Below are 246,674 nucleotides of genomic sequence, written 5' to 3'. Positions count from 1 at the left end.
TTTCAAGACCACTATTTAGTAGAATTTTATGGCCGGTCCGAGATCTGGCTTCTGGGTGTGGATTGTGTGGATGGTGACGTCACGTCGGCCATCTTGGATTGTGGCATCACGGCAGACATATAGAATGGTCGTGACCTTGACCTTTGACCTTGACCCCAGCGGCCATTTTGGATCCGCCATCTTGCATCCACCATTTTGGATGACGTCATTTTGTTTTCGCGAACATTCCGGCATTTTGTTTTCCGCCATTTTGAATTATGACGTCGCCGTTGCAATTTCCGTTACGGTCGCAATTTTTAAAATCGTTATATATTATCCGATTTTAATAAAAAAAAATTAAAATTTAGAACAAAAATTTAATTAATAAAATATTAATAAAAATATTTAAAAAAACATACATTTACGACATGGAGCCCGGAGTCCTCGGTTCGAACCCGACGAGTGCAAAAAAATAAAAATGGCGACCGAACCTTCCCCCGTGGTGGGTACTGGCAGACTGACCCCCCACCACTTTTACCATGCAGATGTAGGAACTTACAAAGCACCCCCCCCCCCTCACCCTTTCTCCAAAAAAAAAAATATTATTTCTCGAACATGACGATCCACCCCTCCCCTTACCCTCCTTTTTTAATTTATCAATTTTTTTTATTTTTCATCGTAATAACCACCCTCCACTACTACTCTAGTTTTTTCCCCTCCCTTCTTCACTCTCTCTTTACCCTCATTCCCACCCCTACTCCCTTCACCAATAATTAGTTTTAGGGTATAAATACCGGCTGCCGGACCCGGGTAGCATTCAGTTTTGCAGTAGCTCCCAGCCTGAAGGAAAGACGATGTTACCGTGTTGCGCGAGCGGAACAAAGATCTTGTCGGCCATATTAGCATATGGTAAAGTGCGCACGCTTGCGGCACTGGATAAGGAGACGGAGTTAGCTTATCTACCAAAGGAGTTTCTCCTGGTCTACGCTCCTCACGAGATAAGATACGTGTACAAGTCCCTACCGGTGTACCTGCAGCTAGATGAAGACATCCAAGATTGTTTGCCGTGCACCGAGTGCGACAGAGGAAGCCCCAGCGTCCCCGACACACCGCACACGAAGTCATGGTGCAAGAAGCAGCGAGATACGTGCAGGCAGCAGCAGCCTAGATCCTGAGCGCCGTGCCGCTGTCACCATCTAGGTGCCACTCCAGCCTCGTCGTACGTTTATCTGTGAGTAATGACAATATGACACTCTTTCTTGTCAACGTCCAGTGTCTTACATCCCAAAAGGGGCCCGTAGTGAAGCAACTGTCCGTGACGTCCGTCATCGGAGGGGAAGAAGTCAAGACTAGCGAATACATTTTTAAACCGCCGTGTGACTGGACTAAGCTAGACAGAAAGTCACAAAGCGAGAATCGTAAACTGACCTATGAAGTGAACGGACTCTAGTGGAATCAGGGTGATTTAGACTATGACCAAGTGAACTATGTACTGTGTGATCTCGTCGAGCCTGAAGACGACGTTGTTTACGTGCTTGGTAATGAACAGAAACATATTGTGACCGAACTGTGCAGCGCCAAAGTCATTGATTTACGTAAAAAAGGCAAATGTCCTTCTTTCAACACACTGTTAAATATGTACGGAAACCAAATTGAAAAGTGTGATAAATTCTATAATGGTTTCCACTGTGCACATTGTAATAGTCAGTTACTGAAACTGTGGCTCTATGAACATCCTTATTACTACAGTGAAGATTAATTAGATTTCTTATAATTGTAAATATTGACACCTCTGTAAATGTTTGACGTGTGTAGACTGATGAATTTCATTTGTAAATAAAAAAAAGATATAAACCAATGTATTTGTTTGTTATTTTCTACCTTAATTCAATTGTATTTTTTTGTGTGATGTAAAGTCTAATAATTATACTATTTCGAAAAAAAATTAAAATATTTTAATGTTAAATAATAATTTTTACTGTTTTCAGCAATTTAATTCCAAGCATACATTATAAAAATAATATTTTTTTCTCATCAAGAAAAATAATAAAGCAAATAAAAAAACAAGGGTATTAGTACTATAGAAATAAAACTAAAAAGTTCAAAAATTTTACAGATATATATATATATATTCGTTAATATATACATTTCAATATATATATATTTATATTTCATGTCTGAGAATGTATATTCGCAGGTCTCTCTCTCTCTCTCCCTCTCCCTCTCTCTCTCTCTCCCAGCAGGTCATGCTCGCTCCGCCGTCTCTCTCCATCTCACCGGCTCTCAGCCTCACACCGAATCTCTCTCTCCATCCCAGCAACCGCTCACCTGCTAAATACTTAAACAGAATATCAGTCATTTAAACAAAAAGCTTGCAATGCAGCTCTCTGCGGTTGGAACGGGCTGGAGACCGACACCGCTAAACAGACAAGTCACGCACATGCCCCTTTCCTTCATATGCAGTATACTCCACATATGTAGACAAAGAACTTATGAACAACGCCTTTTATTTAGCAGTGGCCCATTACAACGATGCAAGCTCACCAGAAAGAACTACCTTAGGATACATTGACACAAAATGTGCTTAAACTAACATAAGTCACATACCAACGCTGAAATTGTCCAGTAACAACGATGTATCAACGCAGAAATCTTGCATGCCAACGACTGAGATCCCCAGCGGCGTAACAGTCCAGCGTTGACACCATCGACATGACACCATCGATGTAAGGAGCCCAACGTCATGACTGCATCGATGATAGGAGCCCATCGTAGTGACCCCATCATCATGACACCATCGATGTTAGGTGCCCATCGACATAACTCCAAGATGGAAGAAGCCCAACGACGCATAAAAAACGCAACAAAAACGCATAAAATCGCATATAAACGCATAAATCGCATAAAACGCTTAAAATCGCATATAAACGCATAAAACGCAAAAAAAACGCATCAGTGTTAAACGCATGAGTGTAAAAAATATATATTGCGCAAAAAACTATGTAGGTGCATAAAACCACCACTTCCATCCCAACCAACCAACCAAAAAAGGTAGCATCGCAAACAACGAGGATGCAAAACACCACCACTTCCATCCCAGCCAACCAACCAAAAAAACGCAGCATCGCAAACAACGAGGATGCAAAACACCACCACTTCCATCCCAACCAACCAACCAAAAAACGTAGCATCGTAAACAACGAGGATGCAAACACGACCACTTCCATCCCAACCAACCAAAAAAACGCAGCATCGCAAACAACGTGGATGCAAAACACCACCACTTCCATCCCATGCAACCAACCAAAAAAACGCAGCATCGCAAACAACGAGGATGTAAAACACCACCACTTCCATCCCAACCAACCAACCAACCAACCAAAAAAACGCAGCATCGCAAACAACGAGGATGCAAAACACCACCACTTCCATCCCAGCCAACCAACCAAAAAAACGCAGCATCGCAATCAACGAGGATGCAAAACACCACCACTTCCATCCCAACCAACCAAAAAACGTAGCATCGTAAACAACGAGGATGCAAACACGACCACTTCCATCCCAACCAACCAAAAAAACGCAGCATCGCAAACAACGTGGATGCAAAACACCACCACTTCCATCCCATCCAACCAACCAAAAAAACGCAGCATCGCAAACAACGAGGATGCAAAACACCACCACTTCCATCCCAACCAACCAACCAAAAAACGTAGCATCGCAAACAACGAGGATGCAAAACACAACCACTTCCATCCCACCTACCAACAAAAAAACGTAGCATCGCTAACAACGATGATGCAAAACACCACCACTTTCATCGCAACCAAACAACAAAAAAACGTAAAATCGCAAACAACGAGGATGCATAAAACCACCACTTCCATTTCAACTAACCAACCAAGAAAGCGCAGCACCACATAACAACGTAGGTGCATAAAACCACCACCTACATCCCATCCAACCAACCAAAAAATCTAATCGTCGTCGCCGACCACAAATGCTATATCGCAGCGAAGCGGACACATTCTAATGGCGTCAGTCGCCTATGAGCAGACGAGGATGCAATAAGCCACCACTTCCATCCCAACCATCCAACCATATAAGCACCCCAAATAGTGTGGGTGCATGAACAAAACTAATCGCACCACGAAACAGTGTGTGGTTGCATGAACAAAACAAATCGCACCATGAAACAGCGAGTGTGGGTGCATGAACAAAACAAACCGCACCACGAAACAGTGTGGGTGCAAAAAATCAAGGAAAAATAGCACCAGAAAACCACAAATGTAGGTGCAAAAAAATAAACAAAAAAAAGAGCATCACGAAGCAGTGTGGGTGCAACAAAATTACAACGAGCGGACTCAGGAAACCAACGATGAAAAATCCAACGGTGAAGACTATGTACAACATCATCAACAGGGACATGAGTGGCTAGCAAGTGGCAAACACCGGCTCTGTGCTCGCACATTCCGGTTCAGATTCCCGTCAAGGTCTTTTTCTCGGCTACCACAGCAGCCTGGGACCCCGACAGAGAATCCTCCGCGAAACATACGAGCACAGACACAAGTTTCAACATTTCATGTTATAAGGTTTTTTTGTGAAAAAAATTCATTAAAAACCATTCAGTCTTTATAGCAATCTCTTTCTTTCACGTATGTATATATATTTTATTCATTCCATATATCCGTACGGTAATGTATGAATTCCATCTTCGCAAATAATTCTTTTGTCATCGCGCCATGATAGTGCTAATTTATTAATACATTCTGTATATAATGTCATGTTATTTGAACGTATGGACCGGACATTTGCACGCTTCTCCGTGTGCTGCTCCAGGACCTCAAGAAAATCTTCAAATGTTATTTTACTCTTCACCACGCACTTCTGTATTCCTTTAGCTTTTTTAATTATATTTTTATTGTATTTGTAGGTGTACAGCTTTGCCCTTAGGCCGACGAACTCCTCCATTGCCACTCCACTGCACTCGTCTTTGAACTTGCCTACTACCTTCTTATTCGTAGGGGAGTAGCAGGGGTGGTCAATGGGATAGCTGCTGGTGTCAAACTCGTCCAGGAGCGCAGCGTCGTCGGCCAGGTCCTGGTAGAAGTCACGCGTCTTGATCTCGTATATGAAGCTGCCGTGTCCATGTACGCCAGCGTGATGTCATCCTTATATTTTTCTTTAATTATGTCATAATGGAACCCATACATTAACGTCTTGGCTAGGTCCAGGACCGCGAACCCCGCATATATTGGATGGTCAAGAAAGATGGTTTCTTGCTGTAGCCTCACCAGCGTCAGAGACTCATTAAGGATGGTTCTGTCCTGGAACGCCGGCTTTGCCACAACTTTACGTAGCCTGCCTTAACTACAGACAAGTTCCATACGCTGCCGACGAAATTTGTTCTCACAGAGTTTTCCAAACGAAGAGTTGTTGGCAAGCTTAAATAACTCCTTTTCAAAATCATTGGTAGCTGCCTGTCGTTTCAATGTATTTTTCGTAATAAATGGCTCCATCCAGCACGGACTGAGAATCAAGAAAATTCATAGAGTCCTGGAATTCGAGCAGCGTGTGTTTTTTGTCATTTGTGTTTTTTTGTAGTTTTCTTCTACAGACATACATGTGCTAAGCAATGGCGTATGTCCAAAAGTCTACATCAAGTCATGCACTCCCATTGCACAAATCTTTCAAAGATAATAATAAAAATATAATTTAAAAATCTAAAGGAATAAATAAGTGCGTGGTGAAGCGTAAAATAACATTTGAAGATTTTCTTGAGGTCCTGGAGCAGCACACGGAGAAGAGAGCAAATGTCCGGTCCATACGTTCACATAACATGACATTATATACAGAATGTATTAATAAATTAGCACTATCATGGCGCGATGACAAAAGAATTATTTGCGAAGATGGAATTCATACATTACCGTACGGATATATGGAATGAATAAAATATATATATACATACGTGAAAGAAAGAGAATGCTATAAAGACTGAATGGTTTTCTATGAATTTTTTTTTCACAAAAAAAAAACCTTATAACATGAAATGTTGAAACTTGCGTCTGTGCTCGTACGTTTCGCGGAGGATTCTCTGTCGGGGTCCCAGGCTGCTGTGGTAGCCGAGAAAAAGACCTTGACGGGAATCTGAACCAGAATGTGCGAGCACAGAGCCGGTGTTTGCCACTAGCTAGCCACTCATGTCCCTGTTGATGTTGTACATAGTCTTCACCGTTGGATTTTTCATCGTTGGTTTCCTGAGTCCGCTCGTTGTAATTTTGTTGCACACACACTGTTCGTGGTGCTCTTTTTTTTGTTTATTTTTTTGCACCTACATTTGTGGTTTTCTGGTGTTATTTTTCCTTGATTTTTTGCACCCACACTGTTTCGTGGTGCGGTTTGTCTTGTTCATGCACCCACACACGCTGTTTCGTAGTGCTATTTGTTTTGTTCATGCACCCACACTATTTATGGTGCTTATTTGGTTGGATGGTTGGGATGGAAGTGGTGGCTTATTGCTTCCTCGTCTGCTCACTAGGCGACTGACGCCACTAGAATGTGTCAGCTTCGCTGCGATATAACATTTGGGGTCGGTGACGACGATTGCATTTTTTTGTTGGTTGGATGTTTTAAAACACCTACGTTGTTTTGTGGTGCTGCGCTTTCTTGGTTGGTTGGTTGGGATGGAAGTGGTGGTTTTATGCATCCTCTTTGTTTGCGATGCTACGTTTTTTTTTTTTTTTTTTGTTGGTTGGTTGGGATGGAAGTGGTGGTGTTTTGCATCCTCGTTGTTTGCGATACTACGTTTTTTGGTTGGTTGGGATGGAAGTGGATGTGTTTTGCATCCTCGCTGTTTGCGATGCTACGTTTTTTTGGTTGGTTGGGATGAAAGTGGTGGTGTTTTGCATCCTCGTTGTTTGCGATGCTACATTTTTTTGGTTGGTTGGTTGGTTGGGATGGAAGTGGTGGTGTTTTGCATCCTCGTTGTTTGCGGTGCTGCGTTTTTTTGGTTGGTTGGGATGGAATTGGTGCTGTTTTGCATCCTCGTTGTTTGTGATGCTACGTTATTTGGTTGGTTGGTTGGTTGGGATGGAAGTGGTGGTGTTTTGCATCCTCGTTGTTTGCGATGCTGCGTTTTTTTTGGTTGGTTGGGATGGAATTGGCGGTGTTATGCATCCTCGTTGTTTGTGATGCTACGTTTTTTGGTTGGTTGGTTGGGATGGAAGTGGTGGTGTTTTGCATCCTCGTTGTTTGTGATGATACGTTTTTTTTTTGTTTTTTGGTTGGTTGGGATGGAATTGGTGGTGTTTTGCATCCTCGTTGTTTGCGATGCTGCGTTTTTTAGGTTTGTTGGTTGGGATGGAAGTGGTGGTGTTTTGCATCCTCGTTGTTTGCGATGCTACGTGTTTTGATTGGTTGGTTGGGATGGAAGTAGTGGTTTTATGCACCTACGTAGTTTTTGGTGCAATACATATATTTTTTTACACCAATGCTTTTTACACTGATGTGTTTTTATTTTTGCTTTTATGCGTTTATATGCGTTTTTATGCGTTTTTGTTGCGTTTTTTATGCGTCGTTGGGCTTCTTCCATCGATGGAGTCATGTCGATGGGCTCCTAACATCGATGGTGTCATGATGATGGGGTCACTACGATGGGCTCCTATCATCGATGGAGTCATGACGTTTGGCGCCTTACATCGATGGTGTCATGTCGATGGTGTCATGTCGATGGTGTCAACGCTGGACTGTTACGCCGCTGGGCACCTCAGTCGTTGGCATGCAAGATTTCTGCGTTGATACATCGTTGTTACTGGACAATTTCAGCATTGGTATGTGACTTATGTTAGTTTAAGCACGTGCTTTGTGTCAATGTATCCTAAGGTAGTTCTTTCTGGTGAGCTTGCATCGTTGTAATGGGCCACTGCTAAATAAAAGGCGTTGTTCATAAGTTCTTTGTCTACATATGTGGAGTATACTGCATATGAAGGAAAGGGGCATGTGCGTGACTTGTCTGTTTAGCGGTGTCGGTCTCCAGCCCGTTCCAACCGCAGAGAGCTGCATTGCAAGCTTTTTGTTTAAATGACTGATATTCTGTTTAAGTATTTAGCAGGTGAGCGGTTGCTGGGATGGAGAGAGAGATTCGGTGTGAGGCTGAGAGCCGGTGAGATGGAGAGAGACGGCGGAGCGAGCATGACCTTCTGGGAGAGAGAGAGAGAGAGAAAGAGAGAGAGAGAGAGAGGAAGAGAGAGACCTGCGAATATACACTCTCAGACATGAAATATAAATATATATATATTGAAATGTATATATTAGCGAAAAAATATATATATCTGTAAAATTTTTGAACTTTGAGTTTTATTTCTATAGTACTAATACCCTTGTTTTTTTATTTGCTTATTTATTTTTCTTTATGAGAAAAAAAATATTATTTTTAAAATGTATGCTTGGAATTAAATTGCTGAAAACAGTAAAAATTATTATATAACATTATTATATTTTAATTTTTTTTCGGAAATAGTATAAATATTAGACTTTACATCACACAAAAAAAAAATACAATGAAATTAAGGTAGAAAATAACAAACAAATACATTGGTTTATATCTTTTTTTTATTTACAAATGAAATTCATCAGTCTACACACGTCGAACATTTACAGAGGAGTCAATATTTATAATTATAAGAAATCTAATTAATCTTCACTGTAGTTATAAGGATGTTCATAGAGCCACAGTTTCAGTAACTGACTATTACAATGTGCACAGTGGAAACCATTATAAAATTTATCACACTTTTCAATTTGGTTTCCGTACATATTAAACAGTGTGTTGAAAGAAGGACAGTTGCCTTGTTTACGTAAATCAATGACTTTGGCGCTGCACAGTTCGGTCACAATATGTTTCTGTTCATTACCAAGCACGTAAACAACGTCGTCTTCAGGCTCGATTATATCACACAGCACAGAGTTCGCTTGGTCATAGTCTAAATCACCCTGATTCCACTAGAGTCCGTTCACTTCATATGTCAGTTTACGATTCTCGCTTTGTGACTTTCTGTCTAGCTTAGTCCAGTCACACGGCGGTTTAAAAATGTATTCGCTAGTCTTTACTTCTTCCCCTCCGATGACGGACGTCACGGACAGTTGCTTCACTACGGGCCCCTTTTGGGATGTAAGACACTGGACGTTGACAAGAAAGAGTGTCATATTGTCATTACTCACAGATAAACGTACGACGAGGCTGGAGTGGCACCTAGATGGTGACAGCGGCACGGCGCTCAGGATCTAGGCTGCTGCTGCCTGCACGCATCTCGCTGCTTCTTGCACCATGACTTCGTGTGCGGTGTGTCGGGGACGCTGGGGCTTCCTCTGTCGCACTCGGTGCACGGCAAACAATCTTGGATGTCTTCATCTAGCTGCAGGTACACCGGTAGGGACTTGTACACGTATCTTATCTCGTGAGGGGCGTAGACCAGGAGAAACTCCTTTGGTAGATAAGCTAACTCCGTCTCCTTATCCAGTGCCGCAAGCGTGCGCACTTTACCATATGCTAATATGGCCGACAAGATCTTTGTTCCGCTCGCGCAACACGGTAACATCGTCTTTCCTTCAGGCTGGGAGCTACTGCAAAACTGAATGCTACCCGGGTCAGGCAGCTGGTATTTATACCCTAAAACTAATTATTGGTGAAGGGGGCAGGGGTGGGAATGAGGGTAAAGAGAGAGCGAAGGAGGGGGGGGGAAAAACTAGAGTAGTAGTGGAGGGTGTTTATTACGATGAAAAATAAAAAAAATGATAAATTAAAAAAGGAGGGTAAGGGGAGGGGTGGATCGTCATGTTCGAGAAATAATATTTTTTTTGGAGAAAGGGTGAGGGGGTTTGTAAGTTCCTATATCTGCATGGTAAAAGTGGTGGGGGGTCATTCTGTCAGTACCCACTACGGGGGAAGGTTCGGTCGCCATTTTTATTTTTTTGCACTCGTCGGGTTCGAACCGAGGATTCCGGGCTCCATGTCGTAAATGTATGTTTTTTTAAATATTTTTATTAATATTTTATTAATTAAATTTTTGTTCTAAATTTTAATTTTTTTTATTAAAATCGGATAATATATAACGATTTTAAAAATTGCGACCGTAACGGAAATTGCAACGGCGACATCATAATTCAAAATGGCGGAAAACAAAATGCCGGAATGTTCGCGAAAACAAAATGACGTCATCCAAAATGGTGGATCCAAGATGGCGGATCCAAATGGCCGCCGGGGTCAAGGTCAAAGGTCAAGGTCAGGACCATCCTATATGTCTGCCGTGATGCCACAATCCAAGATGGCCGACGTGACGTCACCATCCACACCCAGAAGCCAGATCTCGGACCGGCCAAAACATTCTACTCTATTTAATTTTTGAATCATAAATACAATGTAGTTTTTGTTAGCGTCAATGAGCCATTGAAGTTCATCTGCATAAAGGTGGTATTTTATGTAGGTTATTTGACTTGCTATGTCGTTGATAAACATGAAAAAGAAAACAAAGAACTAGTATGGACTCTTGAGAAACACCCACTTAAATAGCTTTCCACAATGCTAACGCACACAAGAGTAGTATGTTTAGGTTCCTTCTGCGCCAGGCGCCAGGCGCTGGTGCCGGTGCCGTGGAGCCGGCCGATTGCTATGACGTCACGGCGGCCATCTTGGACTCATAAAGTTCTCAAAATTCCACAAAAATGACTCAAAATGACTCACAAATTCCCGTTTTGAGGAAAAATTTCCCGTTTTAGAAATGTCCATATTGAGGCTTAAGCATCCATGTCTACAGCCTCCGATAAGCCTCTGATGTCATCTAGGATTATGACGTCACCGTTGCAATTTCCGTTACGCCCGCCATTTTGAAAATCTTTACTTATTATTCTATTTTAATGAAAAAAAGTTAACTTTTAAAAAAATTATAAAAAATTAATAAAAATATTTAAAAAACATATATTTACGACATGAAGCTCGGAGTCCTCGGTTCGAACCCAACGAGGACAAAATAAAAATGGCGACCGATCCTTCCCTCATGGTGGCTGCTGGCAGACTGACCTCCCAACAGTTATATCAAGGTATATATCGTTATCTAATATGACGCCATGTCCGCGATCTTGAAAATCTGTAATTTGAATGTTAGAAAATCGGGGAAAATTTTAAAAATCATTAAAAAAATTAATTAATCGAATTTAATAATAAAAAAGTAATAAAATATTACTTAAAAACCACTGTTGCATAATTCGTTACGGTCACCAACTTGAATTATATAAATTTTGCATGTTTCGTTACGCCCGTCATCTTGGTCGAGTACGATGTCATCGTTACACTTTTCGTTACGACTACCATATTGGATTCTATTAATGTTGCATGTTTCGTTACGACAGCCATCTTGAAAATCCGTAATTTCAATGCTAGAAATTCCGAAAAAATTCCAAAAAATATTTTAAAAAATGTTTACTTCAAATGTTTAGTTATTTAAACGATTTTGGTCCTCGGTTAAATTTCCGACGAGAGTAAAGCCTGTATTTTATTAATATATTAAAAAAATTCTCAATAAAAAGTAATAAGTCTTACACCACGCCCGACATTTTGAATTGTCACCAGTGTATCAATTATCGTTACGGACGCCATATTGAAAACCTTTATTTATTATCCGATTTTAATGAAAAAAAAGTTAAAAATTCATCAAAAAATTGGTTGTCTGTAAAGTTGGTTTACGGACGATAGTTTAATGTGACGTCATAACAAAACATTGATGGAATGATTGCATACCTTTATGAATAAAATTGAATCATTTTAATTTAAATAATTAAAGAATAAATACTTGAAATTATACTAGTAATCAGATTTTTAAAATGCAAGAATAATTATCCTTTATTGCCGAAATTATTGTTGTAATAAGCAATGAAAACCACATTACCTTTTAACTTCACTTTATAAACAGTCGACGAAACAATTCACGTGTAGATGTAAGTTGTGTGCTGCCGCTGTCTTTCTTCTCCTCGGACGCATAGGCCAATCGAGTGGAAGAGAGATAGATGCGGCGCAAGCGTACAATGAGCGTAATGGGACACAGCGTAACGGAACAATGTGGGTAACGGGACACTTTTCGTGCGTGCAGCCGGCGTTCATCGATTTATTAGACGTTGTCACGTCAAAATAACTTAATAGAATACTGATCGATTATATCGATACCCGTCCTTGGTTCGAAACCGGTAAGAGCAAAAAATAAAAATCATCAGATCCTTCCTCCACAGAAACCACCTACAGACCGACCTTCCTCCACCAGTACCAAGGTATATATCGTCAGCTGGTATAACATTATGTCCGCCCTCTTGAAAATCCGTACTTTTAATGCTAGAGATTCGGGAAAAATTCCAAAATTCATTAAATAAATTTGTAATCAATATACTGATTGATTTGATCGATTACTGTCCTTGGTTCGATCCCTGTATGATGCAAAAATAATAATTTTATGTAAAAATAATAATTTCAATAAATAATTATCGAAGTCCTCAAATAAACATAGTTTACAAATCAACCAGCCTCCAGAAAGCCATCATCTTGGAAATTTGTATTTATTGACCCATAAATTTATAAAAAAATATTAAATTAATAAAAAAATCACTCATTAATCTACCTATACAATCGATACTTGGTTCGATCTATGGACGAAGCTTAAACTAAATTTAATTTAAATACCATGGCATTTCCTATAAAGGACCAAGAGGCTACTACTATTTCCAGAGTTTTGACAGAAAGAAGTATTTCCTTTCTTTGGGTCACCAGCCTTTTTTATAATTGACAATGCTAAAAAAATTGTTTCTGAAAACATAAAGAATCTTGCTTTCATTTGAGTAATCCGTCTGATGCATCCCAGTCCGTACAGGATCGCCAGTAACATGGTCGAAAGATACAATCGTACAACAAAAACAGTGTTGATAGCTTTTCATTATGACTGCCGTGGCAACCTGGACAGAAGTCTGCATTTTATTATATTAGAGATAAATAATAGCATAAGTGCAGTCACACAGAATACCATAGCTCAGTGTTTTTTTGGACGTAAGCTACACCATCCTCTAGCCAACCAATGGGACATGGGTATAAGCAGTAACGAGGAGAAAGAGTTGCTTTAAGTCTGCAAATTTTGGCTTGAAACTAGTGAGCATTTAAAAATGCACTACTGTAAATTGAAAGAGATATATTATATGAGACGTAAGCCTGTACCCTTCAATCTGAAGCTCTGGGACTAATGGTAAAGACGTGTTATAATAAATTATCGTGGCCACTCTAATGATAATGATCACTGGGATTATGATGATTTTAATGTTCACGAGGCTGGCGTTAAAACAGAAGGCTATCGAGGATTTCAGAAAATTGACAGTAAAGAAGTAAAGAAGTAAATAAGATGGAGATATCAGAAGAAATTGATTACATCTCGTGGAAAGATCCAAACATATTGGTGGATAGTTCGAGACTTTTTCTTGCTTCGCCAGATGACGAAAATGTATCTGTTATCAAAGAAACATAGACGTTACTTCGTGAACTTAGAGATGTTGGCTACATACAACAATGTCTTGTATAATCTACAAGTGTCTGTTAAAAACCAGTCATTTGGTACAGTGTGGCTTGGCTACAATTGTAGGCGGTTGGAACAACAATGGAATATGGTTTATGAATATTCTTTACATAACACTATCTCCTGACAGTTACTCAACAGTGAAAGCTGTAATGACCAAGACGCCTGAACCATCAGCAGTCAGATGTTCCTCGGCCTAGTCTGACTGCAGCAGCGACGACAGCGACGCCAACAGCTGCAGAGATCCCTGTGGCAACGTCGCTGACAACTCCGGAGATCCCAGTTGCAGGCGTACCACCGTCACTGGCAGCTCTGCAGTGTCTTCAGTCTTCAGCAGCAGTGAGATCGATATTCAAGGAAGCAACAACAGCTGGTGTTCCACCGTCCAACTGTACCAGCCGTGACAGCATCAAAGGCTTGGAAATCTGTGAGTACGTAATACATTATTGTAACAATAACTCTGAACGCAGTAGATATCAGTGCAGCAGGTGTTGTAGCCAGTTTATAAGCTACGGAAGATTAAAAAAGGCACATCAGGAATTGTGGCCGACAGGTTGCGCTTCGTCAGGAACAAAACGTCTCTTCTGTGGCAAGACTTGTGTGCAGTGCGAGGCATTAGGAAATATATCATTTTCCTTTCAACGAAACTGAGAACTCTCAGTTGTGTGCTGTAAGTGGTGGCGACTGTCACGTGGAGATGCCCTGAAAACACATTCCATGCATGCAGAGGACTCGCTTCGCAGTCCACAAAAGACTGAAATAATTGTGAAACGCTATTAATTTGCTTGTTTGTACTTGTATATTTTATGCAATAAATATTTTATTTGTAATTTTTTTTCCTCGAACCTGTCACTTTTATGGTAAATTGGTGTGATATTTAACTAATTATTTTTTTGCATTAATCAAGGATCGAACCAAGAACAGGAATTGATCAAAGCAGTCACTAAATTAAAAGGCGATTTTGTGATAATTTTTGAATTTTTTCCGAATTCCTAACTTAATAATTACATATTTTCTAGATAACGGCCAAGATGACCGACTATGTACCAAATTCCATGGCAATAAATAGTTACTACTACGTGGAGGAAGGCGCCATCGCCATTTTTTTTCACCCACTGGGGTCGCACCCAGGACTCCATGATGTGTTTTATTAAAAAAAATTATAATTAAATATTTTTATGACTTCTAAATTTTGTCCAGATTTTTGACGTTAATAATAGCGGATTTTCAAGATGGCGGATGTGATGTCATAATTAAAATGGCGGCCAATACATTATCCTAATGGTCTTGGTATTGACCTCAGTGGCTTAGGGCGGCTTTTGTTTTAGGAGCCTTAAACCGCTTCTAGGAATTTTGAAGTCATTTGCATTTTTGAGGACTAAAATGGGAAAATTTCCCTCAAATAGGAAAATATTTCCTCGAAAAGAGAATTTTTTAATCTTCAGATTTTTTTAGATTTTTTGGCGGAATGTTTTTCCTAAAATCTGGAATTTTTTAGTCATTCTAGCGAATTTTCGCCAAATTGTAGCAAATATTGAAGGTCAAGTTAATAAGTCAAAGTCAAGGTCATCCAACATGGCCGCCGAGACGTCACAATATCCCAGATGGAGCACCGACAATCAAATCCTCACTCCTACTCCTGGCCTCGGAGGATCACTTATATACTACTAACATGGCGTGTAATCCCAAGCGATTAAAGCCCTTTGATGTGTTTAAATGTCACTATGAATCTTGTAAATTTTTTAAAACATGTTTTTTTAATCGCACAAAAACTAGCGCTCTGTGGGATCTCGAAATTCAGGAAATATTTCTGGATATTCAGTTTTTCTCAAAGGGGGGTAGAGATTTCTCAAATGTTTCGAGATTTTTAAGATTCTTATTTTGATTGTTTTTTATTTAAACACCACATCTGGCGACATTAACTAAGACATGAAATGTTAGGAATCATAATTAACAACTGTTTTATCGGTCAAAACGTTAAAAAATACTCAGTATTTCTAAATGATCACCTAATTTTCACAAGGCTATAAATATATGAAAATGTAATACTGCGGTAAAAAGGAAACTATGCATCGTAACATGACGTTTTCCGTGGTGCATCTTGTACGTCGCTGGTGCACTAGCCTGCTGCATTTGTCTGGAACACTGGTCTGGTGCACTGAAATGATAAACTTCCCTGGTGCACTGTACTAGCCGCACTGCCCTAGGTGCACTGCTCTGGTGCACTGGCTTGTATCACAGGCCTGGTGCACTATCCTAGTTCGCTGGCCTGGTTCACTAGCCTGGTGAATTGGTCTGGTGCACTGGCCTAGTGCACTGGGGTGGCATACTGGCTGGAGCACTGCCCTGATGAACTGGCCTGGTGCACAAACCTTTGTGAGATGATTCATCCCCCACCCAAAAATAAAAGAACCAAGAGAGATAGATGAACGAAAGAAGACAGAGAGTGTGCGCGTGCGCCTGTTTCAGAAAATAGATATGGGTATCCTATATAGTCAGCTGTGAATACCTTGTATTTTATATTTGCTACCAGCGCGCTCGCGTTCCTCCTTGTTCAACCAGCAGCGTAGAGAGCGCTGTTCAGGCAGTCCCTGCATTTCCCGCATAGATACCGCTACCTGTTACGAATTTCATATTTCGTTCAGAGATTTGGTGTGTTCCAAACGGCAGAATTGTTTGAAGAAACAGTAAAACGCATTGTTTTCTTTATGGTGTATTTCAAAACTGAATAATATTTATTGTTAGTTAATCATTATTGATGAGTAGTTATTTTGAAGTAATATATTTTTTTTATTCATGTTTATTAATTTATTTACATAGTTGTCTTATTTCTCTCTGCCATTTTATCCCTTGCGGTATACTTAAGAGCAGGGCCGGTGCAAGGTAAATTGGCGCCCTAGGCGAAAAACCTTAATTCCCCCCCCCCCCCAGCTGGACACCCCAAAAAAAATTGACCTTGCCCCAAAATACATCACGTAAGCCTAATATTTTGTCAACAATCAAATGTAAGCAGGCTTGTGTGTTTTTTAATACTTTTTTTACTTATTACAAATCATAAACAGGTCACCGTGGACTTTAAATAATTACTTATATCAATATAAACATTCAAAACTGTTACAAAAATCCATTTTCATATAGTATCAATGATCGTTAAACATATGATATGAGCTGTTGTGTGTAGTGCTGCGCCGCCCCCAGCTACTTGGCGCCCTAGGCGGTTGCCTAGTTCGCCTGTGTGGACGCGCCGGCCCTGCTTAAGAGTAGAGGTTTGAATTGCCAAAGAGGTTTCACTTCTATGACGTTGTTACGTGCGGGCCCGCCTCGTTGCAACAGCGGAGTCAGCGCTCCGGAGCGGGGCTGGCCACCGGGGCGACAGGGGGTAGGAGCGATGCCGCGGACCCAGTGGCGTAGCCAGGATCTGTGTATGGGGGGTGTTAAGAAGCATGCCCCCCCCCCCCCCGTATTATAGCGGGGGGTCCTAGGGTCCTCCCCCGGGAAAATTTGGATTTTAAGGTGTAAAATAGTGCTATTTTAGCAGATTTCGGTACTTAAATTTAAATATTTTAATGGTAAAAATTGTATTAATTTTAATATGAAATTTTTTGAGTGATGAATAAGAAATTAATTAAAGATTTGGTGCTAAGGGGAGGGGGGGTTGAACCCCTAAACCCCCCCCCCCCCCTGGCTGCGCCCCTGCGCGGACCCAAGGTCTCAAACACAGCAGCCACGCCCGGTGGGGGTGGGGGTGGCTAGACGGAGCCACGTGACTCGTCGCCGCTTCCCGCCTCGCCGCGAGGTGTGATGGCGAGCCACGTAGATTCACTCGAGTATATTTCATAGATTTAACTCGACGGGTGACGGCGTTGGCAATTGTGATAGTTAGTAGTACATTGAAGTGGAACTGAAGTTAATGTCGAGACCTTATTTTATAACCCCTTATTCCCTTCAAGCCCCATCTAAGAGAGAAGGTGATAAGGCTTTCCTTAGGAGAGAACTCGACACAACAACGTGTACTGTTACGTGTGAAATTTTTTTTTAAATCCTTTTAAAATTCTGTTGCATGGTGCGCGCGCGTCGTAAAAATGTACTCTCATAATTGTTTTATAACGTGCATAAAGAAGTATAATTTAAAAATCATACAAATATATTTTAAATAAAAATATAACTTCGCTATTAAGTTCTGAGTCCCCAGTTCAAACCCATGGAGGCCACTGTAATGACAGTAACAAAAAATATGTAAAAACTTACCTATAAAATAATTTAAATAATAAAAAATATATGCATGGACTTTTGGAGTCTTCAGTTAGATTCCCGGTGTATGCGAATTGAAAAAGCATCCTATCCTTTCTCCGTCGTGACTTCCAGCAGACAGACCCCAAATACTTATACCAATGCACACATTACTCCTGCCATTGTGATGTCACGAAAGCTATACTGGCTGACTTCCTATTTTTTTTTCTTTCGTCTAACAATGTGCTATTGCGGTGATCGTTCGTGGGTACTAAATGTATGTGATACGTGCAAGAATTCTAAACGCTGTCAGTATGTGGTAGTGGCAGAGTCAGTATCAGTAGCAGCAGGGGCGCAACAACTAAATTTCCAAAAGGGGGGGGGGGGGGCAATATACCTTTTTATAAAGAATCATCGATCCCCCCTATTGAAGTGGGGGGCCCGGGGGTCCTCCCCCGGGAAAAGTTGTATTTCAAGGTGGAAAATGGTGCTTTTTAAGCAGTTTTATTATCTAAAATTAATTACACAGCACTTTCTTTGCCCCCACTTCAAGGTTTCAGGGGGGGGGGGGGGGGTAAAATACCCTTGCCCCCCCCCCCCTCCTGTTGTTGCGCCCCTGAGTAGCAGGCAGACCTGGTGTATGTGCGATGGCCGGGGGAAATGCGCAGTGGAAGACGTGCGGCCCGGGAGACAGTGCTCAGGTTGGTTCACGACCACGATGTGGCCGGCCATCCCGGCACGGACCAAACTGTGTGTCGTCTGTCAGAACTGTCATCGGCCCGGCACCGCTCGTGCGCGAGTGTGACACATGACAATCACGATGAGCTCTGAGACAGGATGGGGAAGCATAACAAGTCCCGCGGCTCTTCAAACAACAGCTGCAGACGTCATGAGACACTCCAAGCAGTCACGGACCTGTTCACGAGGTGGACAGAGGTCGAACAATGCGGGCAGTTCCTGGGAAGGCAATAGCCAATAAACTGGCCACCGTGCGATGCTCTGTTATCATCCAGGGGCGACAACCAGGCCCTGAAGGTGCAACTGTGGACAGGGGCGCAACAACAGGGGGGGGGGGGGCAAGGGTATTTTGCCCCCCCCCCCCCCCCGAAACCTTGAAGTGGGGGCAAACGGGGGCAAAGAAAGTGCTGTGTAATCAATTTTTTGATAATAAAACTGCTTAAATAGCACCACTTCCCACCTTGAAATACAAATTTTCCCGGGGGAGGACCCCCGGACCACCCGCTTCAATAGGGGGGATCGATGATTCTTTATAAAAAGGTATATTGCCCCCTTCCCCCCCCATTTGGAAATTTAGTTGTTGCGCCCCTGACTGTGGATACACCTCAGAATGGACTGCCGCCGGGTGAACGCAGGGCATCAGACCGCCATGGCCCGGCGGGAGAGCCGGAGGACCACAAACAGGGTTTCACTGGTGGCATACAAGTTAGAGGGAAAATACTTATACTAATGGTTAAAATTAGTTTCAGAAAAATAAAATATCACGCCTAAAGATGATAAACAGAACGCCATACTTAAATTAGAACAAAATACCTGGATTAAGGGTTTGGCAGTGCTGGGTGACATTGCAAACATATTAATAATCAAATAATTTTAAAAAAAATAATAATAATTCCAATGATAAAATGAATAACAATAATACAATAAATATAACAATAACTGGGAGAATGTCCAATACTCGCAATAGTTTTAAAAATTCAGAAGAGAACATACAAATATTGAAGTGAAACACTTGGAGTAGGCCTCGAAAAAATAAGAGGTAAAAAAATATTAAGTGAACAGCAGATGTTACTTGATCAGTTCAGCAAAAGGTGAAGACCTTGAGGTGCATTGATGAATGCACCCTAATCCTGATGATCTAGCAACACTGGAGCATGGTCATGGTGTCATGGCCGCATGGGAAGTGTCCCACTATGTACCATTAGGCAGTTGCCAAAACCAACATAAAACCTTCAATACTCAACAGGACGTACCATGTTTTATCGCATAATCGTCACAAATTTTATACTAAAATCAAGTTTGAAAAGTAGAGTAGCAATTTTTACACGAGAAAAGCATTTTTGTTGATTTATAAAGTTATTCGAAAAAACAAAATCTATTCATGGAAAGTACGTTTCTTTGAAAAGTAGCGATTACAAAAGGACGCGAAACAATTTAAATTAATAACTCGTGCAACAACATTTTCATTCACCTTTAAATAAAAAAAACTAAACCCGTATTGAACGTGAGCCAGAACGCACAACTATCATTGCAGTACACACTAACCGCAAGTGTGTGTGTGTGCTATCAAATGTAGTTTGCTCGGCGCTCTGTCCTTAAAACTACCTGAAATTTATAATCACTTGGGCGCATGAAATGAACAGTAATTTTAACAATTGTAAATTTAAATATTACTGCATGCACACACTGCATGGAAGTCCCTCGACTCCACACTGGATGCAGCAAGAGCAATGGCGCCCGGGAAGCCAGACTCCTAGGGGAGGGGCGGAGGGAGGGAGGTGTGGGGATCAGAGGAGGAGGAAGGGGGCAGGGGTTTGCCCAGGCATCCACCAGGACAGCTCGCTGCTGGTCAGCCCTCATCCTCAGTATTTCAGTTCAACAACATTACCAACACACTGAAAATTTTCTCTACAATCTGAAATCTTTATTTACATTTGCTTATTTTTTTATTTTTATTTTTTGTCATAGAAAAAGTAGCAAGTTGTTGTTAATGTATCGCATGTGGTAAATCGATCATGACTATCAATTTATGCAACTCTGCAACTGTCACACTTCTTCTAATATCCATTTCGAAAGATTGCAGAGTTTTCTGATGTAGTAGTCCATGGTTGCATTTTTTTTCTGCACACTTAACTGGTACATGTTGTGTGTTTGATATGCAGAGTAAGTTAGTGATTTTGATAGTGCTTATCTGTTCTGTTGAAACAATTTTCTGAGTATTTATTTCACAAAAGTAACTAAACCTCAAGTCAATCTTAATTCACAACAAACTCATTAGGTACAATTCATGTATTGTCACTTCACTACTTCTTTTTAAAGAACCCACTATTCAATATTACCAAAAGTAAGCATTGAAAATTGAATCCAACATAAATGATAAAACTATTCATTTAATTTGAAATTCAAATTTTCTCACAGGTCTACTTATGTATTTGGTTACTTTATATTTTTTTTCCTATTAAATATGTTTAAAATTTTTTGATTATAAATAATTTAAATTTTGTGAAAATATGTGATTTAACACACTACAAAAACAAATGACTATGACTATGTTCACTAAAATTCTTACTCTGTATGTATCAAAAACTAGGAGAGGCAAAACTAGTTTCATAACTATGCAACTGTAACACCAGTATCATTCAGTCAATTTTATTACATCTGATTCTTTTTTAATTACCTAGTTATACAAAAACTAAAAATAACAGATGTTGCCAGCAGGCAATTTAATTTGTAGGTACTTACATAAATAACACTGCAGTCTCAAAACATTTTAAATGAGAAATATGTAAAACTAAGCAATAACGTTTGCAAGTGCTAACTCTAACAGAAATGATGACTGCTTGCACGAAGCCCTTCCCGAAGATTCGGGCACATCTCACGCAGCCTGAAGCACCACAAGTTTGCAAAATGGAATAAACAAGTCTGGTATTCAGCAAGGAAAAACTACCATGAATAACACAACAATTTCCAATATATACACACCCTTTCACAGAACTTTAAAAATTTGAATAATGAAACCAATAAGGGAACTGTTTCACCAGAAATGCTGAGAAAACAATACCAGTGGCTGGAAACTGCATGGACTCGACAAATAAATACTAGTCATGCAACACAAAAGACAAATACATTGATTATTACAACATATCTTTCTTTAATGGCCCATTTTATAATTATATATGCAGTCTGTTGTAGCGTGCATCTACAATTTAGACACTTACTTAAACATGTACATAAATAATGGTAGGTTTTCATGCATTTACTTTACAGCCAAGTGTCACTAATGAATATCAAAGAATCATCAATAGGTAGAGGCAAGATTATATGGTGAATAGCGAAACAACCAAAATAACTGAACTCGATACACCCCGAAACACTGTAACGGAAGTCAATACACTGCGTAACACCGAAATGCAGCGAAAGTACCTCAATTGCCTCATTTTATTTATTAAAATATAGAATTAATAGAAGAAATATTTAGTTTATGCCTTATATGAAAACCTTAAATATTATCCAATAAGTAACAAAAAATTATTTACTCTCTATGTATAGTTTTTACAAAGTAAAGCATAGCAGTCTATAGTTACATAAATGGCTAAAGTCACACAGAAATGTATGAGCATAATGATTTTGGATTTTTAACATTCCATATAGTTTTTATATGTATATATTAATTGTAAACTACACAATTACAAAAGAATATTGAATGTTATAGTTACAATTTTTGATTAACTTACTCTTACCAATATATGTATTGTTTTATGTACACATTTTAAGTGTATTACCACGGACTGTTAAAGCAGTTGATGAAAGTTATTGTGCTTGATATGTACTTATTGCATGTGTTGTTTTAATTTTTAATGATGATAAAGACAAAATCCTCAATGGCGAAACTTGCTTTTTTATAACACCATAAAATCTTGGCTCAAGCAATAGGTATAAAAAAAGGCTTCATAGTTTAGATGCAAAATTGTCGCTGCACCAAAAGCCTTACAAAACAAGGCAGTGATACCAACTACGCAGTCAGACCAGTGACAATCTCTCGCCACCCAAGGGACATACTTGGAACTCTCCGAGTTATGTCATGTGACACAAAGTTTTGACCAATCAGTGGGTGTGGATTTAATTGAATTGTTAGATATGAAGCTGTGACAACAGCAAGGCCTGACGTGGCAGTTAATCTTCGATCTGTGTGCATTTGCATGCCGTATTAATGCACTCACGCTGCAAAGAAAATGCATTTCTATGAATTTGGGCTCACATGTTTATAACTATTTTTTGACTTGAAAAGGTTTTATTTTAGCAGATGCTGAGTATTTTATCATCAAAATATTCTGAAGAAAAAAGCAGTAACACTAATTCTCTAAAACAGGTATCCATGGATACCGCACTTACTGAGAGTAGGAAATGAACACACTTTCTTTACATCAATTTCAGAATTTCTTGAGCTTCTACTTTAACACATTGTCTGAAGAGATAAAATTTAGTAAACTTATCTTGGCAAAATAAGTCATTTGAAAATATTTTTTTTTTATGAAATTGCAAATAATAGCTACAATAATTATAAATTTTATACAAATCAACAATATCAACTACTCACTGTAATGCAACTAGAACCTACTTATTCAATGTTTATAACAGTTTTAATTTTAGTTCCGTTACTGCAATCAAGAGCAATAAGATGACTAACTGCATCATACCAGAGTTAAAAACACTACACGACACAAAAACGTGGTAACAATAATCCAGTTCATCATTCGCAGCTGCAGATAGCACCCTATCTGCTCGCTTGTTTCTGAAAGTGCAGTACAAACACTAGCATCCACTTCAGAGAGCATTACAGTTCATTAACTTCAAACTGACTCGGCTAGTATTGAAATTAACCTGCTTTTAAGAGGATGTGAGTATCTTAATATAAACATTTCCAGTGTATAATTTAAAAATATATATACTTTAGGAGGCATACAAAATAAATTGGTGCATAGTCATGTTTTAAAGCCATCAGAAATGTTATAAGGAACTTAATGAAAAATAAGAAACAAATAAAAAACTACACTTTTTGAGATTCAGCATAACAGAACACACTCAGATTTTTTTAATCAAAAGCTATATATTTTTTTATGCTAATAGAGTTTTCATTTACTTAACATTAATCCAGATACAGAACAAAAAAATTTGCTTGTCAATAAGTTTCACGAACTTAAGGTTCGGCAATATTCTGTCTAAATTTCAAGCATTCTTACTTGCTCCACATAAAATTACTCAATGTTTGTCTTAAATTAAGAACCAAACAGTTTATAAAAAAAATTGTATTGTCACCAGAATGCATAGCATGGAATGATTTTTAAATTCAAGTCATTGAATTTTACTGCATTGAAAGCTTGAAAGTCACAAACACACAAGGAAAAATACCAAAGACTTAGGTGCTTCTAACAATGACTAAACGACAAATGTAATGCTTTATGTATTTGTTTATATCACACTGCATGCTAATATTACTAATTTATTATAAATGACTGTAAAGTTCAATAAATATTATAGCCACTGAGTTAGTACTTCAGCAAAATCAACTTATAAATTATGTACAAACATTCAGTTCACAGCTATGTTTACTGTAAAATAATAAATAACAAACAACACGTGGTACGAAAACCAATACGAAACCACCTCCACAGGTGATCTGATACACGGTTAAGGCATTTCAGAAATGTGCGAAATAAAATCCAAACTAAACTAAAGAAAAGGTTTTTGAAAAAAATAAAAACTCTTTCCAGTCAGCGAAAACTGTGATTGCTTGTGAAGAACACACATTCTCGAAATGTTTTCGATTCACACCTGCGCACGTTCCTCGCGATCAGTCCCAGCTCTTGTCGCTCTCGTAGTTCTCCTCCTCCGACGTTTCAGCGAGTTCCTCCACACAGTCCTCCGCGTCTTCCACTTCAATGTGAGAAAACCGACACTTGCGCTTCGAGCCCTGTTTTTTGAGTTGCAACGCAAGCAAGTCCTCTTTCGTGCGCTCCTTCCGAAACTCGTAGACTAGAGGGAAGATGTGTTCTATGGCGGCCTGCACCGCCGCCACGCTGGGCGCTGCAACACAGCACACGAGGATCAAGTAGCACGGCTCCTCGCACAGTAGCACCGAGAGCTCCCGCATCTAGCAGTGTCTGGCTCACGACATTCCCGACCCTCGCCGAAAACAGAACAGTTACAGCAATTTCTTTCAATTATAGAGAGACTTTTTGGCAGTAACTGTATTGATAGTTCTACAGAAGGAAAATAAATAGCTATGTTTGTCCTATCTATTTCATTAATCAATAACAGAAGTTTTTGACGTAAAATGCCAAACTTTCACGGGTGTCAAAACAAAACGGCTGAAGCAATGTTCCAATTTAAATTTTAAATTGAATTATTTTTATTTATTAGATATTATGTGATTTTGAATTTACAGTAATACTTAAATCTTTCAAACATAAAAATTAATGTACACAATAATAATAGTTAAAAATAGTGCTGTAACAATTAAAGTTTGATTGTTTCATAAATTTTCCTTCATGATAATTATCACAAAAACATTGGAAACAAATATGTTTTTGACATCTTGCAAAATTAATGAAAAATGATATTGGGAACCAAACTTCAATAACATTCAAAAATATATCTCTATCATCTGAAAGTTTAGAAGCGTACCAAGCACATCTTATTTTATTAAAAATTAGCAATGACAATTGATGAAGAACTATTGATTGTATTTTGATAGTCTTCACTGGTATTTATTTCTCAATTTTGTTCGATTAATTGAACAGAATTCTTTTAACGCTTCATAAGGTCTTTTTCCTGTCTATAAAAGTATACGTTGCAAGGTTGTACAAGAGTACATTTTGGAGGAATAACTTTAATTGTACAAGTAGACACTGTATCGTCATCCTCATACATATCAAGTAATATCTAATAAATAAAAACAATTTAATAATTTAAAAAACTTATTTAGAGAATATTTGTAAACAATCAATCTATTTAAAAAAAAAATCATTAAATCATTGAGAATAGAAACGTGAGCGTCTGGGCGGCAGCACGTACATTACCACCAGCCGCTGCGTCGTTGGCAACAGTGACTGGCAAGTGAGCTCTGTTACTGTAAGGGGTGTACTACTAATACACAGTCTCGTCCCTCGTGAGCCGTGCTTCTGGCTTGCTGCATCGTGTTCACGCACAATTAGGGTTCAAGAAAAACTTGCACCCGGTTATTTTTTATTCGTACAAGCAATGCCGTATTTGATATTACCTAGGGAAAATGTTAAGATTAAATAATGAAGCTTTAATTTTAAAAGCAGACTGAAATTGTTAAAATCTAATAATAGTATTTAAGAAACAAAGTGGTTGTTTTAAAAAATTAATTTTTTTTTTGGATGTAACATGAAATAAATTTAAAATTCTCACATAATTTATTGTAAAATATACACAACTTTCAGTTTTAGAGCCCATCTAGTTGGTCACGTAATCTACACTTTCACAAGATTTTCTGCAATCGAAATTTCTAAACAATACTACTGGTTTTATTTTTACTTTTTCACAAAAAAAAATTTGGATGCAGAACCGAAATAACTTGGATAGAATGCAGCATTCCTCAACTAGCTAAAAATTCTGCAGAAACCAACGATTTTACTAACCTGTTACTGTGATACTACCAGTCGAAAATATTTTCAATGTTGCTTTGGGTTGTTCGATCTTATACGTGACTCCGGGGTGAAGTTCTGGTTCATAGCTAAAATGAGAAAAAAAACCTCACTTAACATTCACATTAAGACAAATCAATCCCAACATGAGTGTTTATCAATTGTTGTGCTTACAGGGTTCTGCAGCTGGTTAGAGCTAGCTAACAAGTTACCACTTGGAACAGCCAGAGAAAATAATTGATTATTTCTCACAGGCAAGTACAACTGCCCGTTCTGCGCATGTTTACTTCACGAGTAAAGTTAGTACCTATGCCATGTCCCGTTGTACAGCAAGATGCAGATTAATGTTTACAAATAATTTTTTAAATAATTTATGGATACCAATCAAACATTTTTTTCTTCCTCACATGAACAAAGAAACAGATTAAAAAGCTAGAGGACAACTTCACCAACAGTTATAATATCATAAGTTCATTTTCTTACATGGATCATTGAAAAGATTATGCTTTGTATCTTAGTACAGTAGACTCCCGATTATCCGGGGTAATGACTGGCAAGGGGCCCACGGATAATCAAAAAACACGGTTAAAGCGATGACGGGGGAAAAAATGATTTAATTAAATTTTCTTTATCCCGAGTGTCGATACAAACACTTTAACACCCGCCCCTCATAGCAACGTCCAAATTCGTTTCAGTAAAACATTGCACTAATAATAAAACAGCGATTAAACAATGTATATTTAAATTACAAAAAAATATTGAACAGTCTAAATTTAAAATTTAAAAAATCATGAAACGGTTTGTTTACATAATATGGCTAGGCATTCCTAAGTAGGCGCTAAAAACATTTCAGTTACAAAATAATAATGATTTTAATATACAAGATATATTTGATTTCTAATAGGATTTCAAAATAACATAAAAACTTGAGTGTGTTGTATTATAACAAAAAAATTATTTAATCTGTTAATGTAATTCCCGACTCTGTTTACAAAGTGCGTTACTGCCTTGATAAGCCACTAGCGCAGTACCACTCGTTTGCGTTTATTAGACATTACTGTCAAAATATTCCTACAGAAAACAATACCACACAAAGCAACTGCGCGAGCCAGTATCAGTCGCGTGAGTCACGCAGCAGCGGCGCCGCGCCGGCGCTAACCTGAGCCCGGTTCACAAGGTCGCGTGGAACACAAGCGCGCACGGTTAACAGGGGTGAGTTTATGATTGCTCCTGCTGTTTTGAAGTTCATGACGCATATTAATACTTACCAACCATGCATGTACTGTGTTTGGCAGCATTATTCGTCGTGAATCACAGCATAAAATGCTCAGTCACATCAATAGATAACAAATATAAAAAAAAAAGTCAAAAAGTTATTTTCGTTTTTATGGTTTATGGAAGTGAAATATGGCACGGTTAATCCGCAAACCGGATAATCCGCACCTGGATAATCTGGAGTCTACTGTATTTCCTTATTTAAATATAACCTAGAATTTTTTTTTCAAAAAATAATATTAATATTTGTTAAAATTATTATGCACATGAATTTCAGTATTTTGTAAACCACATCAATAAAGTTATTAAATTATAAAAAGGATTTCTACCAGCCCATTCATAATAAAATTTATATAAGTATTGTATCAAAATATTTATTTAACAAAATGTAATATTGGAAAAAATATATATAAATTCTTTAACTAAGCAAAATAAAACCTGCAGAATATTAAAAAAATTCAAGAGAGATGGCAACAATAAAAGTAGGTAGACTTCAAGAGAGGAATGCAGTGACGAGACACCCACACCCTGGGGAGACAATACAGTCACTTACCTGGAACATTTTTTTTCCTTTTTCCGCTGTAGAAAGCCAATTACTCGAAAGAAAAGCTTAAATGGCCAAATGTTTGTAGAGATTTCCAACTATTATAAGTTATATATATGAATCTGTTAAGTATCAGCAATTTTTTTTTAAAATAAAGTAGTATACATTTGTGTGTGTTTATACATACAGGCAAAAAAACTTGTTAGTTATGAGGTAAAACATGTCACCAAAACACGAAAAGAAAAAATTATATATATGTATATATAATCTGCAGAAAAAAAGGACAGAATTTTGCCATAAGTATATGACGAGACCACCACTACTATGAGAGTTGACTACGAGAGAAAAGATGTTCTCGTAAGCACCACTTGCAATAGTTAAAAAATAATTTTTTTAAAGTTAAAAGGTTATAAATCCTAGATATCCCAAATATTTTTCAATTTCCAGCCATATCTCTAAAATTACATATCATAAAGATAAAGTTCATAAGATAAAAGCTTTTGCAAAATTTCACCATGAACCAAAAAAAAGTGGTATTTAATTAATTAGTGATCCCTAAACACATAAATTTTAAGGCAAATCTCACCACCTGTAGCCATGCCACTCTCGTCTCTGAGTGCACTCGACGCGTGATCATATTTGGATGGAGATTACATGCTCCGTAGTACCTGCTGCTAGTACCTTGGCACGGGACGCGACAGATGAGAACAGCTGACATACTTCACTTCCATGCCTCAGCTGGAAAACTTCTAGCAGTTCCCTCGTTAAAAACCAGGATGATATTTCAGAGCGCAAGGCCAAACATCGCAGTTTTGATAGTTGTCTAACCAATGGCATACGAGCTTGCTACACGGGACGCACATCTGTACTAAACAGACACACTTGCTACCAGCTTTTCGAGCCCGTGAGAGTGAGGCGAGATAGCACGATAATTTAGTGTCCAATATTCATCTCAAACTGCTGTCTGTGTCAGTTTCCTAGAATGTCTGTTACTGGGAAGACTTTTTCAACTGCATCAATGTTATTGTACCAGTTAATTACAAAGTGTCAAATATTCAGAAGTGAACGCAACTCACAATTGGAGCGCCCACAAATACATTAACATTGCTCACATGGAGGTCGCAACAAGAGCGAGATGCAGACACTTGGGTGTTTCCATCCGCAAGAGTCAAGACTTTTTAGTTTCAAAATATGGAAATCATGACATAACTATTTTCACTGACAACTAATTATGTAATGTGGTCAGAGACTCAAAATTAGAATTTTTTTTTCATTTATTTAAAATTAAAAATCTTTATTTTAATGTTCAAAATATAACACAAACATATAAAATAAAAACTTATTTTCAAAAAAATGCAAAGTAAAATTCAGGATGAAAATGTTGGGTCAACCATAGATGAGATGCAACAACCCAAAACAGACAAACTAACAACAATATATAAAGTTAGGTTATTAACATTTATCCGAAAAGAAAAGAAGGAATTTTTATAGAAAAAGTTACTTAAACTTACACTTCGCAAAAAATAACAGTATGCAAAAATATTCGGTTTGGTTTTACTATAAATTTCGAAGGAAAATTGTGGTAGGGCCAAACAAAACATGTTAAAAAAAAGTGCTCATGCAAAACAAAGGTGAAACATATTCAGTCAAATGACAGATGGGGCAAAAGAGGATAATAAAGCCAAGTTGACGGCGGACTCACACTGCGATGGGCCTGTGCCGCGACGAGAACGCGGTGATCCTGATGGCGAAGGGCATCGAGCACGTCCCCAGCACGTTCACCACCCGGAAGTTGTTGAACCTGACTTTGAAGCCCAGCTTCTGCAGGCACCTGGCGAAGCGCCGGGCCGCCACCTTGGCGTGGTCCTCGCTGGTGGCCCCGGTGCAGGTCACCTTGCCCGACGACCAGATGGAGGCAGTGGTGTAGGGCTTGCGCAGCTTCATGGTGATCATCTGTGGGCAGAGCACATCGCTGCCCTCGCCTCGTGCCACTACACACTCACTACACGCTCCACTGCAACAGTGTTCCTTAGTAACCCTGGCAGTAATAAACTACACACTCACTACACGCTCCACTGCAACAGTGTTCCTTAGTAACCCTGGCAGTAATAAACTACACACTCACTACACGCTCCACTGCAACTGTGTTCCTTAGTAACCCTGGCAGTAATAAACTACACACTCACTACACGCTCCACTGCAACAGTGTTCCTTAGTAACCCTGGCAGTAATAAACTACACACTCACTACACGCTCCACTGCAACTGTGTTCCTTAGTAACCCTGGCAGTAATAAACTACACACTCACTACACGCTCCACTGCAACTGTGTTCCTTAGTAACCCTGGCAGTAATAAACTACACACTCACTACACGCTCCACTGCAACTGTGTTCCTTAGTAACCCTGGCAGTAATAAACTACACACTCACTACACGCTCCACTGCAACTGTGTTCCTTAGTAACCCTGGCAGTAATAAATTACACACTCACTACACGCTCCACTGCAACTGTGTTCCTTAGTAACCCTGGCAGTAATAAACTACACACTCACTACACGCTCCACTGCAACAGTGTTCCTTAGTAACCCTGGCAGTAATAAACTACACACTCACTACACGCTCCACTGCAACTGTGTTCCTTAGTAACCCTGGCAGTAATAAACTACACACTCACTACACGCTCCACTGCAACAGTGTTCCTTAGTAACCCTGGCAGTAATAAACTACACACTCACTACACGCTCCACTGCAACTGTGTTCCTTAGTAACCCTGGCAGTAATAAACTACACACTCACTACACGCTCCACTGCAACAGTGTTCCTTAGTAACCCTGGCAGTAATAAACTACACACTCACTACACGCTCCACTGCAACAGTGTTCCTTAGTAACCCTGGCAGTAATAAACTACACACTCACTACACGCTCCACTGCAACTGTGTTCCTTAGTAACCCTGGCAGTAATAAACTACACACTCACTACACGCTCCACTGCAACTGTGTTCCTTAGTAACCCTGGCAGTAATAAACTACACACTCACTACACGCTCCACTGCAACTGTGTTCCTTAGTAACCCTGGCAGTAATAAACTACACACTCACTACACGCTCCACTGCAACTGTGTTCCTTAGTAACCCTGGCAGTAATAAACTACACACTCACTACACGCTCCACTGCAACTGTGTTCCTTAGTAACCCTGGCAGTAATAAACTACACACTCACTACACGCTCCACTGCAACTGTGTTCCTTAGTAACCCTGGCAGTAATAAACTACACACTCACTACACGCTCCACTGCAACTGTGTTCCTTAGTAACCCTGGCAGTAATAAACTACACACTCACTACACGCTCCACTGCAACAGTGTTCCTTAGTAACCCTGGCAGTAATAAACTACACACTCACTACACGCTCCACTGCAACAGTGTTCCTTAGTAACCCTGGCAGTAATAAACTACACACTCACTACACGCTCCACTGCAACTGTGTTCCTTAGTAACCCTGGCAGTAATAAACTACACACTCACTACACGCTCCACTGCAACAGTGTTCCTTAGTAACCCTGGCAGTAATAAACTACACACTCACTACACGCTCAACTGCAACAGTGTTCCTTAGTAACCCTGGCAGTAATAAACTACACACTCACTACACGCTCAACTGCAACTGTGTTCCTTAGTAACCCTGGCAGTAATAAACTACACACTCACTACACGCTCCACTGCAACAGTGTTCCTTAGTAACCCTGGCAGTAATAAACTACACACTCACTACACGCTCAACTGCAACAGTGTTCCTTAGTAACCCTGGCAGTAATAAACTACACACTCACTACACGCTCAACTGCAACTGTGTTCCTTAGTAACCCTGGCAGTAATAAACTACACACTCACTACACGCTCCATTGCAACAGTGTTCCTTAGAAACCCTGGCAGTAATAAACTACACACTCACTACACGCTCCATTGCAACAGTGTTCCTTAGAAACCCTGGCAGTAATAAACTACACACTCACTACACGCTCAACTGCAACAGTGTTCCTTAGTAACCCTGGCAGTAATAAACTACACACTCACTACACGCTCAACCGCAACAGTGTTCCTTAAGGGCCGTCTACAATAGCAATGTCCTAAACTGTGTCCGAAGGACGCTCGTCGCTGATTGATCCACGTGACCCTCTGACGTCATGCGTCAAGTGGGCGAAGGTCCGAACCTACCTGGTCCGAAGACATTCGTCAATTTGAACTTTCTGTCCCAACCTGTGTAGGTACTTCGGACACAGAAAAAGAACAGAACACTCACGATATTTGAATTTCCGGTTCCCGTTTGAAAACGTGGGGTTTGTTTTTGTTATTGAAGGAAATGGAAGGTGTTGTAAGTCACTTATAACTTACATAACTTTCAAAAGTTCAATCTCAAACTACAAAGCATCAAAACAATAAACAAAAATTTGGTTTGGCACATTTACTGCGCTCTGGTGACATCTTTAGAAATCAATACATTCGGACATCGGACATCGTAAATTGTGGACAGGGCAGTTTTCGGTGAGACAATGGGACGTCACTCACATTCGGATAAGGACACAGACCACGCACAGGTTCGGACTATTGTAGACGGGCTCTTAGTAACCCTGGCAGTAATACTTGATGACATTCAAAATAAGATTATTTTCTTTAATAAGATTATATCTTTAAAAAAATTTTCTACTCCTTCATTAAATTCTCTCTCTAAATTAAAGTGTATTTACAATTGTTATAATAATAAAATCAAGTGTACTTATATTTCAGAAAATACAAACCTTAGACTGCTCCCATTCAACAGCCACTTGCTATCAACCTTGCGTACAGTCCAAAAAAAAAATAACTACTTACTCTTCAGATTAATTTCAAACTCAAACAAATTTGATTTTAAATATTCTAGTAAGTTATGAATTCTGTAACCTTCTATTTAGCATTAAAAATCATCATCATATTTTTAGTCATCCATAATTCGTTGTTGAGTGCATCATCATTTCATTGTTTTTTATTGCTTATTAATTGTAATTACTAGAATTTATGCATTTTTTTCAGTATTGTGTTCAAACATCTTTATTGACGTCCCAATGTTAAAACTATTTTATATATTATGTATATTATTTTATATCTACTTGTACTACTTGTCTTTTTTTGTCAGTCTTTCTACCTGTTTGTATTGGTTTTTGTTATTGTTGTGTCTGTCTTTTTGCACTTGCCCTACTTAATTACATCACCTTTCATGCTACCAACAATGATTCCATCCTTTCCCTCTTGTCCATTCGCACTGTTATTTAAATAACAGTTGCCAGCAACTGCAGGAATTTAATATCTGTATCAGAAATAACACTAGACATTAGACTTTCTGTAAATAAGGTTTCAGAGCTATGACCTAGTTTGTTTTAGCCAGTGATGAAGTTAGTTCTAGTTTTGTTCCATCATATAACCTGCAGTGGACACGCACCCTCCCCCCTCACTCCTGCCCCTGCCCCTTGCTGACTGATGGCACACCCTTTATTCCCTTCCCCTCCCCCCGTGTCTGATGGCATCACACGCTCTCTCGTACCTTCTCATCTGCCACTCATTACATTATATGGTTTTATTTTTAGTCCAATTTTATTTTTAAGAGAACATTTCTGTGTTATTGTTTTTCATATAAAAGCTGTTTTGTGATAGCTGCTCTACTAAAATGGTGGCAAAAATTATATCCTGCATTTGGTTGCATGTGTAATCGGTGCACAGATTTCACTTCAATCATTTGTCACATTGGGTTTTTTAGTCCGGTAACAGTAATGTATCTCGAAAAAGCAACCACTTTCTAACGAAATAATGGAACTGTTATGTATGAAGTCACAAATACATTTTCGTATTAAGTATCGGTTCTCAAGTCACTTGTAGGTATGTTCACTTAAATTGACTGTATTCAAGTTTCTAGGTCACTCAACACTCAATCAGCAGTATATTAAGATTTTACAACTAAAATAAACAAGCCTAAAATAAAATGGAATTGCAAACACAGCTGAGAGTACCATTTGCCAGAGTCTCAAATAAAACGCTAGTACAAAACAACACGAGTCCTCAAGACTAGTTCAACTGCTGAAAACTACAACCAACACATGAAACAGCCTATCACCGAGGAGACGGCTACGTACCCCGTTCTCCCGCCTGTACTCCACGTTCGCACCGTTGAGTGCGATCTGGCGGAGGTTCAGGTGGCAGCGCACACTGAAGCTGCACACCACGTTGTTTATCACAATGTCTATCTCGGGTGCCTCGCTGGCCACCTCCGGGAGCATGCCCTCCCTCACGTCCTGCTTGGGGTCGTCCTGGCGGGGCGGCTCCCTGGCCTCCAGGTGGCCCAGGCTGCCGTTGGTCAGCGCCTTGATGCCGTTCTTCTGGACCGCAGAGGCCATGGCCGGCCGGCCGCCCAACCTGCCCGCACGCCGCTCGCTTCAACTGGTTCTTACGAGATAACATTTTTTATCTATCTTTAAATAATGTATCTTAATAAAAGGTCTAATTCCACTCTAATAATCAACAGTTTGCTCATTGATGTTTCTTGTGATTTTTAATCAAGGAGTTAACATTTAAATTATCTGCATAAGTTGTAAATTATATCCAGTTAAATACTACTCTAAAATTAAATTTATTAGTAAATTGTAAGTCAAAAGTGTTAAAAAAATATTCCTATTTTGTGAGAAATCCCTGACTGCACTGTAAATCCCTATTCTGTGGGAAACACTCATTTTATGGAGAATCCTCCTCCCGTGGGGAAAAACCCTTTCTGTGGTTACGTTCCAGTCAGATGTGCAGATGTGCTGGACTTCAGTTCTAAGATGTTATCACTTTTCTGGTTAACATGTGTGGCAGAAAGCGGGATATGTATGAACATGCTGAGAACCAAAATAAATATCAGGAAATTACTTCTATAAAACGCCGTTTACAGAGAGCTAATATGTTAACCCATAAAAAAACTTCTTGCTTATCAGGACTAGATAGACACAAATTATTTACATCTTCAATCACACTTTTCACATTAAATGAATGATACTTATAAAGTTAATTGCGAAAAATCAATAACACTTTTCCACACGAATAAATAAACTGTAGATACTTTAAATTAAATTAAAGAAATATGGTAGCATCAACCATTAGCAGTTATGAAAACTGAGGAGTAGACAAACACAAGCAGCATCGCTGCTGCGTCACTTCTACCTCTCGCCTGCCGGCCGTTACAGCCAACACAGCATGCTACGCTACCCCTTCCATTCCCGTCTTCCCATTCGACCGCTCGTGCATGTGTGGAGTGGTGTCTCCTCCTCTGCTGGTTCTCCCACCACGCACCCGACTATCCCCCTCATGCCATCAACATTTTCTTAACACTCAAAAATTGTAGCCCCATAAGCAAAGAAGTTTCACTTCAATAGCTGGTTTGAACAAAAAAAATACCTTCTTTATACAAAAAAAAACAGGTTATTTGGTTTTTTTTTTTCCCAACCCTGACTCATAACACTATGAAAAGTATATCTGTGGTTATACGAGTCACTCCCTCTAGAAAGCCCCCACACATGTATGTCTTTACCTCCGCTAAAATTCTGAATTTGGATTAGTCTGCTGCTAGTATTTGTCCGAAGGGAAAATCAAACCCCTGAGTTTTGTTGTGATTACTGACTGTCTAATACATAGCACAGTTGCTGTCTACCTGTTTTAGAAGAAACTTTTAAACTTTTTGAAGCAGAGATTAAAGAGAACTCCCACAAAGATGGGTCTAGTGCACAATATCGACACAAGAAGAACTTTATGAACTTGTGCCACCACAAGAAAGACTTGGTTATTGATGCAGTATGGCATTATTCAGCAACAGCACATGGGAAAAGGCCATGTGATGGTATTGCAGGCACCGTGAAGAGACTGGCAGCACGTGCAAGTCTTCAAATGCCACATAAAGACCTAAGAAGACCTCATGATTGGGCAAAAGAAAACATTTTGGGTATTAACTCTACTCTTGCTACACTGCAACATAAGACTTCAGCTCCCTGGCACCAGGAAACTACATGCTTTCATGCCAGCAGAGGGTACAACAAAAGTTTTAGCACACCTGGGTTGAGTTTTCTGTGGCATCTTAGGACATACTGGTTCGAAGTTGAGATATATGGTTACGTCGCAGCAGTTTACAGATTGTGGCTGGCTTGTGTTTTGGCAGAAGACAAAAAGGCAGATGAAGTCAAACTGACATTTATACACCCTGCACGACCATCTCCATCTATCTTCCTCTTATCCCACAGCACATGATGCTCTCTGCATCCCGTGCAAAGTTCACCCAGTCACTCCAACAGGCCGAACATACAATCTTTCTGACAATGAAGCACAGAAAGCCACTCAAATCTTTCATCAATTCAAAGAGAAATAAAGGCATATCAATACAGAATCCCAGGTCAGCCTACTTGCATCATTTATGTAAGTGATACATCTACCTGTTAGAATTGGTTAGCAGACTAATAAAGAGTATAAATTAAAATTCTTACAAATATATTTGCATGCGAGTACTTAAAACTTCAATATATACAAGAAATGAACAAAAATTGGTACTATTAAATACTTGATCTTAACATATACCTACCACATATTTGTACCTCACATCACATGAGCCCATAATGATTCCAAAATTATTCTTAATACGTAAAGAATAGTACAAACAATTTTTGAGGATATTTTAAATTTTTTTTAAATTGTCACTTTTTGAGAAAGCCAAATTTGTAATTTTCCATCATACTTTTTGGTATTTTTTAACATCAGCTGTTTCTGAATTTCAAATATTTTTCTAGATCAGAAACATGCACAATTTGGGTTATTTTGTAAATTAAATATATTTAAAAAAAATAAACCTCACTTTTAAAAAAAATCTTTAATTACTTCATGCAGGTAAACTATAATCTAAGACAGTCAGGTAGAATGTGTGTGCTGACTTGTCAAGCGCACTGCGCACCGCGGCACTGAGCGGCCCAGTGCCATCAACAAGGCAAGCGAGATAAGTCATGGATGGTTTCAAAGCATGTATGACTAACCACAGAACCATGTGGCTTCATTACAACTCATGCACGCTCAACAGAAGAAAGTTGCGCCAAAACAGAAATTCGGAAGGACTGTGCCAAACTGTAATTCAGAAAAGATGGCTAGTTAAATGTACGTTTAACGTATGTAAGCTGCCCTCGTACTCACCGCAACTCACAGAAGCAAAGTCTAGGAAGCCGAGCCTACAAGTCAGTATGTGCAACACGACCAGAGCAAGTAAAAGAGAGTCTACCAACATCATAATGAAAATCAGTACACACGCTTGAATACGCATAAGCCTGGATCTTGAGGTGCTGTACTGAGGTTGGATTGGCTTCAATTTCTTGTAAGCAATCAATTTGTATTTGTTGCCAATAATGATTGTTATATCTTTGTAGTACCTGATCTCTTAATACCAAAATTCTATTTTGAACAGTTAACGTGGTGCATGTGCTGTGTCATATTGCAGCACTTATACCATATACACCCTTTCAAAGAGTTATAGAAATTGCTTAATTTGAATGGATTGTCAAGAGATCTAGAATGAAATCTTTACCTTGATTTAATAATTGTCCATACATTGTGTTCCATGCTTTGTCACGCACACTCTAATCACTTCTCTGTCCATACCAGAATGGAACTCCTACTGTTTGACTCCACTGCAGGTCGTGTGCTACGCGAGTCATTTCAACAAATGTTTATTTCATGTGGTTTAGCGGCAGTTAGTGTGTTTTCTGTGTATGAGTGCACATGCATGACAGAATTGAATTGAATTAAAAAGTGATATAGAGATATAAAGACAGTGAAATAGCAAAAGATAGACACAGAGGGAGATAGGGGAACACAGAATGAATTGCAGAGATAAAGAGGTATCTAGATACATATAGAGCAAAATAGTGGGATATATATTAAAGAGATAGAGATAAAGAGAAGTATAGATATAGATGTATAAAGATATTGAGAGATATATTTATACAGGGAGTTAGATAGAAAATTAAAAATAGAGAGGGATAGAGAGATGCTTTGCATGTGTGTACCTACTTCAAACAAATTACACAAAAACTGAATGAGGCATTGCAATGCATGCAGGGCATTAGTTCTTAATATTCTTTTAATTATTTTTTTAATTTAAATATTTTACTTACAGAATCCATTTAACCAATTTTTATCTGGTTTTCACATGGTGTAAGTTATTTTTTGTGCAATCATAAGTTTTAATATTTTATCTTGCTTGAATGTTATTTTAATAACTGTATTTCCACATGTGCATTCATTTTCTAGTTTTACTTATGTTTTTAGAACATTTGGTGTTGTTTTAGTGAAAGACAGGACAGACAGGTGTGCAAATCAACAGCACCAATTTTTAAATGTGCCATCTTTTGAAGGTTTTTTTTATTTCTTTCTAATAATTATTGATCAAGTAGTTGTCAGTTTAGCTACTTATTTTTGTACTGTGTATAATCAGTCAGACCACTGAGCTATCCAGGTATGGAATGTTATAGTGTACGTGATTACAACTATAAATTAATGGTTGTATTAGGTTACTTGCACCTTTTAGTTAATTTAAAACTGTAAAATGTTTTGAATTATGGCAGTTTTGAGATAATTGTATTTAAAGAAACCTTTTCACTTTTGTAGTGGGATGGAAGCATATATCATTCGTGAGTTTGGTACTGTGATACTCCGATCCTGCGCATCTGGTCCTGAAAGCCTAATCCCGTATACACTGATTCTGTTGAAAATTATGCCTGCTGTTTTAAATTAGTAGGTACACCCAAAATATTGTACATGTGATCCTGGTGGCATGATACTGTATGAAACTGAGAAGTGGGAAATGGCTTTGAAGTCAGCAAAAATGGTGTTTTAGTCAGCTGAAAAGGAGTAAATTTTGATACAAATTATTACATTTGCTGTAGCAAATTTCTAATCCACATTTATCTCTCTTAAAGGCATTAACACCATAATTTTCCTAGACTTCATTGCCCTGCTTACTTGCAAGTTTTTTCAGAATAAAGTAGGAATTTAAAAATGCTGTTTTCGGTATGAATAGAGGAACTTTTTTGGTACTAAAAAAAAATTTCCAGACCTTTTTAAATATAAAATCTGCCAATCTAGGAAATTACCCATAGCCCTAACCACTACCAAGTTTCTTCTAATCTAGTGTGAATTTATTAACACCCTTTTCAGGGTGAACTAAATAAAATCTATTGCACTCACAAAAATTTTCGAATTTTATTTTAAAGCTGCATTTTGTATTTGGTTACAAACTTCAAAACCAATTAAATATTTCAAAAGCAAAGACATTTGGGTGTTATAACTCCATCTGTCCATCCATTAAAAGTATGAACCTGCCACGCTTTCGAGAGGTGGATAGATGGACTTTTTCGGGCCATCTAATTGGCTGCAGCTCCCATGACTGGCAATTGGGTGACTGAAAAATAGATGACAGGCAGAAGTAGACGACGGATGTTTACTTATATTCCACTACGACTGAATTATCACACATCCGTCTGTCCATCAATCCTGAACAGCTAGACAAGTGATGTACGCAATTATAGTGGTCTGTCCAAATATTTTCCCAAGTGCTTCTCAAAATACATGTCAAGGCTCTCAGAGATTAGAATTATCGAAATGTTGTATATAATTTAAGTTGTGGCCCTGTATGTACTGTTTTAGCAAATGCTCACAAAAATTTCGTCATGATTGAATCGTTACGAAGTAAGTTTTACAACGGTCATGTCATTATACAAAACATATTCTGAAGACAGCTGACTAGCGCAACAAATCCTAAGATAGAATCCGTCCGTCAGTCAAAAGTTTGAGTTTGCCAAACTGTTGGCTGGCGGGCGGACGGGCTCACGGACGAAATTTTTGGGCCGCTCTGATTGGCTCCAGGTCACCTGATTGGTGGAATGAGATGAGCCATTGTAATTCCGAATTAATATGCCAAACGATACCTCAAAATATCTACACATTCGTAAATGTATCAAAATAGCAAACCACCAAAAAAATATGGAAAGAAAACACTTACTTATAAGTAACAAGAAGTATAAATAAATCTGAAAAGCTCTCCAATTATTTTTTTTCTGTAATTAGGAACACTCCTAAAATAATAATGATATACGACAAAAGAAATTTTACTTACGGATATATCCTCCCTAAGATCTCGAAATATCCAGCAGCGAACCACAAATTATACACAAAATCATTACTAATAACAGAAAAAACACAGTTACCAAACTACACAATTATCAGCCATATTGATCACAGAATATAAAAGGTATCGGGGGTGGACACTATATAGCTTCGAGCATATATATCATAGAGAGCTTACAATCTTTTGTTTAAAAACCAAAGTCTTGAACAGCTGATCTAATTGCCATTTTCACCACACTATTTTTCAGTTTTAACTGAAGTAAATTTTAGTGAAACCTCTACTTCTACTTCGTAAACAATGATTAAGTTTTTTCACTTCATCGGGCATTAAGGCAATTCACTAACCTATAGCAGATACACATGAGAAACCATATTAAAATTCGTTTGAAACTTCCTAACTCCATGTTAAAGGCATAATTACAAGTCAGTGCAATTATTTTTTTTTTGTTATTTTCGGGATCATATTATGTTAAAATATTGAACAATTTAATTCAGAAGAAAAAAATTATTTCGTAATAATTCAATATATAATTTATGGAATTATTTATGTTCATAGAATCTTAAGTTACACATATGTTCTTTTTTTACAAAAATTAAAATACGGAACATAAGCAAATACATTTGTGTATTATTTAAAGTATGATCGTAATCAGAGACCTTCGGGTAAGATAACGAATAAAAACTGACTGATTTTGATTCAAACGTAACCTGACTTAAATGACGTATTCCAGAAAAAGCACAAACCGAATCCTACGATGGTTACAGCAATGTAATTGTTTTAATAACAAGGTGCCCTGCGCAGAATTATAACATATAGTTAAAACGCATTCTAGCAAACGTTCTGAAACCATCGATTTAATTGTTACGACATAATTCCTAGAGAAAGCAGCAGAATCGAACGAATTAGATGGTTTAATATTTACTAATTTCCACAAGTACCGGTACCTACGTTTTAAGTTTCGATTATTTCTTGTTATGACAAATAAAGTCTAAAAAATTGATTCTGGGTCTAGGTTCGATACCATTTCATTTAGCACACCGATATATTTGATATGTCCCCCGATATTCATGAAATTGAATATACCTATGAGAGTTAAGGCTAAGATCCTGATTTTCTGCCGAGGACGAAAGGAAAGAACAGAAAACACATAGTTCTCTACGATCTCAATAGATAGTACTAGCTGTATGGTTGATTGCTGTGGAGGTTCGGATTTTAAAAACAAGGTTTGAGTGGGAGGGGGGGGGGTGGTTCCTAGAATATTTTGTCACCTAGCAGGGTGTAATGTTTACGATGGGGGAGGGGTGTAGATTTTAGACCTCGGAGAGCTGTTAGCTTTCCGCTCGCCCTTTTTCAGTCTCTTCTCCCTTCTTCAAAAACACCCAGACTAGACACTCTACTTCTAAATTCGTAAGGTAACTGATTGCAAATCACCAGCATTATAATAAATACCTATTATATTTTTGATTATATATGCACATACAAACAAATGTAAATAACACTAGACCTATATGATATTACATATTGTATGTCTTACCACGGTGGGTTGGTGACAAAAAAACTCTCAGCTTTTGCTTCTTTTGGAAGTTATGGCAAGATAGGTACAGTTTTAAGTTTTTTATTATAACCTATTCAATTAGTAGTGCTTGTGTAAAATACCAATTATTGAAACACTGAACTGTGATTGTGGATAGTAATTCTGTGGTCTAATATATCTACTTTTTTTTCCACGTACCATTTTTTTTTAAATTTGGTTCATTTAATCATTCACCTAGCAGAGATTATTTTTTTTTGTAACCATGCCACTTAAAAAAGCCACTTAAAAAAGCCACTTAAAAAAGCCACTTAAAAAAAAGCAACGACTGTCCTATTATTTTGTGTTGTACTTTTCGTAGTTTTTTACCTCTCAAATAAGCTCAGGATCTTAATTTTATAATCTGAGAAAAATTTAGTATTAATATTATTTATGTTTCTGACATTCCTTTAAATTACTACAACTTTCAAATTACACAACTTTCCTAATAGTGTGAACACCACCAAAATACCACGAACAGATTAAACATTCAGTTTTTTCTAAATAATATTTTAATGGCTTGTATATATTTAATGATATCTAAAATTAGGTAACACTTGCGAATAATCCTTATAATTATAATTATAATCTGTACGAAGCGATACTCTATGTTGATGTTCCCTATCAAACCATGATTTTGATGATAATCAATTTTTTTGAGGGTGACAGGTTTTTTTAGTCCTTTCTGTTGGCAAAACTGGAAATGTTACGGTTTGGCGTCTGTAAATTGTTTAGGTTTGTGTGTATTGAAATAAAAAGAAGAGTGTACTTTCAAATACTTCTCAAGTTATTTTGTAAAAGTGGACCATGTTAATAAAAGTAAAGGTGAATAATGTCGTATTATATCATACAGTCTGGCTTCTGAGATAACAAACACAGACCCTAAAAATATATATATATTTCGTTTTAATTACTTTCGTGGTGTTATTTTGAGGCACGAGACCAAGTTTATTACTATACAGTTATGTGCATGACGCTTATATGAAGAGGAGTATTAACGCCAGTACCTGCGTAATTACTGCCATGTAATATGCATGTGTATCTGTTTCGGTACTACTAGTGTCAAGTGTGGTAATTTATTAATAATAAAAACGTAATTGGTTAGTGTAAGGGGCGTCATTGTAACATGAGGTTTTTTTTTTGGGGGGGTGGGGAGGAGAAAAATGAAAATTGTTTATTCCATTCCTTGCTTTATTTCTAATGTTTGTGTCGAGGCACATTTAGATATTTTCTAGAACTTCATATGTTAGCCTGTTTTGTAACACGGCCGCCGGCACGCTCAAGTCCAAGGAAATGTTCAATGTATTTTAGGATTAAAGGCTGGTGTAAATAATTTATATAGTTTAAATATTACGTGAAATGTAAATATAGTGAAATAAATTTGTTTTGTGTTTTAATAGCATTGCCGAGACTGTTTTCACCTTAGAGATTGCCCATGGCAATGGTTTACGCCACCCTACTGTTTACATGATACTACTGCTGTTGTGCTCCACAGATCCTTAGCAATACAGTGTACCCGAGGCACAACGGGAAGTGGCTAGATGGGCAATGGGTATGTGGAGGAGGTAAGGGGCAAAAGGTGAGACGGGGAGGGAGTGGAATGGGATTGAGGGAAAGATACTGGATGTGAGAAGAGGAAAAGACTTGAGAAAGACACTTCAGAAATTGGGCGAGTAGGAGGGGAGACCGTGCCACTGGGCGGAAGCCATCGCAAGTGAATCGATCAGTCAAAAAGACAGGGATATTTAATGTCAGTACGTTATAGCTGGGGCCAAGAATAGTTTTCCATTCTAATTGTTATTTCATTTCAAGCTAATATTCTTGTTCTATATTCACTTGTAATGGAAAACTAACTAGGGTGGAAAACAGTCTTGGCTCAGGCTGTAATAAATAAGATTAAATAATTTCTGTCTTTGAAGACAGTCTAGTCGGACAATATAGGAAACAGCCCTTCTAACGTGGTGAGCGATGGAGACACCCGACTGCAGTGATTCTAGTGACCCAGGAAATAAATCTAACATTCTATTACAATTGGGGATCTTCACTGTTGAGTAGTTATCAAATAGAAGAGAGAAACGCATACCATTTTAAGAATTTTAATTTTTTTTACAAGCATACCTACTCTAGAAAATTACCATAAAACAATAAAACAAAGTATTTTACAAAAAAAAAAATTAAAGCTTTGAAGAGAAGCAGGGCAGACTCTTGTGGACAACAGTCATGGCCATGATGTTAAAACACAGCATAAATTTACATTACTGTATTAATTATTAATATTACTTGATCCCTATTGAGACTATTTTCATTACTAATAAAATACCACACTTGGCACGAGTAATACCAAAACAGATAACACTCACCTAGTTAACATGGCAGGAATAATAAAGTGACAAATAAACACCAATCGATTTATAAAGTTTTACAAATAATTTAAATATAACAAACTTTGTCTCATGTCTCAAAATAAACACCACAAAAGTAGAACTAAAAAAAATAAAAAAATGTAAATCCTAAACAGATTACACACAAATTTCAAACATTGTTGTAATAGTATACTGATGTGAAAACATCACTTCATCTATGAACATTTTTTTTTAGAATGCCTTAAAAATTTTCAAACATTATTTTCAGGGTAAATAGGGAAATATTTGTTGTGTTGAAATACCCCATTTTTGGAATTTTAATAAAAAAAAATTTGCTGAAAATTTTCTACTTTAGAAATTCATCAAATGCAGTTATATTTGTAGATATTTTGATTGGTTGCACATTTGCCCTTCTAATAACATTGTTTGTTTTGTTTTCATGTCCCGCAGACGTTGACCGGCAAAGAGGTAACTACTGCTTCTCATACTTTCTCTAAGTAGACACGTCCCAGGTAACTGAGTCGGGCGCCGCACTGTGTAGTGATGGCTGGGCGATGTAACGAGATGAAGTCCATCCAACTTCTCTCTCGTGGCTTTACGTCACGGGGCCCGCGTGTCAGTGAGGCTGACTGATGAGTGCGACGCTTGCTGGTGTTTCTAGCACAGTATCGCCTCTTGAGCACTGTGGACTGACACAGTCTTTACGTTGTGAACAGAACTTACATGATAAGGCGATGGATTCCAATTACCATTTCTCAACATTGTACCCATAAGTTTCTTAAATTATCATTGATGTGATTATATTAAATGAAAAACATAAACCAGCATGTGGTTTTCACCGTTGTCCCTTACCTTTACTTCGCTCTTCTATTCCTTTTATCTTTCTCCACCTCTCCTCCAGTACTTTCCCCTCACGCCCGTTCCACTTGCGTCCTGTCCTCACCAGAGTGAGTGCTTCTCTCTCTCTGTTTGTCTCCACTCGTCTCGCCTTGCCCTGTCCTACTCTGTGTGGTGTGTCTCGCTGCCTCTACTGCAGTGTCGTCAGTCGTAACACCGTTTCAACTGACGTGGTCATATTTTAAAAAGGTTCCCGTGTTTTTTGTTGCTATTGTGCAAGGTATTAGACTATTTTGTTTATTCATTTCTTCCAGTACAAAACTAAGTTGCGGCCGTGTGTCAGTTGCGGCCGTGTGTTCAGTTGCGGCCGTGTGTTCACGCAGACCGGTCGTGTTTGTGCGCGCGCTCCGTGTTTATGCTCGTAATAATCATTCTATAGTTGTGTATGTAAATGTGTTATCAATATTGAGTCGTCTTTCCTAGATCAACCCGAATTCCCGGGGTTTGGATTATCTTTCAGTGATGCTTCAGCTACCGATTTAATTCCTGCTGACCACATGAACATGATAAGATCTCCGACCAAAAATCGGCCTTCGTTTACTTCTGGATGTCTGGATCAGCATCCACCGTCAGCAGTCCTGAAGCCAGATAATACAAAGCTTGAAGTTATGAACATGGAAGAACTATTCAAATTGATAAAGTCCGTTTGTGTTAAAGTAGATGAGCTGAGTAGTGAAAATCAAGTGATAAAAACACTTCTTCTTGACGCACGGAATGAAACCCATGAAATTAAGCAAGAACTGATTCATCTTCGGCAAAGTCTAAACGTAAAAAATAATCAGGGTATTTCATACAATCAGGTACTATCGAATCCTGCTAGTAACAAGGCTACCGATGCGTTCGTGTCCATTGCTGGTTCCAGTGACATCACACCTGCAGATGACCTACTTTCTACTCAGCGTTACTCGCGCGCTGTCAAGAGCTCAGTCCGCATGACGCAGCATGCTGACAATGACAACTTTACACTGGTGCAACGTGCACCCAGTAAAAGAATTACTGCAACCAACGAATTGAAACGTGAACCTGAAAAGAAAAAATCTCAAATGAAAGTGGGCATCAGGAACACAACATCTTTGAAAACTATTTCAAAACCACCTTACTTAAAAACAAAGGCTCTTTTTGTTACCAGGTTTGATCCTCAAGTACAGGAAAAAGAAATCATTGACTATATCTCAAATGAATTAAATTTATCGCAAATCAAGGTGACGAAACTGAGAACCAAATATAATTCTTATGCATCATTCCATGTTTCAGTACTTGAAAATGATTTCAACAGGATAAACAACATTGTTTTTTGGCCTAGTGGCTGTATGATAAGCCCCTTTTACGGCAAACTACACCAGGAACAGATTCTAAATAACGATACAATTAACGATGACCCGAACGTTCAGCCACGGCCCACTCCTAGCCGTGCATCAACCAATGCATGTGCGTCAGCATCCTTGGTGTCCGGAGGAGCACTTTAATCTCACGTCCTAACGTCAAACATTAAGGAGTTTGATATCTACTATCAGAATGTCAGAAGATTAAGGACTAAGTCTGTTGAGTTCTATGATAATATTGTTAGCTCACATTTCGATGTTATTTAACTTGATGTAAGTTTTTGGACATACGCCATTGCTAAGAACTTTTTCTGTTGAAGAAAAACTAATAAATAAAATAAATAAATAGAAATAAAAATACTCAAAAAAAGATACAAAAAACACACAAAATTAAGCAAACAATTGCTGTTGTCAACAAGGATATGAACACCACAAAATATTCCGAAACAGGAATATGGTCAGCAAACAAAGAAAAAACAAAGAAAAATGTACTAAGAGTACGAAAAAATCCCCACAAATGATGACAACACAAAAATATTGAAACCCAAAATAATTCAGCACAACAGTTGAAGCGAGACAAAAAACATGACAAAACGAAAAAACAAACAAATACAATAGTTTTACCTAAACAGAAACAAGCGACGTTTCGGGAACTGCTATCTGCTCCCGTCCTCAGGCAGAGACGCACATGGTACGGAAACACAGGTGCGACGATGTTATTTGCCTAACTGAGACTTGGCTTAATGCAAATAGCATTACGTCACACTATTTCACAGACCAATACCATGTCTTTAGAAATGACAGAAATGCTGAACAAACCAATAAATCAAGAGGCGGTGGTGTTTTATCTGCTGTTAAGAAGTCGAAATTTATTTCTGTTCAACTGTACGTTGTTTTTGACTTTCCTGGTGTTGAAGCAGTTTGGTTTAAAATAAAATCATCTTCTAGCAAATCTTTAATTATTGGAAATATCTATTTACCTCCAGATTTAACGGCAGAGTTTGTCCGCATATATTTTGAATTTTTAGAAGATAAACTCTCCTCATTTCAAGATGACATTTTGATACTCGGTGATTTCAATGTACCGGGTATAGATTGGAATAATCTTAATCTTAACCCTTTCCATCAGGCGACTATGAACATTAACACTAAGGTGCGCCATTTACTTAACTTTATATCTGTACATAGTCTAAAACAGTGCAACAATATTCAAACTCATATAAATCTTTTAGACTTGTGTTTAACCAATCTACAGCTGTGTTCAGTGACAAAGGCTTATGATGTTCTTATCAAAGAAGATATTTATCATCCTGCATTAAACATCAACATCAAGATTGAGTCCTTCAAAAACAGTTCCAACATTACATCAACGTTTAGAAACTATAAAAAAGGTGATTTTCTCGGTCTTTTCAATTCCATCAAAAATCATGACTGGTCAGATTTTTATAATTCTATGGATGTAAATGAACTTGTTGACCAACTAACCAATTGCGTAGTTGAAAATATGAATATCTTTATTCCAATGACAAACAAAAAATCATCTAAATTTCCAATTTGGTTTACCAGTGAGTTAATTCAAGCATTAAAGTCAAAGAAGCATTTCCATAAGCTTTATAAAAGAAACAACAACACGTATTACTATTCACTTTTCTCTTATTATCGTAAATTAGTGAAATATTTAATAAAAAGAGACAAAATTCAATGGACTCGAAATACCAATAATTATATTAAAACTAACCCTAAAAAATTTTGGCGATATGTCAAACTAATGAAAGATGGTTTTTATGAACAGCATTCTCTAAAAATTAATGGAACTATCACGAATGATCCCGCTGAACTAGCCAATGGATACGCTAAATATTTTTCCAGTGTCTACGAACCTTCTACATGTATCCAACAACCTGTGACAAACAATATACATTTAGTATCTATTCCTGTGCCCACAATCTCAGAATGTTTAGTATTATGGGGCATAAAATCGTTGAAATCATCCAAATCTACTGGTCCTGATGGCATACCTAATTTCATTATAAAAGGCTGTTCTGAATTATTAGTCCCTCTTTTGCTGCATATTTTTAATTTTAGTTTACAATCCTCTGTTTTCCCGGAGAAATGGAAAACTGCTAAGGTGATACCTATCCACAAAAAAGGCTCTAAACAGAATGTTAACAATTATAGGCCTATTTCTCTACTCAATGGTTTTTCTAAAATATTTGAAAAAATAATTTTTAGATTTTTAAATTTCCAGCTTAAGAACAGTTTATCGAACAGTCAGCATGGTTTTAGGAAAGGTTTATCGACTACCACTAACTTGCTTACTTTTTTAAATCCTATACACAGAGAGGTTACCAACAGAGGGCAAGTGGATGCCTGTTATTTTGATTTAGCCAAGGCCTTTGACACTGTGAACCATTCTATACTTCTTAAAAAATTATTTAACTTTGGTTTAACTCAAAATTTTACAAACTGGTTTTCTAATGACTTAACTAATAGAAGTTTTTATGTTACAATTAATAACCACAATTTTTCCCTGTTTAGTATCTCTTCTGGTGTCCCTCAAGGAGGCACATTATCGCCTCTTCTTTTTAATTTATATATAAACGACCTACCTCAAATTCTCAACCATTCTACAGGAGTACTTTTTGCCGATGATCTAAAAATATTTAGGAATATAATAACACAGAATGACTGTATTTTATTACAAAATGACATTTCCCAAGTAAACAATTGGTGTAAATTTAATCTGGTTACACTAAATAAACACAAAACATTTGTTATATCCTTTACAAGGAAATATCAACCACTTAATTTTGATTATATTTTAGAAAACTCTGTAATCACGAAATGTTCAACAATTAAGGATCTTGGTGTTATTTTAGATTCTAAATTATTTTTCCATAATCATGTAAACTATTTATGCATGTCTTCCCGCAAAACCCTTGCTATGATCAAATTTATTACTTTTTATGCTACCAATTCGGACTCAATTCTCTCCCTGTATTTTGCCTTAATAAGGTCCAAATTAGAATATTGTTCAGTAATCTGGAATGACATAAAGTCGGCCGATGCAAATAAACTAGAAAGTATACAAACAAAATTAATTAATTTAATAAACTTAAAAAACCTTCCTTCACCTACTTTAACTCCTCTTGGTGCACGTAGAGTATATTTAGATTCTCTGTTTGTTGAAAATTGTTTTAACGCTAAAATTAACTGTACTTATCTCCTGGAAACCTGTTCTTTATTTCAACGAATTTCTTCCGGAGGACCATAAATATATTAAAAGTCTGATTTAGTGAATACAAATATGACAACGAAACGATAGCCAAATACAAAACAAACGACACGACTGTATGCGGCCCGCCATCTTGCCGAACTGTTTATACGACACGCAAAAGGGGCAAGTAACACTTCACACAACAAGGACATAAGTCACAAAGTCCGAACATTCCGCCCCCGTTGTTAGCTCCAGGTAACAAACACAAAGGTATATACAGCAAGGAAAAGAAAGCAATTTGTTACAGATTACATGATCTTGTTGAATTCTGTCCTAGATCATAACCATTGTCCACTGGCAAAGGGCACAGCTTAATCACCGGACGTTGCAAGACACTTGTAGCAGTCCGGATAGTAGCCACCCGGGGAATTCGGTCTGGTCCTGGGTGAAGAGCTTCAATTCGAGCGAGACCCCATTTGAGTGGAGGGGTGTGCTCATCTTTGATCACGACCAAATCTCCAATCTTGGGCTGACCACCTGGCTGTGTCCATTTGCTTCTCTGCTGGAGTGAGTACAAATATTCCTTTCTCCAGCGTTTCCAGAAATCTTGAATTATACGTTGGACCAGCTGCCAGCGATTTAATCGGTTAATGTTGAGGTGGGTGATGTCAGGTTCGGGTAATGATGTTATGGGCTGTAGAATCAAAAAATGAGCAGGTGTTAGGACATCAAGTTCTGACGGGTCTGAGCTGATCTCACAAAGAGGACGAGAGTTTAAGACCCCTTCGATGCGAATCAGGATGGTCGAGAGCTCTTCATAAGAAAGGATCTGTAAGCCAATGACTTTAGTTAAGTGGCTTTTAACAGACTTCATGCCAGCCTCCCATAACCCGCCAAAGTGCGGTGCTGCTGGGGGGTTGAAATGCCATGCAATTCCTTCCTCACTCAGCTTATTGCTCACTTCAGTGTTATGGGTTGTCTGTCTTACCAACTGGTAGAGTTCTTTGAGTTCTCTATGAGCTCCAACAAAATTAGTTCCACAATCACTGTAAACGTGGGCTGGCCTTCCCCTTCGAGAGATGAAGCGAGAAAATGCTGCCAAGAACAAACTGGTTGAGAGATCAGAAACCAATTCCAAATGTAGGGCTTTGGTGGCAAGACAAACAAACAAGCATAAGTATGCTTTTGTGGACTTGCAACCACGAGTGCGAGTCGTGGTAACCTGAAAGGGCCCACCATAGTCCACACCAGTATGGTGAAAAGCAGTCACTTGTTGGACTCTAGGAGATGGAAGTTCTCCCATGGTTGGAGTGAATGGAGAGGGTTTAGTGCGGAAGCACTTAATACACCCACGTAAAACCCTTTTGATGACAGAGCGTGCACAAAGAATCCAGTATCGTTGGCTCAGGATGGCTTGCAAAGTTCGAGGACCAGGGTGCAAATGTAAACAATGAAAATGATTGATTACCATTAACGTGAATGGGTGATCTTTGGGCAACAATATAGGGTGTTGAACAGAATAGGGAAGGGATGCCTGACTTAACCTCCCTCCTACACGGATGATACCCACATTATCCACGAAGGGGCACAAGCGCCGAATTTGATGAGAACTGCACTGCCCCTTGTCCAAGTTAACCTTATCAGCTGCAAAGCATTGTTGGGCATGTCTGATGCAAACTTCCAAGCCCCTTTGCAGTTCCGTAGTTGTCAACGGTCCCAGAGAACGCCTTTCCTTAGGTTGACGACAGTTGTCTGCAAACCGAAGGCAATAAGCAACAACACGCTGCAGCTTGCTGAAGGAAGAGAATCTGGCAACAAATTCTAGGGATACCTCTGTCACACAACTTATTGCTGTAAGTTTTTCTTCACATGCAATGGCATCATCAATTACCACACTACCCAGGGTATCGTTTGGCCACTGGCTGTGAGGCTGTCTAAGCCATGGGGCTCCAGACCACCACAGAGGATGATCAATAAGTTGTGAGGGCAACAAGCCACGGGATGCACAATCTGCTGGGTTGTTTTCAGTGCGAACATGTCTCCAGAATTCCTTATCAGTTAAGTCCTGTATGATGCTGACACGATTTGCCACAAATGTTTTCCATCGGTGGGGTGATGATGCAATCCAATGAAGAACAACTGTTGAGTCTGACCATGCATACACTTGCATGATGTCCAGCACCCCCTTGTATACATTGGTCACAAAACTGATTAGCTTGGCTAACATCACAGCTGCACACAACTCAAGGCGAGGCAAAGAGATCCTTTTCACTGGTGCTACTCTTGATTTTGCCATCAATAGTGAGACCTTGATTCCACCATCTGAAAACATTGATCTGAGATAGATGACACACGCATAGCCAACCTCTGAACTGTCGCAAAACCCATGCAGTTCATGAACAGCGTTTACTGAGCCTGATACACACCGAGGCAGTCGAAGTTGTGACAACAAAGACAGTTCAGACTTAAAATCACACCACCTACATAAGACCTCTGGAGGAAGCTGTTCATCCCATCCTGCTCCAGTGAGCCACAACAGCTGTACAAGAGACTTGGCATACAAGAGGATGGGCGTCAGCCATCCAAGGGGATCAAAGATCCTGGCGATATTTGAAAGAATTGCCCTCTTGGTGCTTGAGCTGTTTAATGGAGTCATCTGATAAGAAAAACAGTCTGAGCTAGGGTTCCACTGTACACCAAGAACTTTCACCACAGCTGGCTGTTCTTTGTCAAAAGACATAGATGCTGGGGATTGTAGCTGGTCTGAGGACAGCCATTCAAGCACTTCACTATGAGTGCTGGCAAACTTCCTGAGATGGAAGCCACCAGCTGCCAACAAAGCAATAAGTTCCTTTTGAAGAGCAATGGCTTCTTCAACACTATTGGCCCCTGTGACAACATCATCCACATAGAAATCAGACTTCAAAACATGAGCTGCTTGAGGGAAGTTACATTGCTCATCTTGGGCCAGCTGATGCAAGGTGCGAATTGCTAGATAAGGGGCAGATGAAACTCCGTAAGTAACAGTCTGCAAACGATAGTCCACTATAGGATCGGTTGGAGAACAACGCCACACAATTCGCTGGTAGTCTTGATGCTCCTTGTCCACCATTATTTGCCGATACATTTGTTTGATGTCTGCAGTGAATACAACTTTGTGTACACGAACCCGAAGCAGAATTTCTCGAACATCTGTCTGTAATTTGGGTCCGGTCATCAGCATGTCATTTAGACTCACGTCTCGCTGGGTCTTAGCAGAAGCATTGAAGACAACGCGCAGCTTGGTGGTGGTGCTTTCTGCCTTGATAACTCCATGATGAGGAAGATAATAGGCTGACTCAACATCATGCAATGGGTTGGCAATGACATCCATGTGACCACTCTGCAAGTAGTCCTCCATGAAGGCCTGGTACTCGGTACGCAGTCCAGGTTGCTTGACCAGACGGCGCTCCAAGGCCTCTAGACAGCGAACAGCGTGTGCTCTTGAGTCTCCAAGTATTGGTTTAGGTGAATGGAATGGAAGGGAAACCACGTAACGTCCAGAAGGTTCTCGATGGTGAGTGGTTTTAAAGAAAGCCTCACAGGCTTCATCTTCTGGCGATAGATGTGCACAAGTGGGGAAGTCCTCTATTTCCCAAAACCTTTCAACCACAGTTTCTAGAGATGGCGGAGGGCACATAGTCGATACGAAGAGAGTGACACTATGGTTGGTTGGTTCAATGGGACTGGGCACTTTACCCATAAGAATCCAACCAAAAACTGTATCCAATGCGACCGGTGAATCCACATTTTTTACTAGCTTGTGCCCCGTGAGTATATATGGAAACAAATCTGCTCCAATCAAAATATCAATAGAACTTGAAGTAGCAAATGTCGGGTCAGCCAAATTCAAATGAAGTACATGATCCCACATGTCAGAATGTACAGGAAATGTGGGCAAATCTGCAGTTATTTTCGGTACAACATATGCAGCAAGTGGCAGTTGTGGGTTTGTTTTGCCAACTGGTTTAATGCAGCATTTAACTAATCCCTTTGCTGTGTGTAAGGGAGCTTGTGATAGTCCATAAATTGGTAAGAACGCCTTCTGACGAGTCAACCCCAAAAGCTGGGCACAATGTTCAGTTATGAAGCTGGACTGACTGGCTGAGTCTAAGACTGCTCGAAAATTCTGGTAACCACCGACACTGTCCTGTACATCCACCAAGGCAGTGGATAATAACACGTTTCTGGGTTCTGATTGACCAGGTCTCTGAGCTGTAGCCAATGCAACAGCTGGTGTAGGTTTTGTTGCTGCAGATTCAGGTGGAGAATGCTGAAATGAAGTTGCTTCTTCTTTCAAAAGTGTATGCGTGTTGGCTTCAGTGAAGTGCAAAAGCGAGTGATGTCTACTCTTGCATGAGTGACAGCTGGTTTTTGACCAACATTGTTTCATTTGATGAGATGCTCCCAGGCAGTTTAAACAAAGGTTAAGTCTCTTGACAATCTGGTAGCGGTCTTCTGGCTTGCATTGTACAAACTGTGGACATTTGTAAAGTGGGTGGTCACTGTCACATACACTGCACTTTACAGCAGAATCAAATGTGTTTCCAACAAACAGTGAAGTGTGTTGTGAGCGAGACTGAGATACAGTGCTATAGTTTGCCTGCCTTACTCGATACCCTGACTTACTGGAGGCTCCAGACATTGCCTCCGAAGCCCGGCGATGACTTTCAAGGAAGGCTAAAAACTGAGCAAATGTAGGCATTTCTGTGTCACTCACAGAAATATGTAGTTCCCATTGTTGACGTAAATGGTTATCTAGCTTCCTCTCCAAAAAATGTAGCAAGAGTGGGTCCCAAGAATTTACTGCTAGTTTCATAGTACGCAATGCAGCCATATGTTCATTTAACACTGACACCAAGACACTTAATGAAGCAGGATGAGCAAGAGACACTGTAGATGCCTGCATAATTGCATCAATGTGGTGTGACACAATAAGCCTGAGATTTTTGTATCTCTGTTCAATCAAATTCCAAGCTACTTTGAAGTTCTCATTGATCAATGGCAGGGATTGGATAAGAGAGAGTGGTTCTAGTGACAGTGATGTTTTAAGGTATGATAACCTTTCAATATCGTTCAAGTGAGCATTGTTTACCACCAATGTGGTAAAGAGGTTAGAAAAATTAAGCCACTCTGTTGGATTTCCTGAGAAATGTGGTAGTTTTATAGCTGGAAGAGTTACTTGAGATGGGTTGTGCGAAGTTGGTGCTTTCGTGCCGTCATGCAATTTATTCTTGTTGCATGTGGCAATGTATATTGCCTGAACACGATAATACGTGTCGTCGAAAGCATTTAGGCGATCACTGTGCTGTTTTTTATTGAAATCCGGGTCATCTTTGAGCAACATCTCCAAAGACAAGTGATCGTCTTCAAAACAAGTACGCAATTGTGACAGATCACGACACGTTGCGATAAACAACTCACGTTGCGTATCGTCACTCATCACTTTATCGGCAAGTGCATCGGCACGACATAACCTGTTTTCCCCACGCTCGAGACGAATCTTTAACACTTCTGTCTTGTCATTCATTTTGCCGTTTGATGCACAAAACAGAAATAAAGGGAATGAAAGTTTGACAAATAAAGTATTCACCAACACTGCGACAACATGAGATCAAAAAAAAAACGCTATCACAATAGATGAGCGTCACGAGACACGACACAAATACACGCACGATTACTGGTAAATATCCGGCCCGTGTGGACCAAATGTTCTTTATTTCAACGAATTTCTTCCGGAGGACCATAAATATATTAAAAGTCTGATTTAGTGAATACAAATATGACAACGAAACGATAGCCAAATACAAAACAAACGACACGACTGTATGCGGCCCGCCATCTTGCCGAACTGTTTATACGACACGCAAAAGGGGCAAGTAACACTTCACACAACAAGGACATAAGTCACAAAGTCCGAACAAAACCACTGGGTTAAAAATACCACAATTTAATTCTCGTTTATACCAAACATATTGTACTCTACATAACTTTAATGACATAATATACAGATTAGTTAGGAATCACAATAATAATCAATTGTCTAAACTTAAAAATTTATCCTCTTAACTTGTCCTCTACTCACATGTTATATTTTGTATTATCCATTTTTTTTTATATATTTTGTGTATAGTTTAATAATTATGTAATTAACATTTCGCTAAGTAATGTGTCATGTTATCTTGTCCTTTTGGTATTTATATCATTTCTGTTTTCATGTTTTGTGTTTATCCTGTGCTGTCTCTATTTATTGTGATAGTGTTTGTTTTTACTTGTTTTGTGTTGTACTTGTTTTGTGTCGTGCCCACCTCTAAAGTCCCAAGACTGTCTGTGGGCATGTAACAAATTTAAATAAATAAATAAATAAAATAATATATAATTGTTTATTACATGGTTAACATGTTAAATAGTCAGTATTTTACAATTGTGGACATAATTCATTCTGATACTGTTTTGCAACACTTCAGTACATAATAACTTTGGTTATTTGGTTTATGATTCTAATGCTGAATTAAGTGCTTGTTTGTGATCGTACTTGTAAATTTTTTTATGCCACCGTTAATAGTTTGGAGTTTAAACTGCTGAAAGTGGTGAATTTTTGATTGCATGCCATGTATTGACTTAGGTTAGTGCTTTTTTTCTAAATAACTTTCAAAAAACAACATTGGACAGTCTGACCAGCTGTTAACCCCCGTATTTTTTCCCAACCCAATCCCGTGATCATCACAGATTGCTAGGGACTAGATTATATGGTAGATTGCGATAAAACCGAAATAATACAAAAAGTATATCAGATACACTATAATACACCAAAATGCAACTTAATACACTATAAAGCATCAAAGTGCAACTACTATTATTAAATTAATCAGAAATTTTAATCAAAACTTAAATCACAAAAATGTAGTATTTAATATTTTCAATTCAGTGAAAACAAAACAAATGTTAACCAAATGATAGCAAAAATAAAAGATCCAGATTCTAGGGAATATTCACTGTAAATGTTTTTGGAATATTTCTGAATGGGTACCTGGCCATTGCAAATAACTAAAAGAAGTGAATAACTTTAGTTAAAAGTTAAATATGAGCTAATTTCTTCACTATTTTGCAAATAAGGCTTTCGGTTTTAATGTCATGGTTATTATGAAATTTAATGAATTCAGCCTTATTTCATTGTATTTTGCGATTCATAAAAGTTTTCTATCAGTTATTAATCACTAGATTATGGCCTACACAATGACAGAAATATTTCTTTGTAAATAAAATTTAATTTTTTAGAATTGAAATATCACAGTCTAAAAATAATTTTACTTAACTTAAACATTATGTACTACAGTGTGATTTAAACTAATTCACACCAAATATCAAGCACATAAACTAGAAAATAACCCAATCCTACAATAATTAATAATCCAGTTAAATTGTGTTTTTACCAGAAAAGTTGTGGGGTAGTTTTGATTTCTTCAATTCTATATGTTTTTTTTGGGGTGCTGAACCTGAATTTGCGGTTTGCTAACAAAATTTTGTGACGCAACATTGAAAAAAAATGCAATAAAAGATGGAGGGGGGGGGATCATTTTTTTTTTTTTTGCTTTAATTTGAAAACTATCAACTTTTCTAAAATATATCCCTATTCAACATGATGGTACATAAAATTTCCTACAAACTTTACTCTTTAGGTATTTTTCTCTGATGAACCGTTCAGGCTCAACCGCTAGTTGTAAATTGGCGTATTTTGGCTGTCTCCGCAAAAACCCACTTTTTCCACTCCAACACTTTAATTTATTAAAATCTGTCAGTTAAAGAAAATTCCCCCACTTCTCTGTACATACCTTATTTAGATCGTATACGTAAACATACAGGTTTTTTTTATTTTTTCCCCAAAAATTACATAATGTTCAAGTTATTTAATGAAGTCCAAAATTGTACAAATTCAGTTACAAAAAGTTGGGAGGATAAACTAAAAATCTTGAAAATTTATTATATAGTTTTATATTACACATGACTATGTATTACATTATTCTATGAGCAAAAATTGTATAAGCTGTTGTAATTTAGAGGGTTCTGGATGAAGTTCTTTGAAGGCAGCAGGTTCTATAGTCAGCATCTGGGCTTGTTCATCGGGAAAATGAAAGAGGTGGTGTGAAAACAACAAATTGTGATCATATCTCAAGGAGAATGAATGATTATAAAATAGATTGTGAGATTAGACATACCTTCCGCATCGTGTAAGCATATTTCTTCAGTTTGTTCTCTGTCTCTTCTTCATCTATGTCAATGATGTCTTCCAGGGCTCGACGTCTTCTCACAGCCCTTCACACAATGTGCAGATCAGGGAGCAACGGAGGCCTGCCTTGCTGCATCCACAATTATGTTGTCACCCTTTTTTACATTTACAAGAAATGTGCCTGAGTATCGAGTCCGGTGCAGGGTTCAAAGTGTTTGGTACCGGTACGAAACCACTTTTTTTTTTTTTCCCTACCACCACTCGTTGAAGTGTCTTTGTTGCTCGTAGAGTGTGGTTTGACCAGACAACCAGTGCTGCACCTGAAAGTAAACTCTCAGTTAATGTTTTTGTGCAGCAGTTTTGGTGGGGGGAGTGAAGTAATGTTGGTTTCACTTCTGTACGATGAAGATACTTATTGCCTGTATCTCAAGTCGTTCTTCCCATGCAGAGCCATGAGAAACAAGTTTCCTGCTTCAACAGTCTCGTCCTGGTGTGCATGAGGGTCTTTGAAGGCATCATTGACTGGTGGAAAGTAATCGTTCTTCTGCAGGTCTTTGAAAAATGTCAGTTTCGTCTGATTAAACAAAGCAGAAGTGGTGTTACAACCACTCGTCGCGTGCAGGAACAACATATGGTCTGATGGGTTCTGTCAGCGGCAAGATGAGGATTGTACAGGGTTTGAGACTCCTTTCTTTTTCTTGGTTTCAGAAAGAAAAACATTCTCTATATTAGGGTTATACAGGCCAATCATCACAAAAAGTCTATATATTCCCTCACCAGTGTCACATATTCATTTGATGGGGCCAACATAACAGGTGTTGTGATAATTAGGACATCAGTGTCCTCCACAGCTTGCTGTGAATCAATGTTTTTGGACAGTCAAATTTTTCTACGAGCATAGTAACAACCAACTCTTGTTTTTGGAGTTTGCAGGGAGACCTCCTGCGAAACAGTGTAAATGATATTGCAGCAGATTGTTTGCTTTGTGTTCTTCTCAGTCAGTCTATGCGCTTAGTGCTTTCACGAGCTTCGTAAGGGTGACCATTAAAAATGACAACAGCATTTGATTTGTTATTTGACTTGACATGTGATACATAACTGCTGCATGTGTCTGGCCATGGTGCCATTTGATCCCGTGTAACAAAATCCCTCTGTTGGTGACACATCTTGCATTGTTCAAGTCAGAAGATGGCCGGTGTGTTTTCTTGGTGGGGGTAGAGGGGAGGACCCCTCGTGAACAATACATGGGCCTCGAGACTAGGAATGCAGTTTACAAGGTGACGTAGTTGGACTTGCTCATCTGTATTAGAGTCAAATGGAAGGAAAGATGGCTTTTAAACCAGACGGTGCAGTTATAAAATCATTTGGGTAGGCCGGAAGAGAATAAATAAAATGAACAAAGTATTTACAAGATAGAGTTATATTTAAACAGAATTTAAATACAATGTAATTTTGAAAATGCTGTTTTTTAGTACTGGATATGGCATAACAGTTGAAAACAGTCTACAGTGTATTCAACTTAAAACTATAAGAAATTCACAAAATAACAACCTTTAGAAATAAATTAGTGTTTTCGCGTGGGAAAAGTAGGTTTTTGCGAAAACGGCTTAAATACACCCATTTTCAACTAGCGCTTGAGCCTGAATGATTTGTTGGAGAAAAAAATTCTAAAGAGTGAAGTTTGTATGTAATTTTATGTTCTTTCATTTATAATAGGGGGATTATTTAAGAAAAGTTGATATTTTTCAAGTTACAAGCAAAAAAAAACAGCCAAAAAATGATATATTTTTAAACTTTTTTTTTTAATGTTGCATCACAGAATTTTCTTAGCAAACAGATTCAGATTCAGCACCCCAAAAGACATATAGAATTGTAGAAATCAAAACAACCCCTCAACTTTCCTGCTAGGGGCCTTTTGAACACCAAAAATATTCTCCTTATCCTCTTTTTTGAGGTCTTTAACATCAGAAATAATTTATATCTATTTAAGTGTGTACATCACAGAAGAAATATTTGTTTTTCCCTTCAAATTTAGACTGAAGCAGGTTATGCATGTTACAGGAAGATTATATCAGCTACTGTTACATGTAGCTTTGTATGTTTAATGTTACGGTTAGTCATGATTTAAATTCATTGTGTTCAGATTGAAATCGACATAGAGCCAACTGACAAAGTGGAACGCATCAAGGAACGAGTGGAGGAGAAGGAAGGAATCCCACCGCAGCAACAGAGGCTAATATTCTCTGGCAAGCAGATGTGAGTACTTCCTCCTAATTGCAAAATATCACATGTAGTGTAGGAAACAACAGAGGCCTATGTTCTCTGGAACCTGATGTAAGTACTTTCTCCTAAAAGCCAGCTATCACACTAGAGGGGCGACAGAATTGTATCCCCTTGGAAAGGGTACCTTTCAGGATTTTCTGTACAATGACAGCAGAAAATAAACTGGAAAGGTACCCTTTCCGATTTCTTAAAATGTTTTAGTTTTAATGCAAATATGCACTGGAAAGGTATCCCCTTGGAAAGGGTACCTTTCAGGATTTTCTGTACAATGACACAGCAGAAAATAAATTGGAAAGGTACCCTTTCCGATTTCTTAAAATGTTTTAGTTTTAATGCAAATATGCACTGGAAAGGTATCCCCTCGGAAAGGGTACCTTTCAGGATTTTCTGTATAATGACACAGCAGAAAATAAACTGGAAAGGTACCCTTTCCAATTTCTTAAAATTCATATTATTTTCTGCTTTAAAATCGTGAAAGTTATCCCCTCTAATCTTACCTAACCTAACCTAACCTAACCTAATCTAACTTAACCTAAACTAACCTAACCTAACCTAAACTAACCTAACCTAACCTAACCTAACCTAACCTAACCTAACCTAACCATTCCGAGCACAAACATGTCGCAAACTGGAAAGGTTACCTTTCCAAGGGGATAACTTTCAGGATTTTAAAGCAGAAAATAATATGCATTTTAAGAAATCGGAAAGGGTACCTTTCCAGTTTATTTTTTGCTGTGTGATTGTACAGAAAATCCTGTAAGGTACCCTTTCCGAGGGGATACCTTTCCAGTACATATTTGCATTAAAACATCGGAAAGGGTACCTTTCCAGTTCCTACCCAGCTACACTACCGCCACCATAAGTCTGAAAGGTACCCTTTCCAAGGGGATACAATTCAGCCCCCCCACACTAGAGTAAGAAACAAAGTAGGGTGGCATTCAGTGAAAAGAAGCAGTTTATTAATAGCTAGTTGTCACGTGTAGTGTGAAAACAACAGAGGCTGATATTGTTTGGCAAGCAGATTACTGTTTCTTAATAGCTAGCTACCAATGCAGATATTCCCTGTCAAGCAGATGTGAGCACAGAACAATGAGGACGGAGCCGTGCCAGAACTAACAAGCCCACCCTCCTGAAACATAAGTGCCTCAAGGTAGAAGACGCAACTTCAAGTCAAACAATATATATACGTATCTACAACCTAAGATTTTCAGATACAAAGTCCGTAGAAATAATTTTTTTGCAGCATAAAAAATGATTATTTTGATGTGCAACTAAAACACTGAAATACAATTCCAATGGTATCATAAAAGCAGGCTAAGTGTGAATAACCTCCCCCCCCTCCCCCCTAGCCTCCTGCGAGCGAACTTCCGGATCCGCCACTGGTTTTGGAACACACCCCGTTCCAAAATATCTTTTACAAACTTATAAATTAAATAACTAAATAATATCATTGTAAGAGGGTGTCTGTTTTATCATATGGATTTTATTTAAGGATTTTCTTTTTTCCCCTGGGCAGGGGTTTTGAAATTGACATCACTGATCTGTTTCCATCCACCATATATGTTTAATAATTATAAACCTTTTATCTTCTATCAGGGCCTACTTTGGGTTTTATCTAAGTATTTTAATTTCCATTTATGGATTTTTGAATCTATGTATGGGTATGAATCCTAACCCTACTTTAAATATATTGTCATTGTTTATTTGTAAAATGTTTCAGTTTGCTTATACAAAAATTAAAAAGTAGTTCAAAAGCTCTTAATAATAAACTTGCAATGTTTCTTTAGAATAATTATTTCACTATATTCCAGCATTTTACACAAACTTTATTCTGCAGCTAAGATTGTACAGACCTGAGACACATGAAATGATGATCCTACGCACCGCCCTTCAAGTACACACTAGCGTGTCAGCCCCGCGGCAACAGAGTCCCAGTTTTATAATAAGGATATTTGTTTTCCCACAGCACCACATTACACAGAGCTGGGATCCTGACTGACAAGAAAACTTGTAAAAAGTCTTTATAAAATCAACTTAGAAGTTTTATTCAGCTTACAAAATTTTCTCTGAGTTGGGTTGAGTTTTGTTCTGTGTGTGCAGTCGAGTCCTGCCCGGCTTTTCGATCTCTCTGTGATTTTAAATGCCAGAGATTAGTAGTTGGCAGTACAAGTTTGTAGAGACAAGGCTTAAGATTGAATAATTTCCTATACCAGAATATCTGTTAACATGTAACTTTTTCTGTTCTAAATATTGGTATTATCATTATGGTAGGTGTTGTACTGTTCAGTAAATGCAGCAATATATTGGTATAATATTTAAATTATATGATCACCAATGACTTTGTTTTAATATTGAATTTAATCGTCCTGTAGTCTGGCTTACCAATAGTTGTCGGCCGTGGTTAAAATATGCATTGCTATTTCATTTTAAAGAACCTACCTTCGTTTACAGAACAGCAGTCAGCCGTTATAGTTAATAAGATAAATGTTATCTCCCGTAGTTGGAAAGTGTGCGGAGTCTCGTTTGCGAAGCAACGTGTTCTGCTGCGAGCGATGTTGGTCATCGCGGGACCTGTTGCAGGAACGATGAGAAGACTGCTCAAGACTACAAGGTCCAGGGTGGTTCGGTGCTGCATCTAGTGTTGGCTCTGCGCGGCGGTGCGGGCCAGCTGTGAGCACGGAGCTGGCGATGCGCGGCCATGCTGGCACAGAGCGCCAACACCCACTTGATGCACTCTCTCAAGTCTGCCTGCTTCTGTCAGTACCAAGCTTGTAAATAAAAGCCTCTCATTTTTCAGCTACTTTGCCTGAACAACTGAATTACGACTTGTTCCACAATAGTTTTATGATGCCTACCTTCTTACTTCATTTTCATTAGCTTTTGTATTTATCTTAAATGTTGGTTTGTTTCAAATAAAATCTATTAGTACCTATATATGCTAATAATTTGTTTTTAATATTTTTAAGAATTTTGCAGTTGTGCCTTGATCATTTTTATTACCGACTACTGCATTAAATTGGAAAAGTGAATCCGCATAGAGATTAACAATTAATTCGAACTGTCATCAATGTTGTTAAGCACAGTTTGTAACTCTGAAAAATTAGCAGAACACAGGTGTAAAGTTAAATGAATTTTACTGCAGGTGCAACTTTAGTTACTGTTTGTTTGGCAAGTTGGTTTAGTTAACAGTTGGATAAATGTATCTGCTGGTCACGCATGTGCTAATGTGGAATCAAATACCCAGTGAACAAGCTCTCAGCCCTACAATGTTTCTGACTGTAAATGTACTCTTGTTAAGGGTCTGGCCACATACATCCTTGCCGTGTCAGGGCCAGAGATTAGGGAAATACCGTGTTTTCTCGTATAATTGTCGTACATTATGCGGGGAAAAAAATTTTTTGTTAGGTAAAGTCATTCATAAAAACAAAATCCGTTCATGGAAAGTACGTTTATTTAAAAAAAGGTGGAGTATACAAGAGCACGCCAAACAATCTATATAAATAATTCCTTAAACAAAAAACCTTTCTTCAACTTTAAATAGAAAAACCAAAACTCTAACACGAACGCAAGCCACTTGAATCTGACGTGAACTAACGTGTCGTAGTACACACTTGCCACGAAAGAATGCGGGCTATCAAATGTAGTAATTTTAGATTATACCTACACCGCTGCGACGCAGACGATCAGATAAAGGAAATAACGTTTAAAAATGTCTTTATAAGAAAATTTAAAACAACTTCGTATTTTTCCGTTAATTTATTAAGTAAGTGGTAATGACTGAATAAATATTAGATTTATACTTTAAAATACATCGTTTTATACGGAAAAGATACCTACACAAAGCGCTCGGCATCTACTAGCGGGACCAAAAACATCATGCGACGTTTACGCGAGAAGTTTTTTTTATCCCAATTTTGACAGCCTAAAATATGGTTGCGACGATGACGCGCGTGCAACCATTAAGCGATAAATCACGGTATACAGATGGAGCATAAGGTTTGATTCTTGATGAGGGGTTAAGCCAAAAGGGGAGGGGGACATCAGGGTCCTACACGTACCAATATGGTGGCCGTTTGTTTACAAATGAATCAGTTGCACCTGTATTGGAGGTTAAATTAGAGAAAAATATCAACTCATATCATTATATTTGGAAAAATATGTAGTTGGGCGGTATTTGTGAAAAAAAAATGTTAAAAATATGAAATAACTTTTATTATATGCTCTTTTACATCCTCTTTTCATTACAGTCTGCGGAGATAAGAAATTGCAATTACTTTTGGAGATATCGAATTTTTAAATTTTAATCACTATACCTGCACATTCACACGGCATTCACCATTGTTTTTTGTTTACGAGTAACAATTTTTTTATTGGATAATGTTGTCACGTGATAGTTCGTGATAGGCCAATATTCAAATGAACCAATAGGCCGCCGCCAACTTAGGTGAGTTTTTAACGTTTCAAATTTTTATGCTTTAAAAAATTACGTTCGTTCCTACTGTTAATCCTTTGTTCCGGTTTGTTAGGTTAGGTCAGCTACATTATAAATACTTTAAAACTAAACAACCATTAAAATTAATTTCATTATTTTTAATGTCTGTTCAGTTTCAAAGTATTTATAATGTAGCTGACCTGACCTAATCTACCTTTGTCCCGTTTTTTTAGTTCAGGTCAGTTACATTATAAATACTTAAAACTATACAACAAGTAAAATAAATTGAAATTATTTTTAATTTCCGTTTAATTTGAAGTATTTATAATGTAACTAACCTTACCTAATGGAAAATTTCTGTTATTTAGGCATTCACGTGCACACGGCAAAATATAAAATGGCGACAGTCGAATGATTACATAGGTCTTGTATTGCAAAATAAGAACGGCAATATCTCCAAAAGTAATTGGAATTTCTTATCTCCGCAGGCGGTTATGAAAAGAGGACGTAAAAGAGCATATAATGAAAGTTATTTCAGATTTGTACAATTTTTTTTTTTGGCGCTAATCCGTACACTACATATTTACCTACATTTATATTAAAGAACTCCTGCGCAAACACAGTATCAATTATATAAAAAAAAATTCCTGATAACTGGAAAAGAATGGTCATTGTATTGATAAGTAGGATACGTTTTTAATGTTAAAGTGAAATATTTTTACATTGTTTTCATTGGTGTTTTGAACGGGAATTTAAAATCATACGTTGAACTAAAAGTACGTTGTAACGGAATTTCACTGTAATATTTTAATCTAATTTTTGTCCGAACAGCATGTAAGCTGATACAAATATAAACAAACTCGACCATATTAATATGTGAAAATCAGAAAAATTGGAGGGAAAACGGCTTCACGTCTGACTGCTAATGCTCCATCAGTATCCTGTCATCTCTGGTCAGGACCGGGTGTTGTCCGACACCCTGGCAGCGCCCGGCCCAGAGAGCGGGTGCCGCAGTGTTCCGGGCTACGTAGTCGCCTGTCTTGTGATTGAAGGTCGTGCACGCTAGTAGAGCCGGTAGCCGACACAGACAAATATATAATTAAAAATGGCCAGCAATATGGCTGCAGTGAAGTAAAAATTTCAGTAATAAAATATGCCTAGGTTTTAGTAGTGGGGGTCAGTCGACTGGTAGATTTTGCTGAAAAAATGTGAGAATTTTTTTACAGGTGTATTTTTAGGTTATATAACTCAGTATATTCAAAATGTATAGCATAAGTGCAATTTGTATTTAAATATAAATATTTTTTAAGTATATATATTTAATATTTAGTAAATTTTTATATATTTAATTCAAACAATTTCACTGGAATTAAACTGGCGTTCAAAAATATATATTTTTTTGGAAAAATAGTTTTTAAATAATAATAATAATTATTTTTTAGTTAAAAATGAAATTAAGGTATCAAATGTCATGCACAGTAACATTTCAATCTAGCTTTCAGATTCCATGCTCAGAGTTAAGGGTTCATGACCACGGGTCAATCTTGTCTTCAGAATCCAAGATGGTGACACCCGGGCTCAGATATTGCACACCCACCACCCTGTTATTGTACCTACTAGTACTCACACCTACTATTTTATACTACTATACGACATGTTTGGACTGTTGGATGCGGAGTGCCTCAAGTGCTATTTACAGCACTGGAAGACCTGACATTCTTTTGTTGGGAGGTGCAGCAGCCTACCATCATCACCTACGATGACTTCCGTACAAAGTTCAGACAACAATTCTGAAACATGCGCATACAGCGTAACTTGAGGGCGCAGCTTCATATGTATGTATGACCCACCTGTCCGCCATGTTTGAACACCCCAGTTATCTGTACCTGAACATGCGAGATAAAGAGTTAATAGCTGTCACCTTGACTCAGCTATCCCTGTGCTACTAAGTGCAGCTGTCAGGCCGTGCTTTCCGAGACTTTCCCGAGTTTCGGCATAAACTAGTTGTGATTGACCAGCTAGAGATGCCTACGCACAACATATCACCTCGTGATGAGTAGGAGAAGAGTGGGCCCGACCACGGGAATCCGCATGTGCCAGTGCATAGCCACTGGAATAACAAGAGTGGTTAACAGTCCGGAGAATAGAAAGCTATTCACACACGGTCTTGACGAGCAGAGTGTCAACCACCACAGTGATCACTGCCCAGAAAGGGATGGTTTGGTGGAAAGTCACACAATAACAACTACTACCATGGATCCCAGCCCTATTAAAAGAGAAAGGGAAAGGACAACAGGTGGAATAACCATGAAGGACAGGAGGACATACGCCAGCGAGATGAGCAGATGACGCAAGACAACCAGCAGCAGTCCGCACCGCCCGCGTCATGGCTTCCCAGGTCAATGGGAGACTTCAGAGGACAGTGAGAAAGTTGTGACAACCGAACGACAGTTATAAGAGAACCCAGAGCCTGAAGCACTCGGTGATTGCCAGCCCTCATCCAAGTAAGTCATCAATTGTGTACGAGACGTCCCAGCATAGACACAGGGTCGACACCCGACACCAAACATGGCTACATGAAGCCATCCACCTTCACTTTCACCAGTCCACCACCATCCAAGGAGATTTAGTTAAAGAGGTAGCAGCCCTTCATCCCTACTTCAGTGTGCTTACAAATAGCTGCAAAAGACCCAGTGGCATCATTCGCCAAGATGACACAAGCCAACAAGTGGTGACAAGACGCAGTTGTGGCAGAGAGGGCAGCAATATCAGCGCACTGGTTAGTGATTAGTGATCCGAGACCACACAGAGCACATGCCTAACTCAGGCTCTGGTATGCCCTGGGGGAGGGGAGGTTAATATGTCCATCCGTTCTTTTGAATTGACAACACTGCTGTCCCCAGAGACCCATGCTGTAGCTATCATCTCAGTACCAGGTAGCTGTATTGATACTCTACTACCATCGGGAGGGTAGTGTAGATGGAGGAGTCATTATGTCGGGTGACTGTGCAGCGTAACAGTGCTGTTTACTCCACCCTTACCCAAGTCATAGAGTGGTAAGATAATGTACTTAGCATAGCTCATGTGCCAGCTAAGTCATCTTCAGTTCTGCAGAGATGCTGATTCTATCGACGACATTCGTCTATTAGAAGGTAATAAGAATCAGAAAATCGCAACGATTCTACAGTTCATCCAGTACTGTCACCCTGTTAACTTAGAGTGTTGTTTTTGTACGTCATTTTAATAAGCATATTTTCATTACTCCCTCCACCTTCAATGCAATTTTCAGACTCTGTACAAGAAAAATGTCGACAATACAAATTCAATGGAATTTTTTTTTGCAGTTCTCGTATTTAGATTTTTTAGGGTGGAATTCCAAGACATTTGGGTAAAATACCAAAAAAACGTTACCTTGTTGGGATACAACTGTAAACTAACTTGCAGAACGATTTTCAGAATGTCTCAAAGTCCCATTCCTGTTAAGTAACGAAAAAGTAACCATTTTAGTAAAATGTGCCCTGCGAGAGGCTATAAACTGATTTTAATGCATTATAACGGGCGTTTGGCGACCATCGATGGATTTGCTATGCCAAATATTTTACAGATTGCAGCACTACTTGCTTGGACTATTCCACCTAATTTTACATACTAAAACGTCTCCCATCAAATAGTGTTGAAGGTGGTACTCACATGTTATGTGTGTTGATTTACTATAATGCCTTAAAGGGCCCACACACATCCTTACACACTTCCCTTTTCGGTGTTTTTCACCAGATTAAAATTATAAAAAATATATATTCCTTAGAAGTGGTAGGGGGAGTTCACTGGGCTCTCGCTACAGTCTTCACGGGCTCTGCGCGGACACAAAGTGAGAGTGCATGCCGCTAGCGGGGATGGATATTATCGGTTTAACGCCCGGGATTTAGTGACCATAGGATTTATGACGTCACTCTAATATATATTTTGTTTTATCACAAATTTTTTCTACCGATTTTTATGAATGGAAATTTAATAGATGTTAAACAATGTACAAGTTATAATAAATACGAGACTTGCGCATTTTTTACTCTATGAGTGTACACAAAGTGAATATCTGTTAAATTTTAGAATTAGTCCTTAAATTAGTCCCGATCCCGAGAATGGTCTTAATCAAAAAGCAACGAGCCTTTCTTAATATTTTCAAATGAATTCACGCTCTATATTTATTTCTACTCTACGGTATGTATTTTACATGCCATATTGCTATTCGCCATTGTGATGTTTGTCTGTTTACGTTTTTGGGAAGAAAGAAGTACGGGTAAATATTTATCGTATCTTGCTAAATATGTTGATTTATAATACGAAATAATAATTTAGAATCTTCAAATTGTTCTTATTTCAGCAGTTTTTTGTAATTTGGCACTAGCGAACATTAGTGTTTCGTTACTATGACTTCAAATTGTAATTGCTAAGTTGAAGACAGTTATTTAGTACAAATGTTTAATGTTTTAAATTCAATTTTGAAACGTCGAGGATATGACCAATTTCTGGTTAATATGTTGTATAATTGTGTAATGTTTTATTTATTTTGAAATAGAAGCTATGTGTTGTAACCGATTGCAGTATTAGGTTAAGCAATGTCGAGAGAGTATACAAAAATTTTATTTAGATAAATTGTATTGTTATTCTTAGCTCTAACATACCTACAACACTAGCACGTGGTCGTCAGAATGAAGTGAACAATGTAACCACACCATGTAACTACAGCTAGGCACTTTATATATGTAAAGTAGGATGTTGGTATGAATTTATGACGTAGATAAACTTCGATACCGTTTGACTGATCGCCATGAAAGATGGCACATCGATGTGTTTTTTTAATGGAGAAGGTTTCTAAGCCATAAATTTTCTTATAACTCCCTGCCAGATGGTGCTGCAGCGCATCAACTTCTAAACCGTTCAACTGATCACCATGTGCCAACAGATAATCGTAGGTCATATACATACAAACAGCAATTATGTGTCATTTCTTTATGTCCACCACACTGTCATGTAGCGCTATCCATTTTGCTTTAACTTGCGGACAGTATATCACCTTGTGTTCAGCCCGGGCAACTCAAGGCACTGCAGCTAATTTTATAAAATAGGATTAGTTTATTTTTAGTTTAATATCTTTTTGGTAATTTTGAGTACAGAGATGCATCAAAACCAATGTCCTTTTTTATGGTCAGTGCTCTAGAATGTAATACCCTCAACTGAGGAAGCTTAATATGGGGGGGGGGAAGGTAGGGGAAGTGATTGATGTCATAGGAGTAGGCAAATGAGAGAAAATAATTCGGGGTTTTTTCATATGTTGGTATCTTGTGGATGTAATGGTGTGAATGAAATATAAATAATTTAATGTGCATAACATAATGTAAATAGTGTGTACTTTTTTTTTGCGATACTGGTTTTGAAACCTTTAAATGTGTGGAAAATGTAGAAACATTTTTGGGAGTAGTTTACTTTGTGATTGCGTCACTTACGTCATTACCACCCATACATTCTAACGGGAAAAGCGCAAGAATATGGGGGCTTTGGGAGGGGAGCCATTAACACACTATTGTTCTCACATTTCATTTATTTTTTATAGTACTTTTCAGTATTGTAAGGTATACTATAATCCCCCCACTCTAGTTTTTTTTGCGATACTGATATTTCAATTTCAAAGAAATTAATATCTGTTGACGTTACAACTTGACAATATTGTGAAAATAACAGCGTTCCCTATATATTAGCATACTTCATGATATTGGAAAATAAAAGTTGCAGGTAGAGTGGTAAAATATGGGGAATAAAATATAGGTAGACAGGTGGGGCTGTATTCTACTTTACAATACCAAAAATAAATTTTCTTGAAATGTTATACAGAGATAATATTATTTCAAACTGTCTTTGTTTCAAATAGTGAATCCCAGTATCTCAAAATAGACTTGACCGGGTGATACAGAGTAAATATTTTCTCTACAAGTCATACTTTCAACAATTTAAATATCAGTATTTAAAATAAACTAAACCAGGTTGGAAGGTAATCTACTTTATGATACCGTGAAAATATTATGGCAAAATGTCTCACTTTCACCTAATGTAGTATCGGTGTCGCTAAACAACCTAGACCTGGTAGAATTTAAGTCTACTTTACGATAACCTACACCTTTAATTTACCTAAATGAAATACGTGAAAATTACTACGTCTACATTTTCTCTTGCCAAAACCCATAAATTTCCCCGCTTATACAGTAAGAATGTACAGGTGTATCCCTACCATATTGTGATGTAAACATATTAATTTTTTTTATTAGCTTACCTACCCTGACCAAAACTTTCACTTAATTTTTTCTCTTCAATGGTTGTAAATTAATTTAACACCTAAAACATCAGACCAAACATTTCAAAGCCATAAAAACTCACTTAATATTCTTTTACTATCAATATTTCTCTTGTAGATATTAAATTTACACAAAAAGCAATTGCCATTCTTCCATTTAATTTATTCTAGATCACGAAACACGAACCTTCATTTTCATGTTCACTACTAAACTTGCACTACCAGGCATTCTTTCTCTACACTGCACCGTTACGTTAATTTAATGTAAATAAACACAACCTTGCTCTTCTCTAGACTACGTCACTTATTTCTACACATATCCAATAAAATTCTTAATATTTCATTTTTACTTCTGGTGTAATTATTTTTTCACTTTATAAATATATTTATTTCCCAATTAATGCACTCCTTCTGGTACCTCAATTGCTCTAAAACTTTACATTCATTCATATTTTTTTCACTGCTATTTTGTCTTTCACTGTTGCCAAATTTATGTACTATACTTTCCTTCGTTCCGTACCTAATACAAATTTATCAAGTTTCATGACGTCATACATTCCCCTCTATTTTCAATCAATAGGAAACCGTTATCATAAAATAAACGTGACCCAATTTTTTTTCTTTGTATCATGAAGTAAAGTACAGTTCCACCCGGTGTACTCTATTTCGCGATACCAGTATTTAATTATGGTAAAAATGTGAATTATTTGATCAAAATGGCGATACCATATTAATTGGTAAATAAATTCTCAGTTTCAAGGAAATGTGTTATTGGTATCGTAATATAGAATAGAGCAATTGTTCTGTAAAATGTATCTAATTATTATATATTATATATTAAATATATAAAATATTAGCATGAATTAAGCAAATGTGTTTGTGATTTAAAACTGTACTATAACCAAAGTATATTTGAATTTTGAAATATGAATTCCAAAACTTTGATATAAACTTGATACACAATAAGGAACTATTATCGATATGATTGTCACATTATATTATGCTCAATTTCACCAAATGTAATATCGGTGTCGCTAAACTGTTTTATCGGACAGCTAAGTTCGCTCTATAAACTTATTGTACTGTTGTTGACTATTTGGAAGGAATAATGCCAACTGTAGGAGTATTTGTGCCACTGGGTAATGTAACATATCTGATAAGCCATGCATGTAAACTAATTTTTTAAATATTTTTGATTGTTTATATTAATTAATTTACACGATACTTCATTACTTTTAAAACTAAGTTATCATTTCGAGTGTGATACTTCAATTTCATTTTGAACTGTCACATTTTCTTTTCTTTTATTAGGCATACCTATTTACAATGTAATTATAGTAAATGAAATTTATGTTGTGTTTTAATAGCATAGCCGAGGCTGTTTTCCACGAGATATTGCCCAGATTATTATTGCTGTCTTGCTGTTTTTTGTAACGCGAGTAGCAACTTGATTCTGTGATTCTCCACAGATCCTGAGATATATAGCATAGCCTTGGCTGTTTTCAAAACGACACCAATTAACCCTAGAAAGCTAAGCTGATCAAAAGTTACATTAAAGCTAAACTATCGTAAAATCTACGAATGGTAAAAAAAATTACAACAAAAACTTTTGAATACAAGTATAGACTTTATTGAAAACATTGTGTTAAAATACATCATTCAAAACATGTTTATGTCAGATTTGCAATTTTACAAGTCCTCAACACAGTTGACACAACACTTTCCGTGATGCTGTGCGCAGATTGGTTTCCTGCAGTAGCAGCAGTAGATCGACATCATCCTCTTGACGGATGAGCAAATTCCGCAAATTGTTCGTGGAAGGTTTTGAGGGAGGTCATGGGCCCTTCCTGGAACTGGAATTTTCAGGATATCTGCAATTCATTGCCGGAGTTTGCGGGTCAAAGTTGGGTACTGTAATCGCTGTTGAAGCCATGGCTCTACAAGGCTGTGGTGGATTTGTATAGCAAATTTCCTTCTTGATACTGGTTTCTGACCTCTTTTCACAACATTTGTAACGTAAACAACGTATGCATTTACTAGGATAATGTTCATCTGCCATAGAACACGCACAAAGGCCATCGTCTGGTCTTGCGGCTACAGGACATTTGATGACACATCTGGTCCAAGGAGTCAACTGCTCCTTTAGTGGCATTGTAGGTCTCGATGATTTGAGGTTTTTTGGAGACTTTATCGATGACAGGCTTTTCGTGGCAAGTAGATAGTAACAAAACAGTTTTGGAATTTTTTACTTTGTAAGAAACCATGGTTTTTGGGCCATCGAAACAAAACATATTTGTCCCTATGGCTCTGCCCTTAGGGTCTTTCATTTCAGGTGGAATTTCTCGCTTGTCTCTTCTAAGTGTTCCTACAAGCGTAAGTTTGTATGGGTTTCCTAAAAGTGAGGTTGCTAGTGGAACAGATGTGAACCAGTTGTCAACTGTTATGTTGCGATTGGATCCATGACAAGTTGTTGACAGCTTTTTCACAAAAAACTCAGCTTGAGGCAAACCTTCTGTCTCTAAAGTTTTACCTGTGTAAGCAAGGGCATCAACCATATATTTTTTGGCAGTATCACACATAACAACTATGTTCAGCCCATATTTATCTGGTTTGTTCGGAATGTACATTCTGAAACTACATCGCCCACGAAATGCAAGTAACTGTTTGTCAATAGTCAAGAAAGAACTAGGCTTGTAAGAACTTCGACACACAGCAACAAATAAGTCCCAAACTTTCCTCACAGGAGCAAAACTGTCAGTTTTTATCCTATCGGCTCGAGTTGCAGAATCATCAAATCGCAAGCACTCTAACAAAAAATCAAATCGGTCACAGCTCATGGTTGCATAGTATCTCTCACCACTGATTTCAGGGTTGAACATCTCGTTTGATGGTAAATGATTGTCCTTTTGGGCTGCTGAAAGAATTAGTAGCCCTAATAGAGCATCGAACTCACTATTGTTTATTGCTCCAACAGTTTTAGTTTGTGCAGTATAGTTAGCACTCTTTTCCTGAATTTTCATGTTTGTGGAATAAACAATTTGATTTTTAGTTTCATTAGTGAAAAAAAGCCTGAAAACTTCCACAGGTATTAGTTTATAATTAGCAATACCAATGCATCCGGGTGAAATATGAATGACACTCCTCGCTACCGAGGCTCTATTGTGAACAGCTGTTGGCTTGTTAGTCCAACGGTGTCCATTTTTACCCCTCAGGCTAGTTTTATTGAAAACCACTAAATGTGGATCACCTGTAGGTCCGGGTGTAGCATCAGCATGTTGCGGGGTAGTTGTGATGCTGCAGAATCTCTTGAAGATTGCAGGGTAGTTGTGCAACTAGTGGATGGTTGCGATGATGCATAATGCCCTGAAGGTTTCAGGGTAGATTCGCTACCAGAAGCTGTTTGTGTTGCTGCAAGTCGGTGAGACACAATGGGATTTACTTGACAGGTCTTTTTTTTTCTCACTGGCGGTGACAGTTCTTCTTCTTCTGAACTTGACAGATCTTGCTCTGAATCAGGGCGATAATGTGGGTCTGCATCGGAATCATCTGTACTTATAACATCATCATATTCCACATGATCGACTTCATTATCTGAACCAGGAGCGCAGTTAGAGTCATCACTATCGTTATCTTGAAGATATTTAAAAATGTCTTTGTCAGTGCACTTTTTACTCATTTTTATAACATAGTTATTACTAACGCCCGTAATTAGAACACAGTATTATCACTTTTCAGTCGATAATAAACCACCAAAAGTAAAATGAGTAAATTATAAAATCCAAACGTAAAAGATAAACTATCGTAAAATGTACGAGTGATTGTCAGCCGTACTGAACTGACAACAGGCAGCAAAGCGAGACGAAGGCTAATTAATGAGGTCGGCCAAGTGAGGCACGGAACTGGATGGACGAGTCCATTTACGCCAATTAAGGGGTGCAAGGTACATGAAAACAAAACATGCTCGTGAAATCTACGATAGTTTAGCTTTCTAGGGTTAAGGTGGGAAATAGTCTTGGCCCTGCCCATAACGTACTGACGTTAAAAATCCCTGTCTTATTTGCAAACTGTCTTATATTCCTAAGGATTTCTGGAGAAGTACAGGATCAATTTACAGCTAATAGCGGCGACAGTATGATCAGGGATATCTCTGGTGGAAAACAGTTTTGGTTACGTTATTAATTCACAATACAAATTTACGTCACTATATTTACAATATAGGTAATATTTATAATAATTTTTTACTGACCATAAACTGATAAACTCAATTAAATTGACGTACTTACCCATTAAATGGTAATTTCTCTTTAACTAATTGGAGTTTTGCAATGCAGTTTTATACAGTGATTAGTAAGAAGGGAAGGATATAAAAGATAATATCTTCAAAAATTTTTTTTGCCTTTCTTTCTGTGTGCCTCTTTCATCAATATTTACCTATTTTTTTCATTCATTAGGGTGAATTTCAAACATTTTCCATGAATAAAATAATAAAATTCTGAATGTTTTTTTTTGACACTACAGATGTTCCTCTTTTTACTCTGAAAATAGTGTTTTCAAAATTTGTACTGGTCTCGGAGGAATTACAGATTGTAGGTTACACAAGGTAGCCTATGCAATGGCACTGCCATGTGCTTTATTTGTCATTAACGTACCAGAGACTTTTCCACAAGAGATTTACCTGATTGTTGTCGCACACTTCTGTTTTCTTGATGCTAGCTGCAACATGATCCTGTGCTTCTCCACAGATCCTTACGAATTTAACTTAGCTGAGGCTATTTTCTGAAAGACAGGTATGTTTAATATCAGTACATTATTGCCGGGGCCACAACTTCCCGCCCTAAGTAAGCACAATTACAGTGGAAAACATTCTTGGCTTCGGCCGTAACGTACTGACATTAAATAGACTTGTCTTTTAAAAAACAGCCTCGGCTATGTTGTATTCCCAAGGATCGCCGGTAGCAGTTAGTATCAGGAAAACAGTAGGGCAGCACAACAATTAAGCCAATCTCTTGTAGAAAACAGTCTCGGCTATGTTATTAAAGCTCAAAATAAATTCACTGAAGAAAGCACAGGCAATCAGGCCAATCTCTCGTGGATAAAGTATCGGCTATTCTCTTAACATGGGGACGGCCGCGTCATTGCACAGACTGTTTAGTGTAACCTATAACCTGTAAATCTCATAAACCAGATTCCAGTTTCAAAATACCTACTCATTTTAGGGTAAAAAGTGGAACATGTTAATTATTACAAAAAAAATTGGTTGTCTGTAAAGTAGGTTTACGGACGATAGTTTAACGTGACGTCATAACAAAACATTGATGAAATGATTGCATACTTTTATGAATAAAATTGAATAATTTTTATTGAATTATCACTATTTTGTATGGATACAAAGAAGAAGTGAAATGAATTCTACAATTTAATTGATAAATTTACTTTTATTTGCACTCATTAATTCAAATATGTTTATTACTTTAACGAACGATTATTTTAACTATAACTTTTATACATGTTTGCTAACTAACTTCTTCCAATCAGTGTTATTCTTTTAAGTATAGTACGATGATAGGAAAAGTAAGAAACGAATGGGAGTGTTTCAAGGATGATGTGAAGGAAAATGGCTTACCTAACACCAAGATGCAGTCAAAAATAATATATTTGCGCCACGGACTCTGCAGCAATGCTAGGAGGAATGGGTTAGCAAAGAGCAATGAAAATGTTACATTGAAATGCATGAAAACAGAATTACGCCACGGACTCGGTTGCAATGCTAGGAGGTTCAGGTTAGCAAAGAGCAATATAAAATGAGCGTAACGGGACACAGCAAAATGGGACAATATGCATAACGGGACACTTTTTCGTGCGTGCAGCCGACGTTCATCAATTTATTAGACGTCACGTCAAAATTCCAATTTTATTAATTTTTTGACGCGACAACATCTAATAAATCGATGAACGCCGGCTGCACGCACGGAAAAGTGTCCCATTACGCATATTATTCTGTTATGCTGTGTCCCGTTACGCTGTGTTTCGTTACGCTGTCGGCGAGTGCAGTAATAAAAGGTTATGTTACAATTGATTAAAAAATTATGGTGATTCATATAATTGATGATAGATATTTGATTACAGTTTATTTACATCAAAACTTTTTCATAATTATATTTAAAATTTATAGCTAAACGCCAGTTTTTAAAATTAATTACAACTGTTTCGTCGACTGTTTATGAAGCGAAGTGAAAAGTTAATGTGGCTTTCATTGCTTATTACAACAACAATTTCGGCCATAAAGGTTAATTATTCTTGCATTTTAAAAATATGATTGCTAGTATAATTTCAAGTATTTATTCTTTTATTATTAAAATAAAAATGATTCAATTTTATTCATAAAAGTATGCAATCATTTCATCAATGCTTTGTTATGACGTCACGTTAAACTATCGTCCGTAAACCGACTTACAGACACCAAATTTTTTTTTTAGGAAAAGCCTATATACTAGAAATTTACATTTATTAGAGTTTTTTTATGTTCATCTTTGCATATCGTACAAGTTTTGATGAACATAAGGACATTGAAAGGGGTAAAATGGCAAAGAGAGAAAGAAGAAAACTAAAAAAACTTACAGTGTAATATGATTTAAGGAAAGTATTTAAAGGATCAAAATAAAACATTATAGCCAAAATGTTGGTAACATTTTTGAATTTATGTCTATGAAATTTACGTTTATGTCGATATTATAGCTGTATGGTATCTAAAATATGAAGCATATGTAAGCAACCATTCCCAATTTAATGTAGCAAACCTAACCTAACTGAGCATTTACACAGATAGTATTTTTAATGTTACTTACCTAACCTAACCATTATTAAACTGTTAATTATTGGTTAACTACTTAAAATATTGAAATGCCATTTTGCACAATGGTTAGAAACCGGTACCTATTTGCGGTCCTTTTCGCGTCAGAAACTTTTCACAACAATGTTTCACGAAATCGTTGCATTAAAATTTGGTCTTGAAATGTTACTCCCATCAGACCCAAATAAGTTCCACTATGCTTTTTTTAAAATCGTAAGATTTTTTTTGATCATTTCGTTAGAGTTTGAGGTGATACTTTTTAGTTAACCCATTAAACATTTGCATGTGCAGCAATGTGGGTGCCCAGAAGTACGTGCAGTTCATGTTAGTAGTTAGTAGTGGAAAAAAATAATTACCACAAATTGTAAACATCAGTTCAGTTATCCTATTATAACTTTTTTCTATTAATCTTTACAATCTCGGGCGTGGTACAATTAGAAAGAGCACAAAATCTGCTACAAAATGGTGAAATAAAATTTGTGTATATTTACCTTCTCACACTCACCCCACCTAAAGAAATGTTTTGGTTGATAGAATTTTTGTTAACTGTACATACATACAGCACATAAGATAATATAAATAAAATAAAATTACAGAATTACAGTAGTCAAAGTTAGGCCTGAATGCTGTGCTCATGAAAATTAAAATTTTTTACAATACCGCTGTCTTTTAATGTTGTACATACCTGAAGTAGGCCTACTTTAAGTTCTTTATCAATGTAATTTATAAAAAAGCTGATTCCATTTTGACATTTTGATGTAATTTTTCTCTCACTCATGATGTCATTTCATAATGCACCCTTCCAGCCTGAGTCTCAAGTTCTGGAACATCAACACTGCAAAGAATGTTGACTAATGCCACTCAGCATGAATCTTATTGGCCATAATTACAATGTTCTGGCCAGTAAAATAATTTAATTGGCCAGTAGGATGCATAATAAACCTAATCATTGCATCTTCATCTTCTGGTTAAATTTTTCAACAACTTCAGCAGAAATTTTTTGACCTTCAAAGGCTCAGGATGTGAAAGAATTCCTTTTTCTTTTACCAACTGACGTGATTTTCTTGCTATGTCATCAGACACATTGAATTCTGTTGAAATTTTAACTCCTCCCTTACCTATGGATTTTGCATATTTCAATTTTTCTTTCATCTGACTTATTAGAAAATTACAAGTGTTAACTAACAATATTTCTTTTCTTTTTTACAGGTGGCGATGCCTGTTTGAGTGATTTGTGAGCATGTAACATATTCTGCAGCATTCTATCATGTTTTCTTGGCTGAAAGATAAGACTCAGGTAAGCATGTATTGAGGGTGTCATACTGCAGGCAGGAAGGCACAGTCTTCGGGGGTGGGGTGCTCTGCCATCTAGAATTTTTATTTTCTGCGAAATTCAACCCCTAAGGGGTAAAATAGTAGTAAGTATGTAATAAATATTATAAAGTAAATGAAAATTATATAAATATTTACTATATTTATATTAAAACGTTCAAGCCACTGAAGTAAAAGCTGGGAAATTTAAAATATTTTTACACTTTATAGCTACCCGGGTCGTATGCAAGTGGTAAGGGAAAGTAAAATAGCTCCCCCCCCCTTTTTCCGTTATCGTAAAAAAAACTATCATTCAATCATTCCACCAACAAATTTAATTGAATTGAAGTCAAACGATGGGTAAATGTTTTATTTTACCCCCTCCCTTATCAAAAATATAATCGTGTGTACGTTCCTGCGTACTTCAAATTCTCTCGGTGTAGTGCTGCCAACCTCCAGCACATATAGCTGGTGTATGTTGTGATCATGAGTTCATGGTCTGTATGCAAACTGAGTGGTGAGCTGATGACCTATGTTATTATGTAGCAAGTAGCAGTACTCATGCAGGATTGCTGCAGGTTTAGAAAACCAGGAAAATAGAGAAAAGTCAGAGAAATTAAGATGGTCAGGAACTATGAAAAGTCAAGGAAATAACCAAATATATCTTATGACAGCAAAATTAAACCAAAAATACCATTTTCGCCAATGTTTAAACACCTGCAAAACTACTCAAACATTTACTAATCACAAGATTTCATTGATTTTCTTTTCCTGAAACCATGGGCTTTTAACAATAAACACAAACTATTTTCCGGATGCTTACAATACAAGTCTGGTAGCCTGCATTCTATAGCTTTAGGTGAATCCATAGCAATTGTATAGAAACAATATCTAAAATGGTGTTATTCTTGCTAAGGTGACACATTTCCCCCCCAAAAGCAACACCTAGTGAGTGTTGGGATAATTTGTGTCTTATAGGTCAGGGACACTTGTTGACACAGACCTGGAAAAGCTGTAGTCAGAGAAGTTTGGGACTGTAAGCTGGTAACATTGTGAAGTGTGCGTGCTGGCGTTGACTGGTGTTGTGTATTCACGGCAGAGCAGGCGTTTGTGCAACGCCTCCCAGATGCTGTTGATCCTCACAAACAGCGAGCATGAGGGTTTGCTGTTGAAGTGCAGCTGCCTTGTGGGCAGAGTGCCTCTTACTTCCCGAATCACAAATGTCCTTAACCTCAGTGTTCTGTACTTGGTGAGAAACCTGATCTTTTCCCCGTGCTGCCACATTCTACGAGTGTGCTGTGCGACAAAGTTTGGTTGAGGGGTATGTAGGGACAAGATTACATTGTGAATTGCGTTAAAACCAAAATTACACCAAAAAGCATTCTAATACATCATAAAATCTAAATCTAATCTAAATATATATATAAAATGCTTTGTTAGTACGTAAATACACAGTTTTCTCAATCACCACCAACACCCATCAACTTCCCTTTGGGGTGGTAAATACCCCTTGGTCTCCAAGTGGTAGTAAGGGAGTTTTGTCGCGGTGGGTGGCAAAAATGTTAAAACATATATTTCTGGCCTTTTCTAATGCTTGAGGACTTCTGAAAATATCTCAAAATTTCTTTAATGGTCTAGAAAGTTCCAAAATGTGTAAAATGGTTATAATTGATCTGGAATGTTCTAGAAAGTTCTAGATATATCTGGAATGATCTAGAAAATTCTAGAATGAGTGCAAACTATTCTAATCGATATAGATTGTTTGAGAAAGTTCTACAAATTTCTGGCTTCATCTAGAAAGTTCCAAAATGTCCAAAACTGTTATTATCGAGTTAGAATGTTCGAGAAATTTCCCGAATGATCTGGAAAGTTCCAAAATGAGTGCAATTGATTATGTTCGATTTAGAATGTTCGAGAAAGTTCTAGAAAATCAACGCCGGGTTTCGCTGCTATGATCAAAATAAAACTTAATACTTTACAAAGCACTGAAATGCCATTAAAATCATGAAACTAATCAGCATTTTTGATCAAAACTTAACTTTAATGACAATTACCTAATATTTTAAGTATTGACTTCAATGAAAGTAATTTATTTAGTATGACCTTTGTACTTCAATTTAATAGAAACCGATTGGAAAAAATTACTTTTTTTTTAATCTTGCAACTGTTATTAGTTAGGTACTCATTTTTACATTATGACCTTAGAAATTTTTCAAACACAGAAATACTTATCTGATTTCTTTTATTTGTTCCAAAAAGTTATACATTCTTATTAAAAATGTGCATCATGTATCAGTCAAAATAACACTGTTTTGGAGAAATTAGCATCATGGAACATAAGTATCATATTTGTTCAGTAATTTATGCAATCATTTTTAATAAACAGATTTCATAAAAAATAAAAACAATAACACAGAAATCTTCTATTTTAAAAACAAAATTGGCCTGAAAATCTTGTCTACGTGCGATACGGGGGATAGTCACTTGCCTCGGTGTTCCGAGTCTAGAGAGCAGACATGTGTCCGTACCATGTGATTGATGTTCCGCATCTTCAAGAGGGTTGTCGGCCCCTACTGTAACTGTTCGATTATCAACCAGGATTTAAATTGGTACGTGTTGTGTAACTCGGCACGATTCATTGCATGCGGCAGTAAAAACACACGTAACGTTGATGTTTGATATCCCGCTATGTTCCACATGCCAGTGTGGAGAGTATTTTCAGCGCCTCCTTAGTGTGAAACTGTGGTGTAGGGTTGTGTGTGATGAGCTAATCAGGCCATTTGTATTTCAAAGACATCTGGCCTGACTTTATTACTATAAAAAGTTTACTCCTATAGCGCAAGCACGCCTCAAGGTAGATGGGTTGGTTCTGGCAACTGACTACAAGTGTCACCTCTCAGTGCGTGGGTGGAGCTGCCTTCGTTGACCCGAATCAACTGGGGCCGGGGCCGATCCGAGTTAACGAGAATCCGGGTTATCCATAGAATGAAGGAAAAACGATAAAAAAGAACATGTACACGTTTGTACTACCAAAAATATTTTTAACGGAGTTTAAAAACTTAACACATAATATATATTTACACTGTACATAATATACGTACAAACTAGTTGGCAGTAAAGAAGGCAGTGAGCTTTTGCTGTCTCAGTTTAGTGTATCGCTTACGATCAGCGTGATCTCACATCTGCTTTAACGTTAGAAGCTTGTTGGGCGATGTTTCGGCTGGACTCTAGGAATAAACCATCCAATTATCTATGTTTGCTACAACTTCTGCGTGGGTCATAACCACAGCTGGTTCATCAACACTCTAAATCCTCTTCATATTCATTTTCTGTAAAACTGCATCAGCAATAATTTCTTCCTCTTTGATTGCTTCATAACCTCAGTCATTGACAATTTGCAACCATTTGTCATTGTCTTCTTTATCAACATTGGAACAGCCATCAATATTTTTAAAAAATTTCTATAACATCTTCCACATGGTTCTCCCTAATCAATACTTGTCAGAGCTTCCAACCACTTCTCCATAGTCGCCATCGCGAACAACGCGGTAATGAAACAGTGACCACCGAGATAGCGTAGCTGCGGAGTGTGGAGTGTTGTCTCCAGGTGTCAGGTGCGTGGCGGGAGGGGAAGGAGGGGGTGGCTGATAGCAACAGCAGGCGTGGCAGTGCAGTGAGGGGATTCCCGTAGTGAACCTATATCGCCTGTCAAACACGTCTTCACTTACTAAGAACATTCTACTCTACTGCACTAATATGGGGCATAACTTGATTTGAATGGCTGGGAGGCCTGGGCGAAGCTTTGACTGAGCGAATCAGTAGAAGCTCTTTTTAATATTTGATTTGACTTCGCCAGGAAATTTGCTATTCGTTTTATTTAAACCTTAAGGTGTGATTCAAAGCGTCACATTTGTTGCAAATTTTTAAAATATTTGAAGCCTGAGATTCGCTCATGAAAATATTAATTTTTGTGTTGTATATGTTTGCTTGTTTAGAGTTGGTTACTTAAAAAAATCAAAAGATGGCACTCAATTTACTTTTACGAATGTTCATGATTATTTTATAATTAATATTGAATGAGGTTATACATAAGGCCCAATTGGTTAATCACTTAATCATTTCAAACATTTTAAATGTAAAACAATTGTTATTTTTTTTACTTCAATCCCTTATTTTATCAAATAGTGTAATACAGCTTTGCCAAGCAAAATATTCATTATTCGATTTGACGCACACAAAGACGGCAGGGAGCGCGGTTGCAAACACATTGGTCCCGTTCAGACACTCGGCAGCTACTTATAGTTTTCTGCTTTTTTTTAATGCCCGTGCATACTTTCTCATGTAGGTCATAATAATTAATGCACAAAAAAAAACAATGCTGGAAAATTGGCCAATCCTGCTACAGCGTATGTGTGGATTGATCTCGGGGAAACCCTGATGGCTTGATTGGTTTGTTTTCCTGATCCTCCTGCATGTGTTGGTGACGTCTGGTGAGACAGGTGAATGCCAACTGGTCCAGTGGGAGGTTTTAACGCAGTGTTGTGTTGTGTAGAATGTGGACATCACAGTTGCAACAACAGCAACAGCAACAGCAGCAACAGCAACAACAGCAGCAGCAACAGTTGCAACTGCAGCAGCAGAACAACTCCAAGACACTAGGAATGACATCAGCTATAAGCCTGGCAGGACCAAAGTCTATTGATCATCAGCTGACATGCGAACTGCAAGAGGTTCTTAAGCCCTATAACGTGTTTGAGGCCGACGAAGAAATGAATCACCGGTGAGTAAGACTTGTTTCATGTTCATTCAATACAGTACAGTGTGTCCATAAAAGAATGTCCCAGTAATAAATTTTAATAGTGTCTACTGTAAGCATTGTAGAGTTTTGGTTCAAGGTTACAATTAAACAGTAACTCACACAGTTTTAGATAAGTGCTTGAGCAAGTACTGCGTTGTTCTCTCACTTGCAGCGCCAACTATGCAATACGGCGACTCCTGAGCGGAGACCGTTTTGTGTTCTGCAATTTGCTAAGAGCGAGTCTGTAATTTCAGATCAACCTGCATTTAGTCTGTACGAGACTGGTTAAATGACAAAGTCACTGACTGTTGGATTGGTTGTAATGGTTGAGACAACAGAGCTCTTTTTCGCTTGCCTCCACGTTCACCTGACATAACTCCATGCAATTTTTTTTTCTTTTGGCACTTTATAAAAGATTGTGTCTACTTTCTGCCGCTACCTAATGATTTGCCAGAGTTGAGACACAGAATTGAATAGGCTATTGCTTCCATTACTCTGGAATTGTCAACCATAGTGTTGGATAGAATTGGACTTTTGGTTGGATGTGTGTGGTGGATAATTGAAGGTGCACATATTGAACATTTGTAAGAAAAATTAGGTTAGTTTACCTTAAATTTTATATATAATTTGTTGTAAATCGTCTAAATTATACTTTTATATTATACCATTGAAACTGGGACATTCTTTTATGGACAGCCTGTATTATTCCATTCAAGCAGATGTGGCACTTCTTCTCAGAGTGCTGTTAACTGAATCCTTACTTCAAGCTTATGACAACTTTAACAGCAGCTTACATTTTACACTCATAGTTCATCTACCAAATGATTTGTTCCTTGTAGTAATTAATACCTGTTTGCTCAAATATTTGTAATGCATTTTTTTTATTTGCTAGTATGTTACTTTGAAAAATATTTTTGTTGTGAAAAAATATAACAAGATACTTTTGAGTTATTGAAAATAAAAAATAATAATGAAGAAATAAATAAAAAATAAAAAGTTTAGTAATAAGATAGAAATACAAAATTCCCAGTGTTCAGTATACTAAACTTTTAATCAGGAGACACCTTGAATGCTTTGCATTTAAAATTTTTTTTTTTTACTAAAAATAGAAAATCAGAGCATGCAACTTTGAGCCAGAATAGGTTTATTATCTCTATTGTGTTTTATTTAATTCATTTTTGAACTACTTGAATTCTTTAGGTTTTGTTTTCAATTTTATGTTTCATCATGAAATGTAACAATGTTCAGATATTTAACTAATCTATGATAATGATTAGTAGGTATTGGACAAAAAATACACAAAAACAACAAAAATCACAAACATGTAATTTTATTAACAACATAATGTGTGTTCACAGCCGCATCACACAAGTTCGTGTTAATAGATCATGATCTTGGAGCACCAACAGACGTCAATGGAAGGGTTAATGGTAACCATTATTTACCAACTGACAATTACAAAGATTAGATACACTACACTGTACATCTACATACATACATCATACATACACTGTAGATCAACTACAGACATTCTGCTGGTTTTGAAAGGTAAAGAAATACATAACTACATTAGTTGCTACGCCTGCATTAATGTTATATATTAAATTAATTCAATTAATAGATCTTGTGGAAATACTGTATACCAAGCAAAGTAGATTCTCTGAAGTGAAAATCAAGTACTGAAGACACTGTTGGATGATTTCAGGACAGAAATTTTGAATTGAAAAAAGTATGAATTTAAACCAAGCAAGAGTTTAAAAATCAAACTGAACCAAACAATCTACAATAAAGTGAAGTTACAAGTAAGTCCACGGGTCATAAGAGTGCACGTAATGTTGACGCACATGTTTCCTTGCCAGGCGAGCAGACTGCCGAACTAATCAGACTCAGCATGACTCCTGGGATGTCAGCCACAGCAGGAGCAATTCTCAGAACTAGCAAACATTTGACGGGCAGGCCTTATCTCGGAACAAAACACACGTGGAAGGGGAGTCAATGACAGAATGAAGTCACCAATGCCTGTTGGGATTAGGAATTGATCATCATTAAAACCAGTGCTGAACTTTCAAAAAAAAGAAATAATTTTTACTTTATGCGTAGGTGGCCTCAAAGTAATTAGCCAAAAAGTGTTAAATATATTTATTTGCTACAGATTGCAGTGACCAAAATCTATACTTGTATTAAGCGCCAGAATCCATACAAAATTAACTAAATTTCATTCAATGAATACTAGGCAACCAACAGTGTGTGAAGTTTTTGATTAGGTTCCAAAGCTTGCTTTCAGACATGAAGTTAATTTAGTGTTGGCAGCTACTCTAATTGATTCTGTGGTTTCTATAAAGGTACTTTAAATAAACGTAATTGTTTATCTGAGATTCTACTGTTTCACATGAACGATCGAACTGTGCTTAGTCTTGGTGAGAGCAAGAAGAACAAACCTAATCAGTCGGACCACGGATCATACAAACAAGCACAATGCAAAGAAAGAGATAAAAGCAGGCATTGAAGTTGTCTGGATGGAAATACAAAGAGCAGAAACAGAATCCTTAAGGGCCCCGCCTACTTGCAGACACACAGTGCGTAGAGATTCAGGAAAAACAACGTGATTTGGAAACTGCTAAAATATCCGAGTTGGGTCTGTTTACGAAAAGAATTTTAAGAATACGCTGAGGGCCAAAAAGTAATTTTGTTTCTGCATTAATTTTTTAAACAGTGTTTTTAGAAGAGTGGAAATGGTTAAAAGACATGTGTTTAGAGTAATTTTTAGCCATAAAACAACTGGTACAGGTTCTTGAAAGCAATTAAGGGTCTTGCATTACACCTTTATCTTCATTTCCCCATACTTTACTGCTCATACTTTACAGTTGTCCTGTGGGCGACGAGAAGACTGCACGCCAATTCACAGCCTTGCGCTTAGAGTTGATACCGCACTAGAAACACCAGCGAATGTCGTCCTTATCATCCCACCTCACTGACACAGATGCACCCCTGACTAGGCGGGCCCCTTAATGCTGGATAACATTTACATTGGTCTAGGCGGGCCCCTTAATGCTGGATAACATTTAATTTGGTCCACATGCAACACCTGCTGCTTCGTCTCTTACCCTGAGCATATCTGTCATCTCTGGGAACGTGCAACCAGCAGCACCGTGCTAACGGCTGCACACGGGACCGTGAACTGCAGGCTGGTCGTGTGTGCGGCTGGCACTGAACACCTGCGCCGTGCAGTCCCCTACTGTTCTCGCCTGTGCACTTCTGGACGTATGTTCCTCGTGGAAAATTGCTTATTTGCCGTTCCCTCATTCCCGCCCGAGCCTTGAGGGGGGGAGAGTAGGCGGCCGCTCCGACGTCGTCCGTAGAGACTGGAGTTGCCGGTCTTATCTGCCGTTAGTGGTTGTTGATTATTAATTTTCTAATTCATCTGTCCATACATTTGATGTTCTTATAATCCATTGTGCATGTATCGATGTTTCTGTTGCACCTGGTGTGCCTGGCTCGGTGTGTTGGCCGACTGTGGATGCGTACCTGCTGTGGTCTCACCTCAGGCAGAGCTCGCCTGCTTTGGCTGAGTGGCCAGCTACTAATTAGCCATTTCCGTTCTTTTTTTTTTTTTATTGTCTTTCATTTCCTGTTTTGTACCTGTCCGTACGCATCGTGCCCAACGCTAAAGCCCTGGATTGTTGGTGGGCATGGTAAAATTAAAATGGTTAATGTTTAATTTTTGTGATGATTTGTATGGCTGGATAATCTTGTTAAATTTTAGTATATAATTAGTTGTTTGTGAAACATACTATTATACTATCATGTATGTTGATTTATTTTGCAGGATGGAAATTTTAAGTAAGTTAAATGCTCTGGTGAAGGAGTGGATCTGCGACGCGTCCCTGAACCGCAACATGCCCCTGAACGTGGCGGAGCAGGTGGGCGGCAAGATCTACACGTTCGGCTCGTACCGGCTGGGCGTGCACCACAAGGGAGGCGACATTGACGTGCTGTGCGTGGCGCCGCGCCACATCGACCGCGCCGACTACTTCACGTCCTGCTTCCAGCTGCTCAAGCAGCGGCCCGAGGTGACGGACCTGCGGGTGAGCCGTCTCCCACTCCACTCGTCCCAGTTACAGTGGTAGTTCTTGAAAACTGTTGATGATTTGTAGGGATGTGCGAATCCTTGATTTTCAGTTCGGTTCGAATTCGATTCGAATCCCTGGCAATATTTGAGATATGAATCCGATTCCGAATATCAAGCTCAGAATAATTAAAAATAACTGATTAATTTAAAAATAATGTGTGTTCTCTTTTTTCTAATTGTAACTACTGGCAATTATTTATTACAATGAGATTGAAATGTTAATAATTATGTAAACTTAATTAATAATAAACACTTTAAAATGTGAAAACCAAAACACATTCGATTCTCCAACTCAATCGTAATAAACTGCACGCCACACGGAAATCTCCGTTTTATAAACGTTTCAGCAAACGAAACCATTTTTTCTCCAATAAATAGCCAAGACTTTTTTTCTTGTAGGTATGCAATTGTTTTTAGTTTATACTTTGTTATACGACGAAATTCGTAATTGTAGTTTAAGCTCTCGAAATCTCAAAATTCTTTTAATGTCACTGTGTTAATTATTTAATTTACATATCTTTCTTTGATGCATCATATTATAAATACTTACGTAATAGTAGCCTAATTTTATTTTTCACTGCTAGTATTTTTGAAGCCTATTAAATTAATTTATAACTTTTGTGAGTATTCGTAATACTGTTCGAATCCATGTACGTACAACGATTCCGGGTTCAGGTAGTTGTGGATTCGAACCGTACCCGAAAATATCGGGTACTCGCACATCCCTAATGATTTGGTTGTAAAATAGAATCACTTCTTTGATTTTTTTTTTGCACAATTGTCGTATTTTCCGGCCAGTAAGGCGTCGACGCTTGTGCATCTCACCTGGCTGTCCTGTGTTTTCAGGCCGTTGAAGATGCGTACGTGCCGGTCATAAAGATGAAGTTTGATGGCATTGAGATCGACATGCTGTTTGCGAGACTGGCGCTCAAGGAGATCCCCGACGCGATGGTGAGTGGTGGTTCTCTGTGCACAGCCACAGGCACGGGTGTGATTTGGGGCATCTTGCCCGTAGCACGGCAGTGTTCTTAGAACAAGAGCAAAAAGAGGGGCGTGGGAAGGGGCGTTGGGAAACTCCTAACTCAGCGCGGACTCTGCACATCATTCTGTGCCTTACGTGCTGGGAAGCTGCACAGCCTAGTCGCGCCGTGCTGACGGGAGCCAGTGCACAGACGGGAACGTGCTGGTGGCACTGAAGGCGTGAAGAATTACACACGAAGGAGGAACCGGATGGCACTGCCAAGACAGCATGAGAAACACGAGCTGAGAGGGAAAACATGGTAGCTTTCCAGCACTGTTAGCAGCCAAAACTCCAAAGAGGAAATAATAAAATGTCAACTAAAATAATCAAAGAAACAAAAAAAAAATTGAAAGAAAAAAAAATTGTTTGTGTCCAACATTACCGATAACAGCACAATATGTTCAAGGTCATGGTGGCCTAGTTTTTCATATTTGAATTTTTTCATCCAAATATTTTGAACTACTTGTATTTCGACCACCGACATGAGCTCAGTGTGTTCACAACAAACAAAGTGCAGGACTCTCAAATTCATTATATGTTGTATACTTTAATCATAGGTAAGTTTTTTTCTCTTATTTTCAAATTATTTGCATATTTATGAACTTCAGCCTATTGATCTGCCTTTGACCCTTTTGATATGTTGTTACATTCCAGGTTGGTCCCGCAAAACAACCCAGAAAAAATAATAAGACACTTTAAAACTTACTGTTGTAGTTATTTACTTAAAGATTGTTTTTAAGTTACTTCTTTTAACTGAAGTGAGTTATTTGGTAAAGTTTTTATTTTGAAAAATAAAAGTATTTTCTAACTTCCTTGGTTTATTACGTTCTCAAAAAAAAAAAAAGAAATACAGTTTGAACTTGCACAAAATACCAACCACAGTTCAGTCCTCTGATCAAAAGTTTGTTAGTTGTAAAAGTTTTTATCCTGGTCGGATTACTTTCTGATAAAAAAAATTACAATACATACCAACTCAGTTCCAGTTAGACTTCTCAGTTTCCTGTCACTCGATATTTAAAATAACTAAGTCCCTGAGTCAAGTTCACTTACCCAGGTGCGTCCTCCTGCGGAAACTATCCCCGGTGGGTGACGATGGTCACCCTGGACTACTGCCAATGCCTGGGGTCGAATTTATAATTATTTAATGTCCCAAAAAATAAATAAAAGGTCGCAACATGGCCTGGCCCTGACCAGCAGGCGTTAAACTGACACTTAGTACATTCTCTTCAAGAGTTCAATAGTTGCGAACGACGCAACCGCATGCTGCGTCCATCGAGTGACAACCACCTTGCACCGTGCAATTACCTTCCTTTACCCCGTGGGCCAACTGACCAATCACTACACAGTATTAGTACCTGACCATAGAGGGCAATTGTGTTTACAAAAATTATTCCATGAAAATCTGGAAGGGCACACCACACTAGCGCATGGCTCGCCCTGATTGGCTGGCGAGGCAGCGCCCTGCGAAAGTTCCAGTCTATTTAACGCGCTAACTTGAGGCGTGAAAAAAAAACTTGGTGGCGACAGAGTGTCGCACCTGTCTTCCTTTCTTTTCCAGTTTTCTAGAATGTTTTAGAACGTCAGTCTTATTGCCCATAGTATGCTTTATAATTGTACAAACTTAATTAATAGACATATTAATTTTAACTGACTAAACAAATTAGAGTGAAAGAATAATAATAAAAAATATTATATTCAGCTTTATGTAAAATCTAACTCAAATAATAATATTAAAGCACAAACAAAATACTTTAAATTCCTATACATAATAAAAAAAAACTAGTATAAATTATGAAGGAAAAAATACTAAGCGAATTAGTTAAAATATTATTAACATAGGGCAGGAGTTATGCTATGTCTCAATGTAAACATCTTAGCTCTTGGCATATGGCATTTGATAGCGGTAGTTTCGAGAATGGAACAGAAGTCGCTTGGAACAGAAATGTGTAACTACGATGCTGCAATCTGGTGGATGGCGTGAACCAAAGTTTAAGAAAAGCCAATAGGAAACTTTATAGTATTAACTGTTTAATGAGTTTTAACAGGATGGGCCATAATTGAATAAAAGTCCCTGTCAAATAATGTGAAGCAAAAAGTCGGTGTTAGTATTTTTTTCAAGTATTTTTTGTTTTTATTGGAGTTGTTTCAGATACAGTTTAACCTTTCACTCTCTAAGGCAACAAATTTTATCGGCAGTTGCAGAAACTATAAGAGATTCGCGTCAAGAAATATAGTTGAAAACACAATTTTCTTATATTTATCACACACTGCATTATTTTAAAGAATGCTACGTTAAACTTCATGGCCAAGTTTAATATTATGTGTATTTGCGACATGAGAACACATGGATTTGCTTGTTTCTGAGGTTAGATGTTCACACATTATTGGGGAGTACTGACTGACTCGCTCACATTTTTTTCTGATAACTCATGTGTACAGTATGCTTATAACTTTTTTTGTACAAACTATGAATTATAAAACATAAGTGTCTTTTTTCGGCAATATATGTGAACTAAATTTAGGGTTGGGGTATAATTAATATTAGTTTGTACTAAAAATGTTTTTGCCATTTTTTACATAGAGATTGTTGGAAGTACTTGAAATAATTAAGTTTTTGAGATTTCTTAAACTATATGTTATGCAGACAAAGTTTGTGGCATCATTTTTCTTCAACTATAAATAAATAAACAAACCAGGATGTGTATATTTTTCAATGATTGTGGTAAATAATAACATTCATTCTAACTGTAGGCATTTTGCTGGCGCACAGTCGCTTTCATTTGTGGCGTGGACGAGCATGGTAGGGACGTCACGTCACGTCATCCAGAGGGTGTGTGTGTGTCGCCAGGACTTGCGAGACGACTGTCTGCTGAGGAACCTGGACCAGAAGTGCGTGAGGAGTCTGAACGGATGTCGCGTGACCGACGAGATCCTCCGCCTCGTTCCGAACATCGAAGTCTTCCGTCTCGCTCTCAGGACCATCAAGCTCTGGGCTAAAAGTACTGTTGCAGCATTTACATATCTACTCTATTCATGGATGCATGTGCGAAGCAGTAACCGTGGAACCATTATGTTTTGCTGTTGTATCGAATAAAGAATAAAGTAAGACAATTGCATATGTTTATCACATATTTTTTTCATAACCTACACTCATATTTTGTCTTCTGCATACATGTACTTTTCTCACTTTTGCACAATTGTCATACTAATGTTTTAAATTTTACTTTCGTAACCTAATCCTAACCCTGATCGTTAAATTCGTTCTTAGTGGGTGTCCACGTTTTGAAAGGAATATGCATGCCAAATTTCAATCAGGTAGTTTTGTAGATACATTGAAGAGTGAGCAATTGGTATGTATGTATATGTATATATATGTGTGTATGTATGTGTGTGTATGTGTGTGTGTACGTGTATATATAGATTATAATGAATATAATAAAAAAAAACAGTCAAAATAACACGAGAACAATGAATTAGTAAATTAACAGGAGAGAACATATTAAAGTACAATGGTAGATACAAATTAAATAAAATATATTTAATAAAAACTATGAGAGATTTGAGTTAAAAGATATGTTCCAATCACAATAGTTTGATAGTTATAGCTGTTGTAGTTGCCAAAGTTTAATTTCTTCCAAAATTGATGTTACATTTAGTGTGCTTTAAAGTATTAGTCCAATTTTTTGGTATTATTTTAAAAGGTAACATTTGATAGAAATAAAAATTAAATAATGATAAAAATTAAAAGGCCTGAAATGATACCTGTAAAATACCAGAAGGCAAATGGATACTAAAATCACAAGAATGTAGTCCTTGGATGTACTGCCATGAGCGTTAGCTGGCACGGAGACCCCACCACGCACAGCTGTTGGCGAGACTGAGCTCCCGACACTCGGCTTGCGAGGGAGCTCTCAGTAGCCCCAAACTACTGATGTCGCTGCGAATGAAATTTGATCAAACTTAGTTCAGAAACAATGCATACTCAAATACTCAAACGAAAACAGCTACCACCAAGACTTATTAGAACTTCCATCTTATTAAGTAAACTCTCGCCAGTCCGTGGCCCGAGAATCCAAAGTTCTCAGAAATCCGGGGTATTTCCGAAGTGACATGATCGTTACTGTTTAGATGTATGTATCACTATTCTCAGTGGATGATAAGAGCGACGCTCACTGATATTTATAGCGCGGTAAAAGGCTCTGAACTGGCGCTCATTCATCTCGTTCCCGTCAGATAACTGTGAAATTTGAGCGGTGACCGTAACATTATATGGCGGGAAAATAAAGATAAAGGTGTAATGCCTTTTCCTCTGGTGCTTTCAAGAAATTTTTTAACGGTTTTTTACACCTAAAACTTCAAAACCATGCCTTTTAGCCATTTTAACTCCTCTTAATCCGATATAAAAAAAACAGTTGGGCATTAGCAAATTCTTAAATGCTTTTCGTAAACAGACTCCAGTCGGATATTTAGAGTAGGTTGGAAATCGCGTAGGTTTTCCTGAAGCTCTGGGCACCGTGTGTCAGTGTGTGAAACATGTTGCCAGTGACAAGTTTCCTAGCTGTGCGCGGCACACGACTGTAGTTGTCATGCGTCACACGCCGGGAATGCTGGCCGGAGGGAAGGTGAGTATAGTTCATTTGCGGTAAAAATAAATACTCTAACCGCCCTGCTAAATTTTTCCATTAAAGAAATTTTGAAGTTTCAGAGATTTTCCAGCAGAAATAATGTTCTGTAACTAACAAAAAAATTGTATCAAAAAATTAACGGTAAATGGCTGCCGTGGGGGGCCTTAAAAAAATGTTCATTTTACCGGGAATGGACTATACAACCTGGCTTTGTCGCATGCAGTGTGGAGTAGGGGAGGAAGGATGTTGACAGTTTCACACGCAGAAAATGGCTAGAGGGCTGGAGAGAGGGAGAGAGATGGTTTGTTGTCTGGGAGGGAGAGGTAAGCCGTATGACGTCATGCATCCGCTGCCTTTGCAGCCGCCAGCCTGTCTAGACGAGATTCTCGCACTCCCACTTACGTCGCACAAGCTACTGCTGCCGTGTTTTTAAACGGACTGTCCAATTTTTTTTCTCTTCTTATACGAACATTAGTAAGTGCACTATAAACCAACACAAAATATATGCTGCATGTTAAATAATAGCTTTGTATAAGCTTTTATTGTGAGTTTTACCATTTTTTCCCCGATTATTTTTGTTTTGTGCCAAAATTTCAGATTTTTTGATGGTTCTAGTGTACAATTAACAAATGATTTTTTTTTTATTTCTCCCGTTTCTCTTTAGTTTAACTGGACTGGCCGTGTGTCTGTGAGGGAGTGGCCTTGAGTCTCTTGCCAGCTACGTATCGCTTCTCTCTCCCGCCCCTCCTAAATTCACTTCCCCTTATCAAGGGGCTTCCCGTTTCAGCGCACGCCACATTGCTACGCCTAGCTCTTTCACATCAAAGTGCGACTTCGGGTGCCATTAATTTAATTTAAGATGACTTTAAATTACTTTTTACACAATTTACTACCAACTTGAACAAATGGGTGTGTTAAATTTAATCAGGCCAGGCTGTAAATTTTCAGGAAAAAAAATTTCTCGGGTGCTTCATTTACTATGAATGGACTATACTGGTATTGCTTACGTACCATTCTGTTAACTTCTCAAGTGTCTTGTTTATTATGACGTCCTGTGGTAGTATTACATGTTCATTGACTTCCATCTTATCTTTTAGAATTTTTTTTTGTATTTTAATGAAAATTTTTCAAAAATCCGAAGTTTTCAAAAATCCGAAGGTCATAAATCCCCGACACCCACGGATTTGCGAGAGTTTACTGTATCTCTCTTTTATCCTCAGTAAATTCAAACATTAGATCACCATGCATCTAACTTTAATAGTTATGTTTACTTAACTCTAAACATACTTTCCCTATCATGTTACTTGTTATGACGTGGGCGCTAATGAAAGTAATAGTGTAGAGGGATAGGTGGTCGAAAACGGGGATGAAAGTATGAGGGGCAGGTGGAGCGGGAGGGGACAGTTTGTGTCTGCAGCAGCTCTGGATCACCTGGAGAAACTGCTGTAGACGGAGAGTGTTTGCTAGCTGCTGTGGTTGTTCCAGGACACGGCATCTACAGCAACGCGCTGGGCTACCTGGGAGGCGTGTCGTGGGCCATGCTAGTAGCCAGGACCTGCCAGCTCTACCCTAACGCTGTGGCGGCCACGCTCGTGAACAAGTTCTTCCTGGTGTGGTCTCAGTGGAAGTGGCCGCAGCCCGTCCTGCTCAAGCAGCCCGAGAACCCGAGTCTAGGCTTCCCGGTCTGGGATCCACGGGTAACTAAGGCTGGACCTTGTTTATGGTTTTGTAACCTTTCCTTCTTTTTTTAATCTAGGACCTGATTCCTATAACACCTCCCAGAAGGGTCGCTCCTGCGTATGGATTCGCACCCTCAATTTTGTGCATAAAAAAAACATTTTCACCGTAAGGGTCGCCCTTGAATATGGGCCGCGTCATATAACTTGTCTCTAGTTGAATACAAGTGTTATGTCCATCATCCTTCCTCTCTGCACCCTTCATGGCCCTTCCTCCCCTGCCCCCTTCCCCCAGTGCCTTACCACTATCTAAAAAAAATACAAAGGAAAATAATACTATTTTTTTATTCCCATGTTCCCCTTCCCCGTCTATTTTTTTTTTTTTTTTACCTGTTCCCTTCCCCGAGCGTGAAAAGACTGCACGTTATTTCTTTGTCAATTTTATTTTGTCAGTTCCCTGCAATAAAAATAAGCACGCCCTTGCAATAGTTTTGTCTTGAATGAAATGTTGCATTAGAAAGCGTAGGAAATCTCATGCAAAAACATTGTTTGGACACGTTTGCATCACAAAAACCAGTCAAGATAGAAACGTGATGGTTGAGTACGGTGCCAGTTCACAGACATTTATGACGAGAGAGGGAGGGTGAACCATAAACACTGCTGCACGCACACACGCACGCACTCCCCTCCCTTTTTTCCTCTCTCTTTGGTTGGTTTACTTTTATATTCTCCCTCTTGCCGAGTGCCAGCCCGGTGGCTGTGGCGGCAGACAGCCAGGTCACTTACTGTTGGCGCAGTTCACAATGCTTCACACTCACTGATGAGATACTTTAACTAAACCATTTATATTTACACCTGACATATTTATTAGAAACGAACACAAACTACGTAGTTATTTAAGCATACAGTCAACCACAAAAGTGTGTGTGTGTGTGGATATATATATATATAAAAAAACAAACACACACATATATACATATAAATGGATGTTTGTTCATTCCTTATAAGTTCTTAAACCATTAATCCGATTGCAATGAACCTTTGCACACTTTTATCTTTGAAACACGTGGAATGTTACTGTCTAGGTGAAATAACGTTCAATAGGTGGCGCGCGAGTTGTATCCATGGAGTTATTAGTCTATGGAGTGGGTGTGAAGTTGAAGTCAACTGGCTAGCAATTAGATAGCAAAACTAATCGCAGCTGTATAAAGGCAAAAAAATAAATATATATATATATATAAATAAAACTAATGTTTGTTTGTCCCGTATGTGTTCCTATTCTATCCATCTGAAAAATCTTTGGTGAATTGTTATGTGCATGCCCACGAAGGTTTCCAAGTTTCACAACCATTTTACAATAGGTGGCGCACGACCCGTTTCGACAAATGTGTTTATTTTATACAGTTTAGCGGCAGTTTGTGCATTTTTCATTGTATTAGTGCGCACACGTGACAGAATTTCACTATGTCACTCTCTATTCCATAAAATTTCTATATACAAAAATCATGTTTGCTTCGTGAAAGGACAAACAGGTCAATATATTTTTGCATTTATAATAGTGTTGGGCCGATTCCTAAAATATACCGATTCCGATTCCATTTTCGATTCTTAAATTAAAGGGTCGATTCTTCGAATCCGATTCCGATTCCTTAATTTTCATCTGAAATGTTCAACAGAGTAATATACTAAGAAAAGAAAAAAAGTTATTATGATTTAAAAAATGTAATTGCATTGTGTTTCATTTTCTGTGCAAAAATTAACATTATATACAGCTTATATAATGTTAAAAAGTATGTTCATTACCATCAAGTTACGCTACCTTGAATTTCTAGCACAATTTGGCCTTTTAACCTTGCACATAGTTAGACAAAACACGTGTTCAAACACTGCCAATAATCAAAGATGTCTTATGACGTAAATTGTAAATAATGCTATAACTTAACCAACTTTAGATACCTTACATTATCAACTCAATTAATTGTAAATAAAGAGGTTTGTACGGTTAGGTTAAGAATTTTATTTTCAAGCACAACTAAATAATGATTCAAATAAAATGACAATATAACCTCGTTTATACATATTTCAAGGGACCAGGGCGAAAAAAAATAAAAAGAGGGAAATGTAAAAATAAAACTTTATTATCTCATTGTGATGGAAATGACAAGAAAGAAATATGCACCACACTAAAATAAAATGTCAGAGATGCTTACGTTTTAATATATTACCTAGAACTTAATTATCTCATTTGGTGAAAAGAAAAAATCCATCCAGTCTTGCAGTTCTTCACAACCGTAAAGAGAAAATAAATTTTCGGTTCTTGAGTAAGAAAGTTCTGTGCATGTTTTAGCATCTCAAAATTTCCACATTTTATGGTGAGATTTTCTTACACAAAATATTTAAACTCTTGAAATAATCACGTGTTAACATTTAAATCATTTCAGAAATTTATGGGAACCAATTCTGTTAAACTAACACAACTACTTTCAAAAGATTGTTTATGTTTGGTAATAAAAATTTACTAACGTTTCAGCAGCAATGTTTGGAAATTCAGATTAGCCAACTGCCTTTCCAAAATATATCTCACATAAAACGAGCATCGCTGAACACGCACAAGAACGCCAATTTACAGCAATTTGGTTATGTTGCTTTTAAACTTATTTTAATATGGTCACAGTAATCCACTGTGAATTTCGGTAAAATCTCATTCAAAAATTATTTCATTTTAATTCTTTAAAGTTTAAAGTGCAGAGATGTGAAACATCTTAATTTTCACGTTCACGTCACCAAAGATTTTGTTCATGGCCGTGTAGTTTACCATGGCAGGTAGCACAAAAAAAAATTAGGTTGTTTACAATGGCAAATGTAGCTGCCATGATCAAATAGTTAACGTTTACATTATTTTACATGCCGTTTACATTTACATAATTTTCTTTAAACATTTATGGTTTTGTCTAATTATTTTTGAAGGCTTACTATTAAATGCAGTGCTGCTGCAACGTAATTTCCGAAAAATGCTTTCGCTTAAAGCGGGAAAGTAGATACTGCATTTGTACTGTAGGGAAAATGGCGGTGCAAGTAAATAAATACGTTAATCACCGTAATTCGTAAATCAGTTCCGTAAAAAAAGATTGTATTATGTAGTTAAAAAATTATATTTGCATGCTTTTTAATATTTTCTTACGTTTTGAGGAGATGTATTTTGCAAACTTAAAAACAATGCAGGAATCGGTCATGGTCGATTCCAAAACCATTGTATTCTGAATCCCACGATTATACAGGAATCGGTGGAACCGACCGATTCCGGAATCGGAATCGACCCATCACTAATTTATAATGTTAGTAGGGATTACCGTATTCACTCGCGTAATGTCCGCCCTCGCATAATGTCCGCACCCTTTATTTATATATCCTTAAAAGAAAAAATTTAAAATTCGCATAATGTCCGCACCAGTCGTCTACGGCGGGCAACACAACTTTGGCCACCCCTAAAGGACGCAGTATGAATGGAAAGTTGACGTGACCTTGAGCTGTCCTTTCTCTCCTGTCCTGAAAGGGTGGGGAAATTCGTTGAACTGAACAAAGCACGGTAACGGTAAACACAGCTGACCAACACACATGCAAGTTCAAGGCATGAGTTTCGTGTCGAGTTTTGTAGTGTAGAGTACAGAATGGGTAAATATAAATCCTTCACTGCGTGGTTTAAATTAAGAGTTGTTCGTTATGCTGAAGAGCATGGGAACAGGGCTGCTGAAAGGGAGTTTGAAGTGCACGAAAAAAGTGTTCGTCAGTGGCGGAAAATAAAAGAACAGTTGCAGTCAACAAATGCAACACGGCGTGGATCAGTCTTGTTTTCTGTTGAGGTAAGACATGCAGCGCAGCGTAAAAGAAACGTCAACTTTAATTAGTGTGTACCCTGTTTTACGTGTCAGGACAGAACAGAACCCCTCTATGTTTACATTTGGTTGGAATCCCTCCCTCGGCCATTCTCACGCTCTAAATGTTTCCTTCCCCTTCCTCCTTCTCTACGTCACGAAGGCCATCAGATTGCTGGGAGGGGGGGGAGTACAGTGCGCAGCAGATGTGGAACTGGTGAGTCACTGCGCTGTTGCCAGCTCGCTGGTTCCCTACGCGCCGCACGTAAGGATATGGTATGGCTAAAATATTGCAGCCGTGCCGTTAATAGCCGTTTTAATCCATCACATATTAATCACATTAATAAGGCACACGTAACCACACTTATTTCAGTGTAGCGCGTAATTTTTTTTAATGTGCGAGACAGTTACCGGTGGCAATTACAGCAAAGTAAACATGGTCTAAGCCGGGTTGTTTGCAAGCAATCCCGCAGCAATATTCTTTTAAAATACCTAGCTAGTGAAATCCAAATTGATTTTAGATACGTTTTGTGCCTTTTTAGTAATAATTAAGACACAAAATTTTGTATTTTTCCTCGCATAATGTCCGCACCCCATTTTTTTGGCAAAAAATGTGGTCAAATTACTGCGGACATTACGCGAGTGATTACGGTATGTGTAAACAAGTGTGTGTTGTAATGGTGCCGGTAGAGAGAGAGTGGAAGGCAGAAGATGCGCAAGTGACGGGTGTCTGTGTTCAGGTGAACGTGGCTGACCGGTATCATCTCATGCCGATCATCACCCCGGCCTACCCGCAGCAGAACTCCACCTTCAACGTCACGCAGTCCACCCTCACCATCATGCAAGAGGAGTTCAAGCAGGGACTGGCCATCACGCACGAGATCATGGAGGGCAAGGCCACGTGGGACAAGCTGTTCGAGCCTCCCAACTTCTTCGGCAAATATAGGTATGCTTCTCAAACTCCTTGGTCACAGTGTTTACAATTAGACTGGACCTCAAACATTTACCTGGAGTAAAGTTCTTTCTATGATTTGATTTGAGTAATTATTAAATGCTTTCTCTTATGATATTCCTGTGAGGTATTCCGTAACAGCATTCCAACGCATCGACGACGATCAAGTTTTTCAACTTATAAAACATTGTATGAGTGTAAACATCCCTCTACACATGCCAATCTCAAAGTGTTTGCGGTGGTGGTGACAGCATATTCGTTTGCGTGTTGACGGCCGGGACCAGCGAACAGTAGACTCCACTCTCCAATCTGCGAATGATTTTGGGTAATACATATGTATCCACTCTTGGTAACATATACACAAACTCGACAAAGGTCAACATACCTACTAACATATTGAAATATGTTATTGACATGTTTATTTGAACTTCCATCGTGTTTCTGTCAAAGAATCTTAATCCATTTGACAACTCTTTTTTTTTGGACACATCAGCCAGTTTGCTAAATGCGGACGCCTTCTCAGCCTCTCTAATGATAGAGTCTTAATCATTGCTCCTCAGAGGTGAACAATTTCATTTTGTGTTTGTGGGAACATGAAGGCTGCATTTTTTCTATTAACCTTTTTTCCAGAATGGCATTCAATAAGCCTGTGCAAATAGTGTTTTTTTTTTAATGCAAAGAAAATTTTGAATCAATTACTAAAAATATTCGCGAAGCTGAATCGATTTGCAAATTTATTTCTAAAGGCAATATTACACTTACATTATAAAATACTGGAATTAATTTAAAAGAAATATCCATTGGTAATAGTAAGTCTTTGAATGAAATAATTATCTCTATTTTTTTCATTATATTAAAACACCACTTCATTTTTTACTGTATATATTTTTATTTTATTACGATAGTACTAACTAGTGTCTATCAGGTTTTAATAAAATAACACAACATTTAAAATAGAAACCACTTTATCCGTACAAATTTGTAGTATCTAGCCAAAATCTTATGAAATACCTAATTTAATGTTAATTTTGAGCAACATAGGCTCCTATAGAAACATTGCAAACAATTTTTTTTAGGAATTTAAAAAAATAAAAAATGTATAGATATATATTTATAGTTAAACATTTCAAACGTCATCTTAAATTTGCCTTTAAAACCACCAAATGTTCAACATGTTGAGGAGAAGGCATTCTTTCCCTTGTACCAAAAACACCACCACCTGTCACTATTAAAGTCGTTGCAGGAATCCCTAAATATTTTGCATCCACAACAGATACACTTGGATATTTTTTACTTCCTTGATTTTTCCACCAATCCAATGAACCACTTGGAAGATGTGGTTCACCGAGATAACTTCTTGTTTCATCTTTTTTCTGGTTTGTGGCTGGTTGGTTGGGCAGTCAAGTGCAGCCCACAAAGCAGATTTATTTTTCTTCACGAAGTTTTACAATAACCTTTTCATTCACTTCTTTAACTCAGGCCTGTGACTTGGCTCATTGTCATGATGAAGTCCTTGATGTCGCTTTGGCAGCGCGCGACCCTTCCTTTCAGTCTTCAGCACTTCCACTTAGCATTCACAGTGGTCCCGGTGGACAAAGCATCTGACGTCAAAGAAGACAGTGAGTATGGTTTGGATCCTTGCCTTCTTCGGGCGGTGCGACTCTGGGACGTGCTACTAAACTCTGCCTTTTTGTCTCATCACCGGTGATAACTGAGTGGAAAATAAGGATCATTTTCACACAAGTCAAAGAGTTGTTGGCACAATATGCATTTAGAAATGTATTTATCAGATCTTAGGTAGCAAATGAGCGGGGCATTAAAGGTTATATCAGTTTTACTAAGGGTGATAAATTTGAACGTGTCACAGGAGATGAAGTACCGTATTTACTCGCATATAGGTCGCGGCAATTTTACCAGATTTGGTGGGGAAAAAATGAAGTGCGACCTATATGTGAAGAAAAAATTTTTTTAAAATTTTTGAGGAATTTTTTTGCAATATTTTGCTTTAAAATGTGAAAAAGAAGTTTATATAGGTATAGGCAAATTTATTTACAATGTACACATACAGCGAAACCCCTAATTTACGTTACCGTTATTTACGTTTTCCCGTTATTTGCACTATATTCTTCAGGTCCCGTTTAGTTCCCATTTAGTCCAATACAAAACTTTCACGCAAATTACGACTCAAAAATCTAATCCATCCCGCTATTTACGTCACGTAACAACCATAAACAACCAGAAAATACCGTGGGTACTTTAAGAGTAAATAAGATTAGTTAGTAGGCCAAAAAACACTAAAAACATCGTGAAAAACGTTAACGTTTATAGTCGGCAATGAACATTTTAAATCGCAAAATATACATATTTTATAACATGAAAAGTTGCTTTTATTTCTAAACATGTAATAATTTAAGCCTAGGCGTGTAAAATCCGAGTAATTATGGCAGGAGACAATCTAAAACGCACGAGGGAAAAACGTAAACTCACGAATGTATGAACGTGGCTGATTGTTAATTTCTGATACTGTATTTATGTCACAACTTAGCCGAAATACTGGTACGAGACAAACTTCACAAGATAAAATGAGCGGAGTCTTGGTAACGGTTTTATACGTATTTTATAATTTCGGAAGTATTGTACAGTTGACGCATATTTTTTAAACTAACAATTTATTTCTGGGGATCGTAATTAATTAATTATTGGTATCAAGACATCAAGATTAACTTAAACTTGAACATGTCACGGCAGCGAGAAAACTGGTGCGTAGACCAATAAACTGGTATTAGAACTGGATAAAACTGGTACACGGGAGGTGGAGCTTATATTTTTTCCGCTAAGCTCGCATCTATTGGCTGGCTGCTGATGGAACGTCACGAGTCTGGGCGGATCGTTGAGTGAGTTACACTGCGCATGCGCAGCTCAGTGAACAAAGAGCGAGCAGGCGCGCCGTAACAGCAGCTGATCGAGTACAATGACCTTTCTCCGCGCACGGCGCGGTAATGAATTACCGGTGCGACCTATATGGGGGGAATCTTAAATACCAAATTCAGGACCTCAAATTATGGGTGCGACCTATCTGCGATGGCGACCTATATGCGAGTAAATACGGTAAATAAAATGTAATTCTACTGCTAATCCAGTTTAAAAACATTTATTTTTATGTTTTCCTTATATTTACTTTCTTGTAAATGTAATTATTCCCAATTAAACTGCAAGTAGGTATGTAATTTTCATACCACAAAATGTAAAAATATTTTTTTTTTGCATAATCTTGTTTAAGGTTTTCAATCGAGTCTGTCATTTGACCAAGCAATATAATGCTAACAAAGTACACATAACACCTTTTAATAACGTTCTAATATCTATCACAATCACAAATAAAACTGTAGTTCACCTTGTTGATGCAAAACGTACATGCAACGACTATACAACTGATTAAATTTACATTCAAGTAACCACTGAATCATAGTAATGTATGGATGTGTTAAAATAACAGATGCGTAAATGACCGGCAACTGACAATCACTGTCTATGAGTAAATGTCAGATAAGGACTAAAAGGTTTTGGATTTCTCTGTATTTTTATGCTGTATTCAAAGTCGCAATATGACGAGAAAATAGGCCAAACAATGTGAGCAGACCTGAATGACACGGGGCGATCACATTGCGAGCGTGACAGGAAGGAGTTGTGGTTTGTCACGCGTGGCTGGCTAGCCGAGAACATCGGTGGCTCAGGTTCTTAGGCAGAGTTACACAATCCTATTTACGGTATGCCTCTACATGTATTGTAAAATTATCTTTAAAAAATATTTGGCTCCACGGAGGGGGCATCCTCCCCCCAACTGACAATGCTCTTGTGCATGGCAAAGAAAACGACTGCAAACTCACCCCTTCCAACGGCGTGTGCGTCCTGTTATGACCAGGGAACCTATGCTCCGGACGGTTTAACTTATTTATGTCCATACGTAATATATTTACAACTTTAACTGGTTTATTATTAAATTATTTTCCAGAAGTGATGCAAAATATAGGCCTTTTTGGAAAGTCTAGGAACTTTTATTAATGTATGTTTTGCTTAATGGATAATTTCTGGAAACGTAACCTGTCTGTTAATTAAGGACTTATTGGACTTGCTGTACGTTGATATCTCAGTGGGTCCCATGCCGCGATTGTTTTCTATGTCTGCTATAACAGTTATAACCTCTGTCTTACAAATAACAAGGAGAACAAAAAATATCGTGGAAAACCAAAAAAAAAAAGTAGGGAATTTAAAAATTTAGTTTGGTGGACACCATCACCAACTACCGTCACCAAAAAGATCATAAATGTGCACAATGTGCGGAGCAACTGTTGTATTTTTAACGACCACTAAATCCAATTAACACTTGTTTCACAAGGAAAATGTTAATTGATTAGACGTAAGCCATGTTCCGGCACTATCTGGATTCTAACACGTCTGAGGTGCAGTATAGGTGTGTGTGTGAATAAGTGTGCGATGGGCATAGATGCTGTTTGCTGAATGCTACTGCTATGTGCTTGAACACTTCATTGTGTTTCACCCACGTATGCCCGAACAAGGGTCATTTGTACAGGTGTGTGTTAGTAAGTTTGTTCTAGCTTTGAATATATATACTGTATAGAAGTTGCGAGTGGATAGGATTTACTCTACGTTTTTCAGAAGCGTATGATGAGCAGCTTGGGAACTTCACCGCTGCAAGTGCGTTGCCGTAACGCCCTGCATCATCTTAGGTTGTCATTCACGCGTTAGAGCGCAGCACTGTCGCCCGTTGTCATTCCCCCCGCACACCCCCCTTCCCCCACCCATCATTCACTGCAGCTCAAGGTTGTTCAGCGGGAGGGGGAAGGGGTGTTTGAAGAGTTCGACACTCGTCCGCCAGGGACCACCACGAGTCGATGCCCCTGGAGATGGTGGCGATTGCGGCGGTGAATTAACAAACTACCTCAAAACCGTATTAGAAATTTTAACCTGGGCTGGCGACTTCTGTACAGTATGTATATATTGAAAGGTGCTAGGCATGTGTGCGTGTGCTGCTGTGTGATGTCCGGCTGCAGGGTGTTGACGAGCGAGGTCTGCGCAGGCACTTCATCGTGATAGTGGCCACGTCTGCCACCAGCGAGGACCACCTGGAGTGGTGCGGCCTGCTGGAGTCGAAGCTGCGCCACCTCATCGGCAGTCTGGAGCGCAACACGCACATCACGCTGGCCCACATCAACCCGGACAGCTTCCCCCCGCTGGAGACGCCCCCGGACCACGTGTGCTCCATGTGGTTCATCGGCCTGGTGTTCGCCAAGACGGAGCACCTCAACGTCGACCTCACCTACGAGATCAAGGTGTTCATCGAGTCAGGTGCGCTGCCTTCCCGCTGGCTCTCAGAACAACCACCTGACAGCGTATCTTTCCGTTCCTTCCGTGTCCGCTGATGCCGCATTTACTCGCACATAGGTCGCACCCATAATTTGAGGTCTTGAATTTGTATTTCCTGGTTGTTTATGGTTGTTACGTGACGTAAATAGCGGGATGGATTAGATTTTTGAGACGTAATTCGCGTGAAAGTATTGTATTGGACTACTAAATGGGAACTAAACGGGACCTGAAGAATATAATGCAAATAACGGGAAAACTTAAATAACGGTAACGTAAATAAGGGGTTTCGCTGTATGTGTACATTGTAAATAAATTTTCCTATACCTATATAAACTTCTTTTTCGCATTTTAAAGCAAAATATTGCAAAAAATATTCTTCACATATAGGTCGCACTTCATTTTTCCCCCATAAAATCTGATAAAATTGCCGCGACCTATATGCGAGTAAATACGGTAGTCTCTCCTGTAATAAAAGACCTGCTGCTGCTTATGTTTCCTTCAGTGACTCTGATTGTCTTTTTTTCTACGTGACACATTTTTCCTTCCTGCTTTTAACTTGTTTTAATTTTAAGGCATCAGGTAGTCTTTCTTGACTGCACGGTGCTATATGTATGTGACATAGCTTGCCTTCTTGCGTCCACTTATTTCCCTTAAATGTAATTTGGTTGTCTTTCTTGACTGCATGGTTTTACAGGTATGTAGTCTACTAAATTACCTTTAATTTCCTTTGGCAGATTCTCTTGTCTGCCACAAATAATGAGGTTTTTCATTAATGTCATGGAGGTTTTTTTTTTCTTTAATGTTCGTGTGTTTAATTTATCATCATGTAGAGTAAAATCTGTTTAAGATGATGATGCTCAAGTCGTATTCTGCATTTGTCAATATAATATAGCACAAAATGTTTATTATACCATTAAATTAATACCATTAATTTTTAATAGTGTTTTGGTTTATTCAATTTTCTGTGCAATAAAAATTAAATAAAAAAGAGAATATTAAAATATATTCTAATTGGTTTGGGTTGAAATAATTAGCATCTTGCAATAGATATTACTTTTTTGCTAATTTAATACTCATTAATTTTGTTTTTGCTAATTTCCAATAAATAATATTTGTTTAATACTGGCCCTTTTTTTTAACCTAAATTTTTAAAAAGTGTTTTTTATTTGTAAAATCTTATTGTATATATATCCAGAAACTCTTATTAAACTTTTGTTAAATGTATTTTCAAAATATTTTTCTCATATCTCCATTGGGCAATCAATCCAAGTCTTATATATTTTTTCTGCAGATTGTTTGTTGTTTTCTGATAATTCATGTATGTGATAAAAAAGCAACAACACTTTACATCACTTTAAACTGAACACAAATAATAATGGCTTTAAAACATTCCTGAGCATTGTCAAATACATGAATGTATGAATGCATTTGAACACACAACTTCCTCAAAACAGGGGTGGATCTTAAACACTGTGTTTTATCGCATAATTGTTGCACATTTTATCCTAAATGCTTGAATAAATATTTTGTAAATAGGTAAATAAGAGTTAATTTAATCACTAAATTTGGAATAAAATAGATTACTTTAGATTTCATAGTATTTTGCAAAAATTTGTTAGATCAATATGTAGGTTAGCAGGTTCCAGAATATTTCTTTTTTTATTTCATAATTTAAATATTTGAACAAGCATTTTACACATAATTTTTGTAGCTAGCTTAACCTAACCAACCTTTCATGTTAGTACCATTTGTCTAATTTCCCAGAAGCCACAACACATTTTTTTCCCCTATGCATTTGTTACATGATGCGAAAAAAAAATTTTTTGTGTGATCATATTTCTTATTTTTCCTATTCAAATTCAATATTCATATTCAAGACTAATTTGGTATTCATGTTCGATTCAAACTAAAAAAAACTTAATATTCGCACCGATGTAAATATTTTGTGTCACAAAAATATTTCCTGTGTCATTTTATATGCTGTAAGTAAACTGTAATTCCAATTATAATTTACTGTAGTATCTTTTACAAACATAACAATTTAATCCAAAGAAGTCATGCTTTTTTTTATACAATTTTAAGAAGTTGTCTTGCTTAATAAGCTTACATGTTTGTTTTCTTAACAGCATTTTACTGTACTTTTTTTTAACTTATGTCTTGTTGTTATAGTGTTTTTTTTTAACTTATGTCTTGTTGTTATAGTGTTTTATACACTTAGTCTATCAATGTTTAGTGTTAATTCAAGTGGCTTTGTTCCAGTATTGCAAAAGTGATTCGTCAGGAATATAATTAGTTTGAGCAGTTGTGTAATATTTTGAGAGAATAGTGGAGGTAAGCTTCTAAGCAGGCCTCATATGCTTGTTATTGCTGTCCCTTGTAATGTTTTTGTTTTCTGTTTTTTATAGTTCATAAGCTTGCAGAACAAATAAAAATGTTGAAAGAAGGCATGAAGGTTGAAGCTCGCTATGTCAGAAGGTATGGTGTATGTGTATGATTTTTAATGTTTAAGCATCCTATTATATTTAAGGAATTTATGAACTGTTTTTGGGTCTGTTTATGTATTTTGACAATCATACCTGCAAACTTATACATAGAGATGGTGATTTATAGCATTTAACATAATAACACTTAGCATTTTAAATTTGAAATTTAGCATTTTGTAGCATTTTTAAAAACAAGATTTAGCCGATTCTCTCATTTTACATTACTGAAGAAAAGTATATTTTTAAAAATCATTAAATAATACACATATTAATTATTAACAACCACAGAAATAAAGATCTAGCACAACAACAAAGATAGACTAAGATATAGCAAGATATAGCACAACTACAAAGATAGCCTATCTTGGCAGGTTTCCAAACAACTTTTTAGCACTTATGAGTGCAATAAATTTAATACTTAATATTACAATAAATAATTTTTAGCCGTGTTCATGGCCATAGTTGATGTAGTGTGCACAAATAATGTTATTGAAACTCGTTTTTTCAATAATTTTTTTTTCGTTAATTAATTTTTGCCTTTTTTTGGTTTTCGATTATGCCAGAAACCGTTGCTTGCCGTTTTACCGACTTTTTTCTTCATCCGATTTCTCGGTGAATCTTTTTTTTTTTGCAGCCTGATGTCCCTCAGATTTAATGTGCTTTTCAAGTACATATTTTTTTTTCCACTCCAGACGGCGATTACATAAATTGCACATTAAAATATTATTATCACTTTCGTAGAACTGTTCACTTTTGTATTCATTTATGCGATCGCGAATGGAAATTACGTTTCGTCCCATTTCTACCATGAGAAATAACAGTATACAACACATTCACGAGTATGCGCGTATTTGTAAACACACCACCTTCCACAGACTACACAAAAATGCGGCTTTCATGTGAAACACAGCCAGAAAATGGGCGCGGCGAAGCAGAGATATCGCAATATGGTGGCCTAAAAACTTGTACTCTGCAAGATGACGGACACTCTTCCAGCTAGTTGTTCTTTGCTTTTTTTACAATCGCGAGGCACGGATGGCCATTCTTCATTCAATATTTACGAACAATATAGTTGTGAATGACGTGACACTAAGATACTTGTGCTGAATACGCCATAAAATGATGGTTTCTTTTGATACTGAACTGAAACGAAATACAATCGGTAAATAAATTGTGTAGAGTGAAGACGAATCTACGTTAGTTACCTTGATTTCGCATTTATCTCGGAATAGTCTAGATTTCGCATTTTACAGCGGATAAAATATAATTTAGCATATTTTCGCATCTATTTCGCGAAAACGAAAAATCACCATCCCTACTTATACATTTCGACAGAAAGTATATAGGAAGGTGAGGTATGTTATGTTTTTTTTTATTAAAACCATTTTTTACGTGCAGAATTTTTTGAATTGATGTCTGTGCAGAAAAAAGAGCATTTTTGTAAGCTGTACACAAAAACCAAATTTTATGAACCTCGGATTTAACAACATTTAACATTCTCTTCCCTTATACAACCTTCCCCGTGAGAAACTGTCAACATGTTCCCCCCCCCCCCCCCCCCCCCTCTCCACCCTCTCCAAACTCGCAACACTACTGCGAAGAAATCCAAAACTCACACAATGTTGTATAGTCCATTCCCGGTAAAATGAATATTTTTAAGGCCCATGCGACAGCCATGTACTGTTAATAAATTCTGTATAAGTTATTATGGAATCGGACATTAAATTAAAAAAAAAAAACATGTTTATTAGTCACAAAGCAGTTTTTCAGCAGGAAAATCCCAATCTTTGAAATTTCTGGCATGGAAAATTTAGCAGGGTTCTTTTGAATTTAAAAAAAAAAAAAAGTATTATTGCAAATGTGTTGCTTGCAAATTTTATAAATTGCAAATTTTTACATTACTATATTGTTTTTCTCTGTGTATTTGTGTTTAATTTTTGGTGATAAATATTTTTAAAAAAATTAAAATTAAATGTATAGTGTTGTTTAAGTTAAGATACCCTTAAAATTACCAATTTTAAATTTTTTCTAATTTTTGGTGCTGTAATTTTTTTGTATTAGAAAAAAAAATTTATGAAAAGGGAATTAACTTATGTACACAGTGTTTAGTTGACTTAATTATATACTGTGCTATTTTTTTTTTTTAATTTTTGCATAATGTATAAGAATTGTTCTATATCTTTAAAGCCATTAGTTTGCTATTTTTATGATTAGAAAAAAATTGACCTTACTGAAACTTTTAATTCATTTACATAATTTGTTTGTAGTAACCATGTTTATTACCATAGAATTTTGACTGAGCAAAGCTCAATATTACTTTCTTTTTTTTTTACTTTTTTTAACTTCAATTTTAATTTTAATTTTAATTGTATTCTTTTGGGTTTTGCAGGAAACAGCTGGTCAGTTATGTTTCACAAAGTATTTTGAAGAGAGACCGGAAGGTAAGATCCAAATTTACCTTCATACCCAAATTTTGTGAAATAAATGAAATGTTGACCACATCAAAAAGATCTCTTATTTCATAAGGTTACTTATTTTAACACACTTGTAGAGCACCTCCATTTAAATGCTTTTGCATGTGCTAAGCTTGAGCTTGTTACGTAACGGTTTTCTCCCCACATGTTGTCACAAATATATAAACAAACTTTTTTTTTTATTTACTGGCATCCTAATGACATAGGTATTGCAAAGAGATAATGGCATAATTGTTTAAGGTAATTTTATCATCTTTTCAACACTTATCAACTACTTTTTTTTTGTTTACCATTGTATTGCACATATGGATGTATGATGCCTGCTCTCTCTGTAAACTAGAGAAGGACGATCAAAGAGCTCAGACAAGTGCATAAATATACAAATAATGTATTGGAAACAATGTTTTGATATTGATTTCTAACTTTCCAAAGTACTGTAATCAGCCTTGACTGAAACAATGCATACAGTTGTGATTGTTTGGAAAATACGTAACGCATGCTTTTCTTACAAAGGTAAAATAAAAGCATTACCAGGGGTGCCACCCCACCATCTCAGATTTGGATGAAATTTGGTACTTGGTATCTTCAGAAAAATATAAGAACTCATAATTTTTCTTTTTTAGAATATTTGTTCTGGCTTTTAATTTAAAGCCCTTCACATTTTCCCTCTGTTTCATGAAATTTTTTTATTCCACAACCAAAGTCAAGTGACACATCTTTTTTCAACTTACATTTGTAATAACAGTTATTACGTAGTTTATAATCGTGAAACTTACCATACTTATACAGAATTTTACTTAGAATTAAAAAAAAAAAAAAAACACTCGTAAAATGTAATTAAATGGCCAGAAGTACGTGCAATTTATGTTAGAAGTGGAAAAAAATTAATTACCAAAAATTGTAAACATCAGTTCAGTAATCCTATTATAACTTTTTTATATTAATCTTTACAATTTCAGACTTGGTACCATTAGAAAGAGCACATTTTTACTACAAAATATTGAAATAAAATTTATCTTCCTTTATCAAAGCAAGTTCTTTGTGAAAGAAGTGGTAAAGATGATATATAAATCAGTTTTAAGTTTACAAAATAATTTGTACATGTAAGAGCAAATATGTAGTAAAATTCTTGTTGGAAATTTTTTTGAAATAATGATATAATCTTGTTGGAAATGTACATTTAATATAATGTAGGCCTATATATGAAAAATACAAATGAAAAGAAGAAAATGTTCGAAGAAAAATTATTATGGTTCAATTAATGTTTGGTCACTCAATCAGTTTGCATAATATTGCATTTTCTTGCTTAAATGTAGATGATGTAATACGTATATTGCATCATCTAAATGTTTACTGTAGGATTATCTCATAGAAGATATCAGTCAGTCACAGGTTGTCCAGTGTGTGTGGGAGTCTTAGGAGCTGCGATTTTTCTGTGCACTTCAACAAGTTGTCAGGGATTGTTTAATCCATGACTGTTAATGTCTGAGTGTTGACATGTAGCTGGTTTTATTTATTTTTTATAAGTTATTTTCTTTGTATTTCCTGACCGAAGTGGGTAAAACTGACAGTTTTTTTTTACAATCTACAATGGCAACCAGTTTACATGAAAAGTGTAATGTAGGTCTTTATATCAATTCTGTGTGTCATGTAAATACATACACAGGCAAGAAGATAATTGTTAATATTGCTGAACTAACTTCCTGATGAAGAAAAATAAATTCTGCTTTGGAGGATTAGATGGATTCACACTGCATTCAAATTCAAGTGTGTGTTCACACCGCTATGCAGCACTCATTAAATATCACGGGGTAGCTTTTAAAAAAAAAAATGCAGTGACCCAGCAAAGGAAAAGAAAGCAACAGCTCGGAGGAGACACCGCGCTGGAAGCGCCAGCGAGCGTCGCCGACCAGCGGACCGGGGTACGTGTGTCGGCGCGCGCACGGCAGTGTTGCGACGTGACTGGTCTCGTGTGCAGATGAGCAGCACGCCTCTCAGCAGCCCGGCCGAGGTCAAGAACGGCACGAGCACCAGTGGGGACCCGGCGGTCAACCGGTCGACCAGGAAGCGCGCCTCCGACTCCTCTTCTGATTCGTACAACAAAAAAGCAAAGGTACGATTACCTGCGTGTTTGCAGGCATTTGGAATGAGAAAAATAAGTACTTAAATTTTTTTGTTACTTATTTGCATGCCAGCAGCCACAATCACATGTCCCATCTCCAGTGTGTTTTGGGCATCATCTTGAATATATAATTTCAACAAAGGTATAATTGTTGGCAATGGATACTTTTACTTTTTTTTTTTCTAGAATCCATTGATGATAACGTTAATACATTTTCCAAAGATGATAGAAATCTGCCATTATAATTTTTTATTTGTTGCTTTAAATATGATTCAGCCGTGCTGTTTTTTCTGGCCGGTAATACGACAATCCATGTAAGAGTTGGTTAGCTTTGCATTTTTAACAATCCATTTATAAGATAAAGGCTGCTTTGGTCTCATTGGTGTTAGCATCATTAGCATCGGAATTTTTGAATCTTTGTTGGAAATTAACAGTGATAAAACTTTTATTCTCAGAATGATGTCTAAAATAATGCGTTTATTGAAATGTGCATTTTAATTGGCAAACTAGTGTTTCTTGGCTCGTTCTCACCGTAGCACGTAGAATACCGCAAGTGCAGAGATAGAGAGAGAGTGTCTGTGCAGTTATGATCAGCTGAACGCCCGTGTCAGAGGAGTTGCACATAGCGACCTCCCCTGTCCCCCCTGCCCCCTGCCCCCTGACCCCTGACCCCTGCCCCCTGACTTGCGGTCCTGTGCCAGTCGATTGTGACGGTCTGTTGCCAGACTCGAAGAAACTAAAAAAACACTTCAAGTGTTTAATATTTATCTCTTAAAAGTGTTTTATGCCAGAAACCAAAATACACATGAACGAAACATGAAAACTAGGCATGAAGAAACCCTTAAGTTATTAAAATATGTATTTATATCTTGACAAATTTTTTTAAATACTTTAATTGTACATGTATATTTTTTAGCCACTAGAGTAAAATAAATATCAGTTAAGTGTTTTGAATTCTGTAACTACTTATTTGTGTGCCGGGGTACTGTAGTCTCTGCAGTGTTTGGCGTGTGTGCACAAGCTACATTGGAATGGGGTAGATAAATAGTTTCAGCTCAGAACTTAATGTTAAACTTTCAATCAAAATGTGTATACAGTTTTTGACAGTTTCAAAATCTTAATCGAACCTTTTTAAACAAACTATAGAAAATTTTAGACCTTTGGCAATGAATGCATAATTGCATTGCACCAAAACAAGGAAGATATAAGTGAGTAGAAATGTGGAGTGACGTACAGAGTGCAGGCATTGCGTAGTGACGCCACTGTTACTGTGAGAGTCCTGTGTACATCAAGGAGTCACCTGATGGCTGTTCTAGCAGGGAAAGGGTTTTATGGTTTTTTATTTTAGTCCAATAGTGTTTTTATTTTTATAAATTCTGTTTTGTAACATTTACTTCACAGAATAGTGGTAATATTTTTACATGTTGTATTTTTATGATAAAATAATCTGCAATAAATTGGTCTGAAACAGATGTATTCGGAACAATGTAAATAAATTGGCGAGTATTTGTGGCCTATAAGAGTTGCACAATAAAACAAATTAAATTAATTATCCTGATCTGTGCACTTTTGTCCGGAAATAACAATATTCCTGGAATTTCATACATTGAAAGATTACTTTCGTATGATTTGGTTTTAATTTTTGGTTGAATGCGGCGTGATTGCGGTGCTGTGCTGCGTACGGACACGCGATGCTTGGTTTCATCGCAGCTCGAGATGTAGTCTCGTCCCTGGTGGTCGGTGGCGTTGCAGGTGGAGGACTCCCCGCACTGCTCCATCGTGGTGAGCTGCGGAGACGACTCCAACTCCACGGAGGACACGGGCGCGCCGCTCGCGGAGCCTGCGGCCGACTGCCCCGTCTCCGACAACCCCCCCGAGAAGGACGGGTCTGTGTCCGGCCCCAACACACATGAGGTGCGTGCGTTCACGACAACACAGCGTGCCATCGTGCGCAATCTGAATCAATTGTAATTGGTGGTGGTTTTCAATTATTATTATTTTGTTAAAATATAATTTTTCTTATTTTGTTTGTATTTATCATTTGTAAATTACTTAAAAATTATCTCACCTTTATGAGCATGTAGGGACATCCTTGCACAGTAAACATAATTAACTGTCAACTGTTTTTAAATTTTTAGAATATTTTATTGTTCTTCATTAAAATAATCACATTTTTGTCGAATACCTACTTAAGAAATAATGTTGTCAGAGTTCAAACAAGTACCATGACAGGGGAATTAAAAATGAAAATGGAACTGATGATGGTAATGCTTGGAAAGTGGAGGGTTTGGGGATTGTTATTGAAACTCCCCCACCACGTGACGTGAATCCCGGGCCCCGCGGGAGACGCCAGGTGCTAGAGAGGTGAGTGGGAAAGTATGATCACTTATGTTTTCAATTCATTACCATCATAGATTTGACATAATCTATAATACGTCAATATACATCATTCAGTGAAGCTCATTAAAAAAAAACTTTGTTAATACAAAACTCTCATTAATACTAAGTTGTCAAAAGTATTTTCACAGTCCCTAGAAATAGGAATTATAGTGTTAAGTAATTTGTTAAATTAAAATCTATGATTACTATATAATACAAAGTCATAATTATTCCTAGGGTTAACAGTTATGTGTAGTAAAGAATGGTGTTTACAAATTTCCCAGAATAATGTAAATATTTAATGTGATGTTTCATTATTAACATTAATATTAATACCATTACTTTGGCTCATTGCATGTTAGTAAAAAAATGCTTAGAAATTTTACTCTTCAAAATTGATGATAGTTTGTCATTTTGTAGGTGATTTGTGAACCTTTGCTGCATTCTTCTGTCTTACATCATTTTAAGAGTTATATGAAGAAAATTCTTTTCTGTGCCACAGGTGTAACCATCCTAAAATCCTAAAATTGTATTTTACAACCCCTAAAAAAAAGTACATTTGGTGTGATATAAAATTGTGTGCAAGTTTTAAATTTATTTGAATTTGATTTAAAAATTATTTAAATTTTGTGATTTAGTTTTGTAATAGTTTGGTTAATACAAACCTCTTTATTACAAATGACCAAATTATGGTCCCTTCAGGTTCGTATTATAGAGTTTTGATTGTACAATAATTTATTTTCTGCTGATTGGGAGGTACTCTTTAAACATCATTTTTTTGTTCCTTATCAGTAGACAGAGAGGCATTATTCCTATCCCTCTCTCAGTTCTTTACATTGTAAAGAAAGATAAAATGTATGTTTATTTGGTTCTATTTATATAAAATTTTTTTTAACATTTAATTGTTTGTTTGTGTAAAAGTATAACTTGTTGGATCATTTTCAGGTTTTTGCAGAAACATTTTTTGTTAAATTACCAGGAAATTTTCCCAAAAATACTGCAGGTAAACTTAACATCTCTGCCAGATGCTACTAAAAGAAACACACTTCATTGGAATCAAATGAATTCATTTTGCAAGACCAATATTTATAAAATTCTTCAAAAAAACATCTTTACGTTATTTGTTACTTCTTTTCAAGACATTGTATTATTAAAAATTGGTTACAACATTATCTTTAAAATAAAATGTGAAAGGTTCCTGCTTTGCCCAACTTCAATCAATTACGTGAACTTTTTTTTTTTTTTAATTTATTTAACATTTGTTGTTGGTTTCGATGCATCACTGTGACGTAGCGGGGGTAGGTGTCAGTATTGATGGGCACCACTGTGCATAGGGGCGTTGACCTGGTAGAGACTCAGCGTGGGGTCGAGACGTCGTCCGTGTGACCCTTGGCCCGGTCCGCTCTCGTGCGGGGCATGCTTCACTCGGTGACGCAGTGGGCTCGGACATCTTCAACACACACTTGCGGCACAACCAGTTGACTGGGTTCGAACCACCTCGTGGTTGAACAGAATATTCGCACTCATGCCAAATTCCAGCGAGCTGATTTAAATGCTAATTCATCACGCAGTTGCGCCCCTGAGGTAGGCTCTGAGAATAAACGAAAATGGTTGAGATTAGTAACGGCAGACAACATTACTTAGCTGGGATATTACCAATGGTGGAAGCGTCCTACCTCGAGTGACGATGCGAAGTGACCGGGGCGAGACATGGTTGCCGAGGTCGTGCCAATATTCAAGTGCTGTTATGTGAACCGGGGTCGTGCCACTGACGAACGCCTGTCCGGGCAGTCCGGGTGCATTGTAGTTGCATGCTATTTGTATAATAAAACATCTGATTGTTTATAGTAGCTGAAGAAACAAAAGCACTTTCTACTTAAAGAAAAAAGATTAATCCTAAATGACCATAACAGAACCAACTTACAGTATTGGTTATTTATTATATGTTGTTGGCGTTACTGTGCCCTGCTGTTGGCCATTTCCGTCTCTGAATTTTTACTCCCATTTGTTTCGTGGATTGTGTTTTGTCTGTGAGTTTACAGTCCTACCAATTTTAGTATAGGTATATTTTTGTCTTACGTGATATGTTACTTGTTAATTTACTCATTTATGTAATGTCTTTAAATTATGTTTCAATACTTTTTAAGTTATTTACTGAACTTAAACAGTTTTTCAAGTTACTCTATCGTAGTAAAAAAAAACTTTTAAGTATTAACTGGTTGAAAAGTTTTTCGTGAGGAGAGAAAAGTCCTTCATGCCAACTTTAGAGTTACTACATTCGCCTCTAGTCATAATCTTAAACGTTTATCTTTCAACCATTGTGACGTGGTCACTCAGCGTTCTTCGTCCTGGCGTTGGTGTTGCATGGATTCTCACCGACCGACCCTAACCGACTGATTTCCCTGGTTTAAGAAGCCCTCCTTGACTGATTGACTTTTGTTTATCATCACAGCGCAAATCCTTCCCGTGAAACAATTTTGAATATTCCTCGTCGCTGATTCGCTGTCCAGTTCTCCCTCTCTTTCCCAGCTGTCTCTTGTCGCCTCTCCTCTCTGCTCGCCCGACCTGATAATCCCATCTCTTCAGCTGTTCTGAAGGTCGCTCATGGCAAACATACTTGTCCTAGTCGCTGTGTTGTGTTACCGCTAGCAAACATTACTACCTGGCCTCCCGCTCCTGATGGCCATGGAAACTGATTCCCGCTAATGGCATGTTTCCTCATTGCTACTGTGTCTGCTGGCCATGTTGTTTCCTAACGTTTAGATAGTAATCTTATTAATAACTGTTTGTAAAAAAATGTATTCCCACAGCTTTTTAATATTACTGAGCTAAGTACCCATAGTTTTTAGGGTTGTGTCAATATTAATGGTGGGTATTTAATATTAAAGTGTTATTTGGTTTCAGCTCTGAAATAACCCAGGTAGCTAGCTATATTACCTGTATTTGTATTAATGTAGTAACATTTTATGAATTTTCTAAAAAAAAAAAAGCCTTAAAAAATCCTGAAAAAAAAAACTGGAACTTTGTTTTGCCAATAGAGTAGCCACTCTGACTTTTGAGAAATTAGGCACAAATATTCCGTCACAACGTACGGTTAATTTAGAGAAATTTTATTTTCAGGAATAAGCTTCTATAAATATTTTATTAATATTATTCCTCCAGTCCCCACACAGATTCCGTGCCCTAGTGAATTTTGCTGCATTTTATGTTTCGCTTTGAATTTCGGTGCTAGTCTGTGTATTTACTTCCATTTCGGTGTTTGGTGGCATATTGACTTAAATTACACAGTTATTTTGGTTTCATCGCTATTCACCAAATAATCTTGCCTCTACTGGTGGTGGTGGTTAGTAACATAGTCACTCCCATGAAACACGATTGCTTCAAGCTGTTCTCACAATGCGAGCGTAGCACGGAGTGCAGCCGTACGAGAAGTGGCTTCATGCAGCGCCACTCCCTGGGGAGTTCTCATTTCTGTTCACACTCTTCATGTTGGTGTTCAGTGTGTTGTTTGATGTGTAATTAGTTGAAGTAGTGAGGATACCATACCTATCGCTGTGTTTGTGTTGCACGTTGCAGGACTCAACAACCATCATTTGTACATGACCCTCTGCTCGTCCTAGCCAGTGACGTTGCTTCGGTGAATTGTAAGTAACTATCGTCTACCTATCGCTAGCTTTCCACACGCTCGACAACGTCCACAACTTGTGTGTTGTGTTGCGATCGGTGATGGCCGACGAGGGGATAGGATGTGTTTGTTAGTGACGTGGGTGACGTGGGTGACGTGGGCACGGCTGGTGCGGTGGCCTCAGTAAGTACGGCAAGATCCCGGCACGGCCCGCTGCGTCACCGCTGTCTCGGATGTCACCTGCCAACAATAACCATGAACTTCTGATATCTATTGTCTGTATGGTTGATATCAGGCGACTGTGTCATACAATAAATGTAATGTTCGAGACATTCACAAGATGATCATCGTTGAATACTTGTTTCCTTGCTAACTTTCATTTTTATTTTAGTGACACTGATATACTTTTACAAGAATTTATGGTTCTGTGAAATGTTTTATTTTTGCATGTTTTTAATAAAGTTTTTAAATAACTGTATTGGTTCCTTTTGTGGTATTTATCTATTTGTCTTGTGCCGCATCATTGGGTATTTCTTTCCTCACCGTGTGGATGTCATTGCCTGCTTGAAGTCATTGGACCAGTGGTGCAATTTGTGAACATACGTACGTATTGAATTATTCCTATGCTGACTTGGATACTTTTACATCTGTTAGTGTACATATTTGTAAATACGTACATAATCACGTAACTTGCAGCTAGGCTACAGTTGTGTTTTAAAAACACATATCAGGGCTATTTACTTTTATTTGCATGCCATATTTTTTTTATCATTTTGTTGTTTTTTTTTAGATGCTACTCACTCATGAGTCACTTGAATATCCAGTAAGTAGTGAGCCAGCGCTTGGAGGGGTAGTGAGTGCCTCTGAGAGCTACGAGATGCGGCACAAACATCCAATCCCTGACACAGACTCTCCCCTCCCGCTCCCCCTTTTCCATCTCTGGTCCGGGGTTCTTGCTTGCCTGGGAACATGGGACATAGCATTGGAAAGTGGCCAGGAAAACCCTGATAAGACAGGCTGTCCATAAAAGAATGTCCAGTTTTAATGGTGTATTATAGCAGTTTGTTAGATTGTTACAACAAATTAAACTTAAAATTGAAGGTAAACTAACTTAGTTTTACAAATGTTCAATATGCGTACCTTTAGTTATATGGACACATTCAACAATAAGTCCAATTCTTCCCACATTTTGGTTAACACGTCCGGAGTAGTGGAAGTAATAGCCTCTTCAATTCTGTGTCTCAACTCTGGCAAATCATTAGGTAGTGGCGAAATGTAGATAGGATCTTTTATAAAGCCCCAAAGGAAAAAATTGCATGGCGTTATGTCAGGTGAATGTGGAGGCCAGCGAAAAAGAGCTCTGTCGTCGCTACCATTACGACCAATCCAACGGTCAGGTTCGTCGACCTTCAACCACTCTCGTACAAAGAGATTGCAATGGGGAGAGACTCCATCCTGTTGCCAAATAAAGTTTACTGGTTCACCCTCTACTGATTGGGGATTGAACCATTCGTACGCTCTGCAAGCGAGGAAACAACAAAGCGAATGCACTTATCTAAAACTGTTTGAGTTACTCTTTTAATTGAGACCTTGAATAAAAACTTTACAATACTTACGGGTCAACGGGTGATAATATTGAATTCTTTTACTAGGATATTCTTTTATGGACATAGTATTAGGTTTACAAATAATCTTTAGTACATTATCTACTTCATCATCTACATCATCTACGTAATCATCATCATCATCATCATCATCATTTAATCATTTATTTAACAATTTCACTGTCCAGAAAAAACTTCTTTTTCTGGAATTTTAAAAGACTCGCTTCTTTTTTTATTAATGGAATAGAATAAACTCAGTTTCATTTAGTTTCATTTCTAATATGTTGGCTACTTGTCCATAATGAAGCTATTTGAATAAAAAAATTTAAGTGATTTGCTGTGTTATATTTATATTAAAATATTAATGCTTCAAGTCAGAATAGTAAAGCTACAACCAGAAATATGAAATCGTGTTTTCTGCTGTGTCATTAAAATACAACAATTTTGGTTTTAAATAATGCTGTTTCATGATCTGTATAATAACATTGTTTGGCACATGGAGTAATAACTAGGCCGGTGCGAATATTTGAATTTTCAAGTACAAATACAAACTATTTGTCTTAGATTGGACCTCAAATACTAACACTTTGAAATGACGAATATTTGTTTGCTTTCAAATACTTGACATAACATACCTTGTGAGTTTGTTGTATATCAACTTTTACTTCTGAGATTGTCATTTGTGTGTTATAAATACCGTTTTTTGATGTTTAATGGAACTTCTTAATTAAAATCATGAACACTAAGCGACATTTTATACATGCAACAGTTATTCAGTTTTTTTTCACCACTGTCTCACTAAATCTCGCTAAACAGTAATGGATAAATCACGTAAACAATTCAAAACAGGGAATATTTGTCATTTCAAACTTGAAAACAAAATACTATTTGTATTTTTTTTCGTCGTGCATACAAGAAACAGAAAAAATAAATACATGGACTACAACACCACAAAACACACACTCCATTGAGATGGGTGCTAAAAGAAGTAATCGTCATAGTTTCAACGACGTATAAATTGATAGTCACAATAAATTTAACATGATGTGATACAATAGCAGCTTACTTGCTAATGTATGTATGACGATACATACATTCCAACTCAAAAATATATGAATAGACAGACGTAAATAATGGTTTTTATTCGAGAAAAAATTGTGTTGCTGAACTAAAATAAAATTTACCTGGCTGCTGTTAACAACAAAAACTTGTGAATAACTAGGTTTTAAATATGAAAATATGAGCTCATTCAATCAGTAATTTGGGAATAAAGCATTTTAAAAAAAGATACACTTTTTCGTAAAATAGACTGCAATGGATTTTACTGTACCTATTTTGCAGTTCCCGAAAACATTCTGGATCAATATGTAGGTAGCACGTTGTGGAAAATAAGGTGAATAGGAACTGAAATGAAAGTTTGGTTGGTTAGGTTAAGTTAGGTTAGATGCATAAAAAAAAAATATATTTCATAATTTAAACATTTTAAAAAACATTTTTCTTATAATAATTGTTGCTGACTTAACTTAACCAACCTTTCAATTAAGTATTATTTGTCTAATTTTACAGAAGTTGTTACATGATGTGAAAAAAAATTTTTTAGTATTATTCTATTTCCAATTCTAATTATTCAAATTTGATATTCGTATTCAATTCAAACTAAAAACCTGATATTCGCACAGGCCTTGTAACAACCCTGATTATTAAATATGAATATTGTTGGTGTTTAGCAAGTGTGCATAATAGTTCTGTGAATTATTAAATATTTAGTAATATTATTTCCAAGTTTCAATGTTTCTATGTTAAAGTAGTTCGGTATCAAATGTAATTTTGGGTATGGTTGTAACTGCAATTTTTGGAATGGCAATAAAGTAATCTGGTCAATATGGCCTTTTTTGCTGAACATTTTTGAGTCTTTAGTGTTTGGAAATCATAAGTAATAACCTTGCTAAAGAATTAAGTCCTCATTTTGAATATCGAGGGGTTGGATGTAAAACTACCCAAGTTCACTTTCTATAACCTTTGGAAAAAGTAAAAATTAAAAATAAAATTTTAAATGCCTTATCTAAATTTACATAATAATTCGAATAAAATGAAATTAAAGGTACTTGTACATTTATTATTGATGTGCATGATAAGTAACAAATATGTATAGAATATATAAATATTGGGTCAAATATCTAATTTTGTGTGAAAAAAATAGACTTGGGTAGTTTTATTTGTAATCCCTCAATATGTTAGTACACTTATTATATTTATAGTGCAGCGATATATGTATTTAATTATTGTTAAAAGTCAGATTACCTTTAAAAATAATTAGTTTTTATAAATAATGCATTTATAACTATTAAAAAAACATTTATTTAATGGGGTTTTTTCAGGTCGAACTAAAGTACAGTGGACTTCTGGTATAACTCGTAGAAAGCTGTGGGAAGCGTTATCTCTATAAACTAGAGGTGGACGGGATCCCAAAACTCTGGATAAAAGTTGGGAAAGAGACCATTCCTGAACTTCGAGAAAATAATTTTTCTCCTCAGGATAATGAATTTTTATATTATAAAATTATTATATGCTTACGTTTTCATCACGTAATAAACCACAACTTTGCAAATGTATTGACCAGACAAAGCACTAAGATACTATTACCAAAAAAAAAAAAACATATCTGTGAAACATAATTCAACCTTCGTTCATAAATACTGTTAAAAATAAAAACTCCAACTAAATAAAATACATAATGTGATCAAACATATTTTTAATAATATATTTTTACTTCTGATGAACGTAAACATCTATACCATATGGTTAAGTTATCATTGAAAATAAACTTAACAAGCGCAGCAATGAACAGTGTTGCCAAACGCATCACATTCAAAAGTTTTTCTTTTACAAAGAATTAGAAAGATGCCATCTTGGTTTCATTTATTTAGGCCATAAATTTCTGTTTCAACTTTTTGCAGTTGGTCATCATGTTTGATCAAAAGTAAAAAATTACAGGAAATGTGAATGTGATTCAAAAGTGGATGTGATGATTGTTTACAGTAAATTTTACGAAATAAAAACGTGTGGTTTCTAAATTTGGCATTCCATGTAGTAGTGGCAAAGGCACTGCAGCACTTATTTGGAAATTCTTTTAGAAATTCTCTGATAACAGAATACAATGCACTTTTGCCCTTCTGACCTACAAACTGAGTATGGTTCAACTACAGGAACACACAGGCACATAATACTACAAAGAAAACTAGCACCAAAGGTTGCCAGTGAATGTGTTTCCTCTAGTGCTGGCAATATTGTCAATGACAAAATAACTATAGAAATGTTGAATAATTGGTATTTCTTCATTAAATTTTTCAGTAGGAAAAAGAAATAAGATGTTTGTTTTTATTTCCATTATGTGTTACTTATTATTGGTCCTTATGTATTTTGTTGTTAACTTGTAATCATTTGGACTACTAATGTTGTATGGGATGGATGAGATGTTTTTGAGAGAAATATTAATGTAAATATTTTTTTCTATATATATAAGTGACATAATTTCAATGTGTTGCTCCCGATCCCGAAAATCCAATATCGTTCCTGTGTGAATCCCGTTCCAAAGTTAAAATGCTATCCCTGTCCACCTCTACTATAAATATATTAAATTATTATTTCAGTGATAAGGTTCAGTGTGTGTTAGATGCATGAGGTGGCCAATTTTTGAGTCAAATTACCTTCCAGTAGAGTCCAAACTTGATTATTATTTTTTTGTCCGGACCTTAAACATTGAGTCAAGCTCAAGTAGTAGCTTAGGTGTCTTCTTCCTCATTTTTAAACGTAGAGTTTCAAAATAGATAATGCTTTAATACTGAGGGTCAAAATAAATTATGCATGCAGAAATTTGCTAATACAGATTATATTTTGATGAATGTTTGAAAGAAGCTCTTGATTGGTGTTCAAGTGGAGTAAATAACAAAATTTAATACATCGTCATTAATGTTTCAACTATGTTTAAACTATGCACAATAAAGCCAATTAAATTAATTTTGATAATCCATACACTTTTATACAATTTTTTGTCCAGAAATAACATCTTTGCTTGAATTTCAAACATTAAAAGATTAAGTTTTCTTTAGATTTGGATTAATATTTGGTTGAATGCTACTGAATTCCACGATGTAACTTGCATTTCAATGTTTTATGGTATGTAGTATTAACTTGCATTTCGGTGTTATTTCGGTTTTATCGCAATTCACCATGTAATCTTGTCCCTATGAATAATAAATGAGGAATCAAGCAAAAAAAATTTTCCGAATGTTCAGCAGATGAATGCATTTATCGGGAACTGAATTCAATAAGGTGTTGCTTTATGAACTGATGCAGTTTCATTTTAATAACGAAACAGCTTATTTCTCATGCCTTCCACAACTGAGGAGCTCTCTTTCCACCCAGTTTATTTTCCATTAATGTAACATTTAAACAAGATTTTTTTTTGTTTTGCAGCGATTCTACATCTTTCTAAGTTAGCACACATGTAGGGAGAGAAAACTAAAGCAGACTCGGACTGCGTGAACTTGCGCAACAAACTAGAAAGGAGCGTTACTGGCCGTGCAAGATGTGCTGCAACTGGGCTCGTAGCGCATGTGTGCTTTCTGGGCATCATCATGTTTGCTACCGTTGTGGCTGAGGACCAGTGGTACGGAGGCTGCACTTGCCCGCGGCGGTCCGAGAGTGTGCTAGGGTGCCCACAACCGAGTAACCTGTGCTCCATCAGTGGGGAAGGGAATGCAGCACATGTAAACTTGCAGTATGCGTTGTCCACATTTTCTGTTTATACTTGACTACTAATTTTATAAATGTGAAAGTGTGTTTGTCTGTTTGTCCTTCTTTCACACAGCAATGGATCAACGGATCGACATGATTTTTTGCATGTAGATAGTTTATGGGCTGGAGAGTGACGTAGACTACATATAATTATGTAATTCCATCCCTAATGGAGTGAAAAAGGGGTGCATTCAGTTTTATAATAGAAAATCATATGAGGTAGGTCATAGACACGTAAACAGTGAGTTTGTGTCGTTTCTCTATGTCCGCCACACAGTCATATAGTAAGATCTGGCAACTTCCTATCCTCCTCCTTGGCGAAACCCATCCCCTTAGTGAAGCTCGCGGCTGCTAGCGAACTGAAGGCGCTAATGACAGTTTAGTTTGGATAGATGGCGTTGCCTTGAATTTGTAACGCGCTATCTATCATTTGATGATGTCTTGCGTAGAGGTTACCTGCCTTCCCACAAAATGAAGCTGAAGATTGGCATTTCGGTTTTGCTGATGCGTAGACTTGATACACCGATATTGTGACTTAAAAATCAAAATTTACTGTTTTTCAAGTGCATGTCCTGCAGACTTGAAACTTGGTAGTGATGTTCCTTATATTGTGTTGTGTTTAGCCCGGGCAACGCCGGGTATTTTTTATATTTTGTTCTCTGAGAGCTTGCTGCAGACCTCATTGATTTGTCCTAGTTGCTGTAGTTGCAAATATATTCACCGAGCTGCACAGTCTAGTAATGAATATTAATTATTTAATGACACGTGTTTGTGATCCATACCTCCTGTTCTAACTTTGACTAGGTGGTAGTTACAGAGCCACATGTCTATGAGTTGCACATTGCGGTAAGCTAGAAGCAACACTGCATGTTTCTCTGGCCGTGTTTAGTACTGGTTTAGTATTGGGATAATTGAGCATTAATCTTGATAGTTTCTCAAGAAAAATTAAAAAATTTTATGTCAATCCAGACCTCCAGTTAGATCTACTTGGTCCGACTTTGCATACATTGTCACTTGAAGAATTTGCTTGAAGGTTGAAAAAATATTTAAGTTAAAAATCAATGTTATTGTCAATGATTGATGATGATAAAGTCTTTCAAAACAAATAGTTTTTAATTCTCCTTCCCGAAAATTTACATAGCTCAATGGCGGCTAGCTTCTGACCAATGAATAACACTGTCCAAATTTATTTACCAAAACATCGCAAAAAAGATTTACCGCTTCAAGGCATCAATCTACTTTAAAATGGTTCCGATATGTCTGACAGAACATAGATTATTTATCACAGATTTTGAAATCCCATGGTTACTTACAAGGCTCAGTGCAAACTGGAGGAAACTCTGTCTTTGGAATAATACAAACTTCATGTGTCTCATTATGGGTATTAAAGATGACTTTATGAACTCAGATTTCTAGTTAACAAATTTCCAAAGAGGTTTCAATATAGATGTAGCCCTGACCTCAGCCATAAAATTGTCTCTTCAACTAGATTATTATAATATTTTTGAGCCATCAGCCGACGGCAGCCTTTCAGTGCCACGACAACACGACGACTGACACGGCCGCCCTTTGAGACAGGCGAGGGTGCCCATGTGATGTAATCACAGAAAAAATTCTTGTTTGGCTGTATTTTGAATGACAGCCGCCAGGGGTTTGTTTCATGATTTTCCATTATGCTGAAACAAGATTGATAATGCTTATTTTTTGACCTGAATTTGATGAACATCATACTTGATGGTCGGGTGGCCATTCCAAAAAAATCGCGACACAAAAACCACGACAAACTCGGCCCATCTTTCATAACCACTGGCTGCAATGGCTCATTTATGTCGGTTACTTTTTGCCTCATTTGATACCTAAGACACTTCTCTGCATTTTTAATTCTTCAGCTTGGGAGATTTTGCATGTTTTCTTTCTTTTCTCCAACATAACCTATTTTCACTTAAGCATTTTGCGTTTAATGGCTCCAAAACCAAGCTTGATAATTTTATAGTTATTTCACTCAACTAGCACCACTCAGGGCTTACTCACGAGCAACCTAAAGTTGAAATCACGCAAATCGGTCTATTACTCTCAGAGTTACAGCTCTCACCGACTTCAATTCGAGGCTCCCCATCATCACTGCAAATGTTAGCCGGGTGAGTCACACGTAACAACCACGAGCAAAGTCTGCTCTACTCAGATATATTTGCTTGAGCGCTGTAGCTTTCATAGTTTACTAGTGTCAAGCGGTGTGGAATCCTCAGCGGAAGTGACACCCAACCTGAGATTAAGGACATTCATATTCCTATCGGAAATTCATGGTAAAAGGCCTAGAAAAATAGTAGTGCCAATCCTGGCACCAGGCAACACACAAGTCACGAGTCTTTTTTCGCAAGCTGAAGAACTTGTGCTTCTCCATCACTTGTATGACTGATAGAACAATTGCATCAGCCAAAAAGTTCTAGAACCTTCAGGAACAATTCCTGTATCCACACATTAATAAATAAAACAAATATAATTATCACTACTTAAATATGTGAAAGCACATAATAACTTAAAACAAGTTAGCAAATCATCAGAAATAGTTAAAAGAAAAAACTAATGAAAATTATTTTCATTAAAAACATTGCTAATCAAAAATTCTTCTAAACAGAATCAATAGCTGTTAGTTACATCATATGAAAAAACCTAACCATACATCTTCTCTGGGTTGCTACAAAGCAAAATAATTAAATAAATTTATATACATTAAAACCTCAATATAAAAAAAAACAGAATGGACTGAAATTTTGTATGTTTCAGGCTGTATTGTATAATTTCTGTTTTTTTTTTTTTTTATTATTTGCGTTATAGTTTATGTCCTTATTTGTTTGGTTTTGTTTTGGTCGTTGCTGATGCGTGGTCCACATGCCTTCCGTGTTTAGAAAAGTGTGGATATGCTACCTGCTGTGATTTCTCCTCAGATCGTACTTAACTACTTTTGGTGCTGACGTTTCTGGAGTGTCCACGTAGCAGCACGAATCACTGCTGTCCTTGTCTTATATTTGTTGTGCCTACCGCCCAAGCCCTCGGCTGTTTGTGGGCATGTAACATATTTAAAATAAATATAAATAGATTATAATTAATTACATTTAAAGTTCTGGAAACATGAAGCAAACTACTACAATATTAACAAATAAAACCTCAACAAATTTGAAGCGAATAAAAATGTTTGCACATCTTAAAGGTGTGTGTAAAGCAAACTGTGGTCCCAGCGCAGACAATACAGGGTGTTCAGCAACTGGGACAGCAGGGGTGAATATTCTGTGTAAGCATTGTAAGCATTGCTTACGGTTTGAGAATATGATACATGTTTGCTGAACCTGTTGCATTCTGAAGTGGCTCGTTTTTACGATACACACTTGAATGGCGAGCACACAGTCACTTCCACGTCACATGTGTCTTCCATTCTGACTCTTCGCAACCTTTGGTGTGAATTGCTGGACACCCCTCTTTCTAACAGCATGTCATTACCACAGGCTTTCTGCAGCCGGCTAAGTCGCCTCACCGGGGACACCCCTCAGTGAGCACTACTGCCCCGGAGTGCGGGCAGCCACCCCCTCTGTCGACAGAGGAAACTATCCTCCACACCAAGCCTGGCAGTACCATTAGAAATGTTCAAGTGCAACATCTGATAAATATATTGCGAACAAAGTTTTTGAAAAATGTTATTCTCATGTGGTTTTAGGAATGGCGTGTGCACCTCGATTCTCGTGTTTACAGTAGTTTGCTGACATTGTATACGCTAGTAATAAGTTTGTAATTTTTGGTAATTGATGTAAGGGCGGTTTGATTCATTGCTCACACATGCACTGTCCACGCCTTGCCACTGAATTGTGTGCAAGTATTTCTGCATGGGAAAAAATAGTTTAATTATAATGTGCACCAGTTGTGGACGGAGCCACGCCACTGCTGTAGAGTGCTGTGTGGAGAGAGGGATAACAGCAAGGAGCGGGGCTGCTGGCTTTCTCCGGTTGTCACTCCAAACTACGAAGGGGGGAATCAGCTCCAGAAAAGGCAAAGACAGTTTATTTTGCCGGGAAAGTGGTGGTGACTGTTTTCTAGGATAGTCATGAAATCGTCTTAATCAAAGCATTTTGAAAAAGGAAAAACATGACAGTAGTATACTCAGGGCCGGTGCAAGGAGTTTTTTCGACACATGCGAGATCTGGATTTGGCATATATATATATATACATACACACACACACACACACACACACACATATTAGTGACTTCATATATTGGTGCAAATGCACTTATATATATATACTTATACACACTAGCCTACTGTAGTAATAAAAACAAAGGAAATAAAGACTAAAAATTTATGATACAACTATCTTATTTTATTTACAGTTTCTTGAACAGTCAATAACAAAACAATTAATAAGGTCATCATCATCAACATACTCATAACTTCCTAACTACACTCGTTCATCAGCAGTGTTCTACTTCAGAAAACCTTTCTTTCTTGATTTAGCTTTTGCAAAGTCCTTTAAAATCGTATCTGTATCTATTGTCTTCAATATTTCATTTTCAATGGCCAATGTGGCAAGACCACTAAGATGTTCTTGTGAAATGCTAGATCGAAGGTAGTTTTTTATTCTTTTTAGTTTTGAGAAGCTCCTTTCTCCACTGGCCACTGATATTGGTAATGTTAGTAGAATCCTCAACGCGATGAAAACATTTGGAAATATGTCTATTAATCTGTTTGTTGTGAGATAGCTCAGTGTTGTGTGAGGGGAGCTCTCTTCTTGTGACAACATTGGAATTAATATTGATATTTCCTTAAAAAGATCTTCTGCGTTAATGTCTCTTTCATCACCTGCTGTCAGTACTTCGCTCAAACGTTGACAATTTCCTGTGATAGTTTTTTCTTCACCATTTTCTAATTTTTTCAAGTCATAAAGAAATTGGAAATGTTGGCTATGGTTGTGCATAAGATCAAATCTCTCGGACAATGAACTGATGGCTGTATCGAGAATCACAAAAAATAAATTTATTTTGAAAGAATCTTTTCCTGTCTCTGTCTTAATTGGTTCGTCGACACCTTCATACAAAAATTGACGTTTAACCTTTCTTGCCCTTACTACCGTTTCATTAGGAAACTCAGAGCTGATTCCGAGTTTATCAGCCAACTCCTTTGCGTCTGTAACAACATTATTAAATCCATTTTCTGTTCTCATTTTGATCAAAAACGACTTTACGCTTTCAATTAGGGTCATGGCACTCTGCAGGTTGACTTCTTTTGCCTGAAGGGTTTTACTTACCAAATTTATTTTGAACAAAACCTCATACCATGTGATCAAGCAACAAAGGAACCGAAAATCTGTTATTTTTTTGGCAATACCAGTGGCTGTATTTTTTCCAAAAACATCAATCTTGGCATCAGTAGAGGCTGCGTAAACAGCGTCGTATATTTCATCAATATGGTAGCGCAGAGGTTCAAGAGCGTCAATCCTACTTTCCCATCGGGTTTCACTTAAAGGTTTTACTGTTAAATTTGTTACGTGATGTTTCAATATGTCCCATCTATGGATGGATGCCGAAAAATAGTTATAAATCTCTTGAACGTTACTGAAAAAGTTCACGGCTACAGTACAGGAAAGAGCAGCGTCGTTTACTACTAGGTTTAGTGAGTGACTTCCACAAGGGACAAAGAAGGCTCTTGGGTTGAGGTCTAGGATCCTTTTTTGAACCCCAACATGTTTTCCCTTCATGTTAGACCCGTTATCATACCCCTGGCCTCGCATGTTGTTTAAAGCTATTCCTCTTTTTGACAACTCATCCAACAAAAGAGCTGTTAGTCCTTCTCCAGATGTATCAAACGCTTGCAGAAACCCAAGGAAGTATTCTTTGATTATTGCGTTTTCTCCTGGTATAGCGTGAACAAATCTGACTACTAGAGTCATCTGTTCTTGGTGGCTAACGTCAGGTGTACAGTCAAGAATGATGGAATAGTAGGTAGCTTTATGCAATTCACTTAAGATGAATTCATTAACTTTACGAGCAAGTACATCTATGAACTCATTTTGTATCTCTTTGCTTAAATAGTGTACATGAGTTTCTTTCGAAGTTATCCTGCGAAGATGTTCAGAGAGAACAGCGTCAAATCTGGAAATGTGCTCCACTAGTTTCAAAAAGTTTCCGTTATTTTCTTGGAAAATCTTATCATTAGTGCCACGAAAAGCTAATCCTTGAGCTCCAAGGAACTGCACTATAGTAAGAAGTCGCTTCAAAACTTCATACCAATGCTCTGTTTCTGATTTTATGATGCGTTGGTTTTCGTCGTCAATGGTTTTCCCTGACTTCAATCTCTGGGAAAGTTCTCGATAAGAAATGGCAGCTGTTATATGATGAGGTGACTTTTCGTGTTGGCGTAAGAATGTTGACATGTTTTGCCAATCAGAGTAACCCTCTGTTCCAGAAACAGATATAACTTCATTACTGAAGAGTTTACAAAAGAAACAAAATACTGAATTTTTCGATTTTGAGTACACGAGCCATTCTCTGTCGATTTCTTCTCCATTTGACAATTTTTGTTTATAATTGGCAACTGTGAAGCGTCTGCCAGATTTATGGTCAACAGGAAATTTAAAATGTTAAACCTGCACAGGGCCTTTCTCGACGAGAACTTGACGGATGTCATCGGTGATTTTAGCCGGCCATTCTCCACAGTCGTCAAGATCGTTCCTGTTTTCCTTGAGATGAAAATCCTGAAAACACATCAACACAGTGGTTAATTTCAGTGGGAACGCAACATAACGGCGTTCCCTTACCTCCCAAGAGTGCCGGAACGCAAGGGAACGCACGTAATTCGTAACTTGTAAAACTACAAATAAAAAAAGTATATGGTTAGGATCAATTTTAGGCTTTGCTCGCGATCAGGGAGGGAAGTCAGTCATCTCGCCCGCGCTACACAATAACAAAACAAAACCCCCCGCCACTCTATTAAAACAGCTGTTTGTAAATGTTTGTTAGAAGTCTAGTCGGAAACCGAGAGGGTCAAAATCAGCACTTTAAGTATGTGTAATAATATAAAAATTGTTGTGATTTTTTTACATCGTTTTTTGATTTGGATTAACATTAATAATAAAGTTAAAAACGAATTTTGAAAAAATAATTTTTGTTCATCCTCCCTTAATGGTGTGCTATAAGCTACGATTTCATGATCGGCTACTTACCAAATATAGAAACAATTGAACAAAAAGCACCTAAAATATATTCAAATTTACCTGCAGTGGATGTTGTTCAATGTTCTCAGATTCAATTTGAACAGTTGGTCTAGATGATTTGGGTAATGGAATAACCAAAGTTTCCTCGGAATCAGAATCCTGAAACACGTGTAACACATGTTGGATACTAAATCATCCCATAGAAAATGCACAACAAAAGTTGAGAAAATTTGTAAGTAAGATGGAGAAAACTTAATTTTTCGTTTAGTTTAAAAGTACAGATAAATATAATAATTGCTCTCTTACCTGCATTGTTTGTTGTTCTGCGGTGTCGTTCTTATGAGACTCAGACTCTACGGAAGAGCCAACTTCAGATCTAACAAAAAATTTACTCATTGCTTTCGCCTGTTTTTCGTTTTCTCTTTCCATGTCCTTTTTTCTTTTTCTATAAAAAGTACCCGTAGGTTTCTTCTTGTCCGCCATGATACCACCACAATAATAATATCAAACTGGACAGTGGCGTGTGCATGCACAGATAGCACTATCACTGAGACTGAGCGGTGCAGTGAGCAGGCACTTACGGGGGGTCGGGGGCAGCAGGAGGAGGGTGGGGAGGGCTTCACGTTGTGACAGGCGCGCACCACCACCACATGAGTCATCGCCATCGCATCACCACCGATGCTCGCATATTGCTGTATTAGCAAACAGAAACACTCTATCTTTTATAAAATTATAATCATGTTCATGGCGTTTATTTATTTATAAAACTATTTTGCTCAAATAAATTAAAAAATTTTTTTATTTTTTTTTCCGATAGCTCCGTTGGCGCCACTGCCCGCGTGGCGCCACATGCGGCCGCATGTGCCGCATGGGCCTGGCGCCGGCCCTGAGTATACTACGCATCACTACTTGACAAACTGAAGGCAGAAATGGCAGATAAAAATCGCATTTTCAGAAACAAAAAAAAAATTGTTTCACCGAGACAATGCACCAGCCTACACCTCAGTAGTTGTCATGGAAATAATCTACGAATTGCGGGTTGAACTGCTTGACCACACCTTCCTTACTCACCAGATCTAAACCCAATTGACTTTTTTTTTTGTTCCTTAGGTTAAAAGTTTTGCTCGGAGGACAGAGATTTTTGTCGAATGAGGCGGGCCATCACCTTCGTAAACAACTATTTTGCAGGGTCTCTGGCAAACGATTGTTAAAAAACAACTGTGTGTCCAAAATGGCTAAAGTTTCAGAGAGTATATTTTAAAGCATGCTCAAACACATTCCCCAATTTTTGTTGAGTGCTGCCATCTTCATGTTGAGGTCGGAAACTTATCAGACAACCCTCGTATATAGCAACACGTGGAGGCAATGTGTAGTGCTGACCATAACATAAACATTTTACATTCTACCGCAAAGTTGCAGTGAAAAAGCCACAGTAAATGCTCCCATGCTCAAAAACAAGGCATCTCTGTGTAGTAAAGTCTGGCTTCACTCACGACTGCACTTGTATACTTCACATCAATCCCTAAACAAGATCCAAGGAGCCTGTGTCGGTGTAAGGTGCAAGGTGGTGGTTTTGTAGCGACAGTACAGCAAACAATCTTTCATGTGACGTTATGACTGATGAATCTTCACTGAATGTTCTCATGCACATAAGTGTGTCAAACGTAAATGTTTGTAAGTCTGAGTTAATTACAATTAAATCGCAACACAAAGGCTTGGGCTATCTATCTTGTGAAATCAATTACAAGTTTTAAAATTTATTGTGTTGTGCTTTGACGTACATTTCAAAATAGACCTGCATTTGGGACTTAACTGACACTGACACAGTTTTGAGTTTTGTTCTTTTATCCATGAGATTATTAGCTCTGATGAATTTGATTTTAAAGTGAAACTCCTTACTTTTAAAATGTACTCATTTAATTTTAAAATAATAAAATATAATTGAGTTTTCATAAAGGTTTTCTTATTTTTAATTACCAGGAAAATCAAGTCTCATTGGTCAGCTTACTGGTGTGTTTAAAGCATATTTTGACCATCAGTTTTGATAACTGAGGGTTTGGGATATTTTTGACCAGAGCATGCCAGCCTGTGACAACATATTTGATTGATAAGTATCCTCTCACATTCTACTGAACAGCAGAGCAATGACCGACATGCTTGAGTGGAGTTGGAACATGCTTTTTGTTTTACTGTATTACAAGAAAACGAGATGTTAGTAATATCCTGCAGTGCAAATTATCTATTAGAAGTGTTGATGGCTGTGCACATGTTGTGTTCCTCAGTGTAACAAGGGAACAATATATTATTGTTTGTTTTTTGAAGGTTTAGTTTAAAAAAGTGGGAACATTCCTGTTATGTGAAATGTTTGAAATTCAGGGCCGCAGAAACTTCTTTGTAATTCTTGGTGTGACGTATGCTGTTACATTCCATCTGAAGTTACCCTATTTCTCTGTTTTAACAGCTGGAGGTAAATAAAATTTGTAAATAAGTATGTAAATTATGTAAAAATTATGTAAAACAGTTTCAAATGTAACGCTTTTATTATTTATGTAGTACACACTTATCTCTGTGCAGAAAGACTAAACAAAATAAAGAATTTTTTTTTTTTGTAAACTTCATACAGCAGATTTTGTCTCACCTATTATTCCTTTTATTTTGTTCAGTCAACATAGAGAAGCCACGAGGATTGAGTTAAATGTTTCTCAAGAGGCCACACACTAACCCTATAATGTAAAGTTCCATTTAGTGTTAGTTATATATGCCTCACAGAGCCTGCTGTGAAATATTGACTGTCAGTCATATTTTTCTGGCATGGCCTTGCAGGAATGCAGTGGTGTCAGTCATATATGTCTGACATGGCAGTCAATGTGTTTTAAGAATAATTTGTTTTATCATCTCAGGAAAATTATGCAGCACAATCCAGACAATATTGAACAAAATTTAGAGATGTTGCCTTTAATATTTTTGGTTCCAATGCCTGCTCCCAATGACATACATATAGAACAAAAAATGGAGTTATGCTTGTAAGGTTCTATTATAAAATAAACTAGTTTGGCTTAAATTTGGAGCTAATGAATGAATGAGTGAATGAGTGAAGAGTTGAATGTCTTGTCGACATTGACACATTCGTTCTCATACAGGAACGACTGCATACTAAAATAATTAAGACAAGATACTAATATTTACCTTTCCTTATGGTTGAAAGAGGATATCTATACCTAATGTCAGAAATGATGCAAGTTTATACATTTTTAAAATTAATTATGAGCATGACTATTTCAATTAAACATAAAAAAGGTAACATAATTAAACATATATTTATTATATTTAAGTTCATTTTTTTAATGGCTATCTGGATTAATATTGTTATTAAGTAATCTTTACTGAAATTTAAAAATTGTATGTACGGTTTGGTACCTATTTCCATAGATTGACATTTGTTATTCAAACATAATTCATAGCTTGTGTGTGTGTTTTTTTTTGTTGCAGTACTTCTTAAAAAGCTTATATTGGTAGCTATTTTTTAATTTTCATGTTGGTTACAGACCAATTTACAAAAGTTACGAGACTTATTTTTTTTTTTTCAGTGCAAAGTGCATTACACTGACATGTGGTGACAAACCCCAATAACTGCTGTCTCGTGTGTGTTTGTGTGTGTGTGTGTGTCAGGTAAACAACTTGTGAAACCTGTTCTTGTGCGGCATTGTTCCTTGTTGGTAGCTCGTAGTTCTGCAGTCTTGCAAGCATTTTGTGTGTAGATTTAGCTCATCTAAAAGTATTTGCAAGAAGTAAATACAAAAACTTAATTTTATTAGTGTACCTGTGTCGTTTGTGTCGCGAGAAAGTTACAATGAACGTTGATGAACATGTACGATAAATTAGCGAGTATTGGCCTCTCATTGTAAAATAATCGCACTAACCTAGCTATGTCAGTGCAGCTTTTGTGCGTCACCTGCTTGGTTTTTGAATGGTACAAGACACCTAGTGGTGTTTACCACAAGTTTTTTTTAATATAAAAAAAGGATGTGCTTATTAAGTTTTGGATTTTTAACTTTAGTTTGTCTTTGTATAATGACATTGAGCATGAGGGCAATGTAGTAAGAATAAAATAGTTTCTGTGTTTTGAGTGTGCTAATTGCTTAAATAACATTGTAGTAAACACATCCTATAATTGGAGACAAGATTTTATGGTTTTTTTTATAATCCGTTTCTTTTTAAAACAAGAGATTTTGGTGTTATTGTTTTTATTTTTTATGAACTCTGTTTATATTCATAAAGATACCACAATTTTCAACACATGGCACTTACTTTGTTCAATGTTTCTTACTTCTCCGAAACAGTATCATTGTGACTTAACACATGATTCACTTTCACAATATAATAATTTGTATTAAGCATATCTATTACTGGGAACAATAAAAATAAATCAGCAAGTATATTTGCATTTGTAAAGTGTTCTGATGTTGTGTAAACATTAGTTGCTAATAACAATTGCAATAAAAAAATATATATATATTTTTTTCAATCTGTATAGTACATACATACAATTTGGTACTAACTGCATGCTAAAAAAAACTTCATTCATTGGATTTAATATATTAAAAGATTACTTTTTGTAATCTGAGTTAGTTTTGATTAGATATGCTAATTAATTATAAGGTTGTTTCCTTGGATTTCAGTACTTCATAGTGTATTAACTTGCATTTGAATGTTATACGATGCATTGACATGGTTGTCCGAGTTCTTTCTGCTTTATCGCAATTCACCATACAGTCTTGTCCCTACCTATAAGAAAACTGAAGGCATGATAACCAGCGTGGTGTCGCCTCTCGGCACGGCCAGGCTCACTCTGCTGTGCGTGCACTGGCACGTCACTCGGAGCACTCAGCGCTGTCCCAGACAGGCAGGCTGGCGTGTCATTAGACTAAACTGTCACACTTCCTTACAGGGAGACTTGCTTTTAGCGTTTATCACACATTATGTATGTACAACTCATTATTCTCTTCCTACTATAGAAACAAATAATCTAATTAAATTAAGTGATCATAACCCATTTTTTCTTAAGTACTAGTAATCAGTTTTGTTTGGTGTTGAAAATTGTAAATTCTTGAATTTTCAATAGGTCGGCCGTTGCAGATGACTCGTCGCAGTGGCGGTAGCTACAGCCGTGTTTGTGGAGACGGTAGCTCTATGTTTGTCGGTAAGCCGTGCACAAACACAGCACGCCGTGTCTGGAACATTGCAGCAGCGCGCGCACGGGCAAGCCGACGGCAGAAGGTGGTGTTTGCTCGCATCTGTCCGTGTGGGGCACTGTAACAAGTTTGTGCAACAAACATATACTCTTATAGTGGTAGCATTATTGCTGTTTTTTTTTTTTTTTTCAATTATTTAAAATACATTTTATATCTGGTATAGATGTGCACTATTATAGAATTCATATTAATTTGTACATGTAAATATTGAATGAGAAGTCCATACTTTGAGGGTAAATTCAGTTTTGATTGCTGTAAATGTATGTTTGTAAAAGTATGATATGTTAATAAAGTTTTATTTCCTCAGGTAAATGGTGTTGTTCCTTATGTGCTTACACCTTCTCAAACTGACTTTGCCTTAGTGAGATTTGATCTGAGAATATCAAGTTAAATACAAGAATTTGTCATTAGGTCATTTGTATTTTTTTTTTTTTTTTTTGGTGGTGTGGTTTTTAACACAAAGCTATGTTTTGTCTGCAAAAGTGAGACGTGAACAAATAGTGTATTTCAATTGTGCCGCAGTTGTGCCCAAATTCTGTTAGCTACACTAGTGTCAAAATATAGACATATCAGAAGTCCATTGTCGTGCTATTAAACATTGCACATATTATTACATACTCTCCAATAGATGTGTAAATAAAATGAGTTGGTAATGTTTTAATGACTACTGTTTTCACATTATGTGACATGGCCTTACTTACATATCAGCTTGCAACGTATAGCTGTAAGAGCCAAACAAGAGGTTCCCTCCCTGAGAAATGTAAATAAGAGTACAACCAATGTCAACCTAGTAATGTAAATGATCGACAGTCTCCTTGAGGCATCAGGGAAAATGTATATAAACCAGGACAGGTAATTGGCTGATCCCCGTAAGATAGATGGTATTTATACGCACAGATAGACAGGAGCCAACCCAAGAGTAAGGCCGTTGTAAAGTTGCTAGGGCACACCAGCTCACCATTCCTGGAGATATACTGACCCATGACGGGTCCTAGACCTACCACCCTAAGACTGGTGTAGCCAGGGCTCTGGCTCTTTAGCTTAGAGGACAGGGCCTCACCTCATCTAGCACTAAGTTAAACACAGCAAGCACGTACCAGCTCTCAGCTTGGAGCCCCTCACCTTTTGGAGCAACAAAGTTACTACTACCCCCGATTATCCTTCAAGTAGGAGGGTAATTGCTTCACCTCACAACCTGAGGTCATTCCTGCCTTATCCATATCCCCTACTCCCAGCAGATGGAGCACTGTGGAAGGCAACACCTGGAGGATCAGCCCTGCACACGTGGAGGAGGTGTTTGACGCGCGTCATGGAAGCCATCAGCCCCTCCCTTCTCAGACACGTGTCCAGGACCGCCGCAGACAACCGAGACAGCCAGTATCGCCCGGCCGCAGTCGCTGCTCCCGTTGCCATGGCAACCACGCCCACCGACTTAACAGTTCTTTAAAACTTATTCCTGAAACATCACTTCATCTTAACTAACAAATTCGGGGGAAAAATTACGGCAATGCAACAGATTAGGCACTTACCAAGCACCCAAAAGAATGAAAAATAGTAATCTGGGGGAAAATTTCAAAAATTGAGACGGAATTAGGAATACTATAGGAAGCTCCCATGTAACACAATGTTAATGATGGGTTGAACTACTACCAGCGCTATTAGTTTGCGGGCCGCCGCGAGCTTCACTGGGCGGACGAAGAACGAAGGTGAGTTGCCAGACCTGTCTGTATGACCGTGAGCTGGGCCGAGTGGTTTGCTCTGTGATGGTGCGACTCTGTGACTGACAGGAATGTGCTTCCCAGCTACACTCGCCATAGCATAGTGCCTACTACCCTATGTAATACCCCAAGTGTCTTAAAGAATAATTAAATAAGACAGTAAAAAGATTTGGAAACTCTGTATACTGAGGCTCTCAATTAATAACTATAAAAAGTCAACAACAGAGGCGACACTAGGAGTAAACAAAGCAAATTTTGAGACTCCCTACGAACACCAGGGAGAAAAAGGATCGTAATTATAGATTAACTAAATAAAAACAACAGTTACGTCTATAGTCTTCCTTATTTTATTAATCATTGTTCTTTCTTTTTCTATATAGATTAAATTTTCATTTGTAACATCTGTTTTTCATTGATAAGTGATCTCACATAAATTCCTCACAATTACACTTATTATATTATATTCTTTGAACTTATTTACGATCGGGCCGGCCCTGAATGTATAACAAAAATTACAATATTTAAATACATGAATGAAATTAACATCGCTAACTTTACAGGTTGTACATATAGTCCTTGCAAAACATTATATAAATTTCCTCTCCTCGAACTGCTTTAACTGTCCGCTGTCTTAACTGGGTTACACTATTTTTGAGTTCGTAAGAAAATGATAGAATGATGCGGGTATCACCCGGGGCTGTAGGTAGATGGTGATCGAGGTAGTAGGCCTAAAGATGGTGGATTCTGCTCAGGAACCGACTCCAGAGGTTCTGGCAGAGGATTTTGGTTGCCCCAAACTTGGAACCCTGTCTGAAACAGAAGTCCAAATTCCAAAGAATCAGATCTGTTTCCAGACAGTATACTTAAATGGCACAAAAGGCCAATAAAGGGGAATGAAAGGGGGGATGACGTCAAGACTTACCAAAACAGGGTGTTGGTCCTGGCACTCAGGATAGGGCGTCTCGTCTCCGAAAACCCGAACCACGATTCGCGGTAGACACGGAAGTCTTCATGATTTAAGAAAAAAATATATAATTAAAAAAACTAAGGTTTTCTACTTTTAACTAAACTACTGACTGGTTAATCTTAATTTTAGATAGGGACTTCATCCCTCTAGTCTGAGAAGACTACATAATTCGAGATTCGAAGCCGATGATTCGCCGAAGATCGCAGTTACAGAAGGTACCAGTCAGTCAGGAGGCGCGCACCGAAGTCCCTTCAGAGCGGGATATCATCAGTATATAATAAGCGCGGGGTCTCTAGAGAATGGGAGGGGGGTTAGGCTATGAGCCGAAAATTCCCGAGCCCACCCGAAAGTGTCCCGCATAAAAAATATCAGAACTTACTGGAGTGACTGCGCGACTGAGGCGCTATCTTTAGTGGCGAGAAGAAGTACTAATAAATAGACTTGTGGCCGACGAGTGTGTCAATACTAGGAGTATGTGGAGTAACCAGTGGTGCCACCTAGCGGCCTGAGACATAAGGGGGAGAAAGGTTGTCGTTACCTCCGCGCGAAAGCGCTGGTGTCGGCGCTGCTGACGCCCACAAGTGGCGTTAGTGACCACAGCCGCCGCTAGATGTCGTTAAAGTCCAGAATCGTATCTGCGGTTGTCAAGCCTGAGATGGCCTTGAATTCGGTTACCGTCCTCAGGAGTTCACAAGTGGTCATCGCTCCTGGCTTCAATTCTGAGAAGAATGGGTGGGGGATCAGGGGGGGGGGGGGGATGGCTTCAAAAACGCATGGTCTGTGGGACGCAAGGCCCACAGGATCCTCCTGTCGTGTCTTGCTGCTAGTGAACCTTATACCGATTCGTGATAGAGTTAGCAGGGCTCAGCACTGATTCACAAGCTGCTGGAGGCAAAAGTAGTAATGCGGAGAAATTTAGTTACCGGCCTCCGACGTGCCTCTAGGCGGGATACATATTAGCCAGACTGCTAACCTAGCATTAGGCTGGGTAAAAAAATGAGCTCGCCTCTGAGAACAGGGGCTGAGGGCCAGGCCATAAAGAAATAAGAGAAAAAAGAATAAATTTCCAAAAATATTTATAACAACAAAATTTTAAATAAAACGTGCCTAAATCCCTAATACACGGAACATACTCCCCCGCGTTAAAGCGGAGCTTAGGGGAAAGCAAAAACAAAAAAACAAAAAAACAAAAAACTTCAGTAGGACGAGTTACCAGGTTCGCCTGTATCCTACTACTTACATGCTAACACACAAAAAAAAATATTAAACACTCTTATGAACTAATGTGCACATTCTTAATGACTAACATGATTAAATTCATTAACTTAAATAAAATTATTAACTTAAGTGGCCACTTAAACTAACACCTTCTTATATTAGGTTTTCTTACAAACTAGTACCATGGATTTTTATTGTTACTTAATGTTACTATCTAGGTCTTGTATTCTTTAGTTAAACTACTTATTGAGTCATATATATATATTTATATGGCATGCCATGGCTTAGAGAAAGTAATCGCTCCTATTTTAAATTCGGATGTGCTTTCTTGAGGTGGGAGATGTGCGCTCGTGTCACATACTCTCCGGAACTGGGGTCGGTTAGACTCACAGTCACTGGGGTTAGAAACCGTTGGATCTGTAATGGTCCAGTCCAGCGATACGATAACTTGGCCGATCGCTTATCGATGGCCTTACTCTGCGGGTGTGCTTTGCACATTACCGTGTCACCTACCCTGTAGGGGTTAGGGGAGCGGTACTTATTGTACCTTCTCTGACTTGTTTGGTGAGCCAAATTTAAATTCCTACGCGCCTTTCTCCAAATATCCGCGATGTCCTTCGGATCATCCGGCAGTAGGTCTTCGAGAGACCAAAGATTGGAAAGGGGTGTGTTTGGCTTATAAGTAAACATAATCTCAAATGGGGTGGATTTGTGACCTTCATGTCGGGCATAATTAAATGCCATCTGTAACCACACCAAATTACTGTCCCATTTTTCCTGCGCATTCGCGTGGAACGCTATGAGCGCCGAACGAAGATTTCTATTAAATCTCTCCGCATGCGAGGGTTTAGGGTAGTAGGGCGATGTCATCACATGCTGTATACCATGCGAGAAACACATGTTCTTGAAAGTTATGGATGTAAACTGTGTTCCGTTGGCAGATACAATTATGTTCGGTAATCCTGAAGTTTTAAAAATGTGATTTTGTAATGCACGCACAGTGGTGTCAGCTGTAGTCTTGCGGAGTGGGATAAGCCAAACAAATTTCGAAAAAGCATCTATGCCCACAAGAAGCATAGAGTGTCCGGATTTGGATCGAGGAAATGGCCCTACAAAATCAATAAAATGTTTTTGCATAGGTCTTTCGGCTACTTCTGAGGCAAGAAAACCGTACTGTGTATTTTGTGCAGGTTTACTTAGTGCACATAGCTTACATAACTTAACTCGCTGTGTAATGTCCCGGTGCATTCCTTCCCAAATAAAATGGCGTCGGATACCTTGAATGGTTTTGTAAATACCTAAATGGGCCCGAGAGGTGAAAAAGGTAATATGTGAAAATCATATCACGCAGATTATGCGGAAGAACAATTTTAAGGTGCCTTGACTGTTGTGTACGTTTTTGTAGGAGACCTTTAGCTAACTTATACAATTTCGGAGCTGTACCATCTTTAACTTGTTCAATTATTTTTGCCAAATATGGTCGGCTTGTTGATGTGTTTGTATGTCCTGAAAAGCTAAGGGGAAATCGGTTAGGAGTGCCTGACACGAAATCTGAGGTTCCTCCTGAGATATTGTTTCGGAGGGGTTCTCGAACATTCGAGAAAGTGTGTCAGCCACAATGTTTTGAGTACAGCGAATATGTTGAATATTAAATTTGAAAGAAGAAATTTTGGTGATTCATCTTCCAAGTTTTCCTAATTGTTTAGGGTGAGCTAACAGCCAGGCGAGTACCTGATTATCAGTTTCCAATAGAAATTCCCTATGTTCCAGAAACTGTCGGAATTTATCGATACCATACACTACTGCTAAACATTCCAATTCATACACTGAAGATGCTTTCCTTTCCTGAAAAGTTAATGTACGTGGGGCAAAGGCAATGGGTTGCCTGGCACCATCTATTTCCTGTGACAATACCGCCCCTATAGCAACACTTGAGGCGTCTGTTTGTAAAATAAAGGGTTTACTAAAATCTGCCATGCGCAGAATAGGTGGATTCGCTATGGCTTCCTTCAAGAAATTAAATGCCTTGTCTTGTTCAGGACCCCAAATATATTGTGTATTTTTCTTACGTAATGCATTCAAAGGCGCCGCATGCTCGGCGAAATTTGGTATGTATTTGGCGTAAAAATTATCCATGCCAATAAAACGAGCTATGCCCTTTGCGTCTTTAGGTGGTTTGAATTCCCTGATCGCCTGTGTTCGTTCTGGATCAAATGTAACACCTTTGTGGGATACCAAATGTCCAAGAAAAGAAATTTCGGAAGCAGCAAATTTTACCTTTTTTGTATTTAGAGTGAGGCCTGCCTTGCGCAGTCTTTCAAGGACAAGAGTCAGATGCTGTATGTGTTCCTCAAAACTTTCTGAATAAATTACAAGATCATCTAAATAATTGTAAACAAATTTAAATTTAAAATCTCCTACTACTTGTTCAAGAAGTCGTGTGAGTACTTGAGCACCTGTGGCCAAGCCGAAAGGTACCACATTCTAAGATTCCAAGGTACGCAAAATGCGGTAATAGGTTTTGAGTCTTGCGTGAGTGGGATCTGATGGTAGGCCGAATTGAGATCGAACACACTGAAATACCTGGCCTTACTAAACCAATGAAAGGCCGTGTTCAAATCTGGGAGGGGTGTTTGCGGTATTTTAATTTGTTTGTTCAGTTTCCGATAATCAGTGACGAAACGTTGTTCCGTGCCCTTGGGCACTAGAAATGCAGGTGAACTGAAAGGAGAATTAGAAGGTTCTATTACCTTATTATCTAAAATTTTCTGTACATGTTTTCTCATAATTTCCATTTTAGGACCTAAAAGTTGATAAGGGTGATTTTTGACTGGCGTGGTATCAGTAAATTCAATTTGACATTCAATTAGATTAGTTCGACCTAATTTCTTAGTTAGCACATCAGAAAATTCATTACACAAATTTTGAATAGCAACTTGTTTACTGGGCTCGAGATCCAGGGACAAAGAATTTCTCTCGTCAGTGTTGGTAGAAACATTAGTAACTTGTCCTGACCTTTTATTTTAAGGTTCCACGAATGATATGACAAGATTTTTATTAAATTTAAATACAAAATTTCCTGCTTGTAGATCAATCAAAATACCTGTTTTAGCGATGAAGTCGGAGCCTAGAATAAGCTGCGTGGCTAAGTTTTCTGCCACAAGAAAAGGGAAATTCCAAGTGAATAATTATATCCTGATTTTCACTATAGCCACTTTGGATGTACTAATTGGTTCGTCCGCTGCAGTAAAACAGCGCACATCCGTGACTTCTGTTTTCAGAACCTGCTTGTTCTTCTATAATTCCCTAAACAAATCACCTGAAATAAAACTACGAGTAGCTCCTGTATCTATCAGACCAATAATTTGATTTTTGCCAAACATTGCTTTAGTGTATGGGAATACAGTTCGGACGTGACCGAAAATGTTTTGACACTTACGTTTTGTTTTGTTAGTCAGGCTAACACATGTTTTGCAAATTCTTGTGAATTTCTCAGAATTTTCTTTATGATTAATTTGCTGTGTTATGATCTTCTGTTTGTGTTTTCTGTCTTTTCCTGTGTATTTCTTTCGTTTATTTTTCCTGTGTTTTTGTTTTCCTGTGTTATGCGTTTTTTGATTTTCATCTTGTTTTCGTGATTCGTTAGTATGCACATTATGCACTGAAAAATTCCTCTCGGATGAAGTTTTAGGTGGACCAGGTAGAAATTTGCCTGGCCACCGGCTTACGCGTTTTTTTGCCTTGTTGAAATTTGGTTTGAAATTTTTGTGTTTACATTGCTCAATGTAATGTCCTGTTTGCTTGCAATAATTACAGAAAGGTGGTTGTTGTTGTATGTTCTTGTTTGAACCGTACCTATTATTTCTGTAGTAGTTTGTTTTATGTCGTGGGTGGCTATTCTGTTGTTTCGTGTATGTAAAACTATTTGCAGTTTCTGCCTGAGAATCATGCTTATCAACGGACTTCGCTGACCTGTTTCTCTGAGTGTCTGCATATTCGTAACTCATGGCCTGTATACAGAGTTGATCTAGTTCTACAAAACTCCGTGGCCTAGCCTGGAAAACAGCGCGTGAGCGCTCTGCCTGATTTAGTCCGTCTACTATGCAACTAACTATTTCGCTCTCTGATACGCCCAATCTGAGAACCGCCGCGGCTTCTCTGATTGATGCTACATAGTGCGGCAATGCTTCATTACTTCGCTGTAGCCTGTTGTACCATTCCAAACGGTAATTAGTCAAAAGTCTGGCAGGTATAAAAAAAATCAAAATTTCTTCGTGGTATTTGTCAAAAGAGTAACTATTTTCTATTGCTTGACTCGTTCTTTCACTCAGTGGTGGTTGGGTGTAGGGAAAAACTATATCCAACAATTGTTTGTCAGGAATGCCCCCTTTCTGTCTAATTTTGCCTTATAAATTCGATTAATTTATCTGGGTCAAGACCACTTGTTTCTGGAAAACCAACAAGTAATCTCTCGACTGGATGGGCAATTTTCCCATAAAAGCTATACTCAGCCGCCCTTGGCGTAACTGGTAATGTTGTTTCTAGTTGATTCTGCGTTGATGGCGGAGGTGGGGGTGAAGGATGTGCAATTTGCGCGGTGGGAATGGTAGGGATCGGAGCTCCTTGCCCGGATGTGAATAAAGAATGAAACTGGGAATATGGATTAAAATATGACTGGTTTGTGGCGAATGGGAAGCACAAATTTTGTTGTGTTAAAGGATGCGGATTTGCAGGCAAGTTACCGGAAAATGTGACACTGGTGATGGGAGCTGTAGAAACATGCATGCCTGAGGGAATTTGAGTGGTGGCTGCTGGGATGGGAGGGGTTGAAACTGTGATGAGTGATTGAGATGTTGATGTTGATGGAATGGGCGGAACCTGCCTTGTTTGACACAAAGATACTTGTGTGTAGGGTTGCCTTATATCCTGGGGAAATTCCGGATTTTCACTCTCTATATTTCCTAGTGATTCCATTCCTAGGTTTTCTGACTGGGCAATGTTGGCCCGAAGGTCCTGTTGAGTTTCCAGTTGGGCTGCCCTAGCTTTCAATTTAATTTGGAAGGCGTTTGTCTGTTGCAGACAACGATTTAGCTCTGTTCGATAAACACCATTGAACACATCTGCGGAAAGTACCACTAGCTTTTCCAGTCGTCTGGTGACATGCTCTAATCGCATAATGTGTCGCTTTACATTGGGCAAATTCCCTTCCACATCTGAATAACTCACGAAAGCAGCTATGTCGTAAAATTTGGAGCAAGCTATGTTGAATTCCTCGAGTATTTCCAAATTTGGATTATGTACTGAGGTAGGTAACTTATCATGTACCGCGGCTCGAAGCCTCTTTCGCAGCTCTTGCGCATTTCCAGTAGTTGGTAAATTACGCAACTGCAACTCGTAACTTAATTCATCTACTAGTAATAGCTCCGGAGTAATCATCCTGTCCGGATTCATAGTATTACACAAACAAAACACTACCCTCTTAAAATTATCTCTTAAACTTTAAACTTAGGTATACACTTAAATCTAGCTTATGATTAAAACAATTGCTTTATTGCGTGGGAAGTATGTGCCTTTATAATTTATTATTATTATTACTACGCGCGTCGGGAAATGAACAGTGTACTCTGGGTGTAACAAGCTGTCAGGTTAGCTTGCCAAACATGGTACCTACAATGAAGGTCATGTCAGCCAGCAGGACTGACCTTGGCGCGCTGCGCCTTTAACTGGGGGTGTGGGGGGGGGGGTGTATCTTGTCCAGCGGACACGTCTCTGTTGATAAGCCACGCGCGCGGGCTGAGTTGCGTGGGCGGGCAGCCAGCTGCCTCTCGGCGCGCGCTCAAATGTAAACACGGTGTAACCAGTACAACTGTTTACAGTTATATTATTATTTTGATTATTATTGTAACATTAATTGTATATTTCATGAGCCTATTTTATGTATTTAATTATTTTATTGTAAAGAGGACAATCAAAGTTAACCTATATCACACATCTAATTGTCAGAGACTACACACCTTTTAACTTCAGGGTCATCTAAGCATTATTCTTTGGAAACTTTATTAATTTGCCTTAGTTCAGCACTCTTACACGCTAATATCCAAGTTTTATTTCACTATGCAGTTAATTTGGTTTGCTGATTTTTCCATAGCTCCTTGGTTGCTAGGGACGGAAAATAAATAGTTAGAAGGAAGGAGAGAGAGACGCCATCGCCATCTTGCAGCGGGAAGACGTTTCTCGGGCTGGGGCGAACAAAAGCCTTGGTTGCCGCCCGAGGAATTGAAGATTCGCGTCATCCGCGGTCGTGTGCTATCTATAATTCTCCACACTATTATTTGTTAGAATAGTTCTGGAATCAATAAGTCTCAGATAGGGAGTATCGGCGACATCTAGTGGCAACTTCCGCGTCGGTCCCGTTCGTCCCGTAGTGGTTCCGGACGACTCATGTCAGCGCCAGCTACGATCGGCCACGACGTTTTGGTGAGACCGATCCAAATTAAAACAGACTTTTTAGGACGAGAGGGAAGTCGATTCTTCAGCCAGACCCCCGGCTACTTCAGATCTTCTGTAGTTCGCCAATTAAAGCTTCCAGCGTCCAGTGTTCCAGCATCGCAGCAGACCACCTGGAGGTCCTAAGAAGAGAGAGTAGGGAGAGCGTGCCGACTCTGGAACATAGGCGAGGGGGGAGCGGGGTAATCCGGGGATTATCCCATTTTTTATGGTTTTTTACGCATTTTTTATGGTTTTTTATGTGCAAATCCAGTTTTTTATGCGCTAATCCAGTGGCTAATCCGCAGATCCGCAAATCCGCAAATCCGCAAATCCGCAAATTCGCAAATCCGCAAATTCGTAAATTCGCAAATCTGCTAATCCGGAGATCCGCAAATCCGCAAATTCACAAATCCGCAAATCCGCAAATCGCAAATCCGCAAATCCACCATTTTGTATTTCTAGAAATTTCCACCAACTTCGAATGGTGACGTCATGATTCTGTGTCGTCTGCTGGAGGCCGCCATCTTGATTTTTCCTGGTCGCCATCTTGTTTCGTCTGCTGGAGGCTGCCATATTGATTTTTCCTGGTCGCCATCTTGTTTCGTCTGCTGGAGGCCGCCATCTTGATTTTTCCTGGTCGCCATCTTGTTTCGGCTGCTGGAGGCCGCCATCTTGTGTGACGTCATATAGTTCTGTTGGTCGCCACCAGGTAGCAGCAGGTATTATTTTATTTTAACTAAAATATTTTCAGTGCCGAGGCTGGGATTCGATCCATGGGACGTGAAAACGTCCAGGATGTCGTGGTTACGAGGCGGACGCCTTGACCACTAGACCACGAGACCAATTGGAATATGGTGGAATAAATAATCTATATATGCTATGTACTGATGTCAAGTTTATGATAAAAGGGGGAGGGTATTTTTGCCTTCCTTAATGCATACCTAAGGTGCCACATTTGAAATTAAAAATCATTATACAGCCGCCATCTTTAATTCCAGCACAGACTACCAGATGGCGCCAAATTCAAAAATTAGTTGCCAGAGGCGCCGCCATCTTGGTTCTCAAGTTGGCTGGTAGATGTCGCTAGTATCGCGCGCCAAATTCAAAAATTAGTTGTCAGAGGCGCCGCCATCTTGGTTCTCAAGTTGGCTGGTAGATGTCGCTAGTATCGCGTGGCAAATTCAAAAATTAGTTGCCAGAGGCGCCGCCATCTTGATTCTCAAGTTGGCTACCAGAGTGTGCCACCGTCGCCATCTTTATTTCATATTTCAGCTGCCAGGGCGCAGCACCATTCGATAGGTCGAATGCTAATCGATATATTTACTTTTATTTCATATTTCAGCTGCCAGGGCGCAGCACCATTCGATAGGTCGAATGCTAATCGATATATTTACTTTTATTTCATATTTCAGCTGCCAGGGCACAGCACCATTCGATAGATCGAATGCTAATCGATATATTTACTTTTATTTCATATTTCAGCTGCCAGGGCGCAGCACCATTCGATAGGTCGAATGCTAATCGATATATTTAGTAACAAGTGTTGCTACCAGAGGGCGCGATATTTAAATTTAAAAAATATTACAACCTTTAAACAATTCTCCGCCATATTGGATTCAACAGCCCCACCATCTTGGAAGCACATGATACACCCAAGGACTCGTTCCAATACATGCACAGAGTGCACCGAAAAATTGTTCCCTTACATGCACAGAGTGCACCATATTGAATGATCATGATATGTGTTCCTTTATATGCATCAGAAGCAGGCATAAGAAATTTTTTCTTATAGGCATACTTTAGTGTTAGCTTTCCTGTAATGCATTTAATAATAGTGTAAGCTCATTATTATTATTTAGTGATAGTGAATTTATAACTATGATGTGTAGTCTCATTCTCTTCATCTCGACGTGGCGGAAGATTCTCTGGAGTGTAAGCTGAAAAAAAAATAAATAAATAAAAACTTGTGTTTGAATTTATAGTGGTATGCTGCTTTCCACATCACCTTAGAGACTATGTCTCAGGAGGTACAGCATTAGATGCGTTAACTCCTTTTTTTTATACATGGCGAGTTTCCCCGAGAGGCCTATTTTCCATGTTTAACAAGGGCGCAAGCATTATGCTTCACCGTCACTCTCTCCCAAGCCGCTGTCCACTCCATCATCTGGCTCCACTTGCTCTTGAGCCTCCATTACAGCTTCAAAGCATGCTATAATACCGTTGTAAAGGTATGTTAGAAACTCGTATTCCTCTGGAAATGCAGCGAACAAATTGATCGCGGAGACCTCTAGATGGTGTACTATCGCATCTATATTCATGCCGATGCAAGCATGAAGCGCATATTCAATGCAATCGCGCATTTCCTCAAAAGCAGCCATGTTCATTATGGAATTGTCAGAGACAGAATGAAGACTATAGTTGACCTGGTCTTGACGGAAAGATGACATGCAACCCCGATGTCGCGCTACACATTCCAATGAGGCGCCCAGCGCGGGCTGACGTCACAGCTTGTTGATCCCAAGCTGCAGAGTGCTGGGTCGTGTTCAGGAAGTAGTCCACACATTATAAATACATTGCAGGAATAGAATCTCAACAACAGTCTACACAAACGATTCCATAGAATATGCTTCGATTGAGAACAAGCAATAAGGTAAAATAAAATGTGTATATGTAATCTTAAACTCCCATATCCTTTCTCTTTACCCATGTCCTCACGGTATCGGGAAACCCCTTCCAAGACACCTGGAATCTTTCACCACGCTTTCGATGAATTTTATTTACCAAGTATGTATTAGGGTATTTTGTAATTTGAATTTCTGAAGCATAAAAAACACCTTGTATTTTATTTCCATCCATATCACTCAAGTTATACACACGCGGAAAGCTGGACCTCATAGCTGTTACTTTAAACACTTCGTGAGACCAATTCGGTGTAAACCCCTTTTCAAAAACTTTCTTGTTTCGTGACACGCGTACATGATCCCCCACACGAGCCTTAGGTTTTCTAGGGTCAATTGTCTTTACATATTTGTAAACACTTTGTAGCAAAGAGTCATCCTTCACTTGATTGGGAGCCATGCCAATGGTGCGGTGGAATTTGTTATTGTAGACACGTAGAACTTGTGGTAAAATTTTAAGCCACTTATAATTTCCTTGAGCTGAAAACTCGCGAAAAAGCAGCGATTTTAGAGATCTATTAAACCGCTCTACCACACTTGCTTTAATCTCACTGTGAGTGGAATAATGATTAATATTTTTTCTTTTCATAAGAGCTCTGAAAGTTGAGTTATAAAATTCTGTTCCCGCATCACTTTGAATACTTTTAAAACTTCCTGCTTCTTTCAAAATACTTCTCATGGCAGCAGTAACCATCACACCTGTCTTTTGTTTAACTGGAACTGCATAAGCACGTTTGCTGTACACATCTATGGCAGTCAGGATGTACTTGTAACCACTGTTCACTTTACTGTATGGTATCATTTTAACCAAATCAATCTGTAGTAAATCATGGAGTCCATATGTTAAAACCCTTCTGCGAGGAAATATAATACGTTTGCCTCGGTGAAGCTCGTATGCAATCCCACGCTGTGCGTCGCTCATTTTGCAATGTATCCTGATTCTTGTAACTCTTCAAGTATCGAAAGGATTTCGTTATTGTGTCCGGTGTGGCCAGAAGCCTGCGAGGCCATTAACAACCTGAGTCGATCTACTATCTCATTCGGATCATTCCAATAAATGAACTCTCGTTTACGACCTAAATCCAATGTTTTATGTAACAATCCACTTCCTCGTTGCTGCGAACCAATATGTGGAAACAGTTGCTTAATGATATCAAATTTCGCATGTGACGTGCTTTTATAGAGATTTGTTGCAGGATCATTCTTTTTAAAATAAGCATTTGTAAGCTCTAGTAGATTACCATATTGTTTAAGGGCAGATTCCGAGTACGTATGCGGCTCTCTGCGAAATAAAAGTTCAAATAAACCAGGAGCAGGTTGTATTAGTTCATCTTTAACGCGAATCATATTGTTATCGTGAAAAAATACTTCCGTGTCCCCTAAAAACCAGCGGTTATGTCGTTTAGATACACCATAGGTTCCATCACCAGAGCGAAGGTTGTAGCTCTGCAAATAAGACTGCACTCCACCTAAAGAATCATCATATGGAACACCGTGATGTTTTAAAGGAATAGCGTTCGAGTCATCACTGTCGCTTGATTCTAAATATTGTTTCACAGTAGCTTCTTCCGCAGAATCCTGCTTCACAGTATCGATAGACTGTGCGAGCGATGTAGTAGGTCCAAGTTTATCCAAACGCGAATTAACAGACTTGAATATTTCTTCATTAATTGCATCCCTCTCCAAACGAGCTCGTTTGGCAAGTAGATACTTTGCACGAACATTTTCTATGACGCGCTCCAACTTACTAGCCTCAAGAGACATGACTGCAGAGTTAGCGATAGCATATCACCCTTTTATATACAACTAGCATCAATACGTGAGTGATCTAGGCATGTCTAGAGCTTGATGGTTTTGGAGGTGCTGGTTTTGGAGGTGCTGGTTTTGGAGGTGTTGGTTTTGGAGGTGCTGGTTTTGAAGATGCTGTTTTTGCAGGTGCTGGTTTTGGAGGTGAAGGTTTCTTAGACAACACACCGCGAGAATATTCATCAGGAGTAATCGTCAAAACACCAACAGTGCGATTCATTTGTGAAAGCTGTTGTACAATTCCAGCATTAATTTTCAATACCATCTCAACCATGTTAGCATTTAGTGCATCATTTAGTTCCTCTATAAATGTTTGTGCGAATAAATCTTACCTGCTCTCCAACGAGGTGCACATATCACCCAACTTTGTCGACACAGCTGAAAGACTTTCATTTAATTGAGCAATTAAATGCTGTTCTTTAGCCTCCATATTGCGCAAGAACTCCATAATCCCCACTTGCACATCTCTTGTTACAGTAAGTGATCTGTTGATATCTGTAACTTGTCGTGTCATACCATCAGTCATCGAATGCAAAGCATGTGTAAAAGCCCCGCTTACTGCGTCAACATACTTCTTATTAGCAGCATCACCATCTTGTTTAGGATCACCAACACTCTTCAAATGTTTCCAGCTTAAGTCGCAGTCCCCTTCACGAGTAAATGTCATGCATGAGTCGTGCGATCGTTTAAGTCCACCACCACCGAACTTTGACATCATGATTCATGAACCTATCACAATAAACTGATCAAAACCACATCTGTAACGCCCTTTATGTAGAGGAAAATCTTTAGCTATCACAATGAAACCATGCTCATTAGGACTGTTCCAACAGTGACCGCAAAGAGTTTTAAATCTCTCAAAGCTCATATCTGTACCGACATGGTCGGAAAACACATGTTTTAGATTAAGATCGTCCATTTTAAACAAAATTATTAGATTACAATTATCTCGCACTAATTGCTTTCGGGTTTGGGTATAAGTTTGTACCAAGTAGAAACAGTCGATCTTGTGGTGTCGCCCCATAGAATAATACTTTTGAACAATGCTTTGTTTATCACAAGCAACATCATCGAAGATTAGCACAGAGTTGGGGAGGGCTTGACTGGGGTCTAAAACATCAGCATTTTCTCGAAATTTAAAAAATTTCACTCCCCCGACATTTTCCAGCACATGGGCTAAACGTTGATATTTTGGTTGTTCTAGGGACTTGCTATATAAATACACATTCTCAAAACGTATCCCATTGGGGTGTTCTAGAAGTGAAAGAATAAGACAAGTTTTGCCAGAATTCGAAGGACCTGACACTATACACCGTATGGTATTTGGTAACAGAGATCCATGACGTTCTTCAGTTTTACTAAACACATCATCATCAATTAGTGAAATTGGTAAAGCGAGCTGTTGTTGAACAACCTCCATTCTTAATACTAAACCTAAACACTATAAAACAGTCATCCTTATAGTGAAACCACTCAGTGTCTTGATATGTCTTGTATGAGACGGAAGAGAGGTTCAGGCTTAGTTAATTCTGTTATAAATAAGCTACCATTCGAGGCACATCTTCCGGGCTACAATTTCTGTGGACCTGGCACGAGACTAGCCGAGAGACTAGCAAGAGGTGATCGTGGTGTGAATGCACTAGACGAGGCGTGTCGTCTTCACGATATTGTGTATGCGAATAGTAATAACTTGGCTGAAAGACATAAAGCGGATAAAATATTAGCTGACACGGCCGAGAAGATTAGAAAGTCTCCCGAAACTAAATTTGGACAGAGAGTATCCGCGTGGACCGTTAACAAGATTATGAGAGTGAAACGTAAGCTTGGTGCAGGTTTAAGATTTTCATCATCATCAAAGAAGAGAAACCGTAAATCTGTCAGGAAAGCCCTGGGGAAGAAGGGTGGTCTATTACCATTTATATTTCCAGCACTCGCTGCATTAGGCAGCTTAATTGGTGGAGCTGCGGGTGTTGCTAAAACTGTTTCCGATGTCCGGAGTCAGCCACGTATGCAAGCGATAGCACGTGCAGCAAAAAACGGTTCAGGACTTTATCTACGCCCCTACCCACAGTCGGGTGGTGGGGGAAAGCGAAGAGGAAGAAGAAGAAAGAAAAATCGCGGGAGCAGGAAGCGATAATCAAAAACTTACCAAAGCGAGCTCTTACAAACCTCGAGTTAATGAAGGCGATAAAAGAATTGAAAATACCATACTTTAGACAAATATACATGCGCGATTCGCTACCTAAGAAACCATTGCGTAATGAAAGTGCTATTTTGAATCTAGACTCATCCAAAGGACCGGGAACGCATTGGACTGCTTATGTCAAGACCGGTCCTAACGTTGAATATTACGATAGCTTCGGAGACTTGCCTCCACCAGTGGAACTGATACGATATTTAAACAAGTGCAACATAACCTATAATTATGACAGGCAACAAAAGTTGCATTCATGGAATTGCGGTCACTTATGCTTAAGATTTTTAGTATCAATATATAAGAAGCATTAGTGTTATCATAAGCCACATATGCGACAGAGTGTTTATAGAGAGACCACACACAACGCGAGACGCAGTGTAAACTAGACAAAATGTCAATAACATTAATTTTAACTGGGAAGAGCTCGATTATGAGAACCTACTACTTCCCTCCCTTGCAATTGGATGGAGAGTGGACAATGGCATTGATCGATCTGACAACATATAACTCGATACCGAACATTGATGAAAATAATCAAGTTTTTCGATACATCGCAAACAATGAACATCATGAAATGAAATTACCAACAGGTGCATATGAAATAAGTGACATGGAAGCTTACATAAAACAGAACCTACCTGCAGATTCAACATTTCTATTACGAGGCAACCCCAACACCTTACAGTGCATAATGTTCAGCAACAATATACATGTGGATTTTAGTGGAAAAAATACATTAGGTGAAATGCTTGGATTTTCTTCTCAAGTATACAAAGCAGGTGAGCTGCATGAATCGACAAATCCTGTAAATATATTCCCCGTGAATGTTATACGAATTACAAGCAATGCTGTGGGACACACATACTTGAATGGTAAATTAAACAATACTATTCATGAATTTTCCCCCATAGTACCTCCGGGATATAAGATAAATGAACGACCTACCACGCTCATTTATGTCCCAGTTACCGTTCAATCGATATCGGAGCTCGACATTCAAATAGTCGATCAGGAAGGACGCTTAGTTAACCTAAGAAAGGAAGAAATAACTCTAAGACTGCATTTGAAAAAACAATGGGAGTGAAATATTTTTCTAAGCATAAATGGAGCGGTTCAGGTGTGTCCTTATCCAGTAGACGACGAGACATCAAGCGGCTAACATCTGTAAACGTGAGATTCCTTAAAAAACTTGGATTTAGAGTTTATCCTCATGGAGAACACCGTTCTTGAAGTCGAGCAAGCACCACAATTTGAGGATTCTATTTCAAAAACTGAACTGCATATTTACAAACCATACTTAAATGGACCCTATGCCCCCAACTCTGAAATCCGTATAGTGATTCAAAATCATGATGCATACACAAACATCTCAAAATCCTTTTTGCGTATACGTGGAAAACTCGTAAAGGCAGACGGACGGAAACCGGACCATGCAAAGATTATAAACAATGGTGTATTACATATGATCAATCGGATAGGATTTGAACTGAACGGCGTTCTTATAGACCAGACCAGATCACTAGGAGTGGTATCTACAGTGAAGAATTATCTTTCACGAACTCGTGATGAATACGCCATCAGCAAAATGGAGGGATGGTGTCTCGAGGAAAACTATAGCTTGCCTCTAACAGCCGATGGTGTTTTCGAAATCTGTGTTCCGCTTAGCCATCTCCTCGGCTTTGCTGAGGATTATCACCGTATACTTCTAAACTCCAAACAAGAGTTAATTATAGTTTTAGAAAATACGTACATTAACTCGATCGTAGATGCGAGTGCGCAGCCTCAAGCAGTTAATTTAACCATAAACTCTATCGATTGGGCCGTACCACACATCCAAGTGTCTCCAGCGGAACGCACGCGACTGCTTAAGCTTGTGGAGAAAGGCAGAAATATAGATATAGCATTTAGATCTTGGTCTGTTGAAACATATCCCAGCATGCCACAAGCACAAAATGTCAGCTGGTCAGTAAAGACAAGCTTCTCGATGGAAAAACCACGATACATAATAGTCGGCTTTCAATCGGCTAAACATAATGTAATGGCTGCCGATAAATCGAGGTTTGACCACTGCAACATAAAGAATATAAAACTATTCTTGAATTCAGAAAGTTATCCATACACGGATTTGGACATAAACTTCGACAATGGATTTTACTTAATCGCATATGATATGTATTCAAATTTTCAAGAGTCTTACTATGGAAAGCAGAATGCACCTTTGCTTGACCCTCATCAGTTTAAGGAACTGGCTACGTTATTCATGTTTGATGTAAGCCGTCAAGCTGAGAAAATACCTTCGAATATCATAGATTGCAAGTTGGAGATCACAAGCTCAGACAACCTACCGATCTTAACACAAGCATTTGCAATAATATTGCACGACAGACTTGTCTCCTATAATCCACGAGACAAAGCTGTTAAAATACTGAGTTAAGCATAGTAGAGGCTCAGTCGTGTCTCAGCCACCATGAAGTATGTTAATCTGCAAGGATTTTTCTCTCAGTATGGCTTTATTACCAAGGAACTTAGCATTGCTGACTCTGAGGGGAACATAATTACGCGAACATTCAAACCGCCGTTTGAGTGGAGAGACATTAGTCGTAAATACCGGAGAAGTAATGCGTGGCTCACTAAAAATTTTCATAGTTTAAAATGGGAACACGGATTGTTTCCCTACAACAGTCTTTCCACCATCTTGACAACTCACTTGAGTGGAACTGTAATAGTTGCTGGAAGCGAACAGAAAAGATGGTTGGGTAAACACTGTCTCAAACACATGCACATAGTGGATGCACAAGAGGAATATGGCTGCCCGGCTTTCAAAAAATTAGACATAATGTATGCTCAAAATCGTGACAGCATAAGACCTGTATCGTCTCGCCGTAACGTCGCATTGCTTAGGGCTTGGATGCTAGAACACAGCGATCCTGGAATGTTGGATGACGCGCTCGAAATGGAATCAACAACAAGCGAAGCAACGGTAAACATGTCTGGACTGGAGGCGCTATAAATTGAGGTCATCGTCCCGGGGTACGACAGTCAGCGTACAGTTCGCGGTCGTGCGGGCGTAGACTCACTATATATTCAAGAAAAATGACGTTCGATCCATCGGCACGCTACGCAGACGTGTCACCCGGCTTTCGTCGTGTGGCATACCTTACCGGAGATGGAGAGTTCCACCTCATAGTCTGCAACTTCAATCATCACTGGAGCACCGATTGCGATCTGGAGGCTCCGGACTTTATTGAGACGCCCTGCAATCAGGTAGATTGTGTTGTGCACTACTTGAGACCCGACAGTAAATTTCCTACTACCTTAGAAGAACTTAAGGCAGCAGCCGCTACTGAAACTATAACCTCAGAACCAGATTATTCTGCAGTAAGGTGTGATTTGAGACGCAGCACGAACCCAGAGACAGTTGTGCATTGGGAGGAGCAGTGTGATGGTTATGTTCACAACACAACTTATGAAAACAGTGTTTGCTACGAGACATGTAGTTTCCTTCAGTGTAAACTTTATCGATTCACCCCATTCGCTTAAGTTTGAGAGCTAAGACAATACCTATGTCAGTCATGTTATCACCGCGATTCCATGATATAACTCAAAGCCAAGAAGATGCCGTAATAGATGAATTGTGGGCACCGAGCATCTTAACATGGGATGAAGCGACAAGATATTTTAATTATCCTCCTGATCCACGATCTAAAGAAATTAAGCCTTCGACTTTGTTTGACAATACCGAAAATAGATATCTTTAAAAACGTGCAAGTCTGAACTGTGTTGAATTTCATGTAGAGTTCTATGAATTTGATAATGGATTGAGTAGTCTTCGATACGTTTATTTCGAACTTTGTCGCGAAAATACTCATTTCCGACTGAGGTGGCACGCTGATAGACCATACAAGTCCGTGACTCTCTTGACTGTTTTCGACTGTCAGCATAAAGACTGTGTAATAAATCTTAGTCATCCAATGGCAAAGTTTCCCTGTACTATTGATGAGCTCAAGACATCCCGTGACAGAGACTATGAAAGTACTTTCTCCGAATGGTGTACCGGAATTAAACACTATCGCCATAATCCCGCTACATGCATGTGGAACCCACCTCACGACACGCCTTGCAGTAATCATTTGTGTTCCTTGTCGAGAGGTCGTTTATTACGAGAAAACAAATTCTCGGTGTCGACGCATCTAAGCAAGCAACTATGGGGATATAGATAATGGACTGTTCTACGAGATGCTCTACTCTATGGAATTTCGTAATCAATTTATTCATTCGGATGGGCAATATATTTTTAAATAGGATCGCCGCTTCCTGGGTCGACAGTCGAGCTGAAACTGTGTCGGTGTGAGGATCTGTGCCAAGCAAGATGTCTAACTTTCATTCAAGAAAGAAATACGTGAGTGTAAATCCTGGTCTAGGCAGTGTTGATTACAGCGAGTGGAGTCAAGACAATTTAAAACACATATCGGAAAGCTGTGACGGCATGTTTCACTCGAAACAAATACTCGACCCAGGACCTCAAGACATACCATTTGAATTAATTAACTGCTCGGGTTATGGACAATGTATTGTTAACATGCTTCGACACGATACAGTGCTGCCTGCCACGAGTGAAGACGTCTACGCACACGCATTCAACCAGACAGCTACCCAATCGGTTCAGGTTATCCCTGAATGCATTCAAATCAGCCCTGATTCGCCAACATCCATCATACCTGTAGCTGAGCCAATCACCGAGGCGACACCGAAGTCCACCAGACGACAGCGAAAGCCTGCTGCCTCTCGCAAGAGTCGAACCAGAGATCTCAGTCATTTAGGACCGGTGAGTCAAGATGTCGGAGTTCAAACAGAGTCTAGTGCTTCCATACAAAGAACTGACGAGATGGCCCGGGTAGCAGTGCGCTCATTACTTCTAGAATTATTAAGCAAAGTATAATTGAATTTTTGTCACTTTGTGTATGTAAATGTTTCAGCTGAATACGTAAATATAATATTCTTTGTGTGTAAGGAAATGTTCAAGTTAGCATTCAAATCTTTTTTTTATCGTCACTTTAATATTCTTTGTATGTAAATGTTCAGGTTTGTATGCAAACATTATGTGTGATTTTCTTGTAATATTTCAGTTTTGCATAAAGTTTTAAAATAAATTGTTAAAAGCATAATGCATATTGTATTACCGAAACTGTTTGTAACTTAAGTAAAGAACGTGTAGGTTACTGTATTTTTTTATTAATGCTCTTTTCAATTATATAATTTTCTGGTTTAGTATAATTTAAAAAAAAAAATGTATTCTAATTATCCATCAGTCTCTGCGCCCGCACGTTCACGAAATGTATGTTGACTACAATAAAACTAATGTGTAACCTCTGATTTATTGTTATGATTTAAGTATTCCTCTGATATAAAATAAAAGCTAGCATTGAAACGTCCTGCCTTCCTGGGCCGACCAGCGGGTTTACGTGCGCGAGCCCGTGGATGAAGCTCTCTATTTTCAGAGAAAGGAATTTGTTTTTCCAGACAACTGTCGTCGCACCTAAGAGGTGTCTATATGCTGTCACAGACTTGGTTGACAGTTTCTGCAATCGTTGTAATGCATTACAACGATTGCAGAAATATGTTTTCAGTAAGCTATAATAAAAAAAAATTAATTAAATTTTAATTCTGAAAAAAAGTGAATGGTAGAAAATCTACTTTCTAAAACAAAAAAACATATAGTTTAACTAGTTTTCCATGATCACCAATTATTAAATGATTTTACCAAATATAATCTACTCAACTTTCTTAAATTAATAATTTTCAGTTTATAACTGTCATCTAAAGCCGACACACAGAGTAGGCGATTCCGCGAGAATTCAGGTCATCGCCCGACGCAGATTTATATATATATACACCTGCCACAGAGGTCGGAAACGTCATTTGATCGCAGCCAGCCCTCGCCAGCCCTCGATACCTCCTCCGCAGAGAGACGTTCTTCTCCAGATAAGGTATGTGTCCTGTCAGTTCTGACTGACAACACGAGATGGAGTACATTCGTTTCGTTAAAACACGTTCGCGCACTGTGTTTACAGTTCTTATTTAACAATATGTCCACTATTTTAAATAAATAAACACGTTAAAACGGTCGAATTAAGCAATAACTAAATCCATGTATTTATATTACTTAAATTGTGTATTATCACGGAAAAATTACTAAACTCTATTTTTTTTGTTGCGATTATATTACTTTGAATATTATTCCTGTTTTCGCTTATTTATTAATGATTGAGAATCAACTTGTTTTCATAATTATTTTTACAACGGGATGCGTGTATTTAATATTTCTTTAATACATCTTTCATTCTGTTACTGAACGCTATGCGCGATTTATAAAAACAACAACCATTCAGAGCTCGTTCTTTGCTTGCAAACAGTTAAATAAATTTTGTCAAACTTTAAACAATATTAAGCGTGATATGAAGTTGATATACATTTGTTTTCAATACAGTATGTTCCATGTAAATAATAATTCTCTACATTCTCAGAATATACCGACATATAATTAATTTCTTGCACATTGTTTACATGTCTTAAACATTTTATATTTCTACATTATTTACAACTTGAAATACTTCACAAATAAATATTACAAGAAGTTTTCTCATGACATACAATTATTTCATATTTACACTTATTTTTTCAATACAAATTTTTACACATATTATGGAAAATAATAAGTGCTGATACAGCTGTTGGTTTCAGTATATTAGAGCAAGCATCTTTTATTTATTTTTCAGGTTCTAACTTGTTGAGCGTATCCTTCTTTATTTTTTTTAAATTCCTTTTATAATAATGTCTTCTCCATACTCTAATAAGCGTGCTAGATTTGAGGAAAGCGAGCCTTCGATGTCTGAGCTCGATGAATCATCTATTGATTCATTGATTTCATCTTCATCATCATTTGAGTCAGTGATTTTATCGTCGGCTGATGATTCATCCAACCTAGAGATCGAAGACACGCCACCTCCCTCTTTGCCTAGCCTGAAGCCCGTCGCTTTAGATTCCGCATTCCAGGGTCGACTTGTTGATTCCAGAATCGCGAATGATATTCCCCAGCCCGACCCCAACATTAATAGATTTCTCTCCAGGTGCAGGGAACCCTTTCTGGACGTAGTGGGTGGCGTTCTCCGCCCATTCAAAATTTATCTTACATTGGCCGCGGTATTTATTAAGGAGGATCCTGTGCAGGGGCCCATCAGTGAAAGCTTCCACTTCGCCTCCAAAAGTATCCCTGTTTTGTTAAGTGAGGACCTAGCAGAAATTTTCAGTTTCACATTAGTTTCTGTGCTTATGGAGCATGTAAGTGAGTTTGCTTTGCGCGGGTCTGGATGGATGTTGAGTCATGTAAAACATCTCGACATGCATGTCTCTGCATACCGACCATTCACGGTGGGGGCCGCGCATACAAAGTTGCCTGCATTTTTGTCTAACCGCAAAGCTTGTGTAAACATCGAGACTGACCGTGAGATGTGCTTTCTGTATGCCGTTATGGCAGGTGTGACGCCGGCGGCTGGGATGGTTACTCGTACTGGATCGTATCCTAATCCTCTCGAGGTTTTTGATACGACCGGTATGACGTTCCCCATGACACTGAATCAGGTTAAGATCTTTGAGAGTCTCAATAATATTTCCGTGAACATTTATTCTTGCGTGAGTGATCAGGGAACGATTATTGACGAGGATTTTAACAAACCCACTGATGCAAGTATCCAGCCGATTTGCATTACCTCTATGCGATGTGATCGCCATGTGAATATTTTGGCTATTCGTGCGTCTGGTGCTCCCGCTCATCTCCATTTCGTGACTATTAAGAATTTGTCCCGCTTGCTTTCTTCTCAACTCTCGCGTGATCAACATACAAAGTGGGTTTGCGACCGCTGTCTTCAGTATTTCCATACTGCGGACAAGTTGAACTCCCACACTGATTTGTGCAGCCAACACACGGCCGTTCGGTCAGTATTCCCGACTGAGGAGACCAAATGGCTCGAGTTCACAAATGTATCCAAGAAGGAACGTATGGGCTTTGTCGCTTATTGCGATACAGAGACCTACTTGAAACCGATGTCCACCTGTTTACCGGAGACCGATGCCTCCAGCACCACGACGGTGAACGAGCACGTGCCTTATGCATGTAGCATTTTATTAGTTTGTTCGTACGATGCTTCGCTTACCAGATATGCGCACTTTGAAGGGGAGAATTGTGTTGCCGACATGGTCTCTACCTTGATTGATATGACTAAGTGGGTGTGCGCGATTTATGCTAAGACCGTTCCCATGAAAGCCCAGACTCCTGCTGTTGCTGCGCGGTTGGCGAGTCAGACACATTGCCATATATGTAATAAGACACTAGGTGACAAGTCAGTGTTGGACCATGACCACCTGACCGGTGAGATTCGTGGCTATGCGCATTCTAAGTGTAATATTGCATTTAGACTGCAGAAGAACCAACTGGTGGCTATTTTCCACAATCTTCAGAATTATGATGCCCACTTTTTGATGAGACCATTAGTCTCACGTCATATTGCACAACCTGACGGTTCCTCCATTTTGGAGAACCCCGGGGAGGTCAGGGTTATAGGCACGTCTCTTGAAAGTTACAAGAGCATAACAAAGTACATACCGATTACCGGTAATGATGCGAGAGGAGGTACTCGAACAGTGCGTTTAAGATTCATTGACTCCCTTAACTTCCTAACTTCATCTCTGGATACTCTGGCAGGTAATCTCTCGCCTGCTCAGCTGAGCCTCACTCGTGTCCAGTTTCCAGAAGACGCACAGTTTGATCTAGCTCGTAGGAAAGGGGTGTTCCCATACGATTTCGTCACTAGTATGGCAGAACTGCAGACGACCTCACTACCCCCTAGGGAAGCATTTCATAATGCTCTTAGTGGGACTGACGTGAGTGACGGGGACTATGCTCACGCTAGATCTGCGTGGAATGTTTTCCGCTGTAAGACTTTGAACGATTACGCGTTGCAGTATTTGAAGGTGGATACGTGTTTGTTGGCTGACGTGTTCGAGAATTTCCGTTCAGTTTGTTGCCAGTCCTATGGCTTAGATCCGGCGCACTACATTACGGCCCCATCACTTGCGTGGGACGGTTTGTTGAGCAAGTCTGAGGTGTGTCTGGAATTAGTCACCGATCCAGATATCTATCTTTTCTTGGAGAATGCTGTTCGGGGTGGGATCACCAACGTTAGTCGGCGCTATGCGAAGGCTAACAATGTTTACATGAGCGATTATGACTCCAGCCTGCCATCTTCCTACATCTGTTATTTCGATGTAAATTCTCTCTATGGTCATACGATGCTTGGTAAGCTTCCGGTGGGCAACTTCCAGTGGGTGCAGGAACTCGAATATGCAAACTGGAACTTTAGCACCATGGACACCGATGGTGACTGCTCATGTTTTATAGAGGTGGATCTATCCTTTCCGCGTGAATGTCATGACCGGCTATCAGACCTGCCGCTTGCACCCGTGAATGGCGTACCGGTGAACGGCAATATGTCAAAGCTCTTATTGACACTTGAACCGCGAAAGAACTATGTTTTACATGCAAAAACACTGCAGCACTACCTTACGTACGGGGCCGTTCTTGAAAATGTTCATCGTGTTTTGCGCTTTGAACAAAAATCCTGGATGGCGTCGTACGTACGGTATAATCTGAATTGCCGTGCTCAGGCAATTAATGAATAATTCCGTTTTTGGCAAATCTTTGCAGTCGCCGTGTAGGGAGCGTGACATACGTGTGGTTTCGCGGTACGATACCATATATGGTGCGGCAGAGTTGATAGGTCGTCCGTCATTTAAGGCAAGGCGGATCGTCGATGAGAATCTGGTCCTCATTGAGTTAGCCAAAGGTTCGGTAACCTTCAACAAACCCCTTTACACTGGTGTGGCCATCTTAGATTTATCCAAATTGCATTTCTATGATTTCCACTATAACTATATGCAGGTTAAGTTTCCCTTTCCATCTCTGCACCTGCTTTACTCAGATACCGATTCTCTTCTGTACCACATCGAGTGTCGCGATGTGTATTCTTCGATTCTCCCCGATTTGGCTTCTCGATTCGACACTTCGAATTATGCTCCAGATAATGCTCAAAGGTTTCCATCAGTCAACCACGGCATGACTGGTGTCATGAAGGATGAAGCCGCTGGACGCATCATTACTGAGTATGTTGGTCTTCGCCCCAAACTTTATGCATACAAGATGGACGATGGTGCTTTTACGCTTAAAGCCAAGGGTGTGAAGGCCAGTGTACTCAGCTCGCTACTTTTTGAGCAATATCTGGATTGCTTGCAAACAAATTCACGGGTTTGGGGGACTCAATATCATTTTCGTTCACGAAATCACATTGTTTGTACTGAACGCGTGACTAAGGTGGCGTTGTCATCAGGTGACGACAAGCGGAGCATTTCCGATGATGGAATTAGCACGCTTCCATGGGGACATTACCGTCTAGATCCCTGAACCTGAGTTCCCCACATAATAAGAGATTCTAACTTTTTATTTTATTTTATAATTTTCCAGTTTATTTTTTTTTGTACTATCCTCATACCTTGGTACGCTCAATAAGCATTGCTGCTCCGAGTCGAGTTGTAGGAAAACAACAGCACTCCAAACTCCTCCTCCGCTCGGAGTGGTCAACTGGGTAGATGGCAACCAACTTCGATTCATTGCCTCCCCCTTCAGCCATAAAACATTAAGAATGTTGGACAGAACTCATGCACTACTGTACTGCGCATGTGGAGATAAAACCATCGGTATGTTTAACATGTAGAGATTGCACTCATCTTATTTACACGGTTCAGATAGTGAATCTGATAGTTTTCTTTAAATGCTAGTCTGTTTAATAATTTAAAGTAAATTTGAGTCTATCCTGATTTTAAATGCTAATGTGGTTAAACTTTGTTGCATGTCATCTTTCCGTCAAGACCAGGTCAACTATAGTCTTCATTCTGTCTCTGACAATTCCATAATGAACATGGCTGCTTTTGAGGAAATGCGCGATTGCATTGAATATGCGCTTCATGCTTGCATCGGCATGAATATAGATGCGATAGTACACCATCTAGAGGTCTCCGCGATCAATTTGTTCGCTGCATTTCCAGAGGAATACGAGTTTCTAACATACCTTTACAACGGTATTATAGCATGCTTTGAAGCTGTAATGGAGGCTCAAGAGCAAGTGGAGCCAGATGATGGAGTGGACAGCGGCTTGGGAGAGAGTGACGGTGAAGCATAATGCTTGCGCCCTTGTTAAACATGGAAAATAGGCCTCTCGGGGAAACTCGCCATGTATAAAAAAAAGGAGTTAACGCATCTAATGCTGTACCTCCTGAGACATAGTCTCTAAGGTGATGTGGAAAGCAGCATACCACTATAAATTCAAACACAAGTTTTTATTTATTTATTTTTTTTTTCAGCTTACACTCCAGAGAATCTTCCGCCACGTCGAGATGAAGAGAATGAGACTACACATCATAGTTATAAATTCACTATCACTAAATAATAATAATGAGCTTACACTATTATTAAATGCATTACAGGAAAGCTAACACTAAAGTATGCCTATAAGAAAAAATTTCTTATGCCTGCTTCTGATGCATATAAAGGAACACATATCATGATCATTCAATATGGTGCACTCTGTGCATGTAAGGGAACAATCTTTTCGGTGCACTCTGTGCATGTATTGGAACGAGTCCTTGGGTGTATCATGTGCTTCCAAGATGGTGGGGCTGTTGAATCCAATATGGCGGAGAATTGTTTAAAGGTTGTAATATTTTTTAAATTTAAATATCGCGCCCTCTGGTAGCAACACTTGTTACTAAATATATCGATTAGCATTCGACCTATCGAATGGTGCTGCGCCCTGGCAGCTGAAATATGAAATAAAAGTAAATATATCGATTAGCATTCGACCTATCGAATGGTGCTGCGCCCTGGCAGCTGAAATATGAAATAAAGATGGCGACGGTGGCACACTCTGGTAGCCAACTTGAGAATCAAGATGGCGGCGCCTCTGGCAACTAATTTTTGAATTTGCCACGCGATACTAGCGACATCTACCAGCCAACTTGAGAACCAAGATGGCGGCGCCTCTGACAACTAATTTTTGAATTTGGCGCGCGATACTAGCGACATCTACCAGCCAACTTGAGAACCAAGATGGCGGCGCCTCTGGCAACTAATTTTTGAATTTGGCGCCATCTGGTAGTCTGTGCTGGAATTAAAGATGGCGGCTGTATAATGATTTTTAATTTCAAATGTGGCGCCCTAGGTATGCATTAAGGAAGGCAAAAACACCCTCCCCCCATTTATCATAAACTTGCCGTCAGTACATAGCATATATAGATTATTTATTCCACCATATTCCAATTGGTCTCGTGGTCTAGTGGTCAAGGCGTCCGCCTCGTAACCACGACATCCTGGACGTTTTCACTTCCCATGGATCGAATCCCAGCCTCGGCACTGAAAATATTTTAGTTAAAATAAAATAATACCTGCTGCTACCTGGTGGCGACCAACAGAACTATATGACATCACACAAGATGGCGGCCTCCAGCAGCCGAAACAAGATGGCGACCAGGAAAAATCAAGATGGCAGCCTCCAGCAGACGAAACAAGATGGCGATCAGGAAAAATCAAGATGGCAGCCTCCAGCAGACGAAACAAGATGGCGACCAGGAAAAATCAAGATGGCGGCCTCCAGCAGACGACACAGAATCATGACGTCACGATTCGAAGTTGGTGGAAATTTCTAGAAATACAAAATGGCGGATTTGCGATTTGCGGATTTGCGGATTTGTGAATTTGCGGATTTGCGGATCTCCGGATTAGCAGATTTGCGAATTTACGAATTTGCGGATTTGCTGATTTGCGGATTTGCGAATTTGCGAATTTGCGGATCTCCGGATTAGCCACTGGATTAGCGCATAAAAAACTGGATTTGCACATAAAAAACCATAAAAAAAGCGTAAAAAACCATAAAAAATGGGATAATCCCCGGATTACCCCGCTCCCCCCTCGCCTATGTTCCAGAGTCGGCACGCTCTCCCTACTAGAGAGCCTCAAGCCTCCCATGATTTTAGCTAGACCCGGCATGGTAGTCGATGTGTTCCTGTGACGTCATTTACATCTACTTACCGACACCTAGGTCTGAACAAAAGCTAACATTCAAAATAAATTATTTTGGTTGTTCCTCTCACTGAATTACATGTTCACAGTAACTTCACGTCAATATCAAAGAACCCATTAAAATCGTATGTTTTCCAGTTATTACTATTTAATTTACTGTAAATGTCAGTTACGTATAAGACAGACTTGGTCATAGGTGATGCAAATTTACACTAGTAACACAACATTACCAAATTTCCTTTTAATAATTATTCTCTTGACAGTAGTACGATGCAGTGACGTGCTAGCTGAATTAGCAGTCTGGGTAATCCATACAGCAGCAGCGTTCCCGAGATCTACTGCAGAGAGAATAGGCGCCAAAAACCCAGCAAGAACACCAATAGTTTAGGGTGGCACCCATTATAGTGGGGCTTGTACAGTTGGCCACACAGAGAATAATTACAACGGAGACCGAAGTGCAGCAAAATTTATGATAATTTTAAACTTCAAGGGTCAATTTAGCTACTAAGTGTATCAGCGGACAGTTCACAAATTACTTACTACAATAAGATTCTAAGTGACCAAAAAAATTAAAAAAAAAATTCCATTTTTTTTATAAATTTAAATTTTAGGTATGACCTTTCAACTTAGGTATGCCTATAGACGTACCCACGCTCTGCCACCATTTTGTAATACCCCAAGTGTCTTAAAGAATAATTAAATAAGAAGGTAAAAAGATTTGGAAACTCTGAATACTGGGGCTCTCAATTAATAACTATAAAAAGTCAACAACAGAGGCGACACTAGGAGTAAACAAAGCAAATTTAGAGACTCCCTACGAACACTAGGGAGAAAAAGGATCGTAATTATAGATTAACTAACTAAAAACAACAGTTACGTCTATAGACTTCCTTATTTTATTAATCATTGTTCTTTTTTCCTTTGTAACATCTGTTTTTCATTGATAAGTGATCTCACATAAATTCCTCACAATTACACTTATTATATTATATTCTTCGAACTTATTTACGATCGGGCCGGCCCTGAATGTATAACAAAAATTACAATATTTAAAAACATGACTGAAATTAACATCGCTAACTTACAGGTTGTACATATAGTCCTTGCAAAACAGTAGTATGTAATAGGGGCTACTGGCACAGGCGTCAGGTGGTGGAGCCAGAGCCGAGCCACATCTCTGATTGTGACGTCATGGCGGATATCTTGGATGACCATAACGGGACACAGTGTAACGGGACACCGCGTAACGGGACACAATGTAACGGGAAAAGTAGATCACGGCGGCCATCTTGGATGACCGTGACCTTGACCTTTGTCCTTGACCCAGGCAGACATATTGTATCCGCCATATTGGATCTGTAATATTGGATCCGACATCTTTAAATCGAGCACCCCACTCATTATGATGAAATTTTCGTCTCTGCCGCCATATTGATTTTTTTCTGTTCCACTGGAGACCACCATATTGGATACCGTCGACTTTGTTTCTGCTGTTTGTTCCTAGAGAGCGCCAGCTTCGCTCTTGATTTTTTTCTGTTCCGCTGGAGGCCACCATCTTGGATACCGTCGACTTTGTTTCTGTTGTTTGTTCCTAGATAGCGCCAGCGTCGCTCTGTCTCATCACATAAGGTCGATGTTCCATTACCTACCATAGCTATTATGATCCTTATCGAAATATTAAATTTAATTTTTTATGCAAAATACATTGGAAGCGCTGTGATTCAAACCAGTGCAGCTCTGATCGCTAAGTTGGAAAACATACGCCTTTAACCGCTCGGCTATCGAGACATTTACCAGACTGAGAATTAAATAAGGTATATAAAAAAAACATGCATATTCGGACTTGAAATTTTGTTTTAATTTTAAGTAATAATAGCACTACCTGTTTGAGACAGAACCGCCATCTTGGAATATGAGGTCACCGTTACAATTTCCGTTATGCCCGCAATCTTTAAAATCCGCAATTTTTATGTTAGAAAATCGGGAAAAAATTTAAAAATCATAAAAAAAATTAATAAATCGAATTGAATAGTACAAATTTAATAAAATAATACTTAAAAACCACTGTTTCACTGATCGTTACAGTCGCCATCTTGGATTATATTTATATGATGCATGTTTCGTTTCGTCCAGCCATCTCGGTTGAGTACGATGCCATCCTTACACTTTACCTTACGACCACCATATTGGATCCTATTAATGTTGCAATTATCGTTATGGTCGCCATCTTGAAATTTAGACGCCATTTGGGAATACTCGTAATTTTTATGTTAGAAAATCGGGAAAAATTCCAAAATTCATCAAAAAATTAACTTAATAGAATTCTGATTGAATAGATCGATTCCCGTCTTTGGTTCGAAACCGGTGCGGGGGAAAAAAACATCAGATCCTTCCTACACAGAAGCCACCTACAGACTGACCTACCACCAATACCAAGGTACTTATATATCGTCAGCTGGTATGTCATGTCCGCCATCTTGTCTTCGTCCGCTGGAGACCGTCATCTTGTTTTCGTCTGCTAGAGTGTGCTGGCATCATGTAAATATAATTTTCTGTTCACCATACCTTTAACCTCGTCTATTGGCATTGAACTTTGTCATTGACCTTGAACTTTGTCCTTGACCTTGAACTTTGACCTTGACCTTGAACTCTGACCTTGAACTTTGACCTTGACCTTGAACCTTGCCCTTGAACCTTGACCTTGAACTTTGGCCTTGACCTTGAAATTTGACCTTGACCTTGAGCTTTGACTTTGACCTTGACGTCCATCATGGATCCGATTTTTATGTTCAGTACATGCTACCAGGAGCTACCACCTGCTAGTGGTCATTGCCACCATCGTGTTTTCGTCTGCTGGAGGACACCATCTTGTGTGTACTCGTCTTACCTTCATGCTAGTTTTATTCTAACCTGCTACAGTGCAGTAATCATTTATTACTGAGGTGCCCGTCATCTTGAAATCATGTAATTATTTAGCTAGAAATGCGGGAAAAATTCCAAAAGTCTCCGAAAAAATCAATTATTAATTTACAAATTGAATCGATGGATTCCTGTCCACGGTTAGATTCTTGACCAGTGACAGTTGTAACTAATTATTAAATAAATTTTAGATTCTGTTTTCCATTACCTTTCGCGGAGTTTATTAATCATTCACTCTACGAAAAACAACTCAAGTCAATATACCTGACCACCGAATTAATACAGTGCCGATTAGCCTATTATGAAAGTCCAATTTTTCAATAATCTGACTAACCTATAAGCCGTTCATGTACAAAGCCACACATACAGGCCAATTGTCTTCAGACTACAAGACAGGGTCATGTCAATATCAGACATATAAACCATGAACTCAGTACACACAGGAAAACGGAATGTACACGCAGGAGAACGGAATGTACACGCAGGAAAACGGAATGTACACGCAGGAAAACGGAACGTACACATAAGAAACGTAACGTACACACAGGAAACGGAACGTACACACAGGAAACGGAACGTACACACGGGAAACGGAATGATCACACATACAGTAGCGGAAACACAGGCTTAGTTGGAAATCAGAATACAAGAAATAAAACGTACTTTTTCAAATATAAATTATTTATTTATTTTTCAATAGTACACACATGTCAGTTAAAACAAATTATTATTGTACGTAGCCAGCTTTCCACAGTTCTTTAAGTATGAACGATACTTCCTCGATATGCGAGTAGTTTCCTCTACGAACAGATGTCACCATCAGTCTTAGTTGGTCAAACAATATGTTTGGATCTTTCCAAGATGTGTAATCAATCTTTTCAGCTACCATCTAATTTGCACGTTTATAATAAATATTATTATCTCTGGTGCCTTTCGTTTTATCGTCAACCACAAGGTCACTTTCGTCATCGAGACAGTGATTATCACAAGCTTGATCAGGATAATTTATCATGTCGTTTCCATCGTTTTGGTCTCAGGCCACCATCACAGTCTTCAATCTTGCCTGCTTTAGCTGCTTCAGCACAGTCTTCGATCACGCCACCAGCTTCAGAGTCACTGTAGCAATCACCGTAGAAGGCATAGTCTTCACCCAGATTACATAAGAATTCGTTATCGTTGATGTCGCAGTGTCTTCATAGTCTTCATACTTCCTTTTTACAAAGTATGGTGGATCTACTGATTATCGGCTTGAATGTATTCTCACTTTTCACGGTGTTTTTACTTCCATTAGTTTCAGTCTTCTCGAAGCCATCAGCATCCTTCAATTTATGTTCTTCGTACGATCGGGTGAGCTAATACCATCACGCTCAGGACAAGGAAAATTATTGTCGTAATGCAGATCACTCTTCTTTAGTCTAGTGGATCCATCGATGTCCTCTATGCCGTAAGTGGGCTTGGCTTTACATGTTCTACCATGTCTTTTTAAGCTGTCAATTCACGTTAACAACCTGATACACCGATTACAGCTTATCATTTTGCGTAGTGGATTTTAACACAATCATTCTTCTCATACCGTTTAGCATTCTTTCTCAAGGTAAACACCTTGCTACAGTATCTTCACTGATGTTGTTTTGATACAGCTACAGACATCGAAGGCTCCAGAAGGCACCAATTGCTCCTACAGCCTTTTGTTTCAACAGCACCAATGATATTTGTCTAGAATGCTACGAGGTCCCAAGACATCACGACTACGCGACTACGAGCCATGAGGTTACGAGACTACGTGACTACGTATCTTCAAGTTTACGAGACTGCATGACTAAAAGACCACGTGGCTACGAAACTACATGTCTATGAAGCTACAAGGATACAGGTCTCCTCAGCTCCTAATGTCTGCAAGTCGTCATGGCTACAAGACCACTTGGATACTTAGCTTCAATTCTACAAGTCTACAAGGCTCCACCAACTACCTTCGAGTGTATAAAGCACCAACTACTCCAGCAGCATTATGTTATAAGATTACACGACTACTTGTTTACTTAGCTACAAGTCTACGAGACTCCACTGCTTCATGACTACGAGACTACGAGTCATGAGTTTACGAGACTACGTGATCGCGAGGCTATAGGACTACGTAGCTTCCAGATCACATGGTTACGAGTCAGCTTGGCTAAAAGACCGCGTGGTTACGAAACTACATGTCTCTAACTGACTACAATAGCACCATTCAGTGGTGAGAGTTAATTTATCTCAAGAAAAATAACCTTTTTAAAGTAGTGTCGATTATTGTCAACAGATGACACCACATGTTGCTTACAGGTAAATATTATTTATTTATTTTATACAGGATGCGGGATGCTCACTAACGATCACAATAGAAGGATGGCTTCGCTAGTCACCAAGGAGAAGGAACTTCGTCTTGCATGTTAGTGCTTCACAGATGTCTCATGGTATATTATTTGACTGAGTAATGGTTGTTTATGTTTTGAATTCCACCTGGTAAAAATATTGTGTCAATTTATTAGCAGAATTTCACTAATTAAATGTAACTCTGAATAAAATGACATGACTCAGTAGGTAAAAAATCCATCATGCAGAGAGCGGTTTCTCAGAATAGAGAGAAGCACTTGAAGAAACCACAGGGATAATCAGAAACACACGGAGAATACCACCATAATATTGTAATGAATAATAATCAGGAACACTCGGAGAAAACCATAAGATGTCTAGCCAGGAATAATCAGAAGCATTTGGAGAAAACCATCAAAATATTATCAAGAATAATCGGAAGCACACGGAGAAAACCACCATAATATTGAGAAGGATAATCAGAAGCACTCGGAGGAAATCACCATACGTTTTCTTTGATATAATAATATTACTGGGAAAAAAATATTTAATAAAAATATATAATAAAAAATTTAAAATGAAAAAAATTACAAATAACATAAAATTCTAGCTTGTACTAGAATTCTATCTTTGTTCAACAATGAGAAGTTCACAAGCTAGCAGAATCTATTTATGTATTTATGCACTGCTTCACAGCTGCTGTAGGCAAAAGTAGTAATGCGGAGAAATTAAGTTACCGGCCCCCGACGTGCCTCTAGGCGGGATACATATTAGCCAGACTGCTAACCTAGCATTAGCTCTTTGAAGGGCAGAAATTTTGATCGAAAAAATACCTGTGAAGGGCGGAAATGGCGAGCAAAAAAATACCTGACAGGGGCAGAGAAAAAAAAATTCACGAATTAATTTCAACTGACTTATATTTAAATATTTATTACTTTTTATGTATACTACTGTGAAACATTCTTAAAATAACTTGTAAACAATCATAATCTATGATCATGAAAAGTGGTTAGACAACTAACCACAGCCCCACTAGGCAATCAAATGTAACAAACAGTACAGTAATGTTTTGTTTATAACCAACACTTTTCCAAGTAACTTTATCCTTCCATAACAGTTAAGCTATTTACTGTGATAACTTCTAAAACATTCCTTTCCTGCTCTAAGGCATAGGGGCACTTTACATACAGTGCACATCCACACAGTACGAACTGGTTTCTTCCTAGAACTGCAGACTGCACATCTCCTTGATGTTGAATGAACCGGTTGGTGCCCGCTGCTTTCATGGCGAATACTCTTGTCTACAAATGGTTTATGTGTCTTGATTGCGACTGGAGACATTCCTTTGCTTCCAGATGGAGTGGATGCTATCACAGCAACTATTCTTGGAGCTAGCAACCCTTTGTAAACCTCCCGACGAAAATCTTTGTTTGTAAATTGTTCTACAGGAAGTTCCTTGTGCATTATAAATGCGTTCGTAACACAACAGTCGATGAAATGAAAAAACAACCTCATCCACCACTTCTTACTTTTCCTGTTGATCGCATAATCTGATTTGAGTCTATCAAAGTTATCGACAAAATTCATGTGTGAGTTGTAGTCTTTCAAAACCTGAGGGCACTTGATGGTTGTTACAGTTCCATCTTTCATTTTGCGGTTGACAGAAGAAACATCCAGTGGATCATGGCATGTTGAAATCAAGTTCACTGCCTTGTTGTCCTTCCATCTGTACACAGCCACTCCATCTTCACTAACACGACAATCAAATTCACCCCTTTCAAGTTGTTTCTCATCCTTCAGTGCAGGTAGGTGTTTTCTTCTAGGGTTTATTGTTCCACACGCATATATTTCACTTTTTGACTTCAGGTTGCTGAACAGATCATAAGAAGAAAAATAATTGTCCATGAAAACAATGTGATGACAACCTTCGAGACCACTTAACAAATTTTGAACAACTTTTGCACCTAACCCTACTTCTGTTGCCCCTAATGTCTTTCCTGTGTAAATGTCAAACTTCAAATTGTAGGATGACTCATCGCACAACATCCATGACTTATAGCCCCGTTTTATAGGCTTATCTCGCATATACTGCTTGAGGGACGACCGCCCCTTGAACTTTACCATCGACTCATCAACTGCCAGTTTCTGGTGAGGTTGGTAACATTCAAAAAATTTTTTCGAAAGATGATCCAGCAAAGGCCGAAGCTTGTATAATTTGTCATAGCTTACACTATTTCTGTCTGGAGCTACGGTGTTGTCATTTAGATGCAGATGGCTCAAAAGGAAGCTAAATCTTTTCACAGTCATTAGTTTAGAAATGTAATTCTCACCGAGGTCAGGTTCAGAACTCCAATAGTCTCTATAGCTTGGTTTTTTGGTTATGCCCATGTATAAATTTATCCCAATAAATGTCCTGATTTCACATGCATCAGTAGGGACAAATTGTTTTCCTGTTTGGGTAGCATAAAGGTTTGTCTGAAATACAATATGGTTGATAAGCGTTTCATCAAAATACTCACAAAAGAGGTCCAATGGCTTGATATTTGCTTTGTTCTTTATTCTTGCTGCTACACCACTTTCTTTTGTGAAGGGAGGCACTGGAAGAACACGAGTATCTTGGGTCCATGTAACTGCGAAGCTGGATGAAGCTGTACGAGAGAGTACTTTAGAAACATTTGGCACATCACTGTCACTTTGTTCAGATTCACTGCTGCTTGACACTGTGTTGAAAACTTTTTCTTTGTTCAAATTCTTATTTATGTAAGTAGGATCAGATGAACTGTCATCGGAGTCTATGACACTATCTTCTTCTGAAGGTATTTCTTCAAACAGTAAACGGTAAATTTCATCCTCCGATAAACCTTTTTGCCGAGGCATATTAGATCTGTTATTTATGCTGAAGTTCTGGGAGGGCAGTGGTTAGCAGCACTAACCACATGCAAATACGCTGTCTGGAATAGAAACGAACATTTGTAAGTGCCCAAATACTATTAAAACATTTATATAAACACATTAAATATAAAAGCAAACACTTACCACACATATAATAGTAAAATTCCTAGTAAAAAGCACTATAATACGTAGCAACGCAAGAAACAATGGCGAGTCTGAGTAAAGTGGTGGCTCGAGTAATAAACAGGACATATAAATGTGGCGCGGTACTGTTCCTGCCATCTGTTGGGTCGCAGGACAACTACAACGTGTGGTTAGAGAGAATCGCCGCGACCCGTAAAAGGGAGCACACGAAAATAATGTGGTTAGAGGAAGTAACCACCGCCCACATAACGACTTTATTTTTGTGGTTAGCTACAGTAACCACCACCCATAAAACAGTATCATATTGGTGGTTAGTTGAGGTGACCCGCACCCTTCAAAGAGTTAGGCTGGGGAAAAAAAATGAGCTCGTCTCTGAGAACAGAGGCTGAGGGCCAGGCCGTAAAGAAATAAGAAGAGAAAAAAAGAATGAATTTCCAAAAATATTTATAATAACAATATTTTAAATAAAACGTGCCTAAATCCCTAATACACGGCACACCTACTGTCACCTCGCGTCCTGCATAGCTGCGCGCGGGGATGATACAGTCCATTCATATCATTACAGATTAGATCATCTCCATAAGGTTACAATGTACTTCATTCTCTTCATTTAGTAATGTAGATTTCGTGGCTCGTATATGTATATGTGTGTATACACACATCCTCACAGGAGTCTGAAAGTCTGAGGTTATCACAGTTTTATGATTAAAATTTTTATGAATCAATAATTTTGCTACAGAATTGATTGAAAAAAGGTTACAGTAAAAAAACATTGTTCTGAGAAATTTTTATTTTATTGAGAGTACATTTTCTGATATAGATTTCAGGTTTTCAACAGGATAAAAGTTATTTTTCTTTGCTTTCAGTAATGAGGCAGAATCTGTAATATTTATTCTGTGCACGTATGAAATTAAGAATTTTAATTTGGTTCACTATTGTCCGCCAGCTCACAAGATAACTACACATATGCATGGGACGATGAAGAGCGAGCTGAGTGTTCTTCCAAGGAGTTGTGTTCAGTGCTGCAAGGAACACGAGCGCCATGCACGAGGTAGTGCACTCGCACTGGTTGGAGGTCTACTCGTCGAGCGAGTCGGCAGGCAGACAGCGAGTGCTCCACTCGCCGGCAGGACTTACCTGCACAGCCCCACGGCTGTGTCGACGTGATAGAAGGCGAGTGACATTTATTTCCAACGCACTATTGCGAGTGGATATAAGATAGGACAGTTATTACAAAGAGCTAAACACATATACACAGTTAATTATTTTCTCAGAACACTTTTATAATTTCATAAATTGTTTGTAATAAAATAATTTTTTAAGAATTTTTAAATATTGCACTGTCCCTGGCGTGTTAGTTGTATATATAAATTTATGACAGCCAAAGGCATTTAGAAAAAGTTCAGTCTTAATTAAATTTCACGTGAACTGTAATATAATATTGTACAGACGTAAATAACGTTTTTGGTAAATGTGTTGTAAAATTTAAGGTCTTTTAAAATAATTTGTATTGAAACTTACATTTGCAGGTGTGTAATTGCGTATTATTTTTTTGTTCACAACTATACTACGAGACAAAGGGAATGAACCAGAGAAAATGCTCAATGTTTATTGTTGTTTCAAATGTAGTTTGTAAATAATTTTATATGTACGCAAAGTACTTCTCTCGCTCGTTATTAAAAAAATACCGTCTAGGGTTGAAACTCTCGGGACAGTACTGAGAAAACTATATACCTGCCGTAATTTTAAATTACAAAGCTTCCATAGTATTGTTTACTTAAGAGAAGTAAGGATAACAACATATCTTCGTCACATCAAAACAGGGTGTGTCAGGGACCACACAGCCACACAGAGACCAAGGCCAGGGTGTGTCAGGGACCACACAGCCACACAGAGACAAAGGCCCGGGTGTGTCAGGGACCACACAGCCACACAGAGACCAAGGCCAGGGTGTGTCAGGGACCACACAGCCACACAGAGACCAAGGCCAGGGCGTGTCAGTGACCACACAGCCACACAGAGACCAAGGCCAGGGCGTGTCAGTGACCACACAGCCACACAGAGACCAAGGCCAGGGCGTGTCAGGGACCACACAGCCACACAGAGACCAAGGCCAGGGTGTGTCAGGGACCACACAGCCACACAGAGACCAAGGCCAGGGTGTGTCAGGCACCACACAGCCACACAGAGACCAAGGCCAGGGTGTGTCAGGCACCACACAGCCACACAGAGACCAAGGCCAGGGTGTGTCAGGGACCACACAGCCACACAGAGACCAAGGCCCGGGTGTGTCAGGGACCACACAGCCACACACAGACCAAGGCCAGGGTGTGTCAGGGACCACACAGCCACACAGAGACCAAGGCCAGGGTGTGTCAGGGACCACACAGCCACACAGAGACCAAGGCCCGGGTGTGTCAGGGACCACACAGCCACACAGAGACCAAGGCCAGGGTGTGTCAGGGACCACACAGCCACACAGAGACCAAGGCCAGGGTGTGTCAGGGACCACACAGCCACACAGAGACCAAGGCCAGGGTGTGTCAGGGACCACACAGCCACACAGAGACCAAGGCCAGGGTGTGTCAGGGACCACACTGCCACACAGAAACCAAGGCCAGGGTGTGTCAGGGACCACACAGCCACACAGAGACCAAGGCCCGGGTGTGTCAGGGACCACACAGCCACACATACACCAAGGCCAGGGTGTGTCAGGGACCACACAGCCACACAGAGACCAAGGCCAGGGTGTGTCAGGGACCACACAGCCACACAGAGACCAAGGCCAGGGTGTGTCAGGGACCACACAGCCACACAGAGACCAAGGCCAGGGTGTGTCAGGGACCACACAGCCACACAGAGACCAAGGCCCGGGTGTGTCAGGGACCACACAGCCACACAGAGACCAAGGCCAGGGTGTGTCAGGGACCACACAGCCACACAGAGACCAAGGCCAGGGTGTGTCAGGGACCACACAGCCACACAGAGACCAAGGCCAGGGTGTGTCAAGGACCACACAGCCACACAGAGACCAAGGCCCGGGTGTGTCAGGGACCACACAGCCACACAGAGACCAAGGCCAGGGTGTGTCAGGGACCACACAGCCACACAGAGACCAAGGCCAGGGTGTGTCAGGGACCACACAGCCACACAGAGACCAAGGCCAGGGTGTGTCAGGGACCACACAGCCACACAGAGACCAAGGCCAGGGTGTGTCAGGGATCACACAGCCACACAGAGACCAAGGCCAGGGTGTGTCAGGGATCACACAGCCACACAGAGACCAAGGCCCGGGTGTGTCAGGGACCACACAGCCACACAGAGACCAAGGCCCGGGTGTGTCAGGGACCACACAGCCACACAGAGACCAAGGCCAGGGCGTGTCAGTGACCACACAGCCACACAGAGACAAAGGCCCGGGTGTGTCAGGGACCACACAGCCACACAGAGACCAAGGCCAGGGTGTGTCAGGGACCACACAGCCACACAGAGACCAGCAGGCAGCGATAAGCCCGAGGGAAGAGAAGCGAGCGGTGTACTGACATCACGGGTCAGCGCGGGGCAGAGCGAGCTGATAGCGACTGATAGCTCCAGGAGGCTGCGGACAGTCAACAGCATGGCAGCGGCTGTGAGGGTCGGCTTCGTGGGCGCCGGCAAGATGGCACAGGCCCTGGCCAGAGGCTTCCTGGCAGCAGGTCAGCTGTGCTACACTGCTACTAGTACACCTCTGCACCATTCACCTGCAGGGTGTAGTGTGCTACACTGCTACTAGTACACCTCTGCACCATTCACCTGCAGGGTGTAGTGTGCTACACTGCTACTAGTACACCTCTGCACCATTCACCTGCAGGGTGTAGTGTGCTACACTGCTACTAGTACACCTCTGCACCATTCACCTGCAGGGTGTAGTGTGCTACACTGCTACTAGTACACCTCTGCACCATTCACCTGCAGAGTGTAGTGTGCTACACTGCTGCCAGGACTCCATTGCACCATTCACCTGCATGCCTCTCCTGCAGGGTGTAGTGTGCTACACTGCTACTAGTACACCTCTGCACCATTCACCTGCATGCCTCTCCTGCAGGGTGTAGTGTGCTACACTGCTACTAGTACACCTCTGCACCATTCACCTGCAGAGTGTAGTGTGCTACACTGCTGCCAGGACTCCATTGCACCATTCACCTGCATGCCTCTCCTGCAGGGTGTAGTGTGCTACACTGCTACTAGTACACCTCTGCACCATTCACCTGCATGCCTCTCCTGCAGGGTGTAGTGTGCTACACTGCTACTAGTACACCTCTGCACCATTCACCTGCAGAGTGTAGTGTGCTACACTGCTGCCAGGACTCCATTGCACCATTCACCTGCATGCCTCTCCTGCAGGGTGTAGTGTGCTACACTGCTACTAGTACACCTCTGCACCATTCACCTGCATGCCTCTCCTGCAGGGTGTAGTGTGCTACACTGCTACTAGTACACCTCTGCACTATTCACCTGCAGGGTGTAGTGTGCTACACTGCTACTAGTACACCTCTGCACCATTCACCTGCATGCCTCTCCTGCAGGGTGTAGTGTGCTACACCGCTACTAGTACACCTCTGCACCATTCACCTGCAGAGTGTAGTGTGCTACACTGCTGCCAGGACTCCATTGCACCATTCACCTGCATGCCTCTCCTGCAGGGTGTAGTGTGCTACACTGCTACTAGTACACCTCTGCACCATTCACCTGCAGAGTGTAGTGTGCTACACTGCTGCCAGGACTCCATTGCACCATTCACCTGCATGCCTCTCCTGCAGGGTGTAGTGTGCTACACTGCTACTAGTACACCTCTGCACCATTCACCTGCATGCCTCTCCTGCAGGGTGTAGTGTGCTACACTGCTACTAGTACACCTCTGCACCATTCACCTGCAGAGTGTAGTGTGCTACACTGCTGCCAGGACTCCATTGCACCATTCACCTGCATGCCTCTCCTGCAGGGTGTAGTGTGCTACACTGCTACTAGTACACCTCTGCACCATTCACCTGCATGCCTCTCCTGCAGGGTGTAGTGTGCTACACTGCTACTAGTACACCTCTGCACCATTCACCTGCAGAGTGTAGTGTGCTACACTGCTGCCAGGACTCCATTGCACCATTCACCTGCATGCCTCTCCTGCAGGGTGTAGTGTGCTACACTGCTACTAGTACACCTCTGCACCATTCGCCTGCATGCCTCTCCTGCAGGGTGTAGTGTCTTCACTGCTACTAGTACACCTTTGCACCAGTCACCCTGATGTCTCTAAAGCAATGCCTGCCTACTGTGTGTATGTAGTCTAGAATAGGGGAGTCTGGGACAGGCTTGAGGCTAATGATTCAATAAGGTTTCAATAACCGGTCGTCATCCTGAATTTTTAGTGTGAAATTCCTAAGAAGTCTTAAAAATTAATCAAAAACTTTCAAAATTCTTAACAATTTCACTGTTTTGAGATCAAAGTTTCCACTTTAGTATATTTGTATGTTTAAAAAAATTTTTTTTAAACAATGTTCAGTGAACTGTAATGATCGTATGGCTATAAACTTTACAAATGTCTCTGAAAAGATGATTTAAAGATATAATGGTTTCCCTTTAAATTTGCAGACTTTAATACGATTTAATGATTAACAGATGCTTCCCAACCAAAATGCTTCAGTAACACATTACAAGTATGTTTGAATCACATTTGTATTTAGGTCTGACGAAGGGAAGCAACATAGTTGCCAGCTGCCCTCCCCAGGACGAACACCTGCTCAAAGAATTCCAGGTAAGTCAATTTATTCGTCCGCTTTTCTCTATCTGGCTGTAAGTCTTTGTTAACTTGCACAAAATTTTACAAAACTTGAGTCTATGTTAACCATTTTTTAAAACAGTGACGTCAGCCGCGGCTTCGCGTCGTAAGCCTGGTCCGACTCCACTGTCCAGCCCAATCCTGCCCGGCATGTGTACCGCCCATGTACGTGCGTGTGTTCAAACTGCGCGCCACGGACTACCGCAAGATGGCGCACGTCACCCAGGAACCAACAACAACTATTATTATATTTTATTATAAAAAGTAGTGTGTATTTAATATTCTGAGTGTGTATAAATGATAAGAGTGGGCACGTGGACCCGGCTGAGGCGAGATACTACCCGCTCTAGGGTCGGCACTGCACGGATACCACGGGGGTAGCAACACGTGTGACTCCGCGCACGTCTGGCCTCGGCCGATGACGAAGAGGAACTGGCGCGAGCAGCAGGCAGCTTCCCGCCGGATCTAAACCGTTATTCTTATCCCGCGCCCAGGGTTAGCTTTGAGGAAGAGACAACACTCGTATAATTTATACACACTCAGAATATTAAACACCCACTACTTTTTATAATAACATATAATAATAGTTGTTGTTGGTTCCTGGGTGACGTGCGCCATCTTGCGGCAGTCCGTGGCGCGCAGTTTGAACACACGCACGTACATGGGCGGTACACGTGCCGGGCAGGGGAGTCTGACCAGGCTTGCACGAGGTGTGGAGGTAACACCAGGCATGCTCGTCTCACAGGCACTCGGAGCGCAGACCACTCACTCCAACGCCTCGGTGGCTCAGCAGTGCGAGGTGGTACACGTGCCGGGCAGGGGAGTCTGACCAGGCTTGCACGAGGTGTGGAGGTAACACCAGGCATGCTCGTCTCACAGGCACTCGGAGCGCAGACCACTCACTCCAACGCCTCGGTGGCTCAGCAGTGCGAGGTGGTACACGTGCCGGGCAGGGGAGTCTGACCAGGCTTGCACGAGGTGTGGAGGTAACACCAGGCATGCTCGTCTCACAGGCACTCGGAGCGCAGACCACTCACTCCAACGCCTCGGTGGCTCAGCAGTGCGATGTGGTCGTCCTGGCCGTGAAGCCACACGTCATGCCCGCAGTCCTGGATGACATGCGCGCCTCAGTCACGTCCGGCCACGTCGTCCTGTCCATCGCCGCCGGAGTCTCCGTGCAGAGCATAGAGGACGTAAGTTTCCTCATTGTGCACTATACACAAGCAATGGCTTTATTTAAATAATTGTTAACCACTCAATTGTTATTGTTCCACATGTGAGAATATAGCATTGGCATATCATTTATGACATTTAATATATCTAACCATGCTCTGGAAAACTACATGGCACCACTTTATGCTAAATTACAATTTATTTTATTTATTTTTTGGAATAGATCAACTGAGAAAATTTAATAACACTAAATATAATTTTCTGCTTCTTTATTTCTCAAAAATGAACTTTAAAAAAAAACCTGACTCACTTTTGGCTTACTCGAAGCATTCTCCATGTTTGATTTTGCACGTCTTACGAATTTCTCTTTATTTAGCATTTAAATACTTCATTCTTACCAGAGAGCAGAATATACCATTTCTTAATTAAAGATTAAATAACATTTCAAAATATTTATTAAAATAATTAAAAATATTTAAGACATTTTATTTTGCAGATATTACTTATTTTTAAGTCGTTCGCTATCAAAATCTTAAAACATGCTTTTCCCGTACTGCTGGGTAACTCCTCTATACTCTTATTTATGTAGGAACATACAAATCGGATTAAGGTGCCAAATCATTTTAAAAATAATACAAGGTGGCATTTTAAAACGTGGTTATTATTTTAAACTATGCAATTTCAGCAAAATTACTTATACTTGCTCTATACCTAATCTAAATACGAACAGACCATAATGCTGGTATGTACCTATAAAGGTTTTCTTAAACTTTGTATTACTCAATACTTTAAGGGGGTCACCCTTACACTACCATCTCAGATAATAAAAAAATAAAAAAATATGCTACTCAGTTTCTTAAAAAAGTAATGAGAAAAGCAAATGTACAGAGAAATGTTAGTAGTAGGAGGAGCAGGGGGGTTCTGCATCACAAAGGATATGCAAATCAGGTAATTAATCACTGTAAACCTTCCCCCCTTCCCATCCCACCCCCTCCCCAAGCAGTCTTAAATTATTTGTTATATTGTTCTATTGTCTCTCTTCCCCCCTACCCCCTCACTATCTTAACAGGTTGAAAACATTAATCATTATTTACCTATTGAAAATTTTTCAGTGATTTATTGGTGCAAATGACAGGTGTCCCCCCCCCCATCCTTCTCACATGCCCAAGTAAAAACAGATTTATGCACAACATCACTGACTTGTGGCTTAGACTTGCGGTGAACAATTATCTTAATGTTGCTGTAAACAGTTTTCAGTAGAGAGTGGTCAGTTATGTCTTGCGGAGCCAGTTTATTGTTCTACGACATCTAGAGTTCTAAAAGAACGTACAACATCAGCCAGAATTCTAAGTTAATTTTCAGTGCCACGCGATGTCAACACACGACAAAATAGAGAGACTGCAATGGCCTATTAAAACATTCAATAACATGCACTGCTTGTAGAATAATGTGTTATTCGGTGGTCCTACTGAAGGAGTTAGGAATCCTTGTTTTCATGATTGTTGCCAGCGCCTGGAGCCTGGCTGCCGCGTGCTGCGAGCCATGCCCAACACGGCCGTGCAGGTGCGCTGGGCATGAGTGCACTGTGGTGATTGTTGTCAGCGCCTGGAGCCCGGCTGCCGCGTGCTGCGAGCCATGCCCAACACGGCCGTGCAGGTGCGCTGGGCATGAGTGCACTGTGGTGATTGTTGCCAGCGCCTGGAGCCCGGCTGCCGCGTGCTGCGAGCCATGCCCAACACGGCCGTGCAGGTGCGCTGGGCATGAGTGCACTGTGATGGTTGTTGCCAGCGCCTGGAGCCCGGCTGCCGCGTGCTGCGAGCCATGCCCAACACGGTCGTGCAGGTGCGCTGGGCATGAGTGCACTGTGGTGATTGTTGCCAGCGCCTGGAGCCCGGCTGCTGCGTGCTGCGAGCCATGCCCAACACGGCCGTGCAGGTGCGCTGGGCATGAGTGCACTGTGGTGATTGTTGCCAGCGCCTGGAGCCCGGCTGCCGCGTGCTGCGAGCCATGCCCAACACGGCCGTGCAGGTGCGCTGGGCATGAGTGCACTGTGGTGATTGTTGCCAGCGCCTGGAGCCCGGCTGCTGCGTGCTGCGAGCCATGCCCAACACGGCCGTGCAGGTGCGCTGGGCATGAGTGCACTGTGATGGTTGTTGCCAGCGCCTGGAGCCCGGCTGCTGCGTGCTGCGAGCCATGCCCAACACGGCCGTGCAGGTGCGCTGGGCATGAGTGCACTGTGGTGATTGTTGCCAGCGCCTGGAGCCCGGCTGCCGCATGCTGCGAGCCATGCCCAACACGGCCGTGCAGGTGCGCTGGGCATGAGTGCACTGTGATGGTTGTTGCCAGCGCCTGGAGCCCGGCTGCCGCGTGCTGCGAGCCATGCCCAACACGGCCGTGCAGGTGCGCTGGGCATGAGTGCACTGTGATGGTTGTTGCCAGCGCCTGGAGCCCGGCTGCCGCGTGCTGCGAGCCATGCCCAACACGGCCGTGCAGGTGCGCTGTGGGGCCTCGGTGCTGGTGCGTGGCACTAGCGCCACGGACGAGGACGCCCGCACCACCAGCGCTCTGCTGCGTGCCGTGGGCTCCTGCGACCTAGTGGCCGAGCAGCTGGTGGATGCCGTCACTGCGCTCAGCGCTTGTGGCCCGGCCTACGTGAGTCACACTCGTCCGCCTCACGACGACAATCCACTTGTTACACACTTACCAGATCAACACCTGTCGTGTTCTCGAGGCGACCGAGGTTATGTTCCTGATCAGGTGGAACCAAGATGTTCCGCTGACTGAGACATTGTTCCCTATTAATAGAGATACTCTTATATCTTCACTCTTTTATTCTGTAGCATGTTGTCTCTAATCATCATTGCTGGTATGATGTACACACAACACCAATGTGCCGCAACTTAAGCAGTAATATTCAAGAGAAGGCTTGTAGGAACTATTATGCAATGACTAGCTGAACTTGATATTCGATCTCTCCTATACCCTTCTGCTATATGACTTAAAAGATTATTATTGTTTTCTATGTACATTGTCAACATTGGCTTAAGATTAGCATCAATAACTGTGGTGTGCTATCTGTTCCTTTTGAAGTTAACGATTTGCTAGCTCTTATTTAACAAACTTAACTTTGCAGTCCAAATATCACTCATATTTTGCTACCTTTTGACTGGTAATTTTAAATGATGATTCCCTGTTTTTTTTGTATTGGGATTATATTTGTTGCCAGGAAGTACAAAGTCAGTGGAAAACATAGTATTTATTTCTTTGTAGATTGAAATATTTTTTGTGTGGTTTTATAAAATATGGTTTCGTTATCAATCAACATCTCTACAAATCAAATATTAGACAGTATTCTCCAGTTTCTACATTGTTTATCACTTCCATAAAAAATACAGGCGGAGGATCATTTATTGATAGAGTAGATGACAATTTACCAATTATTCTCAGTGGAGACATAGTCAAATTCACATTAGAAATTTCTGGACCACTTCTCAAATAGCTAAATCAACTATCACCGACTTCGCCCTGAAACAAAATATAATCCAATAAGATTTGATTAGAGATCAATTAGCAAAATAACCAAATAATAAAAAGGTCACTCAAAAACATATGAAATCTAAAGCCTATAACAAACCTTCCTTTAAAATAACTAACACATTCTTACCACCTAATTTTACAACATGAATCAGTTCCAATATCTCACCACCGAATAAATTTAAAGTTTAAAGTCCTTGGTTAATGTGGATGGTGATGGTTCACGTGGAGCTAGAAGCGATTGGAAGAGTGTGGATGGTTATGGTATATGTAGTGCTAGAGGTGATTGGACGAGTGTGGCTTGTGATAGTGCATGTGGAGCTAGAGGTGGTTGGAAGAGTGTGGATTGTGATGGTGTATGTGGAGCTGGAGGTGATTGGAAGAGTGTGGCTGGTGATTGTGCATGTGGAGCTAGCGGTGATTGGAAGAGTGTGGCTGGTGATGGTATATGTGGAGCTAGTGGTGATTGGAAGAGTGTGGCTGTTGATGGTATATATGGAGCTAGAGGTGATTCGAAGTGTGTGGATAGTGATGGTATATGTGAGGCTAGAGGTGATTGGAAGAGTGTGGCTGGTGATGGTATATGTGGAGCTAGAGGTGGTTGCAAGAGTGTGGATGGTGATGGTATATTTGGAGCTAGAGGGAATTGGTAGAGTATTGCTATTGATGTTATATGTGGATTTAGAGGGAATTGGTAGAGTATGGCTATTGATGGTATATGTGGAGCTAGAGGTGGTTGGAAGAGAGTGGCTGGTGATGGTTCACGTGGAGCCAGAGGCGACTGCAGGAGTGTGGCTGGTGCAGTTGTACGTGGCAGCAGAGGCCATGGCGGACGGCGCAGTGAAGATGGGTGTCCCCCGGGACTTGGCCCAGCGCCTGGCCGCGCAGACGGTGGCTGGAGCTGGCCGGATGGCCGTGGAGTCGGGCCGACACCCGGCGCAGCTCAAGGAGGACGTGATGACTCCTGGAGGTACACAGCTGTTCTCTAACTGTCTGTTTGCTATTATATAGCCTGCTCGTATTCAAACATTTAATTTATACATTTGATTGCTCAAGTTTTCAATAGAAAAAAAATAAAATTAAAAATTTACTAAAATTATTATTATTTTTCTATTAATGAAATGTCACTTCATGATAATTAAATGTTGAAATAAATGTTGAAGTGAAGAATCGTGACAAACATGATTAATTCTTTAAAGAATAACTGTTGAGATGTATAAAATTAATGTGTTTCAATGTTTATTGTTTTATAATTATTGCTAGTTACTATTATTGATTTTATATTTTGTAATTATTTAAATAAGCCATTTATACTTAAACACATCTTTGTTGTTTATAATTATTTTATAGCACTCATAATTAAACATAAGTGAGCAACAAATTCTTCTTTCAAAATGAACACATCTAATATTGACTATCTTTTTTTTTCTAATAAAGGAAAATATGCTTCAAAATAATGATATTTGAATTTTTGTTCTTATGAGTGGTACTTTAAATAATATTGAGAGATAAACACGCTGCAAGGAGTTATTTTGGGAAGAAAAACTTTAGAGGACTTTGGCAGATGTATTTTAAATAGGTTCGCAGGAGTTTTTTTTTAGCCGGTCCTGGTGCACTGTAGGAAAAGGTCTTGTGGAGAGAATGCCAGCTTTGTGACTGTTATGGTGCAGAAGAGGAAGGTACTCGTAGCGTGTAAGCGAGCGGAGCAAAGAGTAAACTGTGAGTCACAGTGCCGAAGAGAAAATGTACATCGGGATCCTGTTAAACTCATAATGGCCGAATGGCGTGGAAAAGGCAGTGAATTTACGACAAGAATCCTATTTTAATATAAAACAATGTCAACAACAAGACCTATCGTGTTGTGAAATTGTAAAAGAGTTGAAGTTAAAGAAACCAATTCCGTACATTGTAGAGCAAGGTATACTGTACTATACAGGAATAAATGGTAAATTACGACGAGCAGTTGTGCCTAGCGTTTTACGTCCCATGGTTCTTACATACTTTCACTCGTCGGTCATAGGTTGTCATTTGGGCATTGAGAAAACATATCAACGTATTTGTAAATATCTATTTTGGCCGGATTTACGCGATGACGTCCGTAAATTCGTACGTTCTTGCATAGATTGTCTAGTATCAAAACCACCACGTAATGCTAATGTGGGCTTGTATGCGGCAGACCCGCCAGTTGCCCCTTGGCATACCATACATATTGACATTTATGGACCCCTAACACGATCAAAAAAGGGTAACATATGTTTGTTGGTCATTATGGATATATTTACAAAATTTGTAATTTTGTCTCCAATGAGAAATATGAAAGCCGAAACAATAGTTAAGGTTCTGTCTGAGCAGGTTTTTAAAATATTTGGACCTCCAAATATCATAGTCTCTGATAATGCTCCATACTTTCAGTCCATAATATACAAAAATGCGCTTTTTGAGTGGTCGGTAAAACCCGTGTTTAGCTCACTATATTTTCCCCAAGGGAATATGGTGGAGCGAGTAAATAAAGTCTTAAAGAGCATCCTCATATCATTTTACAGGGATGATCAGACCATGTGGGACGCTGATATCGCCTTTATTAATGTTGGTTTAAATTCCGCCCATCACTCTTCCACTGGCTTCCCCCCTTGTCTTCCATTTTTGGGTCGAGATTTAATTCATCCTTTACTAAATCAGTGGGGCCTGCCTGCCATTGACTCCAGTCTCACAGCCCAACAGCTTGATAAAATTTTAAATTCTGTTGAATGTAATCTGAAACGGGCACGCAGTACAGTAGCCGAGGTCTATAACAAAAACAGAACAGTGGCTAATTATAAGGTTGGTGAGCTTGTTTTATGTCGCTCATATCGCTTACCCAACTTAGCTGCCCAAGTTAGTTCGAAATTATTACCATTGTACGATGGACCCTTTGTGGTCGATAGGATACTTGGCACCAACACATTATTGCTACGCTCTTGTAAATTTAAAAATAAATATAAAAAGTGCCATGTTAGTCAAGTAAAACCTTTTGTGAGTTAAGACTCTTTGTAATTAGTTTATATATATATATATACCAACATATTATAGGCTATAAGGTGTGAGATTTATAATTTATTTATTTGTTGATTGTCCCCACTGTAGGAGTGTTCGTGTTTTATGTGTGTTCGGTGTTTGTCGCTTCCATTCTTTTTACAGCTGGGCGCGCCTCTCCTTCCTTCCCTCTACCCCCCCCCCCCCCCGCTGCATCTGCTGATTGCATCTGCATCGATGGCCCCATGCCGACCTCGCAAGGAGACGTCCTAGCGAGGCTCTTCTCGTCGCTTCCCCTCCCCGACCCCTGTCTGATCGAGACCCCCTAAGGAGTCTACGCCTCAGCTCTGCGAGCTCGCCGAGGACGAGCTACGTGATTAGGCTCCTAGAAGACGACCGAGCGCATATCCTGGCGCTACTTCGTATAGGATGGCTGCATAACCTTCGGGGCCCATTGCAGTGTCCGGCTCTTTGAGGCCTCAAGAGCGGGACACGCAGGACTGTCTGCCACCAGCCAGAGCCCTGCTGCAAGAAGCGTTCCTTGTGCTTGTTATTTTTTATTGTCTACGCACTATGTATGAGTACATTGACGTAACAGTGTTAGAGTCGTGTCCATGAGTGGACCTACCCGTATATGATGATTGGTATGAAGAGGATGGTTTTACTGCAAGTTGAAATTACCAAGGCGGACTATCAGATAGGCGCGGTCTTAAGGGAGGGGAGATTGCAGCAGTAGCTGCGCTCAGTCGCCGTCAGTCGCGATGCAGCGTCACCTCCTTTCATTTCCCCTACTCCCACTCTAGGTGTCTTGTTCCCCCTCCACCGCCTCTCATCCTTCCCCTTTTTTCCCTCTAGATTCAACACTAGCGACATCTGTGATTTTAGTTCTTTTTAGAGTATTTAAGCGGGCTCTCAGCTCGCTATAGTTGCTGTCTGCCCAGTAGGTCTAAGGGGACAGTCCGCCGGTTAGCGCTAACGAGTTACGTCTACACTCAGCGTCGTCATGCTGCCGCTTAAGCAGAGTTGCGCAGAACTTGCAGCCAAACGCCGGAAAACTGCAGTTTGACTACTAGTGCCTCGTTTACAAAGAACAAGAATGAGATATTAAAATCCCTTAGCATGGGCCAATTGTTGTGTGTATAACTAAATCTTGTTTATATGGTGCTTCAATAATACATGCGTCTATTATCAATATAAGTTTATTTATATTTACAACCATTATCAGCATCATTTCTTTACATACGAATCTTTACAATTTGGGTATAACCTATATATATATATCTCTTTATATGCTGTGCATTTACTAAGTACGAATGTTGTACATATTTGATTTACTTTTACGGCACAAGATAATAGTAATTGCTCTTTAATGTCTTCCTTTACAACAAGCATAAGCAAAACTATGTCCGCCTATATGTAGAACCAATGCTATATGCATATTGCATTATGATTTTACGTAACATGTTGCGGAAACGTTCCTAACGTACATAGGGATTGGTTTACAGTGTTCTCGTAAATAAGCATATATTTTACCTACACCGGCTATGCGCTAACGTCTGAGTAATAACGAAATAGCAAGCTAAATTAAATAGTGCTGGCGCACAACACGCAGTTGTAGAGAGCCGAACTAACAATATAAATTGCATACAAATAATGGCGGGCCCGACACTCAGCGATCGCCGTCACTATTACCAGCATTTACCTTGCAAAATGTTATGCCGCGGATTTACGGCTTCAAGATCTACGTAACACGAATCTAGGTTCATGACGGTCAGAACGTATTCGGACAGCATGACGACGCTGAGTGTAGACGTAACTCGTTAGCGCTAACCGGCGGACTGTCCCCTTAGACCTACTGGGCAGACAGCAACTATAGCGAGCTGAGAGCCCGCTTAAATACTCTAAAAAGAACTAAAATCACAGATGTCGCTAGTGTTGAATCTAGAGGGAAAAAAGGGGAAGGATGAGAGGCGGTGGAGGGGGAACACGACACCTAGAGTGGGAGTAGGGGAAATGAAAGGAGGTGACGCTGCATCGCGACTGACGGCGACTGAGCGCAGCTACTGCTGCAGAGTGAGTGCAGGCGTAATAACTGAACCAAGCAGAAGACGAATGCTGGATTGATTCCCAGGCTTAGTAAGCATCACAGTTTAGGGGATAAAGATACTTGTGAAGTGTGTGCAGAGTTGATGATTGAGGACTGCAGAAGAGTAATGTACTCTTGGATATATTGCATGGCTAGTAGAATGTTTCGGTGCAAAAGAGGAAGATATTAGTGGAGAGAAATTCGGGACTGATGAGCGAGCATGGCAGAAGAGCAATGTACTCTTGGATAGATTTTAGCGCTAGTAGTAAGTTGCGGAGCAAAAGAGGGAGATAATTGTGGAGAGAGTGCAGAAATTATGAGTGATCATGGCAGAATATTAATGTACTTTTGGATAGATGTTGCGAGTGTGCTGTACATGCTGTTGTGTGTGCTGTACAGGCTGTTGTGTGTGCTGTACAGGCTGTTGTGTGCTGTACAGGCTGTTGTGTGCTGTACAGGCTGCACGGCGGCGGCGATTCACCGCCTCGAGGACTTCCGCTTCCGAGCGGCGCTCATGGGAGCCGTGGAGGCGGCGACTCTGCACAACCGGCGCGCCTAGACGCCAGAGCGGCGTCCCTGCTCTGACTTGCCGGCTCAGTCTCCTCTAGCTTCTCTGCGAGTCTTTACAAATGCTATGTGTCAACTTGTAATGCAAATAAGAGCATAATATTACAATTAATTAAATTTATTATCACTTACGATGGATTAATTAATGAGTTACATATTGTGTGGTTAAGCATTTCCGCCACTTTGTGTTAACACCTCACTTAATGTTATGGTAGTAATTTCTGTAATATCCCTAAAATACTTGCAATTTGTTTTAAATAATATTTTTTCTCCATTGCAGTTATTTCAGATTGCAACACTTCATTACTAATGTTCACTAACTACGATGTTACTAGGTCGAGGTGCTTGCGGCACATAGTGGAGGAAGACATGGTAATCTAACTACTACAAGACACAAGCAGTATATAAATGTTCCTCCGATGGCTGGTTTTGGTGCGAGGTGCTAGTGCCGGCCGCCATCTTTGAATATAATATCACGGCCACCATATTGGATAACTTTAACCTTTGAACTTGACCTTGACCCTGTTTATATCTTGAACTGTGTCACATCCGCCAATATGTGTTCTGGAACTTTTCACCATTATGGGTTCTGTCATCTTGTATTATTACATTACAGCTGCCATGCTGGATTCTAGAACTTTCCGCCATTTTGAATTATGATGTCATGTTCGCCATTTTTAAAATCTGTAATTATTAACCAAAAACAGAGGCTTGTACTGTTCGTAAGTGTCGGTTCTGCTCCAGGATAGGACTGGGGCCACCAGCAGTCCCAGTTCCAGGGTGCGACACAAGACAGAGACAAGTGTGAAAAGGAGAGGTGGTCCATGATATGCTGACAATTCACTTAATTTAAAGAAACTAATGTTAGTTGATGTGTCAGTTGACTTCGAGTGGTGCCAATCATTGGAGGCCACAGGCACAGCTGCCACTATTTTAAAGAGAAATTGTAAAATTAGGGACATACATATTAAGACTTTTCAACAGGGGATGGAGTTTTACGCATCTACAAAGAGTACTTTAGATTTAGTAGGGAAAATAAATGCTGATATTATATTATGTGAAGAAATTCGTAACACAAATGCATCATGTGCAGCAATGAAATGAAATCTAATGCCATTGGTTTCCTCGACCTATACACATTCAGCGAATATGTGTGCGAAATAAATAAGAGAGAGAAAACATTTAGCCAGCTTTACAGGATTAACTAAAAGAACCCTCAGAATGACACACACGTTCAGAGCTGAAATGACAAATAGTAGTACTATATTTATTATTTACAAATTACAATTTGGGCCTTATTAATTTTACTTTTTATATTACAGAAGTTCCTATCCTCTCGAGTGTCCACCTCGGGGCTAGACTATTACACATCGATACTACCTCAGTATTAGCAGTATCCCGGCTCCCGCGACGATGGTTCCATTGTGGCGGTGGCGGTGTCCCGGACTTAGCTCGCACCCTGGCCCCGCCCCGGACGTAGCTCCTCGCAGATACCTAACCCGACCTGTAACACTCGTGCAGTTCCTCTTGTCACCGAGTCCCGCCGTGGGACGAAGCCAGCACCAGCCTCGTCTACCGCTACCCTTTCAGCCCGGCACTACATCCTGGGGACCGTCCGATCCAGCGCGACTCTCGTTGCACCTCGCGTGGCCTTTCGCGGCGTCACGGGCGGAGGGAGTCCGTCTCAACACTAGAACTAGGAAACCAGAAACAAATATAAGTGTAGGTGATTTGAGAATTACTGCAGGAATTATTATGAAGTACTTAAGGCAATGAAACTCAAGTACAAGTGCAGGGAAAATAAGGCCTTGTAACAATCCTGGCTGGCGGCCAGTATGTAAAAAATAATACCAGGTACCCCATGGAGCCATGGTGCAGGGAGGCGGCTAGTCAAGGGGGACTATAACCCTTTATATGAGTATTGTAGGAAGCATTGTATGGCTAGGCCTGTGGAGGCCAGTTTCAGCGAGTGTGGGACATGTCTGTCATGCCTCGCACATTGGTATGGTATCCCAGAAGCTGAAGAGAGGCATTGCTTGACAGTTCAGGCCTTCGCAGATACTAACTCAAGGGAGTAGGAATCTCACTGCCTTGTAGTTCAACAACAGAAGCAACCAGTTAGGACCCAGGGCGAGGGCTGAGACCCCTAGTCAGGAACCCAGAGTCCCAGGAAGACAGAAACATTTCTGTCAAAAAACAGAGGTTCGAGTCCCGTAAACCTGGTCTCCTACTCACGTGTTGTAGAGGAGCATGTGGTTGCAGTGCGATTGTAATCCCATGCAGTTGCGAACTCACGTAGAAGATTTACTAGTGGAGTCCTTGTGTAAAAGGCAAAGTGAGCAAGAACATAATTGTGTCTGTAAAGATTATTAATGAGTTAGATGAACCTGTAAATTTATAGAGAACTAAAGAAGTAAGGTTAGTTATCAACATAAGTAAGTGAAAGGGTAGTGTGCCAGATATTAGGCATTTCAGCAACTTTTTTTAATTTTTCTATAAATTTAAAATTTTTTGGGAATTCTTATTTTTAAATTTATCTGGTTGTTAAGGGGGTGATTTACTTTTTGTTAGGCCGGTGTACGCCATGTGTTTAAACTTTGTGCCAGTGGACCGAAGCCCCTTTCTCAGAGGGTCAATCTGATATTTTGCTGTCTAATGTGGACGTGGGCAGCCCGGTTGATTTTCTCTCGCCCGCGGTCACGTCCCAAGATTGTAATATTATTTCTCTTCATGACCAAAATTGCATAGAGCAGCTTGTGGGCTGCAAGCTGCTACTTCTTACAGGCTTGCTGAGAATAGCAAGTCTCGTCACGAATGGGGCTCCAGTGGACCTGTGTTCCCAGCGGAGTGGCATTTTCTGTCCCCCCTTCCTCTCTCTCCACCTCACCTTAGTTCTGAGAAATCAAGTCGGGAGCAGTGACCTGACGTGAACTTAGCCAAGACGATGGCCTAATTCAAGGACTTTCTCCCTGGTCCGACAGAGACGTCCATGATATCTAGCGGCGAAAAAAGTAACCGCCGGCCTGGTCGCCAGCATGCAGAGCTCACTCTCGTGACACCTGGTGGCAAGTCAGCTCACCGCCTCAGTTAGTTCCCCTTTACGCCGCTAGAGAGGAGCGCCGCGGCGCCATAAGGCACTATGCTTTCTTCTCGCGGCCTGTAGAAGTCGATTGTTTGTTGCCTTCTGTTCATGCCCGTAGAGAGCACGCATGTTGTGTTCTTGTCATGCCCGCCTCGGGCACCTGCGCATGTTTTCGGCTTAGAACCGAACCTTCCCCCTCCTCCCTAGGGCTTTAGCGCCCGTTTTAATTAGAAGCCTTGTCCGCCATAGCGGGCACTCAGTACTCTGACCTCGGCTACTGTCCACGTCTTCTCGGCGTCCTCTGCGCTAAGAGGCTTTTCGCAGGAACGGTGAGTTTCGGTTGCTTAAATGATGTAGTCAGTTGCTTAAGGGATGTGATCCCATTTGTACAGTAGCCAGGCAGATGTAGTTATAGAAAAAGTCGTGTGTAGTTAAATTTTTATTATTTTTAATTCTTTAAATTTGGTTTCCTTCGCGCATTCGCAATTTCTCTGTGCGCGTTATCCTGATGTTGGCGCGAGACACCTCAAAGCCCTGTTTCCATACCCTGTTTGGCGAGTAATCCGTTTTTTTCCCCCATATTCCCGTTTGTTGGCCTTTCGCGCCGACTGTGTATGACTGTCTGGAAGCAGGTCTAATTCGTTTTGAATTTGACTTGTGTTTCAGACAGGGTCAAATTTTCCAGGGAGAGAAATGCTCCCCGCATGATTTTCGGGACCTCCAGCTGATTTCCCCCTTTAGAAGAGTTTTCCTCTCGGTCCGACGTCATCCTGGGAAGACCCGGGTGATATAATCTATATATTTATATATATTCCACTTGCATAGAAGGAACTAAATTCATTATCAAGATACCAGCGAGCAGTGCTTTAAGAACATAATCCTCAGGAACATGTAAAATCAAGGAAACTCATATATATGTAATCGTTGGGAGAATCAAATTTTGGTGCTATATTTGAAATTTTGTTAATGTAATCATTTGTTTGTTAAGGTGTAATATGTATTGTTTTAAATAATCCCGGGGCGCCCCCCTTAACTTAGTTTCTTACAAAGATCTTTATTGTCATGTTGAAATAATGCGAAAACAAAATCTCTTAATATTAAACCAGGAAAACCTATAGACCAAGCTACCGATGTAGTGTATTTATTTATCAAATACCTTCTTCATTTTATCGATCCACGAACTCCCCAAGTTACTAGTGTGCAGGGAGTGTAAATTTTGTCTTGTTCACCGCCTCGTGTCCCCTCTGGTAATTAACTGTAATTTTCTTAATATTTTGCCCAGCTGTTTCCAAGGTGTTTTTAATTAATAAAAAATAATATAAGTTTGTTGTCACCTGAACTATCTCCTGTATGGTTTGTTAGGTCCGACTAGCTATGAACGGGTTCCTGGCCATGTGGCGGGAGACAGTGGCGACGAAATGAAGAGTTTATGAGTTAACTTTGTTGTGATTTAATTACACCTTCCCCTTAGTACATGGCGCTGTCACATTCCTAGCCCTTTCCGTCTGCGAGTGCATGGGCACGGCTCTAACACAATAGTGGTCGTTTTCTGGTTGATTCCAAACGCACAGATGTTTGCAATCCGGCCTACACAACACGAGTCACACTGTACATTTCCTGACCAATCGGTGATCCGGTACACGACGATAGTATTCCTGGTGCGGGATGCCCGGTTTACATGAGCACGAACTAAAAGGTGTTTACAGACTAGCATACACAACATGCATCACACAGTACAATTACTGACCAATCAGTGGTCGACACGGATTACGCATAGAGATACACTAAGACACTGAATATTTACAGTATCGCTCCCTCGCACCGATCACGCGGACGCAGTGAACTCTTTCACTACTCCGTTACACGGCAGACTTGATACCACCGAAATTCGGGGCGGATTTCAACGACAATGCGAACGAGTTAGAATGGACCGAAAGTTAATGACGGATCCTCAATGGTTGAGGGATGATGGCCTCGTGTTGCGCGGCGCGTCCAAGCCCGAGAGCCTCGTCGCGAGAACTGCCCTCTCCCCGCCGGAACTTCGCGGGCGAAAACCGTGTGGAGCGCGGCAGACGGTCTGGGCTCGAACTGCGGCCTTGTCGCGCGGTGAACAAGAATTAAACAAAATTACTTATCAAACATTACAGGAAGGATGGTTTATAAAATGTATTTTAAATATAATATAATTAATAGTTTCATGTAACTAATTGGTCCCAGGAGGGGAAAATACACTGATTCCATAACTCTCACAGAATAGCCGCGCGGGCGGCTATTGCACTTCCGGCTCGTGGCCGATCGTCGCGTTGCACCTTGCACTGACACTGCACTTTGTTTGCACTACACTACACGCCTCTTCCACGGGCAGGAGAAGGCGTTGGCACAACATAATGGACTGTGGAAATTAGGGCGACACTTGGGTCGACGTCAAGTTTTTGGGCACGAGGGGCATTACAATTGGTAGCAGAGCGTGGTTTGGTCTATAGGCATACCTAAATCATGTAGGCATACCTAAAATAAAATTAAAAAAATAATAATAAAAGGAAAAGTTTTAATTTTTTGTGATCTTAATTTTGTAGTTTTAACTTTGATAACTGATCGCTGGTACACCCTGTATTTATATTGCGCTTAAAATTTTAAAATTTATATTGAGTTTTAAAGTCCCGTGGAGACTTGGTTTGCGCGCGGTGAGACACTGCGCGGCCCCGTCGGCGCTACGTCCATGGAGGCAGCGTGCCTTATCAGGCGCGCGTGTCATTCTCCCTGTCACCACTTCATCCCTCCCCTTCACGCCCCACCGGCTGGAGGAGGCAAGGTCATGCCTTTGACCCCGTGTCCGACAGCGAAACAATGCGTTGCAATCTAGTTTGTTCCTCACGGCCGACAGTGCCCTGAGTTTGTCTAAATTCCTCCCTTTATTTGTGTTTTTTTATAACACATCCGCCTGCAAACCAGGCCATCTTTGTTAAAAACAGATCATAGAAGTCCTTTCGGACATTGTGGTATTTATGTCTCTCGGCGCCTGCGCGCGCCTCCATGTTATCTCTCCACATGACAGGGCCGCCAACCGCGCGGAACTCTTCTCTACTCCACCTACGTGCCACGTATTTTGTAAACAAACTATCCATGCTTTGTATGTCCTAATAATATAATTTTTTATGTCACAAGACACACACTATAAATAATCTATACTGCTTTAAATCTAGCAGCAAGGTATTTTCTTAATCTAGGGGAACTTAAAACATAACATAAAAAATATATATTACTTATAATAATATTAACTATACAAATAATATTATATTATAAACTATTTCGTTTTAGCTATTGTTAAAAAACTGCCATTGTTTACATTTTCTAAGTATCTTAAAATTAACGATTAAGTATTTTAATAATACATAAAATAAATTTATAAAGGGTCCATTCATTACGTAATATAAAATAAGAATATGGTCTTAAGTAATATTAACTAGTACTCTAATCAAATTGTATCGTTCACAAACAACGTGAATATACTTCGATGTATCATTTCATGGTGTTTCCATACACATCCATGCGCCTAGCTTTTGTTTAGATGATTTTCGTGATCACCCAACGAGAGGTGCAATCACTCGTACCTTTAAGGAAAGGTTACTGAATGAAATTGTTTATATACACGGGTTGAATCCCCAGTATTTTACGCTAGCCATGAGGTGAGGAATTTATGGTAAGATAGAGTACCTACTATAACTTTTTTTAATGTCGAGTTTTCTATAAGTAATTTACCATTTAATCTAAGAATGCAAAGTAAAGGATAAATAATATTTTTGTGATTATGATTTTTGAGTAAACGATTTATTAACTTTTATATATTTTTTTTTGGATCGGTATTAATTTATTTTATAAGGTGGTGAACAGCTACGTATTTAAAACTGAGCACAGTAGCTCGTACATCACGGTACACTAAATTTGATTGTTTTCTTGCTCTCTACCTAAAATTAGTAGTTTGATGTTCATTTTTATTTAACAGTGTTTTGCAACTGTGACTTCCAAGGTGGCATTAAGGTTTATTTTCGTGTATTTCTAAAGTCGAGCTAGGTCAAGCTAGTCACAGAGCAGCACTAAATTAAGGTGTTAAATCACGAGAGGTCCTCTGAGCCAATGAGCCATGACCTGGTCCTCTAGGTGAAACATCCTATGACCACCGAGTGTTTCCTGGGTTAGATCCCCAGCACTCACCCTTTGGACGACCTATGTTCAATCCCCCTCTCAGGCAGTGTGAACTTTCATGCCCGCCATGGAAGATCCGACAGCAAAATTATAATTAATTTAAAATTAGCTTTTTTTAGGGTATAATACCATCAGTTGGGGTAACATTGGCCCTTTGAGGGTAACATCTAATAAATATTTTGAAGAGTTGTAACATGGTTTAACATGTTTTTTGTCTTGGGCCAAAGTTACCCTCAAAGGGCCAATGTTACCCCAACTGACGGTATATGATTTTACTATTTTACTTATAGTTGTTTTTATTAAATTTGAGTGCAAGAATTATGATTAATTAAAATTATATAATAACTACAATACTATATCAGTAAATTTCTTATAATCTAAATTTTCTTTACATGATCCATTTTTCATCCAAATTCGTTGATCTTTCGGGTTTCGAACCCGAACTCAGGAGTGAAATTCCCTCGTAGGTCTCTCTGATTCAGCCTGCTGGTCTGATCAACCTTAGAGCTTGAACATATTGAGCCTGTGTGAGCTAATAAATGTAGGTATCCGGGACCGAGGTGAACTTCGCTTTTTAAGCAAGTCATAAATTAATATCTTTCATCTGATCCATCGTCAGATTGTTCAGAGCTATGACTCAATGCCTTCGACTTCTTATGGACAGAGAAATATATACAGGGGTTATATTCTCAATTTAGTTTGTAAGTTACGGGTTACCATACCCATTTACAGGGGTTACAGTCCCCATTAGTCACTGAAGGCTCAAGGACGCATTTCCCTTGTTTCAGCCTCAGTGCTTTTCGGCCTCAGTGCTTTTCGGCCTCCCTCATAGCGCCCATTTTGTGTTCCTACATGATATCCAATATCTGAGATCAACGGGATGAATTTCATTTCATTAATATAGCAATTACATAAATAGTTGTAAGCTTACAGGTAATTTAAATAAGAGCTTTGAATTTAATTTTTTTTATTAAATGATTTTAAGGATTTATTTTAAACAATTCAAACCAAGTTTAAATGGACCCTATTTAATTATAAACCTGGTGTTTGACTTATAAAGTGTTATAGTCAAAGGTCATGGAATTAATTCTGCTTTTATTACAAGTAGTAGGGCAACAGGCATATGTTTTTCTTTTCTTTTAGCTCATTAATAATAATAAAATCAATCATATCAAAATATGTATTCCTCCAAAATTAAGCAGCTACGAGGTGACTAGTCTCATTTTAATATTTATTGTAATCACCGAGAGTGGTGAAATTATTTCAACCTCCAACGAGAGGTCCACTAAATTAATTTGGGTATGTTTGAGAATCCCGTTTCTAGGCTAGCGCACTGAAGGTAATTTAATATATTTTAATTTTTAATTTTTACATACATAAGTTCAGTCCTTAACAAGCTTCTTGACCCAAATATTTGTAATGTTTTTTTTTTTTTACTCAGAAATACCTCTCTGATATTTTTTGAACCTTCATGAATTTTGTTCCACGATTTTATCTATTTAATTTCTAATTACGTTCCTTTTTTTAATAATCATAATTCCTAAAGTAAGCAAGAATAATGTTTGTAGTGTTTTTTGTACTGATGTTGCGTTAATATCTTTACGTGTTTATTTCTTTATTTTCCTTGTACGTAAATGTGATGTACAGTGACGTACATAGAGTTCCGAGCACTGAAGCTGTCACATCTAGCCATTTTTTCTTTTTCTTTTGCATTCCATCCCAAAGTTGTATTTCTTTTACATCGTTATCGATGAGACGCTTTATTTAAGTAAGAGCTACGTGACTTCCAGACGGCAGACTGGTTTCTTTTATGTGTTTTTCTAAAATAGGAGCTAGGTCAAGCTAGCCAACGAGCAGCGCAAAAGTAAGGGTCCTCTGAGCCAACGAGCCATGACCTGGTCCTCTGAGTGAAATATCTCATGACCGTTTTCGAGTGTTCTTTGGGTTACATTCCCACCACTCATCTTTGGACGGCCTATGTTCAAACCCCCTCTCAGGCAGTGCGAAGCCTATCAGCAGTCATGGAAGATCTAACCGCTCCATTATAATTTATCCCCTTCTTGATTTATAATTGTTTGTTTATTGCATTTTACATTTCTTTAAATAATTTAAATTTGAGTGCGAAGAGTCGTTAATTTATCATTTTAGTTTGCAGAAAAGTTAAATAATAAATATTAGTTAACTATAATAAACATCAGAGTGGTATGCGCTGAAATTTATTAATTTGTCGAATATTTAATATTTTTGAATTCATTCATTCCTACGGATTGTTGATCTTTTGGGGTTTTCAACCCCCTTCATTTAAAATTCCGCCAAGGGAATTCCACCCTTAGGTCCTGTGTCACTCTGGGACTGAGGCTCTGTTTCGCCTTCGAGCAAGCAGCAAATTCGACCGTCTTCTCCATCGCCTGACTGTGCAAGGCTGAGTCCCAATGCCTTCGGCTTCTTATGGAAAGACTATTGTACAGGGGTTTACATTCCCACATTCATTATTTTCAGGGGTACACAAATCCCCACCTTTCTGTTAGTGGCACCCGACGGACCAAGTTCCGGTTCCGGCCCAGTGTTTTCGGCCCGCCTCACAGAGCCCATGTTAAGAGTTTTGTCACGTGACACCATTCACAACATCTGAGATCAACTTTCCTCAATACATCATTCACCGTTAAGGGTAATTTAAGTAATTATAATACACCTTCGATTTGATCAAAATATTTTTTTTTGTAAGTAGTAGGATACAGGCGAACGTGGTTACTCGCCCAACCAAAGAATATCATTGCTGCAGTTTTTTTCCCTATATGCTCCGCATTCAAGCGGGGGAGTATGTGCCGGAAATTAGGCATTTCGTCACCTTTTTTTAATTTTTCTATAATTTTAAATTTTTTTGGGGAATTCTTTTTTTTTTAATTTATCTGGTTGTTAAGGGGGTGATTTACTTTTTGCTAGGCCGGTGTACGCCACGTGTTTAAACTTTGTGCCAGTGGACCAAAGCCCCTTTCTCAGGGGGCCAATCTGATATTTTGCTGTCTAATGTGGACGTGGGCAGCCCGGTTGATTTTCTCTCGCTCGCGGTCACGTCCCAAGTTTGTAATATTATTTCTCTTCATGACCAAAATTGCATAGAGCAGCTTGTGGGCTGCAAGCTGCTACTTCTTACAGGCTTGCTGAGAATAGCAAGTCTCGTCACGAATGGGGCTCCAGTGGACCTGTGTTCCCAGCGGAGTGGCATTTTCTGTCCCCCTTCCTCTCTCTCCACCTCACCTTAGTTCTGAGAAATCAAGTCGGGAGCAGTGACCTGACGTGAACTTAGCCAAGACGATGGCCTAATTCAAGGACTTTCTCCCTGGTCCGACAGAGACGTCCACGACATCTAGCGGCGAAAAAAGTAACAGCGGGCCTGGTCGCCAGCATGCAGAGCTCACCCTCGTGACACCTGGTGGCAAGTCAGCTCACTGCCTCAGTTAGTTCCCCTTTACGCCGCTAGAGAGCAGCGCCAGGGCGCCATAAGGCACTATTCTTACTTCTCGCAGCCTGTAGAAGTCGATCGTTTGTTGCCTTCTGTTCATGCCCATAGAGAGCGCGCATGTCGTGTTCTTGTCATGCCAGCCTCGGGCACCTCCGCATGTTTTCGGCTTAGAACAGAACCTTCCCCCTCCTCCCTAGGGCTTTAGCGCCCGTTTTAATTAGAAGCCTTGTCCGCCATAGCGGGCACTCAGTACTCTGACCTCGGCTACTGTCCACGTCTTCTCGGCGTCCTCTGCACTAAGAGGCTTTTCGCGGGTACGGCGAGTTTTGGTTGCTTAAAAGATGTAGTCAGTTGCTTAAGGGATGTGATCCCATTTGTACAGTAGCCAGGCAGATGTAGTTTTTAGTAAAAGCCGTGTGTAGTTAAATTTTTATTATTTTTAATTCTTTAAATTTGGTTTCCTTCGCGCATCCGCAATTTCTCTGTGCGCGTTATCCTGATGTCGGCGCGAGACACCTCAAAGCCCTGTTTCCACACCCTGTTTGGTGAGTAATCCGTTTTTTCCCCCCATATTCCCGTTTGTTGGCCTTTCGCGCCGACTGTGTATGACTGTCTGGAAGCAGGTCTAATTCGTTTTGAATTTGACTTGTGTTTCAGACAGGGTCAAATTTTCCAGGGAGAGAAATGCTCCCCGCATGATTTTCGGGACCTCCAGCTGATTTCCCCCTTTAGATGAGTTTTCCTCTCGGTCCAACGTCATCCTGGGAAGACCCGGGTGATATAAGCTATATATATATATATTCCACTTGCATAGAAGGAACTAAATTCATTAACAAGATACCAGCGAGCAGTGCTTTAAGAACGTAATCCTCAGGAACATGTAAAATCAAGGAAACTCATATATATGTAATCGTTGGGAGAATCAAATTTTGGTGCTATACTTGAAATTTTGTTAATGTAATCATTTGTTTGTTAAGGTGTAATGTGTATTGTTTTAAATAATGTAGGGGCGCCCCCTTAACTTACTTTGTTAATTACTAAGATTTTTATTACCATGTCGAAATAATGCTAAAACAAAACCTCTTAAAAATAAACCAGGAAAACCTATAGACCAAGTTATTTATATAGTGTATTTTGTTTATCATATACCTTCTTCTATATAACGATCCACGAACTCCCAAGTTACTAGTGTGCAGGGAGTGTAAATTTTGTCTTGTTCACCGCCTCGTGTCCCCTTTGGTAATTAACTGTAATTTTCTTAATATTTTGCCCAGCTGATTCCAAGGTGTTTTTAATTAATTAAAAATAATATAAGTTTTTGGGCACGAGGGGCGTTACAGTAGGCCTGGAAGAATATTTGTAATGAGTACTAGGGGAATTGGAAGTGAGATAACAGCTGAATAATTAGCTGTATAAATGGATGGCAGAGAAAACCACTTTATGACAGACAGATGAGTAGCCTTTTTGATTTTGTCCAGGAGGAAATTTCAGAGGTAAATATTTGTGAGCAGGTTAAGCTCGACCATCCAAATAAGACGGCTAATAATTCACTGCTTAAAGTACTTAGAGAATATGAGGATGTATTCTTAAAATAAGGACAGAGGTTAGGGTGAACAAATAAAGTGGTACATACAATCGATACAGGTGATTCAAGACCTATAAGTGTTAGACAATAAAGGGCACCAAAAAGTCGGATAGCTATTCAGATTTGATGTTAGTAGGTATCATGAATTATTGTTCATTCAGCAAGCTCTTAGTCAGCTCAGATTATTCTAGTAACACAGACGAATGTATAGATCTACATTATATGAATGATGTAACTAAACGAAAAATTTTTCTGCTACCCCTAATTAAAGAAACGGTGGATAACGTTAAGTAGAGTTTGCTGCAGAAGACCAAGAGAAAACTGGATGCAAGTTAGACTAGTAAATGCTCCATCATCATTTAGGTACTTGGTTGATGAAAAATAAATACCTCTGCTGGGTTAGTAGGCAAAGAGAGCTTAGTTTACCTAGATAATTGTCCTTTCCTAGTTCAAGGAAGAACATGAGTTATATTTGTAAGCAGTTCTTTAATGATTAAGGTCAGAAAAATTAAAATAAAAGCAGAAAAATGTATTTTTCTCTTAACAAAGGTGAACTTTTTAGGCCATGTCATTTCAGCTGAGGCATAGAGCCTGACACAGAGAAAGTTATAACTATTCACTTGTATCCATCTCCTAGACCACAAAAGAAGGCAATGATTTGGACTAGCTGACTATTAGAGACAACTTATTTAAAATGTATCAACCACAGCACAGCCACTTACTGAGCTGACTGGGATACGAGGAAGAGGACAAAGGGGAAAAAATCATTTGAGCAGTTATGAAAAACATTATGTAATAGTCCCATTCTAAAATACCAGAGTTTACTGTGACCTGTAACAGCTGAGGAACTGCCATGGAAGCATGACTATCACACAAATATTAATGTAAAAGAGCATACTGTACACAACAAATAAAGAAGACTTAATAAAGCAGAGCAGAACTCCTCTACTACAGAAAGGGAGTGCTTAGCTTTCATGTTTGCTTACAAAAAGTGTCATTAGGTATTACCTGTAAGGATGCAAACTCAAAGTGGTAAACAATCACGGGCCATTGCAATGGCTTCTGAGTCCAAGAGAATATAGTTACAGGCTTGAGAAATGGGAATAATTATGATCAGAACACAACTTTGAAGAATAACTCAAAGCAAGTAAATGTAACAAAAATACAGATGCTTTTTCTCGAAAAGTTGTTCAGATTATTTCCCCCCCCATACATGCCAGTGTGGGAAAGAGATAGGATAAAAGAAGAGCAATGGAACAATAATGATGTAAGTTTAAAAAAATTGGAATAGTCAGGAGATATGCACTATTATTTGGATGGGGATGGATTAGTTTGAGTATAGACACAGAAATGAAAAAAAAAGATAAAATTGTTCCATAAAGTATGAAAAATAAAGTTTTATTGAGTTATCATGATTTGCTAGTTGCAGGTCATCAAGTGCTTAATAGAACCCATGACCTAGTGGGATCACATTTCTTTTGGTAAAATATGTACCTGGGGCGATTGTAAATACTGCCAGAGTAGTTAAACATGTAGAGTGAGAAATAAAGATGGTGACGGCAAACCAACACCCCTTAAAAGATTTCAACAATTACTGTACCCTATTCAACGAGCAAACATGGATATTGTAGGTCCCTTAACCAGAGTAAGAAATTTATCGCAACTTTTCAGGATGACTTTTCTAAGTATCCAAGGGCAGTTTGACTTCCCGATCAAAAGGCAAGACTGTTAAAAAGCTTTTGTAAAGGAGATAATTTCACCGTACCTACTGCAGACTGGCCCAGGTATTCGTGGTTCACTAAGTACCGAAGGTTTCGGTTGATTAATAAGATTTGCCGGCACGCAGATCTCAGTGGTGTAAGCCTTGTACCTTCAAGTACTGAAGACTGCCGCCAAAGGGGAGGCACAGCGCCCTCGCACGCCACATTCATTAAGCACTAATTAATGCTTTACATTAAATTTAACGTCTAAACATCTTACAATTTACTAAGTACTAATATGTGCATATTATGTATGTGGTAATTTTTTAATTTGATAAAATCGAGTCATACCAGAGACTGTTCATCGCTTGTGAACTACTCTGTTACCCAGAGCCAGACTATTTATATAATATTAAATACACTCAGTGAGCACTAAGTATTAAATCTGACATGGGGCCGCAAAAGATATTTAGGCGTTTGTCAAACAAGGTACCTACTCTTAAGGGGTCACGATGCACTTTATTTTGTGAATATTATGGATCTACTTAAAATTGTTACGATAATTAAATACCCTGGTGCTCATACAGTTGCCTAACACACAGCACGGAGCACTTCCTTAGTTGCGGACACAATCACTAACTTGACTCGTGCGGACGTGATGCAAGGGTGTGTTCCGCCAGCGAGGACTGCTACTGGCGGGTGGAGACCGGGCTTCACTATCGTAGGAGGTACAACGTCTTAAGTAAGAAAATATCGTAAGAGAATTTACTTCTTTATCAAACATCTTTAAAGATGTTAAGTTTTTTCACATGTTATAAGAACATACAATATTTTTAAGAATGATAGAAATAAAATGAATCATTCTGATTGCATTAAAAAAATATTATCTTGTATTGTTTGTGGAAAACAGGTTTTTTTTGGGTGAAATGCACACTTTTTTTATTTTATCCTCTACCTACCTGTTAAAAAAAAAAATTTATTCTGTAAACTTGAGTGTTCATAAAATTTATTCAAACTAAATGGTATATGAAACAATAAACACTATTAATTTCATTAATTTATATTTTTTTAATTCTGCTATATAGGTAAGTATATTATTTTCAGTCCAATGTATGTATAATGAAAACTTAGGCTGGTATTCAGACACAAAAATAAAGGTTTAAGTTAAGTTTTGAATATGCTACATCTGTGTCTAAACGATATTCCTAGTGCACGATAGGACACAGCTAGTCCCTTTTTTTTTTAGACAACGGATTTTGGTTTCCTCTCCGTTGCAGTTCTGTTGCCCAAATTCCGCACATGCGCAGAGCTCACTTTTTCGTTGATTTAGTCAAGATGACTGATCTGTATCTGTCACCATTAATTCTATACAGTCATTTTTGTGATCATCGGGGGATGTACCAAGCGTGTTGGAGTGCCAAGTGAAACTTTATTATAGCGAAACTATTTTGTAATACAATGTGTACACTTTAATCCTCATAAGAACAAGCAATCACAACTTTACCAGTACTCGACAAAAATTAAAATTACACCATTTAATTTGCAAAGTGGTGCTGCTATCTGTAGGATATTTGCGGATGGTTGCTAAACGTCAGCTAGAATGCACTGAAATCAGTTATGAGCCTTGCACAGGGCAAAGTTTATTAAAACGGTATCATTTTCCTTACCTAACAAGGATTGGGTTTGGACATGTTCTGTAATACGGTCTGCGAGTTAGGTTACAGTTGTATCCCAAAATGGTTGTGTTTATTCGCTACCTTACCCGACTGTGGAATACCGCCTTTAGCCAACGATAGTAAAACATTTTAAATACATGGTTTGGAATACACAATTTCAAATAAAAAGTGTCTGTTTTCAGTCAATAATCTGAGCTACATAAATTTTTATCGTTCCAAAATATGGCATTATTCAGTGCGAGTTATAACAGTGTGTGTTTTAAGCATGGAGTAAGGAATTGTCAGGAGTTGGCATACTGTCACGTAATTGAAGTACACGTTTTTACCTCACCATCGTCATATTGTTCGGCCCAAAACATTGTGGTGATGGTGCTTGATAACAGCTGATGGTGAGTTAGTATGAATTAGTATTTCCGTCGTTAAAAACACTTTCATGTAATCAAGTAATTTAAAACTGTTTGCACAAGATAAACACTACACTTCAGCCAATGTTTTGGGCGTCTAACCAACACAGAACAACAATTAGCTGAAGGAAAATAAACTGTTCACATATGTTACCACACAATCATGTAGATGTGGCCCACATTTTGCATTTAGGAAAATTGGAGTTATTTTAACATTCAGAAGCTCAATTTTTTATGTGACTATTTTTTGTGGTGTTACTTTTAAAGTAACCATGGTGCAGATAATATATATATTATAATTGTGAATTTTCTATGAAGTCTTGTTTCGTTAAAAAAAATATTCTAGTTTCATAAACAGAATAGCCGCTAATGGAATGTTTAAAGTTTTTTTTTGAAAAAAAGTACAAAATAACTTAATTGCTAGGCTAAAAATTTAACAAAAAAATTAATACAAAGAATTAATTAATTCAATTAATTAATTATTCAAAGAAGTTGTATTGACACCTGTGATGATTCATTTTGTAACTAACACTTTATACTCCAGACTCTTTGCAGTCAGCTATTCAAATTTTCTCCTAAAAACCATACATTTATTCATTTGAATGGATGCACATAAAATGAAAACAAACATTACATTCAAATTGAAAATAAATCAAACATTTAAAAATCATAAAACTGGACTTTCTAACAACTATGTTGAAACAGTGCAGTTGATTTTGGTCAATTTGTGTAAATAAATATTTAAAAACATCGGCCTCCATTTGGGAGTGAACTCAGCATCTGGCTATCCCCTATTAAAACTTCTTATTAATGACTCACAAAAATGTACCCTAACATTATGAAACATAACATTGAATTATACACAAAACAAAAAAAAATTTCCAGAAAGTAGCAGACTTTAGAAATATAAATTTAAAAGTTATACTTCTATTCCTATTCATATTTATATAAAATCTTGTATAAAAACTGTAAACCAAGCTAAATCGTATCTACATAATAGGAACACAGCAGATATTATAAATAATAATTTTAAACAGAATATTACTATAAAAAATGGTGATAATGGAACAAAACTAATATCAAAATATTGGCTATATTTAAAAACAATGTCTATATACATATTAATAATACTTTTGCAGTCCAGCTAAAACCGCACTAAAAATTAAAGATACTTTCCGCACATTTATCAGTGTATTTAAAAGAGTTTATTGTAATCGGTAAACAATACGTTGGTGAGCACGTTGCAAATGATGTTGCAATCACTCCGTGAACGAAGACTGTCCATGTCGCCACATCTGCTCCGGGGCTCGGTGTGGTGGGGGGCACTCGAGGTCAGCTGCCAGCAGTGCAGAGGACCAGTGGCCCAGTGGCCCAGTGAGCCAGCGGCAGAGCGGCCCAGTGAGCCAGCGGCACAGCAGCCCAGTGGCCTAGCGGCCTAGCGGCCCGGCGGCATAGTGGCCCAGTGAGCCAGCGGCACTGCGGCACAGTGGACCAGTGAGCCAGCGGCCTAGCGGCACGGCGCCAGAGCGGCCCAGTGAGCCAGCGGCCTAGCGGCACGGCGGCAGAGCGGCCCAGTGAGCCAGCGGCCTAGCGGCACGGCGCCAGAGCGGCCCAGTGAGCCAGCGGCCTAGCGGCACGGCGGCAGATCGGCCCAGTGAGCCAGCGGCCTAGCGGCACGGCGCCAGAGCGGCCCAGTGAGCCAGCGGCCTAGCGGCACGGCGGCAGAGCGGCCCAGTGAGCCAGCGGCCTAGCGGCACGGCGGCAGAGCGGCCCAGTGAGCCAGCGGCCTAGCGGCACGGCGGCAGAGCGGCCCAGTGAGCCAGCGGCCTAGCGGCACGGCGCCAGAGCGGCCCAGTGAGCCAGCGGCCTAGCGGCACGGCGCCAGAGCGGCCCAGTGAGCCAGCGGCCTAGCGGCACGGCGCCAGAGCGGCCCAGTGAGCCAGCGGCCTAGCGGCACGGCGCCAGAGCGGCCCAGTGAGCCAGAGGCCTAGCGGCACGGCGCCAGAGCGGCCCAGTGATCCAGCGGCCTAGCGGCACGGCGCCAGAGCGGCCCAGTGAGCCAGCGGCCTAGCGGCACGGCGGCAGAGCGGCCCAGTGAGCCAGCGGCCTAGCGGCACGGCGCCAGAGCGGCCCAGTGAGCCAGCGGCCTAGCAGCACGGCGGCAGAGCGGCCCAGTGAGCCAGCGGCCTAGCAGCACGGCGCCAGAGCGGCCCAGTGAGCCAGCGGCCTAGCAGCACGGCGGCAGAGCGGCCCAGTGAGCCAGCGGCCTAGCGGCACAGCGCCAGAGCGGCCCAGTGAGCCAGCGGCCTAGCAGCACGGCGCCAGAGCGGCCCAGTGAGCCAGCGGCCTAGCGGCACGGCGGCAGAGCGGCCCAGTGAGCCAGCGGCCTAGCGGCACGGCGCCAGAGCGGCCCAGTGAGCCAGCGGCCTAGCAGCCCAGCGAGCCAGCGGCCTAGCAGCCCAGCGGTCTAGCGGCACGGCGGCACAGCGGCCTAGCGGCCCAGCGGCATGGCGGAACAGTGGCTCAGTGAGCTGGCGGCACAGTGGCCCAGTGAGCTGGCGGCACAGTGGACCAGTGAGCCAGCGGCACAGTGGACCAGTGAGCCAGCAGCCCAGCGGCACGGCGGCACGGCACGTCTGGCAGGCGACTGGCGGGTCACTTCTTGTACTTGATGACGAGCAGGCAGGCCACGAGCTGCAGGCAGATCCAGCCGACGGACGACACGAAGCCGAGGAACACCTGAGGCTGCATCATGGACCAGCCCTTCTCGATGAGGCTGCGCAGCGCCTGTATGGCCAGCGTGCCAGGCGCCAGGTAGCTGGCGAGCCTCAGCGCGGGCGGCATGCCCTCCACGGGCCACAGGATCCCTGTGGAGCCAGCACACCGTCACTCACACTCCAGTTCACTCACAGTTGTCGTGGTCTCATGCACGATTGCTGTTTCTTCAAACCTTTCCACCACTACCCTTTTCCATTTTCAAGAAACTCCTAGTCAATGACAGTTACATTCTCTGACCGAGGTGGTTCAAAATTTAATTTTTGAATTGGCTTGTTTCCTGATTGCAATGTTATGAGATTTATATTTGGTAAATAAAGGCCATAGGTGTAAAGTTTTATGCAACGGATCACTCAAAACAAGATTTAAATATTAATTGATTGTAACCATACTAGATAATACTTTTCTTCATTAAATATTTTCATGTCTAACTGGAATGAACTTGATTTACCTAACCCATGCTTACCTAAGTGTTTGTCTTTTGTGATTGCATTCTTCAAACCATGAAAATATTTATAAAACATTTATTATATGTTAGAGTAAATTTATATTTGGCAAAACATCATCTGTTTTAAAGACTTCTAGGATTATTAATCAAATATATTTTACTTTCTTTTTGTCGAAAAGCATAGCTTTGAAAGCATTGCATCACTGCTATGCAAGTTTCTTTGTTATAGTCTTTATAGTCTTTACAATCAGACAATCACTGATTTATATATATTTTTAAAAAGATATGTAATAGTTGTATTAATAAAGTGTTAAAATATGTTTTTGCATTTCATGTCGTAACTTAAAATAACTACCGTATTCATACATTTCTCTGCTTGGACACAAAAAAAAAGTTAAAGAATGAATTTTATAATTTTAATGTTTTGGGTGTATTACGATCAATAAAGAACAAGAAATTTTCAGGAATCATTATTTCTGATACAGGTCAATATTAAAATATTAAAAATAATTGGCTATTGTGCAGCAGGAACAGTTATGAAATATGGCAAAGTCTTGTGAAGTTAATTTTTTTTTTTGTGTTTAGCACCCTTTTTTCCCCTTAAATTTTTCTTCTTCGATTTTTGGTGAGACATTTAAATATGAATCTCCGTCGGAGGCTGGGCCACTGGCCATGCTGCCAGTCCGAGGCTGACTCGGTAGTTCCTGCCAGGTCCTACAGGCCAGCGCTCCTGCACACTTCCTCCCTCATCATGGCCTGGGCACGGCTCTTACCGCCGCCTAACTCCACCCTTACAGCGACTACCACGCCTAGTGCGGCCTGTTAGAACCTTTAGTCACCTAACTAACACCCCTGCAGTTCTTAAAGTCGCCATAAAGTGAATAACATTCTATAAAGACTACTATAGACCCCACACCCCTGCCTTTGTGCCGCCATTTTTTTTTACTTTAGCTATTCACGAGAACTGCCTCTCAGGAGCAGTTGGCGCAGTCTTCAACGAGTGTTAGTGCAGTCTCTGGAGACACTCTTGTGCCTCAGTTCGCTACTGCGATTTTGACTACTCAGCGGAGTTTAATCCTGCAATTATGGTTTCCCCCCCTCCCTGTTTCGGGAGGTCTATTTGTAGTTGGTATTTGTTTTTGTGGTTAATTGTTCTCCTGTCTCCACATTCGTGGAATTCTGGCTCCATGACTTAATTCGTGGATTAACCCATATACAGTGGTACATAGTGCTTAATTTTTCTCCTATTTTTGCCTATACAGTCAATCCTCTCTGAAACGACCCCTCACGGTTCCCAGAAATAGGGTCGTAATAGAGGGGGGGTCGTAATATATGTTTTCCGAAATTTTCAGTTGATTTCACCCCCCCCCCCTTACATGCTAAGAAACCAGCAGTACAATGGCAGGATGCTGTCACTCACAATGATAGACAGCTTTGCTTTAAACCCACTTCAACCTTCATGACAAGTCCGTCGCCCTACAGGCCACCTCTAAAGAAAATATGTCAAAAGACAGTTTATTTTTACTGGTTAGTTTACATTACAAACGTAAATTTTACGTTTTCTGCTTGCCGTAGTTAAATACACTAGAACCCCGATGTCACGAACCCCGGATTTAACGAAGCAGTGATTTTACGAATACATTCTCGGGAACCGTCAAAAAATTGGACATTTTAACCAAAATGTGAAAATCAGAAAAAAAATTTAAAAAGAAAATGAAGGGAAAGATCATTAAAATCTGTTAATTTTAACACACAGCGTATTTTTGTGTCAGCTTTAATACTTCCAATAATGATGATGTAAGAATAACAAGAAAATAATGGGACATTTCCTTTAAAAATATGGCAGCGGTAGGTTCTGCAACGCGAGTGGGCGCACACTAAGCTCGTCCGGCTGGCTGGCGGCAGCTGCTTCATGACGCATGAGATCACTACTCCCTCCCCTCGTTAACATTCTTCAAGGCTAGCTCATCCCTCCCAGACACACAAACCATCTAGTGTCCTCCCTTATAACACCCCAACTTCACTCCCCTTTGAAGAACGCTCTTTTCACCCTCTCTTCTCCCGTAAAATTGGGCTATTATGAATGGGGTACTAAAGCGGTGAGGGAGCATAAAACGGCCCAAGGCGTGGTCGCTTCGTTATTGGTCGCGCGAGAGGCGAGACGTGGAATGTTAGAAGAAAGATAAATGCGGGGGAGACAGACGGAAGCCAGTGTGTTTTCTGCGTGGGGAATAAGTGGCGTAGCCTTTTTTTTGATGCTGGGTGAAGAGACCTTTTTCTGTCAACCCACGGGAAAAGATAATTGCTTGAGCTGTCAAAATAAACATCACTGCGGCAGTTAAAACAAGTCGAGTCGGGCGTGCATCCAGTCGGTCGCTGTGTATTGTCAACCGATAGTAATCAAAATTAAGAGAAATCCAGCAGGTAGCTTTGCCTTAACTGCGTACCACACTAGACACTCGCAAAAAGCTAAACGTAAACACGTTGCCACAAAAACCTTTATCTGCACCCTGCCGGCAAAGGGACGTGGAATAGGGGTTGTTGTTAAGCGCTGACAGCGGTCGACAGGAAGTGGTATCTATTTTTAGATACGCGCTGCCTACGGCAGTACAGTACTGGGCAAGAGAAACCCAGTAACACGCTACTCACCACAAGAAACTTATTTTCTGTCCGATTTTCTTCGGATTTTCGGCAATTTTTTCACGGTTCCTCGAAATCGGGTTGTAATAGAGAGGTGGTCACAATAAATGGGGTCGCAACAAAAAGGTTTTACTGTATATTTCTTAATTTGTCTTATGTGCGTGTAGTGTAGTGTCTCGAACGGCCCGCGCCGCCAACGTATCGAGAGCCACCCACGCGGCTATTGACTTCTGCACCTTTATCACTCCGCCGGGTATGGCTATATCCTTCCGCCTGTATGTAATTTTCAATGTATTTTATAGTTATGCCGTAATGATTTTACAACTTTCTATTAACAATTTAATAATTAAAGTTTTGTTCACTGTGTGAATATTCAAAATCTTGGCCTGATACTTTTCCCACTCTTTGTGCAGTTGGCGCGCGATGACCATGGAAACACCCGGCGAATCTGTCGTGCCTTCAAACCACAAATATCTCTCTTAAATTTGCTACTCAGGAAACCAGTAGCCTGACTTAAGAATTTCTTCTATTTAAATATTGTCCCCACCTCTCATAAGATACAATCCAAATTTTTACCCTACCAGTGTTGTGGCTGTGGTTGTAAATTAGAAGTGACACTGATGATGCTCTGCCTAGTAGGTTTTACAGACCTTATTTAAAATTAATTATCTCTAACAGGGCCACAGAAGTTTGTCTGTCTACAAGAAAATCTCATAAAAAATCGACAATACAATAATTTTTGTCACATACCTATCGTACTTACCTAAACAGTGTTTTCAACAAAAAATAAAACTAATTCAGTAAAGGTTTTTGTAATTGAAGCAACATTTCTACAAGACGAGATGGTTAACCCTGGCTACTTGGGCACACACATGGTTTACAGAGCTTCAAAAGAGCCCACGTGGTTTAAAACCTCAAGATATCTAAGTGATGTCAGGTTAGGGTAGTAGGTTAATAATATGTTTAATTCGGAATGGTAGGTCTGTGTAAATATTTCGTTTGGAGATTTTTGAAAGCATCAAAGGGACTTGCATTATCATTCAATTATTTTTGTTTTGTGTCATACAATGTTAATGTCACCTCTCAGTCTTATTGACTGTCATATGCACGACGAGAAGACTGTGCCAGTTCAGAACCTCCAGCTTAGAGGCGATATTGAAATAGAAACACCAGCAAGTGTCAAACTTATCACCCCGTCTCAGATTATACCCTCGGCTAGTCGGCCCTTTAAAGTGTTCAGACACCGTCTTCTTTGCTGATCCGTGACTGGCCGACTACAAGGTTCAAGGCTCAAGGTTCTCAATAACCGTGCTCTCGGCTGGGCGCCGTGCTTGAGGCGACCACTCACCGCTGCAGAAGATGTACGGGTAGAAGACGGCCAGCGAGAAGTAGTTGGCGCTCCTGATGTCGTCGCAGACAGCAGACATCAGGAACCCTGCGCACGACCATCACAACCGAGCTCCAGACCCACCACGTCATGTGTTCACCAGTGTGGTACTGATCACAATACTCACTGGTTACAACAGGGCCTCAGCTGAGATAAGTGCCTTTAACGAACTAAAAATATCTAAAATAATAACATTAAGATATATTTATTACCATCTCAAATGCAGTTGGCTTGTAGCAATAAACAACAAAATAATTTAAAATCACATCTATAGATTAGATTTTGCAATAAACAAGTTTCAAAAATCCTCAATAATGTTACGTAAGATTTATTCCTAAATTTTTTTGCAATGCCATTAAAGAGAAAAGAATGTTTGGTAATTTAGTAAATTTTCATCATGAGAAACTATAATAAAAATATTCACAGTAAAATGTATGTACATTGGATGTAATAATGAAAAAAATACTATTGGAAATAAGTCTTTACATTATAAAAAAACTAAGAGAAATATATATTTTTTTAAATTACTGCCTATATGCTGTTTGTTCCAGCATAGATAAAAACTAGTTTACTGTGATCAGGGCCGCAGCTAGAGTCTCTGGCACCCGGGGCATGAATGGATTCGTGCGCCCCCCCCCCCCCTCTTTTTTTGTACATACCACAGTACCACAGAGTATTTTAAAATAAATATGTTGAGATGTTATATTGTAAATCAGACTAGACATTCCTGGCATGCAAGTTAAAAAACTTTTTACCAGTTACCAGTTGTAGTAGGAATTACAATGCAAGCGATTTCGGCGCCCCCACAGCATTGCGCCCGGGGCGTATGCCCCGCTTGCTCCCCCCTAGTTGCGGCCCTGACTGTGATGAACACTTATTTATTTTTAAAGTCTTGTGCGACCACTACCTTGCATTTCCATGGCATACAAACACTTTCCCCTCAACGAGCACAAACAATTATATATTTTTTAAAAAGGTTAAAGTAACCTTTAAATAGTGTACTGTTTATTAGAACTAATTCTTTTTGTAATAACTCCCTTGTGTATTATCACTCCATAAAATTATAAAATTTTAATTTGTAATGAATCAATAGTGTCCGCTAACATCAAAGCATCAACAAAGTACATTTACATTTATCAAACTTATTATTATAAATAGATATATATTTATAAATTTAGTTATATACATTAATGCAAGTGCGTTTAATGGTTTTATTTTATTAACGAGGCTAGTAGCAATGTCCTGTCAGCGTGGCGGGAAACTGCCTGAGTCTGGACGGGCCTAAATGACAGGCTGGCCACGGGTTTATCACCTTCAAGTAAAAGGCATGTATCTGTTATTATATTGCAAAACCTGGTATGTAACTTACTATAGAATTGCCAATGGAACTTCCAAATTCTTGTCATTTCAACCGTGATCTTGAGTGTGTTGTTTGGTAAGCAAACAAACACTTTTTTCTAAAAGTGTGTTTTAAAAATACTACAAAGATTAATGATGTATGCACAGCTATCATCAGAAGCAGCCAGTGGCCAGACATACTCCACACAGGTCGTGAACAGTGCTATCCGGCCATCACGCGTGCACAGTGCTGCTACGGTGATGCGGTGATGCGCACTCACCGAACGTCATCCCAGCCATGCCCTGCAGCGCCACCAGCACCACAGACAGACACACGTTCCTGGTCACGTCGAAGCCAAACACGAACACAGCTACCAGGAACACGAGTGCCAGCTGCAAGGCCAGCTGCAGCAGCTGGGAGATGCAGTAGGATGCCATGATCTCCACGGGCGATGCACCTGTGCACACGACACTGCTGCTAGCGATGTGCCTACCTACACACTGCTGCTAGCGACGTGCCTACCCCCACACTGCTGCCAGCGACGTGCCAAACCCCACACTGCTGCTAGGGACTAGTCAACGCCCACACTGCTGCTATCGACGTGCCTACCCCCACACTGCTGCTAGCGACGTGCCTACCCCCACACTGCTGCTAGTGACGTGCCTACCCCCACACTGCTGCAGTGACATGCCTACCCCCCACACTGCTGCTAGCGACGTGCCTACCCCCCACACTGCTGTTAAGGACGTGCCTACCCCCACACTGCTGCTAGCGACGTGCCTACCCCCACACTGCTGCTAGTGACGTGGCTACCCCCACACTGCTGCTAGCGACGTGCCTACCCCACACTGCTGCTAGCGACGTGCATACCCCCACACTGCTGCTAGTGATGTGCCTACTCCCACATTGCTGCTAGCGACGTGCCTACCCCCCACATTGCAGCTAGCGACATGCCTACCCCCACACTGCTGCTAGCGACGTGCCTACCCCCACACTGCTGCTAGTGACGTGCCTACCCCCACACTGCTGCAGTGACATGCCTACCCCCCACACTGCTACTAGCGACGTGCCTACCCCCACACTGCTGTTAGCGACGTGCTAACCCCCACACTGCTGCTAGCGACGTGCCTACCCCCACACTGCTACTAGTGACGTGCCTACCCCCACATTGCTGCTAGCGACGTGCCTACCCCCCACATTGCTGCTAGCGACGTAAATACCCCAACACTGCTGCTAGCGACGTGCCTAACCCCCACACTGCTGCTAGCGACGTGCCTACCCCCACACTGCTGCTAGCGACGTGCCTACCCCCACACTGCTGCTAGCGACGTGCCTGTGCCTACCCCCACACTGCTGCTAGCGACGTGCCTACCCCCACACTGCTGCTAGTGATGTGCCTACCCCCACACTGCTGCTAGCGATGTGCCTACCCCCACACTGCTGCTAGCGACATGCCTACCCCCACACTGCTGCTAGCGACGTGCCTACCCCCACACTGCTACTAGTGATGTGCCTACCCCCCACATTACTGCTAGCGACGTGCCTACCCCCCACATTGCTGCTAGCGACGTGCCTACCCCCACACTGCTCCTAGCGACGTGCCTACCCCCACACTGCTGCTAGCGACGTGCCTACCCCCACACTGCTGCTAGCGACGTGCCTACCCCCAGACTGCTGCTAGCGACGTGCCTACCCCCACACTGCTGCTAGCGACGTGCCTACCAAACACTGCTGCTAGCGATATGCCTACCCCCACACTGCTGCTAGCGACATGCCTACCCCCACACTGCTGCTAGCGACGTGCTTACCCCCACACTTCTGCTAGCGACGGCCTACCCCCCACACTGTTGCTAGCGACGTGCCTACCCCCACACTGCTGCCAGCGACGTGCCTAACCCCACACTGCTGCTAGTGACGTGCCTACCCCCACACTGCTGCTAGCGACGTGCCTACCCCCACACTGCTGCTAGTGACGTGCCTACCCCCACACTGCTGCTAGCGACGTGCCTACCCCCACACTGCTGCTAGCGACGTGCCTACCCCCACACTGCTGCTAGCGACGTGCCTACCCCCACACTGCTGCTAGCGACGTGCCTACCCCGACACTGCTGCTAGCGACGTGCCTACCCCCACACTGCTGCTAGCGACGTGCCTACCCCCACACTGCTGCTAGCGAAGTGCCTACCCCCACACTGCTGCTAGCGACGTGCCTACCCCCACACTGCTGCTAGCGACGTGCCTACCCCCACACTGCTGCTAGTGACGTGCCTACCCCCACACTGCTGCTAGCGACGTGCCTACCCCCACACTGCTGCTAGCGACGTGCCTCCCCCCACACTGCTGCTAGCGACAGGCTAGTAAGTAAAGAAAATCTTTTTTTCAATATGGAAGTATTGAAAACCACAATCATAAATAATAAACACCTAAATGTATGACAAATGGTTTTATTTAATTGCGAATAAAGTTGCTTAACAGAACCTTAGTTGTATAACCAATTTCATATAGGTATATTCTATATTAAATAATGGTGCATACAATATGACAGTTTAAGATAATGTATCCAATATGGTGGTATAATACATTCTCAAAATGAAATGCTTGTGCCTGTGTTCGGTAATATTATTAATAATAATAATAATAGTAATAATAATAAATTAAGTATATTGTTCAGAAGCGATAACCTTTATATCACTAAGAGTAGGTATTCTTCATTTCAGTATAATAAAATAATAATATGCATTTTTGTCAGTAAAACATGAGCAGGAGAAAGGAAGGAAGCAAGTATGGTGTGGTAATGAGCTGTGTGTACCCGCAGCGAGTGTCCTCTCCCAGATGCCATCTACCTTCTCCATGATGAGCAGTGTCGACGTCAGAGATATGGACAGGAAGTAGATCAGTCTGGAAGAACACCAGCCACATTGCACATTGAAGGTAGATTTAGCACAACATCTCAAGTTAGTATAATTATAACTTACTTATGACCTGAGCATAAAGTAATTATTTATTTATTTTATTTTCAACATTAAAGTTTTAGATTCAAAATGTTAACTATCGTATATATATAGTTGAAACTGATAATATTTTATATCGCTCATCAATTAATGTATCTAATGAAATGCACAAATTTTGGCAGTCAAACAACTCTATTCACTAGTAGCGGTAGCAAGATGATTCGCACAATAATTATGGCACATAATCCCATAATCATAGTATAAACTGCGGAAATTATAGTACTCTATATGGCATACTATGTTCCAAATTATCGAATACTTAACCTAAAATTATGGTTTGCACTGGGATAAAAAAATGTAGTTTACCCTTCTTCTTGATCCAACCATTCCCGTACCACTACTTACCAGAATTCAATGTGAGAATTACAGGCCCATTTAGTTCCGAAGTTCATTGGTAGATGCTAGCGGGCATCGTCTGCTGTTGTCGGCCATTTTATAGCCAACATCTTGATTCAAATGTTTGCTGCTACAAACAGTTAGTATTAACTGCAGGTGTCGGCCATATTGGATGACATCACTGATGCTTTTAAAGTTTTCTGCTTAGTAGCGCCACTGTTGCTGCATATTTTCTTAAGTTTCATTTAAATCAGATACATGAAAAATCTATACAATAGTATAGTAGGTGTCGTAGCAGAAAGTGAAGTTAAATTGACCACGTTAAAAGTTTAATTTGTGTATACTGTACATTGCCCAGTACACATGACCTAGGTCTGACATCACTGGTAAGTCATAGCTAAGTAATGCATTTTTAAGTAATTTTGACATACCACTGACAACTGTCGTGACTAAAAAATGATGTAAGGATAAATGATATCATGCTGACATCATATCTGATATCATGCTGACATCATATCTGATATAATACCAAAATCATTTCCTTACGTACATTTGATTTAGAAATGATGTGATATTACACATTTAAAAACAAAATTTTAAGTTTTCACTTCTGTCAACAGTCCCCATGACTACCTTTTCATTATTTTTTTTGGTCCCCCCCCCCCCTCATGACTAAATATATAGTGTACCATAATTTATACCCTCACGTACTATTATTACGATTGGGAAGACCACAATTATCGTGTGTACTGGTAAAGTGGTTTCATACCGCTCTGCCTATAATTAAACAGGAGTGTATTGTTTAGTATTTAGTACTAATACTTACGATATAATTACCCCGGGTGCCATGAAGGTTGTATAGCTCGGGATGTTGCTCCCGTACACAGCTTGCTGGAACTGCAACAAAGTTAAGTAGGTACAAAACATATCCTAACTTCAGTATGCGGGAGCATACACCATCTCCACTACCCCTTAGAACAAACACAAGTGTTGCAATGTGGTGTTAAGTGAATTAATGCTACAATGCACTGTGGCATGATGATATACCAGTTGGAAATACAGAGTGTTCTTAAAAGAATGTTCCAGTTTCAAAGGTTTATTTTTATTATAACAGTATGATTTAAACTATTTACAACAAATCATAAATGAAATCAAGATTAACTAGGCACACATCCACCCTACATTCCAGTTCTTCCCACACTTTGGTTAACAAGTCCAGAGTAATGGAAGCAATAGCTTCTTCAATTCTGTGTCTCAACTGTGGCAAATAATTAGGTAGCGGCAGAACATAGACACTATCTTTTATAAAGACCCAAAGGTCAAAATCGCATGGCCTGTGTGAGGTGAATGTGGAGGCCAGCGAAAAATAGCTGTGTCTTCACGACCATGACATCCAATCCAACAATCAGGGACTTCGACGTTCAACCACTCTCGTACAAAGAGATTCCAATGGGGAGGGACTCCTTTTGTTGCCAAATAAAGTTTACAGATTCACCCTTTACTAATCGCTATTTTGCGTAGGTGGCGCTGCAAGCGAGAAAACAACAAAGCAGTGCTCACGGATACACTTATCTAAAACTGAGTTACTCTTTAATTGTGACATTGAACCAAAACTCTACAACACTTACAGTTGATACTAACAAACATTTATAGCTGGGACATTCTTTTATGGACATAATCTATTTTTGTATTTTGTAGAGGAACTATTGTTATAAAACTTGAACAAGAGAGGAAGTAGTTAATTAGATAGTATCAGTTGTGTCGGGCGTGGCTGAGAGTAAACGTGTGGGGCATGGCTTCGGCAGCCTCGGACGATGGCTTCTACGGCGTCAGCCTACGTGTTGGTAAACATGAAGACTCGGTCGCTGCTGCGCTCTGGCGGCCAGAACTTGGTGGACATCACGCCCTCCTAGCAGCTGGTGAACCATGCAAACCCTCGGAAACCAACGGCTCTTGCTCAGTAGTTTAATAACCCTTACGTGGTTAAATGAAAGATGTCCGCATTCAGAGGATCATGCCTTCTATCAGTTGTTTCTCAATTTCGTAAGTCAAAAAAGCAAAATTTCAACAGATGTAAAAAGTAATTTCGCCCTTTATGATGGCCAAAGTTCGAACAAAAATGAGGCTGAGGCATCCTAAATACACTACTGTAAAAGAGAGTAGAAGTAAGCAATGTAAGTCAAGGGTTTAATATTTATTTTACTGACTGGCAGAAATGTACCCTACGATATGTGCACAAAAGCTAACATCACATTTTAAAATGAAGTCACAAATACGTAAGCATAAAAGCGTAAATAATTGGGAAAAAAATGCCAAAAATAATCTAGTCTAATAGAAAATCACTAATTTTCATTAGTTACATCCTTTTTCATCTAATGACAGAACACAACTAGCTTAAGAGTAAAAATTAGATTTTTAAAATTCTTTTATAAAATACTTTCCCTGTTAACTATAAGTTTATTTACTGCAAGCCAATGTCTGCTATAACAGATACAGATACATGCAAAAGTTTTGTGGAACTTACGTTTATTGGCACGTGAATCAGTTTTCTCGGACGATCACAAGCGACGGATATATTTTCAGCAAACTCTTTGAACAGGTCAAGAAAGTAGATTTTGAGGCTGTTAGAGAGTTGCATATCTGGAAATTAACACACAAATAATTAGCACAAGCCGCCAATCTTCAGTAATAGCACTACATGCTGAGGAGGTACCCTATACGTACTTCAGGAAAGACATTCTTCAACTCCGCAAAGCTTAACAGGGCCATACAGCCAAATCATACATTTATTAGTGTTGAGACATTAGCTTAGTTATCACATATTTTATTTTCGCCGGTTTTAAACAGACACTAATTTTGGCTATTTTTTAAAATCTATATAAAAAAAAGAATTTTTAATTTAAAATAGAAACTGAAGTAAGAATGCAGACACAATATATTTGGTTTTTATTTACAGTGTAATATGAATGATTGTGATTAATTACATTACATAATGACCATCATGAAATAATTTATTAATATATTGTTTGTAAAATTTCAATGAACTAATTCATCGTACGGGAATTGTAAAAAATGCATTATTTTTGTGGAAAGATTATACTAAAGATGTTTTGTTCACACCTTTGGAGCTGTGTACATTTACAGTTTTCAGGGATGTACATCCATCCATCCAAATATGTATACTCTTGCATGTATTGTTCTTTGAAATTATACTATAAATAACATTTTAACTAAACAAGCAGTCATGTGGTAGTTTTGTGTTGAAGCCCGAATTCTATAATGTTTTTTTTTTAATTTGTTAATCTACAGTATTGTGACATTCTAATGCATATTTAAAACTACAATATAAAAAAAAATAATTGTCTTAAGAAGAGGAAAAAGTTAAATCACTAGCAATACAGGATGATCTTAAATTCAATTTTCATTCTCACTTCTTGAAACAGCATACCTTAATAAAAGTAAAAATGAACACACCTCACTGTACGTTAGCATTACAGTATTATATCAGAACCATGCTTAAAGCAATGTAAATCTGAGATGGAAATGCAGGAGCAACTATCAGAAGTGGGTGGTGTGCGATGCAAGCCAGCGTGTTGGCCTGCGCCATCTCACCTGTGGTGTCGGGGTAGAGGGTGACGATGCTGTTGCGAATGTCCACATCGTCAGCGTTCCACATGAGATCTAGTCGCTCGTGCAGTGCATCTGAGAAGTTGCCGCTGATGTGCACAGCAGCGGATACCCGGCCAGCTCGCAGGTGGTCCAGCGCATCCTCCAAGTCCTCGTAGTACACCTGCAGCAGCCACGTGTATCACCATGCAAATCTACTCACCAGACAGCATCCTCCAGCCTTGGAAGTACACCTGCAGCAGCCACGTGTATCACCATGCGCATCTACACTCACCAGACAGCATCCTCCAGCCTCGGAAGTACACCTGCAGCAGCCACGTGTCTCTACCATGCGCATCTACACTCACCAGACAGCATCCTCCAGCCTTGGAAGTACACCTGCAGCAGCCACGTGTATCACCATGCGCATCTACTCACCAGACAGCATCCTCCAGCCTTGGAAGTACACCTGCAGCAGCCACGTGTCTCACCATGCGCATCTACACTCACCAGACAGCATCCTCCAGCCTCGGAAGTACACCTGCAGCAGCCACGTGTCTCTACCATGCGCATCTACACTCACCAGACAGCATCCTCCAGCCTTGGAAGTACACCTGCAGCAGCCACGTGTCTCACCATGCGCATCTACACTCACCAGACAGCATCCTCCAGCCTCGGAAGTACACCTGCAGCCACGTGTCTCTACCATGCGCATCTACTCTTGCCAGACAGCATCCTCCAGCCTCGGAAGTACACCTGCAGCAGCCACGTGTCTCTACCATGCGCATCTACACTCACCAGACAGCATCCTCCAGCCTTGGAAGTACACCTGTAGCAGCCACGTGTCTCACCATGCGCATCTACACTCACCAGACAGCATCCTCCAGCCTCGGAAGTACACCTGCAGCAGCCACGTGTCTCACCATGCGCATCTACACTCACCAGACAGCATCATCCAGTCTTGGAAGTACACCTGCATCAGCCACGTGTCTCACCATGCGCTTCTACACTCACCAGACAGCATCCTCCAGCCTCGGAAGTACACCTGCAGCAGCCACGTGTCTATACCATGCGCATCTACACTCACCAGACAGCATCCTCCAGCCTCGGAAGTACACCTGTAGCAGCCACGTGTCTCACCATGCGCATCTACACTCACCAGACAGCATCCTCCAGCCTCGGAAGTACACCTGCAGCAGCCACGTGTCTCTACCATGCGCATCTACACTCACCAGACAGCATCCTCCAGCCTCGGAAGTACACCTGTAGCAGCCACGTGTCTCACCATGCGCATCTACACTCACCAGACAGCATCCTCCAGCCTCGGAAGTACACCTGCAGCAGCCACGTGTCTCACCATGCGCATCTACACTCACCAGACAGCATCCTCCAGCCTCGGAAGTACACCTGCAGCAGCCACGTGTCTCTACCATGCGCATCTACACTCACCAGACAGCATCCTCCAGCCTCGGAAGTACACCTGCAGCAGCCACATGTCTCTACCATGCGCATCTACACTCACCAGACAGCATCCTCCAGCCTCGGAAGTACACCTGCAGCAACCACGTGTCTCTACCATGCGCATAAACACTCACCAGACAGCATCCTCCAGCCTTGGAAGTACACCTGCAGCAGCCACGTGTCTCTACCATGCGCATCTACACTCACCAGACAGCATCCTCCAGCCTCGGAAGTATACCTGCAGCAGCCACGTGTCTCTACCATGCGCATCTACACTCACCAGACAGCATCCTCCAGCCTCGGAAGTACACCTGCAGCAACCACGTGTCTCTACCATGCGCATCTACACTCACCAGACAGCATCCTCCAGCCTTGGAAGTACACCTGCAGCAGCCACGTGTCTCACCATGCGCATCTACTCTTGCCAGACAGCATCCTCCAGCCTTGGAAGTACACCTGCAGCAGTCACGTGTCTCTACCATGCGCATCTACACTCACCAGACAGCATCCTCCAGCCTTGAAAGTACACCTGCAGCAGCCACGTGTCTCACCATGTGCATCTACTCTTACCAGACAGCATCCTCCAGCCTTGGAAGTACACCTGCAGCAGCCACATGTCTCACCATGCACATCTACACTCACCAGACAGCATCCTCTAGCCTTGGAAACACCTGCAGCAGCAACGTGTCTCACCATGCGCATCTACTCTTACCAGACAGCATCCTCCAGCCTTGGAAGTACACCTGCAGCAGCCACGTGTCTCTACCATGCGCATCTACACTCACCAGACAGCATCCTCCAGCCTTGAAAGTACACCTGCAGCAGCCACGTGTCTCACCATGTGCATCTACACTCACCAGACAGCATCCTCCAGCCTTGAAAGTACACCTGCAGCAGCCACGTGTCTCACCATGTGCATCTACACTCACCAGACAGCATCCTCCAGTCTTGACCTTTGACCATGACTTTTAAAATTTGCCAACATTTGTCAACAATTACTCAAATTTTGCACAAAATTTCGCCAATATTTGCCAAAATCTTCAGATTTACCCAAAATTTTCTAAAAATGTCAAAAATAAAATTTTCCCTTAGAGAAAAATTTTTCTGTTTTAGACCAAAAAATGCCAATGGCTTGACAATTCTCCAAAGATGCTTAAATTGCCCGGTGTCAAGTCGCCCTAAGCCTCCAAGGTTATAAACTTGACGATTAGGATGTCACAGCCATTATTTTTATTTATAACGTAACCGTTGCAATTATCGTTAGTATAGTTGGAATGTATTTCATTTATAAAAAAAATAGACTTCCTTGTTAGGTAACAGAACAACATATTATGTTGTCTTACAGGTGTCATGTATTGTGCCTTTTTTTGTAGAGAGAATGATTAATAAACTACACGAAGTATAATAGGAAACAGAATTGAATTTTATTTTAATCTATAGTTAATCTTATCACTGGTCGAGAATCGAACCGAGGATGGATATCAATTGAATCAATCAGTATTTTAATAAATAATATTTTTGATGAATTTTTTTTTTTTTTCCAATTTCTAGGTCAAAAAATACAAATTTCCAGGATGGCGGGAATATCGGCTTACTGGTGGCTAGTAGATGAGGAACTTAAGCAACTTTTAGGATTTTGAAGATGATTTATTAAATAAGTATTTTTTGTCTAATTTTTTTTGCATCGATCAAGTTCGAATCAAGGATGGTAATCAATCAAATAAATTATTATTTTCACAAATTAATTACTTGATTTTTGGAATTTTTCCTGAATTTTTAGGTAAATAATTAGAGATTTCCAAGATGGCGGCCAAAGGTCAAGATGGCGGGCGCCTTGCAAATAAATTTTTCTTGCACTCTAGCGGGTAAAAATTTAACTAAAATGACGGTAACATACTCTAGCAGACAACATGTTCACTACGAGAAACTAGGGCTCCTGGTAGTGAGTACTGGAAAAAAGATGGCAGCCTCCAGCGTAAAAACAACAAGATTGCGGACGTGACGACATACTAGCCTGCAGTAAATATGCCTTGGCATTAGTGGTGAAAGCACACCTGGTGGCAGCACAGCTTGCCGACGGCCGAGAGGAAGCTGCAGCCCAGGCCAGAGAAAGAGAGAGAGAGATAGAAAGAGAGAGAGAGAGAGAGAAACGTGCCACTCACCTGGTGGAAGCGGAACTTGTCGACGGCCGAGAGGAGGCCGCAGGCCAGAGCGGAGAGAGAGAGAGAGAGAGAGAGAGAGAGAGAGAGAGAGAGACGTGCCGCTCACCTGCTGGAAGCGGGACTTGTCGACGGCCGAGAGGAAGTCACAGCCCAGGCCGAAGAGAGAGAGAGAGAGAGAGAGAGAGAGAGAGAGAGACGTGCAGCTCACCTGCTGGAAGCGGAACTTGTTGACGGCCGAAAGGAAGCCGCAGCCCAGGCCGGAGAGAGAGAGAGAGACGTGCCGCTCACCAGGTGGAAGCGGAACTTGTTGACGGCCGAAAGGAAGCCGCAGCCCAGGCCGGAGAGAGAGAGAGAGACGTGCCGCTCACCTGGTGGAAGCGGAACTTGTTGACGGCCGAAAGGAAGCCGCAGCCCAGGCCGGAGAGAGGGAGAGAGACGTGCCGCTCACCTGGTGGAAGCGGAACTTGTTGACGGCCGAAAGGAAGCCGCAGCCCAGGCCGGAGAGAGGGAGAGAGACGTGCCGCTCACCTGGTGGAAGCGGGACTTGTTGACGGCCGAAAGGAAGCCGCAGCCCAGACCGGAGAGAGAGAGAGAGAGGGAGAGAGAGAGAGACACATGCCGCTCACCTGGTGGAAGCGGAACTTGTTGACGGCCGAAAGGAAGCCGCAGCCCAGGCCGGAGAGAGAGAGAGAGACGTGCCGCTCACCTGGTGGAAGCGGAACTTGTTGACGGCCGAAAGGATGCCGCAGCCCAGGCCGGAGAGAGAGAGAGAGACGTGCCGCTCACCTGGTGGAAGCGGAACTTGTTGACGGCTGAAAGGAAGCCGCAGCCCAGGCCGGAGAGAGGGAGAGAGACGTGCCGCTCACCTGGTGGAAGCGGGACTTGTTGACGGCCGAAAGGAAGCCGCAGCCCAGGCCGGAGAGAGAGAGAGAGACGTGCCGCTCACCTGGTGGAAGCGGGACTTGTTGACGGCCGAAAGGAAGCCGCAGCCCAGGCCGGAGAGAGAGAGAGAGAGACGTGCCGCTCACCTGGTGGAAGCGGAACTTGTTGACGGCCGAAAGGAAGCCGCAGCCCAGGCCGGAGAGAGAGAGAGAGACGTGCCGCTCACCTGGTGGAAGCGGAACTTGTTGACGGCCGAAAGGAAGCCGCAGCCCAGGCCGGAGAGAGGGAGAGAGACGTGCCGCTCACCTGGTGGAAGCGGAACTTGTTGACGGCCGAAATGAAGCCGCAGCCCAGGCCGGAGAGAGAGAGAGAGACGTGCCGCTCACCTGGTGGAAGCGGGACTTGTCGACGGCCGAAAGGAAGCCGAGGCCCAGGCCGGAGAGAGAGAGAGAGAGAGAGAGAGAGAGACGTGCCGCTCAAATGGTGGAAGCGGGACTTGTCGACGGCCGAAAGGAAGCCGAGGCCCAGGCCGGAGAGAGAGAGAGAGAGAGAGAGAGAGAGACGTGCCGCTCATCTGCTGGAAGCCGAACTTGTCGACGACCGAGAGGAAGCCGCAGCCCAGGCCGGAGAGAGGGAGAGAGACTTGCTGCTCACCTGGTGGAAGCGGAACTTGTCGACGGCCGAGAGGAAGCCGCAGCCCAGGCCGGAGAGAGGGAGGGAGAGAGAGAGAGAGAGAGACGTGCCGCTCATCTGCTGGAAGCGGAACTTGTCGACGACCGAGAGGAAGCCGCAGCCCAGGCCGGAGAGAGGGAGAGAGAGAGAGAGAGAGACGTGCCGCTCATCTGCTGGAAGCCGAACTTGTCGACGACCGAGAGGAAGCCGCAGCCCAGGCCGGAGAGAGGGAGAGAGACTTGCTGCTCACCTGGTGGAAGCCGAACTTGTCGACGACCGAGAGGAAGCCGCAGCCCAGGCCGGAGAGAGGGAGAGGGAGAGAGAGAGAGACGTGCCGCTCATCTGCTGGAAGCGGAACTTGTCGACGACCGAGAGGAAGCCGCAGCCCAGGCCGGAGAGAGGGAGAGAGACTTGCTGCTCACCTGGTGGAAGCGGAACTTGTCGACGGCCGAGAGGAAGCCGCAGCCCAGGCCGGAGAGAGGGAGAGAGACTTGCTGCTCACCTGGTGGAAGCCGAACTTGTCGACGACCGAGAGGAAGCCGCAGCCCATGCCGGAGAGAGGGAGAGAGAGAGAGAGAGAGACGTGCCGCTCATCTGCTGGAAGCGGAACTTGTCGACGACCGAGAGGAAGCCGCAGCCCAGGCCGGAGAGAGGGAGAGAGACTTGCTGCTCACCTGGTGGAAGCGGAACTTGTCGACGGCCGAGAGGAAGCCGCAGCCCAGGCCGGAGAAAGGGAGAGAGACTTGCTGCTCACCTGGTGGAAGCGGAACTTGTCGACGACCGAGAGGAAGCCGCAGCCCAGGCCGGAGAGAGGGAGAGAGACTTGCTGCTCACCTGGTGGAAGCCGAACTTGTCGACGACCGAGAGGAAGCCGCAGCCCAGGCCGGAGAGAGGGAGAGAGAGAGAGAGAGAGACGTGCCGCTCATCTGCTGGAAGCGGAACTTGTCGACGACCGAGAGGAAGCCGCAGCCCAGGCCGGAGAGAGGGAGAGAGAGAGAGAGAGAGAGACGTGCCGCTCATCTGCTGGAAGCCGAACTTGTCGACGACCGAGAGGAAGCCGCAGCCCAGGCCGGAAAGAGGGAGAGAGACTTGCTGCTCACCTGGTGGAAGCCGAACTTGTCGACGACCGAGAGGAAGCCGCAGCCCAGGCCGGAGAGAGGGAGAGAGAGAGAGAGAGAGACGTGCCGCTCATCTGCTGGAAGCGGAACTTGTCGACGACCGAGAGGAAGCCGCAGCCCAGGCCGGAGAGAGGGAGAGAGACTTGCTGCTCACCTGGTGGAAGCGGAACTTGTCGACGGCCGAGAGGAAGCCGCAGCCCAGGCCGGAGAGAGGGAGAGAGACTTGCTGCTCACCTGGTGGAAGCCGAACTTGTCGACGACCGAGAGGAAGCCGCAGCCCAGGCCGGAGAGAGGGAGAGAGAGAGAGAGAGAGACGTGCCGCTCATCTGCTGGAAGCGGAACTTGTCGACGACCGAGAGGAAGCCGCAGCCCAGGCCGGAGAGAGGGAGAGAGACTTGCTGCTCACCTGGTGGAAGCGGAACTTGTCGACGGCCGAGAGGAAGCCGCAGCCCAGGCCGGAGAGAGGGAGAGAGACTTGCTGCTCACCTGGTGGAAGCGGAACTTGTCGACGACCGAGAGGAAGCCGCAGCCCAGGCCGGAGAGAGGGAGAGAGACTTGCTGCTCACCTGGTGGAAGCCGAACTTGTCGACGACCGAGAGGAAGCCGCAGCCCAGGCCGGAGAGAGGGAGAGAGAGAGAGAGAGAGACGTGCCGCTCATCTGCTGGAAGCGGAACTTGTCGACGACGGAGAGGAAGCCGCAGCCCAGGCCGGAGAGAGGGAGAGAGACTTGCTGCTCACCTGGTGGAAGCGGAACTTGTCGACGGCCGAGAGGAAGCCGCAGCCCAGGCCGGAGAGAGGGAGAGAGACTTGCTGCTCACCTGGTGGAAGCGGAACTTGTCGACGGCCGAGAGGAAGCCGCAGCCCAGGCCGGAGAGAGGGAGAGAGAGAGAGAGAGAGACGTGCCGCTCATCTGCTGGAAGCGGAACTTGTCGACGACCGAGAGGAAGCCGCAGCCCAGGCCGGAGAGAGGGAGAGAGACTTGCTGCTCACCTGGTGGAAGCGGAACTTGTCGACGGCCGAGAGGAAGCCGCAGCCCAGGCCGGAGAGAGGGAGAGAGAGAGAGAGAGAGACGTGCCGCTCATCTGCTGGAAGCGGAACTTGTCGACGACCGAGAGGAAGCCGCAGCCCAGGCCGGAGAGAGGGAGAGAGACTTGCTGCTCACCTGGTGGAAGCGGGACTTGTCGACGGCCGAAAGGAAGCCGAGGCCCAGGCCAGAGAGAGAGGGAGAGAGAGAGAGAGAGAGACGTGCCGCTCATCTGCTGGAAGCCGAACTTGTCGACGACCGAGAGTAAGCCGCAGCCCAGGCCGGAGAGAGGGAGAGAGACTTGCTGCTCACCTGGTGGAAGCGGAACTTGTCGACGGCCGAGAGGAAGCCGCAGCCCAGGCCGGAGAGAGGGAGAGAGACTTGCTGCTCACCTGGTGGAAGCGGAACTTGTCGACGGCCGAGAGGAAGCCGCAGACCAGGCCGGAGAGAGGGAGAGAGACTTGCTGCTCACCTGGTGGAAGCGGGACTTGTCGACGGCCGAGAGGAAGCCGCAGCCCAGGCCGGAGAGAGAGGGAGAGAGAGAGAGAGAGAGAGACGTGCCGCTCATCTGCTGGAAGCCGAACTTGTCGACGACCGAGAGTAAGCCGCAGCCCAGGCCGGAGAGAGGGAGAGAGACTTGCTGCTCACCTGGTGGAAGCGGAACTTGTCGACGGCCGAGAGGAAGCCGCAGCCCAGGCCGGAGAGAGGGAGAGAGACTTGCTGCTCACCTGGTGGAAGCGGAACTTGTCGACGGCCGAGAGGAAGCCGCAGCCCAGGCCGGAGAGAGGGAGAGAGACTTGCTGCTCACCTGGTGGAAGCGGGACTTGTCGACGGCCGAAAGGAAGCCGAGGCCCAGGCCAGAGAGAGAGGGAGAGAGAGAGAGAGACTTGCTGCTCACCTGGTGGAAGCGGGACTTGTCGACGGCCGAAAGGAAGACGAGGCCCAGGCCGGAGAGAGTGAGAGAGACTTGCTAAGCGGAACTTGTCGACGGCCGAGAGGAAGCCACAGCCCAGGCCGGAGAGAGGGAGAGAGACTTGCTGCTCACCTGGTGGAAGCGGGACTTGTCGACGGCCGAAAGGAAGCCGAGGCCCAGGCCAGAGAGAGAGAGAGAGAGGGAGAGAGACTTGCTGCTCACCTGGTGGAAGCGGAACTTGTCGACGGCCGAGAGGAAGCCGCAGCCCAGGCCGGAGAGAGGGAGAGAGACTTGCTGCTCACCTGGTGGAAGCGGAACTTGTCGACGGCCGAGAGGAAGCCGCAGCCCAGGCCGGAGAGAGGGAGAGAGACTTGCTGCTCACCTGGTGGAAGCGGGACTTGTCGACGGCCGAAAGGAAGCCGAGGCCCAGGCCAGAGAGAGAGGGAGAGAGAGAGAGAGAGAGACGTGCCGCTCATCTGCTGGAGCCGAACTTGTCGACGACCGAGAGGAAGCCGCAGCCCAGGCCGGAGAGAGGGAGAGAGACTTGCTGCTCACCTGGTGGAAGCGGAACTTGTCGACGGCCGAGAGGAAGCCGCAGCCCAGGCCGGAGAGAGGGAGAGAGACTTGCTGCTCACCTGGTGGAAGCGGGACTTGTCGACGGCCGAAAGGAAGCCGAGGCCCAGGCCAGAGAGAGAGGGAGAGAGAGAGAGAGAGACGTGCCGCTCATCTGCTGGAAGCCGAACTTGTCGACGACCGAGAGGAAGCCGCAGCCCAGGCCGGAGAGAGGGAGAGAGACTTGCTGCTCACCTGGTGGAAGCGGAACTTGTCGACGGCCGAGAGGAAGCCGCAGCCCAGGCCGGAGAGAGGGAGAGAGACTTGCTGCTCACCTGGTGGAAGCGGGACTTGTTGACGGCCGAAAGGAAGACGAGGCCCAGGCTGGAGAGAGAGAGAGAGAGAGAGAGAGAGAGAGAGAGAGAGAGAGAGACTTGCTGCTCACCTGGTGGAAGCGGAACTTGTCGACGGCCGAGAGGAAGCCGCAGCCCAGGCCGGAGAGAGGGAGAGAGACTTGCTGCTCACCTGGTGGAAGCGGGACTTGTCGACGGCCGAGAGGAAGCCGCAGCCCAGGCCGGAGAGAGGGAGAGAGACTTGCTGCTCACCTGGTGGAAGCGGAACTTGTCGACGGCCGAGAGGAAGCCGCAGCCCAGGCCGGAGAGAGAGAGAGAGAGAGAGACGTGCCGCTCACCTGGTGGAAGCGGAACTTGTCGACGGCCGAGAGGAAGCCGCAGCCCAGGCCGGAGAGAGGGAGAGAGAGAGAGAGAGAGAGAGAGGGAGAGAGACTTGCTGCTCACCTGGTGGAAGCGGAACTTGTCGACGGCCGAGAGGAAGCCGCAGCCCAGGCCGGAGAGAGGGAGAGAGACTTGCTGCTCACCTGGTGGAAGCGGGACTTGTCGACGGCCGAAAGGAAGCCGAGGCCCAGGCCAGAGAGAGAGAGAGAGAGAGAGAGAGACGTGCCGCTCACCTGGTGGAAGCGGAACTTGTCGACGGCCGAGAGGAAGCCGCAGCCCAGGCCGGAGAGAGGGATAGAGACTTGCTGCTCACCTGGTGGAAGCGGGACTTGTCGACGGCCGAAAGGAAGACGAGGCCCAGGCCGGAGAGAGAGAGAGAGAGAGAGAGAGAGAGAGAGAGAGAGAGAGAGAGAGACGTGCCGCTCACCTGGTGGAAGCGGGACTTGTCGACGGCCGAGAGGAAGTCGCAGCGCAGGCCGGAGAGCGGGAGAGAGAGAGAGAGAAAGAGAGAGAGAGACGTGCCGCTCACCTGGTGGAAGCGGGACTTGTCGACGGCCGAGAGGAAGCCGCAGCCCAGGCCGGAGAGAGAGAGAGAGAGAGAGAGAGACGTGCCGCTCACCTGGTGGAAGCGGAACTTGTCGACGGCCGAGAGGAAGCCGCAGCCCAGGCCGGAGAGAGAGAGAGAGAGAGAGACGTGCCGCTCACCTGGTGGAAGCGGAACTTGTCGACGGCCGAGAGGAAGCCGCAGCCCAGGCCGGAGAGAGAGAGAGAGAGAGAGAGAGAGAGAGAGTGAGAGAGACGTGCCGCTCACCTGGTGGAAGCGGGACTTGTCGACGGCCGAGAGGAAGCCGCAGCCCAGGCCGGAGAAGAGGCACCGGTAGCCGGGCAGCAGCGAGGTGAGCTGGGGCCGCTCGGCCAGGAACCGGCTGCAGCTCGAGTAGTTGCCCATCTCCTGGTTGACCACGGCCAAGGTGAGGCCGCGCGGGTCGCTGCCGATGGCCAGGTAGAAGGCCATCAGCTCCAGCACGGGGAAGAACAGCGTGTAGAAGATGCCTCTGTGGGGCAGTGGGGGCACACGTACTGCACTCGTGCTCGCGTCATCTTAGTCACTCTTTCACAAGAAACTGAAACCATATGGCGCTATCTGTTGGGCGGGCCTATAATAACTAGTCAAAAAACTCGGGATAATAAATGTTCTAATACAAAGTTTGATGTTAATTCATGTACTTTATGACTAATAGTTTACTAAAGGTGATTTAAAGTGGGCAAAAATGCTTAATTCTATTTTATAATAAAAAAATTCATGTTATATATAAAGAGTCGGAGGTGGAAACATTCTGGTGTGCCACACCACAAAATAATTGGCTACCAATATACAACGAATTAAATTTCACTGGTTTGTTTGCCTGATAATAGCTCATTCATTACTTCTCGCACTTAATGTAGCTAAGTTAGCAACATATCTTAGTCTTGGGAATTAGAGTTCCTCCTCCATGATTCTACTGTATTACTCTGAAACAAGCATACATTATGCTTGGTAGATTTTAGTGGTAAGATTTCTTACATCTCTACTCTATTGTAAAATTTTAATAAGAAGCTTAAATATGCATCAAGCATTAGTATTGATCAAACTTGCGAAAATACATTATATATTAATACTATCTCAACCACTATGTTTATAATATTTTGAAACATCACACTATGAAAGCATTTAATGCCAAACGAGTAGTATCAATATTACAAAGCTTCTCTGCCCCCCCCCCCCCCTCATTCAAAAATAATTACTTCTCTACATCTGAACATTCAGTGCTGTTAAATATAACGTGTACATGTTAACACCAACAAAGTTTAAGTAGAAATAAATATTCTACTAGGTATTATTCCTGAAAACAATGTTGTCATGATGTTCAGGTTTAATTCCAATTTTGACTTGAATTTCTACACTGTTCGTTTTTACACCGCTAACAACATCATCTCGTCTTACAAATTCTGGTAAATCTCAAAAATTTGGTTTCCTAATCTATTCAAAAATTTCAAAACTGATATCGGTGTAAGAACGATTGGTAGGCAAGTCACACACCTGTTTTAAGATCCACCTGACTAAATATGTAACCACACTAGTTGCATAGCATACGAGGTCATCACAATATCCATTACCCCTGCAAAGCTACGTCTCAGCTCAACCTGCATCACAACGCCAGTAATGGATATTCAAGGCTTTAGGTCCACGATGTCGTTCTTCACTTCACATTGCAGTAACTGATTGAACAATAACTGTTGGCTGTTAACTTCCACCTGTCATTTGTATTTGATCACACTTGAGTGTAAATCGCAAGTTAGTGACAAACCCGATGTTAACACAGAAAATTCACGTTCTAAGTTATCCATCCATACGTGTAGTGCATGTGTGCTCGTGCCAGAGACGTTTTACTGACAACCACATCTGCCTCACGAGCCACCACGATGCCTTCCAGAAGCTTCCCCCGAGGTTTAGTACGCATTATGCATGACTCAAGCTGTCATTTATGTGTGCCTGCCATTACCGGCTGTCGAGATGGCAAAGTTCATTTTTCACTAATGTACCGCTACAAAACGGGTCGTATTCAATCTTGTAACAACCTTTAGACAAAGGATAGTCATACGCTATTGCTAGAAACCCGTAATTATCATTAGAGTGCCTATAAAACCAGCCAAAATTGTTTTAAATTTTTGAATGCTATGATGGTAGAACAATGCCCCGACTACTGTAAGCCCTCTCTTTGCTAGAGAGACACGCCAGACCCACTACCGCACTGCTGGGAGCTGATGATGGTGACTGCAATGTCGACCGAAACGTCGGTGAATTATTCGCCAAGGACACGGCTACAACCCAGAAGCCAAGCTACTTCAGACAATGGCCATGAAAGCCTGCGAACATTAATAATTTGATATGTTTTTATTTGGAATTCATTAATATTTTATCAGTTTGGTTTGTAACACAAACTTTTATTTTGTAGCAATAATACTGACTTCATCGTTGAGAAATATTTTGTTTTGATTTTATTAACATTGCAAGCATATTTTACTTTCGATTCAACAAGTCAAGCAAAAATTTTGTTGTCTGCTACATAATTGTGCAATAGCTCATATTCAAACAAAAACTTCATTGTAGCAAATAAAGTTATTTAGTAGAGAGATGTCCATACAGTGAAACTATCCCCTCCATATAGGATATGTTTGTATAACATCGTAGTATGCATACATAAACCACAAACAAGTTTTTCTGGTATTATTGCACATGAATGGCTGCTGCCTTCCACTCCATGGCCTGGCATTGAACCCCTTTTTATTTTTCTATTTACATTTGAGAAAATTAGGCATTTCAATAAGTTATAAACTTATGTTCTTACCCTGGATGTCGCGATATCCTTATGCAATTTTTTAAAGCCATGGCTTTTACTCTGTGCAGAGCGAATGACCTTCCATTGCTGCGCTGTTTGATCTTCTCTCCCCCCTGCAGAAAAACAAAGTCGACATTTCTGCAGTTTACTTATATGATGATAAAGAATTAAATAAATCAATTAAAATTAATATATACCAACACTTTTAGTGTGGCTGTGACTAACAAAACACAAATAAATTAGTTTCTAAGAAATATGATACTTGTAACTTAATGCTAATATGTTTAATGTAGGTACTTAATGAATTTTAAATTAGTAATTTTTGTAATAACAACACACAGGAAAACTATTCTTGTATGAAATTCTGTCCACAACATACAAAAAAAAATTACTCTTGAAAGTCATAAGAAAACAAACTTCAATACAATACAAATATTTTCATTGGATCATTAATGTTACTTAAACAAAAGTTAGGTAAGTTAAAAACATTGTGGCAAACAGTAAATATATTCATTTGCATGTGCCCCTGTGATGGGATTTCCTGGGTGTTTCTGGGTCATTGCATCGAACTTCTTAGGATAGTTGGTCATAAACGGCATAAGCCGTTGTCAGAGAATAAAGATACCCTAAAACATCTCATAACTTTCGATGGTGCGGGTGTGAAAATTCCTGTCGCCACCAGCAGGTAGGCATCTGCGATTCACACGTTGTTGCTTAGTGCTTGTCTCTCAGAAAAAATTTAATAGAAACACATTTTGCATGGTATAGAATTTATACGGTTTATATTTATTTTTACATTTTCTCGCATGATCTTACAGCAAACGTGACATGCAGACATAGGCACTGTTTTGATGATTGTAAAGTCGATACACGGGGTGAACAATGTAAACTGTGCCGAGAGTGTTTGTAGGCAATGTTGTGCATCTGCTGTGTGTTCATAGTTGTTAGCTGCATAAATGGCGGAGCTCTCGGAAGTGCACAGGAGCAAGTACTGGTAGAAGTGAGCTCATATGAGCCAGTAATATTTACCTCCTAGGAGCCAATAATCAGTTACAAGCTTACTGCTATAAATTGCATGTCTTACCACATTTGTTTCTTCACTCTCGTTCAACAACATGCCGCTGACACTTCCTTCCTGCGTCGTCTGGCTGTGAACCTGCACATACATCAAATAATTTCATTGACTGTTGTAGTACAATACTGCTTTATTAAGGTAAATAGGTATACAATGATAGATTGCTCAGTAAAATATCTAGTTGTTTATGTATAATAAATTAGACAAGATTTAAGTTGCTGGTTCGTTGGACTTATGCTGAGGATACAAGAGCATGGAGATTTGGCTTGTAGGAAACATGGTAAGCATGTGCAAGCTGGTGAATATTCAGACGGCCTACGATAGATGGTGTGCACTTTCACTACTTGAACTGTTGCGGGAGCCTCTTGTGTTCATTACAAGTTGTAAACGCAGGATGTTCAATGTTCCAGGCACCACTTCGCTTGAAAAGGTGGTCACTGAATCTGCCTCAGAGTCCTAGGCCAGGATTCCAAGACACAAAAATAAGGGTTTAGGATGTTGAATATGCTATACCTGTACCCTAACTGTATTCCTAGTGCACTGTAGGATGCGGCCAGACCCTTATTTTCAGAGAACAGATTTTTGTGACCTATCCGTGATATATCTGTTTTCCAAATTCTGTGCATGCGCAGAGCTCACTTTTTCGTTGATTTCATCCAGATGGCGGACTTGTGTCGGGTGCCATTAACTCGTATACATTCAATTTAGTGAAAACTGGATGTACCAAACGAACTGGTGTGCCAAATGAAACTTTGTGGTAGCAAAACTATCCTGGATACATTTTGTACACTTTAATGGTCATAACATCAAATAAACAAAAATTAAAAAAATACTTGTGAAAATTTGATTACAGTAAAACCTTTTTGTTGCGACCCCATTTATTGCAACCACTTCTCTATTACAACACGATTTCGAGGAACCGTGAAAAAATTGCCGAAAATCCGAAGAAAATCGGATAGAATATAAGTTTCTTGTAGTGAGTAGCATGTTACTGTGTTTCTCTTGCCGAGTACTGTACTGTCGTAAGCAGCGCATATCTAAAAATAGATACCACTTCCTGTTGACCGCTGTCAGCGCTTAACAACCCCCATTCCACGTCCCTTTGCCGGCAGGGTGCAGATAAAGGTTTTTGTGGCAACGTGTTTACGTTTAGCTTTTTGCGAGTGTCTAGTGTGGTACGCAGTTAAGGCAAAGCTACCTGCTGGATTTCTCTTGAATTTGATTACTATCGGTTGACAATACACAGCGACAGACTGGATGCACGCCCGCCTCGACTTGTTTTAACTGCCGCAGCGATGTTTATTTTGACAGCTCAAGCAATTATCTTTTCCCGTGGGTTGACAGAAAAAGGTCGCTTTATCCAGCATAAAAAAAAAGGCTAGCCACTTATTCCCCACGCAGGAAACACACTGGCTGCCGTCTGTCTCCCCCGCATTTATCTTTCTTTTAATATTCCACGTCTCACCTCTCGCGCGAGCAATAACGAAGCGACCACGCATTGGACCGTTTTATGCTTTGTTTGGTGACAGCAGTTTGATTTTATTCGGTATATTCCTTTTCATAGGACCCTTGCTATTAAAATACATTTATATTTAAGTTTGAAAGCTTGTAAATTCCTTGCCAAAGATGACTGAACTCGAACTTGGTGTTAAAAGTGACATATTTTGACCCCTCCCTCACCGCTTTAGTACCCCATTCATAATAGCCCAATTTTACGGGAGAAGGGAGGGTGAAATGAGCATTTTCTCACTGAAGGTTTTTCCAAGGAAGGAAAGTTGGGGTGTTATAAGGGAGGACACTAGATGGTTTGTGTGTCTAGGAGGGATGAGCTAGCCTTGAAGAATGTGATAGAGGGGAGGGAGGGGTGAGCTTATGCGTCATGAAGCCGCTGCCGCCAGCCAGCCGGGCGAGCTTCGTGTGCGCCCACTCGCGTTGCAGAACCTACAGCTGCCATATTTTTACAGGAAATGTCCCATTATTTTTTTGTTATTATTACATGAAAATTTTTGGAAGTATTAAAGCCGACACAAAATACGCTGTGTGTTAAAGTTAACAGATTTTAATGATCTTTCATTTCCTTTTTTAAATTTTTTTTTTCCTGATTTTCACATTTTGGTCAAAATGTCCAATTGTTTGACGGTTCCCGAGAATGTATTCGTAAAATCACTGCTTCGTTAAATCCGGGGTTCGTGACATCGGCGTTCTAGTGTATTTAACTACGGCAAGCAGAAAATGTACATGTAAACTAACCAGTAAAAATAAACTGAATTTTGACATATTTTCTTTAGAGTGGCCTGTAGGGCGACGGACTTGTCAGGAAGGTTGAAGTGGGTTTAAAGCAAAGCCATCTAGCATTGTGAGTGACAGCATCCTGCCATTGTACGGCTGGTTTCTTAGCGAGTAGCGGTTTGGGAAAGGGGGGGAGGGGGTTGAAATGAACTGAACATTTCGGAAAACATTTATTACGTACCCCCCCCCCCCCCCCTCTATTAAGACCCTATTCCTGGAAACCGTGAGGGGTCGTTTCAGAGAGGTTTGACTGTAACAACATTTAATTCATGTGATGCTGTTGCTATCTGTAGGATTTTTGCCATAACAATTATATGTGTAGTTTATTAATATAGTTGCCTTTCTGTTACCTTACTGGAATTCTGTCTGGATTCATTCCGGAATACGGCCCACGAGTTAGTTTACGGTTGTATCCCAACAAGGCAATGCTTATTCGCTACCTTACACGGATGTCTTGGAATACCGCCCCTAGCGTTTGGTTTGCTTTACGAATCAAGACTCAGGAATCGGCAAAGACAAGCCATGGCGGGACAGGTCTCACGCCAGCAGTCCACAGACTGTGTTGGCTGCACTATTCGGGCTCCTGTCCGACTGGTACCGAGTTGGCTGGTTCACGTCCGAACATGTAAACTTCAAGTCTGTTTGATTCACTGGGAGGGCTACGGCCCTTCATTTTGAATTTGCGACTGTGGAGGGGATGGGGTAATAGGGATCACTTATCTTAAGTATGTCTCTCTAGGCTAGGGCTAAACATTAGCTAACTTAATTGTCTGGTTAAGTTATCTTTAAGTGTTAGCTAGAGTTACTGAGGGTAAAGGTTTACTCACTCTTGTACGTTGGTCGCTAGGTTAATGTAAATGGTTAACGATGAAGAAATTCCAGGTCTCCTAATTTTAAGTACTCTCCATGTAAACATAACTGAAAGACTGCAATGTATCATCTTATAGATTTATTATGTTATTTAAAATAAATGTTTGTTTTTGAAACTTAGTGTTAATGATAATTTTTGAGTAATGCCTTTGATAGACTCTTTAACAAGACCACCTGTACTGGATGTTGTACCTAGACTTTTAAATTAACTGATAAGGAGTAAATACGTCTTGCAATGATTAATTCATGCAAGTAATTGAAGAGCTGATGTTCCCCCTCGGAAGGATTATAGATCCCACAGTATTAAGTTTAAAGTTTTATTTTTTATAAAATTTTATTTTTATTTTAATTCATTATCATTTACTTATTTAACTGACCCGTGCCCACAATTTTTAGCTTTGTATGTCGCATACTGAAGCACAAGTATGGATTCGCAAAGACACCCTCATAGTCCCAATGTGTTCGCAAACAGTTTCGAACACTACTGCAGCATGCTGGTGTCTGGCTGCATCACGAGATGGCTCATGAAGGTGTCACCAAGTCACCTGGTGCTGGGAGCGACCTGGTTGCAGAGTCTGCTGCGAGCTGAGGTCCAGGAACATCTCCTCCAGCGGGGCCTTGTTGTGGAGAGCGAGCAGGTGTTGTGGCATCCCTGCTAGTGGTTCTCACACGAGCCTGTGAGGGCCTCACCTGGTGCTGCGAGCGACCTGGTTCAAAGTCTGCTGCGAGCTGAGGTCCAGGAACATCTCCTCCAGCGAGGCCTTGTTGTGGAGGGCCAGCAGGTGTTGTGGCAGCCCTGCTAGTGGTGCTCACACGAGCCTGTGAGGGCCTCACCTGGTGCTGCGAGCGACCTGGTTGCAGAGTCTGCTGCGAGCTGAGGTCCAGGAACATCTCCTCCAGCGAGGCCTTGTTGTGGAGGGCCAGCAGGTGTTGTGGCAGCCCTGCTAGTGGTGCTCACACGAGCCTGTGAGGGCCTCACCTGGTGCTGCGAGCGACCTGGTTGCAGAGTCTGCTGCGAGCTGAGGTCCAGGAACATCTCCTCCAGCTAGGCCTTGTTGTGGAGGGCCAGCAGGTGTTGTGGCGAGCCCTGCTAGTGGTGCTCACACGAGCCTGTGAGGGCCTCACCTGGTGCTGCGAGCGACCTGGTTGCAGAGTCTGCTGCGATCTGAGGTCCAGGAACATCTCCTCCAGCGAGGCCTTGTTGTGGAGGGCCAGCAGGTGTTGTGGCAGCCCTGCTAGTGGTTCTCACACGAGCCTGTGAGTACCTCACCTGGTGCTGGGAGCGACCTGGCTGCAGAGTCTGCTGCGAGCTGAGGTCCAGGAACATCTCCTCCAGCGAGGCCTTGTTGTGGAGGGCCAGCATGTGTTGTGGCAGCCCTGCTAGTGGTGCTCACACGAGCCTGTGAGGGCCTCACCTGGTGCTGCGAGCGACCTGGTTGCAGAGTCTGCTGCGAGCTGAGGTCCAGGAACATCTCCTCCAGCGAGGCCTTGTTGTGGAGGGCCAGCATGTGTTGTGGCAGCCCTGCTAGTGGTGCTCACACGAGCCTGTGAGGGCCTCACCTGGTGCTGGGAGCGACCTGGTTGCAGAGTCTGCTGCGAGCTGAGGTCCAGGAACATCTCCTCCAGCGAGGCCTTGTTGTGGAGGGCCAGCAGGTGTTGTGGCAGCCCTGCTAGTGGTGCTCACACGAGCCTGTGAGGGCCTCACCTGGTGCTACGAGCGACCTGGTTGCAGAGTCTGCTGCGAGCTGAGGTCCAGGAACATCTCCTCCAGCGAGGCCTTGTTGTGGAGGGCCAGCAGGTGTTGTGGCAGCCCTGCTAGTGGTGCTCACACGAGCCTGTGAGGGCCTCACCTGGTGCTGCGAGCGACCTGGTTGCAGAGTCTGCTGCGAGCTGAGGTCCAGGAACATCTCCAGCGAGGCCTTGTTGTGGAGGGCCAGCAGGTGTTGTGGCAGCCCTGCTAGTGGTGCTCACACGAGCCTGTGAGGGCCTCACCTGGTGCTGGGAGCGACCTGGTTGCAGAGTCTGCTGCGAGCTGAGGTCCAGGAACATCTCCAGCGAGGCCTTGTTGTGGAGGGCCAGCAGGTGTTGTGGCAGCCCTGCTAGTGGTGCTCACACGAGCCTGTGAGGGCCTCACCTGGTGCTGGGAGCGACCTGGTTGCAGAGTCTGCTGCGAGCTGAGGTCCAGGAACATCTCCAGCGAGGCCTTGTTGTGGAGGGCCAGCAGGTGTTGTGGCAGCCCTGCTAGTGGTGCTCACACGAGCCTGTGAGGGCCTCACCTGGTGCTACGAGCGACCTGGTTGCAGAGTCTGCTGCGAGCTGAGGTCCAGGAACATCTCCTCCAGCGAGGCCTTGTTGTGGAGGGCCAGCAGGTGTTGTGGCGAGCCCTGATAGTGGTGCTCACACGAGCCTGTGAGGGCCTCACCTGGTGCTGGGAGCGACCTGGTTGCAGAGTCTGCTGCGAGCTGAGGTCAAGGAACATCTCCAGCGAGGCCTTGTTGTGGAGGGCCAGCAGGTGTTGTGGCAGCCCTGCTAGTGGTGCTCACACGAGCCTGTGAGGGCCTCACCTGGTGCTACGAGCGACCTGGTTGCAGAGTCTGCTGCGAGCTGAGGTCCAGGAACATCTCCTCCAGCGAGGCCTTGTTGTGGAGGGCCAGCAGGTGTTGTGGCGAGCCCTGATAGTGGTGCTCACACGAGCCTGTGAGGGCCTCACCTGGTGCTGGGAGCGACCTGGTTGCAGAGTCTGCTGCGAGCTGAGGTCCAGGAACATCTCCAGCGAGGCCTTGTTGTGGAGGGCCAGCAGGTGTTGTGGCAGCCCTGCTAGTGGTGCTCACACGAGCCTGTGAGGGCCTCACCTGGTGCTGGGAGCGACCTGGTTGCAGAGTCTGCTGCGAGCTGAGGTCCAGGAACATCTCCAGCGAGGCCTTGTTGTGGAGGGCCAGCAGGTGTTGTGGCAGCCCTGCTAGTGGTGCTAACACGAGCCTGTGAGGGCCTCACCTGGTGCTGCGAGCGACCTGGTTGCAGAGTCTGCTGCGAGCTGAGGTCCAGGAACATCTCCTCCAGCTAGGCCTTGTTGTGGAGGGCCAGCAGGTGTTGTGGCGAGCCCTGCTAGTGGTGCTCACACGAGCCTGTGAGGGCCTCACCTGGTGCTGGGAGCGACCTGGTTGCAGAGTCTGCTGCGAGCTGAGGTCCAGGAACATCTCCAGCGAGGCCTTGTTGTGGAGGGCCAGCAGGTGTTGTGGCAGCCCTGCTAGTGGTGCTAACACGAGCCTGTGAGGGCCTCACCTGGTGCTGGGAGCGACCTGGTTGCAGAGTCTGCTGCGAGCTGAGGTCCAGGAACATCTCCAGCGAGGCCTTGTTGTGGAGGGCCAGCAGGTGTTGTGGCAGCCCTGCTAGTGGTGCTAACACGAGCCTGTGAGGGCCTCACCTGGTGCTGGGAGCGACCTGGTTGCAGAGTCTGCTGCGAGCTGAGGTCCAGGAACATCTCCAGCGAGGCCTTGTTGTGGAGGGCCAGCAGGTGTTGTGGCAGCCCTGCTAGTGGTGCTCACACGAGCCTGTGAGGGCCTCACCTGGTGCTGGGAGCGACCTGGTTGCAGAGTCTGCTGCGAGCTGAGGTCCAGGAACATCTCCAGCGAGGCCTTGTTGTGGAGGGCCAGCAGGTGTTGTGGCAGCCCTGCTAGTGGTGCTAACACGAGCCTGTGAGGGCCTCACCTGGTGCTGGGAGCGACCTGGTTGCAGAGTCTGCTGCGAGCTGAGGTCCAGGAACATCTCCAGCGAGGCCTTGTTGTGGAGGGCCAGCAGGTGTTGTGGCAGCCCTGCTAGTGGTGCTCACACGAGCCTGTGAGGGCCTCACCTGGTGCTGGGAGCGACCTGGTTGCAGAGTCTGCTGCGAGCTGAGGTCCAGGAACATCTCCAGCGAGGCCTTGTTGTGGAGGGCCAGCAGGTGTTGTGGCAGCCCTGCTAGTGGTGCTAACACGAGCCTGTGAGGGCCTCACCTGGTGCTGGGAGCGACCTGGTTGCAGAGTCTGCTGCGAGCTGAGGTCCAGGAACATCTCCAGCGAGGCCTTGTTGTGGAGGGCCAGCAGGTGTTGTGGCAGCCCTGCTAGTGGTGCTCACACGAGCCTGTGAGGGCCTCACCTGGTGCTGGGAGCGACCTGGTTGCAGAGTCTGCTGCGAGCTGAGGTCCAGGAACATCTCCTCCAGCGAGGCCTTGTTGTGGAGAGCCAGCAGGTGTTGTGGCGAGCCCTCTGCCAGCAGACGACCCCCTCGTAGCAGTCCGATCTGCGGCACAGAGTGGATCTACTGTTATACTACAAACATTCATCCTTTTTAAAGGGTCCCCAAAAAGTGATACTTCGAACCACTGAAATGTTCTGAATGTGGCTACAAAATCCAGCAATGAGAGAAACAAGAGTTCATGATTAAAAAGCCCAAGATACAGATATCTGCATTTAGCAGTGTTCGAAGACCCTTGCTTCTCGAATAACACTTTTATGAACTGGCTTTGTGGTTGCTTAGGTCATTTAATGAATGTCGGCAATTCTTTACTCCCTGGCACTTTTTTATTCATAACTTGGATTTCTCTTAATTGTTTATAATGTTACGTGTTCCTCCTTGCCAATTGGCTTTGTAACAGAGGCCAAACTACCAGTAATTTGATAAGTAAAATCAGTAGGTATCGATTATGTAATTAGTTTCTAGCCATTCCTTGAAAAAGTTAGTCCATTGATATTTTTTATTAATTGGGCTACATTAATTTTACTTACGCATTAACATGTATGTTTCTGCGGCTTGCCTTGTTGCAGGATGAACTAGACGTCCCGAGCAGTTGGCTGCCCTGCTAGTTCACGGTCCATGGTGGCCACAGTCTGGTTACTTTCGTGATAGTTAAATACTGTTTGCCTGCTATTGATAATGCCGTAATATAAGTTCAGCCTAGCATACAGTTGATAGGTAAATGTTTTACTGTCCTTAAATGTTCCCTTCCTGTCCAAATGTTTCTTTCCCTCAGAAATCACCACCAGATCTCCCCAACAGAAGAGAGTTTTGTGCTTCTCTCGTCATGCACTATGACCTCATCAACACGCAGGTGGTAGGTGCTTCAACACATAACGTGAATTATGCATGCTCAGTTTCATGCTGCCCACTTGATTTTATTTCGAGATATGAGTTATATGATAAAACCAAACTTACATTCTTTTCATCCCTTGGGTAGAATATGGCATAGATGTAAAAATATGAAGACTATTTTGGAATATTTATTAATGATACCCAATCTCTTCTCTTAGGCTTGACTATTGTCAGAGATATGATTTATTTAAAAACCAATTTTTACTTTGTATTCACCTCCTTTGGATTGTAATTATGTAGTTATGTATAGGCCTAGCCTAGATTTAAAGTTAGCAAAAGATCTTATCAATAAATAAATTTTAATAAAAATCCGTTAAACAGTTGTTGATAAATGCCGGAACAAAAAACAGGAAATCAAACCACCTAACATAATTGAAATTATATTTTTTTATTTATTTCTATATTATATTAACTTCTGTTTCCAAAAGGTTTTTTTTTTTAATTATTACATCCAACGTATAAACATATTAATCCCGAACTGATTTATTATTAGTTTAGTTGTATGCACATTTCA

The 246,674-nt window shown here is 40.4% G+C and overlaps 5 protein-coding genes across 6 annotated transcripts; 4 read left to right on the top strand and 1 right to left on the bottom strand.

Moving 5' to 3' along the window:
• Positions 1 to 21,181: 21,181 nt before the first annotated feature.
• On the bottom strand, positions 21,182 to 40,560 carry LOC134538902 (TATA box-binding protein-like 1). Its single transcript, XM_063380512.1, has 5 exons — positions 40,246 to 40,560; positions 34,202 to 34,481; positions 29,740 to 29,990; positions 26,213 to 26,307; positions 21,182 to 24,632 (listed from the first exon to the last, which is right to left on the bottom strand). The coding sequence occupies exons 2-5, from the start codon at positions 34,460 to 34,462 to the stop codon at positions 24,400 to 24,402; spliced, it is 840 nt and encodes a 279-aa protein (XP_063236582.1). The 5' UTR covers positions 34,463 to 34,481; positions 40,246 to 40,560; the 3' UTR covers positions 21,182 to 24,399.
• A 1,896-nt stretch (positions 40,561 to 42,456) lies between these two features.
• LOC134538901 (NEDD8) lies at positions 42,457 to 62,975 on the top strand. Its single transcript, XM_063380511.1, has 4 exons — positions 42,457 to 42,652; positions 44,641 to 44,658; positions 60,036 to 60,148; positions 62,756 to 62,975. Exons 1-4 carry the CDS (start codon positions 42,635 to 42,637, stop codon positions 62,847 to 62,849), a joined length of 243 nt encoding a protein of 80 aa, XP_063236581.1. The 5' UTR covers positions 42,457 to 42,634; the 3' UTR covers positions 62,850 to 62,975.
• Positions 62,976 to 68,565: 5,590 nt separating this feature from the next.
• On the top strand, positions 68,566 to 137,817 carry LOC134538900 (poly(A) polymerase type 3). 2 transcript variants are annotated; one of them, XM_063380510.1, is made up of 15 exons: positions 68,566 to 68,904; positions 79,013 to 79,100; positions 83,667 to 83,894; positions 87,739 to 87,997; positions 88,888 to 88,992; positions 91,911 to 92,061; positions 95,173 to 95,384; positions 99,976 to 100,181; positions 105,286 to 105,554; positions 107,978 to 108,047; positions 110,445 to 110,496; positions 112,508 to 112,642; positions 114,404 to 114,565; positions 118,607 to 118,674; positions 137,376 to 137,817. In XM_063380510.1, the coding sequence occupies exons 3-14, from the start codon at positions 83,668 to 83,670 to the stop codon at positions 118,631 to 118,633; spliced, it is 1,875 nt and encodes a 624-aa protein (XP_063236580.1). In that variant the 5' UTR covers positions 68,566 to 68,904; positions 79,013 to 79,100; position 83,667; the 3' UTR covers positions 118,634 to 118,674; positions 137,376 to 137,817. The 2 variants fall into 2 exon arrangements, with proteins under 2 accessions (XP_063236580.1, XP_063236577.1); XM_063380507.1 differs by having other exon boundaries at positions 68,818 to 68,898.
• Positions 137,818 to 177,107: 39,290 nt separating this feature from the next.
• On the top strand, positions 177,108 to 179,455 carry LOC134538798 (histone-lysine N-methyltransferase PRDM9-like). Its single transcript, XM_063380290.1, has 2 exons — positions 177,108 to 177,172; positions 178,120 to 179,455. Exons 1-2 carry the CDS (start codon positions 177,108 to 177,110, stop codon positions 179,453 to 179,455), a joined length of 1,401 nt encoding a protein of 466 aa, XP_063236360.1.
• A 200-nt stretch (positions 179,456 to 179,655) lies between these two features.
• LOC134538895 (pyrroline-5-carboxylate reductase 3-like) lies at positions 179,656 to 192,377 on the top strand. Its single transcript, XM_063380500.1, has 6 exons — positions 179,656 to 179,760; positions 181,780 to 181,850; positions 182,888 to 183,067; positions 185,487 to 185,699; positions 187,386 to 187,551; positions 192,138 to 192,377. The coding sequence occupies exons 1-6, from the start codon at positions 179,682 to 179,684 to the stop codon at positions 192,236 to 192,238; spliced, it is 810 nt and encodes a 269-aa protein (XP_063236570.1). The 5' UTR covers positions 179,656 to 179,681; the 3' UTR covers positions 192,239 to 192,377.
• The last annotated feature ends 54,297 nt before the right edge of the window (positions 192,378 to 246,674 follow it).

The sequence above is a fragment of the Bacillus rossius genome, chromosome 14, assembly GCF_032445375.1.
Source record: "Bacillus rossius redtenbacheri isolate Brsri chromosome 14, Brsri_v3, whole genome shotgun sequence".
Lineage (NCBI taxonomy): Eukaryota > Metazoa > Arthropoda > Insecta > Phasmatodea > Bacillidae > Bacillus > Bacillus rossius.
This window is presented reverse-complemented; position numbering and strand designations above follow the sequence as displayed.

What these genes read in the sequence shown, in the direction of transcription:
- LOC134538902 (XM_063380512.1), bottom strand. Translation starts at nt 34,462, where the DNA reads ATGGCCTCTGCGGTCCAGAAGAACGGCATCAAGGCGCTGACCAACGGC. An exon ending in AGTACAGGCGGGAGAACGGG is followed by an intron (nt 29,991 to 34,201) that starts GTACGTAGCCGT and finishes CTCTGCCCACAG; the next exon opens with ATGATCACCATGAAGCTGCG. An exon ending in TGGTAGTATCACAGTAACAG is followed by an intron (nt 24,633 to 26,212) that starts GTTAGTAAAATC and finishes GCTGTGTTGCAG; the next exon opens with CGCCCAGCGTGGCGGCGGTG.
- LOC134538901 (XM_063380511.1), top strand. An exon ending in ATATTCTCTGGCAAGCAGAT is followed by an intron (nt 60,149 to 62,755) that starts GTGAGTACTTCC and finishes GACCTGTTGCAG; the next exon opens with GAACGATGAGAAGACTGCTC.
- LOC134538900 (XM_063380510.1), top strand. Translation starts at nt 83,668, where the DNA reads ATGTGGACATCACAGTTGCAACAACAGCAACAGCAACAGCAGCAACAG. An exon ending in TCCCGGTCTGGGATCCACGG is followed by an intron (nt 95,385 to 99,975) that starts GTAACTAAGGCT and finishes GTCTGTGTTCAG; the next exon opens with GTGAACGTGGCTGACCGGTA. An exon ending in CAAGGTGTTCATCGAGTCAG is followed by an intron (nt 105,555 to 107,977) that starts GTGCGCTGCCTT and finishes TGTTTTTTATAG; the next exon opens with TTCATAAGCTTGCAGAACAA.
- LOC134538798 (XM_063380290.1), top strand. Translation starts at nt 177,108, where the DNA reads ATGCACGAGGTAGTGCACTCGCACTGGTTGGAGGTCTACTCGTCGAGC. An exon ending in AGCGAGTCGGCAGGCAGACA is followed by an intron (nt 177,173 to 178,119) that starts GCGAGTGCTCCA and finishes GTGACCACACAG; the next exon opens with CCACACAGAGACCAAGGCCA.
- LOC134538895 (XM_063380500.1), top strand. Translation starts at nt 179,682, where the DNA reads ATGGCAGCGGCTGTGAGGGTCGGCTTCGTGGGCGCCGGCAAGATGGCA. An exon ending in CCGTGCAGAGCATAGAGGAC is followed by an intron (nt 183,068 to 185,486) that starts GTAAGTTTCCTC and finishes GGTTGTTGCCAG; the next exon opens with CGCCTGGAGCCCGGCTGCCG. An exon ending in GGACGTGATGACTCCTGGAG is followed by an intron (nt 187,552 to 192,137) that starts GTACACAGCTGT and finishes TGTGCTGTACAG; the next exon opens with GCTGCACGGCGGCGGCGATT.